Genomic DNA, 288,358 nt, shown 5'->3' with positions numbered 1-288,358 from the left:
TCCCCATCCAAATGTTCTTAATCGGGTGGCACCGTAGCAGAGTGGTTAGCACTGTCGCTTCACAGCTCATGGGTCCCAGGTTCGATTCCCGGCTTGGGTCACTGTCTGTGTGGAGCTGCATTTTCTCCCTGTGTCTGCGTGGGTGTGCTCCGGTTTCCTCCCACAGTCCAAAGATGTGCAGGTTAGGTGGATTGACCATGCTACATTGCCCTTTGTGTCCAAAAGGGTTGGGTTGCAGGGATGGGGTGGAGGCGTGGGCTTAAACGGGGTGCTCTCTCCACGGGGTGATGCAGACTCAAATGGGCCGAATGGCCTCCTTCAGCACTGTAAATTCTAGGATTCTACGACCATACGGAAATAGAATCCATTGAGTCTGCACCGGCCCTTGGAAAGAGCACCTTATATAAGCCCACACCTCCACCCGCAACCCTTTTTGGAACTAAGGGCAATTTAGCATGGGGAATCCACCTAACCTGCACACCTTTGGACTGTGGGAGAAAACCCACGCAGACACGGGGAGAAAGTGCAAACTCCGCACAGACAGTGACCCAAGCTGAGAATCGAACCTGGGATCCTGGAGCTGTGAAGCAACTGTGCTAACCACTGTGCTACCATGCCCCCCAGCAGATCAGGCAGTACTTGATGGCTGTGATGGAAAGTCATCGACCTGAAACGTTCAGCCATTTCTTTTTTATCACTGAACTTTGAAACGCTGCTCAAAGCTAAAAAGAAGAATAAGAGAAATTAAAGGCATATCCTTATTCAGTCATCCTGTGTCCCCTTTCTCAGCGACACGGTGTCTTCCATATTCAAAGTGTTGAACCCGCTGAGAGTTATGTGAGCTGACTGAGTTGTGCGATTGAATACATTTGCCTTCACAGACACATGAAATCAGCATAAGTGGGCAGGCATTTAATTAAAATAGAGGGAGAAAGGAATGACAGTTTTCATGGTCAGTGGTGTGGAGGGATTTAAAACAAATATGTGCAGAATCACGAAACAGTCTGAATCCCATTTGCAGATCTTTCTAAACAGTTCCAATGCTTAATTGTATTCAGCAACTAGAACAGAATTTCGGATAGGAGCATATAAATCCGAGCCAATGTGCAATTTCACCTCCCTCATTTAATGAAAGTCGGTGAATTACTCCCTTAATCAGTAGAGAAATAAATCGAGTAACTACGATATTTATGATCTTGCCAATCCTGCCCTTCAAAGTTGCGTCCCGTGCTTTAACAATTTGGTAGCTTAATCAAATGCCACCTTAACACCCTTCATCAGCGTCCGACTTTATCACATTACCGGACAGAAATGCTGAACACAAATTAGCAAAGGATTTTAAGATTATGAAGCCCCATTTTGTTCTCTCCTACAGTGGTTGACACATGGTCACTTCCCCTGAGTTGCATTGACTCTAGCGTGACCTTCCTGATAAATGTACGCCCACTAGCTCCCATGTCCCCAAAACCAAATTACTTCTTTAAAATAATTAAAGGAGCAAAATTGATAAAGATGAATCTGGTGGGACTTCCGGGTGCGGCGATGACCAGCTGAGTCGCACGTTTCGGCAGCTCCCTGTGAAACGGACTTTTGGGCTCTTGATAGGAGCCCCAACGGCAATTTTAACGGCTAAAAACACCGTGCGGTAAACCAGGAGGGTGTTCCCCCTGGACACGGATGGAAAAAGGAGAGGAAAGTGGCCGGATTGCAGCGGATCCTTTGGAACAACGGCAAGGAAGGCAAGCAAAAACCAAGATGGCGTCGGAAGGTGGCAGTTTCATATGGGGCCCTGAACAACAAGAGTTCTTGAAATGCTGCGTGGAGGAGATAAAAAAGGAAATGAAGAAAGAGTTGTTGGCCCCGATACTACAGGCGATCGAAGGGCTAAAGGAGGAACAAAAGACCCAGGAGCAGGAGCTTCGGGTCGTGAAGGCGAAAGCAGCCGAGAATGAGAACGATATACAGGGCCTGGTGGTGAAGTCGGAGATACAGGAGGCACACCAGAAATGATGTGTGGAGAGGTTGGAGGCACTGGAAAACAACGCAAGGAGGAACAACCTGAGGATTCTTGGCCTTCCTGAAGGTGTGGAGGGGGCGGACGTCGGGGCATATGTGAGCACGATGCTGCATTCGTTAATGGGAGCGGAGGCCCCGACGGGTCCGTTGGAGGTGGAGGGAGCATACCGAGTGATGGTGCGAGGACTGAGAGTAGGAGAAACTCCCAGAGCCATAGTGGTGAGATTCCTCCGTTTTAAGGATAGAGAAATGGTCCTTAGATGGGCGAAGAAAACTCGGTGCAGTAAATGGGAGAACGCGGTGATCCGCGTTTATCAAGACTGGAGTGCGGAGGTGGCGAGAAGAAGGGCGAGCTTTAATCGGGCCAAGGCGGTACTTCACAAAAGGAAGATAAAATTTGGAATGCTGCAACCGGCAAGACTGTGGGTCACATATCAAGGGAGGCACCACTACTTTGAGACGGCGGATGAAGCGTGGACTTTTATTGTAGAAGAAAAACTGGAATGAGTGGATTATGAAAAAGAACGTTTGGACAAAGTGGTGGGGCGAATGGGGGGGGCGAAGAGGGGTTTTATGTTCTAATCCTGCGGTATGGTAACTTTTCTTTCTCCCACAGGTGGTGATGGGGGGAGGTGGGGAGGGAGAGGAGATGGGGCGTTGGCCATGGGAGGTGGGGCCGAGGGAGAGGCGCGGGCTTGGCTCCCGCGCCATGATAATTATGGCGGGAATAGAGAAGCAGGAAGGAGGGGGCGTCGCACGGTGCGAGCCGTGGTCACGGGGGGAAGCCGAGGTCAGCCAGAGTTTGCTGACTTCTGGGAGCAACATGGGGGGAGTAATTACGCTAGCGGGGGGTCTAGCGGGGGGGGTGGGAGGGGGGAATTACTGGGTTGCTGCTGCTGGGGAAAGGGGGGAGTGGGTACGGGAGAGGATGGGCGGGGGGGCACCGCCTGGGGGAGATACAGCTGCGTGGGAACTGGGTGAGAAGCTGGAAAAAGATGATGGCTAACCGGCAAGGGGAGGGGGGGGGTGGGAAGCCCCCCAACTCGGCTGATCACGTGGAACGTGAGAGGGCTCAACGGGCCGATAAAGAGGGCACGAGTACTCGCACACCTTAAGAAACTTAAAGCAGATGTGGTTATGTTACAGGAAACGCACCTGAAACTGATAGACCAGGTTAGGCTGCGTAAAGGATGGGTGGGGCAGGTGTTCCATTCGGGGCTGGATGCGAAAAACAGGGGGGTGGCTATATTAGTGGGGAAGCGGGTAATGTTCGAGGCAAAGACTATAGTGGTGGATAACGGGGGCAGATACGTGATGGTGAGTGGCAAATTACAGGGAGAGATGGTGGTTTTGGTAATCGTGTATGCCCCGAACTGGGATGATGCCAACTTTATGAGGCGAATGCTAGGACGCATCCCGGACCTAGAGACGGGAAAGCTGATAATGGGGGGAGACTTTAACACGGTGTTGGAACCAAGGCTGGATAGGTCGAAGTCCAGGACTGGTAGGAGGCCGGCAGCAGCCAAGGTGCTTAAGGATTTTATGGAGCAGATGGGAGGTGTGGACCCGTGGAGATTCAGTAGACCTAGGAGTAAGGAGGTCTCGTTTTTCTCCTATGTCCATAAAGTCTATTCGCGCATAGACTTTTTTGTGTTGGGTAGGGCATTGATCCCGAAGGTGAGGGGAACGGAATATACGGCTATAGCCATTTCGGATCATGCCCCACACTGGGTAGACTTGGAGATAGGGGAGGAAACAGGAGGGCGCCCACCCTGGAGAATGGACATGGGACTAATGGCGGATGAGGGGGTGTGCCTAAGGGTGAGGGGATGTATTGAAAAGTACTTGGAACTCAATGACAATGGGGAGGTTCAGGTGGGAGTGGTCTGGGAGGCGTTGAAGGCGGTGGTTAGGGGGAGCTGATATCAATAAGGGCACATAAAGGGAAGCAGGAGAGTAAGGAACGGGAGCGGTTGCTGCAAGAACTTTTGAGGGTGGACAGACAATATGCGGAAGCACCGGAGGAGGGACTGTACAGGGAAAGGCAAAGGCTGCATGTGGAATTTGACTTGCTGACTACAGGCACTGCAGAGGCACAATGGAGGAAGGCGCAGGGTGTACAGTATGAATATGGGGAGAAGGCGAGCAGATTGCTGGCACACCAATTGAGGAAAAGGGGAGCAGCGAGGGAAATAGGGGGAGTGAGGGATGAGGAAGGAGAGATGGAGCGGGGGGCGGAGAGAGTGAATGAAGTGTTCAAGACATTTTATAAAAAATTGTATGAAGCTCAACCCCCGGATGGGAGGGAGAGAATGATGGATTTTTTGGATCGGCTGGAAATTCCCAAGGTGGAAGAGCAGGAAAGGGTGGGACTGGGAGCACAGATCACGGTAGAAGAAGTGGTGAAAGGAATTAGGAACATGCAGACGGGAAAGGCCCCGGGACCGGACGGATTCCCAGTTGAATTTTACAGAAAGTATTTGGACTTGCTCGCCCCGGTACTGACGAGGACCTTTAACGAGGCAAAGGAAAGGGGACAACTGCCCCCGACTATGTCTGAAGCAACGATATCGCTTCTCTTAAAGAAGGAAAAGGATCCGCTACAATGCGGGTCCTACAGACCAATTTCCCTCCTAAATGTGGATGCCAAGGTCCTGGCCAAGGTAATGGCAATGAGAATAGAGGAATGTGTCCCGGGGGTGGTTCACGAGGACCAAACTGGGTTTGTGAAGGGGAGACAGCTGAACACGAATATACGGAGGCTGTTAGGGGTAATGATGATGGCCCCACCAGAGGGTGAAACGGAGATAATAGTGGCGATGGATGCCGAGAAAGCATTTGATAGAGTGGAATGGGATTATCTGTGGGAGGTGTTGAGGAGATTTGGTTTTGGAGAGGGGTATGTTAGATGGGTGCAGCTGTTGTATAGGGCCCCAGTGGCGAGTGTGGTCACGAATGGACGGGGATCGGCATATTTTCGGCTCCATAGAGGGACAAGGCAGGGATGTCCTCTGTCCCCATTACTGTTTGCACTGGCGATTGAGCCCCTGGCGATAGCGCTGAGAGGTTCCAAGAGATGGAGGGGAATACTTAGGGGAGGAGAAGAACACCGGGTATCTTTATATGCGGATGATCTGCTACTATATGTGGCGGATCCGGCGGAGGGGATGCCAGAAATAATGCGGATACTTGGGGAGTTTGGGGATTTTTCAGGGTATAAATTGAACATGGGGAAGAGTGAGCTGTTTGTGGTGCATCCAGGGGAGCAGAGTAGAGAAATAGAAGACCTACCGTTGAGGAAGGTAACAAGAGACTTTCGTTACCTGGGGATCCAGATAGCTAAGAATTGGGGCACATTGCACAGGCTAAATTTAACGCGGTTGGTGGAACAGATGGAGGAAGATTTCAAGAGATGGGATATGGTAGCACTGTCAATGGCAGGGAGGGTGCAGGCGGTTAAGATGGTGGTCCTCCCGAGATTCCTCTTTGTGTTTCAGTGCCTCCCGGTGGTGATCACGAAGGCTTTTTTTAAAAGGATAGAAAAGAGCATCATGGGTTTTGTTTGGGCCGGGAAGACTCCGAGAGTGAGGAAGGGATTCTTACAGCGTAGTAGGGATAGGGGGGGGCTGGCATTACCGAGCCTAAGTGAGTATTATTGGGCCGCTAATATTTCAATGGTGAGTAAGTGGATGGGAGAGGAGGAGGGAGCGGCGTGGAAGAGATTAGAGAGGGCGTCCTGTAGGGGGACCAGCCTGCAGGCTATGGTGACAGCCCCATTGCCGTTCTCACCGAGGAACTACACCACGAGCCCGGTGGTGGTAGCTACACTGAAGATTTGGGGACAGTGGAGACGACATAGGGGAAAGACCGGAGCATTGGGGGGTTCCCCGATAAGAAACAACCATAGGTTTGCCCCGGGGGGAATGGATGGGGGATATGGAATGTGGCAAAGAGCAGGAATAACGCAACTGAAAGATCTATTTGTGGACGGGAAGTTCGCAAGTCTGGGAGCGCTGACCGAGAAATATGGGTTGCCCCAAGGGAATGCATTCAGGTACATGCAATTGAGGGCTTTTGCGAGGCAACAGGTCAGGGAATTCCCGCAGCTCCCGACACAAGAGGTGCAGGACAGAGTCATCTCAAAGAAATGGGTGGGGGATGGTAAGGTGTCGGATATATATAGGGAAATGAGGGACGAAGGGGAGACTATGGTGGACGAACTAAAAGGGAAATGGGAAGAAGAGCTAGGGGAGGAGATCGAGGAGGGGCTGTGGGCAGATGCCCTAAACAGGGTAAACTCGTCGTCCTCGTGCGCCAGGCTAAGCCTGATTCAGTTTAAGGTATTACACAGGGCACATATGACTGGAACACGGCTCAGTAAATTTTTTGGGGTGGAGGATAGGTGTGCGAGGTGCTCGAGAAGCCCAGCGAATCATACCCATATGTTTTGGTCATGCCCGGCACTACAGGGGTTTTGGGTGGGGGTGACAAAGGCGCTTTCAAAAGTAGTAGGAGTCCGGGTCGAACCAAGCTGGGGGTTGGCTATATTTGGGGTTGCACAAGAGCCGGGAGTGCAGGAGGCGAGAGAGGCCGATGTTTTGGCCTTTGCGTCCCTAGTAGCCCGGCGCAGGATATTGCTAATGTGGAAAGAAGCCAAGCCCCCGGGGGTGGAGACCTGGATAAATGATATGGCGGGGTTCATAAAGCTAGAGCGGATTAAGTTCGTCCTAAGGGGGTCGGCTCAAGGGTTCACCAGGCGGTGGCAACCGTTCGTCGAATATCTTGCGGAAAGATAGATGGGGGAAAAAAGAAGGCAGCAGCAGCAGCCCAGGACTTGGGGGGGTGGGGGGGGGGGGATGGGGGGTGGGGGGGGGTGGGGGGGGTATAGCCTGTGACAAGGCAGTTGCCAATTAGGGCTAGTTTTCATTTTTGTTATTTAATATTTATTTATTTGTTGTTTTTTGTTTATATAAAAAAGGTCATTATTATCTGTATTGTTATAATGTTGTGTAAAGGATGCACAATGTACTGTGTTGGTTGACCAAAAATTTTCAATAAAATATTTATTAAAAAAAAAGATGAATCTGGTGCAATAAGCTAGAATTCCTAACTGTCAAATCTTTCCTCATTGTAATTGTTTAAAGAGAGGACTGAATTGACATTTTTGGTGGGGTTTTCACTGCAGGCTTCTGAATGCAGTCGTTGGGAAACTGCGCTAGCAGCTGATGGGCAACAACGAGCAGCAATACAATCCTACCTCCGTGACCCTTATCACACACGCCCGCGATCCACCCGCGGGTTGCGACCCCCACTTTGAAAACCCCTGGGATAGGAGATGGACTCACGTGATTGACTGGGCCGTGTACACGACGCTCTGTAGTTTCTTATGGTCTTGGGCCGAGCAGTTGCCAAACCAGGCTGTGATGCAGCCAGATAGGATGCTTTCTGTGGTGCATCTGTAAAAATTAGTAAGAGTCAATGTGGACATGCCAAATTCCCTTAGTTTCCTGGGGAAGGTCAGAACCGTTCTGGGAAGAATCAGCGACCTTGAAATAGATGATGTCTGAATACCTGTGTATTTCCATAATTTTCTGATTTCATTTCAATTTTCCAGCATCTGCAGCATGTTGATTTTATAATTGTTTTTAATTCAATGTAAGAAATTAACATTTTATATATTTTTTGCAGTAATATTATTCAAACCTGGGTTAATGAAATGAAAATCGCTTATTGTCACAAGTAGGCTTCAAATGAAGTTACTGTGAAAAGCCCCTAGTCGCCACATTCCGGCGCCTGTTCGGGCAGGCTGGTATGGGAATCAAACCGTGCTGCTGGCCTGCCTTGGTCTGCTTTAAAAGCCAGCGATTTAGACCAGTGTGCTAAACCAGCCCCTAATGATGCACTATCAATTACGACGAGACGAGAGTAGAGAGTAATCGAGGCTTTATTACACAGAGATGTGTGGCCTCCCACAGCTGCTGCCGAAATGGCTGTCGTTCGAGAGCACACACATTTATACTCCACCTACTGGGCGGAGCCAGCAGGCAGGGATCTACCCCCGTACCTGTAGTACAGGGGCCTTACCGTAATACCCTCGTATGCAGTGCAGTATAAACAATATAGTACAACAGTGGTGACTACCACATTCACCCTCTGTTAAAAATGAGTCCAGCGGGGTTGGGGTGGAAAACTATTTACATACAGGTTGTCATTAAGATTTCAGAGAAGGTTACAAATTTAGATGGTCGGGCGCCTTGATCCGTCGTTGAGAGCGCCGCAGAGCTGGTGGTGAGTCAGGCGTCGGCTCGGTCGTCGGTAACTCCGGGAGCGTGTCGACATCCTCTTCATTCCCGGGTGGGACCAAGGGGAGGACCGATTGTCCTGGAGTGGGGGCTGTGGTGGGGTGCACTGGGGGAAGGGAGGGTGGCTCCGGGGCAGAGGGAGGGGTGTGTGGGGACCCACCTGGTGCCAGAGACTGTGGGAGACTGTGTCTTGGCGGCCATCGGGGTACGCTATGTAGGCGTACTGCGGGTTTGCGTGGAGTAGCTGTACCCTCTCAACCAACGGGTCCGCCTTGTAGAGCCACATGTGCTTGCAGAGCAGAACGGGTCGTGGAGCTGCCAGCCACGTTGGGAGCGAAACCCCGAAGGTGGACTTCCTGGGGAAGGCAAGGAGACGTTCATGGGGGATGTCATTAGTCGCCGTGCACAGGAGCGACCGTATGGAGTGAAGTGCGTCGGGGAGGACCTCCTGCCAGCGGGAGGCTGGGAGATTTCTGGACCATAGGGCCAGCTGGACAGCCTTCCAGACCGTCCCATTCTCCCGCTCCACCTGCCCGTTTCCCCGGGGGTTGTAGCTGGTCGTCCTGCTCGAGGCAATGCCCTGTTGAGCAGGTACTGGCGCAGTTCATCGCTCATAAATGAGGATCCCCGGTCGCTGTGGACATAGGCGGGGAAACCGAACAGAGCGAAGGTGGTGTTGAGGGCTTTGATGATGGTGGCAGACGTCATATCGGGACATGGGATGGTGAAGGGAAATCTGGAATATAAGTCGACCACATTGAGAAAATACGTGTTGCGGTCGGTGGAGGGGAGGGGCTATTTTAAGTCCACTCTGAGGCGTTCAAAAAGGCGGGAGGCCTTCACCAAGCACGCACGGTCTGGCCGGTAGAAGTGAGGTTTACACTCAGCGCAGACCTGACAGTCTCTGGTGACAGCCCTGACTTCCTCGATGGAGTAGGGCAGATTGCGAGCTTTAATGAAGTGATAAAAGCGGGTGACCCCTGGGTGACAGAGATCGTCGTGCATTGTCCGGAGTCGGTCCACTTGTGCGCTGGCACATGTTCCTCGGGACAGGGCATCGGGGGGCTCGTTGAGCTTACAGGGGCGATACAAAATCTTGTAATTAAAGGTGGAGAGCTCGATCCTCCAATGCAAGATCTTATCATTTTTGATCTTACCCCACTGTGTGTTGTTAAACATGAAGGCAACCGACCGTTGGTCTGTGAAGAGAGTGAATCTCCTGCCGGCCAGGTAATGCCTCCAGTGCCACACAGCTTCAACGACAGCTTGGGCCTCCTTTTTGACGGAGGAGTGCCGAATTTCGGAGGCATGGAGGGTGCGGGAAAAGAATGCCACGGCCTACCTGCCTGGTTGAGGGTGGCGGCCAGAGCGACGTCTGATGCATCGCTCTCGACTTGGAAGGTGTTGTGTTGGGCGCTCTGGATCTGTGGAACACATACAGGCCACCAACACTTAAAATAGTGCAACACTATTTTATTAAGTAAGAAACTGTTTAACAAGCTTTCACTGTGGGTTAACATGATATTAGATTGAACTAAAGACCTATGCCTTGTCCTAACCAGTCGATGCACTCAGCACATGGTGAAGATCTGTGCTGCAGGCTGTGAGCTCTGTCCTACTAGGAAGCTGCAGCTCGAATGAGCAGGAACTCTGATGCCCCCTGTCTTTATAGTGCGTGTGCTCTAACTGGTGATTGGCTGCGGTGTTGTGTGTGTTGATTGGTCCCACTGTGTGTCCATCAGTGTGTGTGTCTGCACCATGATATACTGGTGTATATTATGACAGGAGGGGAGCGTCTCGTCGACCGCGTGCATCGCGGCCTTGGCGATGTCGGCCCTGAACGGTTGAAGGCGTGGTGAGTCTCGGCCGTAAGTGGGAAACCGGTGGAGTGGATGAGTGGGCGGGCCTTGTCCGTATAGTTAGGGACCCACTGGGCGTAGTACGAAAAGAACCCCAGGCATTGTTTGAGGGCCTTGGGGCAGTGGGGAAGGGGAGTTCCATGAGGGGGCGCATGCGATCGGGATCGGGCCCTAGAACTCCGTTCTGAACCACATAGCCGAGGATGGCTAATCGGTTCGTGCTGAACACACACTTCTCCTTGTTGTAGGTTAGGTTGAGGAGTTTGGCGGTGTGGAGAAATTTGGCAAGGTTAGCATCATGGTCCTGCTGGTCGTGGCCACAGATGGTGACGTTATCCAGGTATGGGAAAGTGGCCCGCAGTCCGTACCGGTCAACCATTAGCGACGCCGAAGGGAACCCTAAGGAAATGGTAAAGGCGGCCGTCCGCTTCAAACGCGGTGTATGGGCGGTTTGCCTTGCGAATGGGGAGCTGGTGGTAGGCAGATTTCAGGTCCACTGTAGAAAAGACCCAGTACTGTGCAATCTGATTGACCATATCAGATATGCGTGGGAGGGGGTACGCTTCGAGCTGCGTGTACCGATTTATGGTCTGACTGTAGTCAACGACTGTGGCGCACAAAGACTCCGCGAGACAAATAGAGTGAAGTCGATGAGGCTTTATTAAGCGTGTCTGTTCCCCAGCAGCCCGATAGTAAACTGGCCTGCGGGGGAAGGCACCGGCTTCTTATACTTCGCCTTCAGGGCGGAGTATGAGGTCAACGGCCAACCAGGACCCGGGATCTGTCAGCCAATGACATTAGGGCTTCCAGTCCCACATGACCCCCAATACATACTACCACAACGACCATCCTGTTTTTCTCCCCCGTTTTCACCACTACCACTTGGGCACTCCAGGGGCTGTTGCTGGCCTCGCAACAGCAGCAGCCGCTGGACCTCAGAGCTGATGAAGGTCCTGTCCTGGGCGCTGTACCGTCTGCTCCTGGTGGCGGCAGGTTTACAATCCGGGGTGAGGTTTGCAAACAGAGAAGGCGGGTCGGCCTTAAGGGTCAGGAGACCGCATACAGTAAGGAATGGTAGGGGCCCACCAAATTTCAGGGTTAGGATCTGGAAGTCCAGGCCGAGTAGCAAGGCAGCGCAGAGGTTGGGGAGGACGTAGAGCTGGAAGCCGCTGAACTCTACGCTCTGGATGGTGAGGGTGGCGATGCAGTACCCCCGGATCGCCATGGAGTGGGATCCGGAGGCCAGGGAGATTCTTTGGTTCATGGGGTGTACCGCGAGGGAGCAGTGCCTTACCGTATCGGGGTGGATGAACCTCTCAGTGCTCAGGAGTCCAGAAGGCGGAATATCTCATGTCCATCGACCTTCACCTTTGTCGACGCGGTCACGAGGTTTTGGGGTCGGGACTGGTCGATCGTGACGGAGGAGAGACGCGGCTGGTCAGCGGCGGTTGCAGGCGATGAGCAGCCCGATGAGGGGTCCTGAGGCGGGGAAGATGGCGGCATCCACGGGCCGCACGTGTCCTGAGGCAGGCAAGATGGCGGCGCCCTCGGGCCGCACGTGTCCTGGGGCAGGCAAGATGGCTCCGCCCATTGATTGTGAGGCAAGCAAGGTGGCGGCGCCCATTGACTGCACGCGGGGGGGTGCAGAGACAATAGCGGCGATTGAGCGGGCCTGGCACACTGCAGCGAAATGTCCTTTCTTGCCGCAGGCTTTGCAGAGCACGCTCCGCGCCGCGCAGCATTGCCGGAGGTGTTTTCTTTGTCCACAGAAGTAACACTTGGGTCCCCCGGGGTTGGTTGGCTGGCACGTGGCGCAGGCGTGGAGTTGGCTGGGGGCGGTCGCTGATGGGGTCCACGATGGGTTGGCCGCTGGCGGGGTCCCCGATGCCCAGGAGGGGTGAGCCGTGCGGTCGGGGGCATATGCCTGTACGTTGCGTGAGGCGACTGTGAGCGAGAGCGCTAGTTTCTTGGTCGCCGCGAGGTCAAGCGTAGCCCCTTCTAAGAGTCACTGGCGGATGTAGGCCGTCCCTATGCCCGTAATCAACGCGTCTCTCATTAGCAGGTTTGAATGTTCAGCGGCCGAAACGGCCTGGCAATCACAGTCTCTCACCAGGGCGAGCAGAGCACGCCAGAAATCTTCCACAGACTCACCAGGAAGTTGGTGCCACGTGGACAGGAGGTGCCTGGCGTAGATATTGTTGGTCTGCTGAGCGTAGTTCTCCTTCAGTAGCGCCATGGCCCCTGCGTAGGTAGGCGCGTCCTGGATGATGGGAAAGACATCGGAGCTCAGCCGCGTGTACAGAATCTGGAGCTTCTATGCTTCTGGGATTGGGTCTGTCGCAGATCCGATGTATGCTTCAAAGCAAGCTAGCCAATGTGCGAAGTCCTTTTTGGCATTGACTGCTTGAGGATGCAGTTGCAGGCGATCCGGCTTGATGCGGAGATCCATCTTTGTAAAACCTCTGTGTAATAAATTGATGCACTATCAATTATGACGAGACAAGAGTAGAGAGTAATCAAGGCTTTAATACTCAGTGATGTGTGGTCTCCTACAGCTGCTGCCGAAATGGCTGCCGTTCGGAGAGCACACACATTTATACTTCACCTACTGGGCGGAGCCAGCAGGCAGGGATCTACCCCCGTCCCTGTAGTACAGGGGCCTTACCGTAATACCCTCGTATGCAGTGCAGTATATACAATATAATACAACAGTGGTGATTAGGTGAATAAAAGTGAGATAGCACGGTAGCACAGTGGTTAAGAGTGTTGCTTCACAGCGCCAGGGTCCCAGGTTTCATTCCTGGCTTGAGTCACTGTGCAGAGTTGGCACGTTCTGCCTGTTTCTGCATGGGTTTCCTCCGTGTACCTGGACATGTGCCGGAGAGTGGTGACTAGGAGTTTTTCACAGTAACTTCATTGCAGTGTTAATGTAAGCCTACTTGTGATAGAACATACAGTGCTGAAGAAGGCCATTTAATGTAAGCCTACTTGTGATAGAACATACAGTGCTGAAGAAGGCCATTCGGCCCATTGAGTCTCCACCGACCCACTTAAGCCCTCACTTCCACCCTATCCCCTAACCCAATAACCCCTCCTTACCTTTTTGGTCACTAAGGGCAATTTATCATGGCCAATCCACCTCACCTACACGTCTTTGGTCTGTGGGAGGAAACCGGAGCACCCGGAGGAAACCCACGTAGACACGGGGAGAATGTGCAGACTCCGCACAGACAGTGACCCAGCAGGGAATCGAACCTGGGACCTTGATGCTGTGAAGCCACAGTGCTATCCACTTGTGCTACCGTGCTGCCCATAAAGATTATTATTATTATTGATTTGCAGATGAAGTGTTCTGCTAATAGACCTTGAGAACCATTTACGTGTTTCCAGATAGCTTAGGTTTGAAGGACTACTGGGGTGGAGATCATTTATGAAGGGTGTTTGGTGCTGGCTAAACAAGTCAAGGGACATCTTGTAAGACGAGACAAAAGAGTGGCTTATGCTTTGGGTTCAGATGATGTAGTCAATGGAAGGAACCAGGTCTGTCTGAAGAGCCAGTAGGTCCTAGAACTCTAAACTGAACAGAGGTGTTCCAGTTTTATCTGGAAAGTTTCTCTCTGGAAAGATTCTGCACAGAGAAAAGTAAGTAAAACCCTGGTTGTTTATTCTTGAGTGGTATTTAGCATAGATTGGTTTGCTTAATTGGAAATTAGTGGCAGGTTTAGGAAGTAAGTTGAGGTTTCTTCTTTTACTTAAGAACTGTTATAACTGTTAACTGTAAAGCATTTTCTTTGTTGCTAATGTGGTTAATTTTGTGATTAAATTAAAGTTTGTTTAAACATAAACGACACCTATTGGTCAGTGTTGTCACTCCTGTGGGGCAGAAACGTTTCCTCACAGATTTACACATTGAAAATAATTGAATTCTCAAATCCGGATCCTAACAATTCACTGTCACTATTCTTCTAAGAATGTTCCACTTGAAGAATTTCTGCTGTTCTCCCTGACAGTATTTCAGTTTGTCTCATGCATCTTGTTCACCTTCATTGCTTTCTTTTTGTGTTTACCCAGATAGCTCCCGATACCTGCCGGCCGAGCCAAATATCTTTCCAAAGCAAGGGTTCTGACAAAAGGTTAATCCATAGAAACCTTACAGTGTAGAAGGAGGCCATTTGGCTCATTGTGTATGCACCGACCCTCTGAAAGAGCACCCTACCTAGGCTCACTCCCCGGCCCTCTCCCGCAACCCCGCCTAACCTGTACATTCCTGGACACTAGTGTGCAATTTTGCATGGCCAATTCACCTAACCTGCACATTTCTGGACTGGCAGGAAACCCAGAGGAAACCAGTGCAAACACGGGGAGAACCTGCAAACTCCCTTCCGGGGTCTAAGTCCCCACGTCGGTCGGAAAACCGGCGTCAACGGGCCACCAAGGTGAGGAATTCTCACGTGTCTCGGGGCCTAGGTGGACGCCGGAGGGGTTGGCGCCGCTGCCAAAGGGACGGCGTGATCCCACGCATGCGCGGAACTGCCGGCGTGGTTCTGTGCATGTGCAGATCGGTCGGCATATTTTGGCGCATGCGCGGGGGGTTCTCTTCTCCGCGCCGGCCATGGCGGAGCCCTACAGGGACCGCGCAGAAGGAAGAAGTGCCCCCACGGAACAGGCCCGCCCGCAGATCAGTGGGCCACGATCACGGGCCAGGCCACCATGGGGACCCCCCCCCCCCACCTGGGGTTGGATCCCCCCCCCCCCGAGGACCGCCCCCGCCGACTTACCTGCCAGGTCCCGCCGTGTGGGACCATGCGTAACCCACGCCGGCAGGACTGGCCAAAAATGGACGACTGCTCAGAGAATTGCCGGGGGGGCGCTGCCAATGGCCCCTGACCGGCGTGGCGTGAATCCCGCTCCCGCCCAAAAAATGGTGCCGGAGAATACAGCAGCCGGCAGGGGGTGGGATTCGCGCCGATCCCCAGGGATTCTCCGACCTGGCGGGGGGTCGGAGAATCCCGCCCATCATCTGTGATGATGTCCATACAGACACCAAAGATCAGAATTGAACCCAGGTACCTGGGGCTGTGAGGCAGAAGTACCAACCACTGTACCACCGTGCCACCCCATATACGATCCCTACAGTGCAGAAGGAGGCCATTCGTTCCATTGAATCTGCCATGACCCTCTCAAACAGCACCCCACCCAGGCCCACTCCCCCGGCCTACCCCCATAACCCCATAAAACCTTTGGACACTAAATTGCCTACTACATCTTCCATCCCATTTCTGGCCCCAAGTTCCTAACATCTCTCTCTTGAAACACTGCACATCTTTGGACCATAAGACGTAGGAACAGAATTAGGCCATTCGACCCATCACGTCTGCTCCCTTATTCAATCATGGATGATACGTTTCTCATCTCCATTCTCCTGCCTTCTCCCCATAACCCCTGATCCCGTTATTAATCAATAACCTATCTATCTCTGTCTTAAAGACACTCAGCGATTTGGCCTCCACAGCCTTCTGCGGCAAAGAGTTCCTCAGATTCACCATCCTCTGGCTGAGGAAATTCCTCCTCATCTCTGTTTTAAAGGATCGTCCCTTTAGTCTGAGATTGCGTCCTCTGGTTCTAGTTTTTCCAACTAGTGGAAACGTCTTCTCCATATCTACATAGGCCTCTCAATTTTCTGTAAATTTCAATAAGATCCCCCCCTCACCCTTCTAACCCCTGGTGAGTACAGACCCAGAGTCCTCAAATGCTCCTCATATGGGCAGCACGTTAGCACAGTGGTTAGAACTGTGGCTTCACAGCTCCAGGGACCTGGCTTTGATTCCCAGCTTGGGTCACTGTCTGTGCGGAGTCAGAACATTCTCCCGGTGTCTGCATGGGTTTCTTCCGGGTGCTCCGGTTTCCTCCCACAAGTCCCGAAAGACGTGCTGTTAAGAGAATTGGACATTCTGAATTCTCCCTCAGTGTACCCGAACAGGCACCGGAATGTGGCGACTAGGGGACTTTCACAGTAACTTTTTTTTAATAAATATTTTATTGAAAATTTTTGGTCAACCAACACAGTACATTGTGCATCCTTTACACAATATTATAACAACACAAATAACAATGACCTATTTTATAAACAAAAAATGAATAAATAATAAATAACAAAAATGAAAACTAACCCTAATTGGCAAATGCCTTATCACAAGTAACACTCTCCAAAAATATAATTTAACAGTCCAATATATAATTATCTGTCGCAACGACCTATACATATGATACAGTATATATTAACAACCCTGAGAGTCCTTCTAGTTCCTCCCCCCCCCCCCCCCCCCCACCCCCCCCCCCCCCCACCACCACCACCAATCCTGGGCTGCTGCTGCTGCCCTCTTTTTTCCATTCCATCTATCTTTCTGCGAGGTATTCGACGAACGGTTGCCACCGCCTGGTGAACCCTTGAGCCGACCCCCTTAGAACGAACTTAATCCGCTCTAGCTTTATAAACCCTGCCATGTCATTTATCCAGGTCTCCACCCCCGGGGGCTTGGCTTCTTTCCACATTAGCAATATCCTGCGCCGGGCTACTAGGGACGCAAAGGCCAAAACATCGGCCTCTCTCGCCTCCTGCACTCCCGGCTCTTGTGCAACCACAAATATAGCCAACCCCCAGCTTGGTTCGACCCGGACCCCCACTACTTTTGAAAGCACCTTTGTCACCCCCATCCAAAACCCCTGTAGTGCCGGGCATGACCAAAACATATGGGTATGATTTGCTGGGCTTCTCGAGCACCTCGCACACCTATCCTCCACCCCAAAAAATTTACTGAGCCGTGCTCCAGTCATATGCGCCCTGTGTAATACCTTAAACTGAATCAGGCTTAGCCTGGCACACGAGGACGACAAGTTTACCCTGCTTAGGGCATCTGCCCACAGCCCCTCCTCGATCTCCTCCCCCAGCTCTTCTTCCCATTTCCCTTTTAGTTCGTCTACCATAGTCTCCCCTTCGTCCCTCATTTCCCTATATATATCTGACACCTTACCATCCCCCACCCATGTCTTTGAGATCACTCTGTCCTGCACCTCTTGTGTCGGGAGCTGCGGGAATTCCCTCACCTGTTGCCTCGCAAAAGCCCTCAGTTGCATATACCTGAATGCATTCCCTTGGGGCAACCCATATTTCTCGGTCAGCGCTCCCAGACTCGCGAACTTCCCATCCACAAACAGATCTTTCAGTTGCGTTATTCCTGCTCTTTGCCACATTCCATATCCCCCATCCATTCCCCCCGGGGCAAACCTATGGTTGTTTCTTATCGGGGACCCCCCCCAAGGCTCCAGTCTTTCCCCTATGCCGTCTCCACTGTCCCCAAATCTTCAGTGTAGCCACCACCACCGGGCTTGTGGTGTAGTTCCTCGGTGAGAACGGCAATGGGGCTGTCACCATAGCCTGTAGGCTAGTCCCCCTACAGGACGCCCTCTCTAATCTCTTCCACGCCGCTCCCTCCTCCTCTCCCATCCACTTACTCACCATTGAAATATTAGCGGCCCAATAATACTCACTTAGGCTCGGTAGTGTCAGCCCCCCCCCATCCCTGCTACGCTGTAAGAATCCCTTCCTTACTCTCGGGGTCTTCCCGGCCCACACAAAACCCATGATGCTCTTTTCAATCCTTTTTTAAAAAGCCTTCGTGATCACCACCGGGAGGCACTGAAACACAAAGAGGAATCTCGGGAGGACCACCATCTTAACCGCCTGCACCCTCCCTGCCAGTGACAGGGATACCATATCCCATCTCTTAAAATCCTCCTCCATTTGTTCCACCAACCGCGTTAAATTTAACCTATGCAATGTGCCCCAATTCTTGGCTATCTGGATCCCCAGGTAACGAAAGTCCCCTGTTACCTTCCTCAACGGTAGGTCCTCTATTTCTCTACTCTGCTCCCCTGGATGCACCACAAACAACTCACTTTTCCCCATGTTCAATTTATACCCTGAAAAATCCCCAAACTCCCCAAGTATCCGCATTATTTCTGGCATCCCCTCCGCCGGGTCTGCCACGTATAGTAGCAAATCGTCCGCATACAAAGATACCCGGTGTTCTTCTCCTCCTCTAAGTACTCCCCTCCACTTCTTGGAACCCCTCAACACTATCGCCAGGGGCTCAATCGCCAGTGCAAACAATAATGGGGACAGAGGGCATCCCTGCCTTGTCCCTCTATGGAGCCGAAAATATGCAGATCCCCGTCCATTCGTGACCACGCTCGCCATCGGGGCCCTATACAACAGCTGCACCCATCGAACATACCCCTCTCCAAAACCAAATCTCCTGAACACCTCCCACAAATAATCCCACTCTACTCTATCAAATGCTTTCTCGGCATCCATCGCCACTACTATCTCCGTTTCCCCCTCTGGTGGGGCCATCATCATTACCCCTAACAGCCTCCGTATATTCGTGTTCAGCTGTCTCCCCTTCACAAACCCAGTTTGGTCCTCGTGGACCACCCCCGGGACACATTCCTCTATTCTCATTGCCATTACCTTGGCCAGGATCTTGGCATCTACATTTAGGAGGGAAATAGGTCTATAGGACCCGCATTGTAGCGGGTCCTTTTCCTTCTTTAAGAGAAGCGATATCGTTGCTTCAGACATAGTCGGGGGCAGTTGTCCCCTTTCCTTTGCCTCATTAAAGGTCCTCGTCAATACCGGGGCGAGCAAGTCCACATATTTTCTATAGAATTCGACTGGGAATCCATCCGGTCCCGGGGCCTTTCCCGCCTGCATGCTCCTAATTCCTTTCACCACTTCTTCTACCTTGATCTGTGCTCCCAGTCCCACCCTTTCCTGCTCTTCCACCTTGGGAAATTCCAGCCGATCCAAGAAGCCCATCATTCTCTCCCTCCCATCCGGGGGTTGAGCTTCATATAATTTTTTATAAAATGTCTTGAACACTCCATTCACTCTCTCCGCTCCCCGCTCCATCTCTCCTTCCTCATCCCTCACTCCCCCTATTTCCCTCGCTGCTCCCCTTTTCCTCAATTGGTGTGCCAGCAACCTGCTCGCCTTCTCCCCATATTCGTACTGTACACCCTGTGCCTTCCTCCATTGTGCCTCTGCAGTGCCCGTAGTCAGCAAGTCAAATTCTACATGTAGCCTTTGCCTTTCCCTGTACAGTCCCTCCTCCGGTGCTTCCGCATATTGTCTGTCCACCCTCAAAAGTTCTTGCAGCAACCGCTCCCGTTCCTTACTCTCCTGCTTCCCTTTACGTGCCCTTATTGATATCAGCTCCCCTCTAACCACCGCCTTCAACGCCTCCCAGACCACTCCCACCTGGACCTCCCCATTATCATTGAGTTCCAAGTACTTTTCAATGTACCCCCTCACCCTTAGACACACACCCTCATCTGCCATTAGTCCCATGTCCATTCTCCAGGGTGGGCGCTCTCCTGTTTCCTCCCCTATCTCCAAGTCTACCCAGTGTGGAGCGTGATCCGAAATGGCTATAGCCGTATACTCCGTTCCCCTCACCTTCGGGATCAACGCCCTTCCCAGCACAAAAAAGTCTATTCGCGAGTAGACTTTATGGACATAGGAGAAAAACGAGAACTCCTTACTCCTAGGTCTGCTAAATCTCCACGGGTCTACACCTCCCATCTGCTCCATAAAATCTTTAAGTACCTTGGCTGCTGCCGGCCTCCTTCCAGTCCTGGACTTCGACCTATCCAGCCCTGGTTCCAACACCGTATTAAAATCTCCCCCCATTATCAGCTTTCCCATCTCTAGGTCCGGAATGCGTCCTAGCATCCGCCTCATAAAATTGGCATCATCCCAATTCGGGGCATATACGTTTACCAAAACCACCGTCTCCCCCTGTAGTTTGCCACTCACCATCACGTATCTGCCCCCGTTATCCGCCACTATAGTCTTTGCCTCGAACATTACCCGCTTCCCCACTAATATAGCCACCCCCCTGTTTTTCGCATCTAGCCCCGAAAGGAACACCTGCCCCACCCATCCTTTGCGTAGCCTAACCTGGTCTATCAGTTTCAGGTGCGTTTCCTGTAACATAACCACATCTGCCTTAAGTTTCTTAAGGTGTGCGAGTACCCGTGCCCTCTTTATCGGCCCGTTCAGCCCTCTCACGTTCCACCGTCAAGAGTATTGAAAGTCAAAGAGATCTAGGAGTACAGGTCCACAGATCACTGAAAGGGGCTACACAGGTGGAGAAGGTAGTCAAGAAGGCATACGGCATGCTTGCCTTCATTGGCCGGGGCATTGAGTATAAGAATTGGCAAGTCATGTTGCAGCTGTATAGAACCTTAGTTAGGCCACACTTGGAGTATAGTGTTCAATTCTGGTCGCCACACTACCAGAAGGATGTGGAGGCTTTGGAGAGGGTGCAGAAGAGATTTACCAGAATGTTGCCTGGTATGGAGGGCATAAGCTATGAGGAGCGATTGAATAAACTCGGTTTGTTCTCACTGGAACGAAGGAGGTTGAGGGGCGACCTGATAGAGGTATACAAAATTATGAGGGGCATAGACAGAGTGGATAGTCAGAGGCTTTTCCCCAGGGTAGAGGGGTCAATTACTAGGGGGCATAGGTTTAAGGTGAGAGGGGCAAAGTTTAGAGTAGATGTACGAGGCAAGTTTTTTACGCAGAGGGTAGTGGGTGCCTGGAACTCACTACCGGAGGAGGTAGTGGAAGCAGGGACGATAGGGACATTTAAGGGGCATCTTGACAAATATATGAATAGGATGGGAATAGAAGGATACGGACCCAGGAAGTGTAGAAGATTGTAGTTTAGTCGGGCAGTATGGTCGGCACGGGCTTGGAGGGCCGAAGGGCCTGTTCCTGTGCTGTACATTTCTTTGTTCTTTGTTCTTTGTTCACGTGATCAGCCGGGTTGGGGGGCTTCCTACCCCACCCCCCTTGTCGATTAGCCATCCCCTTTTTCCAGCTCCTCACCCGGTTCCCACGCAGCTGTATCTCCCCCAGGCGGTGCCCCCCCGCCCATCCCCTCCCATACCAGCTCTCCCCTCTCCCCAGCAGCAGCAACCCAGTAATTCCCCCCTCCCACCCCCCCCCCCCCGCTAGATCCCCCGCTAACGTAATTACTCCCCCCATGTTGCTCCCAGAAGTCAGCAAACTCTGGCCGACCTCGGCTTCCCCCCGTGACCTCGGCTCGCACCGTGCGACGCCCCCTCCTTCCTGCTTCTCTATTCCCGCCATGATTATCATAGCGCGGGAACCAAGCCCGCGTTTCTCCCTTGGCCCCGCCCCCAATGGCCAACGCCCCATCTCCTCCACCTCCCCTCCTCCCCCCATCACCACCTGTGGAAGAGAGAAAAGTTACCACATCGCAGGATTAGTACATAAAACTCCTCTTTCCCCCCTTTTTAACCCCCCTCTTTGTCCCCCACATTCGCCCCACCACTTTGTTCAAACGTTCTTTTTAATAACCCGCTCATTCCAGTTTTTCTTCCACAATAAAAGTCCACGCTTCATCCGCCGTCTCAAAGTAGTGGTGCCTCCCTCGATATGTGACCCACAGTCTTGCCGGTTGCAGCATTCCAAATTTTATCTTCTTTTTATGAAGCACCGCCTTGGCCCGATTAAAGCTCGCCCTCCTTCGCGCCACCTCCGCACTCCAGTCTTGATAAACGCGGATCACCGCGTTCTCCCATTTACTGCTCCGAGTTTTCTTTGCCCATCTAAGGACCATTTCTCTATCCTTAAAACGGAGGAATCTCACCACTATGGCTCTGGGAATTTCTCCTGCTCTCGGCCCTCGCGCCATCACTCGGTATGCTCCCTCCACCTCCAACGGACCCGCCGGGGCCTCCGCTCCCATTAACGAGTGCAGCATCGTGCTCACATATGCCCCGACGTCCGCTCCCTCCACACCTTCAGGAAGACCAAGAATCCTCAGGTTGTTCCTCCTTGCGTTGTTCTCCAGTGCCTCCAACCTTTCCACACATCGTTTCTGATGTGCCTCATGCGTCTCCGTCTTCACCACCAGGCCCTGTATGTCGTCCTCATTCTCGGCTGCCTTTGCCTTCACGACCCGAAGCTCCCGCTCCTGGATCTTTTGTTCCTCCTTTAGCCCTTCGATCGCCTGTAGTATCGGGGCCAACAGCTCTTTCTTCATTTCCTTTTTGAGCTCTTCTACACAGCATTTCAAGAACTCTTGTTGTTCAGGGCCCCATGTTAAACTGCCACCTTCCGACGCCATCTTGGTTTTTGCTTGCCTTCCTTGCCGCTGTTCTAAAGGATCCACTGCAATCCGGCCACTTTCTCCTCCTTTTTTCATCCGTATCCAGGGGGGATTCCCTTCTGGTTTACCGCACAGTGTTTTTAGCCGTCAAAATTGCCGTTGGGGCTCCTATCAAGAGCCCAAAAGTCCGTTTCACCGGGAGCTGCCGAAACGTGCGACTCAGCTGGTCATCGCCGCACCCGGAAACACTTTCACAGTAACTTCATTGCAGTGTTAATATAAGCTTACTTGTGACAATAATAAAGATTATTATTATTAATATGACAAGCTCTGCATTCCAGGATTCATTCTTGTGAACCTCCTCTGGACCCTTTCCGAGGTCAGCACATCCTTCCTTAGTTACAGGGCCCAAAACTGCTCACAATACTCCAAATGGTATCTGGCCAGATCCTTGTACAGCCTCAGGAGTACATTCCTGCTCTTATACTCTAGCGCTCTCGCCATGAATGCTAACATTGCATTTGCTTTCCTAATGAATTTCCTAAGCGAATTTTGAACCAGGACTCCTAAGTTCCTTTGTGCTTCTGATTTCTGAACACTTTTCCCATTTAGAAAATAGTCTATGCCTCCATTCTTCCTACCAAAGTGCATAACCTCACACTTTTCTATATTGTATACCATCTGCCACTTCTTTGCCCACTCTCCTAGCCTGTCCAACTTCTGCAACCCCCCCTGCTTCCTCAATACTACCTGTCCCTCTGCATATCTTTGTGTAATCTGTAAATTTAGCAAAAGTGCCCTCAGTTCCTTCTTCCAGATTGTTAATGAATATTGTGAAAAGTTGTGGTCCCAACACTGATCCCTGAGGCACATCACTAGTCACCGGCTGCCATCCTGAAAAAGACCCCTTAATCCCCACTCTCTGCCTTCTGCCAGTCAGCCAATCCTCTATCTGTCCTCCAGCTGGCTCTTAAGGTATTTAACAGCCTCCTATGGCACCTTGTCAAAGGCCTTCTGGAAATCTAAATAGATCACGTCCACTGGTTCTCCTTTGTTTTGTTGACTTTTTTATTTCTATGTGAACCACAAGCTGTTTCTTATATTGACCGATTGACCACAGAACAAGTATATTAGTTCAAAAGACAGTTTATTAACAAACACAAGACTGATTTCTATATGCAATGATACACGCAGCTACGCACTAAACTAGACCTAATAACTAAGATGACCTTTACTTAACTTCGGGGTGACCGGCTCTGGGCGGGAGATAAGGCCTTTATCTTTGTCCACGTGGGTCGGTTGGAAGTCGTCAGGTTCGTCTCGGCTGGACTCGTCCTTCAGGTAGCGATTGTGGGTCCTTGAATTTGGCTGGTTGATATGCTGCAATTGGTCGCACAGAGGCTGGTCTAAAAGAGGCCGATACCTAGTGCGCAGGGCTTCTTATCCTTCTTCTCTTTCGCGCCCTTCAGGGCAGTCCTAATGAGAGTTTGGCTCAAGATAGAATAGAGATCTATAGGAAAATAGAATGTCAAATAGAGCTTTGTGTAAGCTGGAATGTCAAGGCAGGCTTTGTAATCGCTTCTGCACCAGACAAATTGCAGTAACGGCCTTGGGAACGGTTCATAATTTTAAAGATAACTATAACTAAGCTGAAAGCAACAGAATGTTATAATGTAGGCCTCCTCTAAGGGGGCTGTCCTCAGAAAAGAAACAATGTCATATATTGTATATAAACTACTGTTGGATGTATTAACTTTGGCTGGCTGCACTTCCGGTTGCGGCTATGCGGAGCTCAGCCGCACGATTCGGCAGCTCCCGCTATTACGGACTTTCGGGCTCATTGGAGGAGCCCCAACGGAATTTTTTTGAAGACAACCCGTGGGGAAGGGAAGAGAGAGATCCCCCTCCAACTTTTATGGACCGGACCAGAAGTGCAACGGCCAAAAAAGCGGCATTGGAGCAGCGGGAGAAGCGAGGGAAAAAAATCAAAATGGCGGCGGCCGGGGACAAAGCGGAGTGCGGGCCGGAGCTGCAGGAGTTCATCAAGTGCTGCTTCGAGGAGCTGCGCAAGGAGATGCTGGCGCCTATGTTGTCGGCAATTGAAGGACTAGGGATAACCCAAAAGGCCCACGAGGTGAAGATCCAGGAGGTACAGAAAAGAGTCAGTGAGAACGAGGACAAGCTCTTTGGCCTGGCAGTGAGAGTGGAGCGGCACGAGGCGCTACACAAGAGGTGGGCGGGAAGACTCGAAGACCTGGAGAACAGGTCGAGGAGAAAGAATCTGCGGATCCTGGGTCTCCCAGAAGGAGTGGAGGGGGCCGATGCTGTGGCATACGCGGGCACGATGATCGGGGCGATGATGAGCGTGGAGGCCCCTTCGAGGTCACTGGAGCTGGACGGGGCACACCGAGTGCTGGCGAGGAAGCCCAAGGCAAACGAGCCGCCAAGGGCGATGGTGGTGAGATTTCACCGGGTTCACGGACAGCGAGAGGGTCCTGAAATGGGCCAAGAAGGAGCGGAGCAGCAAGTGGGACAATGCAGAGATCCGAATATACCCGGACTGGAGCACGGAGGTTGCAAAGCGGAGAGCGGGTTTCAACCGGGCCAAAGCGGTGCTGCACCGGAAAGGAGTGAAATTCGGAATGCTGCAGCCAGCGCGACTGTGGGTCACATACAAGGACCAACACTACTACTTTGAAACGCCTGAAGAGGCGTGGACCTTCATACAAACCGAAAAGTTGGACTCTAACTGAGGGTTTGTGAGGGTGGGGGGGGATGTTTTGGGGTTTGATGTGTGATGGTTGTTGTATATAGGGGGTCAATCACGTGCAGGAAATGTTACATGGGCTGGGGGAGAGAGACAAGGCCACGACAGGAGCTGCGCCAGAGGGGGCGGGGCAGGCTTTGGAAAGCGCGGGGTTTTTCCCGCGCATGGGAAGAAAGGCAGGAAGGGGAACGAAGGAACGCATATTGATTGGGAGACTCCCACACGGGGAGGTCAAAGGGACGGCGGGGAAGCCGGGGTCAGCAGGTGTCAGCTGACTTACGGGAGTGATATGGGGGAGCAAAAAAGCTAGACAGGGGTCTAGCGGGGGGGAGGGGAGGGGGGAGGGGGGAAGGGGGGGGAAAAAGGGTTGCTGCTGCACTGTCCGAAAGGGAATTGGACACAGAAGAGGGGGGGGGGGCTCCAATCCAGCTGATAACGTGGAGCGTGAGGGGCCTGAATGGGCTGGTGAAGAGGGCTCGAGTGTTCGCGCACTTGAAGGGACTGAAGGCAGACGTGGCAATGCTCCAAGTGACACACCTAAAGGTGGCGGACCAGGTCAGATTAAGAAGGGGATGGGTAGGACAGGTATTCCACTCGGGACTGGACGCAAAGAATAGAGGGGTGGCAATATTGGTGGGAAAGCATGTGTCATTTGAGGCCAAGACTATCGTAGTGGATAATGGAGGGAGATATGTGATGGTGAGTGGTAGGTTGCAAGGGACGTGGGTGGTGTTGGTAAATGTATACGCCCCGAACTGGGATGATGCTGGATTCATGAAGCGCATGTTGGGGTGCATTCCGGACCTGGAGGTAGGAGGCCTGATAATGGGAGGGGACTTCAATACAGTGCTGGACCCAGCACTGGACCGCTCCAGATCAAGGACTGGAAAGAGGCCGGCGGCGGCCAAAGTGCTTAGGGGGTTTATGGATCAGATGGGGGGAGTGGACCCATGGAGGTTTGCAAGACCGCAGGCCAGGGAATTTTCTTTCTTCTCCCACGTGCACAAAGCCTACTCCCGGATAGATTTTTTTGTCCTGGGCAGGGCGCTCATCCCGAGGGTGGAGGGGACGGAGTATTCGGCCATAGCCGTTTCGGACCATGGCCCGCACTGGGTGGAACTGGAGCTGGGAGAGGAGAGGGACCAACGCCCGCTGTGGCGGCTGGATGTGTGACTGCTGGCAGATGAGGTGGTGTGTGGGAAGGTGAGGGGGTGTATTGAAAGGTACTTGGAGGCCAACGACAACGGGGAGGTGCGAGTGGGGGTGTTATGGGAGGCGTTGAAGGTGGTGATCAGGGGAGAGCTAATCTCCATCAGGGCTCATAGGGAGAAGACAGAGGGCATGGAAAGGGAGAGGTTAGTGGGGGAGATTTTGAGAGTGGACAGGAGATACGCAGAGACCCAGGAGGAAAGATTACTTGGGGAAAGACGACGGCTCCAGACGGAGTTTGACCTGTTGACCACAGGGAAGGCGGAGGCACAGTGGAGGAAGGCGCAGGGGGCGACCTACGAGTATGGGGAAAAGGCTAGTCGGATGCTGGCACACCAGCTCCGTAAGAGGACGGCAGCGAGGGAAATAGGGGGAATCAAAGATGGAAGGGGAGCCACGGTTCGGAGTGCGACGAAAATAAACGAGGTATTCAAGGCCTTCTATGAAGAGCTGTACGGATCCCAGCCCCCAGCGGGGGAAGAGGGGATGAGACGATTCCTAGACCAACTGAGATTCCCGAGGGTGGAGGAGCAAGAGGTGGCTGGTTTGGGGGCACCAATTGGGTTGGAGGAGCTGAGCAAGGGTTTGGGGAGTATGCAGGCGGCGAAGGCCCCGGGGCCGGACGGGTTCCCGGTGGAGTTCTACAGAAAATACATAGACCTGTTGGCCCCGCTACTAGTGAGGACATTCAACGAGGCAAGAGAGGAGGGGACCCTGCCCCCGACAATGTCGGAAGCGACAATTTCTTTAATCCTAAAGCGGGACAAGGACCCACTGCAATGTGGATCGTACAGGCCGATCTCGCTCCTCAATGTGGATGCTAAGTTGTTGGCAAAAGTGCTGGCCACGAGGATTGAGGACTGTGTCCCGGGGGTGATCCATGAGGACCAGACGGGATTCGTAAAGGGCAGGCAATTAAACACTAATGTGCGGCGGCTCTTAAACGTGATAATGATGCCATCGGAGGAGGGAGAGGCAGAGATAGTGGCAGCAATGGACGCGGAAAAGGCCTTTGACCGAGTAGAGTGGGAGTACCTCTGGGAGGTGCTGCGTTTGGGTTCGGGGGAGGGTTTATCAGTTGGGTTAAGCTCCTTTACAGAGCCCCGGTGGCGAGTGTAGTGACGAACCGGCGGAGGTCGGAGTACTTTCGGCTGTACCGAGGAACAAGGCAGGGGTGCCCCCTGTCCCCCCCTGTTGTTTGCATTGGCGATCGAACCCTTGGCCATGTCATTGAGGGAGTCTAATAAATGGAGGAGGGTGGTACGAGGGGGAGAAGAGCATCAGGGGTCGCTATATGCGGATGGCCTGTTGCTGTATGTGGCGGATCCAGTGGAGGGGATGGTGGAGGTCATGCAGACTCTAAGGGAGTTTGGGGAGTTTTCAGGCTATAAGCTCAATGTAGGGAAGAGTGAGCTCTTTGTATTACAGGCAGGGGACCAAGAAAGAGGGATAGGAGACCTACCGCTGAGGAGGGCGGCAGGGAGTTTTCGGTATCTGGGGATCCAGATAGCCAGGAGTTGGAGGGCCCTACATAAACTGAATTTGACGAGGTTGGTGGACCAAATGGAGGAGGACTTCAAAAGATGGGACATGTTACCGCTCTCGCTGGCGGGTCGAGTGCAGTCGGTCAAAATGGTGGATGGCTAGTCGGGTTGTGTGGAAAACGCATTTTTCCTTGTTGTAGTCAGATTGAGGGCCCGGGCGGTCTGGAGGAACTTTTCAAGGTTCGGTCATGGTCCTGCTGATCATGGCCGCAGATGGTGACATTGTCCAAGTACGGGTAAGTAGCCTGCAGGCCGTACTGGTACCATTTGTGACGCCGAAGGGGACCCTGAGGAAGTGGAAAAGCCGGCCGGCTGCTTCGAAAGAAGTATAGAGGTGGTCCTCTGGTCGGGCAGGGAGCTGGTGGTAGGCGGATTTTAGGTCGACAGTGGAGAATACACGGTATTGAGCAATCCGATTGACCATGTCTGCTATGCGGGGAAGTGGGTACGCATCGAGCTGCGTGAAGCGGTTTATGGTCTGGCTGTAGTCCACGACCATCCGTTTCTTTTCCCCGGACCGTACTACCACCACTTGTGCTCTCCAGGGGCTGTTGCTAGCCTCGATGACCCCCTCTTTCAGTAAACGCTGGACCTCTGACTTGATAAAAGTCATATCTTGGGCACTGTACCGCCGGCTCCTGGTGGCGACAGGCTTACAGTCGGGTTCGCGAATAGTGAGGGGGTTACAACTTTCAGTGTTGCAAGGCTGCAAAACGTGAGGGGGGGGCAAGGGTCCGCCGAACTTCCGGGTCAGGCTACGGTGGCTGCACTGGAAATCCAGACCGAGCAGCAGGGGGACACAGAGGTGAGGGAGGATATAGAGCTTGAAACGAGCATATTCAGCGCCCTGGATCGCAAGATTCGCAATACAATACCCCTTGATTTGGACCAAGTGGGACCCGGAGGCGAGGGTTATGGTTTGGGAAGCGGGATAGGTGCGCAAGGAGCAGCGCCTTACCGTTTCTGGATGGACAAAACTCTCCATGCTCCCGGAGTCGAAGAGGCAGGGAGTGTCGCGCCTATTCATCTGGACCTGCATCATGGAGTTCCGCAGGTGCTTTGGCCGCGATTGGTCGAGCGTGATCACTCCGAGTTGTGGGTAGTCTGAGACCTCAGCTGAGTCGGATTCACAAAATGGTCACCGCCGTCGGTCCCACGTGTCCGGTTTAGAAGATGGCCGCCGCCAAGATGGCCGCCCCATGACTCGTACAAGGCCGATGGCGCGTCAGGAAGGGGCGTTTCCGGCCGGTGCGCAGCCGCGTTGTGGGGCCTGCGTGCCTGTGAGCTCGATGTTCGGGCCTGGTGAGCTTTTTGTTTCTGGGCCTTGGGGCCTGGCCAGGCAGACCCTTGCGAAATGCCCCTTCTTTCCGCACTCGCTGCAGATGGCGGAACGGGCTGGGCAGCGTTGACGTGGATGCTGGCCCTGCCCACAGAAATAGCACGGTGTGCCCCCGGTCTGGGCGGGTCGCCGTGCGGCGCTGGCCCGTAGCGTGACCGAGTCTGGGGAAGTCCGAGGCGGGCTCGCAGAGTCCACGGGGTACGTGCCTAGGTTGTGGAGGGCCACTTCCAGTGAGGTGGCAAGCGTTACCGTGTCCTGAAGGTCTTTAGCTCCATTTTCGAGGAGTCGCTGCCTGATATAGTTCGAACGGATGCCGGACACGAAGGCGTCTCGGATGTGCAGGTTCATGTAGACTTCCCCCGTCACATCCTGATGGTTGTAGTTCCTGGTGAGCGCGGTGAGCTTTTCCACGTACTCGTCCAGCGTTTCCCCTGAGCGCTGCCGGCAGGTAGAGAGCAGGTGCCGTGCATGTACCTCATTTATGGGTTTGACGAAACGCTTTCGCAGGATCTCGATCGCCTCGTCGTAAGTGGTCGCCTTCTCAATCATGGCGGAGATTCTATGGCTCACCCGGGCGTGGAGTAGGCGCAGCTTGCGAGGCCCTTCGACGGGAGCTGCCAAGGATCCTACGTAGACCTCGAAGCAGCGGAGCCAGTACTTAAAAATTTCTTTGGCCTCTGGTGTCCTTGCTTCCAGGTTGAGCTTTTCTGGCTTGAGACCGGCGTCCATCCTAACGTACTCTGCTTATTAAATTGTAGTACCCTCAATAACCACACGAGAGTGTGGAATGGTAAATGAAGGCTTTAATAAGCAGAGAACTAGCCAGCTACAGAGATGAGTGCTCACTGAGTGCCGCCTACAGGGCGTCGTCACCTTACATATGGCTCCCTGGTGGGCAGAGCTGGAGGCGGAGTTCCCCAGGGTTCCAAACCCGGTCTTAAAGGGGCATCACCTACATGATGTTAAGGGTACAGTAACCATTCATCACAAGTACCTTTTCCCTCAATATCTATGCCTTTTTGAAAATGAAATGAAATGAAATGAAAATCGCTTATTGTCACAAGTAGGCTTCAATGAAGTTACTGTGAAAAGCCCCTAGTCGCCACATTCCGGCGCCTGTCCGGGGAGGCTGGTACGGGAATTGAACCGTGCTGCTGGTTTGCTTGGTCTGCTTTCAAAGCCAGCGATTTAGCCCAGTGTGCTAAACCAGCCCCTGGGGGTTTTTGGGGTTTACCTTACATCCGATGGACTGGAGCAGGGTTAGTAATTCGGCTAACAGAGCCACATGCTCTTCCTTGGTATCGGTTTGCAGGAACAGGTCGTCTACATACTGAACAAGGCATTCGGGGCGGGAGAATTTGGAGAGACCAGCGGCTAGCTGTCTGTGGAAAATGGAGGGGGAGTTATGGAATCCTTGGGGGAGACATGACTATGTGTACTGTTGGCCTTGAAAGGTGAACGCAAATTTATATTGGCAAGCTTGGTCTAGGGGAATGGACCAGAAACCATTGCTAATATTAAACACAGTGAAATACTTAGCTCGCACTCCCTGTTTAAGCATGGTCGCAGGACCCGTGACAACAGTGAGGGCTGTTAAAGGGGTAACTTTATTTAGTTTGCGATAGTCAATTGTGAGTCGCCATGAACTGTCTGGTTTCTTTATGGGGAAAATCGGGGCATTATTAGTGGAAGCTACGGGTCGATTCACTCCTTGTTTTAACAGACTGTTAATGACTTTTAAAATTTCACTCTCTGCCTGCTGTGGGAATCCGTACTGTTTCTGCTGTTTGGGGTCGGGACCTGAAATCATAACTGTGCCTGGAATCTGCCCACAATCGTGCTTGTGCTGGGCAAAAGCACCTTTGTGTGTGGCTAGTACCTATTTAATGGTCGCGTCTGTGTTAATTGCTGAAGGGTTAAACCAATAGTCCCCCACTGAGCAAATCCTGTTTTCGTAATCGCCTACTGAGAGCGTAGCGGGGGCTCTAGCTGTCTTGGACATCTGCCAGACACACTTGTTTACGGGGTCGAAGGAGAGGTTATGAGAGTTCATGAAATCTATACCTAGGATGTGTTCTGCGGTTGGGGGTAGGTTGACTAAAACAACAGGGTGTTTAGTGGCTACATTTCCTATTTGGACAGGTCTGGGTGCTGTAATGTATCCCTCTTGCATGTGCCCTGTGGTTGGCCAGAGTGTTTTTTGGAACAGGTGTGAGGAGTTTAGTGTGGTTCGGGACCCTCCTGTGTTCCAGAGAAAATCAACTGCATGTCCCCAGACTATGCCTCTGACTACTCGTCTTCCTACATTATCCCAGCGCGTGTCACAGACCCATTTTGGAGACTCCGGACACCGTCAATCTAAGGAATTATAAGCAAGGTTGTCTAAGCGGGCGTTTACGGCATGCATGGGGCGAATATTGCCTTCTAGCTGTCATGGCTGGCGATCGTGGTCAAGCCTACTGTTTCTGGGTGAGGGGTTGAGCTGTTGGGGTTGTTGATTGTGTGGGAGGTTTTGTCTGCAATCGCGGGCAAAAGTCCTACTTGTCCAGAATTGTAACATGAACCTCGTGGTGGGTGGGTTGGGCTTTGTGCTCTGGGGTGCTGTTCTCGGGGGTAGTGTTCCTCTCTTTTGTCCTCATTTGTCTATGCAGGTTCCTGGCTAGTTCTAACGGGGTACATCGTGGCTTGTAATCCGTTCATCCACCTGATCCTGTAGTGACTGTTCCCATGCCCTAGATAGACATCTGAGTACCCCAATCTCATTGTGTGTGGTATCTGCCGGGTCATAATTTGCGCAAGCCCTTTCACCTGCTTCAGTGGCATGCAAAACTAAAGTACGGGACCATTTAGTGGTTTCTTCGTCATCTAGGTAAGCGCGGTTTAAGTTTCCATATACTGCCTTGAAATGTATCCAGAGGCGACCGGCAAAGGCTGTCGGGTGTTCCGCTTTCTTCTGTCTGCATTTGTTTAAACCCTCTACCAGATCCTCCTTGTATCCGATAGCGCCTAATATTGCAACCTTCATTTCCTCTAGGGTTCCTGTTCCTACGTTTTGGGGTTCTGGCAAAGCTGATCGTACCGACTGGCTGAGGCTCATTACAATCAATTTTACCTCCTCCCTCTCATCTAATCCGTACATAATTTTTTGTTGGCGCACCTCCTCAAAGAAGCTATGCGGGTCTGCGGTGGGCTGAAATGAAGTAATTTTACTGCAAGCGTCCCTTAACTGGCTTATCGAAAGTGCGGTGATGTAGGCGATATCTGGACCTGCCTGATCCCTTATCCTTCTATCTGTAGTGACCGGATTCATGGGCAGTTGTGGGGGTTGGTGCGACCTGTGCAGCCGGTGCTGCTGGTGCCTTTCTTTTTGGGATGCGTGGCGATTGCTTTTGACTCTCCGTTCTCTTTACATACATGTGCACGCATTCATTTAACTCTTCCCAATCTGCCGTCTCTTCTTCATCTGTCTCGCCTGTCCCGAAGGTACCATTCTGAAAGGAAAGTAACGACTGGAGCTTATCTATCTTTCGCTGGCATTTAGCGTGGTCAATGGTGCTCTGTCTTTGTTCTTTAGTGGACTGGTGGAGTGCTCTTAAAGCTGCCTGTAAATCGGCACACCTTTTTGTTAACTGAGTGACCTGGTGTGCAGTCTCCTCTCTTACCAAGACTGCGCGCTTTGTGTCTTGATAGGCCTTGTCGTACTGGGTTTGGAAGCTGCTAAGGTGTACTATGCAAGACTGGTGGGCACGTTTAACATCGGCGATTTCGCGGCTAACTTCTCTCGGAGTTCCTCAATAATTTTCTCGCTTTCCTTACTGTTTCCCTCATTCTCCTCTTCCTTCTCTACTAACTGCTTGCGGAGTGTCTCGACGACCTCTTCGGTGCCTCGCAACTGTGCCAAGCAGCACACTATTGCCATTGGCTTTCTGAACTTATTATAGACTTTTCTTATTGATGTCACATTAATTCTCCCACCAAGTTTGCCCTATCTTTCCTGGATCTGACTCAGTATTTGCACAAAAATTCAACCAAAGTGGACAACCTTTCCCCTTTAAATATTTCCTCAATACATCCGCCCATATGGGACACTGCTCTGACTTGTCGACTACTGCGACCTCGGGTTGCTCCTGTGGATTCATCATCTTCTCTAACATTTGCGCTGCCATCTCTTTTCTACTTATAATTTGGAACGGGGGAATAAGGAGTCGATCGAACAACGGGTACGGCTTAAGGCTATATTCTGTTTCACAATCCTCTAGATTTGCATGCAAGTCTGACAAGTTTACCTTGCGCTTCCCTGTTAGTTACGCATGCGGTTTGTGCGCACTTCCAAAATTTGGTTATTTGGTCGATATGAAACTTACTCTCGTGGTTCGTTTTCCTTTCTCCCATTTAATTCAAAGCTGTGGTTTCTCTCGCGGAGTAATAAAGTCACTTTTAATCGCGCCCTCGTTAGAGTCGCCAATAAATATTGACTTCTTCTTCCCTATGTGAACCATAAGCGGTTTCTTATATTGATCGAATGGCCACAGAACAAGTATATTAGTTCAAAAGACAGTTTATTAACAAACACAAGACTGATTTCTATATGCAATGATACACGCAGCTACGCACTAAACTAGACCTAATAACTAAGATGACCTTTACTTAACTTCGGGTGACCGGCTCTGTGCGGGAGATAAGGCCTTTATCTGTGTCCACGTGGGTTGGTTGGAAGTCGTCAGGTTCGTCTTGGCTGGGCTCGTCCTTCAGGTAGCGATCGCGGGTCCTTGAACTTGGCTGGTTGATATGCTGCAATTGGTCGCACAGAGGCCGGTCAAAAGAGGCCAATCCCTAGTGCGTAGGGCTTCTTATCCTTCTTCTCTTTTGCACCCTTTTGGGCGGTCCTAACTCCAGATCCAAGGGATCGATAGGGTTTCGATCACCCTCATTGATTCTGACCAATTAGGGGCGGATACCTAGTGGCTGGGCGGGTCCTAGCTATCAGTGTCCCAGGCACGTAGGCCGTTCCAAATAAGGGGAAGTGGCGCTGGTTTGTCTGCTATTGTTGCCGTTCCTTGATTTGAGTTCTATTGTCCTGGGGGAAATGGTGATTGACCTTTAATGGGTGTAAGTTTCTGTCAGACCTGGCTTCTTTGCACAATACACAGAGGCTGTGTACTTGTCTGTGTCCAAGCTGACCACAATTCCCATGGTCCTTTGAAGGTGGCCATTTTAGATGGCTACAGCCTAACTTCCTTGTTACTTCCTCAAAGAACTCTAACAGATTTACCAGACATAACCGCCCCTTGACGAAGCCGTGCTGACTCAGTCCTATTTTATCATGCATTTCCAAGTACTCCGCAATCTCATCTTTAATAATGGACTCTAAAGTCTTACCAATGACCGAAATCAGGCTAACTGGCCTATAACTTCCCATCTTCTGCCTCCCTCCCTTCTTAAACAGCAGTGTTACATTAACCATTTCCCAGGCCTCTGGGACCTCCCTGCCTCCAGTGATTCCTGAAAGATCACCACCAATGCCTCTACAATTTCCTCAGCTATCTCCTTTAGAACCCTGAGGTGCAGTCCCATCGGTCCAGGTGATTTATCCACCTGAGACCTTTCAATTTCCCCAGAACCTACATTCACCTCTGCCCCCGATTCTCCTGAAGTTCTAGTATCCCACTGGTGTCGTCCACCGTGAAGATTAATGCAAAGTAACTATCCAGTTCCTCTGCCATTTCTTTCTTTCCTCTTATTATTTCACCAGCCTCATTTTCCAGGGTCCAATGTCTATTCTTGCCTCTCTCTTACCTTTTATATATTGAAAAAATCTCTTGCTATCTTCTTTTATAATCCTAATATGGGGCAGTGGGAGGAAACCAGAGGAAGCCCATGCAGACACAGGGAGAATGTGCAAACTCCACACAGTCATCGAAGGTCGAATCGAACCGGACCCCTGGCGCTGTGAGGCAGCAGTGCTAACCACTGTACCACCGTGCCGTCCTATAAGGGATTCTGTGCTGCGACACTTTAGTCAAAACGGCGCCAAAACACGACGCTGAGATGGTTAGAAATCAGACATCCTGTTGGTTTCATGTCAGAATAGAGCTAGTAGACTTCCGGTGGCGGCCATGGTATAAGTGTTCACACATTTGGTGGCTCCAGCTCGTGGTGGACATTTTGGATCGCGCAAGCAGAATGCAAGGGCCTGCTGGAGGGCAGCGAGGGTGCGGACACTGGTGTAGATGTGGCGCGGATATTCGAGAAGCTGCTGGGTGAAGGGGCATGTAATAATAAGAATAATCACTTATTGTCACAAGTAGGCTTCAATGAAGTTACTGTGAAAAGCCCCTAGTGGCCACATTCCGGCGCCTGTTCGGGGAGGCTGGTGCGGGAATTGAACTGCGCTGCTGGCATTGTTCTGCATTACAAGCCTGCTATTTAGCCCATTGTGCTAAACCAGCCCCTGCACGGCCCCTGGAGGTGGACAGGGCGCACAGAGCGCTGATGAGGTAGCCGCAAGGGAATGAGCCGCCGAGGGCGGTGCACCTGCACCGGTTCTTGGATAAGGAGCGGATTTTGAGGTGGGCCAGGCAGACAAGGCGCCGCACCTGGGAAGGTAATGAGTTGCGCGTTTATCAGGACCTGGGTGCGGAGCTTTCCAAAAGGAGAGCGAGCTTCAACAAAGTGAAGATGACCCTCTTTAAGAAGGGGATGTAGGGCAGCATGGTGGCGCAGTGGGTAGCACCACAGCTTCACGGCGTCGAGGTCCCAGGTTCGATCCCGGCTTTGGATTACTGTCCGCGTGGAGCTTGCACCTTCTCCCCGTGTTTGCGTCGGTTTCGCGCCCACAACCCAAAAGATGTGCAGGGTAGGTAGATTGGCCACACTAAATTGCCCCTTAATTGGAAAAATGAATTGGGTACTCTAAATTTAAAAAAAAGGAGAGGGTGAAGTTCGGCATGCTACACGCAGCGCGCTTGTGGGTAACATATAAGGCCAGGAAACTTTACTTTGGGTCGCCAGAGGAGGCGATGGAATTTGTTTGAGACAATGGACTGGCAGGAGAAGGAGAACATTGAACTCTGGAGGAGATGTTCCTGTTTTGTATTTTTATGGTTTGTCGGAATCACTTTTGCACTTGGTTGATTTGTTCTGGGTTTGTTTTGTTCTTGATGGGGGATGGTGGGTTGCTCTTTTTTGTGTGTTTGGTGGGGATTGTAAAGTTTGCACTGGGAGGATGGTTGAGCGTTGGGGGCGGGGGGGGGCTGTTAGGATGCCCCTCGACCAGGCTGATGATATGGAATGCGAAGAGTTGAATGAGCCTGTCAAGAGGGCCCATGTGTTCGCACATTTGAAAAGCTTAAAGGCGGACGTGGCAATGATACAGGAGACGCAGCTGAGGGTGATAGTTCTGAGTAGGCTGAGGATCGGGTGGATAGGACAGGTATTCCATTCGAGGCTATATTCCAAAAGCGGGGGGGGGGGGCGATTTTGATTAGCAAGCGGATAGTGTTTGACGTGGAAAGTAGTGTGGTGGACTCGGGGTGGGGTGGGGGGTAGATAAGTGATGGTGTGCGGGAAGTTGGAGGGGATGCCGGTAGTTCTGGTGAACATTTATGCTCCGAACTGGGATGATAGAGTTCACGAGGTGGGTATTGGGGAAGATCCCTGATCTGTACTCGCATCGGCTGGTTATGGGAGGGAGGGGGGGATTTTAATACAGTTATAGATCCAAAGCTGGATCGGTCAAGCTTGAGGACAGGGAGGGTGTCGGCGGAAGCGAAGGAGCTAAGGGGGTTTATGGAATACATGAGGGGGTGGATCCGTGGAGGTTTGGGCAGCCGAGAGTGAAAGAGTACTTGTTATTTTCCCATGTACACAAAGTATACTCCCGTATTGGCTTTATTGTTATGGTTAGGACGTTGCTGGCGGGGGTGGTGGATGTTGAGTACTCAGCAATTGTGGTGTAAGATCATGCCCCGCACTGGGTGGATTTACGGGTGAGCAAGAAGGGGGGCCAGTGCCCGCCCGCACTGGAGAGTAGATGAAGGGCTGTTAGCAGAGGAAGAGATGTGTGTGCGGGTGAGGGGAGGCCAACCAGAGGTGCGTAGAGATAAACGATACAGGGTAGGTCTCGGCAGCTACGGTATGGGAGGCATTGAAGGCAGTGGTGAGAGGGGAGTTTATATCGATTTGGGCGCACAGGGAGAAGGCGGAGTGGGCGGAGATGGATAGGTTAGTGGAGGAGATTCTCCAGGTAGACAGGAAGTACTCGGAAGCCACGGAGGCAGGGATGTTGAAGGAGAGGCAGAAGCTGCAGATGGAGTTTGGGTTGCTATCTACAGGGAAGGCGGTAGGGCAGTTGAGAAAGGCAAGAGGGGCGGTGTACGAATCTGGGGAGAAAGCTAGTAGGATGCTAGCACACCAGCTGAGGAAGCGGGAGACGGCGAGGGAGATTGGGAAAGTAAAGGACCGGGGGTGGGGGTGGAACGCGATCTTGGACCTGGCGGGGTGATCGGGGTGTTTGGGAACTTCTTTTTTTTAAAAATATATTTTATTAAACTTTTTCGATCAAACAGAAATTTCCCATTTTACAACTTTGTAATAATATATACATTGATCGTTTTTTAAATAAATAATATGCTAACTAACGGCAACTGCCAACAACAAAATAAGAAACAACAGAAATAGTAACTAAAATAGTAACTTCGTAAAGTGTTTAGGAACTTTTACTGCAGGTTATACGAGTCGGAGCCCCCGGCTGGGGGAGGGGATGAGGAGGTTTTTGGAGGGATTGGCGTTTTCGAAGATGGAAGAGGAGCAGGTGGAGGACCTAGGGGCCCCAATTGGACTGGTTGAAGTTGTGGAGGGGCTGGAGGCGATGCAGTCAGACAAGGCCCCGGGTCCGGACGGACACTCAGTGGAGTTCTATAAAACGTTTTCAGGAGTGCTTGGGCCCTTGCTGATAAGGGTGTTTAATGAGGCTAGGGAGCGGGTTTAGCTCCCCCATACGATGTCATAGGTCTCGATTTCTCTCATCCTGAAGTGGGAAAAGGACCCGGAGCAATGCGGGTCGTACAGGCCAATCTCCTTACTAAATGTAGATGCCAAGCTACTGGCCAAGATCTTGGCCTCGAGAATAGAGGATTGTGTACCAGGGGCGATAGGGGAGGACCAGATCAGGTTTATGAAGGGGAGACATTTGGCGGCGAATATCAGAAGGCTGTTGAATGTGATAATGATACCCTCCGAGGGAAGAGAGGTGGAGGTGGTGGTCGCCATGGATGCAGAAAAGGTCTTTGATCGGGTGGAGTGGAGTGGGAGGTTCTTGGATGGTTTGGGTTTGGATAGTGTTTTGCGGACTGGGTCCGGTTGCTGCACCAGGCACTGGTGGCGAGTGTGCGGAAGAACCGAGTGAGCTCGGGTTATTTCAGGCTGCACCGGGGGATGATTGGATTGGAGTGGATTGGATTGGATTGGATTTGTTTATTGTCACGTGTACCGAGGTACAGTGAAAAGTATTTTTCTGTGAGCAGCTCAACAGATCATTAAATACATGGGAAGAAAAGGGAATAAAAGAAAATACATAATAGGGCAACACAAGGTATACAATGTAACTACATAAGCACTGGCACGGATGAAGCATACAGGGTGTAGTGTTAATGAGGTCAGTCCATAAGAGGGTCATTTAGGAGTCTGGTGACAGTGGGGAAGAAGCTATTTTTGAGGCAGGGATGTCCACTCTCCCCACTGTTGTTTGCCTTGGCAATAGTCGCTGGCGATGTCGCTGACAGCATCGAAGGACTGGCAGGGGACAGTATGGGGGGTGGGGGGGGGGTGGAGCAGAGGGTCTCGCTATACGAGGACGACCTGCTTTTGTATATTTCTGACCTGCTGGTGGGGATTATGGGGATCCAAGAGGAATTTGGCCGGTTTTCAGGGTACAGATTGAATATGGGTAAAAGCGAGGTCTTTGCAATTCAGGCAAGGGGACAGGATAGTAGATTGGGGGAAATACCGTTCAAGGTGGTGGGAGGGAGTTTTCGGTATTTGGGTATCCAGATGGCGGGGGAGTGGGAGCAGCTGCACAAGCTGAATCTGGCTCGGTTGGTGGAGCAGATGAAGGGGGACTTTAGAAGGTGGGATATGCTCCCACTGTCGCTGGCGGGGAGGGTGCAGACGGTAAAGATGACGGTTCTCCCGAGGTTTTTGTTTGTATTTCAGTGCCTGCCCATTTTTATCCCCAAGGCTTTCTTTCGGTGGGTTGGCCCTACCGAATTTCAGGAATTACTTCTGGGCTACGAACATAGCAATTGTCAGGTAGTGGGGGAGGGGTCGGTGTGGGAGCAGGTGGGGGCAGCCTCATGTAGGGACACAAGTTTAGGGGCACTGTTAATGGCACCTCTTCCGTTCTCGCCGGCTCGGTACTCCACAAGCCCGGTAGTAGTGGCTGCTCTGAGGGTGTGGGGACAGTGGCGGAAGCATATGGGACTGGAGGGGGCGTTGATATGGGCATCAATCTGCGGCAAGCACCGGTTTGCACTGGAGGGGGCTGGATGGGGGGTTTCGGAGGTGTCAGTGTGCTGGGATGGAGCGGTTTGGGGACCTGTTTATATTCGGCAGTTTTCCATGTTTGGAGGATTTGGAGGAGCAATTTGAGCTGCCCGGTGGGGATGGGTTGCGCTACCTGCAGGCAAAGGACTATGTCAGGTTTTGGCCTTTCGGCACTTACCGCCCCAGGGGATACAGGACAAGTTAGTGTTGAAAACAGGCGTGGGGGAGGGAAAGGTCTTAGATATTTATAAAGAGCTCCTGGAAGGAGAGGGAGCTCCGATAGGGGAGGTGAAGTGAAAGTGGAGGAAGAACTGGACAGGGAATTAGAGGGGGGATTGTGGGAGGAGGCCCTGAGTAGAGTCAACTCGTCCTCATCGTGTGCCCAGCTCAGCCTGATATAATTCAAGGTGGCCACGGGGCGCATATGACTGTGGCCCGGATGAGCAGGTTCTTTGAAAGGGTGGAGGATAGGTGTGGGCGCTGTGCGGGTGGGCCTGCAAACCATGCCCATATGTTTTGGGCATGTCCGAGGCTTAGGGGATTTTGGCAGGGATTTGCTGATGTCATGTCAAAGGTATTGAAATTACGGGTGGTTCCGAGTCCGGAGATGGCGATTGTTGGTGTGTTGGAAGACCCGGGGGTCCAGGGGGCGAGAGGGGCAGATGATCTGGCCTTTGCCTCTCTGGTTGCCCGGAGACGGATCTTATTGGCGTGAAGGGATTCGGAGCCCCCAAAATCGGGGGTATGGGTTAGTGACATGGCCGGCTTTCTCAGGCCTGAGAAGATCAAGTTCGCCCTGAGGGGATCAATGCTCGGATCGCCCGGAGGTGACAGCCGTTTATCGATTTCTTTGGGGAAAATTAAGCTGTCAGCAGAGGGGGGGGGGGGGGGGGTAAAAGGAAAGAGGGAGGCATGGGGGGTTTGTTGAGGTGGGAAATAGTTAGTAGGAAAGGGGATTTGGGGAATTGTGTGTGTAAGCCCTGTTGGCTCGGTTTGGTTGTTGGTTGGGTGGATGTTATTTACTTTGTATTTTCTCTTGAAAATTGTTAAAATTATATATACCTTAATAAAAATATTTTTAAAGAAAGAATAGAGATGGTGCCAGTAGGGGGATCAAACCCACGACATTGGTGTTTTTAGCACCATGCTCTAACCATCTGAGCCAACAACCGGCCAGGTCATCAACCTGAAATGTTAACTTTGTTTATCTATCCACAGATGCTGTCTGACCTGCTGAATTACCAAAAGAGCAAAGTCATAAATTTTGTCACAAAATCCTCATATCATTTCTGCCTCTTCATTAATGCCAGAGAGATCACTGAGTCTCTCTCTCTCTCTTTCAGCCTCTCTAACACATTCTCAAGCTCTGGGTGCTGGCAGACTTTCGAATAGAGAATCACCGAGATGCACGCGCATAGACGGACTCAGGCTGTAGGCTGGGAGAGAGACAAAAGTCAAGTCAGGGAAATGCTTCGGCTGTGAGCCTGAAAAGTGTTGTTCTCCCTGGTGGTTCGGTGCGATGTTACCCTGCCTGTTGATGCTGGTGCTGGATCGGAGCTACTGCTCTCTGCAGAGCTGGGAAAGCCCCGGGGACCTGAAGGGAGCAGCTGCCCAGTCGAAGCTGCAGCTGGCTGGATCAGAGCCCTGGAGCAATGAAAATAAAAATAACAGACTTTTGTGAGGGCCACGAAGAATCCAGCACGAGTTTTAAGGATACAAAGTAATAACATTTATTTACAATAACATATATATATAACAGCAGCAGCAACGTCCCTTGCTGCACACTCCTTCCTGCTGGTTCCAAACTGGCCAGCTTTATTTATACATGGAGTTTACTAATGGTTTCTCCGCCCCCCTCATTGGGGAAGCTCATACTCCCACAGGATTGTGGGATTGTCATTAGTCCCCAGCCAATGGTAAGCAGGCAGGTTATAACATCCCTCCCCCCCAAAGTCCAAGGAATCCACTGAAGACCCTGGCGAAGGAGGGCGTCGGACTCGTTTTGCCGCAGGCCGGACACCATTTGCACGCGGCGCTGGATCAGGAGGCGTGTAACGAGACGGAGACCGGCGCTTCCGTGATGAACGGCATAACGGTTGTACATCCACGGCCCGTGGGCCCGAGGAATCCCCCTCTGATGCGTCCTGTGTCTCCATCTCGGAGTCAGAGTCTGCTGCCTCTGTCATCTCGGCGTCTCTATCTCCGCGCGGTTCTGTAACGACCTGCGCAGACTTTGAGTGAGGCACCAGAGGAAGATTGTGAGGACTACCTTCCATTGTCTCTGGTCTCTGTGGCTGCAGCAATGAGCTCCGGGGGCGGGGAATCTTTGGAAGGGATAGTCTTCTGGACCGAACGTGGTCTACATGTTTGCGCTGGAGACGACCCTGGGCTTGCACCTGGTAAGATATAGGGCCCGTTTGGCGAAAGATTATGCCAGGAACCCACTGGGCACCGCCAGCAAAATTCCGAACGAACACTGGGTCACCGGGCACAAACTGCCGAATCGGCTGATGCCGAGAAAACCCCTGTCCCTGCCGTTCTTGAGTGCGGCGTACTTTTGCGCCAATGTCCGGGAAAACCATACTAAGGCGGGTGCGAAGTCTCCGGCCCATTAGGAGTTCTGCGGGAGCTACCCCAGTCACCGCATGGGGGGTGGTCCTATACGAAAACAAAAAGCGAGCCAGTCTCGTGTCCATTGATCCAGAAGACTGCTTCTTTAGGCCTCGTTTGAATGTCTGCACTGCGTGGTCTGCCAACCCATTTGAAGCCGGGTGGTAAGGGGCAGTGCGGATATGGCGTATGCCGTTCACCTTCATGAACCTCGCAAACTCCTCACTCGTGAATGGAGTGCCGTTATCCGTGACCAGCACCTCGGGGAGGCCATGCGTACTAAAAGACAAACGTATCTTCTCAATTGTTGCACAGGACGTTGTCCCCTGCATCTTATGCATCTCTGGCCATTTAGACTGGGCGTCGATTAATAGAAGGAACATGGATCCCTGAAAAGGGCCGGCAAAATCCGCATGCAAGCGCGCCCAAGGCCGCCCTGGCCATTCCCAGTGATGCAGGGGCACGGCCGGCGGAAGCTTCTGATGCTCCTGGCAAATGGAGCAGTTTTGGGCCACCTTCTCAATGTCGGTGTCGAGGCCTGGCCACCAGACATAACTCCGGGCCAACATTTTCATTTTGGTCACACCTGGATGCCCATTGTGCAAGTCACTTAGTATCAGCTCCTGTCCTTTTTCCAGGACAATCACATCACTCCTCCTCGATCTGCGCGTACTTTTTCTCCGCTGCAGTCAATGTGCGGGAGGCGAAAGCTATCGGCCGCTCAGCCCCGTACTCCATCTTGTGGGACAGGACGGCCCCAATACCATACGGGGATGCATCACATGTGACGAGCAAAGAATTTCCAGGATCATAGTGGGTTAGTAACCCAGACGACGACAATTGTTGCTTTACCCGCTGGAAAGCGGTTTCTTGCGGCTGACCCCAAACCCAGGTGTGATTTTTCTTTCGCAGAAGGTGCAACGGGCCAGCGTAGTTGCCAGATTGGGGAGGAACTTCCCATAATAGTTTACGAGACCGAGAAAAGAACGAAGATGCGAAGTGTCAATCGGGGCGGGGGCCTGTTGAATCGCGCGCACCTTCTCTGCGACGGGGTGCAGACCTTCGCGGTCCACCCGATAACCTAGGTAGACTACTTCCTTTGCCTGAAATACGCACTTGTGCGACGTAAATGGACTCCAGCCTCCGAAAAGCGTCGAAGGACAGCCTCCAGATTTTCCAAATGTTCCTGCTCCGACGTCCGTGTAATCAAAACGTCATCTAAGTAGACAGCAACACGTGGTAATCCCCTCAAAATGCCCTCCATAACACGTTGAAAAATAGCGCAGGCAGAGGATACTCCAAAGGGCAACCGTGTATATTCATACAGGCCCCGGTGTGTATTAATCATTACATATGGTCGGGAGGCAGGGTCCAGCTCCAACTGTAGGTAGGCGTGACTCATATCTAATTTTGTGAGCGAGAGTCCGCCTGCAAGCTTCGCGTAGAGATCCTCTATGCGAGGCATTGGATATCGGTCGAGTCGGGAAGCCGAATTCACTGTAAGTTTATAGTCGCCACACAAGCGAACTGTGGCATGTGGCTTCATTACAGGTACAATTGGTGCTGCCCAGTCAGCGAAACGGAGGGGCCTGATAATACCCAAGGACTCCAAACGAGTGAGCTCCCCTTCTATCTTCTTGAGCAAGGCGTAAGGCACCGGGCGCACCCGGAAATAGCACGGCGTGGCTCCTATTTCGACTTGGATACGGGCTACGGCCCCGTTTATTTTCCCCAAACCGGGCTGGAACACATCTGGGTATCGTCCTAGTACCTCCGTCAGCCCTTCAGAACCTGTTTGGAGGATGTGTTGCCACTGCAGCTGCAAATGATGCAACCAGTCCTGACCCAACAGGCTGGGCCCGTGGCCGCGGACCGCGATAAGTGGGAAACGCCCCTCCTGGTGTCCATAAACAACAGGGGTCATCGTAGTTCCTGCAATGACTAATGGTTCCCCTCCCTGTGCAGGTGGTCAACCTGGCCTGTGTGTCGGTTAATGTAAAGGTCTATATACACTGCTTGATGCGGTCAAATGTCCTCTGGGCGATCATGGAGACCGCTGCGCCAGTGTCCAACTCCATCTCAAGTGGGTGACCATTGATCCGTACTGTCACCTTAATGGGGGCCACACGGGGAGCTGCCACACAATGCAGCTGCAGGCAGTCGTCCTCCGTCTCCACGTCCTCAGGAGTAGTTGCCGCAGGTTCATCCACATGGAAGGTACTGGGCTGGTCCCAGTTTCGGTCGGAACGACGGCGCCTCTGGCGCCCCCAGGACCGGCGTCCTCGATGGGGTCGGCGCCTACAAGTCTGACACGGATATGGCTCCTCATCCATTGGTTCTGGAGAAGGCTCCCTTCGGGGAGGAATGTCCGACGGCCACTGGCGTCGATCCGGACGTCGCCTCGTCCAAGGTACCGCAGGAGTGCGGGGGGATGTTTCCGGAAGTAAGGGGATATGCCCCAAGGCATGCACCTCCATTCCCTGTAGCTCCTGCACTCCTCGTTCTGCGCTCTCTCGGGACAATACTATTTGAATGGCCTGTTGAAAAGTCAATGTTGGCTCAGCTAACAACGTTCTCTGGGTGGCCGCATTGTTAATACCGCAAACCAAACGGTCGCATAACATTTCTGACAAGGTCTCACCATAGTCACAGTACTCCGCAATCCTGCGTAGCCTGGATAGAAAGTCGGCAAGGGATTCTCCTGGGGTCCTCTCAGCAGTATTAAACCGGTAACGCTGGACTATCGTGGACGGGGTTGGGTTAAAATGTTGCCCCACTAAATTCACAAGTTCATCAAACGTTTTGGTGTCCGGCGCAGCTGGGTACGTAAGGCTCCTAATCACCCCAAACGTATGCGGGCCGCAGGCGGTGAGCAATATGACCACCTGGCGCTCGTTTTCAGTGATATTGTTTGCCCGGAAATAGTAACGCATCCGTTGTGCGTACTGGTTCCAGCTTTCCAGCGCAGCATCAAAAACATCCAAACGTCCGTACAGAGGCATGGTATAATAGAAAACAACTTCCAACCTGTATCCAACAAAAATCCAGGGAGGTGGCTTCAGCAGTGTAGACAGCTATCCACTTTAACCCTCGTCACCAGTTTTGTGAGGGCCACGAAGAATCCAGCACGAGTTTTAAGGATACAAAGTAATAACATTTATTTACAATAAGAAGTTTTACAACACCAGGTTAAAGTCCAACAGGTTTGTTTCGATGTCACTAGCTTTCGGAGCGGAGATTCAAAGATGCCAGACAATGCTTGGAATGTGAGCATTAGCAGGTGATTAAATCTTTACAGATTGGGCTGCAGGAAAGGATATCCCGAAGCGTGGTACATTGGCGAAACCATGCAGACGCTGCGACAACGAATGAACGGACATTGTGCGACAATCACCAGGCAGGAATGTTCCCTTCCAGTTGGGGAACACTTCAGCAGTCAAGGGCATTCAGCCTCTGATCTCCGGGTAAGCGTTCTCTAAGGCGGCCTTCAGGACGCGCGACAACGCAGAATCGCCGAGCAGAAGCTTATAGCCACATGAGTGCGGCCTCATCCGGGACCTGGGATTCATGTCGCATTACATTCATCCCCCAACATCTGGCCTGCAAAATCCTACAAACTGTCCTGGCTTGACACAATTCACACCTCTTTAACCTGGGGTTACCCCATCTCTGGATCTGTAAAGATTTAATCACCTGCTAATGCTCGCATTCCAAGCATTGTCTGCCATCTTTGAATCTGTCTATATATATGTTTCTGGAACATACCTCTTCATTCACCTGAGGAAGGAGCAGCGCTCCGAAAGCTAGTGACATCGAAACAAACCTGTTGGACTTTAACCTGGTGTTGTAAAACTTCTTTCTGTGCTCACCCCAGTCCAACGCTGGCATCTCCACATCATTTATTTACAATAACATATATATATAACAGCGGCAGCAACTTCCCTTGCTGTACACTCCTTCCTGCTGGTTCTAAACTGGCCAGCTTTATTTATACATGGAGTTTACTAATGGTTTCTCCGCCCCCCCTCATTGGGGAAGCTCATACTCTGTTATTGAAAATATGGAAAGATGTGTCATTTGAAACATGGAAGTCTGGCAATATCTGGTCTGAGGGAAACATGAGAGGATACAGGGAAAGATCCCACAAATGGTTAACAGCAGCTGCCAGGAGCAGGATTGTAAAATGCAGATAGCCTTGGTCAAGCAGGCTTAGCAAACAAGACAAACAGGATTTTGAATGAAGCCAAAAACAATGGCTTACACCTTCATTGAAAGTAACTTTCTTAGTAAGCAGCTGGAAAAGCATGGATGAGGTTCAGTTGAATTTTGTGAGAATTCTAGGTGTGAAAATTTGCTAATACCAGGTAAATTAAAGAAAACTGGGGCTATCAGTCCACGAGAAACATAATATCAAGCCAAAATCAAAGTCAAAATTGAGCTGAGGACACAATTGGAAAATAAAACTATAGAAATGACAGGAATTAAAAGTAACACCTCTTGAAGTCAAAGCATTTTGAACATCACAAAGGAAACAATGTAATCAGAGACCTGAGAGGTGAGGTCATGTCAAAATGAATACTTCGTTGGATTAGACTGTTTTAGATCAAAGATACTTTTTACAATCAAAGTTAATCAAGAGTTACTTTACAATAACGTCATAAAAACTTAATTGTTAGAAAGCGAATATAAACCAAGAGAACCAGAACGACAACCAGAACTCAGAGGGAGAGAGGGGAGAAGCAGAGACAGATTACAGTCAGCTCGGTCATGGGAAAGAGACAGGGCAAAGCAGCCGAGCTAAAATAGCTGATACATCTAAGGAAGACTAGAATTTAAGAAGTAGGCAGAGTCAGTTCAGAGATAGCTCTCATAGCTCTGTACATGGGAAAGAGACAGGGCAGAGCAGCTGAGCTAAAATAGCTAATACATCTAAAGAAGACCAGGGGCGTCATTCTCCGACCCCCCAGCGGGTCGGAGAATGGCCGTTGGCCGCCGTGAATCCCGCCCCCGCCGGTTGCCGAAGTCTCCGAAGGGAGAAAAGTCGGCGGGCCGTTAATGTCGCCGCTGCCGTCGGAGAATGGCACGGGTCTGCGCAAGGCAGCCGATTTTCGGCCTGCCGATATTCTCCCTTCCGGATGGGCCGAAGTCCCGTCGACATGATGACCATTCACGTCGACGTAAATCAAACCTCCTTTTCATCAGCGTGAACCTGTGCTCCAGGTTCACGCTGACCAGCGTGGAGGTGAGTGACGGCCTGGGGGGTTGGCCGCTGGGCAGGCGATGGTGTGGCTGCAGTCTGAATGTGTGGGGAGAGGTGTGTCTCGGGTTGTGTGTGTGTGTGTGTGTGTGCGGCGGGGGTGGGTGGTTAGAGTGTGCTGGGCTCCGGGGGAGTGCCGGGGAGGAGGATGGGGGGGTCCGTGCTGGGGAGGAGGTTGGGGTCCGTGCCGGGGAGGAGGTTGGGGGGGTCCGTGCCGGGGAGGGGGATGGGGGGTCCGTGCTGGGGAGGAGGTTGGGGTCCGTGCCGGGGAGGAGGTTGGGGGGGTCCGTGCCGGGGAGGGGGATGGGGGGGGTCCGTGCCGGGGAGGGGAATGGGGGGTCCGTGCTGGGGAGGAGGTTGGGGTCCATGCCGGGGAGGGGGATGGGGGGTCCGTGCCGGGGAGGAGGTTGTGGTCTGTGCCGGGGAGGGGGATGGGGGGTCCGTGCCGGGGAGGAGGTTGGGGTCCGTGCCGGGGAGGAGGTCCGTGCCGGGGAGGTGGATGGGGGGGTCCGTGCCGGGGAGGGGGATGGGGGGGGTCCGTGCCGGGGAGGGGAATGGGGGGTCCGTGCCGGGGAGGAGGTTGGGGTCCGTGCTTGGGAGGGGGATGCGTGCCGGGGAGGGGGATGGGGGGGGGTCCGTGCCGGGGAGGGGGGTCCGTGCCGGGGAGGGGGATGGGGGGGTCCGGGCCGGGGAGGGGGATGGGGGGGTCCGTGCCGGGGAGGGGAATGGGGGGTCCGTGCCGGGGAGGAGGTTGGGGTCTGTGCCGGGGAGGGTGATGGGGGGTCCGTGCCGGGGAGGAGGGGTCCGTGTCGGGGAGGGGGATGGGGGGGGGTCCGTGCCGGGGAGGGGGATGGGGGGTGTCCGTGCCGGGGAGGGGGATGGGGGGTGTCCGTGCCGGGGAGGGGGATGGGGGTGTCCGTGTCGGGGAGGGGGATGGGGGGTGTCCGTGCCGGGGAGGGGGATGGGGGGTGTCCGTGCCGGGGAGGGGGATGGGGGGGGGTCCGTGCCGGGGAGGGGAATGGGGGTCCGTGCCGGGGAGGAGGTTAGGGTTCCTGCCGGGGAGGGGGATGGGGGGTCTGGGCCGGGGAGGGGGATGGGGGGTCCGTGCCGGGGAAGGGGATGGGGGGGGGGGTCCGTGCCGGTGAGGGGGGGTGCGAGGGCAAGTAAGTTGGTCCACCTGGTCAGGTGCCAGCCTCCAACAGTTGGACCCATGCGGTCCATGCCACCTGGCTGGGGGGAAGGAGGGGATATGGGCAATGATGACATGTCGTCGTCCCCCCCCCCCTCTCCCCACCAGGCCGTCATGTTTTCAGATCATCCAGCGATGTTGGCCGCCGTGGCGGCAGCCGCTAATGTCCATGTTGCCCTGGATGAGGAGGAGGAGGAGCGTGCCAGAGAGGCGGCGCAGGCTGCCGCAGAGGGGCAGGCGGTAGCCGCCCAGGCTGGAGGGACACCTGACCGACAGGACGAGGAGGGGGAGGAGGACGTCGCGGCCCCACGGCAACGGAGGCACCCGAGGGCGTCCCGTGTGTACCGGCCCCAGGACCTCATGGACCGGGAATGCAGGAGGAGACTCCGGATGAGGCGGGAAACCGTGGCACACCTGTCACCGCGTGGCACTGGCGGGGGACACCCTCTCCCTGTGTCCGTCAAGGTTACGGTGGCCCTGAACTTTTATGCAACGGGGTCATTCCAGGCACCGAGTGGGGACCTGTCCGGCATATCGCAGACATCGGTGCATCCGGGCAGTGACAGATGCCCTATATGCCATGGCGCACTGCTACATCCGCTTCCCTGTGGACCGGGCCAGCCAAGATGCCCGGGCCATGGGCTTCTCTGCCGTGGCCGGGTTCCCCATGGTCCAGGGCGCGATTGATGGGATGCACGTCGCCGTGCGGCCACCTGCAGATAACAGGGCCGTGTTCACCAATAGGAAGGGGACCTATTCGATGAACATACAGGTGGTCTGCGACCACCGCATGATGATCCTGCAAGTCTGCGCCCGTTACCCAGGCAGTGTACACGACTCATAGGTGTTGTCGCGGTCATCCATCCCCAGCATGTACGAGGGACGCCATCCCCGGCCGAGGGGCTGGTTGCTGGGCGACAGGGGCTACCCATTGCGATCGTGGCTGATGACGCCTATATGGAGGCCACGCAATGAGGCGGAGAATCGCTACAATGATGCCCATGTAGCGACAAGGGGAGTGATAGAGAGGTGCTTTGGCGTGCTGAAGATGCGTTTCAGGTGCCTGGACCTCTCTGGGGGCGCCCTCCAGTATCGGTCAGATGGGGTCGGCCGCATCATTGTGGTGTGCTGCGTCCTGCACAACATAGCTCAGCAGAGGGGCGATGTGCCGCAGGCAGAGGAGGGCGGAGTGGAGGAGCAGCAGGAAGAGGCGCAGTCCTCCCCAGATGAGGGGGATGGGGGTAATGGTCAGGGCAGACGGGGTAGACACAGGCGGGTGGCTGTCCACCGTTACCGGCTGGCCCAGCGGGCACGGGACTGACTGATAGCCGCCTGCTTCACTGACTAGATGGGCGTGGGAATCGGGTAGTATGGCCACAGACCGCACACCATGGCAACAGCCGACCACCCACACCCCACACCCATCCACCCACCCAGCACCCTCACCCCCCTCCCCAACCCCACCCACCCCACCCGCATGCACACCCCCCCCTTGCCAATCCACCTGCGGCACAACGGGCCGGGCTCACACAGTTGCGGGTGGACGCGTGTCTATTGCAGGCCATGGAGGATGATGACAACCCGCCCTGCGGTGAGCTCCTGGCTCCACATCGTTGGACTATGTCTGACCCATGGCCACAGTACCACCATCCACCCGGACCATCCCAGCATGCGGCTGTGACACTGCAGCGCACGGTCCCGTCCTCTGCCCGGGGGGGATGTTGATGGCGGCCCAGGGGGAACGGGGCAGACTCACCTGGGGCTGAGGTAAGACCACCCCTCACACACACTCTTGCGCTCAACGGACATGACACCCCCGCACGCTTTGGACAGAGCACAAAGGCAGCTTCTGTCGGTGTAACATTGACTTTAATAACCAAACGAGTTCATGCACGTGCCCTAGCCCCTAAAACTCATCTGTGCCCTGCACCCGTGCCAACTTACTCAGTGTCTAATTGTTTGGCCTTACGGGCCCTTTGACTACGTCTACGTGGTTCCCCAGACGGTACAGCAGAACTGGAGGTGGACTCCTGTGATTCCTGCCCCCTGCCCTTTGGCGGCCGTTTCCTGGGGCGTCCTGGCCTAGATGGGCCAGGCTGCGGCCCGGGCGACTGGGATGGCGAGCTGCCAGCCTGTCCTGCCCGTTGCCCACCCGATGCACCTGGGACGGAAGGGGGGGAGTCCGAGGTGTTGCGGTGTTCCCGGACCTCCCCTACAGGGGGAGCCGTGACGGACCACACCACCTCCTCCTCCCTCGGGGTGCCCGATGGCCCCCAGGCCTCTACATGGGTGGGGGATGCGAACGGACTGGCCATCCGATGCCCCCCCGACATCTGGCGCTGCCAGTCCTAGAGGCCCGTGCTGGTATCGACAGGGGTCTGCAGGTTTGCAGCCATGGAGCCCAGGGGGTTGGCAAACCCTGTCTGTGACAGTGCGACGCCGGCTCGCACATGGCCACTGGCGCCGATGCCCTCAGCGATGGCCTGCAGAGACTGGGCTATGGTGTTGAGCGCCTCTGCCATCTGGCGCTGGCACTGGCTCATGGCCTCCTGTGAGAGGGCAGCCATGTCCTGGGCCACAGACGCCGCCTGCACGGAAAGCCCCAGGCCTCGCAAACCGTTCCCCATGTCTGACACCGTCGCACCCATTGCCTCCACCGCGGACGCCACCCGTGCGGTGTCGGCCTGGGTGGCACGTATGACCGGCACCACTTCCAGCTCCTGGACGCGGGTGGACTCCTCCACCTGCGACTGCAGCCGCCGCAAGCCGGCCGTCACCCTCTTCGCTCGTCTCCGGGTCGGTGGTTGCATCGGATCTATGTGTGGGTGTGGAAACTCCAGGAACCCGGGATCCATCTGGGCGGCAGATGTTCGCTTGGGCTGGGCTGCCCTCCGACCGCCCGGCCCCTCTGCTGCTCCTACCTCCACCTGCTGTACCGGGACGGCTGTGTTGTGCGCACCAGTGAGTGTACCAGACGCCTCATCACTAAAGTGCCCAACCGAGGTGAGTGTTTCTGCGATGGTGGAGGGTGTTGGTGACAGCAGTGGCGTTGTGTCGTGCTCTTCGTCCCACTCTGAGTCCATGGCACTTTGGGGTGGGGGTTCGTCTCCACCCATCCACTCTGAGTCACTGTCCGGTATTTCGTCTTCCTGGGTAGTGCTGTCCCAGGTAGGGGTGTCCTGGGCAGTGCTGTCCCGGGTAGTGGTGTCCCGGGTAGTGGTGTCCCGGGTAGTGGTGTCCCGGGTAGTGGTGTCCTGGGTAGTGGTGTCCTGGGTAGTGATGTCCTGGCTCGAATGTGACGGGGGCCTGTGGCTGCCCCCCTCGTCGCTGGGTGGTCGCTCCCGCACGTGACGGGGGTGTCGTCTCCCTGTTGCTCCAGGTCTCTCCGTCTCCCGTGGTGTGCAAGGGGCATCCTGCGGGCGTCGCATGCTGGAGGGTCCGGGTCTCTCTGTCTCCCGTGGCCTCCGAGGGGCATCCTGCGGGCGGTCTGCATCTACGGGAATGGGTGCCTGGACGTTTGGTCCTGCGATACACAATGAAGCATGCATGGTTAGACACGCAGGCAGTGATCAGGTGATATGGGGGAGGGGGATATAGGGGAGGGGGGATATGGGGACGGGCTGTCGGTGGCTCACTTGCTAGTACGCCCCCGACCTCTGCATCAGCAACCTCCCGGTCCTCAGGTCCGCCAGCCAGTTCCAGGGCCCTTTCCTCGTGTTCGGTCAGTGGCCTCTCATCAGCGGGGCCTCCTCCAGTCCTCACATGCTCCCTATTGTTGTGTGCGCGCTTCTCCTGTGGGGGGGGGGGGTAGGTGGGTGGGGGTGGTGGCAGGGGTAAAAGGCAACACTGTTAGGCAGGTATATGAATGCACGCCATCGGTTGCGCGTGCATTGCAGAGGTTAAGGTTAGGGCTGGATTCACTTGGGGATATGGGGAGGGGAGATATGGGGGAGGGGGGATATGGGGGAGGGGGGATATGGGGGAGGGGGGAGGGGGGATATGGGGGAGGGGGGATATGGGGGAGGGGGATATGGGGGAGGGGGGATATGGGGGAGGGGGGATATGGGGGAGGGGGGATATGGGGGAGGGGGGATATGGGGGAGGGGGGGATATGGGGGAGGGGGGGATATGGGGGAGGGGGGATATGGGGGAGGGGGGATATGGGGGAGGGGGGATATGGGGGAGGGGGGATATGGGGGAGGGGGGATATGGGGGAAGGGGGATATAGGGGAGGGGGGGATATGGGGGATATGGGGGAGGGGGATATGGGGATATGGGGGAGGGGGGATATGGGGAGGGGGGGGATATGGGGAGGGGGGGATATGGGGAGGCTCACCCTGCCTGCTCTGACGAGGTTGTTCACCTTCTTGTGGCACTGGGTGCCTGTCCGTGGTGTCAGGGCCACAGCGGTGACGGCCTCTGCCACTTCCCTCCACAGACGCCGGCTGTGGTGTGGGGCAACTCTGCGGCCGTGCCCGGGATACAGGGTGTCCCTCCTCTGCTCCACCGCGTCCAGGAGCGCCTCCACATCGCGTGACTCAAACCTCGGGGCTGAGCGGCGGCCAGCCATCCAGTCGGGTGTTGCGGTCGGGTGTTCCGGTCGGGTGGGGGGGAGCAGCGCGGCCTTATGAGCCGTCACGCCGTGCGGCGCGTATGATGCTGCACGGTGTGAACCACGTGCGCAAGCGCGGATCCCGTTACGTCGCTGCTAGCCCATTTCGGGCCGGAGACTTTCGACCCATTTTTCCGACGTGACGCAAGTCGGATTTGCGCCGTTTTTTGCGCCGATCGGCGGATTTTGCGCCGATAACGGAGAATTTCGCCCCTGATTTTAAAAAGAAGATTGATTGTCAAGTTGGGCCTGAAGGACCCTTCAACCAACCAGAAGGGTCCAGAAGCAAGATTTTTTTCCTTTCTGTAAAGACAGTGATTGCATCTTTTTAAAAGAGAAAAAAAAAATTATAATAAAATAACTTAAAAGTTTTAACTTGAAACAGTGATTATTAGACTACTTTACTTACTTAACAATGCAGGACCCAGGATCGATGCTACTAAGTGGTAGGTAGATGAAGTCTTCGGTGAAGGTATGGGTTATACCGGGGGATAACTTGAAAATATAGTTTGACCTGAATAGCACCCCCTGAAGCATCGGAGTTGGGGAGTGAGAATCCCTGATCACCATTTAGAATGTCGGCCCTTTTTGGTTTAGGGGGACTTCTAAGAATAGTGGTGAGTTTTCAAAAACAACTCCCACAGCATTGTGGGATTGTCATTAGTCCCCAGCCAATGGTAAGCAGGCAGGTTATCACACAGACATAAAGGGATCAGGTACCAGACAAACAGGACTGTATGGTCTGAATGGCCAACTTACTTTCCAATAGTTATTGCCCTCAGGATACATGTGGTTTGTCATTTTCCTGAGCAAATTGTCACCTGCTGCACAGTTTCTTGTACCCGAATAATCTACCTCTTTGCTGGTTTTCTATTTTTTTTTTTAAATAATATTTTATTGAAAATTTTTGGTCAACCAACACAGTACATTGTGCATCCTTTACACAACATTGTAACAATACAGATAATAATGACCTTTTTAAGTTTAAACAAAAACAACAACAAATAAATAAATATTAAATAACAAAAAAATAAAAACTAGCCCTAATTGGCAACTGCCTTGTCTCAGGCCACACCCCCCCCCCCCATCACCCCCCATCCCTCCCCCCCCCCCAAGTCCTGGGCCGCTGCTGCTGCCTTCTTTGTTCTCCCCTATCTATCTTTCCGCAAGATATTCGACGAACGGTTGCCACCGCCTAGTAAACCCTTGAGCCGACCCCCTTAGGACGAACTTAATCCGCTCTAACTTTATGAACCCCGCCATATCATTTATCCAGGTCTCCACCCCCGGGGGCTTGGCTTCTTTCCACATTAGCAATATTCTGCGCCGGGCTACTAGGGACGCAAAGGCCAAAACATCGGCCTCTTTCGCCTCCTGCACTCCCGGCTCGTGTGCAACCCCAAATATAGCCAACCCCCAGCTTGGTTCGACCCGGACTCCTACTACTTTCGAAAGCACCTTTGTCACCCCCATCCAAAACCCCTGTAGTGCCGGGCATGACCAAAACATATGGGTATGATTCGCTGGGCTTCTCGAGCACCTCGCACACCTATCCTCCACCCCAAAAAATTTACTGAGCCGTGTTCCAGTCATATGTGCCCTGTGTAATACCTTAAACTGAATCAGGCTTAGCCTGGCGCACGAGGACGACGAGTTTACCCTGTTTAGGGCATCTGCCCACATCCCCTCCTCAATCTCCTCCCCTAGCTCTTCTTCCCATTTCCCTTTTAGTTCGTCCATCATAGTCTCCCCTTCGTCTCTCATTTCCCTATATATATCCGACACCTTACCGTCCCCCACCCATTTCTTTGAGATGACTCTGTCCTGCACCTCTTGTGTCGGGAGCTGCGGGAATTCCCTCACCTGTTGCCTCGCAAAAGCCCTCAATTGCGTGTACCTGAATGCATTCCCTTGGGGCAACCCATATTTCTCGGTCAGCGCTCCCAGACTCGCAAACTTCCCATCCACAAATAGATCTTTCAATTGCGTTATACCTGCTCTTTGCCACATTCCATATCCCCCATCCATTCCCCCCGGGGCAAACCTATGGTTGTTTCTTATCGGGGACCCCCCCAGTGCTCCGGTCTTTCCCCTATGTCGTCTCCACTGTCCCCAAATCTTCAGTGTAGCTACCACCACCAGACTCGTGGTATAGTTCCTTGGTGAGAACGGCAATGGGGCTGTCACCATAGCCTGCAGGCTGGTCCCCCTACAGGACGCCCTCTCTAATCTCTTCCACGCCGCTCCTTCCTCCTCTCCTATCCACTTACTCACCATTGAAATATTAGCGGCCCAATAATACTCACTTAGGCTCGGTAGTGCCAGCCCCCCCCTATCCCTACTACGCTGTAAGAATCCCTTCCTCACTCTCGGAGTCTTCCCGGCCCAAACAAAACCCATGATACTCTTTTCTATCCTTTTGAAAAAAGCCTTCGTGATCACCACCGGGAGACACTGAAACACAAAGAGGAATCTCGGGAGGACCACCATCTTAACCGCCTGCACCCTCCCTGCCATTGACAATGCTACCATATCCCATCTCTTGAAATCTTCCTCCATCTGTTCCACCAACCGCGTCAAATTTAGCCTGTGCAATGTGCCCCAATTCTTAGCTATCTGGATCCCCAGGTAACGAAAGTCTCTTGTTACCTTCCTCAACGGTAGGTCTTCTATTTCTCTACTCTGCTCCCCTGGATGCACCACAAACAGCTCACTCTTCCCCATGTTCAATTTATACCCTGAAAAATCCCCAAACTCCCCAAGTATCCGCATTATTTCTGGCATCCCCTCCGCTGGATCCGCCACATATAGTAGCAGATCATCCGCATATAAAGATACCCGGTGTTCTTCTCCTCCCCTAAGTATTCCCCTCCATCCCTTGGAACCTCTCAGCGCTATCGCCAGGGGCTCAATCGCCAGTGCAAACAGTAATGGGGACAGAGGACATCCCTGCCTTGTCCCTCTATGGAGCCGAAAATATGCCGATCCCCGTCCATTCGTGACCACACTCGCCACTGGGGCCCTATACAACAGCTGCACCCATCTAACATACCCCTCTCCGAACCCAAATCTCCTCAACACCTCCCACAGATAATCCCACTCCACTCTATCAAATGCTTTCTCGGCATCCATCGCCACTACTATCTCCGTTTCACCCTCTGGTGGGGCCATCATCATTACCCCTAACAACCTCCGTATGTTCGTGTTCAGCTGTCTCCCCTTCACAAACCCAGTTTGGTCCTCATGAACCACCCCCGGGACACATTCCTCTATTCTCATTGCCATTACCTTGGCCAAGACCTTGGCATCTACATTGAGGAGGGAGATTGGTCTGTAGGACCTGCATTGTAGCGGATCCTTTTCCTTCTTTAAAAGAAGCGATATCGTTGCTTCTGACATAGTCGGGGGCAGTTGTCCCCTTTCCTTTGCCTCGTTAAAGGTCCTCGTCAGTAGCGGGGCGAGCAAGTCCAAATATTTTCTGTAAAATTCAACTGGGAATCCGTCCGGTCCCGGGGCCTTTCCCGTCTGCATGTTCCTAATTCCTTTCACCACTTCTTCTACCGTGATCTGTGCTCCCAATCCCATCCTTTCCTGCTCTTCCACCTTGGGAATTTCCAGCCGATCCAAAAACTCCATCATTCTCTCCCTCCCATCCGGGGGTTGAGCTTCATACAATTTTTTATAAAATGTCTTAAACACTTCATTCACTCTCTCCGCTCCACGCTCCGTCTCTCCATCTTCGTCTCTCACCCCCCCCTATTTCCCTCGCTGCTCCCCTTTTCCTCAATTGGTGTGCCAGCAATCTGCTCGCCTTCTCTCCATATTCATACTGTACACCCTGCGCCTTCCTCCATTGTGCCTCTGCAGTGCCTGTGGTCAGCAAGTCAAATTCCACATGCAGCCTTTGCCTTTCCCGATACAGTCCCTCCTCCGGTGCTTCCGCATACTGTCTGTCCACCCTCAAAAGTTCTTGCAACAACCGCTCCCGTTCCTTACTCTCCTGCTTCCCTTTATGTGTCCTTATTGATATCAGCTCCCCCCTAACCACCGCCTTCAACGCCTCCCAGACCACTCCCACCTGAACCTCCCCATTGTCATTGAGTTGCAAGTACTTTTCAATGCATCCCCTCACCCTTAAGCACACCCCCTCACCCGTCATTAGTCCCATGTCCATTCTCCAGGGTGGACGCCCTCTTGTTTCCTCCCCTATCTCCAAGTCTACCCAGTGTGGGGCATGATCCGAAATGGCTATAGCCGTATATTCCGTTCCCCTCACCCTCGGGATCAATGCCCTACCCAACACAAAAAAGTCTATGCGTGAATAGACTTTATGGACATAGGAGAAAAACGAGAACTCCTTACTCCTAGGTCTACTGAATCTCCACGGGTCCACCCCTCCCATCTGCTCCATAAAATCCTTAAGCACCTTGGCTGCTGCCGGCCTCCTACCAGTCCTGGACTTCGACCTATCCAGCCTTGGTTCCAACACCGTGTTAAAGTCTCCCCCCCATTATCAGCTTTCCGGTCTCTAGGTCTGGGATGCGTCATAGCATTCGCCTCATAAAATTGGCATCGTCCCAATTCGGGGCATACACGTTTACCAACACCACCATCTCTCCCTGTAATTTGCCACTCACCATCACGTATCTGCCCCCGTTATCCGCCACTATAGTCTTTGCCTCGAACATTACCCGCTTCCCCACTAATATAGCCACCCCCCTGTTTTTCGCATCCAGCCCCGAATGGAACACCTGCCCTACCCATCCTTTGCGCAACCTAACCTGATCTATCAGTTTCAGGTGTGTTTCCTGTAACATGACCACATCTGCTTTAAGTTTCTTAAGGTGTGCGAGTACTCGTGCCCTCTTTATCGGCCCGTTAAGCCCCCTCACGTTCCACGTGATCAGCCAAGTTGGGGGGCTTCCCACCCCCCCCCCTTGCCGGTTAGCCATCATCTTTTTCCAGCTTCTCGCCCAGTTCCCACGCAGCTGTATTTCTCCCAGACGGTGCCCCCCCGCCCATCCTTTCCCGTACCCACTCCCCCCTTTCCCCAGCAGCAGCAACCCAGTAATTCCCCCCCCCCCGCTAGACCCACCGCTAGCGTAATTACTCCCCCCATGTTGCTCCCAGAAGTCAGCAAACTCTGGCTGACCTCGGCTTCCCCCCGTGATCACGGCTCGCACCGTGCGGCGCCCCCTCCTTCCTGCTTCTCTATTCCCGCCATAATTATCATAGCCCGGGAACCAAGCCCGCGCCTCTCCCTCGGCCCCGCCTCCCATGGCCAACGCCCCATCTCCTCTCCCTCCCCACCTCCCCCCATCACCACCTGTGGGAGAAAGAAAAGTTACCATACCGCAGGATTAATCATACAATCCCTCTTCACCCCCCCCCCCACTCGTCCCACCACTTTGTCCAAACGTTCATTTTCGTAGTCCAATCATTCCAATTTTTCTTCTACAATAAAAGTCCACGCTTCATCCGCCGTCTCAAAGTAGTGGTGCCTCCCTTGATATGTGACCCATAGTCTTGCCGGTTGCAGCATTCCAAACTTTATCTTTTTTTTGTGAAGTACCGCTTTGGCCCGATTAAAGCTCGCCCTCCTTCTCGCCACCTCCGCACTCCAATCTTGATAGACGCGGATCACCGCGTTCTCCCATTTACTACACCGAGTTTTCTTCGCCCATCTAAGGACCATTTCTCTATCCTTAAAACGGAGGAATCTCACCACTATGGCTCTGGGAGCTTCTCCTGCTCTCGATCCTCGCACCATAACTCGGTATGCTCCCTCCACCTCCAACGGACCCGTCGGGGCCTCCACTCCCATTAACGAGTGCAGCATCGTGCTCACATATGCCCCGACGTCCGCCCCCTCCACACCTTCAGGAAGGCCAAGAATCCTCAAGTTGTTCCTCCTTGCGTTATTTTCCAGTGCCTCCAACCTCTCCACAGATCGTTTCTGGTGTGCCTCCTGTATCTCCGACTTCACCACCAGGCCCTGTATATCGTTTTCATTCTCTGCTGCTTTCGCCTTCACGACCCGAAGCTCCTGCTCCTGGGTCTTTTGTTCCTCCTTTAGCCCTTCGATCGCCTGTAGTATCGGGGCCAACAACTCTTTCTTCATTTCCTTTTTTATCTCCTCCACGCAGCGTTTCAAAAACTCTTGTTGTTCAGGGCCCCATATGAAACTGCCACCTTCCGACGCCATCTTGGTTTCTGCTTGCCTTCCTGGCCGCTGCTCCAAAGGATCCGCTGCAATCCGGCCACTTTCCTCTCCTTTTTCCATCCGTGTCCAGGGGGAATTCCCTTCTGGTTTACCGCACGGTGTTTTCAGCCGTTAAAATTGCCGTTGGGGCTCCTATCAAGAGCCCAAAAGTCCGTTTCACAGGGAGCTGCCGAAACGTGCGACTCAGCTGGTCATCGCCGCACCCGGAAGTCGGTTTTCTATTTTTAACTGTGGGCCTGGGTCACTGTCCGTGTGGAGTTTTCACTTTCTTCGCGTGTCTGAGTGGGTCTCACCCCCACAACCCAAAGATGTGTCGGGCAGGTGGATTGGCCACGCTAAATTCCCCCTTAATTGGGAAACAAAAAAAGAATTGGGTACTCTAAATTGAAAATAAAACATTTCCCGATGTGGAAAAGTATACGGGAGTACTAAACTGGTCATTTTAATCGTGGTGATATGCCTATGGGCTTTTTCATAGGTGGATGGTGTGTGACCTCCAACCAACAGGTGGTGGTGCAGACACACCATGCAGTCTCAAGACCACAGTACCAGTGACACATCCGGCCATCATCAGAGAGAATATTGAGAGGGTAATAAATCATACAAGTGAATGGTTGATGCTAGGTGCAGTTCCAGAGGAATAACAAGCAGACTCCATGATAACGTTCTCTGTAACAGATTGCTATCTTACCACACGAGACGCGATAAAGATCCTGATTTGGACAAGTCTAGGTGTGTGGTGGATTCCTTTGTCAGGTATAGAAGACCAAACACAACCTTAATATCCTGTGGTGACCCACAGAGTCAAGCATTATCCATTCAAATTTGATCCTTTTTCACTTTTATTTGCCTGTATAAGCTCCTGGCCCTCCCAATGTATTATTTGTAAGTACAGAGGCAATATGCCTTTATACTTATCATATAGTAGATCGTTTCTTTTTATTCTTTAGTGGTTACACACCTTCTTTGGGACCTCATTTTACTTCTACTGTCTGACACCAGTCATTCAGCTGCTCCTGGCTTTGCATGTGATAGTTGGGTACAATTGAAGGCATTTCCTCAGCGGCTTTTGCTGAACTGCGCGTTTAAGTTTCAAAATGCCTCCCTGACAAATGCTTGCAAACTGTCTTTGATTGACCTCTTTGCATGGGTTGTTGATTGGTGGTTTAATCAACAGTAAGCTCTATTTGAGATAACTCACATGAATTAGGAGCAGGAATAGGCCATTCGGCTCCTCAAGCCTACCCCACCATTCATTAAGATAAAGGTTGATTTGATTGTGGCCTCAGCTCCAATTTCCTGTCTGTCCCCAACCCTCCCCATTAACCTTGACTCCCGTGTCAATCAACAATCTAATGACCCAGCTTCCAATACTCCCTGGGGGGGAGACTGCCACATACTCAGGATCCTCTGAGAGACAAGGGGCGGGATTCTCCGATATTGGCGCGATGTCCGCCGACCGGCGCCAAAAACGGCGCGAATCACACCTGCATCGCGCCGCCTCGCTAATTCTCCGGCTCGGAATGGGCTAGCAGCGGCGTGACGCTATTCGCGCTAGCTCACGTAGTTCACGCCGTGTGGCGTCATTCACGCCATTCGGCGTGACGGCTCAAAGACGCGCTGCTCCCCCCACCCGACCAGAAGACCCGACCGGATGGCCGCCCGCCGCTCAGCCCCGAGGTTCCAGTCCCGCGACATCGAGGCACTCCTGGACGCAGTGGAGCAGAAGAGGGAGGCCCTGTATCCTGGACACGGCCGCAGAGTCGCCCCACGCCACAGCCGGATTCTGTGGAGGGAGGTGACAGAGGCCGTCAGGGCTGTGGCTCTGACACCACGGACAGGCACCCAGTGCCACAAGAAGGTGAACGACCTCGTCAGGGCAGCCAGGGTGAGCCCCCCCCTCCCTGCCCGATATCCATATCCCCCATATCCCCTCCCCCATATCCCCCTCCCCCATATAACCCCTCCCCCATATACACCATATCCCCCATATACACCATATCCCCCCTCCTCCATATCCCCCCTCCATATCCCCCGCCCCCATATCCCCCCTCCCTCATATCCCCCCTCCCCATATCCCCCATATCACCCCTCCCCCATATCCCCCTCCCTCATTATCCCCCCTCACCCATATCCCCCCTCACCCATATCCCCCTCACCCATATCCCCCCTCACCCATATCCCCCTTCACCCATATCCCCCCTCACCCATATCTCCCCTCCCCCATATCCCCCTCCCCCAAATCCCCCTCCCCCAAATCCCACATATTCCCCTCCCCATATCCCCCCTCCCCCACATCCCCTCCCCCATATCCCCCCTCCCCCATATCCTCCCTCCCCCATATCCCCATATCCCCAAATGAATCCAGCCCTAACCCTAACCTCTGCAAAATACATGCAACCGATGGCGTGCATTCATATACCTGTCTAACACTGTTGCCTTTTACCCCTGCCACGCCCCACCCCCCACCCCCCCACAAGAGAAGCGCGCACTCAACACTAGGGAGCATGTGAGGACTGGAGGAGGCCCAGCTGATGAGAGGCCACTGACTGAACATGAGGAAAGGGCCCTGGAACTGGCTGGCGGACCTGAGGACCGGGCGGTTGCCGATGCAGAGGTCGGGGGCCCACCAGCAAGTGAGCCACCGACAGCCTGTCCCCATATTCCCCCTCCCCCATATCATCTGATCACCGCCTGCGTGTCTAACCATGCATGCTTCATTGTGTACCGCAGGAGCAAACGTCGAGGCACCCAGCCCCGCAGATGCAGACCGCCCGCATGATGCCCCTCGGAGACCACGGGAGACGGAGAGACCCGGACCCTCTGGCACGCGACGCCCGCAGGATGCCCTGCGGAGACCACGGGAGACAGAGAGACCCGGACCCTCTGGCACGCGACGCCCGCATGATGCCCCGCGGAGACCACGGGAGACGGAGAAACCCGGACCCTCTGGCACGCGACGCCCGCAGGATGCCCCTCAGAGACCATGAGAGACGGAGAGACCTGGAGCAACAGGGAGACGACGCGCCCATCTTGTGCGGGTGCGGTGACGCAGGCGTGTGCCACCCAGCGACGAGAGGGGCAGCCGCAGGCCCCCGTCGCAGCCGAGCCACGAAACCACAACCCAGGACACCACAACCCAGGACACCCCTACCCAGGACACCCCTACCCAGGACACCCCTACCCAGGAGACCACAACCCAGGACACCCCTACCCAGGACACCCCTACCCAGGAGACCACTACCCAGCACACCCCTACCCAGGAAACTGAAATACAGGACAGTGACACAGATTGGATGGGTGGAGACAAACTGCCACCCCAAAGTGCCATGGACTCAGAGTGGGATGAAGAGCACGACACAACGCCACTGCTGTCACCAACACCCTCCACCATCGCAGAGACGCTCACCTCGGTTGGGCACTTTAGTGATGAGGCGTCTGGTACACTCACTGGTGCGCACAACACAGCCGTCCCGGTACAGGAGGTGGAGGTAGGAGCAGCAGAGGGGCCGGGCGGTCGGAGGGCAGCCCAGCCCAAGCGAACATCTGCCGCCCAGATGGATCCCGGGTTCCTGGAGTTACCAAACCCACACATAGGTCCGATGCAACCAACGAACCTGGGACGAGCAAAAAGGGCGACGGCCAGCTTGCGGCGTCTGTAGTCGCAGGTGGAGGAGTCCACCTGCGTCCAGGAGCTGGCAGTGGTGCCGGTCATGCGTGCCACCCAGGCTGACACTGCACGGGTGGCGTCCGCGGTGGAGACAATGGGTGCGATGGTGTCAGACATTGGGAGCGGTTTGCGAGGCCTGGGGCTTTCTGTGCAGGCGGCGTCTGTGGCCCAGGACATGGCTGCCCTCTCACAGGAGGCCATGAGCCAGCGGCAGCGGCAGATGGCAGAGGCGCTCAACTCCGTGGCCCAGTCTCAGCAGGCAATGGTCCAATCCCTGCAGGCCATCACTGAGGGCATCGGCGCCATTGCCCATGTGCTAGCCAGCGTCGCACAGTCACAGACAGGGATTGCCAACTCCCTGAGCTCCATGGCTGCAAACCTGCAGACCCCTGTCGATACCAGCACGGGCCTCCAGGACTGGCAGCGCCAGATGTCGGGGCGGCGTCGGATGGCCAGTCCGTTTGCATCCCCCACCCATGTAGAGGCCCTGGGGCCATCGGGCACCCCGAGGGAGGAGGTGCTGGGGCCCGTTCCAGGTCCCATTGTAGGGGAGGTCCCGGAACACCTCAACACCTCGGGCTCCCCCACTTCCGTCCGTGGGCAATGGGCAGGACAGGCTGGCAGCTCGCCATCCAAGTCGCCCGGGCCGCAGCCTGGCCCATCTAGGCCAGGACGCCCCAGGAAACGGCCGCTAAAGGGATCCCGTGTCAGAGGGCAGGAATCACAGGAGTCCACCTACAGTTCTGCTGTACCATCTGGGGAAACACCTAGGCGTAGCCAAAGGGCCCGTAAGGCCAAACAATTAGACACTGAGTAAGTTGGCACGGGTGCAGGGCACAGATGAGTTTTAGGGGCTAGGGCACGTGCATGAACTGCTTTCGTTATCAAAGTCAATGTTACACCTACAGAAGCTGCCTTTGTGCTCTGTCCAAAGCATGCGGGGGTGTCATGTACGTTGAGCGCAAATGTGTGTGTGAGGGGTGGTCTTACCTCAGCCCCAGGTGAGTCTGCCCCCTTCCCCCTGGGCCGCCCTCAACATCCCCCGGGCAGAGGACGGGACCGTGTGCTGCAGTGTCACAGCCGCATGCAGGGATGGTCCGGGTGGATGGTGGTACTGTGGCCATGGGTCAGACATCGTCCAACGATGTGGAGCCAGGAGCTCATCGCAGAGCGGGTTGTCATTATCCTCCATGGCCTGCAATAGACACGCGTCCACCGGCAACTGTGTGAGCCCGGCCGTTATGCCGCAGGTGGCTCAGCAATGGGGGGGGGTGGTGTGCATGCGGGTGGGGTGGGTGGGGTTGGGGAGGGGGGCGAGTGTGCTGGGTGGGTGGGTGGATGGGTGGGGGGGTGAGGGTGGTCGGGTGTTGCCATGGTGTGCGGTCTGTGGCCATACTACCCGATTCCCACGCCCATCTAGTCAGTGAAGCGGGCATCTATCAGCCTGTCCCGTTCCCGCTGGCCCAGCCGGTAAAGGTGGACAGCCACCCGCCCATGTCTAGCCCGTCTGCCCTGACCATTGCCCCCATCCCCCTCATCTGGGGAGGACTGCGCTCTCCCTGCTGCTCCTCCACTCCGCTGTCCTCTGCCTGCGGCACATCGCCCCTCTGCTGGGCTATATTGTGCAGGACGCAGCACACTACAATGATGCGGCCGACCCTATCTGACCGATACTGGAGGGCGCCCCCTGAGAGGTCCAGGCACCTGAAATGCTTTTTGAGCATGCCAAAGCACCTCTCTATCACTCCCCTTGTCGCTACATAGGCATCATTGTAGCGGTTCTCTGCCTCATTGCATGGCCTCCGTATAGGCGTCATCAGCCACGATCGCAATGGGTAGCCCCCGTCACCCAGCAACCAGCCCCTCAGCCGGGGATGGCGTCCCTCGTACATGCCGGGGATGTATGACCGCGACAACACGTATGAGTCATGCACACTGCCCGGGTAACGGGCGCAGACGTGCAGGATCATCATGCGGTGGTCGCAGACCACCTGTATGTTCATCGAATAGGTCCCCTTCCTATTGGTGAACACGGCCCTGTTATCTGCAGGTGGCCTCACGGCGACGTGCATCCTATCAATCGTGCCCTGGACCACGGGGAAACCGGCCACGGCAGAGAAGCCCACGGCCCGGGCATCTTGGCTGGCCTGGTCCACAGGGAAGCGGATGTAGTGGTGCGCAATGGCATATAGGGCGTCTGTCACTGCCCGGATGCACCGGTGCACCGATGTCTGTGATATGCCGGACAGGTCCCCACTCGGTGCCTGGAATGAGCCCGTGGCATAAAAGTTCAGGGCCACCGTAACCTTGACGGACATGGGGAGAGGGTGTCCCCTGCCAGTGCCACGTGGTGACAGGTGTGCCAGCAGGTGGCAGATGTGTGCCACGGTTTCCCGGCTGATCCGGAGTCTCCTCCTGCATTCCCAGTCCGTTAGGTCCTGGTACGACAGCCAGGGCCGGTACACACGGGGCGTCCTCGAGTGCCTCCGTTGCCGTGGCGCTGCGACGTCCTCCTCCCCCTCCTCGTCCTGTCGGGCGGGTATCCCTCCAGCCTGGTCGGCTGCCGCCTGCCCCTCTGCGGCAGCCTGCGCCGCCTCTCTGGCACGCTCCTCCTCCTCCTCCTCATCCAGGGCAACATGGACATTAGGGGCTGCCGCCACGGCAGCCAACATCGCTGGCTGACCGAAAAACATGACGGCCAGTGGGGGGGGGGAGGGGAGAGAGAACAACGACATGTCATCATTGCGATTGACGCCCCGCCGACTTTTCTCCCTTCGGAGAATTCGGCGGGCGGCCTGGGCGCGAATCACGACGGCCCACGGCGATTCTCCGACCCAGTGGGGGGTCGGAGAATCGCGCCCAAGATTTCTTCTCATCTCAGTCTTAAATGGGAGACCCCTAATCATCAATTCTTTCCAGTGCCTCATGGACAAATTCAAAGCACTTCTTCACAATTTCAATGTGTTCAAGCAGTGTATTTTAGAATGTGGGAAGTTTACAACATGAACACCAGGCATGAGCTGCCAGTATGGTGGCTTCTAACCTTCATCTACTGGTTTATAGTCAAACTCCTATCTCTTCTTCTGCACTGGGCTGCACCACAGCCAGCATTTCCTCCCTGTAAATGCCAAAATGCTAGTTTCTGAGTTGGCATTTAGTATGAGGGAGAATGGTGATATTATATGGTCCAATTTACTGTGTTGTTCTTGTTCACACTGGGCATCATTGTTTCCTTTAAAATGATCTGCACAAAGGACAGAAGAAATATTTCAGTCTTTCAGCATAATTCTCTATTTCACTTTCTCCATTGGAAGGAATCATTGGCAATTGAGTTGTGCGAGACCCCTTGAGGATGAGTGACCATAATATGATAACATTTTTCATCAAGGTGGAGAGTGACGTAATTGATTCTCAGATTAGGAGAGTGACGTAATTGATTCTCAGATTAGGGTCCTGAATCTTAACAAAGGAGACTATGATAATATGAAATGAAATGAAATGAAATGAAAATCGCTTATTGTCACAAGTAGGCTTCAAAGGCGCGAGTTGACTCTGGTGGATTGGAAAACGTGACTTAAAGGGATGACGGGAGATAGGCAATGGCAAACATTCAAGGGGCACAAATAACATGCATGCAATGTTGGAGAATACAGGGGTTTAGTGAGAGGGAGGAACTAAAGGCGATCAGTATTGGTAGAGAAATGGTATTGGGGAAATTGATGGGATTGAAGGCCGATAAAACCCCAGGGCCTGATAATCTACAACTCAGACGAGTTAAGGAAGTGGCTCTAGAAATAGAACATAGAACATTACAGTGCAGTGCAGGCTCTTCGGCCCTCGAAGTTGCGCCGACCTGTGAAACCACTCTAAAGCCCATCTACAAAATTCCCTTATCGTCCATATGTCTATCCATTGACCATTTGAATGCCCTTAGAGTTGGCGAGTCCACTACTGTTGCAGGCAGGGCATTCCACGCCCTTACTACTCTCTGAGTAAAGAACTACTTCTGACATCTGTCATATATCTATCTCCCCTCAATTTAAAGCTATGTCCCCTAGTGCTAGACATCACCATCTGAGGAAAAAGGCTCTCACTATCCTCCCTATCCAATCCTCTGATCATCTTGTATGCCTCAATTAAGTCACCTCTTAACCTTCTTCTCTCTAACGAAAACAGCCTCAAGTCCCTCAGCCTTTCCTCATAAGATCTTCCCTCCATACCAGGCAACATTCTGGTAAATCTCCTCTGCACCCTTTCCAATGCTTCCACATCCTTCCTATAATGCAGCGACCAGAATTGCACGCAATACTCCAAATGCGGCCGCACCAGAGTTTTGTACAGCTGCAACATGACCTCATGGCTCCGAAACTCAATCACTCTACCAATAAAAACTAACACACCGTACGCCTTCTTAACAACCCTCTCAACCTGGGTGACAACTTTCAGGGATCTATGTACATGGACACCGAGATCTCTCTGCTCATCCACACTGCCAAGAATCTTACCATTAGCCCAGTACTCTTGTCTTCCTGTTATTCCTTCCAAAATGAATCACCTCACACTTTTCTGCATTAAACTCCATTTGCCACCTCTCAGCCCAGCGCTGCAGCTTATCTATGTTCCTCTGTAACTTGTAACATCCTTCCGCACTGTCCACAACTCCACCGACTTTAGTATCATCTGCAAATTTACTCACCCATCCTTCTACGCCCTCCTCCAGGTCATTTATAAAAATGACAAACAGCAGTGGCCCCAAAACAGATCCTTGTGGTACACCACTTGTAACTGGACTCCAGTCTGAACAAATAGTGGATGCATTGCTGGTCATCTTCCAAGACTCTATAGACTCTTGATCAGTTCCTACAGATTGGAGGATGACTATTGTAACCCAATCAATTAAAAAGGGAGGTAGAGAGAAAACAGAGAATTATAGACCAGTCAGCCTGATGTTGGTAGTGGGAAAATTCTAGAATTCATTATCAAGGATTTTATAGCAGAGCACTTGAAATGAAAATCGCTTATTGTCACAAGTAGGCTTCAAATGAAGTTACTGTGAAAAGCCCCTAGTCGCCACATTCCGGCACCTGTTCGGGGAGCCTGGTACAGGAATTGAACCGTGCTGCTGGCCTGCCTTGGTCTGCTTTCAAAGCCAGCATTTTAGCCCTGTGCTAAACCAGCCCTGGAAAACAGTGGGAGGATTGTGCATCAATTACATATACATAGAATAACATAGCAATATGTATATTTTAAGAATACAAAGGGTTAATAATCTGATGTTAATACTACCCGAACAGGCACCGAAATGTGGCAACTAGGGGCTTTTCACAGTAATTTCATTGCAGTGTTAATGTAAGCCTACTTGTGACAATAAAGATTATTTATTTATGTATTTATTATTTATTCTCTCCATCAGATGGAGATAAGGAGCAGTCATATAAATATCATGTGACTCCTGGGATTCTGGGAGAAGGTGTTTAAGCGTGAGAGAGATTAGTTGCATAGTTGTGAGATCTGTAGTTAGAGATATGGTATAGTTTAATTTCATAACTTTTACCTTGGAACTTGGTCGAATCTTATTTAAGTAGTGTAAATAAATCAGCTTTGTTAATTTACTTAGCTTGATGTTCTTTGTTCAACACTATGTACTCAAGACATCCTGATTGACAAAACAGAGAACATCACAGATTGGACAGTCAGCATGGATTTATGAAAGGGAAATCATGCTTGACAAATCTACTGGAATTCTTTGGGGATGTAACTAGTAGAGTTAATGAAGGGAAGCCAGTGGATGTGGTTTATTTGGACTTTCAGAAGGCTTTCAACAAAGTCCCACATAAGAGATTAGCGTGTAAAATTAAAGTGCAAGTGATTAGGGGTGGTGTATTGAGATGGATAGAAAACTGGTTGCAGACAGGAAACAAAGAGGAATAAATGTGTTGTTTTCCGAACGGCAGGTAGACTCTAGTGGGGTACCCAATGGATTAGTGCGAGGACCCCAGCTATTCACAATGTATATTAATGATCTAGATGATTATGAAATGTAATATCTCCAAATTTGTAGATGACACAGAGCTGGGTGGGAGGGTGAGCTGTGAGGAGGATGCAGAGATACTTCAGTGTGATTTGGACAAATTGCGAGAGTGGGCAAATGAATGGCAGATACAGTATAATTTGGATGAATATGAGGTTATCCACTTTGGTAGCAAAAATGGGAAGACAGATCTGAATGGCCACAAATTAGGAGGGGGAAATGTGCAACACAGACCTGGGTGTCTTCATACACCAGTCCCTGAAGGTAAGCATGCAGGTGCAGCAGGCGGTAAAGAAGGTAAATGGTATGTTAGAACATAGAACATAGAACAATACAGCGCAGTACAGGCCCTTTGGCCCACGATGTTGCACCGAAACAAAAGCCATCTAACCTACACTATGCCATTATCATCCATATGTTTATCCAATAAACTTTTAAATGCCCTCAATGTTGGCGAGTTCACTACTGTAGCAGGTAGGGCATTCCACGGCCTCACTACTCTTTGCGTAAAGAACCTACCTCTGACCTCTGTCGTATATCTATTACCCCTCAGTTTAAAGTTATGTCCCCTCGTGCCAGCCATATCCATCCGCGGGAGAAGGCTCTCACTGTCCACCCTATCCAACCCCCTGATCATTTTGTATGCCTCTATTAAGTCTCCTCTTAACCTTCTTCTCTCCAACGAAAACAACCTCAAGTCCATCAGCCTTTCCTCATAAGATTTTCCCTCCATACCAGGCAACATCCTGGTAAATCTCCTCTGCACCCGCTCCAAAGCCTCCACGTCCTTCCTATAATGCGGTGACCAGAACTGTACGCAATACTCCAAATGCAGCCGTACCAGAGTTCTGTACAGCTGCAACATGACCACCCGACTACCAATAAAGGCCAACACTCCATAGGCCTTCTTCACAACCCTATCAACCTGGGTGGCAACTTTCAGGGATCTATGTACATGGACACCTAGATCCCTCTGCTCATCCACACTTTCAAGAACTTTACCATTAGCCAAATATTCCGCATTCCTGTTATTCCTTCCAAAGTGAATCACCTCACACTTCTCTACATTAAACTCCATTTGCCACCTCTCAGCCCAGCTCTGCAGCTTATCTATATCCCTCTGTAACCTGCTACATCCTTCCACACTATCGACAACACCACCGACTTTAGTATCGTCTGCAAATTTACTCACCCACCCTTCTGCGCCTTCCTCTAGGTCATTGATAAAAATGACAAACAGCAACGGCCCCAGAACAGATCCTTGTGGTACTCCACTTGTGACTGTACTCCATTCTGAACATTTCCCATCAACCACCACCCTCTGTCTTCTTTCAGCTAGCCAATTTCTGATCCACATCTCTAAATCACCCTCAATCCCCAGCCTCCGTATTTTTTGCAATAGCCTACCGTGGGGAACCTTATCAAACGCTTTGCTGAAATCCATATACACCACATCAACTGCTCTACCCTCGTCTACCTGTTCAATCACCTTCTCAAAGAACTCAATAAGGTTTGTGAGGCATGACCTACCCTTCACAAAGCCATGCTAACTATCCCTGATCATATTATTCCAATCTAGATGATTATAAATCTTGTCTCTTATAATCCCCTCCAAGACTTTACCCACTACAGACGTGAGGCTCACCGGTCTATAGTTGCCGGGGTTGTCTCTGCTCCCCTTTTTGAACAAAGGGACCACATTTGCTGTCCTCCAGTCCTCTGGCACTATTCCTGTAGCCAATGATGACATAAAAATCAAAGCCAAAGGTCCAGCAATCTCTTCCCTGACCTCCCAGAGAATCCTAGGATAAATCCCATCAGGACCCGGGGACTTATCTATTTTCAGCCTGTCCAGAATTGCCAACACCTCTTCCCTACGTACCTCAATGCCATCTATTCTATTAGCCTGGGGTTCAGCATTCTCCTCCACAACATTATCTTTTTCCTGAGTGAATACTGACGAAAAATATTCATTTAGTATCTCGCCTATCTCTTCAGACTCCACACACAATTTCCCATCCCTGTCCTTGACTGGTCCTACTCTTTCCCTAGTCATTCGCTTATTCCTGACATACCTATAGAAAGCTTTTGGGTTTTCCTTGATCCTTCCTGCCAAATACTTCTCATGTCCCCTCCTTGCTCGTCTTAGCTTTCTCTTTAGATCCTTCCTCGCTACCTTGTAACTATCCATCGCCCCAACTGAAACTTCACACTTCATCTTCATATAGGCCTCCTTCTTCCTCTTAACAAGAGATTCCACTTCCTTGGTAAACCACGGTTCCCTCGCTCGACGCCTTCCTCCCTGTCTGACCGGTACATACTTATCAAGAACACGCAGTAGCTGATCCTTGAACAAGCCCCACTTATCCAGTGTGCCCAACACTTGCAGCCTACTTCTCCACCTTATCCCCCCCAAGTCACGTCTAATGGCATCATAATTGCCCTTCCCCCAGCTATAACTCGTGCCCTGCGGTGTATACTTATCCCTTTCCATCATTAACGTAAACGTCACCGAATTGTGGTCACTGTCCCCAAAGTGCTCTCCTACCTCCAAATCCAACACCTGGCCTGGTTCATTACCCAAAACCAAATCCAACGTGGCCTCGCCCCTTGTTGGCCTGTCAACATATTGTTTCAGGAAACCCTCCTGCACACACTGTACAAAAAACGACCCATCTATTGTACTCGAACTATATCTTTTCCAGTCAATATTTGGAAAGTTAAAGTCTCCCATAATAACTACCCTGTTACTTTCGCTCATATCCAGAATCATCTTCGCCATTCTTTCCTCTACATCCCTAGAACTATTAGGAGGCCTATAAAAAACTCCCAACAGGGTGACCTCTCCTTTCCTGTTTCTAACTTCAGCCCATACTACCTCGGAAGAAGAGTCCCCATCTAGCATCCTCTCCGCCACCGTAATACTGCTCTTGACTAGCAGCGCCACACCTCCCCCTCTTTTGCCTCCTTCTCGGAGCTTACTAAAACACCTAAACCCTGGAACCTGCAACATCCATTCCTGTCCCTGCTCTATCCATGTCTCCGAAATGGCCACAACATCGAAGTCCCAGGTACCAACCCATGCTGCCAGTTCCCCTACCTTGTTTCGTATACTCCTGGCATTGAAGTAGACACACTTCAAACCACCTACCTGAACACTGGCCCCCTCCTGCGACGTCAAATCTGTGCTCCTGACCTCTATACTCTCATTCTCCCTTACCCTAAAACTACAATCCAGGTTCCCATGCCCCTGCTGCATTAGTTTAAACCCCCCCAAAGAGCACTAACAAATCTCCCCCCCAGGATATTTGTGCCCCTCAGGTTCAGATGTAGACCATCCTGTCTGTAGAGGTCCCACCTTCCCCAGAAAGACCCCCAGTTATCCAGAAATCTGAATCCCTCCCGCCTGCACCATCCCTGTAGCCACGTGTTTAAATGCTCTCTCTCCCTATTCCTCATCTCACTATCACGTGGCATGGGCAACAACCCAGAGATAACAACTCTGTTTGTTCTAGTTCTGAGCTTCCATCCTAGCTCCCTGAAAGCCTGCCTGACATCCTTGTCCCCTTTCCTACCTATGTCGTTAGTGCCAATGTGGACCACGACTTGGGGCTGCTCCCCCTCCCCCCTAAGGACCCGGAAAACACGATCCGAGACATCACGTACCCTTGCACCTGGGAGGCAACATACCAAACGTGAGTCTCTCACGCTCCCACAAAATCTCCTATCTGTGCCCCTGACTATAGAGTCCCCAATTACTAATGCTCTGGTCCTCTCCCCCCTTCCCTTCTGAGCAACAGGGACAGACTCCGTGCCAGAGGCCCGTACCCCATGGCTTACCCCTGGTAAGTCGTCCCCCCCACAAGTATCCAAAGCGGTATACTTGTTTCTCAGGGGAACGACCGCAGGGGATCCCTGCACTGACTGCTTTTTCCCAGTCCCTCTTACAGTTACCCACCTAGCTCCAATCTTTGGTGTAACTAATTCCCTGAAGCTGCTATCTATGACCCCTTCTGCCTCCCGAATGATCCGAAGTTCTTCCAACTCCAGCTCCAGTTCCCGAACTCGGTCTTGGAGGAGCTGGAGATGGCAGCACTTCCTGCAGGTAAAATCAGCAGGGACACTAACTGCATCCCTCACCTCAAACATCCTACAGGAGGAACATTGCACTCCCTTCCCTGCCATTCCTCTAACTTTCTACCAAGATCTGGCTAACAACTAAATTAAATTTTTATACAAGATAATAATAATATAATAAAATATGGTACTTACCTCAGACCAATGGGTTTTATTATTAGGTTAGATGAGGAGGGCGGGTGGGAGACACTACACGTGTAGTGTCTCGGGTTTCCTCTTCACCAGAATTTATTGGTGAGGGTCTTCCCAGACGTCCGCGGGTCGACTTCCTGTTCCCGCCTAAAAAACTAATTAAAAAAAAAAAAAAAAATTCTCAGCTCCTGCTGAAATTGACTAACCAGCCAGCTCCACTCCCACCGAATCGACTGGCCTGCCCCTGCAAAGACAAGTGCTTTTGAAGGACAGACTTACCTCCCAGCAACCACTTCCGCAATGCTCCCGCTGAAACTGACTCACCAGCTGTTCTCCCGCCGAAATCGACTGGCCTGCCCCTGCAAAGACAAGTGCTTTTAAAGGTTGACTTACCTCCCAGCAGCCACTTCCGCAATGCTCCCGCTGAAACTGACTCACCAGCTGTTCTCACGCCGAAATCGACTGGCCTGCCCCTGCAAAGACAAGTGCCTTTAAAGGACAGACTTACCTCCCAGCAGCCACTTCCGCAATGCTCCCGCTGAAACTGACTCACCAGCTGTTCTCCCGCCGAAATCGACTGGCCTGCCCCTGCAAAGACAAGTGCTTTTAAAGGTTGACTTACCTCCCAGCAGCCACTTCCGCAATGCTCCCGCTGAAACTGACTCACCAGCTGTTCTCACGGCGAAATCGACTGGCCTGCCCCTGCAAAGACAAGTGCTTTTAAAGGTTGACTTACCTCCCAGCAACCTCCTTCCGCAATGCTCCCGCTGAAACTGACTCACCAGCTGTTCTCACGCCGCCGAAATCGACTGGCCTGCCCCTGCAAAGACAAGTGCTTTTAAAGGACAGACTTACCTCCCAGCAACCACTTCCGCAATGCTCCCGCTGAAAATGACTCACCAGCTGTTCTCACGCCGAAATCGACTGGCCTGCCCCTGCAAAGACAAGTGCTTTTAAAGGACAGACTTACCTCCCAGCAACCACTTCCGCAATGCTCCCGCTGAAACTGACTCACCAGCTGTTCTCCCGCCGAAATCGACTGGCCTGCCCCTGCAAAGACAAGTGCTTTTAAAGGTTGACTTACCTCCCAGCAGCCACTTCCGCAATGCTCCCGCTGAAACTGACTCACCAGCTGTTCTCACGCCAAAATCGACTGGCCTGCCCCTGCAAAGACAAGTGCTTTTAAAGGTTGACTTACCTCCCAGCAGCCACTTCCGCACTGCTCCCGCTGAAACTGACTCACCAGCTGTTCTCACGCCGAAATCGACTGGCCTGCCCCTGCAAAGACAAGTGCTTTTAAAGGTTGACTTACCTCCCAGCAGCCACTTCCGCAATGCTCCCGCTGAAACTGACTCACCAGCTGTTCTCACGCCGAAATCGACTGGCCTGCCCCTGCAAAGACAAGTGCTTTTAAAGGACAGACTTACCTCCCAGCAACCACTTCCGCAATGCTCCCGCTGAAACTGACTCACCAGCTGTTCTCACGCCGAAATCGACTGGCCTGCCCCTGCAAAGACAAGTGCTTTTAAAGGACAGACTTACCTCCCAGCAACCACTTCCGCAATGCTCCCGCTGAAACTGACTCACCAGCTGTTCTCACGCCGAAATCGACTGCATGTTGGCCTTCATAGCTGGAGGATTTGAGTACAACAGCAGGGATGTCTTGCTGCAATTATACAGGGCCTTGGTGAGGCTACACCTGAATATTGTGTGCAGTTTTGGTCTCCTTATCTGAGGAAGGATAATCCTGCTTTAGAAGGAGAGCGGATAAGGTTTGCAAGACTGATTCCTGGAATGGAAGGACTTTAAAAAAAAATGTTAAGTGCCCAATTCTTTTTTTTTTTACCAATAAGGGGCAATTTAGCGTGCCCAATCCACCGACCCTGCAAATCTTTGGATTGTGGTGGTGAAATCCACGCAGTCATGGGAGAACTGGGATGGAAGGACTGATGTATGAGGAGGGTTTTTTGCTATGGAGTGTTTATCAGATTGATTCCTGGGCTGGCGGGACTGACGTAGGAGAAGATATTGAGTCCGTTAGGATTGTACTCGCTGGAGTTCAGAAGAGTGAGATGTTATCTCATAGAAATCTATAAACTTTTAGCAGGACTAGACAGGGTAGATGCAAGAAGGATGTTCCTGATGATGTTCCAAGGATCACAGTCTGAGGATACAGGGTAGACCATTTTGGACTGCAATGAGGAGAAATCTCTTCACCCAGAGAGTGGTCGGCCTGTGGAATTCACGACGACAGAAAGCAGTGAGGTCAAAACATTGCGGGCGATTCTCCGTTGGCTGTTGCCGGAATCGGGAAATACGATTGGGCGGAGAATCGGTTCTGACGTCGAAATCGTGGCGGGCCCCGGTTTCAGCCAAATCGCAATTCTTCGGTGCCTCGTCAGTGGATTCAATGCGTTCCACTCCACAAGTATAGTAAACGCCGTTGGCATATCATTAGTGGGACATACCCGGTATTCTCCGGGGGCCTCCCCGATTCCCCAACTCCACTGGGAGGAATTCCCGACGGCGAAGTTTGCTTGTGCTTTTAAAATTCACAAACAGGCGCTGGGCCCGAGGGAGAGAGGGGATGTAGGACACGAGGAGGCGCAACCGTGGGCTGCCGGTCCTGACACTGGCTGTGGAGGTGGGCCCTCCCAGGTCGGGGGGAGGGCGAGATGGGGGACGGGTGTCGGGCCGAGTTACCCCCCCAAGGGACTGAGTAATCCAGGCACGGACCACCATTGCCGCGGCCCGCAGGGCAGCCATCTTGCTGCGCATCCCACTGACCACCCACCTGGTTCTACAGAATTATATTGGCTGTATGGGTGCCCCCACACCAATACCCCCACACCTCAGCCTCCAGTCCCCCACCCCCCGCCATACCAACCCCCCAACCGGCCGCCACCTGCACGCGGCACGCACAAGGGCAAAGCTCACAGGAGCCCCTACACAGGATGCCAGATGGGGCCACGAAGAGTACCGCTGGCATGGTCAGTGCCAGCTGACAATATCCCTGGCAGCAGGGCCAGAGTTCCCCATGGTGCCGGGCACCGATGAGCAGTATACACACACCTTAATCCTGGCACACATGATGATTCCTGGCATCTTCGAATCACAACCCCGGTCGTGGCTACGGTTGTGGCTGACGGCACTTATTCGGAGGCCACAGACCTACACAGAGACCTGCTGCAACGACGCCCATGCGGCGACCAGCGATGTGATCGAGCGATGCTTCGGCATCCTGGAGATGCGGTTGAGGTGCCTGGACCACTCTAGAGGGGCTCTCCAGTATGGTGCTGTGATGGTCGCCTGCATCATGGCGACCTGCTGCATCCTCCTCAACATTGCGCAGGAGAGGGGCGACGTGCTGGAGGAGGATGCAGGTGAGGGCAAGGATAGATGGGGTTGGGGCGCCGGAGGGTGAGCACTGACTGAACTGCGGTCCCTGAGCCAAGCCCACCACCAACGTCCGCCCATTCACACCCACCACCCGCGCCCCTCTCCAGCCAGTCCAGACCAGCCCACCCCTCACACTCATCCGACAAAGCACCGAGGCAGATTGTAACATTGTGCACAGGGGTGTAATGTGAAAATATACATACAGATGCGTGCCCTAGCCCCTATCACTAAACTGTGACTTGCACCCATGCGACCTAAACTGGTGTCTACTTTTCTGGCCTTACGGACCTTAACGCTACGTCTAGGATGATCCCCCGATGGTACATCAGGAGTGGAGCTGGCCTGCTGCAATTTCCGCCCGACAACCTGGGTCCCCTTTAATGGGCGTCGCCTGGGGCGACCGGGCCTGGATAGGCCCGGCTGCTGCTCGGGTGTCCCAGGAGTGGTGCCTCCCTGTTCTGCCTGCTGCCCACCAGATCGCCAGGGACAGGAGAGGGGGGAGCCCGAGGTGCTGCGGTGTTCCGGCACCTCCCCTGCAGGAGTCACCGACACAGGCCCCATCACCACCTCCTCCCTTGGGGTGCCTGATGGCCCCCGGTCTACTCCATGGGATGGGGGTGCAAGCGGAACCATCCCCTGAGGCCCCCCACCACCTGGCACTGCCAGTCCTGGAGGCCCGCTGCCATCTCGACCAGGGTCTGCATGCTCACGGCCATGGAGCGCAGGGAGTGGACCATCTCAATCAGGGACTGCACCACATCAAGTTGCGACTGTGCCACCACCTTCTGGGTGTGTGCCACATTAGCCAGTGACTGCGCCATCTCCCTTTGGGACTGGTACACCTCCCTCTGTGTCTGCATCACGTCTGCCAGCGCCTGGGCAATGCCGCCGATGTTCTCAGCCATGGCCTGCTGTGACTGGGTCACGCTCAGGAGCCCCGCTGCAATGGAGAGGTGGCTCTGGCTCATGGCTGTGAGACGGCAGTACTGTCCTGGGCCTTGGCCACCGCCTGCATAGATTGCCCCAGGCCTTGGACATGCTGATCCATAGCTGAAACCCTCGGTACCAAGGCCTCCTCCGCAGACGCCACCAGTGCGGTGTTGGCCTGGGTGGCACACATGGTCTGCACCACCTCCTGCTCCTGCATGCGGTTGGACTCCTCCACCTGCACCTGCTCGTGCTGTCCCTGGCTCTGCAACTAAATCTCCACTGTCCGTTCCAGAAGCCCAAAACTCATCTGGACAGCAGCTTGTCCCTGGGGTTGGCCTGTCCTCCGACAGTCTTCCCTCTTGGGAGATCCTACCTCCACTTGCTTTACCAGAGCACCAGCAGCTCCTGCACGGCACAAGGTGCATGAATAGACCGCAGGGCAGGGAGGAGTGAACAAAGAATAAAGAACAAAGAAAAGTACACAGGAACAGGCCCTTCGGCCTCCAAGCCTGCGCCGACCATGCTGCCCGTTTACACGAAAATTTTCTACACTTCCGGGGTCCGTATCCCTCTATTCATGTATTTGTCAAGATGCCCCTTAAATGTCACTATCGTCCCTGCTTCCACCACCTCCTCCGGTAGCGAGTTCCAGGCACCCACTACCCTCTGTGTAAAAAACCTGCCTCGTACATCTCCTCTAAACCTTGCCCCTCGCACCTTACACCTATGCCCCAGAGTAATTGACCCCGCTACCCTGGGGAAAAGTCTCTGACTATCTACTCTGTCTATGCCCCTCATAATTTGTAGACCTCTATCAGGTTGCCCCTCAACCTCCTTCGTTCCAGTGAGAACAAACCGAGTTTATTCAACCTCTCCTCATAGCTAAATGGGGGGGGAATGGAGCAGGGGTGTGGGGGTGGTAGGCAGTGAGGGTGGTGTGGGCTTGAGAGTGGTGTGGGGATGAGGGTGGTGTGGGAATGAGGGTGGTGTGAGGGGATGAGGGTGGTGTGAGGGAATGAGGGTGGTGTGAGGGAATGAGGGTGGTGTGAGGGTGGTGTGGGGATGAGGGTGGTGTGAGGGGATGAGGGTTGTGTGAGGGGGTGGGGATGAGGGTGGTGTGGGGGGGGGTGGGGATGAAGGTGGTGTGGGGGGGGGGTGAGGGTGGTGTGAGGGGGGGTGGGGATGAGGGTGGTGTGGTGTGGGGTTGAGGGTGGTGTGAGGGGGGTGGGGATGAGAGTGGTATGAGGGGGGTGGGGATGAGGGTGGTGTGAGGATGAGGGTGGTGTGGTGTGGGGTTGAGGGTGGTATGAGGGGGGTGGGGATGAGGGTGGTGTGAGGGTGGTGTGGGGACGAGGGTGGTGTGGGGACCAGGGTGGTGTGAGGGGGGTGTGGGAATGAGGGTGGTGTGAGGGTGGTGTGGGAATGAGGGTGGTGTGAGGGGGGTGTGGGAATGAGGGTGGTGTGAGGGGCGTGTGGGGATGAGGGTGGTGTGAGGGGGGTGTGGGGATGAGGGTGGTGTGAGGGGGGTGTGGGGATGAGGGTGGTGTGAGGGGGGTGTGGGGATGAGGGTGGTGTGAGGGGGGTGTGGGGATGAGGGTGGTATGAGGAGTTGTGGGGATGAGGGTGGTGTGAAGGTGGTGTGGGGACGAGGGTGGTGTGAGGGGGGTGTGGGAATGAGGGTGGTGTGAGGGGGGTGTGGGGATGAGGGTGGTGTGAGGGGGGTGTGGGGATGAGGGTGGTGTGAGGAGTTGTGGGGATGAGGGTGGTGTGAAGGTGGTGTGAGGGGGAGTGGGGATGAGGGTGGTGTGAGGGGGTGTGGGGATCAGGGTGGTGTGCGGGTGGTGTGAGGGGGTGTGGGGATGAGGGTGGTGTGCGGGTGGTGTGAGGGGGTGTGGGGATGAGGGTGGTGTGAGGGGGGTGTGGGGGTGAGGGTGGTGTGAGGGGTGTGTGGGGATGAGGGTGGTGTGAGGGGGTGTGGGGATCAGGGTGGTGTGCGGGTGGTGTGAGGGGGTGTGGGGATGAGGGTGGTGTGAGGGGTGTGTGGGGATGAGGGTGGTGTGAGGGGGTGTGGGGATCAGGGTGGTGTGCGGGTGGTGTGAGGGGGTGTGGGGATCAGGGTGGTGTGAGGGGTGTGTGGGGATGAGGGTGGTGTGAGGGGGTGTGGGGATCAGGGTGGTGTGCGGGTGTGTGAGGGGGTGTGGGGATGAGGGTGGTGTGAGGGGGCTGTGGTGATGAGGGTGGTGTGCGGGTGGTGTGAGGGGGTGTGGGGATGAGGGTGGTGTGAGGGGGGTGTGGGGGTGAGGGTGGTGTGAGGGGATGAGGGTGGTGTGAGGGGGTGTGCGGATCAGGGTGGTGTGCGGGTGGTGTGAGGGGGTGTGGGGATGAGGGTGGTGTGAGGGGGGTGTGGGGGTGAGGGTGGTGTGAGGGGTGTGTGGGGATGAGGGTGGTGTGAGGGGGTGTGGGGATGAGGGTGGTGTGAGGGTGAGGGTGGTGTGAGGGGGGTGTGGGGGTGAGGGTGGTGTGAGGGGATGAGGGTGGTGTGAGGGGGGTGTGGAGATGAGGGTTGTGTGAGGGGATGAGGGTGGTGTGAGGGGGACTTGGGGATGAGGGTGGTGTGAGGATGAGGGTGGTGTTAGGGGGATTTGGGGATGAGGGTGGTGTGAGGGGGTGAGGGGGATGAGGGTGGTGTGAGGGGGGTGTGGGGATGAGGGGGGTGTGAGGATGAGGGTGGTGTTAGGGGGATTTGGGGATGAGGGTGGTGTGAGGGGGTGAGGGGGATGAGGGTGGTGTGAGGGGGGTGTGGGGATGAGGGTGGTGTGAGGGGATGAGGGTGGTGTGAGGGGGATTTGGGGATGAGGGTGGTGTGAGTGGGTGTGGGGATGAGGGTGGTGTGAGTGGGTGTGGGGATGAGGATGGTGTGAGGGGATGAGGGTGGTGTGAGGGGGATTTGGGGATGAGGGTGGTGTGAGGGGGTGTGGGGATGAGGATGGTGTGAGTGGGTGTGGGGATGAGGGTGGTGTGAGGGGATGAGGGTGGTGTGAGGGGGATTTGGGGATGAGGGTGGTGTGAGGGGGTGTGGGGATGAGGGTGGTGTGGGGATGAGGGTGGTGTGAGGGGGATTTGGGGATGAGGGTGGTGTGAGTGGGTGTGGGGATGAGGGTGGTGTGAGGGGATGAGGGTGGTGTGAGGGGGATTTGGGGATGAGGGTGGTGTGAGTGGGTGTGGGGATGAGGGTGGTGTGAGGGGATGAGGGTGGTGTGAGGGGGATTTGGGGATGAGGGTGGTGTGAGGGGGTGTGGGGATGAGGGTGGTGTGAGTGGGTGTGGGGATGAGGATGGTGTGAGGGGGGTGTGGGGATGAGGGTGGTGTGAGTGGGTGTGGGGATGAGGGTGGTGTGAGGGGGATTTGGGGATGAGGTTGGTGTGAGGGGGTGTGGGGATGAGGATGGTGTGAGGGGATGAGGGTGGTGTGAGGGGGATTTGGGGATGAGGGTGGTGTGAGTGGGTGTGGGGATGAGGGTGGTGTGAGTGGGTGTGGGGATGAGGGTGGTGTGAGGGGGGTGTGGGGATGAGGGTGGTGTGAGGGGGATGTGGAGGTGAGGGTGGTGTGAGGGGGGTGAGGGTGGTGTGAGGGGTGTGTGGGGATGAGGGTGGTGTGAGGGTGGTGTGAGGGGGGGTGGGGATGAGGGTGGTGTGAGGGGGGTGTGGGGATGAGGGTGGTGTGAGGGGGATGTGGAGGTGAGGGTGGTGTGAGGGGGGTGAGGGTGGTGTGAGGGATGAGGGTGGTGTGAGGGTGGTGTGAGGGTGGTGTGAGGGTGGTGTGAGGGTGGTGTGAGGGTGGTGTGAGGGGGGGTGGGGATGAGGGTGGTGTGGTGTGGGGTTGAGGGTGGTGTGAGGGGGGTGGGGATGAGAGTGGTGTGAGGGTGGTGTGGGGACCAGGGTGGTGTGAGGGTGGTGTGGGGACGAGGGTGGTGTGAGGGGGTGTGGGAATGAGGGTGGTGTGGGGATGAGGGTGGTGTGAGGGGGGTGTGGGGATGAGGGTAGTGTGAGGAGTTGTGGGGATGAGGGTGGTGTGAAGGTGGTGTGAGGGGGAGTGGGGATGAGGGTGGTGTGAGGGGGTGTGGGGATCAGGGTGGTGTGCGGGTGGTGTGAGGGGGTGTGGGGATGAGGGTGGTGTGAGGGGGGTGTGGGGGTGAGGGTGGTGTGAGGGGTGTGTGGGGATGAGGGTGGTGTGAGGGGGCTGTGGTGATGAGGGTGGTGTGAGGGTGTGTGGGGATGAGGGTGGTGTGAGGGTGAGGGTGGTGTGAGGGGGGTGTGGGGGTGAGGGTGGTGTGAGGGGATGAGGGTTGTGTGAGGGGATGAGGGTGGTGTGAGGGGGACTTGGGGATGAGGGTGGTGTGAGGATGAGGGTGGTGTTAGGGGGATTTGGGGATGAGGGTGGTGTGAGGGGGTGAGGGGATGAGGGTGGTGTGAGGGGGTGTGGGGATGAGGGTGGTGTGAGGGGGATGAGGGTGGTGTGAGGGGGGTGTGGGGATGAGGGTGGTGTGAGGGGATGAGGGTGGTGTGAGGGGGATTTGGGGATGAGGGTGGTGTGAGTGGGTGTGGGGATGAGGGTGGTGTGAGTGGGTGTGGGGATGAGGATGGTGTGAGGGGATGAGGGTGGTGTGAGGGGGATTTGGGGATGAGGGTGGTGTGAGGGGGTGTGGGGATGAGGATGGTGTGAGGGGATGAGGGTGGTGTGAGGGGGATTTGGGGATGAGGGTGGTGTGAGTGGGTGTGGGGATGAGGGTGGTGTGAGTGGGTGTGGGGATGAGGGTGGTGTGAGTGGGTGTGGGGATGAGGGTGGTGTGAGGGGGGTGAGGGTGGTGTGAGGGTGGTGTGAGGGGGTGAGTGTGGTGTGAGGGGGTGTGGGGATGATGGTGTTGTGAGGGGATGTGGGTGACATCAAAACAAACCTGTTGGACTTTAACCTGGTGTTGTAAGACTTGTACTATACATATACATAACAGCAGCAGCAACTTCCTTGCTGCTCACTCCTCTCTCGCTGGTTCCAAACTGGTCAGCTTTATTTATGCAGGGAATCTGCTAATGATTTCTCCCCCCCTCCCTCATTGGGGATGCTCATACTTCCTAAGGATTGTGGGATTGTCATTAGTCCCCAGCCAATGGTAAGCGGGCAGGTTATAACATCCCTCCCCCCCAAAGTCCAAGGAATCCACCGAAGACCCTGGCAAAGGAGGGCGTCGGACTCGTTTTGCCGCAGGCTGGACACCATTTGCACGAGGTGCTGGATCGGGCAGACTGTAACGAGACGGAGACCGGTGCTTCTGTTTTTTTTAAAAAAATAATTTTTATTAAAGGTTCTCATAAAATATCAACAACAAAATGAGAAAGAAAAAAGAACCCAACAGGGTTAAGTACAAAACACAATCTAAAAAAGCAACCCCCCAAACCCCCCCCAGCCTAAATAATAAATTAACATTAACACCCCGACTTAAGACAACAGGTGTATACACCCCCTCAGACCCTTCCAGTGTAAATAACATAAACAAAAATAAAGTAAACCCCCCCACCCCCCGAGCTGCTGCTGCCATTGACCAATGTCTAGCGTTCTGCCAGAAAGTCTAAGAACGGTTGCCACCTCCTAAAGAACCCTTGTACCGACCCTCTCAAGGCGAATTTCACCCTCTCCAATTTAATGAACCCTGCCATATTGCTGATCCAGGATTCCACGCTTGGGGGCCTCGTATCTTTCCACTGAAGGAGAATCCTTCGCCGGGCTTCCAGGAACGCAAAGGCCAGAATTCCGGCCTCTTTCGCCTCCTGCACTCCCGGCTCCTCTGCCACCCCAAATATTGCGAGCCCCCAGCCCGCTTTGACCCTGGATCCTACCACCCTCGACACCGTCCTCGCTACGCCCTTCCAAAATTCCTCCAGCGCTGGGCATGCCCAGAACATATGGGTGTGATTTGCTGGGCTCCCTGAGCACCTAACACACCTGTCCTCACCCCCAAAGAACCTGCTCATCCTTGTCCCGGTCATGTGTGCCCTGAGCAGCACCTTAAACTGTATGAGGCTGAGCCTCGCGCATGAAGAGGAAGAGTTCACCCTCCCTAGGGCATCTGCCCACGTCCCCTCTTCGATCTCCTCTCCCAACTCCTCCTCCCACTTACCTTTCAACTCCACCATCGAGGCCTCCTCCTCCTCCTGCATCACCTGGTAAGTTTCCGAGATCTTCCCCACTCCCACCCACCCCCCCGAGAGCACCCTGTCCTGTACTGTGTGTGGCAGTAGCCGTGGGAATTCCACCACCTGCCGTCTGGCAAACGCCCTTACCTGTAAGTACCTGAAGGTGTTCCCCGGGGGGAGCCCGTACTTCTCCTCCAGCTCACCCAAGCTCGCGAACTTCCCGTCCACAAACAGGTCCCCCAACTTTCGTATGCCTGCCCCGTGCCACCCCGAAAACCCTCCACCTGTTCTTCCTGGGGCGAACCGGTGGTTCCCCCGTAATGGGGTCCATGCCGAGGCCCTAACTTCCCCCCTATGCCGCCTCCACTGCCCCCAAATTTTGAGGGCCGCCACCACCACCGGGCTCGTGGTATACCTCCTTGGAGGGAGCGGCAGCGGTGCCGTTGCCAGCGCCCCCAGACTCGTACCCACACAGGACGCCGTCTCCAGCCTCTTCCATGCAGCCCCCTCCCCCTCCATCACCCACTTGTGCACCATTGTCGCATTGGCAGCCCAGTAGTACCCACAGAGGTTGGGCAGCGCCAGCCCCCCCCATCTCTACTCCGCTCCAGGAACACCCTTCTCACCCTCGGAGTCCTTCGCGCCCACACAAACCCCATTATACTCCTGTTAACCCGCCTGAAAAAAGCCTTCGGGATAAACACGGGGCGGCACCGGAACAGGAACAAAAACCTTGGGAGCACCGTCATTTTGATTGACTGCACCCTACCCTCCGGGGACAGCGGCAACGTGTCCCACCTCTTGAACTCCTCCTCCATTTGCTCCACCAGCCTTGTAAAGTTAAGCCTATGCAGGGCCCCCCAGCTCCTGGCCACCTGGACCCCCAAATATCTGAAACTCCTCTCCCCCCTTTTTAGTGGGAGCTCGCCAATCCCCCTCTCCTGGTCCCCTAGCTGAACTACGAACAACTCGCTCTTCCCCATATTGAGCTTGTACCCCAAAAAGTCCCTGAATTCCCTAAGCATCCTCATTACCTCCGGCATTGCTCCCACCGGGTCCGCCACATACAGCAGCAGGTCGTCCGCATAAAGCGACACCCTATGCTCCTCCCCACCCTGCACCAACCCCCTCCAGTTCCTCGACTCTCTCAGTGCCTTAGCCAGGGGCTCAATCGCCAGTGCGAGGAGCAGGGGGGACAGGGGACACCCTTGTCTCGTCCCTCAGTGCAACCGAAAGTACTCGGACCTCCTCCTATTTGTGGCCACACTCGCCATCAGGACCTCATACAACAGCCTAACCCACCTGACAAACCCCTCCCCAAACCCGAACCTCTTCCGCACCTCCCACAGGTACCCCCACTCTACCCTATCGAAGGCTTTCTCAGCGTCCATCGCCACCACTATCTCCGCCTCCCCCTCCCTCGCCGGCATCATGATAACGTTCAAAAGCCTCCGCACATTCGCGTTCAACTGTCTCCCCTTCACAAACCCCGTCTGGTCTTCATGGATGATCTGCGGCACACAATCCTCAATCCTCGTGGCTAAGACCTTCGCCAGCACCTTGGCATCTACATTTAGCAAGGAAATCGGTCTGTAAGACCCACATTGCAGGGGATCCTTATCCCGCTTCAGGATCAAGGAGATCAGTGCCCGGGACATCGTCGGGGGTAAAGCCCCCCCCTCCCTTGCCTCATTAAAGGTCCTAACTAACAGCGGGCCCAACTGGTCCATATATTTAGAACGGCACTTCCGTGATGACCGGCGTAACGGTTGTACATCCAAGGCCCGTGGGCCCAAGGACTCCCCCTCTGAGGCGTCCTGTGTCTCCATCTCGGAGTCGGAGTCCACTGCCTCCGTCACCTCGGCGTCTCTATCTCCACGCGGTTCTGCAATGACCTGCGCAGGCTTTGAGTGCGGCACCAGAGGAAGATTGTGAGGAATACTCTCCACTGTGTCTGGTCTCTGTGGCTGTAGAAATGAGCTCTGGGGGCGGGGAATCTTTGGAAGAAATGGCCTTCTGGACCGAACATGGTCTACATGCTTGCGCTGGAGACGACCCTGGGCTTGCACCTGGTAAGAGATAGGGCCCGTTTGGCGAAAGATAATGCCAGGGACCCACTGGGCACCACCAGCAAAAAACAAACTTTCGAACGAAAACTGGGTCACTGGGCCCAAACTGCCAAATCTGCCGATGCCAAGAAAATCCCTGTCCCTGCCGTTCTTGAGTGCGGCATACTTTTGCGCCAATGTCCCAGAAAACCATGCTAAGGCAGGTGCGAAGTCTCCGGCCCATTAGGAGTTCGGCGGGAGCTACCCCAGTCACCGCATGTGGAGTGGTCCTGTATGAAAACAAAAAACGAGCCAGTCTCGTGTCCATAGACCCGGATGACTGCTTCTTTAGGCCTTGTTTGAATGCCTGCACTGCGCGCTCCGCCAACCCATTGGAAGCCAGGTGGTAATGAAGAGGTGCAGATATGGCATATGCCGTTCATCTTCATGAACCTCGCAAACTCCTCACTTGTGAATGGAGTGCCATTGTCCGTGACCAGCACCTCGGGGAGGCCATGCGTACTGAAAGACAAATGCATCTTCTCGATTGTTGCGCAGGACGTTGTCCCCTGCATCTTATGCACCTCTAACCATTTAGACTGGACATCGATTAATAGAAGGAACATGGATCCTTGGAAAGGGCTGGCGAAATCCACATGCAAGCGTGCCCAAGGCTGCCCTGGCCATTCCCAGTGATGTAGGGGCACGGCCGGCGGAAGCTTCTGATGCTCCTGGCAAATGGTGCAATTTTGGGCCAACTTCTCAAAGTCGTTGTCGAGGCCTGGCCACCAGACATAACTCCGGGCCAACATTTTCATTTTGGTCACACCAGGATGGCCATTGTGGAAGTCCCCTTAGTATCAGCTCCTGTCCTTTTTCCGGGACAATCACACGCGTCCCCCACAAGAGGATACCATCTTCCACGCTAAATTCTGGCAGCTTGGAGGAAAATGCCCGCAACTCGCCTGGGAGCTGTCTATGCTGCCCACCATACAGGAACCTTTGACAGGACTGGCTCCGTCTGGGTCCACTCACGGATCTGTGATGCCATGCCAGGCAAGGAGTCCATAGAATTTAGGGTTGCAACCACCTCAATGGTCGTGAGGGTCGACATGGGGCCGGTCGATAAAGGCAATCGGCTTAGTGCGTCGGCATTCGCTATCTGCGTTCCTGGTTTGTGCTCCAGAGAATACTCGTATGCAGCGAGCAACAAAGCCCAGTGCTGGATCCGTGCGGAAGCAATGGGCGGTATTGGCTTATCATCTCGGAAAAGTCCCAGCAGAGGCTTATGATCAGTCACGATAGTGAAGTGGCGGCCATACACAGGCCCTCCTTCTCGATCTGCACGTACTTCCTTTCCGCTGCAGTCAATGTGCGGGAGGCGAAAGCTATCGGCCGCTCGGCCCCGTTCTCCATCTTGTGGGACAGGACAGCCCCAATACCATACAGGGATGTATCACATGTGATGAGCAAAAGCTTTCCAGGATCATAGTGGGTTAGTAACCCAGACAAAGACAATTGTTGCTTTACCCGCCGGAAAGCGGTTTCTTGTGGCTGACCCCAAACCCAGGTGTGATTCTTCTTCAGCAGAAGGTGCAACGGGGCCAGTGTAGTTGCCAGATTGGGGAGGAACTTCCCGTAATAGTTTACGAGGCCGAGAAAAGAACGAAGAGCGAAGTGTCAGTCGGGGCTGGGGCCTGTTGAATTGCACGCACCTTCTCTGCGAGGGGGTGTAAACCTTTGCGGTGCGCCCGATAACCCAGGTAGACTACTTCCTTCGCCTGACACACTTTGTACGACGTAAACGGACTCCAGCCTCTGAAAAACGTCTAAGGACAGCCTTCAAATTTTGCAAATGTTCCTGCTCCGACGTCCCTGTAATCAAAACATTGTCTAAGTAGACAGCGACACGCAGTAAACCTCTCAAGATGCCCTCCATGATGCGTTGAAAAATAGCGCAGGCAGAGGATATCCCAAAGGGCAACCATGTATATTCATACAGGCCCCGGTGTGTATTAATCGTTACATATGGCCGGGAGGAACGGTCCAGCTCCAATTGTAGGTAGGCGTGACTCATATCTAATTTCGTGAACGAGAGTCCGCCTACAAACTTTGCGTAGAGATCCTCTATGCGAGGCATTGGATATCGGTCGAGCCGGGAAGCCGTATTCACTGTAAGTTTATAGTCGCCGCACAAGCAAACTGTGGCATCTGGCTTCATTACAGGTACAATTAGTGCTGCCCAGTCAGCGAAACGGAGGGGCGTGATAATACCCAAGGACTCCAAACGAGTGAGCTCCCCTTTTATCTTATCGAGCAAGGCGTAAGGCACCGGGTGCACCCGGAAATAGCACGGCGTGGCTCCTATTTCGACCTGGATACGGGCTACGGCCCCTTTTATTTTCCCCAAACCAGGCTGGAACACATCTGGGTATCGTCCTAGTACCTCCGTCAGCCCTTCAGAACCTGTTTGGAGGATGTGCTGCCTATGCAGCCGCAAATGATGCAACCAGTCCTGACCCAACAGGCTGGGCCCATAGCCGCGCACCACGATAAGTGGGAAACGCCCCTCCTGGCGTCCATAAACAACAGGGGTCATCGTAGTTCCTGCAATGACCAATGGTTCCACTGCTTGATGCGGTCAAATGTCCTCTGGGCTATCATGGAGACCGCTGCGCCAGTGTCCAACTCCATCTCACGGGGGTGACCATTGACTCGTACTGTCACTTTAATGGGGGCACACGGGGAGCTGCCATTCAATGCAGCTGCAGACAGTCGTCCTCCGTCTCCACGTCCTCGGGAGCAGTCGCCGCAGGTTCATCCAAAAGGAAGGTATGGCCCCTGGGCTGGCCCCAGTTTCTGTTGGAACGATGGCGCCTCTGGCGCCCCCAGGACTGGTGTCCATGACGGGGTCGGCGCCCACAAGTCTGACACGGACATGGCTCCTCATCCATTGGTTCTGGAGAGGGCTCCCTTCGGGGAGGAATGCCCGACGGCCACTGGCGTCGATCCAGACGTCGCCTCACCCAAGGTACCGCAGGGGTGCGGGGAGATGCTTTTGGATGGAAGGGGTTGCGCCCCAAGGCATGCACTTCCATTCCCTGCAGCTCCTGCACTCCCCGTTCTGCTCTCTCTCGGGACAATACTATTTGAATGGCCTGTTGAAAAGTCAATGTTGGCTCAGCTAACAACTTTCTCTGGGTTGCTGCATTGTTAATACCGCAAACCAAACGGTCGCATAACATTTCTGACAAGGTCTCACCATAGTCACAGTACTCCGCAATCCTGCGTAGCCTGGATAGAAAATCGGCAAGGGATTCTCCTGGGGTCCTCTCAGCGGTATTAAACCGGTAACGCTGGACTATCGTGGACGGGGTTGGGTTAAAATGTTGCTCCACTAAGTTCAGAAGTTCATCAAATGCTAACCTTTGATTAGCACAGTGGGCTAAACAGCTGGCCTGTAATGCAAAACAAGGCCAGCAGCGCGGGTTCAATTCCCGTACTGGCCTCCCCGAACAGACACCGGAATGTGGCGACTAGGGGCTTTTCACAGTAACTTCATTGAAGCCTACTTGTGACAATAAGCGATTATTATATTATGTGGGCAGCACGGTAGCATTGTGGATAGCACAATTGCTTCACAGCTCCAGGGTCCCAGGTTCGATTCCGGCTTGGGTCACTGTCTGTGCGGAGTCTGCACATCCTCCCCGTGTGTGCGTGGGTTTCCTCCGGGTGCTCCGGTTTCCTCCCACAGCCCAAAGATGTGCAGGTTAGGTGGATTGGCCATGATAAAATTGCCCTTAGTGTCCAAAAATTGCCCTTGGGTTGGGTTACTGGGTTATGGGGATAGGGTGGAAGTGTTGACCTTGGGTAGGGTGCTCTTTCGAAGAGCCGGTGCAGACTCGATGGGCTGAATGGCCTCCTCCTGCACTGTAAATTCTATGAAAACGCCTTGGTGTCCAGCGCAGCTGGCTCCTAATCACCCCAACCTTTTGCAGGCCGCAGTCGGTGAGCAAAATGACCACCTGGCGCTCATTTTAGGGGATGTTGTTTGCCCAGAAATAGTAACGCATCCGTTGTGCGTACTGGTTCCAGCTTTCCAGCGCAGCATCAAAAACATCCAAACGTCCGTACAGAGGCATGGTATAATAGAAAACAACTTCCAACCTGTATTCAACAAAAATCCAAGGAGGTGGCTTCAGCAGCGTAGACAGCTATTCACTTTAACCCTCGTCGCCAGTTTTGTGAGGGCCACGAAGAATCCAGCACGAGTTGAAGGATAGAAAGCAATAACATTTATTTACAATAACATATGTATACAAAAGCAGCAGCAACTTCCTTGCTGCTCACTCCTCTCTAGCTGGTTCCAAACTGGCCAGCTTTATTTATGCAGGGAATCTGCTAATGATTTCTCCCCCCCTCCCTCATTGGGGAAGCTCATATTCCCTAAGGATTGTGGGATTACCATTAGTCCCCAGCCAGTGGTAAGCAGGCAGGTTATAATGGTATCCTAATTTCTTCATTGCACAGTTCTATTTATAACTTAATTGGGAGCAAGTTATTAAATCACTAATTTGCTGCTCAAGGAGCATGATAGTTATCATCAGTGCATGTACGTATTGAATGGTTTGTATGTCAATCTCTACCTGTCAGAATGTTGACGTTGTATAGTATGAATCCACTAGATGAAACTTAAGTGCATATGTAGCAAGATGGATAATTACAAGGTGTGTATTTTAACAGTTATATCTAAATGAGGGAAATATACTTACAGATGTCCTCCTGGGATGTCTCTGTCAAGATTTATTAAATAAAAAACATAGATAAAAAGTGTTTACAAGCAAGCGGCACAGTCACACATGTGGGCTGGGATTCTCTCTTCCGGGGACTAAGTACCCACGCTGGTGGGAAAACTGGCGCCAATGACTTTATGTCAACGGGCCTCCAAGATGAGGGATTCTGACCTGTCTCGGGGGCTAGGTGGACACAGGAGGGGTTGGCGCCGCTCCAGCAGGCGCCAAAGGGACTGCGCGAGTTTGCGCATGTGCGGAACGGCCGTCGTGATCTCGCGCATGCGTGGAACTGCCGGCATGATTCCGCGCATGCGCAGACTGACTGTGGTATTGTGGCGCATGCACGGGGGGTTCTCTTCTCTGCCTCGGCCATGGCGGAGCCCTACAGGGGCCAGCGCGGAGCGAAGAAGTGCCCCCACAGAACAGGCCCGCCCGCAGATCGGTGGGTCCCAATCGCAGGCCAAGGCCACCGTCGGGGGGCCCCTCCCCCGAGGTCGGATCCCCCTGCACCCCCCCCCCCCCCCCCCCCCGAGGACTGCTCACGGTGAATTACCTGCCAGGTCCCGCCGTGCGGGACTAGCCAAAAATGGATGGCCGCTCGGCCCATCGGGGCCCGGAGAATCGGCGAGGCTGCCAACGGTCCCCGACCGGAGTGGCATGAGTCCCGCCCTGCCCGAAAACGACGCCATAGAATATGGCAGCCGCTGTTGAGGCGGAGGGTCGGGATTCCACGCCGTCCCCCCGAGGATTCTCCGACCCGGCGGGGGGTCGGAGAATCCCACCCGTGGTGTTCTTTGTGCTGCTATTACTCAGGATGGATTTCATAGTGTACACAAAGCCCACAAAACCTAAGTCTAATAAACAAAGCTAAATTTATTACACTACTTATTATACTGTTCGATCGCTATTCTTAAAACAAGCAATATTATAACTTAACTACAATCTACACTATACTAACACCTGTCCCATGCACTCTATCTTAAAGTGTTCTCTGCTTTGTTCCTATTCACTCTAGCTCTCTCCACTCTCCTCACACACTCTCCCAGAAGCCTGAGAGGCATTCCTTTTATATGTCTGCTCCCCAGCTACATATAGTGGTCGGTTAGAGTATTACATTTACCCGTAATGTGTTAGACATTATACATAATGTCACAGCATAGTGGTTAGCACTGTTGCTTATCGGCGCCAGGGATCCGGGTTGGATTCCTGGCTTGGGTCAGTGTCTATGCGGAATCTGCACGTTCTCCCCGTGTCTGCATGGGTTTTCTCTGGGTGCTCCGGTTTTCTCCCACAAATCCCGAAAGAAGTGCTTGTTAGGTGAATTGCACATTCTGAATTTTCCTTGTGTACCCGAACAGGCACCGTAGCGTGATGACTAGGGGATTTCACAGTAACTTCATTGCAGTGTTAATGTAAGCCTACTTGTGACACCAATAAAGATTATTATTTGTCATTGAAGATATCATAGCATTTCAATAGAATCGTTCTTCTGATTCTGGACTATATTATGGACACAGAACTTGTTGAATATGTTAAACAATTTGTTGTTGAATATGTTAAATGTGTAACAGAGATACCCTGGTATATCAACAGATATTCCTTCATTTATCCATATCTTTGTTGCAAATCAGCAGGAGTAATTGTATAAGATCACGCAAGAGTCTATTCCGCAGTTTTAAGAGCATTGTTTGATGTACAGTCTTAGGTGGCAGCACTGCAGTGAGTGCCTCAGTGGATACTGAAACTGCCCGAAGCCTTGAATTTGTCTTTGTCGGTTTTGAATACGCACAAAGGACTTTGACAGCAGAGGGAAAATTGCTCCCTGGAAACTGGGCTTGAGTGGAACATGTGAACACACAGGCTGGCCAGTGTGGCACTGAGCAATGAATTGGAAGTGCCAGATCTTCTCATGTACTGAAGTTGATGTCTGTCATCCCTCTGCCAAGCTCTGAAAAATCTGCACCAGCAGGAACAAAGCCAGTGAACACAGCTATTTATACACAGCACTGACATTTCATGCAATCTGCTTATATAAATAAACACAATCAATTAATCAAGTTGGGTCTGTTAGATTGTTTTTTATTGTCGAAATTGAGTATTTTATATTCCCCCCCCCCCTTTTCAAATCTTGCTGCTCATTCTTCAGCTGTTGTGCAGCTTGCTGCCATTGCAAACGTAAGGGTTGCATTCATAGTGCGTAGCGCAAGAGTGGCATGTTGCCTTATAATTCTTCCTCATTCTATTCTTGTGTAAACATCTGGCTTCAACGCTCCTCTCCCATTATGGTTCCCTTCTCTGTTGGCAGACTAAGGTGAAACGCTCCTTCTCTGTAAAGTTTCAGATCCTTACAAGGCCAAAGAAAATTGGGGCGAAGCCAGGGATGGGAGTTCCTATCATATTATTGGCTTAATATGTTGCAGTGGTGGTGGCTCATTGGCTTGTGTGCTTAAACATAAACACCTTTGTTGGTAGGCTTCAACTAATTACAATTCCAAGTATGACCTTGCATGGTTTGTGACCTATTGGAACTGGTGAGGTGTATGGGTTTCCGATTGGGCACAGCCGGATCCCAAGGATAAGGCACAGATCAACCTGGAGCTTTGAAAAAAAAATTAGTTTGTTTTATAATCTGAAGACAGTTTGGAAGCTAACAATGGAAGCTCAGGAAGCCAGCTTTGGGGTTGGTGGGAAAAGTAAGAGGCTACTCAAACTGAATCCTCTCCTCCACCCCTCAATAGACACAGGGTGGGATGCCCTGATCCTGAGGCTAAGTGTTGACACTGTTATAACCTGCCTACTTACCATTGGCTGGGGACTAATGACTATCCCACAATCCTGTGGGAGTATGAGCTTCCCCAATGAGGGGGGCGGAGAAACCACTAGTAAACTCCTAGTATAAATAAGCTGGCCAGTTCAGGAACCAGGAGGGAGTATGTAGCAAGGGAAGTTACTGCTACTGTTATGTATATATGTTATAGTAAATAAATGTTATTACTTTGTATCCTTAAAACTCGTGCTGGATTCTTCGTGGCCCTTACAAAACTGGCGACGAGGATGGGATTCAAACCCATGTGTGCAAGCACAGGGTCGTCTCCAGCGAAAACATGTAGACCACGTTCGGTCCAGAAGATCATCCCCTCAAAAGATTCCCCGCCCCCGGAGCTCATTTCAACAGCCGCAGAGACCAGAGACAAGGGAAGGTAGTCCTCACAATCTTCCACTGGTGCCTCACTCGAAGCCTGCGCAGGTCGTTACGGGACCAAATGGAGATAGAGACGCTGACATGACGGAGGCAGCAGACTCTGACTCCGAGATGGAGACACAGGATGCATCAGAGGGGGAATCCTCGGGTCCACGGGCCGTGGATGTACAACCGCGCCGTTCATCACGGAAGCGCCGGTCTCCGTCTCGTTACACGCCGCCTGATCCAGCGCTGCGTGCAAATGGCGTCCGGCCTGCGGCCAAACGAGTCCGACGCCCTCCTTCGCCAGGGTCTTCGGTGGATTCCTTGGACTTTGGAGGGGAGGGATGTTATAACCTGCCTACTTACCATTGGCTGGGGACTAATGACTATCCCACAATCCTGTGGGAGTATGAGCTTCCCCAATGAGGGGGGCGGAGAAACCACTAGTAAACTCCTAGTATAAATAAGCTGGCCAGTTCAGGAACCAGCAGGAAGGAGTGTGCAGCAAGGGAAGTTACTGCTACTGTTATATATATATGTTACAGTAAATAAATGTTATTACTTTGTATCCTTAAAACTCGTGCTGGATTCTTCGTGGCCCTTACAAAATAAACGCCGTCGTTAACAGGCCACCAGGGTCAGCGATACTGAGCCGTACTGGGGTCAGCATGGCACTGGAGCGACTCATGCAGCTCCAGCTGCCGATACCGGCATCAAATGGGCGCTGCGGGTCTGCACATGCACGCTGCGGCCGGCGCGAACTCGCGCATGCGCGGTAACTTCCTTTTCCTCGCGGCCCCGATGCAACATGGCGTAGAGCTACAGTGGCCAGTGCAGAGTAAAAGAGGCTCCCACCAGGAGAGGCCGGCCCGCCATCGGTAGGCCCCAATCACAGGCCAGGCTAAGGTGGAGCCCCCCCCCCCCCCTCCCCACCCCCGCAGGATGGACGGCGAGGCCCCGCTGGGTAAGACCACATGTGAACGGCGGCGGCGGGACTCGGGCTATCTTGGCGGCCACTTGGCCCATTGCACGCGGAGAATCGCCGGGGGTGGGGGGGGGGGGGCGGGGGGGTCGCGCCGACGCCGATTCTCCGGTGACCGGAGATCGGCGTTGGGGCGGCGTCGCGTGAATCGCGCCTGGCCCGGCGATTCTCCGACCCGGTCCCGGGGTCAGAGAATCCCACCCACGATTCCTGCCCCAATAATTTTTTTCCAATAAGGGCCAATTTAGTATGGCCAATCCACCTACCCTGCACATCTTTGGGTTGTGGGGGTGAGACCCACGCAGACACGGGGAGAATATGCGAACTCCACGTAGACAGTGATCCAGGGCCGGGATCGAGCTTGGGTCCTCGCTGCCGTGAGGCAACAGTGCTAACTGTTGTGCCACCATGCTGCCCTTTAATAAATGATTTACTTTAGCATAAAATAATCACAATTGGTCTGAGAAGTTACGTCCTGATTTCAGAAAATCTCCTCATAATACAGAAATTGTAAAACCATTCTGGCAGCAGTTTTAAGTTTCACTTGCCATCTACCATGCATAACTAAATTCATGTTGGCTATGACATCAAAATAACTCCTTTGTTTTTCTTCAAGATAGTTCCATATCCACCTGATAGGGCGGATGAGACCTTGGTTTAATCTGAAAAATGGCACCTTTAAGAATGCAACACAGAGGCAGACACTTTTGACAATGAAGAGCTCTGAAGTTGAAAGGAGAAGAACAGGAAGGTGTGAATTGACTTGTTTTTTTTAGAACATACAGTGCAGGAGGCCATTCGGCCCATCAAGTCTGCACTGACCCATTTTTAAGCCCTCACTTCCACCCTATCCCGTAACCCAATAATCCCTCCTAACCTTTTATGGACACTCAGGGCAATTTATCATGGCCAATCCACCTAACCTGCACGTCTTTGGACTGTGGGAGGAAACCCACGCAGACACGGGGAGAACGAGCAGACTCCGGACAGACAGTGACCCAGCGGGGTATCGAACCTGGGACCCTGGCGCTGTGAAGCCAGAGTGCTATCCACTTGTGCTACTGTGCTGCCCATGTTATGTTAACATTTATTACTGATTGTAAATTATGTGTCTAATGTCACTTAATAGTTTAATTTTTGGTGAATCATGGAGCTCATCATGTATCAGGTATACAGTGGCTTATATATTCATTTAAAAAATTTTATAAATCAATTTTTAATCACAGGCAAAGACAAAAATATATGGAGGGTGAATGCATTAAACAAAGGGGAGAATGCATTACATAAATCATAACATATAATTGGAACATGGTCCACAATGTGTTATAGAGGGCAATATACAATCTTGACTATACAGTGTTCAAAATAATGTACAATCCACAGTACTCTCACATATATGAGAATTTCAATCAGATTCACATTATGTTAAAATCTGCTCGCACCTATTACCCTGTGTCAGAGTATGCATTGTGTCTCCTACTGTAGGGCAACATGTGTGCACCTAGATTTTGTAGGCCTGAAGTCTGCAATCTTTCCAATTTTTGAATATTTTATTTTTGCATTTCTCTTGATTTTAAGATCACTGCATTAAGCCTGTATTGAATGTTAAAAGTTATTTTGGAGGCCTTGATTTTGCAACATTTGTTTTGTCTAAACTATTGTTTTTCCTACTTTGTTAGATTTACTATAATAAAAGCTGTTTTCTATAACTTAACATAAATTAATTATTACTGCAGTTGAAGACCCTTGGACTACAAACTGAGACAATGGATAATCTAGCACATGGGGTGGTCAACGCTGGTGTGGAATCAGGAGATGGAGTTTCGTTGAATCTGATTGATGGCAGATGAGAGACACCATCAAAAGGATGCGTAAACAGCCTGCGTACGGTGGAGCCCTGCAAACCTCACAGTGCCTGTGAGAAGTCTTTGATAAGGGCTCATAGCTGTCAGACTTTTGTTTTGAGAAAGTCTGTATGGAGGCCTCAGCCGGCTGGAATTAAGCCAGGCATCAGACTTAAAGGGCCACAACATCCTGCGTTCAGAGCTGCGGCCGGAATGGATTAGTCAACCACCGAAGATTATGGAGGAAGGGGCATTGGTGGAGTGGAGAGTCCATCCCCGTGCAAGGGTATTTGGCGACTTGTTATGACCTTGGAAAATTTTAGGGAACTTCCTTGACCTGGTAAATTAGATACAGAACTGGTCCGGTCATAGAAAACAGTGGGTAGCAGTGGAAGGATGCTTTTCTGAATGGAGGGCTGTGACTAGTGGTGTTCCGCAGGGATCAGTGCTGGGACCTTTACTGTTTGTAGTAGAAATAAATGATTTGGAGGAAAATGTAACTGGTTTGATTAGTAAGTTTGCGGACGACACAAAGGTTGGAGGAATTGCGGATAGTGATGAGGACCGTCAGAGGATACAGCAGGATACAGTTGGAGACTTGGACGGAGTGATGGCGGATGGAGTTTGGTCCGGACAAATGTGAGGTAATGCATTTTGGAAGGTCTAATACAGGTGGAAAATATACAGTAAATGGCAGAACCCTTAAGAGTATTGACAGGCAGAGGGATCTGGGTGTAGAGGTCCACATGTCACTGAAAGTGGCAACACAGGTGGAGAAGGTACTCAAGAAGGCATACGGCGTGCTTGCCTTCATTGGCCGGGGCATTAATGCAAATATTGATAAGTCATGCTGCAGCTGCATAGAATCTTAGTTAGGCCACACTTGGAGTATAGTGTTCAATTCTGGTCGCCACACTACCAGAAGGATGTGGAGGCTTTGAAGGGGGTACAGAAGGTTTGTTCTCACTGGAACGACGAAGGTTGAGGAGCAACCTGATAAAAGTCTACAAAATTATGAGTGGCATGGACGGAGTGGATAGTCAGAAGCTTGTTCCCAGGGTGGAAGAGTAAATTACTAGAGGACATAGATTTAAGAAGCGAGGGGCAAAGATTAGAGGAGATGTGTGAGGGAAGTTTTTTACACAGAACGTAGTGCCAGAGGAGGTAGAAGCAGGTACCATAGTGACATTTAAGGGGCATCTTGACAAATACATGAATAGGGTGGGAGCAGAGTGAGACGGACCCCGGAAGTGTAGAAGAGTTTAGGTTAGACGGGCACCATGTTCGGCGTAGGCTTGGAGGAGCGAAGAGCCTGTCCCTGTGCTGTACTTCTTTTTGTTCTTTGAACAGACCAATTTGGGGTTACCTTTTGTGCTATAATAAAATTGTCTTTCTTCCTTCCTTTTCATATAAACACATATACAAAGTATTTTCGTCTTCCTTTCTTTATTTTTAATAAAGTTATCTTTCTTTCCTTTTGCTCATAATTGTTTAACTGAAATTGTTTTTTCACACATTATTTGGTATTGAGTCATCATTCCTGTTCGTCCAGAGAACGTCTCTGAGATTTGGCAAAGGATTCTCACGTGGAATAATATATGTTATAATGCAGATCTTTATATGTGACCTCATGCCTGTCTAAATTTCAACCGTTAGTGCTGTCCTCATTGGAACAAGGATAACAGTCGGTGGTTAATATTTATACCTGTACAGCGCTATTAAAGTTCCAAACAAACCAATGTTTTGACTTTTTCTCCAAATGGAAACAATTAGACCAGCGGAATCAATGCCAGTGAGGCCTCATTCCTGCTCTAGCTTTTTAAAAATTGTTTTTCTACAGGATGTGGGCTTTGCTGGCTAGGCCAGACTTTATTGCCCATCTCTAATTGCCTTTGAGAAAGTGGTGGTGGTCTGCCTTCTTTAACCGTTGCAATGCATGTGATGTAGGTACACCCACTGTGTTATTACGGAGGGAGTTCCAGGAGTTTGAGCCAGTGACAATGATAGAATGGCGACATATTTCCAAGACAGGGTGGTGAATGACTTGGAGGGGAACATCCAGGAGGTGGTGTTCCCAAGTATCTGCTGCCCTTGTCTTTCTAGATTGCTGCGGCTGTAGGTTTGGAAGGGGCTGCCTTGGTGAGATCCTGCAGTGCATCTTGTAGATGGTACACACTGCTGCTATTGTGCATCGGTGATGGAGGGAGTAAATGTTTGTGGAAGGGGTGCCAATCAAGCAGCATCCTCTAGCTGCATTGGTTACTCCCAGTCGCTCTTAGCTGAAGCGATGAAGGGATGGATGTTTGGCTCCTGCCAGTGCCAGGTTCAGTGATTGGAGGATGCTAGAGTTTTTGAAGAGGCAGGATTTGGGGATGACAGGAATAACCATCTACACATAGTGGGTAGCCAATCAGGCTTAACTAAGAGCTAAGTTGAGGCCAATTGAAATAGACCAACTGGAATTTTCCCATCAGCCTCCAAGTTCCCAAAGGCAGCGGAGACCGGTTTAGATATCTGGAGATGACCTTCCTGGTGGCAGGCTGGGAAAGCCAGTCCTCCAGACAGGCTCAAAAGCCCTCCTTGAGTGCCTGAGTAAAAGAGCAGTCACAGGCCACCTTGAAATGTGGGCCCTCCCCATTCCCCAACACAGTTGTTGCCTGATTGCAAAAGGTGGAGAGAGGGTGCTGCCATCTTGAAATCCGTTCTATGTTACATACCTTCCATTACTATCTGCTGCTTAATAGGAAAACCTCTGATTGGCACTGGTGAACCCTCTTCAGGCCAACTAAAGGGGCACTCTATTGAAAATCCCAATAAGTGACTTTTAACCCAAGGTGCAAGTTTCGGACCCAGAAATAGTCCTGACCTCAGTTTTCCATGGAGGGAAAATCCAGCCCACATTCGTTTATCAATCATACACTGCACATATCACAATTACTGTCAATCTGAAGTGTTCTACTGAGTCTTCTCCACATCAAGAAGTATATATAGTGAAAAGGTCTTTCGCGAGCAGTTATGGGCCATGTCAGTGGTTAGGATGGTGAGTAATCAAGAATAGATTAAGGTTACAGAATACAGCTACCACGTTACAAGATGATCGAGGAAGGAGACAATATTAGACCATAAAGTTCATGGCCAGTCCTGCAAGGGGAAGGTAGGATTGGAGCCAAAGTAAAGGTCAAGTTACTAAGGTCCAAATGATGAGATGGGTCCTCACAAAATGTTTGGAATTAGGCTTCTTTCAGGCTAAGTGAATCCAGCTGTTCTGTAAGAAAAGAATAAAAATCAATATAATCCTCTAGCTCCAAAAAAAAAGCAAAGAGAGAATTCTGCCTTGGTTAATTATATCACAGAATTTAGCATCCTGTTGCAATTTTTCCTCATTTTCTTCTTTTCAGCCAGGTTTATTTCTCATTATAACTCCACCTTCAATCATGTAAACACTTTCAAGAAAGAAGTGAAGACATTTGGTGTCAGAACGATCCTTACATTTCTGTGTTTCGGTCAATGTTTTGGTTTAATTGGGTCAGTGCTTATAATCCATATTATTAGCTTGTTTTGATGTCATTGTTGGCACATATTGGGTTGCTGCAGTGAACCAAAATGTGGCATTTTTGTCTCGAGAATCTGGGATTCATATTGAATCTAGAATGAAATGGTGGGAGCCTCTTTTCTCTGAAGGCAGTAACAACTCTATATAAACGTATGTTTTAAATGAAAACAGCCCAATTATTTGCAGAGAGAGCTGACAGTAAAAGACTGTCCATGACTCACAGCAGTATTTAAATGCACCTTTGTGTAAATAGCCTCCTTAAATTAATCTGAGACACGTTTACATCTAAATATTAACAGATTTAGATAGAACAGGAATAGGAAAAGCCAATGGGTAAGTACATTGGTGAAATGCTGAACTATGTGGACCTGAAGATCTGAGGTTCAGCCTCAAGCCTGAGCTGGATTAGTTGATCACAGCCAAAATGGTGTTGGAAGTCGTATGACAGGTCTCAATATTCACCGTTTGGGAGTATGGAAATCATCAAGCGTTTCTACTCCTTATCATTATTCAGCAACTCCTGTTGGAAGTGCTGATTAGATGTGAATATTAGACAGGAGGAAGTTTGCGTTCAGCTGTGATGCCCCCATTATTGAGCAGCCTGTTCACACTCATGGGCTTGGATGGTATGTATAAGAGCCACCTGACCAAAGTAGTAGAAGTCTGCTGGCACTGGGAAGTTGCTTCCCAGCATGAATCATCACTGGGTGTTCAGGTGAGGAAGGGAAAGCTAAAGAGAGCCTTTGTAGGAAAACAGAACGCAGAATATCTGAAATATCAAAATTCACAACATAATAATACCTATTCTTATCATGTCTTGCTATACCTACATTTTCTATTGCGTGAAGTGAATGCAGCCATACCTGACTGCAGGAGCGGTCCAATTTCCATCACCTTTTCATCCTGTTTGGAATCTATCCCAATCGCCCAAGTGGTTGTTCTCTTGGAATAGGAACAGTATCCATGTTCTGAACTGCTACTTTTGGCAGATTGGCTCCCCTTGGGCAGACCTATTTCATCTTTACCACAACCTGAAGGCAGCTGCCATGCCTCATTAAACATTCTGTTTGGTTCCACAAGCTGGCCGATTGCTGAATGACATTGTCCATACTTTTCAATGTCTGTGACCTTAAGGACATCAGATGTTTTGCATATTGAAGATTGTGTTACTGAGATACCAGAGGAGGGCGTGTCACCGTGCATGGCAGTCACCGTGCTGGGCTCGATCACTGGAAAATAATTCAGAGGAACAGGGACTCACAAAGAGAAATTTAAGATTAAAATGGCATCTCACATGGGAGCTATAGGTACAAAATAGGACATAATTAATTGATTGGACAGGACATCAATCTAGGTGGTGAACAAAAAGTCTCCTTGCTGAATGCTCATCCATTGAAGTGATGGGAGAATCAATCGGGACCCATGACAAGGCAGGTGAATGGATTGGCAAGTCAGCACACTGTTTTAAACATGATTTCACTGCATCAAGAAATACTCCATGAAAGGGTAACAGTGGGTTAAACATTGGCCATTTGGAAATGTTTATTGTACCATGTTTATGACGCCGTTATTATTATAATAAAAATTGCAAATACCCTAATAAAAATATATTTTAAAAAAACATTGGCCTTTCATGTCCTGGACCCAAGTGCTGGATGGAGCCATGTGAAATGAATTTGACAGACTGAAACAAGTAGCTAGTTGCCATGGACTCGGACAACACTAAGCTGGCATTAATTTGGCACCAAACTGGCAATCACATTCAGTGAATTTACTGGGAAATGAAAAATCTCACACTGTTACAGAGGGGAGGGGTTTCTTCTGAAATTGATGTGAGGCTATTGTTGGGACAGGGTATAAGAAACTCAATTCTGCCTAGAGTTCATGTGGAATTGTTACAGCTGCACCTGGGAAATTATACTGAAGGGTTGGAGAGTGGTAAATGCAACATCTTTGTTCTAAGATGGGGTAAAAAAAAAACCCAGGAATTTACAGACCAGCAAATCTTACTTTTATTGTGGACAAAACTAGAGCTCATAATGCAGAATGGAAGTAGTGAACATTTAGAAGGGACAGTAGCATGAAATAGTAAAGGACATCATGATTAAGTTAATTTAATGTTTGAGACAATACCTGAGTGCATAATTAAAAGTAATATAAATTAATTTTCAGTAAACAATTGATAAGATGTAGCATAAAATAATTATGAGAATTCATACACAGGGCAGAATTTTACAGTGGGTCTCATAAAATTCCTGGGTGGTCTTCCTACCGCCTTTCAGTCTGCCCCTGACCTGTCTTCAATTTTACTGGGGGGCAGGTGAGGCCTCGGGCAGCCACCCAACCTCAACCCAATGAAGGCCCTTAAATGACCACCCCCAGATCCTCCCTCCCTGCCTGGTCCTGTCATCATGACCATCAACTCTCTCTTCCCACCATCCTGGGCCTTCCCCTCCTCTCTTCACCGTGAGACCTGCATCCCAGGGGCTCCTGCACTTTGACTGGTAGAACTGCTTGTAGTACTGCTTAGAATGGCGCCGAAGAAACGAGGAAGCATGGTAGCACAGTGGTTAGCACTGTTGATTCATAGCACCAGGGTCCTAGGTTCCATTCCCGGCTTGGGTCACTGTGTGCGGAGACTGCACGTTCTCCCCGTGTGTGTGTGGGTTTCCTCCGGGTGCTCCGGTTTCCTCCCACTAATCCCGAAAGACGTGCTGTTAGGTAATTTGGACATTCTGAATTCTCCCTCCGTGTATCCCAACAGGTGCCGGAATGTGGCGACTAGGGGATTTTCACAGCAACATCATTGAGGTGTTAATGTAAGCCTACTTGTGACAATAATAAAGATTATTATTATTTCCAGTAGCAGAGTTCACACCCACAGTGCCCTGCAAGGCTTTGTTCCCTCCTGTCAATGATTCTGTATATGCTGCGTGAGCACTCAACTGTTACACAGAGCTCCAACAAACCAGTCTTACCATTGATTTGGACGTCCGGGTGCTGGTGTGCAAACTGGACGGTGGTTATGGAAGAAGTGCAGCCCATTGGAGGCAGGATTGGATTGATTGGGGGGGGGGGGGGGGGGCTTTTTCAGCGCAGTTTAGGGTCAACCACAGGGCAGTTTAACTCGGGCGAGTACCTCCTGGATGTTTCTGGAAATGTTTACGGTCAGCGGGCCAAATTCCAGCCGTTTCTCTCCAGTCGATCTTTAAAAAAGAAATCCTGGATTAGTTTCTCGTTGATTGGGGATCAACAAAAGCAAAGTGCTCCTTCCCAAATGTTATATAAAAACGTCTCTGGGTCATATATCAAGCTTAAGAACGTAAAAAATATATAATAATCACGCTACCCCATAATCAATGTTTCCCCAACAGCATTCCCTCCCCTTTTCTTTTAGTTCAAGGCTTCCAAAAAGGACGCAGCTTTCTCCGGGAATGCAAATCCTGATCAATGCTCTGTCTTCCGCTGGTTAACACACCTCCGTCTGTTTATTTTACAGATCACCCGCTTGCCCCTTCCCGGAATAATCCCTTTGCAATTTATAGCTATTCCTGTATTTATGATGCATTTCCCGGGAAAGCTCCTTTCCCTCTGGTTAATCCTTAAAATTGGATAAACATTGCCCTCCTTGGTTGATTATCCAAGGTATTTTTTCCAGATTTTTTAAAATGCGGGTTGAAGGATCCAGGATGTCCTTATTTTAATCTCCGTCGTTTTATCCCCGCAAATCTATTCTTATTCGTCCATCCTTTTCAAGCAAGACTTGCCGACGTGATTTTGTGAAGAAAAACAATAAAAACATTGGTTATTTATTCCATTTTTTTTTGTCCGCCACTCGTCTTCAGGATCCGATCCCGCCCCCACTGGGCGGCTTTTGTCCATTGTTATTGCATTTCCCAAATTCCTGCTCCAGAAGATGGATTGTCCGGCTGGGGAAGGAGAGCCCGCCACTGGCGCCCGGCGCCGGCTGCAACCTGGAGCCCCGGCTGCTCTGCAAGCTCAGGCTTAGATTTGGGCTCACCTTGTAAAACCCACCAGTCTTAAGTCAACGGGTTTGAACATCTGACACGCCTCAGTTAATTCTCTGAATAAAAAAAAATGACCACTATTATTTAAACATGGGGCGAAATTCTCCGTTATCGGTGCAAATCCCACCTGCATCACGCCGCCCCAAACGTCGCAAAGTCTCCGGCCCGGAATGGGCTAGCAGCGACGTGACGCTATCCGCGCTGGCTCACGTGGTTCACGCCGTGCGGCGTCATACACACCGCACGGTGTGACGGCTCATTAAGGACGCGCTGCTCCCCCCACCCGACCAGAACACCCGACCAGATGGCCTCCAGCCGCTCAGCCCCGAGGTTCCAGTCTCGTGACATTGAGGCGCTCCTGGACGCAGTGGAGCAGAGGAGGGAGGCCCTGTATCCCGGGCACGGCCGCAGAGTTGCCCCACGCCACAGCCGGCGTCTGTGGAGAGAGGTGGCAGAGGCCGTCACCGCTGTGGCCCTGACACCACGGACAGGCACCCAGTGCCACAAGAAGGTGAACGACCTCGTCAGAGCAGCCAGGGTGAGCTTCCCCCCTCTGCCCGATATCCATATCCCCCCTCCCCCATATCCCCCCTCCCCATATCCCCCTCCCCATATCCTCCCTCCCCCATATCCCCCCTCCCCATATCCCCCCCTCCCCCATATCCCCCCTCCCCCATATCACCTGATCACTGCCTGCGTGTCTAACCATGCATGCTTCATTGTGTATCGCAGGAGCAAACGTCGAGGCACCCATCCCCGCAGATGCAGACCGCCCGCATGATGCCCCACGGAGACCACGGGGGACGGAGAGACCCGGACCCTCTGGCATGCGACTCCCGCAGGATGCCCCTTGGAGACCACTGGAGATGGAGAGACCCGGACCCTCTGGCATGCGACGCCCGCACGATGTCCCTCGGAGACCACTGGAGTTGGAGAGACCCGGACCCTCTGACATGCGACGCCCGCACGATGTCCCTCGGAGACCACGGGAGATGGAGAGACCTGGAGCAACAGGGAGACGACGCCCCCGTCTCGTGCGGGTGCGACTCAGAGTGGGACGATGCGCACAACACAACGCCACTGCTGTCACCAACACCCTCCACCATTGCAGAGATGCTCACCTCGGTTGGGCACTTTAGTGATGAGGCGTCTGGTACACTCACTGGTGTGCACAACACAGCCGTCCCGGTACAGCAGGTGGCGGTAGGAGCAGCAGAGGGGCCGGGCGGTCAGAGGGCAGCCCAGCCCAAGCGAACATCTGCCGCCCAGATGGATCCCGGGCTCCTGGAATTACCACACCCACCCATAGATCCGATGCAATCACCGAACCGGAGACGAGCGAAGAGGGTGACGGCCGGCTTGCGGCGGCTGCAGTCGCAGGTGGAGGAGTCCACCCGCATCCAGGAGCTGGGAGTGGTGCTGGTCATGCGTGCCACCCAGGCCGACACCGCACGGGTGGCGTCCGCGGTGGAGGCAATGGGTGCGACGGTGTCAGACATGGGGAACGGTTTGCGAGGCCTGGGGCTTTCCGTGCAGGCGGCGTCTGTGGCCCAGGACATGGCTGCCCTCTCGCAGGAGGCCATGAGCCAGCGCCAGCGGCAGATGGCAGAGGCGCTCAACGCCATGGTCCAGTCGCAGCAGGCCATGGCCCAGTCTCAACAGTCCATAGCCCAGTCTATGCAGGCCATGGCCCAGTCTCAGCAGGCCATCGCTGAGGACATCGGCGCCATTGCCCATGTGCAAGATGGCGTCGCACAGTCACAGACAGGGTTTGCCAATCCCCTGAGCTCCATGGCTGCAAACCTGCAGACCCCTGTCGATACCAGCACGGGCCTCCACGACTGGCAGCGCCAGATGTCGGGGGGGCGTCGGATGGCCAGTCCGTTCGCATCCCCCACCCATGTAGAGGCCTGGGGGCCATCGGGCACCCCAAGGGAGGAGGAGGTGCTGTGGTCCGTCCCGGGTCCCCCTGTAGGGGAGGTCCCGGAACATCGCGACACTTCAGTCTCCCCCCCTTCCGTCCCAGGTGCATCGGGTGGGCAAAGGGCAGGACAGGCTGGCAGCTCGCCATCCCAGTCGCCCGGGCCGCAGCCTGGCCCATCTAGGCCAGGACGCCCCAGGAAACGGCCGCCAAAGGGATCCCGTGTCAGAGGGCAGGAATCACAGGAGTCCACCTCCAGTTCTGCTGTACCGTCTGGTGAACCGCGTAGACGTAGTCAAAGGGCCCGTAAGGCCAAACAATTAGACACTGAGTAAGTTGGCACGGGTGCAGGGCACAGATGAGTTTTAGGGGCTAGGGCACGTGCATGAACTCCTTTCGTTATTAAAGTCAATGTTACACCTACAGAAGCTGTCTTTGTGCTCTGTCCAAAGCATGCAGGGGTGTCATGTACGTTGAGCGCAAGTGTGTGTGTAAGGGGTGGTCTTACCTCAGCCCCAGGTGAGTCTGCCCCCTTCCCCCTGGGCCGCCATCAACATCCCCCCGGGCAGAGGACGGGACCGTGCGCTGCAGTGTCACAGCCGCATGCAGGGATGGTCTGGGTGGATGGTGGTTCTGTGGCCATGGGTCAGACATAGTCCAACGATGTGGAGCCAGGAGCTCATCGCAGGGCGGGTTGACATCATCCTCTATGGCCTGCAATAGACACGCGTCCACCGGCAACTGTGTGAGCCCGGCCCGTTGTGCCGCAGGTGGATCGGCAATGGGGGGGTGGTGTGCATGCGGGTGGGGTGGGTGGGGTTGGGGAGGGGGGTGAGGGTGCTGGGTGGGTGGATGGGTGGGGGGTGTGGGTGGTCGGCTGTTGCCATGGTGTGCGGTCTGTGGCCATACTACCCGATTCCCACGCCCATCTAGTCAGTGAAGCGGGCGGCTATCAGCCTGTCCCGTGCCCGCTGTCCCAGCCGGTAATGGTGGACAGCCACCCGCCCGTGTCTAGCCCGTCTGCCCTGACCATTGCCCCCATCCCCCTCATCTGGGGAGGACTGCGCCTCTTCCTGCTGCTCCTCCACTCCGCCCTCCACTGCCTGCGGCACATCGCCCCTCTGCAGGGCTATATTGTGCAGGACGCAGCACACCACAATGATGCTGCTGACCGTATCTGACCGATACTGGAGGGCCAGGCACCTGAAACGCATCTTCAGGATGCCAAAGCATCTCTCTATCACTCCCCTTATCGCTACATGGGCATCATTGTAGCGGTTCTCCGCCTCATTGCGTGGCCTCCGTATAGGCGTCATCAGCCACGACCGCAATGGGTAGCCCCTGTCGCCCAGCAACCAGCCCCTCAGCCGGGGATGGCGTCCCTCGTACATGCCGGTGATGTATGACCGTGACAACACGTATGAGTCGTGTACACTGCCCGGGTAATGGGCGCAGACGTGCAGGATCATCATGCGGGGGTCGCAGACCACCTGTATGCTCATCGAATAGGTCCCCTTCCTATTGGTGAACACGGCCCTGTTATCTGCAGGTGGCCGCACGGCGACGTGCATCCCATCAATCGCGCCCTGGACCATGGGGAACCCGGCCACGGCAGAGTAGCCCACGGCCCGGGCATCTTGGCTGGCCCGGTCCACAGGAAAGCGGATGTAGTGGTGTGCCATGGCATATAGGGCGTCTGTCACTGCCCGGATGCACTGATGACTGCGATATGCCGGACAGGTCCCCACTCGGTGCCTGGAATGACCCCGTTGGATAAAAGTTCAGGGCCACCGTAACCTTGACGGACACGGGGAGAGGGTGTCCCCCGCCAGTGCCATGTGGTGACAGGTGTGCCAGCAGGTGGCAGATGTGTGCCACGGTTTCGCGGCTCATCCGGAGTCTCCTCCTGCATTCTCGGTCCGTGAAGTCCTGATATGACTGCCGGGGCTGGTACACACGGGGCGCCCTCGGGTGCCTCCGTTGCCGTGGGGCCGCGACGTCCTCCTCCCCCTCCTCGTCCTGTCGGTCAGGTGTCCCTCCAGCCTGGTCGGCTGCCGCCTGCCCCTCTGCGGCAGCCTGCGCCGCCTCTCTGGCACGCTCCTCCTCCTCCTCATCCAGGGCAACATGGACATTAGCGGCTGCCGCCACGGCGGCCAACATCGCTGGCTGATCGGAAAACATGACGGCCTGGGGGGGGGGGGGGGGGGGGGGGGGAACGACGGCATGGCATCATTGCCCATACCCCCTCCTCCCACCAGCCAGGTGGGTCCGACTGTTGGAGGCTGGCACCTGGCCAGGTGGACCAACTCACTTGCCCCCCTCCCCCCACGTCCCTCCCCGGCACGGACCCCCCCCCCCCAATCCTCCTCCCCGGCACGGACTCCCCCCCCAATCCTCCTCCCCGGCACGGACCTATCCCACCCCCCCCCCAAATCCCCCTCCGCGGCACGGACCCCATCCTCCTCCCCGGCACTCACCCCCCCTCCCAGCACTCCCCCGGAGCCCAGCCCACTCTAACCACCCCCCCCCCCCGCCGCACACACACACACACACAGAACCCTACACGCACCTCTCCCCCACACATTCAGACTGCGGCCACGCCAGAGCCTCTCCAGCGGCCAAACCCCCCAGGCCGTCACCCACCTCCACGCTGGTCGGCGTGAACCTTGAGCACTGGTTGACGCCGATTGAAAGGTGGTTTGATTTATGCCGACGTGACCCGGGACTTCGGCCCATCCGGACGGGTGAATATCGGCAGCCCCCAAATCCATTGCCTCGTGCCCACCCGTGCCATTCTCCGAGGTGTGCGGCGCCATTGACGCCCCGCCGACTTTTCTCCCTTCGGAGACTTCGGCAGGCGGCGGGGCGGAATTCACGGGGGCCAACGGCCATTCTCCGACCCGCTGGGGGGGTCGGAGAATCTCGCCCATGATGTGGAGATGCCGGCGTTGGACTGGGGTGAGCACCGTAAGAAGTCTTACAACACCAGATTAAAGTCCAACAGGGCTTGTTTCAAACACTAGCTTTCGAAGCACTGCTCCTTCCTCAGGTGAATGAGGAAGGAGCAGTGCTCCGAAAGCTAGTGTTTGAAACAAGCCTGTTGGACTTTAACCCGGTGTTGTAAGATTTCTTATTTATTTAAACAAAAACATTGAGAATGCTGGAAATGTGAAGTAGGAAAAGCTAGCAGGTCACACAGCCATGTGGGGAGCAACAGTTAACCATTCAAGTTGACGATGACTTTTCACCAGAACTGAAGCTGAATCTCCTCATATGCTGCCTAACCGGGTCGGGGGGGGGCGGCCGCCTGTGGACCGGGGGGGGGGGGGGGGGGGGGGCTCCGACCACTGATCGGCGGGCTGCCCCCCCCCCCGGGCCTGCTTTGTTGCGTGGCCGGCCCCTGAACCCCCACACCATGTTGCGTGGGGGCCGGCGCGCTGAAGAAGTCCCCCGCGCATGCGCGGGTTGGCACGGCGCCCATTTGGCGCAGGGAAAGGAGGCTGGAGCGGCGTGAACTGCTCCAGCACTGTGCTGGCCCCCTGTGGGGGAACAGAATCGGTCGTCCCCGTGCCCATTTCGCATCGTTGTGAAACGCGACGGCGCGAACACTTAGTCTCCATTTTGTAGACTCACCCCCCCAAATTCTCCAACCCACAACCTACACACCTCTCACTCCTGACCTTGTCAACATTCATCCAACCTCCAATGTATTGATTTGATAACCATTATCCTCAATAGATTTAACTCCAGTCTAATGTAGCTCCTCAGACCCTCCAGCGTTAAGAACCTCGCTGATGTTACCTGCAAGAGTGTCTCAAAACCCCGAAGAATAACTTGAACAACTGGTTCTTAGTGGTGTATATTTGTTTGGAATAATGTGAGGAACAATGTACAACCCAATGAGGAACCAGACCAGTCATCGTAAACAATTAAGAATATTTATTGAAGGGTTTATCAATTGGGTTAAGCTCCTTTACAGAGCCCCGATGGCGAGTGTAGTGACGAACCGGCGGAGGTCGGAGTTCTTTTGACTGTACCGAGGGACGAGGCAGGGGTGCCCCCTGTCCCCCCCTGTTGTTCGCATTGGCGATCGAACCATTGGCCATGTCATTGAGGGAGTCTAATAAATGGAAGGGGGTGGTCCGAGGGGGAGAAGAGCATCGGGTGTCGCTATATGCGGATGACCTGTTGCTGTACGTGGCGGATCCAATGGAGGGGATGGTGGAGGTCATGCAGACTCTAAGGGGGTTTTCGGGCTATAAGCTCAATGTAGGGAAGAGTGAGCTCTTTGTATTACAGGTGGGGGACCAAGAAAGAGGGATAAGGGACCTACCGCTGAGGAGGGCGGAGGGGAGCTTTCGGTATCTGGGGATCCAGATAGCCAGGAGTTGGGGGACCCTACATAAACTGAATCTGACGAGGTTGGTGGAGCAAATGGAGGAGGATTTCAAAAGATGGGACATGTTACCGCTCTCGCTGGCGGGTAGAGTGCAGTCGGTCAAAATGGTGGTCCTTCCGAGGTTTCTGTTTGTGTTTCAGTGCCTTCTCATCGTGATCACTAAGGCCTTTTTTTAAGAGAGTAGGCAGGAGTATTATGGGGTTTGTGTGGGCGAATAAGACCCCGAGAGTAAGGAGAGGGTTCCTGGAACGCAGTAGGGACCGAGGAGGGTTGGCGCTGCCAAACCTGGGGAGCTACTACTGGGCAGCAAATGTGGCGATGATCCGCAAGTGGGTTATGTAGGGAGAGGGGGCGGCATGGAAGAGGATGGAGATGGCGTCCTGTAAAGGAACGAGCCTGGGGGCGTTGGTGACGGCACCGCTGCCATTCTCGCCGACAAAGTATACCACGAGCCCAGCGGTGGCGGCAACGCTAAGGATCTGGGGCCAGTGGAGACGGCACCGGGGTGCAATGGGAGCATCGGTGTGGTCCCCGATCAGGGGTAACCACCGGTTTGTCCCGGGGAAGATGGACAGGGGGTTCCAGAGCTGGCATCGGGCGGGGATTGGAAGAATGGGGGACCTGTTCATCGACGGGACGTTTGTGAGCCTAGGGGCACTGGAGAAGATAGAGTTATCCCCGGGAAATGCCTTTAGATATATGCAGGTGAGGGCTTTTGTGAGGCGCCAGGTGAGGGAATTCCCGTTGCTCCCGGCACAAGAAGTTCAAAATAGGGTGATCTCGGGTGTATGGGTCGGGGAGGGCAAGGTGTCGGAAATACACCAGGAGTTGAAAGAAGAGGGGGAAGCGCTGGTAGAAGAGTTGAAGGGTAAATGGGAGGATGAGCTGGGGGAGGAGATCGAGGCAGGTCTGTGGGCTGATGCCCTAGGTAGGGTTAATTCCTCCTCCTCCTCATGTGCCAGGCTCAGCCTGATACAATTTAAGGTGGTCCACAGAGCACACTTGACGGGGGCGAGGTTGAGTAGGTTCTTTGGGGTAGAGGACAGACGTGGAAGGTGCTCAGGGAGCCCAGCGAACCATGTCCATATGTTTTGGTCATGCCCGGCACTGGAGGGGTTCTGGAGAGGCGTTGCGGGAGCAATATCTCAGGTGGTGAAAGTCCGGGTCAAGCCAAGCTGGGGGCTAGCAATATTTGGAGTAGTGGACGAACCGGGAGTGCAGGAGGCGAAAGAGGCCAGCATTCTGGCCTTTGCGTCCCTAGTAGCCCGGCGAAGGATCTTGCTAATGTGGAAGGAGGCGAAGCCCCCCAGCCTGGAGAAATGATATGGCTGGGTTCATAAAGTTGGAGAGGATTAAGTTTGCCTTGAGAGGGTCTGCACAGGGGTTCTACAGGTGGTGGCAACCGTTCCTAGACTATCTCGCGGAGCGTTAGAGGAAGGTCGGTCAGCAGCAGCAGCAACCTTGGGGGGGGGGGGGGGGGGTGTGGAGGGGACGTCCTGGGGGGACTGCCTGGGAGGGTGGATGAGCAAGAGATAACATGAAGGGTTGGGGAAACTGGCACGTACGGGTGAGGGCCAGTGTACAAAGCTGTGTAAATATATCATTTTGCCATGTATATATCTTGCTCTGCGTGATTTCTCGTTTGTTTTTTTGTTACGAGGGGTGGGGGTTATTGTTTGTAAGGGAGAAAAATTGTGTTAAAAAACTTTAATAAATATATTTTAAAAAAAAGAGAATATTTATTATTGAAGAAAAATTAAAAACAAGCATTTTGATAACTAAACATACCATTTTATCTGAAGTTACCCCTTGTTCCTAAATTATACCCATGCACCCTGAACCCACTGAGACATCCCTTTTCCCAATCAACATCCAATTTTAGTAAGTCTATATTAGGTCGAATCCAGATAATAGTTACCATATACCACTTAGGTGGCCAAGCCTAGGAAAACATCTCTTCCTGGTTCAGTGAAGGCATGAATCTGCGTCTTTTAGAGAAGGATATCTGCAATCTGCCATGGATCTAAATGGTAGATAGAACAAGCCTCCCTGGCTTGGATCATAGATAGAACTAGCCTATCTGAAAATGGAAAACTCGCCTGCTTCCTCAATAATAATAATGTACCTACACTTCAAGGACTGCAGCAGTTGAAGAAGGCAACTCACCACCACCTTCTGAAGGGCAACTAGGGATGGGCAATAAATGCTGGGCAATAAATCTAAGCGATGCCCACAACCTGTAAAAAAATTTTTTTTTTTTTAAATTTAGAGTACCCAATTATTTTTTCTCCAATTATGGGGCAATTTAGCGTGGCCAGTCCACCTAACCTGCACATCTTTGGGTTGTGGGGGTGAAACCCACGCAGACATGGGGGAAATGTGGAAACTCCACATGGACAGTGACCCAGGGCTGGGATTCGAACCCGGGTCCTCAGCGCTGCAGTCCTAGTGCTAACCACTGTGCCACATGCCACCCCCCACACCCCGTAAATGAATAACAAAAAATCTAAGTGCCAGCAGTTATACTGTTCAGCCTGTTTTGATATTCCACCTGTGGATTTGGCGGTCTACATCTCTCAATTTCCTTGGCTTTAGAAGTTATCATTTGTATAGCCTCAACTGATCTATGGTAAACAAAGTTTCTGATATGGCCATTTGTACCTCAATGCCTCTAGAAGCCTGTTAATTACATTATTGGAAAAATTGCATCTTGCGATATCCCTCTAGGCCCCAGTTAATATTGTTTTTTTTTAAAAAAATGTTTTTAATTCAAATTTTCAGTATTTTAACAACAAATAAACACCACGCCAACCAACTCCCCGTCCCACCCATTGACGGCAACCAGTTCCGCAAAGTGTAAGATAAACAAACCCCATCTCTTGTGGAACCCCTCACCTGCCCATCTCAGAACAAAGTTTCACCTTCTCCAAATACAGGAACTCCATTAGATCTCCCAGCCACACCGAGGCACAGGGGGCAGAAGCTGACCTCCACCCCAACAGGACCCACCTATGAGGCGAAGGTTAAGACATCTGCCCGCACATTTGTCTGCAACTCAACGCAGGTCTGACACCCCGAATATGGCCTCCGGGGGACCCGGCTCCAAATCCACATGGAGAACCTCAGACACGGTGCTGAAAAACGACCCTCAAAATTTCTCCAACTTTGGGCAGGACAAGAACATATGGACATGATTTTGCTGGGATTCTTCCACACTGCTCGCAGCTATCCTCCATTCCCTCAACAACCGGCTCACCCTCACCTTCGGTAAATGCACCGTGTGCCTCTTTTAATTGAATCAACCCCAGCCTTGCTCATGAGGTTGAGGCATTGACCATTCACAGCACTTCGTACCATAATCCCTCCTCCAACACCACCTCCAACTCTTCCTCCCACTTGACCTTTTAATCCCTTCCATGGACACCTTATCATCCACCATGATCCTACCATAAATCACCAAAATGACCCCTCCCCCACCAACAGCACCTCCTCCAGCAATGAGGACGGTGCCACCAGCAAGTTCAGGAAGACCTTTCTTGCGAAGTTCCACACCCCGAAAATCGCCACCTTTGGACAGCGCCACCCTTGTTTTTTAACACCGTGGATATGACATCTGCAAACCCCTGCCAAAATCCCCTAAGCTTCGGTCATGCCCAGAACATGTGGACATGGTTCTCTGGTCCTCCCGCACATTTTGCACACCTGTCTTCCACCCCAAAGAATCTGCTCATCCGGGCCACTGTCATGCGAGCCCGGTGAACGACTTTAAATTGTATCTAACCTAAATTTTAAAAAAAATTTGAGTATTTGGGAACTAATTAAACATAATAACTTAATTATAATTTAGAGGATATCTAAGCCAGAGATCGGAGAGTATTATAGTTAGCTATCGCATTTCTATTAGATAGTTGACAGTAACTTTGCAATTTTAAAAAAAGTATTAAAAAAAAAGACAAATTTTAATTTTAATTAATTGACGCAATGTCAGTTAGAGGGGTGCTGTGCTCTGACTGTGAGATGTGGCAGGTCCGGGAGGCTTCCAGCGTCCCGGATGGCTTCATCTGCAGAAAGTGCACCCAACTGCAGCTCCTCACAGACCGCATGGTTCGGTTGGAGCAGCAATTGGATGCACTTAGGAGCATGCAGGTGGCGGAAAGCGTCATAGATCGCAGTTATGTAAATGTGGTCACACCCAAGGTGCAGGCAGAGAAATGGGTGACCACCAGAAAGGGCAGGCAGTCAGTGCAGGAATCCCCTGTGGTTGTCCCCCTCTCGAACAGATATACCCCTTTGGATACTGTCGGGGGGGATAGCCTATCAGGGGAAAACAGCAGCAGCCAGAGCAGTGGCACCACGGCTGGCTCTGATGTTCAGAAGGGAGGGTCAAAGCGCAGAAGAGTAATAGTAATAGGGGACTCTATAGTCAGGGGCACAGATAGGCGCTTCTGTGGACGTGAAAGAGACTCCAGGATGGTATGTTGCCTCCCTGGTGCCAGGGTCCAGGATGTCTCCGAACGGGTAGAGGGAATCCTGAAGGGGGAGGGCAAACAGGCAGAGGTCGTTGTACATATTGGTACTAACGACATAGGCAGGAAGGGTCATGAGGTCCTGCAGCAGGAGTTCAGGGAGCTAGGCAGAAAGTTAAAAGACAGGACCTCGAGGGTTGTAATCTCGGGATTACTCCCTGTGCCACGTGCCAGTGAGGCTAGAAATAGGAAGATAGAGCAGACAAACACGTGGCTAAACAGCTGGTGTAGGAGGGAGGGTTTCCGTTATCTGGACCACTGGGAGCTCTTCCGGGGCAGGTGTGACCTGTATAAGATGGACGGGTTGCATCTAAACCGGAGAGGCATAAATATCCTGGCCGCGAGGTTTGCTAGTGTCACACGGGAGGGTTTAAACTAGTATGGCAGGGGGGTGGGCACGGGAGCAATAGGTCAGAAGGTGAGAGCATTGAGGGAGAACTAGGGAATAGGGACAGTGTGGCTCTGAGGCAGAGCAGACGGGGAGAAGTTGCTGAACACAGCGGGTCTGGTGGCCTGAAGTGCATATGTTTTAATGCAAGGAGCATTACGGGTAAGGCAGATGAACTTAGAGCTTGGATTACTACTTGGAACTATGATGTTGTTGCCATTACAGAGACCTGGTTGAGGGAAGGGCAGGATTGGCAGCTAAACGTTCCAGGATTTAGATGTTTCAGGCGGGATAGAGGGGGTGTAAAAGGGGAGGCGGAGTTGCGCTACTTGTTCGGGAGAATATCACAGCTATACTGCGAGAGGACACCTCAGAGGGCAGTGAGGCTATATGGGTAGAGATCAGGAATAAGAAGGGTGCAGTCACAATGTTGGGGGTATACTACAGGCCTCCCAACAGCCAGCGGGAGATAGAGGAGCAGATAGGTAGACAGATTTTGGAAAAGTAGTAAAAACAACAGGGTTGTGGTGATGGGAGACTTCAACTTCCCCAATATTGACTGGGACTCACTTAGTGCCAGGGGCTTAGACGGGGCGGAGTTTGTAAGGAGCATCCAGGAGGGCTTCTTAAAACAATATGTAAACAGTCCAACTAGGGAAGGGGCGGTACTGGACCTGGTATTGGGGAATGAGCCCGGCCAGGTGGTAGATGTTTCAGTAGGGGAGCATTTCGGTAACAGTGACCACAATTCAGTAAGTTTTAAAGTACTGGTGGACAAGGATAAGAGTGTTCCGAGGATGAATGTGCTAAATTGGGGGAAGGCTAATTATAACAATATTAGGCGGGAACTGAAGAACATAGATTGGGGGCGGATGTTTGAGGGCAAATCAACATCTGACATGTGGGAGGCTTTCAAGTGTCAGTTGAAAGGAATACAGGACAGGCATGTTCCTGTGAGGAAGAAAGATAAATACGGCAATTTTCGGGAACCTTGGATGACGAGTGATATTGTAGGCCTCGTCAAAAAGAAAAAGGAGGCATTTGTCAGGGCTAAAAGGCTGGGAACAGACGAAGCCTGTGTGGCATATAAGGAAAGTAGGAAGGAACTTAAGCAAGGAGTCAGGAGGGCTAGAAGGGGTCATGAAAAGTCATTGGCAAATAGGGTTAAGGAAAATCCCAAGGCTTTTTACACGTACATAAAAAGCAAGAGGGTAGCCAGGGAAAGGGTTGGCCCACTGAAGGATAGGCAAGGGAATCTATGTGTGGAGCCAGAGGAAATGGGCGAGGTACTAAATGAATACTTTGCATCAGTATTCACCAAAGAGAAGGAATTGGTAGATGTTGAGTCTGGAGAAGGGGGTGTAGATAGCCTGGGTCACATTGTGATCCAAAAAGACGAGGTGTTGGGTGTCTTAAAAAATATTAAGGTAGATAAGTCCCCAGGGCCTGATGGGATCTACCCCAGAATACTGAAGGAGGCTGGAGAGGAAATTGCTGAGGCCTTGACAGAAATATTTGGATCCTCGCTGTCTTCAGGGGATGTCCCGGAGGACTGGAGAATAGCCAATGTTGTTCCTCTGTTTAAGAAGGGTAGCAAGGATAATCCCGGGAACTACAGGCCGGTGAGCCTTACTTCAGTGGTAGGGAAATTACTGGAGAGAATTCTTCGAGACAGGATCTACTCCCATTTGGAAGCAAATGGACGTATATGTGAGAGGCAGCACGGTTTTGTGAAGGGGAGGTCGTGTCTCACTAACTTGATAGAGTTTTTCGAGGAGGTCACTAAGATGATTGATGCAGGTAGGGCAGTAGATGTTGTCTATATGGACTTCAGTAAGGCCTTTGACAAGGTCCCTCATGGTAGACTAGTACAAAAGGTGAAGTCACACGGGATCAGGGGTGAACTGGCAAGGTGGATACAGAACTGGCTAGGCCATAGAAGGCAGAGGGTAGCAATGGAGGGATGCTTTTCTAATTGGAGGGCTGTGACCAGTGGTGTTCCACAGGAATCAGTGCTGGGACCGTTGCTCTTTGTAGTATATATAAATGATTTGGAGGAAAATGTAACTGGTCTGATTAGTAAGTTTGCAGACGACACAAAGGTTAGTGGAATTGCGGATAGCGATGAGGACTGTCTGAGGATACAGCAGGATTTAGATTGTCTGGAGACTTGGGCGGAGAGATGGCAGATGGAGTTTAATCCGGACAAATGTGAGGTAATGCATTTTGGAAGGGCTAATGCAGGTAGGGAATATACAGTGAATGGTAGAACCCTCAAGAGTATTGAAAGTCAAAGAGATCTAGGAGTACAGGTCCACAGGTCATTGAAAGGGGCAACACAGGTGGAGAAGGTAGTCAAGAAGGCATACGACATGCTTGCCTTCATTGGCCGGGGCATTGAGTATAAGAATTGGCAAGTCATGTTGCAGCTGTATAGAACCTTAGTTAGGCCACACTTGGAGTATAGTGTTCAATTCTGGTTGCCACACTACCAGAAGGATGTGGAGGCTTTAGAGAGGGTGCAGAAGAGATTTACCAGAATGTTGCCTGGTCTGGAGGGCATAAGCTATGAGGAGCGATTGAATAAACTCGGTTTGTTCTCACTGGAACGAAGGAGGTTGAGGGGCGACCTGATAGAGGTATACAAAATTATGAGGGGCATAGACAGAGTGGATAGTCAGAGGCTTTTCCCCAGGGTAGAGGGGTCAATTACTAGGGGGCATAGGTTTAAGGTGAGAGGGGCAAGGTCTAGAGTAGATGTACGAGGCAAGTTTTTTACGCAGAGGGTAGTGGGTGCCTGGAACTCACTACCGGAGGAGGTAGTGGAAGCAGGGACGATAGGGACATTTAAGGGGCATCTTGACAGATATATGAATAGGATGGGAATAGAAGGATACGGACCCAGGAAGTGTAGAAGATTGTAGTTTAGTCGGGCAGTATGGTCGGCACGGGCTTGGAGGGCCGAAGGGCCTGTTCCTGTGCTGTACATTTCTTTGTTCTTGGTTTGTTCTTTGTATCAGGCATGTTGCGGACGCGTTGACTCTACTCAACGCGTCCGCCCATAGACCATCCTCTTTCTCTCCTCCCAGCTCCTCCTTCCACTTGCGCTTCAGCTCCTCGGTCTGCGTCTCCTCTGACCCCATAAGTTCCTTGTAAATGTCCGAGACGCTCCCTTCTCCTACCAACCCTCTGGAAACTACCCTGTCCTGAATCACCCTTAGCGGTAGGAGCGGAAAGGTTGACACCTGTTTATGTCGGAAGTCCCGCATCTGCAGATACCTGAATTTGTTTCCCCTCACCAATCCAAACTTCTCCTCCAGCGTCCTCATACTCGGAAAGCTTCCCTCTATAAACATATCCCCCATCCTCTCAATCCCTGCTCTCTGTGTTGCCCCTTTCATTGACCTGTGGACCTGTACTGTGTACGAATTAAGTAATGGCATGATGGGAAAACTGGTCAATTATTCGGTACAATGTAAGAAATGCTGATCTAGCCATTCCAATATACCAGACCCCTGTAAGACCGATAAGGCCGACTCCGCATAACCTAAAGCATGAAGAAGATCAGAGAAGGTCAAGCTATTCCAAAATGCCTGACCTCTGTAATTTCTGATAAGGCTAACTCGTCATAACCCAGGGCGGTATGAATAAGACAAGATAAGGAATGGATGAGTCTCCTCCGACCTTTTACTGTTCTATCAAAGGACAAGATAATGGTATGAGGGATGAGACAAAGAGTCCCAGAAGGTCAGCAGGTCATGCCTGTTTCATGACATTGCTTACGTTTCTACTTCCGATCGAATTCCTGACTAAGCTGTAGTCACGCAATCTTGATAATGATAATGTATAAATACTGAACTGATTTTCTGTAAAAGCGCGGACTTGAGAAGGAGTCAGCAGTGGTAGTAACTGCTCTCCGACCTCAAGTTTCAGCCAAAACTGCACGCGGTCTTTTCGTAAATAAAGGCTTGTTATTTTACCATAACAAACTCTTGTTGAGTCTTTACCACAGTCAAAGAAGCAGGAAAATATTGACTTCTACAGTAGACCTAGATCTCTCGGACTGTCAATATTCTTGAGTTCTACTCTGTTGATCTGCTCGCAGAAAAATACTTTCCCTGTACCTCGGTACACGTGACAATAAACAATCCAATCCAATCCAACCATTCACTGTATATTCCCTACCTGTATTAGACCTTCCAAAATGCATTACCTCACATTTGTCCGGATTAAACTCCATCTGCCATCTCTCCGCCCAAGTCTCCAAATGATCTAAATCCTGCTGTATCCTCTGACAGTCCTCATCGCTATCCGCAATTCCACCAACCTTTGTGTCGTCCGCAAACTTACTAATCAGACCAGTTACATTTTCCTCCAAATCATTTATATACACTATGAACAGCAAAGGTCCGAGCATTGAACCCTGCGGGAACACCACTAGTCACAGCCCTCCAATCAGAAAAGCACACTTCCATTGCTACTCCCTGCCTATGACCTAGCCAGTTCTGTAGCCATCTTGCCAGCTCACCTCTGATCCCGTGTGACTTCACCGTTTGTACCAATCTGCCATGAGGGACCTTGTCAAAGGCCTTACTGAAGTCCAGCCCCGCACCGTCTCCGCATTTGCCGCCCAGTAATAGTATAACAAGTTTGGAAGGGTCAACGTTTGGAGCACCGCTTTCCTTACCCTGGTCACCTTCCCTGCCCACATTAACGACAAGACCAGCCTGACCATTTAGTCTCGTTACTTGTCTGTTATTTTGTTTTCATTTCAAGTTCACGGTTAACCTTGTTAATGATCCAAATTCCTAACAGTAGTTAACTCCAGGTAGCACAGTCTTTATGGTCATGCATTCTAGAATTCTCTTCCTGCACTCACTTCAACTTGTCTCGCACAGTTCAAGCTTTCAGTCACCTCCCATTTTAACTCCTTATCCTCAAGTGAAACATTCTTCACCCATGATTTGTCACATAGAGCATGCCTGATGTTATTTTACCACTGAGGAAACCTGAGGGAAGAATATAAATATTTATATGTGCAGTTAGTTGTTTCATGCCTCATCTAGTAATTAATTTTAAAAAGTCAATATTCACAGGTGTGACGCAGGTGTAGTCAGCTACAAAGAGAGGCTGGCTATGCTGGGGTTGTTCTCCTTAAAGCAGAGAAGGCTAAGAGTGACCTTACTGAGGTGCAAAATTATGACGGACATAGATAGAAATATTTCCCCTTGGTAGAGGAGTCAATAACTAGGGGGCATAGATTTACGGTAAAGGGCAGAAGATTTAGAGGAGATTTGAGGAAAAACATTTTCACCCAGAGCGTGGTGGGAATCTGGAACTCACTGCCTGAAAGGGTGGTAGAGGCGGGAACCCTCAACATTTAAGCGTTTAGATGAGCACTTGAAATGCCGTAGCATAAAAGGCCATGTACCAAGTGCTGGAAAACGGGATTAAAATAGATAGATGCTTGATGGCCGGCGCAGACACGATGTGCTAAAGGGCCACTTTCTGTGCTGTAAAGTTCTATGACAGGGAAGAGATTGCCTGCCTGTTCCTCAAGTGGGGCAAGATAAACCAATGATCACTTTTCCCATTTATGAACAGTACAGGGAATATAGTCTTCTCAATTTGATTGAACAGTAATGGTTAGTACAGTAATCTCACTGCAGGTTGGAACAGTCCTCCTCTGCTTATGGAAATATTTCCAGATACATGGAACATTGTCTAGGGAAAATTCCAATTACTGTTCCACAGGGCAATCTACTACTAGCATGACTAACTATGTTTTTTAAACCTTTTTTGGATACCCAGCAATTTAGGATGCAGTTATAGTACCACTTTTGCATGCTGTGAAGCAATTTCCATTTGCAACAATGTGAGATTGACAATACCCCTCTGGGATTAGATCCTGGCTTAAAAAAATTCCAAGAAAAAGCAGTCAACATTTGTTGCTCAACCCCAATTGCCCTAGTTATTAGATTTGACACAACATTGAATGCAACTCGTGCTGAGTCAAACTACATTTCAACCATTGTGAAAGGGTCTGCTGCTTTTGAGAAAGCAGATTTCTCTGCCGTGGGGAAAAAAATCTCAGATTGTACCCAAGTATTGCTGGCTGCAAATTGGTTATATGTTTATTAATATATTACTGGTAGCTACATTTTAACTATGTTATTTGAACTCAAACAATAATTCAAAAGTCTCATGTAATAAATTAATAGATTACTCCAATGCACATTTTTCCTCCTGTGCCAAACTTCCTTCTATGGGTTGACCACAGGCCAGCATCATTGACCTAGTTATGAAGCATCCCAATGATTCATCTATCCTTTTTAAACCAACTGAGGGAGGCTGAATCATGAAATAAAGATACTTTACGGAGATGCATTAGCTCAAAGTGAAAACACGATACATTAGTAATCAATCTGTTTATTTAATTATAGTTGTGATTTGCTAGTATAAAATTCAAAAGCAAATCCCTTAAGCACAGAAAAGTAATCCATAAAAAAAGTACCATGTATAGCGAATTGTAGCTTTAGACAAGAAATGTTATACTAATGTAAAATATGGGAGGAATTCTTACATTCCTTTTCAAACATTTAAAGAAAAAGAGGGGAAAACTTAGGAATCACCAGAATCCCTATAATGTTTAACCAGGGAAGCATTTACTTTGCAATGTTCAAGAAGGCAACCCTCCCAAACCAGTTACAAAAAAGCATAGCTAAGATTTTGGCTTGACTGTCAATTAGTCACGGAATTTAAATCCTGAATTTACTGATATGAAACCATAACTGTAAATTCTATCAAAGCTCATTAGCACATACTTAAGGGAATTACACTGCATACGTTTATTTTCAGCAATTATGTTTTAGTTTGCAATAAATGCCATTATTACATTGATCATTAGGTTCAACATTAATGCTATTAACTATATAATCAGACTTTTCATTACACAGGTTTTAATGACTGCTGTAGTCAGTTTAAATGTCTCACATCCTTCACAATTCCACGATTAAAAAGACACGTTAGTAGCTAGTTTAAGAGTTCTTCTCGAGAATCTTGACTGTCACCTGAATGGGAAAGAAAACAGATAATTTATTCTTCTGCAAAAATAAAGCTCCATCCATCAGCATTCTTTTCTTTTTAACTTAATTTTTACGGGATGTGGGCTTCGCTGGCTCAGCCAACATTTGTTGCCCATCCCCAATTGCCCTGGAGAAGGTGGTGGTGAGCTCCGCTGCAGTCCAAATGGTGTAGGTACACTCATTGCGCTATTAGGGAGGGTGTTCCAGGAATTTGACCCAGCGCCCGTGAAGGAACAGCGATATATTTCCAAGTCAGGATGTGAGTGATTAGGAGAGGAACTTCCAGGTGGTGGGGTTCCCAGGTATCTGCTGCCATTGGCCTTCTAGATGGTAGTGGTTGTGGGTTTGAAAGGTGCTGACAAAGGAGCCTTGGTGAGTTACTGCAGTGCATCTTGTAGATGGTACACATGGCTGCCACTGTTCGGTGGTGGAAGGAGTGAATGTTTGTGGAAGGGTGCCAATCAAGCAGGCCACTATGTCCTTGTGGTAACTTCGCCACAAAAAGGTAGACAAAACAATATGGTGAAACAGAGTTTAAAATACAGTACGCACTCAAAAGCAGGAGCAACTAGCGAAACATCGAAATAACAGTAACAGAATAGAATTAGAAGTAACGCAACAGTTAAATACGAATATACACAGGTAACAACTAATGCAGCCACAGTACTTACTGCTGACATCAGAAATGGATTTAAATAAGATGCATAATAGTAACAACCCGCCCCCTAAATTTTAATCCCCTTTAAAGACAGAAAAATAATTAAATGAATGCCTTAATTAAACGTCAGTATTTCAGGAACTTTGTGACTACGCTGCAATCTTTGCAGTACCACTGGTGACGCTCATCTTAGTTAAACTGAACTTGTGGGCACAGGAGTAGGTTGAGTATCTGTGCAGGAGTGTCCCTCTCCTGGAGTAGAGTCCACTGGAAGTCCTGGTACAACAGGAATTACTTTGTGTTGCACTTGCAGAGCTGTATTACCTTCTATAGTGTTATCTGGAACTTTTGCTGTTTCCGAGTCATGGCATAGATAAATATGATCTTGGTTCTTGTGAACCTTCCATTGTTCAATTTCACTACCAAACCTACAGGACCACTTTGGTTAAGAATAAGTCCAGGTAGCTAATGCTAGTTACTGCTAACTACTGACAAACACAATCAATCATTCGGGTTAAAAAGTCTATCCTTAGCTTGATAATCATGCCTCTCCTGCTTTTCTAGTCTTATTTCCACTTTTGCTTTGACATCTGGATGTAGCGTGAGAGTTCGGTCTTCTACCCATCAATTATTCAGCTGGTGAGAGGGTCCCGTAGGTGTTTGTGGTGCAATATGAATGAAATGAAATGAAAATCGCTTATTGTCACAAGTACAGTAAGAAGTCTTACAACACTAGGTTAAAGTCCAACAGGTTTGTTTTGATGTCACTAGCTTTCGGAGCGCTGCTCCTTCCTCAGGTGAATGAAGGGGTATGTTCCAGAAACATATATATAGACAGATTCAAAGATGCCAGACAATGCTTGGAATGCGAGCATTAGCAGGTGATTAAATCTTTTAAAAAATAAATTTAGAGCACCCAATTATTTTTTTCCAATTAAGGGGCAATTTAGTGTGGTCAATCCACTTAAGTGCACATCTTGAGACCCAAGCAAACACGGGGAGAATTTGCAAACTCAACACGAATAGTGACCTGGGGCTGGGATCGAACCTCGGTGCTCAGTGCATGAGGCAGCAGTGCTAACCATTGCGCCACAGTGTTGCCCTCCAGCACTGCATTCTTGCTGAATCCCTGAGAGGAATACATTTTGACTCACTGAAAAGGCTCATCAACAGCTTGTGGTCGGTAAATATGGTGAACGAATGACCAGTAGAGGTACTGATGGAATCTTTTTACTGCAAAAATGATAGCTAGATCTTCTTTGTCCAAATGTGAATAACCCTTTGCACCCTTTGTCAGCTTTCAGACCCATCCTCCATTACATGAGAATGTACTGCCCCTACACCATAGGGCAAGGCATCATATGACAGAATAAGTTCCTTGCCTGGATCAAAATGGATTAGCAGATTCTTCAATTTTTCATTTATTCGTTCAAGGGACGTGGGCGTTGCTGGCTGGGCCAGCATTTATTACCCATCCCTAATTGTCCTTGAGGGGACAGTTAAGAGTCAACCACATTGCTGTGGGTCTGGAGTCACATGTAGGCCAGACCAGATAAGGATGGCAGATTTCCTTCCCTAAAGGACATTAATGAACCATATGGGTTTTTACGACAATCAACAGTGGTTTCATTGTCATATTAGACTTTTAATTCCAGATATTTATTGAATTCGAATTTCACCATCTGCAGTGGCGGGATTCTAACCCGGGTCCCCAGAGCATTATCCTGGCTTTCTGGTTTACTAGTCCAGTGACAATACCACTACGCCACTGCCTCCCCACATTGCAGTAGCATGCCCACATTTTGAAAGACTCCCACTTCCATTTTGTTTCTTTGTGCTGAAGTAGGTACAGTGGAGCCAACACTGCAGACAGGTCTGGCAAAAACTTTGAACCCTCACATGACCGGAGCTCATTTACATACCTGAACTCTGGAGCTTCCTTAATCGCTCGAGCCTCCCCTTCCACAGGAGATAAGCCTTGTGCAGTGATTCTATGGCCTAGATACTCCACGCTCGGTGCCTGAAAAATGCACTTTCTCTACCTCAGACTCAGTCCCGCCTCTGAAAACCTTTTCAAAACTTGATCCAGGTTGCTCCTTCTCAGTCTTACATGAAAGTAAAATGTCATCGAAGTAGACTGCAACATGAGGAATGCCAGATTGTCCGTTGTCCTTTGGAAGACTGCCGGACTGGATACACCAAAAACCAAATGCTTATAATTGAACAATCCTTTATGCGTATTGATGGTCACATACGGCTTTGAATCGTCCTCGAGTAAGAGTTGTTGATAGGCCTGGCTCATGTCCAGCTTTGAAAATGTCATGCCTCCTGCAAGATAAGCGTCCAGCTTGGAATCCTGATTAATGGTAAGCTTGTAATTCCCACATATGTGCACAGTACCATCACTTTTAAGAACAGGAACAATTCTGTCCGTGTGCTTGCGTGGGTCTCACCCCCACAACCCAAAGGTGTGTAGGGTAGGGGAATTGGCCATGCTAAATTGCCCTTAATTGGGGAAAAAAAAGAATTGGGTACTTTTAATTAAAAGAGGAACAAGTGAAGCTGCCCATTTCATGGACTCAATGATTCCTATCCTTTGTGGTCGCTCCAACTCCTCCACTTTGCCTTTCATGGCATAGGGCACCATCTTCGCTTTGAAACAACGAGTAGCCTGAGGATCCATGAACAATTTAACTGTAGTGCCCTGCAATATACCCAGTTTTAAGATATTTCATAGATTATCATAGAATTTACAGAGCAGAAGGAGGCCATTCAGCCCATCGAGTCTGCACCGGCTCTTGGAAAGAGCACCCTACCCAAGGTCAACACCGCCACCCTATCCCCATAACCCAGTAACCCCACCCAACACTAAGGGCAATTTTGGACACTAAGGGCAATTTATCATGGCCAATCCACCTAACCCGCACATCTTTGGACTGTGGGAGGAAACCGGAGCACCCGGAGGAAACCCACGCACACACGGGGAGGATGTGCAGACTCCGCACAGACAGTGACCCAAGCCAGAATCGAACCTGGGACCCTGGAGCTGTGAAGCAATTGTGCTATCCACAAGGCTACCGTGCTGCCCATTTCTGAATGATATCCTGACACTTGCTTTATCTCACCCCAGATCACTGAATTTTCCTGAGCCTTGGAGGCTCTTGGCGACTAGGCCCATGCCCTTACCACCAGGAGCCGCGCTCATGCTTATTGGCTGTTATATGCAATGTCCACCTCAAACATTCCATAGTCTTGCTGGTGCACATCTGAAGGTTGATACACTTGTCTGAGTACGACTGGTACCGGCTTAGAGCCTCAAATCTTCTGATGATCTCCTCACTGATTACCAATGCAGAGGCTCCTGTGTCCACCTCCCATCTTGATACTCTGTCCATCAACATCCAGTGCAGCATAAATAAACTCTGCATGCTGCTCATTATTATTAAACATGTACTGTGCTCCTCTGCCTGGTCTGAGCTTTCCAAATGATGCACCGTCAACTGAGGCTTCCTTGCTCTGCCTTCAACTTTCTCTTAGCACCCCGGCACTTCTTCGCTAAATGCCCTTTCTTGTTGCACTGGTGACAAACAACATCCAAATACTTACTATGATTCGCATGAAGTGACCCTCCACACCTAAAACACTTCACTATCTTCACCTTTTTACTTGCACTTTCTCTTTCTCCTTGATGCAGTGCACCTGCCTGCCTGCCGCCAATGGCCTTCTGAATATCTTTTGGATTGGATTTGATTTATTGTCACATGTACCGAGGTACAGTGAAAAGTATTGTTCTGCATACAGTCCAAGACAGATCGTTCCATTCATGAAAAGAACGTAGGGCCTACATAAATACAATGTAAATACATCAGGTGAAGCAGACGGAGTGTAATATTACTCAGTAGAGAAGATGAAATGAAATGAAATTCGCTTATTGTCACAAGTAGGCTTCAATGAAGTTACTGTGAAAAGCCTCTAGTTCGGGGAGGCTGGTACGGGAATTGAACTGTGCTGCTGGCCTGCCTTGCTCTGCTTTAAAAGCCAGCTATTTAGCCCAGTGTGCTAAACCAGCCCAGTTCAGTCCATAAGAGGGTCATTCAGGAGTCTGGTAACAGTGGGGAAGAAGCGGTTTTTGAAACTGTTAGTGCATGTTCTCAGACTTTTGTATCTCCTGCCCGATGGAAGAAGTTGGAAGAAAGAATAACCCAGGTGGGAGAGGTCTTTGATTGTGCTGCCTGCTTTACCAATGCAGCGGGAGGTGTAGACAGAGCGAGAGGTGTAGACAGAGTCAACGGATGGGAGGCGGGATCGCGTGATGGACTGGGCATGTTCATGACTCTAGGTTCTTACGGTCTTGGGCTGAGCGGTTGCCATGCCAGGCTGTGATGCAGCCAGATGGTTGTGGCATATGTGAATTGCAGTGGGTCATACTCCCAGAGCGCCTTGATCCACTGCAATTCGCATACCGCCGCAACCGGTCCACAGCAGACACCATCTCCCTGGCCCTACACTCATCCCTAGAGCATCATGACAACAAAGACTCCTACATCAGACTCCTATTTATTGACAACAGCTCCGCCTTCAACACCATAATCCCAGCCAAGCTCATATCAAAGTTCCAAAACCTCGGACTTGGCTCCTCACTCTGCAACTGGAACCTCGACTTTCTGACCCACAGACCACAATCAGTAAGAATAAACAACATCTCCTCCACAATAGTCCTCAATACCGGGGTCCTGCAAGGCTGCGTATTTAGCCCACTACTATACTCCCTGTACACACATGACTGCGTGGCAAAATTTGATTCCAACTCCATCTACAAGTTTGCTGACGATACGACCATAGTGGGCCGGATCTCGAATAACGACGAGTCAGAATACAGGAGGGAGATAGAGAACCTAGTGGACTGGTGCAGCGACAACAATTCTATCCCTCAATGCCAGCAAAACTAAAGAGCTGGTCATTGACTTCAGGAAGCAAAGTACTGTACACACCCCTGTCAGCATCAACAGGGCTGAAGTGGAGATGGTTAGCAGCTTCAAATTCCTAGGGCTACACATCTCCAAAAATCTGTCCTGGTCCACCTACGTTGACACGACAACCAAGAAAGCACAACAGCGCCTATACTTCCTCAGGAAACTAAGGAAATTCAGAATGTCCACATTAATTCTTACCAACCTTTACAGATGCTCCATAGAAAGCATCCTATTTGGCTGCATCACAGCCTGGTATGGCAACTGCTCGGCTCAAGACCGCAAGAAACTTCAGAGAGTCGTGAACACAGCCCAGTCCATCACACGAACCTGCCTCCCATCCATTGACTCCATCTACACTTCCCGCTGCCTGGGGAAAGCGTGCAGCATAATCAAAGACCCCTCCCACACGGCTTACTCACTCTTCCAACTCCTTCCATTGGGCAGGAGATACAAAAGTCTGAACAGAGAACACTCACGAACAGACTCAAAAACAGCTTCTTCCCCGCTGTTACCAGACTCCTAAACGACCCTCTTATGGACCGACCTCATTAACACTACACCCGTGTGCTTCATCCGATGCCGGTGTTATGTAGTTACATTGTGTACCTTGTGTTACCTATTATGTATTTTCTTTTCTTTTCATGTACTTAATGATCTGTTGAACTGCTAGCAGAAAAATACTTTTCACTGTACCTCTATACATGACAATAAACAAAATCCAATCCAAATCCAAGGCATTCTGGGAGTATGGAGTTGATGTGTCTCATGACCAAACTCTCAAGCACTTCACAATGGCAGATATCAAGGCCGCTGGAAGGTAGTCGTTGAAGCACGTTGCCTGGTTCTTCTTTACCGGTATGATGGTGGTCTTCTTGAAGATGGTGGGAACATCAGAACGGATTAGGGAGAGGTTGATGATGTCTGCAAACACACCCGCCAGTTGGTCCGCGCAGGATCTGAATGTACGGCCAGGGACTCAGTCAGGATCCATTGATTGCTTTCCGAGTGTTCACTTTCAAGAAGGTTGTTCTGACGTTGGAAGCTGTGACGATAGGTATGGGTGCGTCCGAGGCTGCTGGGGCAGTTGACAACGGTTTGATGGTTTCCTGCATGAACTGAGGAAACTGAGCATAGAATACAGTGAGTCCATTGGGAGGGGTGCCCAGTTGCTGGAAATTCTACTCAGCTTTGCTTTGTAGCCCGTTGTTTAAGCCTCACCACAACCGATGAGAGTCCGCGTTGTTAGTATGTGACTCCAGCTTAGTCTGGTACTGTCTCTTGGCATCCCTGATGGCTTTGCGGAGTTCGTAAATGGATTTCTTGTGTAGGTTAGGGTCGCCTGACTTGAACGCCTCAGACATGGCCTTCAGTAGGGAGTGAATCTCCTGATTAAACCATAGTTTCCTGTTGGGGGATGTACAGACTACCTTGTGCATTATTGTGGCCATTTCCATGTCTTGAGAAATTTCACGAGCCTTCTGAAAAGTAATTGTGGCCCTGGGCTCCATTGTTAGGGCAATATTGTAAAACCGCTGTCTATTCTGTGTATTTTCTTTCAATCCCCGTCGGTTGCCTGCCTTTAATCTACAGTCTTCTGGTTAGCTCTTGCAACATTGGGATTTCTGCTTAAACTACAGACTTTGGACAAACTGAAACACCCCTGGGCTGATGGACTGGCCAGAATCTCTCCTTTAGTTTCTGTGGCAGAGCCCATGATGTCAGTTTGATAGGCTTGGCAAGCAGCCAATCAGTGAATCTGAAATTCTGAATGATCTCCTGTTGTTGCTCGCGATTGGTAGAGTCATTCAGAATCTTCTGGAAGAAAGGCGGGTCTTGTGAAGAGCTCCATTTTATCCTGAGGTCTGTGAAGAGATTCAGCCTGGAAGACATACTCTCTCTCCACCAGGTGACTTTAAAAACTCCTAGTCAGAGCATGGGAAGGCACTCGTCTTTAAAGGACAGACAGCTCGATCAGTCGTTTGGGCTGCGGGACGGGCGACCGCCATTTTGTGAAGGTTGGCAGAGATTGGGCAGGGGGGGCTGTGGGTCCGCCATTTTGTGAAGTATGGGCGATCCGCCGTTTAACCAGCAGCAGGCGGCCATCTTGTGAAGGGCCGCCTTTACCTGGCAACGGAGGGTGGCCATCTTGTGAAGGTCGGGGTGCCGCCATCGAGAAGGGTGACCATTTTGTCAAATCCACCAACGGTCCTTCCTGTTGTGGGGTTGCCCATCCTGTTAGGATGGCAAAGCCGCTGGGCTGGGAGATGAGAGCATTGGGGGGGGGGCTCTGTTCGTGGGATAATTTGTCAAAACAAGGTGCGCCTGGGTGACCTTTGAGTTGGTTTTAGGGGGGCGGGGAGGCAGATTTGATGGGTTAGAAGCCTCATTTTTGAGCACAGGGAACCGCCGGTTGAGATGGGTAGGTTTTTAGAAAGCTTTTAATAGCAGTGGCTGGTCAGAAGCTGCAAAGGGTGGGACATGGTAGCAGAGGTGAAGCCGATCAGTGAAATCCCTCTTAAACTTTGAGCTCAGTGACATGAGATATGGCTGGTGTGGCGTTGAAAGGAACCGGTTTCTGTAATGCCCTTTTGAGTGTTAAGTTGAGGGTTTGCTTAACCTGTCTCATGAAAACCCCGAAGATGCAAAGGTTTTTTTAATTGTTGCCGTAGATGTGTGTATGGCTGAAGACGTGTCCGCGTGAGTCAGGCCTGAAAGAAAAGCATGCTCAAAATGTGTATATCTGCAGGGCTAATTGTTACAGTTAGCCGCAGAGTAAAAAGCTGCTGGCATTGGACCACCTAAAATCAGTAGATGTAAACGGTGATTGGAGATTGTCAGGAACTTTGGTTTAATGAAAGTGTTGCATGTATCCGTTGAAGGACTGTGACCTGTAGTGGACTGTTTTTTAAAAATAAATTTAGAGTACCCAATTCATTTTTTTCCAATTAAGGGGCAATTTAGCATGGTCAATCCACCTAACCAGCACATCTTTAGGTTGTGGGGGTGAAACCCACGCAAACACGGGGAGAATGTGCAAACTCCACACTGACAGTGACCCAGAGCCGGGATCGAATCTGGGACCTCAGCGCCGTGAGGCAACAGGACTAACCCACTCTGCCACCGTGCTGCCCTTAGTGGACTGTTGACCCGAATAAACAGATGAAGCAATGCGGCTATCTTAACGGGCAGGTTAAGATTGAAGATCTTCAGGAGGAAGGGGTTTGGAAAGGAAGAAATCACTAAAGAAACACCAGAGTGAGGTAGCCAGTACAGATGAAGAGTCCCTGAAGGAAGGCAGAAGTTCAGAGCAGGGGGCTGATGAGGCACAATTGCAGTGTGGATGAAGAGAATCTGCTTTTTGAGGGTTGAAGTCACTGGACTGAGTGAGGTCAGATCAGAAAACAGGAAGAGGAGCAGCGAGGCTGGTTTGGATTTTAAGCCAGTAACTTACACTAAACTTGCAAATTTGAAACATTGATTATTTGAGCTGGCTGTGGCTGTAATTTTGCGTGTAAGGGTTTACTGGGATGGGCAACGTTTTCTAGTTTAAAAAAAATCTTTCAGGCATCTCATTGTGTACGAAGTTCCCCATAATACACGGTTTCTGCAGCAAGATGACATTGCTGTCCCGTACTTTCTAGAGAGTGCTGATGTGCAGTTTCATACCGGAAGAATGTTGCTTTGCTCTTTGTGTTTTTTCTATCTTACTCAAATAGGTTGAGGTCCTTGCATGCAAGGCTGTTTTCAGGACATCGTGGCACCAGCTAAAGTTCACTTCACAACAGCTAAGTGTTTGCTTGAATTAATGGAGAATTAAAAAATTCCACCTGGCATCTTTGGGTTGAATTGATATGATCAGTCGTGAAGGCTAATACTGACAGGAACAGTGAGCTGAGTCAGGGCCTGCTTTGACTTCGGTTTTAAGTCTTTGTTAAGCTTGTGGATGAGATGATGGGTGGCCGTAGTTCACTCTTGAAGAATTGACATGAGATTGGCTTTAAACCCACATTTCACAGGCCTGCCTGGGGCTTTATGCCTACATTATTCAGGTTTGAGGGATGCTGTAAATTTCAGTTGCACTTAGGTGCAGCTTAATGCTGTTAATTTAAACTGTTAATTCATGTCGCTGGGCTTTGTTTCCCTGAAGGGGGTGCTGTAGTATACTGACAATACTGCCTGGGCTTTATGTCTGCAATGCAGGGAGGGCATTCTTGTTCTAGGGTAGAGTTTCAGGAATAGATTTTCTTATGGGCTTGATGTGCCTGGGCCACAGAACTAAATTGGGGCTTTATGCCTGGGGCACAGAACTAAATTGGGGCTTTATGCCTGGGGCACAGAACTCAATTCGGGCTTTATGCCTGGGGCACAGAACTAAATTGGGGCTTTATGCCTGGGGCACAGAACTCAATTCGGGCTTTATGCCTGGGCCACAGGACTAAATTGGGGTTTTATGCCTGGAGCACAGAACTCAATTTGGGCTTTATGCCTGGGCCACAGGACTAAATTGGGGCTTTATGCCTGGGGCACAGAACTCAATTGGGGCTTTATGCCTGGGGCACAGAACTCAATTCGGGCTTTATGCCTGAGGCACAGAACTCAATTCGGGCTTTATGCCTGGGCCACAGGACTAAATTGGGGCTTTATGCCTGGAGCACAGAACTCAATTCGGGCTTTATGCCTGGGGCACAGGACTAAATTGGGGCTTTATGCCTGGGGCACAGAACTCAATTCGGGCTTTATGCCTCAGGCACAGAACTCAATTTGGGCTTTATGCCTGGGCCACAGGACTAAATTGGGGCTTTATGCCTGGGGCACAGAACTCAATTCGGGCTTTATGCCTGAGGCACAGAACTCAATTCGGGCTTTATGCCTGGGCCACAGGACTAAATTGGGGCTTTATGCCTGGGGCACAGAACTCAATTCAGGCTTTATGCCTGGGCCACAGGACTAAATTGGGGCTTTATGCCTGGGGCACAGAACACAATTCGGGCTTTATGCCTGAGGCACAGAACTCAATTCGGGCTTTATGCCTGGGCCACAGGACTAAATTGGGGCTTTATGCCTGGAGCACAGAACTCAATTCGGGCTTTATGCCTGGGGCACAGGACTAAATTGGGGCTTTATGCCTGGGCCACAGGACTAAATTGGGGCTTTGTGCCTGGGGCACAGAACTCAATTCAGGCTTTATGCCTGGGCCACAGGACTAAATTGGGGCTTTATGCCTGGGGCACAGAACTAAATTGGGGCTTTATGCCTGGGGCACAGAACTCAATTCGGGCTTTATGCCTGGGCCACAGGACTAAATTGGGGCTTTATGCCTGGAGCACAGAACTCAATTCGGGCTTTATGCCTGGGGCACAGGACTAAATTGGGGCTTTATGCCTGGGGCACAGAACTCAATTCGGGCTTTATGCCTCAGGCACAGAACTCAATTTGGGCTTTATGCCTGGGCCACAGGACTAAATTGGGGCTTTATGCCTGGGGCACAGAACTCAATTCGGGCTTTATGCCTGAGGCACAGAACTCAATTCGGGCTTTATGCTTGGGCCACAGGACTCAATTCAGGCTTTATGCCTGGGCCACAGGACTAAATTGGGGCTTTATGCCTGGGGCACAGAACACAATTCGGGCTTTATGCCTGAGGCACAGAACTCAATTCGGGCTTTATGCCTGGGCCACAGGACTAAATTGGGGCTTTATGCCTGGAGCACAGAACTCAATTCGGGCTTTATGCCTGGGGCACAGGACTAAATTGGGGCTTTATGCCTGGGCCACAGGACTAAATTGGGGCTTTGTGCCTGGGGCACAGAACTCAATTCAGGCTTTATGCCTGGGCCACAGGACTAAATTGGGGCTTTATGCCTGGGGCACAGAACTAAATTGGGGCTTTATGCCTGGGGCACAGAACTCAATTCGGGCTTTATGCCTGACGCACAGAACTCAATTCGGGCTTTATGCCTGGGCCACAGGACTAAATTGGGGTTTTATGCCTGGAGCACAGAACTCAATTCGGGCTTTATGCCTGGGCCACAGGACTAAATTGGGGCTTTATGCCTGGGGCACAGAACTCAATTCGGGCTTTACGCCTGAGGCACAGAACTCAATTCGGGCTTTATGCCTGGGGCACAGGACTAAATTGGGGCTTTATGCCTGGGGCACAGGACTAAATTGGGGCTTTATGCCTGGGGCGCAGCCCAAGTGCTTTCTGCCTGAAGTTCAGAAATGTGCAATTCAGTAGTTTGTTGGGGTGGCTTTCAGGGTTGGCAAAATGGTTTCTAGTTCTTATTTTTCAGGTTAAACAAAAAAAAAAAGACAGAAAGCAGTCAGAACTGTGAAGGGAAACTTCTGTAGTGAAGGATTGCAAGCAGTTTCTCAACCAGGTTTGTGATTCTTTAATTCTCTGTTTGAATGGCTGGGAAGAACCCAATCTGAGAACACTCTTTACAATACAGCCGGTGTTCCTGCACAGAGATCAGGCAAACGGAAAACACTAACATTCTCTGGTTTAAAGTTCCAGTAATATCTCAGGGAGACGGGGGCTCTATCCGATGGTCGGAGGTCAGAATTACATCGACCCGAATCTCTTATATAAAGTAATTCTACAGAGGGTCGCATTTGGAGAAGATTGGCGCCTACAGAGGCCACAACTGCTGAGTGAAGATTCATCTCAAATATTTTCCTTCAATTCCTATGTTTCGATTCCTTGCCTCCCTTACAGCGTCTGTCTTGTGTACGTCTGGGAGGAGGTTGGGATGGAGGTTTGGGAATAGGTAGACTAGTAGACTATAGTGGCAATTATTTATATGTTTGTCTTTAACTTATTATAAATAAATAGTTTGTTAATGTTTTACTTACAAAATCAGGGGCGGGATTCTCCGAACCTCCACGGCAAATTCACGATCGGCGTGGGGGAGGAGAATGGGCGTCAAACCTGAGATCGGGTCCAACGCCATTCCCGCGATTCCCTGGTCCCCGGAGACTTGCCGCCAATCGCGTGTGCGCGCGGTTAACACAGTGCCGGTTGGGGGCCATTGAAAGAGGCCCCCACGACGATTCACCGAGTGCAGCTGGCCGAAATCCTGACGGCGTGGTTCTCTCATGGTTCCACCCGTCGGGAACTCGGCGTGGCGGCTGCGGACTCAGTCTCCAGGTAAGTCCAGATTGATTCACGTGTATTTTTTCACGGGCGTGGGGACATAGCCCCATTATTGGAGAATCCGGCCCAGGTGTCTGTAACTCACTGGAGCAGTCAAGGGTTAAAGATCTCAGAAAATCATGAATTATTGGTTAATTCACTTACGTTGGGACTCCAGGGCTGGAACTGACTGCACACTCACCCAGGGTGTCGTAACACCATAGTGTAGCTAAATGTCTCACTAGCTTCTAAGACTTCACCCCACACACAGGAAAATTGAGCACTTTCTAGCCTTGTCTGTGATCCCATTTGCCAAGAAAGCATTCCAACTTTTCCATATATTCAGTCCAGTTCTCATTCTCTTCCACAAACTCACTGATTAACTCAAACATAGCCATGGTGCTGCTAGCTTGTCTTCCGTTGGTAAACATGGCTAAACCTCCTGTTGAACGTGCTGAAACTCAATTTTATCTCGTTGCCAAAAGGATGTGGTAACTTGACCACAAAGGTAGATGAAACAATGTGGTGAAAGTAAATCTTCTTTCAAATATAAAAATAACAGTTCAAAATACACCATGGACTCAAAAATGGGAGCAACCAGCTAAATGTAGAAATAACAGTAACAGAACTAGAACTAAACACAGTTAGGGTGGCACAGTGGTTAGCAGTGCTGCCTCACTGCACGGAGGACCCGGGTTCGATCTCAGCCACCACTGCTGTGTCTGGTCCTGCTAGTGTGACAGGACATATCCATGGATGGTGACAGTGGTGTCTGGAACATTATCGGTCAGGTATGATTCTGTGAATAATAATATGTCAGGCTGTTGCTTGACTCATCTGTAAGACAGCTCCCCCAATTTTGGCACAAGCCTCCAGATGTTAGTACGGAGGACTCTGTAGGGTTGGGTTTGCTGCTGTCAATTCCAGTGCTTAGGTCGATGCCAGGTGGTCCACCGTTTCTTTCCTTTTTATGGACTTTGCAGCGGACTTCCGGCAGCGACATGTAGAGAGCAGTCACACACGAGGTGGTTCCCACCAGAGACCTTTGATTTAAGTCTTTTTGTCCAGTTTTTGGAGGAGATTTGGGGTGGAACTTGGTCAATTTCATGGGTTAACAATACCACGGCAAACGAAAATCCAATAAATATAAAACTGGGCAACAGAAACACAAGGAATTGAGTCGGACTCGGAAGCTTTGAGAGCTTTGTCTGTTAAGAAAAACTCCTGCGAATGTAGCAATGGTCAGGAAGTGGGTAGTGGAGGAGGGGGCGGTGTGGGAGCGCGTGGAGGTGGCCTCATGTAGGGGCACAAGTTTAGGGGCACTGCTAACGGCACCTCTGCCGTTTTCGCTTGCTCGGTACTCCACAAGTCCGGTTATAGTGGCTGCCCTGAGGGTGTGTGGACAGTGGCGGAAGCATATGGGGGTGGAGGGGGCGTCGGTATGGGCACCAATTTGTGGCAACCACCGGTTTGCACCGGGGGTGGAAGGGGGGCCAACAAGCTGGGATTGAGCGGTTTGGGGACTTGTTTATAGATGGGGACTTTCCGTGATTGGAGGAGGAATGTGAGCTGCCCGGTGGGAACGGGTTCCGCTACCTGCAGGCAAGTTACTTTGTGCGGAGGCAGGTTTTGAACTTTCCGCACCTGCCGCCCCAGGGGTTACAGGACAAGGTAGTGTCGGAAATTAGAATGGGGGAGGGGAAGGTCTCGGAAATTTATAAAGAGCTCATGGAATGGGAGGGCTCCCGATAGGGGAAGTGAAGCGAAAGGGGAAGTGAAGCGAAAGTGGGAGGAAGAACTGGACAGGGAGTTAGAAGCGGGATTGTGGGAGGATGCCCTGAGTAGAGTCAATGTGTCCTCGTCGTGTGCCAGGCTCAGCCTGATATAATTCAAGGTGGTCTACAGGTCGCGTGTGATGGTGGCCCGAATGAGCAGGTTCTTTGAAGGGGCGGAGATAGGTGTGGGCGGTGTGTGGAGGGCCTGCGAATCATATCCATATGTTTGGGCATGTCTGAGGCTTAGGCGATTTTACCGTTGTCATGTCAAAGGTATTGAAGTTACGGGTGGTCCAGAGTCCAGAGGTGGCGATTTCTGATGTGTCGGAAGACCCCGGAGTCCAGGGGGCAAGAGAGGCTGACGTTTTGGCCTTTGCCTTCCTGGTAGCCCGGAGACGGATATAGCTAGGGACTCAGAACCCCCAAAATCGGGGGTATGGGTTAGTGACATGGCCGGGTTTCTCAGGCTTGAGAAGATCAAATTCGCCCTGAGGGGATCGATGCAAGGGTTCGTCCAGAGATGGTAACCGTTTATCTGTTACTTTGGGGAAAATTAAGCTTGGGGGGGGTTAAGAAGAACAATGGAGGCATAGGGGGTTGGTTGAGGTGGGAAACTGTTAGTAGGAAAGTGGGTGTTGGAGAATTGTGTGTGTAAGCCATGTTGGCTTGGTTTGATGGTTGGTTGGGTGGGTGTTATTTACTTTGTTGTTTTTCCTCTTGAAAATTGTTAATATTATATATTCTTTGATAAAAATATTAACAAAAAAAAACTCTTGCAGCGTCTGTGAAAACTCCACTACCTACTGAGATATTTACAAGCTTCTTGGCGGGGGAACTCCAGAAACTACGGCAACTTGGAGGATCACGAGAGAGAAATTGAGGGGGCAATTTCCACTATTTGTGTGGGTTTGACAAGAATGGATCAAGTCGTAAAGGCGCAGGGCTAAAGGAGATGGAGGTGGCCCTTTCAAGACAAAGTGACCAGATCACCTCCCTGGAGATCACGGGTGGCTGGTAACAGCAAGGCATTAAGGGCCAAGGTGGACGATTTGGAAAATCAGGCAGAACTTGAGGGTTGCTGGAGGGCTTGGAGGGTCCGAATCCAACAAAGTACATGATGCAGATGTTTGGGAAGATGGTGGGGGAGGGGGAAATGGTGTCCCCTCCTGAGCTGGATCGGGCCCACAATTCCTTGAGGCAGGAGTCCCGTGCTAGTGAGCCACTGCGTGCGAACATTGTGCACTTTTAGGCTATCAAGAAAAGAAAGAGTCCTGCAGGGGGCAAAGGATCATCGAGACTCAAGATGGGAGGGCCACATTGTGAGGATCTGACAGGATGTTGGAGCGGAGCTGGCCAAGAGGTGGTCAGCATTCAACGAGGCCAAGTTGTATAGGAACAATGTTCGATTTGGCGTGGTTTACCCTCATCGGCTCAGTCCTTTGGTCCCCCATCGATCTTTTTTTTCCCCCTTAGCTTACTCCTCGCTGCTGGCCTCGAACAGGTTTTGGAACAGGACCCTCAGCGCCTCTCGAGTGACTTATGAATCAAAAGATGGGGTGGGATTCTCTGACCAGTCAGCCCTGTTTTCCTGTGCAGCGCGCCCTTGCCGGCATTGGGGCCGGGCTGCTCAGCGCTTCCCGTGAGAGGTTGGAGATGATGTTGGTTGGCAGATAAGGGATTCTGTGAGAGGGTTCCTTCTGCCATTGCGGAGTACATTGGCTTCAATAGGAGTGAGGAGATTTTACCTTCCATGTTGTAGAAGGCTCTGAAGGCGGTCATTAGGGTGGAGATAATTTCTTATAGGGCAATAAAAAGAGGGGATGTGTGGAGAGGCAGAGGTTAGTGGATTCTATTCTTTTTTATAAAAAAAACATTTTATTAAGGTATTTATAATTTTATAATAACAATAAACAGTACAAATACAAATGTAAACAAAGTGCAAACATCTCCATCCCTCGATCCCACATACCCTAAACAGAAAATAGCCCAACTCCCCACCGCTATTCCCCCCCTTTATTGCCTCTGCTGTCATTTCATTTTCCCCGAAGAAGTCGATAAATGGCTGGCAACTCCGCGCGAACCCTAGCGTTGACCCGTGTCCCAGGCCCAACCATCTTCAGCTCTTTCATCAATCATCTTCCTTCCAATATAAAGTCAGATGTGGGGGTGTTCTCTGATGATAGCGCAATGTTCAGCACCATTCATGACTCCTCAGACACTGAATCAGTCCACGTACAAATTTTTCAATTCAGGACCAATTTAGCATGACCAATCCACCTACCCTACACATCTTTTGGGTTGTGAGAGTGAGACCCACACAGACATTGGGAGAATGTGCAAACTCCACACGGAAAGTGACATGGGGCTGAGATCAAACCCGGGTCCTCAGTGCAATGAGGCAGCTGTGAAACACCTCACGTTCTAAGCTCAGCTAGATTCATTTCAAGGTGGCGTCTTAGGTCACATCTGACCAGGGCACAGATGAGTGTGTTTTTTCCGGAATAAAGGATAGGTATGAGCGTTGTTCACGAGGTATGCTCTGGTCTTGTCCTAAACTTGTGAGCTTTTAGATCTCCTTCTTCAGCACTGTGTCAGGGTTTCTTGGGATTGAGTTGGAGCCTTGCCTGTTGGTGGTTTTCTTTGGGGTCTCAGACTCGCCGGAGCTGCAAATGTGAGCGAAGGTGGATGCTCTTGCCTTCACCTCATTAGTAACCCGTAGGCAAGTTCTGTTTGGGTGGAGGACTCCGGTTCCATCCAATGCTTCATCCTGATTGAGTGAGCTTATGGAGTTATTGCACTTCGAAAAGGTCAAATACATCATGAGGGGGTCGGCAGAAGGGCTCTACTCAAGTTGGCAACCTTTCATTTCCTATTTCTGGGAACAGGTCACCGTCAGCTGTTAGGGGAGAGGGGGGGGGGGGGGGGTTCTGGTTTGATTTGGTTGTTTTTCCTTTTTTTTTTGTGTGGGGGGGGGTTGGTTGTGCCTGGAATTGTATTGGTTGTGTATAATGGTTTTACGGTGATAATATTGAAAACATTTTCTCAATAAAAATATTTTTAAAAATACACTTTGTAGCGGTTTGCCACAACTGTGGCCTTGCTAGGCCATTTCAGAGGGCACTGAAGAATGAACCACATTGTTGATCTGGAGTCACATGTTGGCCAGACCAGCGGAGGACTACAGATTCCCTGCCCTAAAGGACATTTTGTGAACCAGCTGGTTTTTTTTTTAAGAAAACATTTTTATTGAGTCATTTATAATTTCAACACTTATCATCAACAACATCCACCAGAGACAGAACCCACAACAAAATAACCATCAACCCCCCCCCCCCCCCCCCCAAACACAAACCTCAACCAACATGGCTTATAAAAACACACCGCCAGCCCTTCCCGGCCCTCCGGCCATTGGTTTTCCTACCCTTAATCGTCACTTCCATGCCTCTCCATAGAGTCCCTCCATTCCAGTAAAATACATCTCCGGGCCACCGGGGAAGCAAAGGCCAAAACGTCGGTGTCTCTCCCTCCCCTGGGCTCCCGGGTCTTCCGACACTCCAAAGATCACCACCTGTGGACTCGGAGCCACCCTTCCTTGCAGGACATCTGACATGACGTCCGCAAATCCCTGCCAAAAGCCCCTCAGCCTTGGACACGCCCAGAACATGTGTACATGATTCGCAGGACTTCCGCCACATCACCCACACCTGTCCTCCACCTCCTCAAAGAACCTGCTCACCCGGGCCACAGTCATGTGTGCCCTGTGGACCACCTTGAATTGGATGAGGCGGAGCCTGGCACACGACGAGGACGCGTTAACTCTCCGCAGGGCCTCCTCCCACAACCCAGCCTCCAACTGCCCCCCCCCCCCCGCCCACTCTCCTTCCCACTTTCTCTTCACCTCCCCTATTGGGGCTCCCTCCCATTCCGTCAGCTCCTTATAGATCTCCAAGACCTTCCCCATCCCAACTGCTGTTCTCGACATCACCTTATAACCAGTTGGTGTTTTACAACAATCGACAATGGTTTCATGACAAGGGCGGCACGGTGGCGCAGTGGTTAACACTGCTACCTCATTGCGCTGAGGACACGGATTCGATCCCAGCCCCGGATCACTGTCCGTGTGGAGTTTGCACACTTTCCCTGTATCTGCGTGGGTCTCACCCCCACAACCCAAAAATGTGCAGGGTAGGTGGATTGGCCATGCTAAATTGAACCTTAATTGGAAAAAAAAAAGAATTGGGCACTAAAAAAAAGACAATGCTTTCATGGTCATCATTGAACTTTAAATTCCAGATATTTATTGGATTCAATTTCTATCATCTACTCTACCGGGATTTGAACCTCGGTCCCCAGAGTATTACCCTAGGTCTCTGGATCACCAGTCAAGTGACAATACCACTCTGCCACCACCGCCACTCATCCTTACATCAGCAGCCTGCTGGAAGGGTCCGCCACCTACTTTTCTATGTGGCTGCCACTAGGACTGATTGGTAGAAAGTTTTATTTTGCAAGTACACAAGTAGCTACCCTCCTATCTGTTTTCTACTATTTCCCCACTTCCAGCAGAGAATGGATAAATGAGAAAGTCATTTAGAAGACATCACTAATGTTGGAGACAAAATCATCCAAATTATGCAGCTAGAAAAGGTGCCAGGCTTTATTTCTGGTCTATGCAGTGATAATTGATCTCAATTTCAGCAACAGTAAGGCACTCCAATTGGCTGGAATTGCCTGAATTGGTAATAGGGAAAAGCTAAGAGTGGAGGTGCTGCTACCAGTGATCTTTGCTGGCTAAGTCTGTAGTTGTTGACACAAGCCAAGGACAATATGAGGGTTGGCCATATGTAACCTGCTGAACACTATGTCCAGGCACACCCTTGAGATATAGCTACTTGGTTGAGATAGTGGAAGACTACAGGTGATGTTAGTCATGAGAAATTTAAAGGAAGGGGAAAAATCATTCCTGTGTGCTGTTGGAAATGATTTTGGCCACAACTGTAAAAAGTCATCTGAATCCCTGCATGAACTGGTGCAATGTTCACCGTATTCCAAACTCAGCGTACAGTGCTTCCACTCATTACTCACAGTCTTTACTTCTGTGTATGCTTCTAATCCATATTCTCCAAGCTCCCTCCCAGTGCCTGATGCCTTGTATCCACCAAATGGAGCTTGAGCTCCAAGCACATCATAACAGTTTATCCTGAGGAGGCAGAAAACATGAAATTAGAAATGAGGGTCAAGTTTAGCTCAAAAATTCCATCAAATACTTTCCTTGTCAAATGGTGCCTTATTAACCATCAGCAGTCATCAATCATTGGAAATTCACAGATACAAATAAATTGAGGTCAGCTTTATTTTGTGGATTTTTATTTCAGTATCCGGTGACTACATATTTATGCATGAAGTAGCTGATTGTAGCTTCCGTGAAATTGCGGATTGTTATTTCTCCCTCACCTGATCTGGGGAGCAATTTTGCTTTGTTGAAATCTTTAATGGATGTGGGCATCGCTGACTGGGCCACCAAAGCCATCCCAAATTGCCTTTGAAGGGGATCTAAAGGTCAACTACATTGCCGTGGATCTGGAGTCACCCGGTAAGGATGGCAGATTGCCATTTTTACGACAATCAACAATGGTTTCATGGTCATCAGTTAATTGCAGATTTTTATTCAAATTGCGCCATTGGTTGTGGTGGGATTTGAACTTGCGTCCCCAGCGCATTACTCTGCGTCTCTGGGTTACTAGTCCAGTGGTCAAGTGGACAAATGAGTGAGTGCTCAAGAAAGTTGAATTAAGAGGAACTTATGAGGAAATGATATCAAGGAACCGCTCATATTTTAGACATGTGATGCGAATAGGGAGTGTTTGGAAGAAGAGATAATGCAAGGCAAAACACCAGGAAAACCTGTACAAGGAAGACCCACAATGACATGGATGGATAAGATGAGAACGCGTACTGACCTATGGAATCGACGTTGGGGGCAGCAGAGAATAAAAATAGAAGAAAGATTGTTCATAGTGTGGCCAACTCTTGGAACAAGGATGGATGAAAGATGGGACGTATTTAACAAAACCCCTTCATGCACAATAATCCCAACAGCTGAAATTTTGTGCCCTAATGAGCTATCTAAATGGCTGTTCTGCACAAATAGTCTGGGTGGTTTAAAGGTTATCCCACATCCTGCTCTTCCAATCTCCTGATATCTGCCTTCAGGGAGAGGTTGGTGCTCCCTGGCGTCCCAGAGTTCAGCTATAAGGAAATTTGTTGAGATAGTGTTTTAAGGAGCTACAGATGTTGATAAACAACAACAAAATTCTTACAACAGTACCACTCAACTGATGCATATAAAAGGTAAATTGGTGGAACGATTACTCTCAGTTACATTTTGGGGCTGCACTAGTTCAATCCATTCCACAGCCTTGGGAGTATTCGGAACATACATTTTTTTCCAAATGCATAACACGTCAAACATTTTTTTCCAAATGCATAACACGTCAAACTATGACTATTCCTCAACGGCTCTCCCTCGGATTGATCTGTTCCCTGTAAGAACACTATTCACAATGCCCTAAGCTACTCTTGCTCATGTAATTGATTTTTTTAGCCCTTGTTCCGCACTGTAGCCAATCACTATTTGTCGATGTACTTTGTCGATTATTCTTTTTGTCTACTGTGTACGTTCCCTTGGCCGCAGAAAAATACTTTTCACTGTACTTCGGTACATGTGACAATAAATCAAGCAATCAAATTAATCATTATATAGGGAAGCTAACCAGACAGTTCCTGCACGCAGCCCCTGAGACACGTAGTTAGCCTTGTTGATGTCATTGGTGAACACTGCTGCTGCAAGTCCATATATGGTATTATTTGCTCGCTCAATCACTTCCTCCATGTTTTTAAACTTTAGAATCTGCATCACTGGTCCAAAGATCTTTAAGATGACAAAATGAGAATGCATATTAATTCTGCTATATTTAGTAGCACTTCCAACAGCCTCCTCGATTTTTAGCAAACTCTAAGAGGAACTTCCAATAATCAGCACCTAGCAGGATAATGACGTTTCCATAAACAAATGTTAGCTAGGTTTGGCTACGGGCTATAATCGAGCTGGACAAGTTCAGGTAAAGCCAAACCATCAGAGTGATGTATGAACGGGGGGGGGCGGGGGCGCGCGCTCGGCGTGCAGCACAGTGGTTAGCACTGCTGCCTCATGGCGCTGAGGACTCGGGTTCGATCCTGGACCCGGATCACTGTGTGTGTGGAGTTTGCACATTCTCCCAGTATCTGCGTGGGTTTCACACAACCCAAAGATGTGCAGGGTGGGTGAACTGGCCATGCTAAATTGCCCCTTAATTGGAAAAAAAATAATTGGGTACTTTAAAATTATATTAAAAAAGCAATCTATGAACAGTAACCTGAATCCTAAAATTAGATGACACCCTTAACATCAAACTCTATTTTTGTAATCTACATTGCTTTATAATGCTCTGTGAAGTGCCTTGAGAGATATTATGCTAAAGGCACGATATTAATTTAAGCGTTGTTTGTTATCATGTTATCTGTCTAGCATTAGATTTTAAGGCAGTTTTGTACAAGAAGTTGTCAGCAGGGCCATCAAATCCACTTTTTATAACTAACCACGAATAGAAAAGTATCAACAACCATGGCAAAATTACCATCAATTTATAGATACATTGATGCCTTTGTGGGTACAGTTCTTTGGATGCTGGTCTCCTCTGTGCATCATTCACAAATAGCTCAATATTTATTTGTGCAACTTGACTGAGTTTAAACAGGATACTGGAGCGCCCAGAAGCGGGGGGGAGAAATGACAGCTGAGCAGAATTCTGAAGTCATTAGTTTTTTTTTAAAAAACAAGTAAAACATTTAAAAATAAAGAGGAGAAATATTAAATACACTAATCAAACTCAAACATGATAAAACCCTGGTCTGGATGGATTGCATCCACCCATTCTAAATAATTTAGGAAAGGTATAGCAGAGGTATGATTGCACATTTTTAATGCAACTTCTTTTTCTAATGAATTATCAGAGAATTAGAGGATAGCTAACTTTATACTTATACTTAGGGGTCAGAACATGTCCAGGAACTATAAACCAGTCAGCTTAATATCAGTGGTAGGAAAAATTATGAAATCCCTACTAAAGGAGAAAATAGAAAAACATCTAGAAATGAAAAATATGAGAATAATCAACATGGATTTCAAAAGGAAAAGTGTCTCTTCACCAACCTCATTATTGAATTATTTGAAGAGGTAACAGAGAGAATTGATCAGGATAATATAGCAAATGTAATGAATCTAGATTTACAAAGGCCTTTGATAAGGCACTCCATAACAGACTCATAAAGGAGGTCAGAACATGCAGAGTCAAGAGACAAATAGAATGAATTAAAGTAGCTGGCTGAAAGACAGAAGCAGAATATACAGGTAAAAGGTGGCCAGAGTGCTAGAAGATGGGAAGTATGGTTCCATAAGGAGCAGTGGTGGGCCCATGGTCATTCGCAACCTATATTAACCATTTAAACTTTGGAATCAAAAACACAATTTATCTAAATTTGTGGACAAACCGGGAGGGATTGAAAAGTAGTGAAGTTATGCTAAAGTGGAATCAAAATTGGTTAGCCCACACTGGGGCTCTAGTTGCCATGTTATGAATGGCTTTTATTCCAATTTGACATTTATGTTCATGACTTGATGCCACAAACCTCTGCCAAAATACAAAGCATGCTAGGATCTGAGCTAAGCCAACAAGTTAACATTTTCAACTAAAATTTCCTGAGCATAGATTGTTATCCATAGTCATTATCATATAAACTGAGTGTGTGGATTTACCTCCTCTCTAGCGATAATCATATCATCCTTCACATCTCCAAATACAGTTGGCTGGATGAAGTATCCACGATCTGCTGCCACTCCTCCCCCACAGAGTAGCTTGGCTCCTTCTTTTTTTCCACTACTAATGTACCCCAGAATTTTTTTGAATTGTTCCTCATCCACCTATAACAATCATGCATAGCCGATCACCACCAGTTGTTAAATTCACAGAACTGCTCCAATGACCAGGCTAATAGCCGATAATCAAATATTAATAAAAACATTGAACAATTATTCAGTCATTGCTCAGTTGGTAGCTCTCCTGAGGCTGGAACAGAAAAAAATTAAATCAAGGCTAACACTACATTGGACAAGATGTGAAACGGAGGAATTGTCTGCCCGTTCGGGTGGATGTAAAAGGTCCCATGGTACTATTTTGAAGAAGAGCAAGGGAAGTTATCCCTTGTGCCCTGGTCCATATTAATCTCTCAATCAACAGATTACCTACTCAATACCACATTGCTGTTTTGGGGACATTTTCCATTGTGCAACTTGGCTGCCATGTTTCTTACATTATAACAATGACTACATTTTATTGGCTGTAAAGTGCTTTAGGACTTCTTGTGGCCATGAACAGTGCTGTATAAATGCAAATATATATTTTTTCCCCATAAATGATAAGGATCTTAGATCTCAATTAAGTTAATAATTTCTGTTTAAATATTTAAAAGATATTTCTTTGAAATTTATTGCCCTAACTTTCCCCCCCGTCTCCTTGGAGGTTGCCACCCCTTAATGGAGTTCAATTCCATTTGTATCAGCTACTTTCCAACAAGTGGTCACTCTTCATTTGTGAATCTAGATGTTGGCAATTCCAGCATTGAAGGCTACCGGATTTAAGAACATTTGCTTATTTGAAAAATGGATCACCATTAGCCCATTCTGAATGCAAGCAAGTACAAGCAGAAAATCAGATCACATGTAGCAATAATTTATCTTTTGAGAAAATGTAATTCACTCCATTGTTTTTCCTTGCTTCAGTTACATTCAGCACCACTGAAGCACAGCAAGGGGCAGTGATCCTCTTCATTGGCATCTCAGCACAATTACTTGGCTGAGATTAGTATTTCTACTGTGGACACCAATATGAACTACTGGAAGTGATCGGTGCCTCAAAGAAGGAAACAACCAAGTAAGTATTGACTTCAGGCGGAAGAAAAAAACAAAAACTATGGCCGGAATTTGGAATTTAACTGAAAAGATTTTAAAAAGTCAAAAACTAATTGGCTCAAGGCAGGACTTCGACCTCCAAGAAGAGGTTTTGCCAGCCAATCAAATGATCCCCCCATCTCCCCCTGCAAAAAGGCCACCATGTGCACCATACCACGTGGACAGCACGCTCTGTGAGTAAAATCCCAGATGCGGCTGGAGGAGGCCCTCAGTGACCATTAATTGGTAAAACATTAGTGGAGGTGTTGCTGCAATGGCACCCAATTTTACACAACCCCACCCCACTTCCATCCTGAGTGCAATGGTAAAAAGACAACACATACAAGATCTTTGTCGTATTCATTAAATGGTAAAGAAAAATAAAGGAAAATAGAAAGTTTGTAACTAATTTTCCAGTTCACAGTTCCCTATACATGTACCTGTGGCCCCTGCTCATTCTTGGAGTCAAATGGATCTCCCACAGTACGAAGTTTTGCTCTTTCCACACTCTGCTCCACAAATTGATTGTAGATAGACTCTTGAACATATGTGCGAGACCCAGCACAGCAGCACTGTCCTTGGTTAAAGAACAGAGCCGTGTGGGACTCCTCAACTGCATGATCAACTGGAAAATTAACAGAGTAATCAGCATCAGTTGCAACATTTTGAAAAGTAAATTCTGATTGAGAAGGGAGAAATCATTGTAACACAAAACATATTTTCAGTTTATTTAGAGATAGCTACGAGAAAAATATTTTGGTTTAACATGGGGGCCATACTTCCTGCTCATGCCCAATCTGCAGAATATTTGTTATTTCAGGTCCTAGTTGCTTTTCCGACTGAAAACGGAAGGACAAGGCAAGCAAAAAGCTTGTAGGTCTCTAATGTCTACAAGTATCCATCAGTACTTCTGCAAGACCAAAGTAGGTTAAATAACTTTCAATTCTCTTTACCATCGTTACGGCAAGATACACAAAGGCTATATGTCAGCTTAACCCAACTGGGGAAGAAAAACATCCTTTTAGATTGGTTCAACGACAAAGAGATTAACCTTTACTTCCGATCATTAAATTGGATTGTAAATTCAAGTAACGCAATCAGATAGGATCAGCTTTCTAAATTCTTCAAGGGGTAAACATGGTGTGGAATAGAATTATCTTAATTACAATAGCCTGTAACTTCTGCAGAGTGGCAATCCCCGACGGATTGCCACTCTTCCCAGACTAACCTATGCTGGGATTCCTAAGGTCCTGTCTCACCTAACTTTCCATACTCAAGCTGCGTGAGACAGCAACAGTGAAGCTGGCCCCCGGCAGCAATGTTGCGGAGTAACTGGGGCACAGAGAGTAACTCGGGCACAGAGGTATGCCACTCACCCTTTTTATGGCAGCAGCTGCTGTAAAGGGGAAGCTAAAAGTGACAATTTACAGGGAGCAGGTAAGTTTTAAAGTTTAGGGAATTGCAGGAGGGTGGCGGTCAGGCCTGGTGGTTGTTTTGTGTGCCTATGTGTTGGGGGGAGGGGGTGGGGGTGGAGGAGGAGGGTCAGCCCAGGATGGAGCTCAGTCCACGAGGGGGGGGGGGGTGGGCAGGTCGTACTGGGGCGCACTGGGAATGGATGTTGGGTCGGGTTGCAGTGTGTTCCGTGCAAGGCTAGGTCTGGGTGTTTAAATAGTCACTCTGGAGTTGGAAGTTGTTTCGGTCTAAACCTTATCAGGGTAAAACTGCAAAACTATCCAAAGTTTTTTTTCTTTTTTTTTCCTTAAAAATCTACAGTATCCAATTCATTTTTTTTCCAATTAAGGGGCAATTTAGAATATAGAACATAGAACGATACAGCGCAGTACAGGCCCTTCGGCCCACGATGTTGCACCGACATGGGAAGTCAAAAAACAAAAGCCATCTAACCTACACTATGCCATTATCATCCATATGCTTATCCAATAAACTTTTAAATGCCCTCAATGTTGGCGAGTTCACTACTGTTGCAGGTAGGGCATTCCACGGCCTCACCACTCTTTGCGTAAAGAACCTACCTCTGACCTCTGTCCTATATCTATTACCCCTCAGTTTAAGGCTATGTCCCCTCGTGCTAGCCATTTCCATCCGCGGGAGAAGGCTCTCACTTTCCACCCTATCTAAACCCCTGATCATTTTGTATGCCTCTATTAAGTCTCCTCTTAACCTTCTTCTCTGTAACAAAAACAACCTCAAGTCCTTTAGCATGGTCAATCCACCTACCCTGAACATCTTTGGGTTGTGGGGGTGAAACACATGCAAACACAGGGAGAATGTGCAAACTCCACCCAGACAGTGACCCAGGGTCGGGATCGAACCTGGGAGCTCGGTGCCGTGAGGCAGCAGTGCTAACAACTGCGCCACCGTGGTGTCCACCGGTTAGCATTTAAATCGCCTGTCGGATGGTTCCCAGCCCAGTGCAATTGTCCAGAGGAAGTTAGCTCTTTCGGGCAATTGCTGGGTAAATACTTACGTGGGAACGCTCCAGAGGGATTCACAGCACATCACAGGGGTACTCGCTAAATGCGACACTGGGGAATCTGGAGATGGGCCAATATTATATGCACACAAACACACATTTACATGTAATATATTTAAATAAATTATATATTTTAAATATATTTAATGCAGCAGTCTAACAGTCATAAAGATTGAGTTTTACTGATCATAACATTATGCCCTTTCCTCCTCACTTACAGAAACAAACACTGGATTAATGAGTTCTATAATAAGTTAACCATTCAAGTCACAGGTGCAACAGCATTTCTTACGATCAGCATCAGAAAGGATAATGTTTGGACTCTTCCCTCCCAGTTCCAGTGTCACTTTCTTCAAATTACTTTTCCCTGCCGCCTGCTGGATCAGGTGACCAACCTGTGAGTGTAAGACAGGAACAAGCTTTTTAAAAACAAGCATCTTAGAAAAGTAGAATCGTTAGCAGGAAGCAGTGAAACAGAATAAATAATTATCAGGGTGTAGTAAGGAGACATAATTCAAGAACGCAAAATAAATTTTCCTCAATCATCAGTTCAGTCTGAAGCAATCTTTGGTAATAATACAAGAGAAGGAATGCTAGAAATATTTGGGTTGGTCAGAAGCTGAATTGATAAACTGCTTTGTAGCAGGGATGTTATTGCATGTTGGAATGCATCCAACATCTCAACTAAAAGATTTAACTTGATAGCCTGACAACGTATAATCCAGTTCAATTGGGAATTACACTTCAGTATTTTTGGTGCATCTATTCACAAATGAGCTGTTCACTGATCAATCTGTAACAAAATTCCAGAGTTTAACTTAAGGGGTTGCAGTTTCCAAACTGACCTCTGTGGATCCCGTGAATGCAACTTTATCAACATCCATATGCGAGGCAATGGCTGCTCCTGCTGTTTCTCCAAAACCAGGAACAATATTCACAACCCCTGGAGGGAATCCTGCCTGTTTAACAAAAGAGAAATGTGACACTAATATCGAAAGAAATTAACAGGAAATCCTTTCCACCCAGATCGAATACAATAGCGATGTTCTGCCCTTTGCTTCATCTACATTTCCAACTTGCTAAATGACAAACCATGAAGCCTGGTGAACGGTCTGTGGGATGCAATCCTAGCAGTTGTCACAATTATGCTCACCAGTACTATCCCTGCTGAATTTTGCAAGTTGAGTGAGGAGTCACCTATTTTACATGGGGTCAGCACACCCTCGCACAACAAATCCAAATGCTCTTTCCAATTAGCAACTGGAGTGGTGTTCAAGCCACTCTGTTCTCCCCTTTCCCCAAGATGTGGTTCACTCTATGGCTGATAAAACCCATGTGGTTGGGGGATACTGGAGGGGTGGGGTTCAGTCCATGTATTTAAAATAGTTACAATGAAGTTAGAAAATGTTTTATTTCAAATTTTTTCAGAGTACCCATTTGTGTAACACTGGCAGAACCAGAACCAATCCGATTTAAATCACTTTGTTGGATGGATCCCAGCACAGCCAATTGCAGTGCAATAGGAACTTCAGAGGAGGATTCCCGAGTGCATCTTTTAAAAAAATATTTTTATTCTCCTCGTTTTCAAATTTTCTCCCAAATTTGCACCCAACAATAAACAATAATCAGTAACGAATGTAATGTCAATCGCCATAACAATAACAACGATCCCATCCTCCCACTAAACGCCAAACATTAGTCCGCATGTTAACATAAACAAATGACAAAAAGGAATCACCCATAGTCATCATTAACACGTCAGTCCCCCTCCCCCAACCCTCTTGGCCTCAACCCCCCTAATGTTCGATGTAATCAAATTCTCGAAAGTGCATAATGATTAAGTCGCATGAATTGTAGAACCACTCCATCCTTCCCCTCAGTTTAAATTTGACCGTCTCATGAGTCAAGAATTCCAGCAGGTCCCCCCGCCATGCCAGGGCACAGGGTGGAGAGGTTGATCCCCACCCTAACAGGATCCGCCTTCGGGCGATCAACGAGGCAAAGGCTACAACATCTGCCTCCACACCAGTTTCCAACCCTGGCTGGTCCGATACCCCGAATATGGCCTCCCGTGGGCCCGGGTCCAGTATCACGTGCACCACTTTAGAGATTACCCTAAAAACCTCCTTCCAGTAATCCTCCATCTTTGGACAGGATCAAAACATATGAACGTGGTTTGCCCCCCCCCCCCTTCCAGCGGCGCCTTCTTCTCTTCCAAAATAGCCCCGTAAACTGCCGATACTACCGCCTTCTCCAGTCCCCCTGTCGTCAGCACCTTCTCCAGCAATGTGGAAGCTGACTCTACTGGGAAGCTCTGTATCTCCTTTCTGGCAAAGTCTCGAACCTGCATGTATCTAAATATTTTCCCCTACTCCAGCTCATACTTCGCTCCCAGCTCCTTCAATCCTGCAAACCGACCCCCAAGAAACAAATCTTTTTGTGTCCTAATTCCTTTCTCCTTCCATCTCCGAAAATTTCCATCTGACTTCCCTGGCTCAAATCGATATTTCTCCCGAATCGGCATTTCCCATGACCCTGCCCCCAACCCGAAGTGCTGGTGAAACTGCCTCCAAATTCTCAACAAAGCTATTACTACTGGATTCCCCGAGTATCTCTCCGGGGCCGTCGGGAGCGGCGCTGTTGCTAGCGCCTTCAATCCTGAACCCCTACACAAACTCTCCTCCATTCTGACCCATTGGGAGTCAACCCCTCTGACCCAGCTCTGTACCTTCTCCACATTCGTCGCCCAGTAATAATACATCAGGATCGGAAGGCCCAAACCCCTTACCTGCCTTCCTCTCTGTAGTAGCACCTTTATAATTCTGGCCACCTTCCCTCCCCAAATGAATGAGGTAATCATCCCTTCAATCCCTCTAAAAAATGCCTTTGGCAGGAAAATCGGCAGACATTGGAAAATAAACAGGAATCGCGGCAGCACATTCATTTTAACTGCCTGTGACAGAGGGAGACCATCCCACCTTGCCAGATCAGCTTTCACCCGTCCCCCCACACCAAACTAGAAATGTTGTACCTACGGTGCCCCCCCCCCCCCCAAATCCCGAGCAACCTGCACTCCCAGGTATCTAAAGTGAGTCCCTGCCACTCTAGTCTAGATTTAATCCCTAGCGCATATTTGAGGTAATTTACCTCCAATCTGATGCTTGGGATCCCAGGAACAAGGGCTGAATTCTAGAGGTGTTGTCAGAGTAATTGCCCTTGACATTTTAAGCAGCATTTCATCAAGGAGCCCTAGTAAAACTGGTCAATGGGGATCAAAGGAAAAAGTTCTTTAGTGATGGAAGCAACATCCAGCACAAAAGATGACAGGTGTGGTGTTGTAGGTCAATCATCTTAGCCCCAGGAGTTCCTCATGGAGCTGGTCTCAAATGTCAGACCCTGCTTTCTCAAGTGATCTCTCTCTCCTCCGCCCTCCCAGCCCCCCCCCCCCCCCCCCCCAAGGTCAAGTTTGGGACTGTTTGCAGGTCATTTGCAATTCCTCAGATCTATCGGCATTCAGCAAAAACCTAGATAACATCATGGCTTGGGCTGACAAATGACAAAAGTCTTGATGCCAGCTTCAAAGGGTTAAATTATGAGGGCAAGTACATATGTATTGCCTGGAGTTTAGACGGTTGAGGTACGAATGAGTTCTTAAATTATGAAGATTGGATAAAATAAATATATAGAAGCAATTTCTCTTTGGAGGAATCCAGAACCATGATCACAATTTTAAAAGTAGAGATTATTCAGTAGTGGAATCAGGAATTACCTTTTCACAAAAGGATAATGGAAATGTAGAATCCACTTCCCAAAAAGGTAAAAGGTTGTGGAATTGGTGTTAATTTAAAGTTTCAAAATTAAAAACCAACAGATTTCTATTAAGATATCAACAGACATGGATGAAATGTGGGGAAATGGAGTAGATGTACACATCAGCCACTTTCTCATAGCAGGTCATCAGGTTACGTGACTGAATAGACTGCTTCAGACTCAAGTAACAGCCAATGATCCTCTCTAATAACAGAGCCTACCCATGTCATATAATGGGATTACCATTGCTAAGTCCCCCACCAGCAATATCCTGGGAGTTACCACAGACTAGAAACTGGAACATGACAAAAGGTTGGGTATTCTCTAGACCCCAAAGTCTTTCCAACATCTACAAGGCACAAATTAGGAAAATGATTGAGAACACTCCCAACTTTCTGAACAAGTGTAGTTACAACACAAGAAACTCACTGACATCCAGGACAAAGCAGTTCACTTGATCGACACTTCACCCACTAGTCTAAATATTCAACCATTCCACCATCAATATTTTATGATTGCATTGTGTACAATCTACAGGATACGTTGCAGCAACACTGAGGCTTATTCAGCAACAGCTTCCCAATACCCAGCACAATGGCAGTAAGAGCATCACCATCTCTAAATTTTCTCTCCCCAAGTCACATTCCACTGGACTTGAAGCCATTTCACAACTGCTCGATCAAAATTTTGGAACACCTTATCTAACAGCATTGTGCCAGCTCCTTCACCACATGGAGTGCAGGGTTTTAAAGGCAACTCAGGATGGTCATCAAATGTTGGATCTTGTCAATGATACCCACATTCAAAGAATGGACAAAAACATCCTCTGGGGTTGGCACACTACATCTGACTCAGTGCATCTGCTTTTAGTATTATGTGGAATCCTTTATGGGCCACTAGAGCAGAACATCCAGCATTGGGAACTAGACCCGGCCATAAACTAGCCTTGTAAAGAGCAGGCAAAGGCCTTAGCCCTTTATGGGGTCAAGCAGGCAATCTCAAATTAATTCAGGATGGTCTCTCTCTGGACCCTGGCTTTCTCTTAAAACTTTCCACCTGACTCTTGCAGGAGTCACTGCAGAAATCCAACAGAATGGGCAACAAAAGTCAGCTCCCAGTATTTTAAGCATCAATCAGACTGATCACTGGACAGTGACTTCACACTGTCATTATCAGGTAACCCATAAGCAACATTTAAAGAAACAACAGGAGGCATTTCAGGTTCTCCCAACAACCTGTTGAATACTTGGGGTCTGTATCATTCAATATTCGTTTTATGCAATTTCCTTCCTCTTTCTTTATCCTGTACGTCCCCATTGCAGAATACCATAATACAAAATGTACCAACCATCTGATGTTGTTACTCTGGTGCTGGTCACAAATAGATGTGACCATTGATGAGTAGCTTGTAATTGCCCATCCAACAATCTAGATGTGGTCTCATCACCTTCCCACAGTCAGTAAAGTCAAAATCAAATAATTTTTAAATTCGTTATTAGGATCGGAGAGTTGCAAGGAAGGCCAGCATTTATTGCCCATTCTCAACCACTTTCAAGATATTGGTGAGAGCCACCTTCTTGGACTACTGTAGCCCATATAGAATCCCTACAGTGCAGAAGCAGGCCATTCGGCCCATCAAGGCTGCACAGACTCTCTGAAGAACACCCTACCTAGGCCCAATCCTCCGTAAATCCGTATTCACACCTCACCTTTGGACACCAAGGGACAATTTATCACGGCCAACCCACTTAACCTGCACATCTTTGGACTGTGGGAGGAAACTGGAGCAGCCGGTGGAACTCACACTGACACGGGGAGAAAGTGCAAACTCCAGTTACCAGAGGCCATAATTGAACCCGGGTCCCTGGAGTGGTGAGGCAGCAGTGCTAACCACTGTGCCACCCCATAGTTGTAGGTACACCCAGTGCTTTTTCGATAACAGGTTGATACAACAAAAGGCTGTTTGATTAAGGATGGCACATTTCCTCCCCTGAAGGAGATGAATCAACCAGATTGTGAAGATACAAGCCGAATGAATGATAAAGGTCAGGCAAGTGCAATTTCTAGCACAATATTTGATCACATTTTTTTTTAAAACACTCAAAAACTTAGTCCAACCTCCTTGATTAAGTTTGCTACATAAAGCGCTGTTAGCGGGGTCTGCTCTGCCACCTTCATTACCACCACATTTCCAGTCGCTAGTGCTGGTCCAAGCTTCCAGGCCTGCATTAACAGTGGGAAATTCCACTGAAAAAGAGAGAAAATTGGAAGTTACTTTTAAAATACACAAATAGTTTTTACTCCTAAAGAATAATTCAAACACACATGCATGGATTAGAAACTTAGTTTCAAAATTAAAGTTAAGCTCCAGATTCAATACACATTACCATTATTCTGGTAGACATTTGCAACTAAATTATTGATGTGTTGGTTTCAGGAGCATTTGTTGACTCTGGAGAAAAAACTAGCAGTCATGCAACTTTGTGGTTAATCAGACCAATTTTTAGTTAATGGGCAGGATCTGACAGAAAAATTTCCAAGTGTCATTTGTGGTGGATACTGCTGGGAGTTTCCCTCCGGCTCAGTTGTAGAGTTCCCCACTGCTTTTTTGTCACATTTTTGGGCCCTGGGGAGTTTCTCCCCAATCAAGCTCAGACTTAGAATTACTTTCACTGGCCAAACTGAATCATTCGAGATCGGGCTACCATTTTGAAGGATGACAGCCCGCTCTGGGGTCGCAGAGGGCCCACATTCTCAAGCTTTCTCACACCCTCTTCCGGGTTTTCCTCTCCAGGACACCCATCTTTCACCCCTCCCACTCTTCCAGAGGCCCCTTCATATCTACCCTGCACCCCCCACGCAGGACCCCCACCCTTCCGAAGGCCACTTCATATCGATCCTCCACCCTTCATAGCCCCCCCTCCAGGACCCCTGCCCCTCACCCCTCCCAACCTTCCGGAGGCTGCTTCATACCCACCCTCCTTTCAGGGCATGGCTTCCCTTGGCAGTGCCAGCCAGATGGTGCAGGATGCAGTGAAGATTCAACTGACATGCGACCAAACCAGTGAAGATACAAGTTTTCACATCACCAATCACATTAAGGTTCACTACATTGGACAACCCCATAAACATTTCTAGCATGTCACTTAATTAAGTTTACATAATCCATTTGAAAGGGTATGCTTCAACCAAATAATTTTGAGAACCTAATAAATTAAGTCAAAATGGAAAGCAGTCTTTCCGTTTCATCTGTCCCTCAACTTCCTCAGTTGATTCTCTTTACTGTTCACTCACCGGGATGATTTGCCCACACACACCAACTGGCTCATGACGTGTGTAGCAGAAGTAGTTTCCATCGATGGGAATGGTCTTACCATGATATTTATCAGCCCAGCCGGCATAGTACCTATGAAAAATTCAGAAAAGGGTTAAGAGATATTTTCAAGTAATGTCATAAAACAAGTCATGAGAAAAGCTGGTCTACATTTCACAACATAACAGGCATTTGTACAGTGACTCATGTCCCAAACTGCCTCAGAGGAACATAATCAGACAAAACTGGACATTGCGCCAACTTGCACAGATTAAGGCAGATATCAAATTCTTTATCAAAGATGTAGATGTTAAGGAGGATTTTTAAATAGGAGAGGGGAGAGGTGTAGGCAGCGGATGCCAGATCTCAGGGCCAAGACAGCTGAATGCTTTGCTATGAAAGGGAGTTAGTGGGGTGGGTGGTAAACAAGACGGGCAAGCTAGCAGAATTATGATGGGCGGGATTCGGTGATCCTGAGGCTAAGTGCTGACGCCTCACTTAGGAAACATTGTCGCGTTTCTCAACGGCATCAACACGGCCTCAGGATTAGCAATTCTGGCCCCTACAGGGGTCAGCACGGCACTGGAGCGGTTCACGCAAACAGTAGGGTATCCCTACTGTGTGCAGTGATATGGTTGTGAGTGCAATGTTTGCAGGAGTGAAAATGAAAATACGTAGCTCCCATGTGTGTGTAATTTGTGGCAAGACTATAAAAGAATGGAGGTCAGTTGGGATGCATCCATCTTGGAGAATATTTCAGAAGTCCCAATTCCATGAAGGCTGATTTGATTTGTGGCGGTATGGTAGCAGTGGGTAGCACTGTTGCTCCAGTGCCAGGGTCCCAGGTTTGATTCTGGCTTGGGTTACTGTCTGTCCAGTCTGCACGTTCTCCCTGTGTCTGCATGGGTTTTTCCCGGGTGCTCCAGTTTCCTATCACAAGTCCTGAAAGACGTAAGCCTACATGCGACAATAATAAAGATTATGATAAATTATGTCAATACGCAATGGGGCAGATATTGTTGCAGAAAAGCTGGACTGCAGCCTCACGGCGCTGAGGTCCCAGGTTCGATCCCGGCTCTGGGTCACTGTCCGTGTGGAGTTTGCACATTCTCCCTGTGTTTACGTGGGTTTCGGCCCCACAACCCAAAGATGTGCAGGGTAGGTGAATTGGCCACACTAAATTGACCCTTAATTGGAAAAAATGAATTTGGAAATTTTTTTAATTGGATTTTTGCAGAGTATATTTTGCCGTTATGTACACAGGATATGATATGTGTATATATATATATATATGTAAGTAGGCATCCGTTTGTGCCGGCGAGGCACTTCCGGAGGGCAATCCTCGAGTGGGTCTGGTGCCGGTGTCGCATCTCCCGGTCGGATTTCGCCGCCGTTGTCTTCTCGTGCACACTGCCGCTTCAGCCGGCCCTCCTGTCCTCCGCCTGGATTCTCCTTTTTCTCTGTTCCTGTGGATGTCAGGTTGGTTAACGTTTCCCTGCCTCCCCTCCCCTCCCGGCTCTCCTCTATTGTTCCCCGTCTCTTCCCTCCTCTCCCTCCCCCCGCTGTGGTTCACCTTTCCTTCCTCTTAGGCTGAGTTGTCCCCCCCCCCCCCACTTCCATTCTATCTCCCCCTCTCCTGCTTTGCCCTGGTTCCTGGCTACTCTTCTGCTTGTTTGTTGGCCACAAACAAGTCCCAGAACAATCGGGTGTATGGCTCCCACGTTCTGTGGAAGCCATCGTCTAACCCTCGAATGGCAAATTTAATTTTCTCCATTTGGAGAGATTCCGAGAGATCGGATAGCCAGTCTGCAGCTTTGGTGGTGCTGTTGACCGCCAGCCGAACAGGATTCTACGTCGGGCGATCAGGGAGGCAAGGCAAGGGCATCCGCCCTTCTCCCCAGAAATAGATCTGGCTGGTCTGAAACCCCGAAGACTGCCACTTTCGGGCATGGCTCTACCCTAGGAAATCTGCATAAATCTGCATAAGACTACTCTGTGACCAGGGTTGGGGGGGCAGGCCTGAGTGGACCTCAGATCTAGAGGGCAAGGGAGATGTTCCTGTGTCTGACAGTGGGATGTGAGAAAGAACAAAGAAAACTACAGCACAGGAACAGGCCCTTCAGCCCTCCAAGCGTGCACCGACCGTGGTGCCCATCTGAACTAAAACCCCTACCAATCTGGGGACCACATCCCTCTATTCCCATCCTATTGTCATGACGCCCCTTAAAAGTCACTATCATATCTGCTACCTCCTCCGGCAGTGTGTTCCAGCTCCCACCACCCTCTGTGTAAAATATTTGCCTCATACATCTCTAAACCATGCCCCTCTCACCTTAAACCTATGCCTCTTAGTAATTGGCTCGTCCACCCTGGGAAAAAGCTTCTGACTATCCACTTTGTCCAGGTTCCCCATTATCTTGTAGACTGCTATCAGGTCGCCCCTCACCTCCATCGTTCCAGTGAGAACAAACCAAGTTTCTCCAACCTTTCCTCATAGCTAATGCCCTCCATACCAAAAGGAGGGAGATGTGTTTATGTGAGTGAGAGAGGGGTGCATGTGAGAGAGAAGAGAGTGTGTGAGAGGGAGAGAGAGCAGCGTGTGCACGAGTGGGGTATCAGTTTTCCAGTATCACTCCTCCCTTTAAAAATGACAAAAGTATGACTTAAATATCTTTTTACTAAGATAACTTTTAGATTGGTTAATGTTGAGGGGCCATGGGAAGGTGGCTTGGCTAGGGGTAGTAATGTGAGGGGACAATGTATCTCGTGAATGTATTGTGTGACTGTGTGATACATGTGTAGATATAACTAGAAAAGACTGGTTTACATTTGATTTGTGTTCGTACCTATTTCACAGCAAAAAAAAAAAAAAGGGTTCCGACATTATAGTTGAGGCCCAGGAGTGATCCCTGTCCATGCCACAAGTTACAGTTTGCCAAGATGAAAATGACCCATTTATTATGACTCACTAATTCCTGTTAGTTAGCCAATCTTCCTCCTCTATCCATGCTAATATAATCACCAACAAAACCATGAGCTCTTGTCTTTCGCAGTTACCTTTTATGTGGCATCTTCACCTTTGGAAACCCAAATACACAGAGCAGATTTTTCTCATCTTTTGTTCAAGTGTGAACACATGTGGGAGAAGTGGAGTGCAACCCACCAGCTGCACAGCTTGTTTTTCCTGCCATATTTTCAAGTATGGACAAAAAAAACGAAGGGACAGGTCCCATGATGCCACGCTGGCTTATTTTGTGGTCGCTTTTATTTTTGTATTGTGACCATCACAGAATCTTACAGGTCAATGACAGAGGGGAGGTAAGGTGTGGTGAATGGGGAATTGGATAGCGGTTGTTGATACTGCACTCAGACAAGTGCTTCATGGACAGTGTGGGCAGAAAAGGACTCCCTCAGACTCCTACTCCAATGCTCTGTAAAGCTGATGGCAAGGATACAGTGGATCACAAACCTTGGCACTCGCTCTGCAATTACTGCACAGCTTGGTCTTTGATGTCTTGCAAAGGAATCCACCAAACACCTGGAATTGTCCAAACCAGGATCTTTATTGAATCACACATGGTAAGATAGCGATCTGTTACTGAGCAAGTTATCATGGAGTTTCTCTGTACTCCTCTGGAACTACACCTAGCACGACTGTTCACCTGTATGTTTTACTGCCATCTCCTACAACTATTTGCTGATGGCCAATGTATCCCCACTTGGAGTTCCTGGTCACATGACCACGGTCTTGAGACGCCTTAGTGTGTCTGCACCGCCACCTATTGGTTGGAGGTCGCACATCATCCACCTGCGATAGTGCTTACAGGCATATCACCACATCGCCCTTCCTCAGAAAACATGAAGATTTGTTACAGCCAACATTGATCTTTTAACTTTATACAATCATGATATTTGTCCAACAATGTGAATGAGCTTTACTAGGGTGTCCATAAAAATTAAATGCCTGGCCAGTGTCCGTCTGTTTTTCACAAATCATTGTGCCTCCCTCACGGGATCACCTCTGTGATCATTTGAGCTGTTGCCAGGCTCTTCGTCTTTTCTTCTTTCCTCTCTTTATTTTGAGACACCTAGCAAGACTGTTCACCTGTATGTCTTACTACCATCTGCTGATGGCCGGATATGTCCCAACTTAGAGTGGAGTCCCTGGTCACGTGACTACAGCCTTGAGACCGCATGGTGTCTGCATCGCCACCTACTGGTTGGAGGTCACACATTATCCATCTATGATATGGCTTGCAGGCATATCAAAGAACAAAGAACAAAGAAATGTACAGCACAGGAACAGGCCCTTCGGCCCTCCAAGCCCGTGCCGACCATGCTGCCCGACTAAACTACAATCTTCTACCCTTCCTGGGTCCGTATCCCTCTATTCCCATCCTATTCATGTATTTGTCAAGATGCCCCTTAAATGTCACTATCGTCCCTGCTTCCACCACCTTCTCCGGTAGCGAGTTCCAGGCACCCACTACCCTCTGTGTAAAAAACTTGCCTCGTACATCTACTCTAAACCTTGCCCCTCTCACCTTAAACCTATGCCCCCTAGTAATTGACCCCTCTACCCTGGGGAAAAGCCTCTGACTATCCACTCTGTCTATGCCCCTCATAATTTTGTATACCTCTATCAGGTCTCCCCTCAACCTCCTTCGTTCCAGTGAGAACAAACCGAGTTTATTCAACCGCTCCTCATAGCTAATGCCCTCCATACCAGGCAACATTCTGGTAAATCTCTTCTGCACCCTCTCTAAAGCCTCCACATCCTTCTGGTAGTGTGGCAAACAGAATTGAACACTATACTCCAAGTGTGGCCTAACTAAGGTTCTATACAGCTGCAACATGACTTGCCAATTCTTATACTCAATGCCCCGGCCAATGAAGGCAAGCATGCTGTATGCCTTCTTGACTACCTTCTCCACCTGCGTTGCCCCTCTCAATGACCTGTGGACCTGTACTCCTAGATCTCTTTGACTTTCAATACTCTTGAGGGTTCTACCATTCACTGTATATTCCCTACCTGCATTAGCCCTTCCAAAATGCATTACCTCACATTTGTCCGGATTAAACTCCATCTGCCATCTCTCCGCCCAAGTCTCCAAACAATCTAAATCCTGCTGTATCCTCCGACAGTCCTCATCGCTATCCGCAATTCCACCAACCTTTGTGTCGTCTGCAAACTTACTAATCAGACCAGTTACATTTTCCTCCAAATCATTTATATATACTACAACGAGCAAAGGTCCCAGCACTGATCCCTGTGGAACACCACTGGTCACAGCCCTCCAATGAGAAAAGCATCCTTCCATTGCTACTCTCTGCCTTCTATGACCTAGCCAGTTCTGTATCCACCTTGCCAGCTCACCCCTGATCCCGTGTGACTTCACCTTTTGTACTAGTCTACCATGAGGGACCTTGTCAAAGGCCTTACTGGAGTCCATATAGACAACATCCACTGCCCTACCTGCATCAATCATCTTAGTGACCTCCTCGAAAAACTCTATCAAGTTAGTGAGACACGACCTTCCCTTCACAAAACCGTGCTGCCTCTCCCTAATACGTCCATTTGCTTCCAAATGGGAGTAGATCCTGTCTCGGAGAATTCTCTCCAGTAATTTCCCTACCACTGAAGTAAGGCTCACCGGCCTGTAGTTCTCGGGATTATCCTTGCTACCCTTCTTAAACAGAGGAACACCATTGGCTATTCTCCAGTCCTCCGGGACATCCCCTGAAGACAGCGAGGATCCAAAGATTTCTGTCAAGGCCTCAGCAATTTCCTCTCCAGCCTCCTTCAGTATTCTGGGGTAGATCCCATCAGGCCTTGGGGACTTATCTACCTTAATATTTTTTAAGACACCCAACACCTCGTCTTTTTGGATCTCAATGTGACCCAGGCTATCTACACACCCTTCTCCAGACTCAACATCTACCAATTTCTTCTCTTTGGTGAATACTGATGCAAAGTATTCATTTAGTACCTCGCCCATTTCCTCTGGCTCCACACAGATTCCCTTGCCTATCCTTCAGTGGGCCAACCCTTTCCCTGGCTACCCTCTTGCTTTTTATGTACGTGTAAAAAGCCTTGGGATTTTCCTTAACCCTAACCCTATATCACCACATCCCCGAGTAGCACATGCAGCGGAAACTTTCAGCATGCTAATGGTCTGCTCCATCATGTTTTATCTGCCACATGGGTCTCATTGTATGTATGTTGTGGGCATGTATATGTGTTACAGAGTCATCAATGGATAGTCCTGGTCACCTAGCTCTTGCCCCTGTATAGCACAAATGCTCCATCCCTTTTACAAATTGCTTTTCTTATTTAAGGCCCATGTTAGATTACCTCCTTCGAACAGGCAATTGCTAGTCTCGTCTTAGTTTCATTGCCACTATTCCCATTTATTGTCCATTTTGATCCCATAAATTGAAATTGGTCTACGTTTGCAATGGTTGTGAACGGAATTGTCACACTGCTCACACCATGAATTGTCATCAACTGTCATGTTATTGATGCTCAACCCAAATTTCAGACTTTAGTTTCTTAACTCTTCAGCCATCATAGATTGTTCTGGCTTGTCTTAGGGCAGTGTCATCAGCATCGGATGTTTCAGATGCCGTGATCACCAATAATAGCCCTATATTTCTTCCCAGAGAGCAGAGCCAACTTCTCTCATGATCTTTTCTTCTAAGAGATTGAAGAGTAGAGGTGAAACCAGATATCCTTGTCCAATTCCTTTGCCAAAAATAACCGGTTATGTTAAGTCTCCAAGTACACACACCGTAACCGTATCTTTTGTCTATTGCAATGAATAAGCCAGATCAAGTGATGTGGTATCCGAAACCTATTTGGTGTTTTGCATTGCTCTGCAAGGTGGACCAAGTCAAAGGCCTACAGCTTATTTTTTTAAAAGAAATTCCCACATGGGAACTATGGCCCACTGCGAGCAAGTTTAGCCGTGTGTTCCCCAGCTCTCGCAGTGCCGAGAAACACAACGCAATTGGTTAGATACGGGGCCTCAGCGGGGAACGCACCAACGAGGCTGCACTTAGCCCCGTTTTTTGCACTTAGGAGCTCTGCTCGCCGGAACTCAGTGCAACGAGAGATTGGGACACCAGTTTTAAATGGCATCCCGATCACCCGAGCCCCCTATGTGACCACCGAACCCTCCTCTCCCCATCGCCACAAGCACCTAGGGCACCCCCCAGCCCGATCGCCGAACAAACATTGCCAGCTTGGCACCATGGCAGCGCATGCCCAGCACCATGGCAGTGTCCCTGCCAGCTGGCAGTGCCAGGCTGGCATCCTGGGGGCCTCTGATCCAATGGAAGACCCCATGAGTGCCGATCCACCTGGTCCCAGTTTGTGGAGACCAGTACTGAACGGCGCTCACATGAGGTCTCAGAGGCGAAGGGGATAGATCCCATGCCTTGGCTAGATTTCGGGAATGCATGTTAGAGTGAGACTAGCTGGCCCGCTCTAATTTGCAGATTTGCCAAAATGTGACCCCCGCCCACAATGGGCTGGCTTCACATCGTGACATTGCATTAGATCTCGTGAATCGTGACGAGCTGGGTAGATCCTGGGCTCAGGGTCTCTCGGCATTTACCAGCCACATTACGCAGCAGTATGCTGCTCACCAGGCACAGCGTTGCTGGTAGATTATGCCTTGAAACCCCCCCCCCCCCAACCTGATCAGTACTTCTCAGGAGCAAATCACTGACAAAGCAATAAAGTTGGAAGAGCAGAGAAGAATTCCATCCAAAATCGATAAGCTGAATCCAAAGATTACTGAGAAATTATTATATACTTGAGAACAGTAAAGTCCTGCCATTTTAAAAAGAATTACAGGATGTGGGTGTCGCTGGTTCTGTCAGCATTTATTGCCCACCCCTAGTTGTCTCCAGAAGGTGATGTGATGGTGTGGAGCCGACCTCTTAAGGTATAGGTACATGCACAATGCTGTTTGGGAGAGAATTTCAGGATTTTGACCCAGCAACAGTGAAGCAACGGCGATATATTTCCAAGTCGGGTTGGTTAATGTCTTGGAGGGGAACCTCCAGGTGATTATATTCCCAGGTATCTGCTGCCCTTGTCCTTCTAGATGGTAGTGGTCATAGGTTTGGAAGGTGTTGCCTAAGGAGCATTGTTGAGTTCTTGTGGTTCACCTTGTAAATGGTATATTCCTGAACAGACGCCGGAATGTGGCGACTAGGGGCTTTTCACAGTAACTTCATTGAAGCCTACTTGTGACAATAAGCGATAATTATTATTATACTGCTGCCACTGTTCAACAGTGGTGGAGGGATTGAATGTTTGTGGGTACAAAGCAAACAGACTGTTTTTTCCTGGATGATGTTGAGCTTCTGGAGTGTTGTTGGAGCTTCACTCATCCAGGCAAGTGCAGAGTATTCCATCAAATCCCGGACTTGTGCCTTGTAGATGGTGGATAAGCTTGGGGGAGTCAGGAGGTCAGCTACTAGTCACAGGATTCCTAGTCTCTGAAATGCTCTTGTAGCCACAGTATTAATATGGCTAATCCAGTTCAGTTTCTGGTCAATGGTAACTCCCAGGATGTTGATCGTGGGGGATTCGGCGATGGCACTGCCAATGAGTGTCAAGGGGCGATGGTTAAATGCTCTCTTGTAAGGTGATGGTCACTGCCTGTCACTTGTATGGCGCAAATGTTACTTGCCACTTCTCAGTTCAAGCCGAGATATTGTCCAGGTCTTGCTACATTCACCTACCTCTTCTTTCACCTGAGGAAGGAGCAGCGCTCCGAAAGCTAGTGACATCGAAACAAACCTGTTGGACTTTAACCTGGTGTTGTAAAACTTCTTACTTGCTACATTTAGACATGGACTGCTTCAGTGTTTGAGGAGTAGTGAATGGTTCAAACCTCCTCACTTCTGATTTTATGATGACGAAAAAGGTCATCGATGAAGCAGCTGAAGATGGTTGGGCCTAAGACACTACCCTGAGGAACTCCTGCAATGATGTCCTGAAGTGGAGATGATAGTGTGGTACTGAAAACAGGTGGAGAAGAATTTCCAGACATGGATGATCAACTTTGCAGCAGGACGAAGGACCCTTTTGTAAAAGAAGCCAGCAGATGGGCTCCAGGGTGAGGTAGCCAATTGGATACAAAATTGGCTTGACGACAGAAGACAAAGGGTGGTTGTAGAGGGCTGTTTTCCAAACTTGAGGCCTGTTACAGCGGTGTGCCTCAGAGATTAGTGCTGGGTCCACTGTTGTTTGTTTTTTATATTAACGATTTGGATGAGAATTTAGGAGGCATGGTTCGTATGTGGCATAGTAGACAGTGAAGGCGGTTATCTCGGATTGCAAAAGGATCGTGATCAATTGGGCCAGTGGGCAGTTGGAGTTTAAGCTAGATAAATGTGAGGTGATGCATTTTGGTAGATTGAATCGGGCAGGATCTATTCAGTTAATGGTAGGATGTTGGGGAGAGTTATAGAACAAAGAGATCTAGGAGTACAGGTTCATAGGTCCTTGAAAGTGGAGTCTCAGGTGGACAGGGTGGTGAAGAAGGCATTCAGCATGCTTGGTTTCATTAGTCAGAACATTGAATACAGGAGTTGGAACGTCTTGCTGAAGTTGTACTAGACATTAGCAAGGCCACACTTGGAATACTGTGTACAGTTCTAGTCACCCTATTATAGAAAGGATATTATTAAACTAGAAAGAGTGCAGTAAAGATTTACTCGGATGCTACCGGGTCTTGATGGTTTGAGTCATAAGGAGAGGCTGGAGAGACTGGGACTTTTTTCCCTGGAGCATAGGAGGCTTAGGGATGATCTTATAGAGGTCTATAAAATAATAAGGGGCATAGATAAGGTCAACATCTTTTCCCAAAGGAAGGGAGTCTAAAACTAAAGAGCATAGGTTTAAGGTGAGAGGGGAGAGATACAAAAGGGTCCAGAGGGGCAATTTTTCCCCACACAGAGGGTGTTGAGTGTCTGGAACGAGCTGCCAAGAGGCGGGTGTTATATTCCTTGCCTTTTCCTCCAAGATAGTCAGATATCTAGCGTTGACAAAGAGTATAAAAATAAGAAGTTTGAATCAAAACTAATTTATTTTAGACTACTAACTTTGATTAGGTTCACACACTTTACTGAGTAACAGATACTAAACTAATAATACTGAATCTGTAGTACAGCAATCAATATTCTATCTATTCTACACTATGACTTGACCTTGTGCTGTACTTCTACAATTCTCACTCGGTTCTCCTCAGCTTCTCATCATGTTCTCTTCAGCTTCTCTCAGAATTCCTAGAGATGCTGTCTTATATACAATGAATTAGTAACACCATCTAGAGTTTGATTTACACAGTTTCAGATGTTAACCTTTTACTACACTGGCAGTATACATATCACATCCCCCCCTTTTTTTTTTTAGACATTCCTTTTCTACATGACTAAAAGAAAAAAATGTATAACATTGTTGCAGAATACAATGTATAACATTGTCACAGAATACATGATATGTATATTAAATTAATAAGCGAGTAAGAAAAAATTAATCAAACAGTTCATTTGTGATTCTTCACAAGTTAAGTCTGTCCGGTTTCCTTCTTATTCTGGATGATCTTCTCAATGCAGTAGGTGGAGTGTCAGAAGTCTTGAATATCTTCTAGTATCTTGGAAGATGTTAATCTATTTAGTACGAAATAAACTTTCATTCATTTGGAGATTAGGAAATAACGTGGAGATTGAATTTTCAGAAATGATTTTCGATTTCTTCTGAGGATTGAACCGTCATTCGTTTGAATGATGTATGAACGAGGTGCTGCTTGATGAATTACCTTAGCAATAGCAGACCATCCTTCAGTGGGAATACAAATCCTCACTTGATCACCTGGATTCAGTGGTACCAGTGGTGTCGCATGTTGATTGTAGTATTTCTACTGAATGCTTTGTTGATGTTACTGACTGGCTGAAGATCTGGATCAGGAAGTCTAATGCATGGAAGAGTTGTGCGTAATGTTGAGCAGGAGATAAACCAGTTGCAAGAGGAGTAATTCTATAATTTAGTCAAGTGAGAATCAGAATCAAGAGATTTTTTGAAAAGTTGTTTCAAGATGTGAACCCCTTTTTCAACTTTTCCATTCGATTGTGGATACAGAGGATTTGAAGTTGGGAGCAAAATTATACGCGTTTAGCAAATTCTGTCCATTCATAACTATCAAAACAAGGTCCGTTATCTGTCATGTATCGGCACGGTATCCCATGTCTAGCAAAACTTTCTTTCAAAGCCTTGATCACAGATTTAGCAGTTCAGTCAGCCAGTTTGGGGACTTCAGGCTAGGTTGAGAAATAATCAATAATTAGAATATAATCACGACCATAAAAGTGAAATAAGTCGATTCCAACTTTTACCATGGAGTCTTTACAAGATCATGCGGTGGAAGTGTTTCTTTGGAGTGAGTTGATTGGTTGATATCTGGCCAATGTACTGACTGTCTCGCTCTTCTTTAGCATTTCTCTATGCCTAGATGATGTTCACGTATTTTTTTGTAGTATCATGGGTCTAAGTGTCACAGGAATCACTATGCGATCGAGACATAGTAAAATACCATCAACAACTGAGTTCAGATTGAATGTTTCTGTATTTGTAACAGTGTCCTTTTGGCCAACCATTGTTCAAATGGTTAATGACACGTTGCAACATTTCATGGTCTGATCTCTGATGAGTTTGAGATCTGACGCAGGTAGGGTTTCAGCTCGAAGCTGCACTTGAGCTTCAATGTGCTGAATGAACTCTGGTGGTCGTTCTGCTGAGTTGATAGAATGAGATAATGTATCAGCAATTATCAAATCTTTGCCTGGAGCATAGACAAATTGAAAATCATATCGTCTTAACTTCATAAGAATACACTGTAGTCTAGGAGTCATGTCATTCAAATCTTTGTGAATAGAACATAACAGCGCAGTACAGGCCCTTCGGCCCTCTATGTTGCGCCGACCTGTGAAACCACTCAAGTCCATCTACACTATTCCCTTATCGTTCATATGTCTATCCAATGACCATTTGAATGCCCTTAGTGTTGACGAGTCCACTACTGTTGCAGGCAGGGCATTCCACGCCCTTACTACTCTCTGAGTAAAGAACCTACCTGTGACATCTGTCCTATATCTATCTCCCCTCCGTTTAAAGCTATGTCCCCTCGTGCTAGACATCACCATCCGAGGAAAAAGGCTCTCACTGTCCACCCTATCCAATCCTCTGATCATCTTGTATGCCTCAATTAAGTCACCTCTTAACCTTCTCTCTAACGAAAACAGCCTCATGTCCCTCAGCCTTTCCTCGTAAGATCTTCCCTCCATACCAGGCAACATCCTGGTAAATCTCCTCTGCACCCTTTCCAATGCTTCCACATCCTTCCTATAATGCGGCGACCAGAATTGCACGCAATATTCCAATAATGTGAACTAGTGGTCAGTGATCAGTTTCGACCGTGAATGTTGGTAGGCCATAGACATAAGTCGTGAAACTTGAGAATTCCAGTAAGTAAGCCTAAAACATTCTTTTTCTATCTGGGCATATCTTTGTTCAGTAGGTGTCATCGATCGTGATGCATAAGCAACAGGGGTCCACAAGAATCATCATCTCTTTGTAGAAGAACTGCTCAAATTGACTTGCATCCGTTGAGATTTTTGTTTCTCTGTCAGGGTCAAAGAAGGAAAGAACAGGTGCGGTAGTAAATGTTGACTTTAGATCCATCCATTCTGTGTGGTGCTCATCAGTCCATGAAAATGTAGTAGATTTCTTGATGAGATGACGCAAAGCTGGGAGAGAGGTTTGGAATGAATTTTCCAAGAAAATTTACAACGCCTAGGAATCTCAACACTGCTTTCTTGTCCTCCAAGACTGTTATCTTCAGTACGGAAGCAATCTTGTCTTTGTCAAGTTGCACGCCATATTCTGAGATTTGAACACCCAGGAACTTTAAAGTTGAGATACCAAAATTGCATTTGGCTCAGTTTAGTTTAAAAAAAAAATGTGTATCCTTTGGAAGACTTGCAATAGCCTTGCATTATGCTCTTCGTGTAGATGACCAGACGATGATATCATCCACGTGAACTCGTACTCCATCGATGCCTTTAGTCACTTGTTTGTTCCATCGCACAATGAAATATCTGACGCTGAAATAATACCAAATGGCATTTTGTTGAAACAGTATCGACCAAATGGTGTGTTGAACGTACACAATTTCTTGCTCGTGTCATCTAACTGCATTTGCCAAAATCAACTGCATTTGCCAAAATCCTCTGGAGGCGTCCAGTTTAGAGAGAATTTTTGCATTCACCATTTCGCTGATAGATAGGTTCTTGATTAATAAGGGGATCATGGGTTATGGGGAGAAGGCAGGAGAATGGGATTAGAAAATATCAGCCATGATTGAATGGCGGGGCAGACTCAATGGGCCGAGTGGCCCAATTCTGCTCCTATGTCTTATGGTAATCTCTTCAAGCTTGGGTATTGGATAATGTTCACGCTTTATATTCTTATTTAGATCTTTTGGATCTATGCAAATTCTTAATTCTCCAGATGGTATCTTGACGCACACCATCGAACTAACCCAATCAGTCGGTGCTGTAATCTTGGAGATGATGCCAAGTTTTTGCTTGCATGCAAGGTCTTGCTTCAATCTTTCATAAAGCGGAGCAGGAACTCTTCTAGGAGGGTGTACCACTGGTTTGGCATTTGGTTTCAATTGTATTTTATATTGAAATGGAAGAGTACACATACCTTCAAAGACGTGAGGAAAGCGATCAAGAATTCCTTGAATATCTTCCTGAACAGGTGGAAGAGGTGTACTTGTGCTATAAATTCTTTGAACTAGGTGACGATCCTGACAGGTTTGTGCACCTAATAGCGAAGATTGATTGGATTCAACAATCTCAAACCGTAAGGAAATGACGGGATCATGATTTGTCACAACAAGCTAGCAAGATCCCAATGAAGTGATTGCGTTGCCATTATAATCATGCAATGGACGATCTGTTTTCTGTATTTTAGTAGGTTGACTAAGTTGTGAAAGGTCATGTGTATTTATCAAGTTCGCGGAAGCTCCTGTGTCCAGCTTGAAAGTGATTTTCGGAACCATTTACTTGAAACGGTATATTCCATTCGGATTCCGTATTAATAGATTGTACTATTTGAAAGTAACATCTACAGTAGTCAAATTTTTCAATTATTACTACAAAGAAGGAATCTTCTAAGCAATAAGAATCAAGATCATTATCAGTGTTATCACATTTAATAGTTTCTTCAGTTGTGTCTACACTTATGTTCATGTGTGTCTTCGATAGATTTGCAGATTTAAATTGTGTTGCTTTAAGAAAATTGCTCATTGTCACGAGTAGGCTTCAATGAAGTTACTGTGAAAAGCCCCTAGTTGCCACATTCCGGCGCCTGTTCGGGGAGGCTGGTACGGGAATTGAACCGTGCTGCTGGCCTGCCTTGGTCTGCTTTAAAAGCCAGCGATTTAGCCCCGTGAGCTAAAGTGGAAGTTCTGCATTGCACAGCAAAGTGGTTGAGTTTGCAACATCTTGAGCAAGTGTTTCCAAGTGCAGGGCATTTTTTATGTGGGTGGGTGTATCCACAGCGTCCCCACGTCATGACGTTTATTTTGTCACACGCAAAGTGTCTTCACGCATGCGCAGAACAGTCTTCTTCCGTCTCGGGTAAGGAATACGCATGCACAATATGGCTGCTGTCCGAAACGCACATTTTTTTGTACTGTGCCCCAGCTCCAACGCAGTTGGTCTCGAGGCTCGGTTTCGAGCCCTTTTCTTTTTTCAGAATCTCCAGAGTACTGACTTTTAGACAATTCATTCACTCGACACATTTCAATAGTGTTTTCTAGCTTCAGATCTTTTTGTCTCAGCAAACGCTTCTGGAGTTTTTCATCTATGATTCCAAAGACAATTTGGTCTCTGATCATAGAGTCACATAGTATGGATGTTACATGTTTTAGCTTTGAGTTTCAAATCTGTTATGAAGCAATCAATAGATTCCCCATCTTTTTGTATCCTTTTCTTTTTTTTTATAAATATAAATTTAGAGTACCTAATTTTTTTTTCCAATTAAGGGGCAATTTAGTAGGCCAATCCACTTACCTGCACATCTTTGGGTTGTGGGGTGAAACCCACGCAGACATGGGGAGAATGTGAAAACTCCACACGTACAGTGACCCAGGGCCGGGATTCGAACCCGGGTCCTCAGTACCGCAATCCCAGTGCTAACCACTGCGCCACATGTCGCCCCACATCCTTTTCTTTTTTTTTTTAATAAATATTTTATTGAAAATTTTTGGTCAACCAACACAGTACATTGTGCATCCTTTACACAATATTGTAACAACACAAATAACAATGACCTATTTTATAAACAAAAAATTAATAAATAATAAATAACAAAAATGAAAACTAACCCTAATTGGCAACTGCCTTATCACAAGTAACACTCTCCAAAAATATAATTTAACAGTCCAATATATAATTATCTGTCGCAACGACCTATACATATTATACAGTATATATTGACAACCCTGAGAGTCCTTCTGGTTCCTGCTCCCCCCCGCCCATCCTGGGCTGCTGCTGCTGCCTTCTTTTTTCCATTCCATCTATCTTTCTGCGAGGTATTCGACGAACGGTTGCCACCGCCTGGTGAACCCTTGAGCCGACCCCCTTAGAACGAACTTAATCCGCTCTAGCTTTATAAACCCTGCCATGTCATTTATCCAGGTCTCCACCCCCGGGGGCTTGGCTTCTTTCCACATTAACAATATCCTGCGCCGGGCTACTAGGGACGCAAAGGCCAAAACATCAGCCTCTCTCGCCTCCTGCACTCCCGGCTCTTGTGCAACCCCAAATATAGCCAACCCCCAGCTTGGTTCGACCCGGACCCCCACTACTTTTGAAAGCACCTTTGTCACCCCCATCCAAAACCCCTGTAGTGCCGGGCATGACCAAAACATATGGGTATGATTCGCTGGGCTTCTCGAGCACCTCGCACACCTATCCTCCACCCCAAAAAATGTACTGAGCCATGCTCCAGTCATATGCGCCCTGTGTAATACCTTAAACTGAATCAGGCTTAGCCTGGCACACGAGGACGACGAGTTTACCCTGCTTAGGGCATCTGCCCACAGCCCCTCCTCGATCTCCTCCACCAGCTCTTCTTCCCATTTCCCTTTTAGTTCGTCTACCATAGTCTCCCCTTCGTCCCTCATTTCCCTATATATATCTGACACCTTACCATCCCCCACCCATGTCTTTGAGATCACTCTGTCCTGCACCTCCTGTGTCGGGAGCTGCGGGAATTCCCTCACCTGTTGCCTCGCAAAAGCCCTCAGTTGCATATACCTGAATGCATTCCCTTGGGGCAACCCATATTTCTCGGTCAGCGCTCCCAGACTCGCGAACTTCCCATCCACAAACAGATCTTTCAGTTGCGTTATTCCTGCTCTTTGCCACATTCCATATCCCCCATCCATTCCCCCCGGGGCAAACCTATGGTTGTTTCTTATCGGGGACCCCCCCAAGGCTCCAGTCTTTCCCCTATGCCGTCTCCACTGTCCCCAAATCTTCAGTGTAGCCACCACCACCGGGCTTGTGGTGTAGTTCCTCGGTGAGAACGGCAATGGGGCTGTCACCATGGCCTGTAAGCTAGTCCCCCTACAGGACGCCCTCTCTAATCTCTTCCACACCGCTCCCTCCTCCTCTCCCATCCACTTACTCACCATTGAAATATTAGCGGCCCAATAATACTCACTTAGGCTCAGTAGTGCCAGCCCCCCCCTATCCCTGCTACGCTGTAAGAATCCCTTCCTCACTCTCGGGGTCTTCCCGGCCCACACAAAACCCATGATGCTCTTTTCAATCCTTTTAAAAAAAGACTTCGTGATCACCACCGGGAGGCACTGAAACACAAAGAGGAATCTCGGGAGGACCACCATCTTAACCGCCTGCACCCTCCCTGCCAGTGACAGGGATACCATATCCCATCTCTTAAAATCCTCCTCCATTTGTTCCACCAACCGCGTTAAATTTAACCTATGCAATGTGCCCCAATTCTTGGCTATCTGGATCCCCAGGTAACGAAAGTCCCCTGTTACCTTCCTCAACAGTAGGGCCTCTATTTCTCTACTCTGCTCCCCTGGATGCACCACAAACAACTCACTTTTCCCCATGTTCAATTTATACCCTGAAAAATCCCCAAACTCCCCAAGTATCCGCATTATTTCTGGCATCCCCTCCGCCGGGTCTGCCACGTATAGTAGCAAATCGTCCGCATACAAAGATACCCGGTGTTCTTCTCCTCCTCTAAGTACTCCCCTCCACTTCTTGGAACCCCTCAACGCTATCGCCAGTGGCTCAATCGCCAGTGCAAACAATAATGGGGACAGAGGGCATCCCTGCCTTGTCCCTCTATGGAGCCGAAAATATGCAGATCCCCGTCCATTCGTGACCACGCTCGCCATCGGGGCCCTATACAACAGCTGCACCCATCTAACATACCCCTCTCCAAAACCAAATCTCCTCAACACCTCCCACAAATAATCCCACTCTACTCTATCAAATGCTTTCTCGACCTCCATCGCCACTACTATCTCCGTTTCCCCCTCTGGTGGGGCCATCATCATTACCCCTAACAACCTCCGTATATTCGTGTTCAGCTGTCTCCCCTTCACAAACCCAGTTTGGTCCTCGTGGACCACCCCCGGGACACATTCCTCTATTCTCATTGCATTACCTTGGCCAGGATCTTGGCATCTACTTTTAGGAGGGAAATAGGTCTATAGGACCCGCATTGTAGCGGGTCCTTTTCCTTCTTTAAGAGAAGCGATATCGTTGCTTCAGACATAGTCGGGGGCAGTTGTCCCCTTTCCTTTGCCTCATTAAAGGTCCTCGTCAATACCGGGGCGAGCAAGTCCACATATTTTCTATAGAATTCGACTGGGAATCCATCCGGTCCCGGGGCCTTTCCCGCCTGCATGCTCCTAATTCCTTTCACCACTTCTTCTACCTCGATCTGTGCTCCCAGTCCCACCCTTTCCTGCTCTTCCACCTTGGGAAATTCCAGCCGATCCAAGAAGCCCATCATTCTCTCCCTCCCATCCGGGGGTTGAGCTTCATATAATTTTTTATAAAATGTCTTGAACACTCCATTCACTCTCTCCGCTCCATCTCTCCTTCCTCATCCCTCACTCCCCCCATTTCCCTCGCTGCTCCCCTTTTCCTCAATTGGTGTGCCAGCAACCTGCTCGCCTTCTCCCCATATTCGTACTGTACACCCTGTGCCTTCCTCCATTGTGCCTCTGCAGTGCCCGTAGTCAGCAAGTCAAATTCTACATGTAGCCTTTGCCTTTCCCTGTACAGTCCCTCCTCCGGTGCTTCCGCATATTGTCTGTCCACCCTCAAAAGTTCTTGCAGCAACCACTCCCGTTCCTTACTCTCCTGCTTCCCTTTATGTGCCCTTATTGATATCAGCTCCCCCCTAACCACCGCCTTCAACGCCTCCCAGACCACTCCCACCTGGACCTCCCCATTATCATTGAGTTCCAAGTACTTTTCAATGCACCCCCTCACCCTTAGACACACACCCTCATCTGCCATTAGTCCCATGTCCATTCTCCAGGGTGGGCGCCCTCCTGTTTCCTCCCCTATCTCCAAGTCCACCCAGTGTGGAGCGTGATCCGAAATGGCTATAGCCGTATACTCTGTTCCCCTCACCTTCGGGATCAACGCCCTTCCCAGCACAAAAAAGTCTATTCGCGAGTAGACTTTATGGACATAGGAGAAAAACGAGAACTCCTTACTCCTAGGTCTGCTAAATCTCCACGGGTCTACACCTCCCATCTGCTCCATAAAATCTTTAAGTACCTTGGCTGCTGCCGGCCTCCTTCCAGTCCTGGACTTCGACCTATCCAGCCCTGGTTCCAACACCGTATTAAAATCTCCCCCCATTATCAGCTTTCCCATCTCTAGGTCCGGAATGCGTCCTAGCATCCGCCTCATAAAATTGGCATCATCCCAGTTCGGGGCATATACGTTTACCAAAACCACCGTCTCCCCCTGTAGTTTGCCACTCACCATCACGTATCTGCCCCCGTTATCCGCCACTATAGTCTTTGCCTCGAACATTACCCGCTTCCCCACTAATCTTGCCACCCCCCTGTTTTTCGCATCTAGCCCCGAATGGAACACCTGCCCCACCCATCCTTTGCGTAGCCTAACCTGGTCTATCAGTTTCAGGTGCGTTTCCTGTAACATAACCACATCTGCCTTAAGTTTCTTAAGGTGTGCGAGTACCCGTGCCCTCTTTATCGGCCCGTTCAGCCCTCTCACGTTCCACGTGATAAGCCGGGTTGGGGGGCTTCCTATCCCCCCCCTTGTCGATTAGCCATCACCTTTTTCCAGCTCCTCACCCGGTTCCCACGCAGCTGTTATCTCCCCCAGGCGGTGCCCCCCCCGCCCATCCCCTCCCATACCAGCTCCCCCCTCTCCCCAGCAGCAGTAACCCAGTAATTCCCCCCTCCCACCCCCCCCCGCTAGATTTCCCGCTAGCGTAATTACTCCCCCCATGTTGCTCCCAGAAGTCAGCAAACTCTGGCCGACCTCGGCTTCCCCCAGTGACCTCGGCTCGCACCGTGCGACGCCCCCTCCTTCCTGCTTCTCTATTCCCGCCATGATTATCATAGCGCGGGAACCAAGCCCGCGCTTCTCCCTTGGCCCCGCCCCCAATGGCCAACGCCCCATCTCCTCCACCTCCCCTCCTCCCCCATCACCACCTGTGGAAGAGAGAAAAGTTACCACATCGCAGGATTAGTACATAAAACTCCTCTTTCCCCCCTTTATAACCCCCCTCTTTGCCCCCCACATTCGCCCCACCACTTTGTTCAAACGTTCTTTTTAATAACCCGCTCATTCCAGTTTTTCTTCCACAATAAAAGTCCACGCCTCATCCGCCGTCTCAAAGTAGTGGTGCCTCCCTCGATATGTGACCCACAGTCTTGCCGGTTGCAGCATTCCAAATTTTATCTTCTTTTTATGAAGCACCGCCTTGGCCCGATTAAAGCTCGCCCTCCTTCTCGCCACCTCCGCACTCCAGTCTTGATAAACGCGGATTACCGCGTTCTCCCATTTACTGCTCCGAGTTTTCTTTGCCCATCTAAGGACCATTTCTCTATCCTTAAAACGGAGGAATCTCACCACTATGGCTCTGGGAATTTCTCCTGCTCTCGGCCCTCGCACCATCACTCGGTATGCTCCCTCCACCTCCAACGGACCCGCCGGGGCCTCCGCTCCCATTAACGAGTGCAGCATCGTGCTCACATATGCCCCGACGTCCGCTCCCTCCACACCTTCAGGAAGACCAAGAATCCTCAGGTTGTTCCTCCTTGCGTTGTTCTCCAGTGCCTCCAACCTTTCCACACATCGTTTCTGATGTGCCTCATGCGTCTCCGTCTTCACCACCAGGCCCTGTATGTCGTCCTCATTCTCGGCTGCCTTTGCCTTCACGACCCGAAGCTCCCGCTCCTGGGTCTTTTGTTCCTCCTTTAGCCCTTCGATCGCCTGTAGTATCGGGGCCAACAGCTCTTTCTTCATTTCTTTTTTGAGCTCTTCCACACAGCATTTCAAGAACTCTTGTTGTTCAGGGCCCCATGTTAAACTGCCACCTTCCGACGCCATCTTGGTTTTTGCTTGCCTTCCTTGCCGCTGTTCTAAAGGATCCACTGCAATCCGGCCACTTTCTCCTCCTTTTTTCATCCGTATCCAGGGGGGATTCCCTTCTGGTTTACCGCACAGTGTTTTTAGCCGTCAAAATTGCCGTTGGGGCTCCTATCAAGAGCCCAAAAGTCCGTTTCACCGGGAGCTGCCGAAACGTGCGACTCAGCTGGTCATCGCCGCACCCGGAAGTCACATCCTTTTCTTAAAGATACATTTTTCAGTTATTTGAGTCTTGCAGTGCAGATCAAATTTCTCAATGACAACATTATATTTAGTTTTATCTTCGCCCGTTGAGAATTAAAAGCAGTTATACAGTTCTATGGCTTGTGGACCAGCCATCGTTAAGAATGCTAGTTTCCGATTATCACTTGCACTGTCCAAATCAAATGCAGACAGATATAGCCGAAACGGTTGTTTAAAAACTTTCCAGTTTACATCTAGTTTACCAGATATCCTGAGCTATCGTAGAGATTGTACTTTCTCCACAAGTTTGGGATTCTTCTGTGTTTTGAAGTGGCAGATCTGTAAGCAGTCTGTTCTTCGAAGTCTGAGTCGTGTGCTAGTTTTGGTCTAATCTGAATAACTTCAGCAAAACCCTGGTACCATGTCATATTCCTTCCCTTTTCCTCCAAGATAGCCAGATATGTAGTGTAACAGCTACTAAACAAATAATACTAAATCTGTAGTACAGTAATCAACATTCTATCTAACTAATAAACTACACTATGACTTGACTTCGTACTATATCTCTACAATCAATTCTCACTCTGTTCTCCTCAGCTTCTCATCATGTCCTCTTCAGCTTCTCTCAGAATTCCTAGAGATGCTGTCTTATATACAATGAATTAGTAACGCCAGCTAGTGTTTGATTTACACATAGTTTCAGATGTTAACCCTTTACTACACTGGCACTATACATAATTTCAGCGGGTACAATTTTGTCTTTTAAAAAGCATTTAGTTATATGGTTATAGAGGGATATGGGCCAAATGCAGGCAACTGGGACTAGCTTTGTGGTTAAAAACTGGATGGCATGGACAGGTTGGGTTGAAGGACCTGTTTCCATGCTGTAAACCTCTCTGACCTTTCGAGGAGGTCACTAAGATGATTGATGCAGGTAGGGCAGTAGATGTTGTCTATATGGACTTCAGTAAGGCCTTTGACAAGGTCCCTCATGGTAGACTAGTACAAAAGGTGAAGTCACACGGGATCAGGGGTGAACTGGCAAGGTGGATACAGAACTGGCTAGGTCATCGAAGGCAGAGAGTAGCAATGGAAGGGTGCTTTTCTGATTGGAGGGCTGTGACTAGTGGTGTTCCGCAGGGATCAGTGCTGGGACCTTTGTTGTTCGTAGTATATATAAATGATTTGGAGGAAAATGTAACTGGTCTGATTAGTAAGTTTGCAGACGACACAAAGGTTGGTGGAATTGCGGATAGCGATGAGGACTGTCTGAGGATACAGCAGGATTTAGATTGTCTGGAGACTTGGGCGGAGAGATGGCAGATGGAGTTTAATCCGGACAAATGTGAGGTAATGCATTTTGGAAGGTCTAATGCAGGTAGGGAATATACAGTGAATGGTAGAACCCTCAAGAGTATTGAAAGTCAAAGAGATCTAGGAGTACAGGTCCACAGGTCATTGAAAGGGGCAACACAGGTGGAGAAGGTAGTCAAGAAGGCATACGGCATGCTGGCCTTCATTGGCCGGGGCATTGAGTATAAGAATTGGCAAGTCATGTTGCAGCTGTATAGAACCTTAGTTAGGCCACACTTGGAGTATAGTGTTCAATTCTGGTCGCCACACTACCAGAAGGATGTGGAGGCTTTAGAGAGGGTGCAGAAGAGATTTACCAGAATGTTGCCTGGTATGGAGGGCATAAGCTATGGGGAGCGGTTGAATAAACTCGGTTTGTTCTCACTGGAACGAAGGAGGTTGAGGGGCGACCTGATAGAGGTATACAAAATTATGAGGGGCATAGACAGAGTGGATAGTCAGAGGCTTTTCCCCAGGGTAGAGGGGTCAATTACTAGGGGGCATAGGTTTAAGGTGAGAGGGGCAAGGTTTAGAGTAGATGTACGAGGCAAGTTTTTTACGCAGAGGGTAGTGGGTACCTGGAACTCGCTACCGGAGGAGGTAGTGGAAGCAGGGACGATAGGGACATTTAAGGGGCATCTTGACAAATATATGAATAGGATGGGAATAGAAGGATACGGACCCAGGAAGTGTAGAAGATTGTAGTTTAGTCGGGCAGTATGGTCGGCACGGGCCTGGAGGGCCGAAGGGCCTGTTCCTGTGCTGTACATTTCTTTGTTCTTTGTTTGTTCTTTGACTCTATAATGAGCTGATGGCTGGTCAGATGAGGAGTTTCAGAGGACAATGGGTCTTGATTGAATTACCCTGGATAAACAGGAATATCCTGTTTTTCCCATTAATGAGTTGGGGTCTGGATGCAACAATGGCCATTTGTGGGTGTATACCTATAACTAAATTATAGCATACCAGTATAAAGGAAGAAACATTTGAAACAGATCTTTAGCACTAACCTAGGAGTCCCCCAGGGACAACCATCGCAAGAAGATGTTTCAAAGTCCAGACAAGACTTCCACATAGTGTGATCGTAGCCTGGCATGCCTTCTTCGCCAAGGTAAAACCCAGAGCAGGTAAAACCTAGAGCTTAGGGACTTCCGGTGCCAACCATGGTGTGAGTGGATTGGATTGGATTTGTTTACTGTCACGTGTACCGAGGTACAGTGAAAAGTGTTTTACTGCGAGCAGCTCAACAGATCATTAAGTACATGAGAAGAAAAGGGAATAAAAGAAAATACATAATAGGGCAACACAACATATACAATGTATATACAAGTGGTCGCACATTTGGTGGCTCCTACTCATGGTGGGCTTTTTGGACCTTTTCCTCCAATTTACGGTGGAACTGAGTGACAGTACAAGGTGCTGGTCAGTTGAAAGAGAGTATCCCATCGGTTTAGAGACTCGTGGACCAGAAGTGGTCTATAAAGAAGAGATCATTCGTCGAAATCGGGTTTAGAGCCCACGACACAGGGGAAGATGGTGGAGTGTCAGGGTCGGAGTCTGCCGGCCTAGTGGTCGAAGGATCAACCCGTGGCCTTTCTGCATGAGAAATTTGCTCAGCAGAGGAAGGAGTATCCGGAGGACCTGGCCTGGGTGGTGGGGATTGGCCTCATGGAACTAAGGTTAGAAACCCAGGGCCAGGCAATCCAAAAGGTAGAGGAGGTGGTGGGCGAGCATGATGAGCAGCTTGCCGCGATGGGGCTGATGAGACCATCAGAAGAGACTGCAGAAAAAAAGTGGAGGATCTAGAATATAGATTACGTAGGCAGAATTTAAGGATCATGGGCCTGCCCGAGGGCAGTGGGGAGTGGACGCCGGTGCATATGTGGCACAAATGTTTTAGAAGTTGCTGGGTGAAGGACCGTTTGCTCGGCACTTGGAAGTGGACATGGCGCACAGTGCGCTTATGAGTAAGCAGTAGAGAAACGAGCCGCCGAGGGCGATGGTGGTACGAATGCACCGGTTCCTGGATAAGGAACAGATTTTGAGGTGGGCCAGGCAGACGAGGCGCCGCACATGGGAAGGCACTGAGCTGCTAGTCTACCAATACCTGGGTGCGGAGCTGGCCAAAAGGGCCAGATAAGACTAGGCTGAGGAAGGAGTGGGTTGGGCAAGTATTCCATTCGGGGCAAGACTAGGGGAGTAGTGATTCTGATTAATAAGCGGCAGCCATTTGAAGTGGGAAGCATAGTGGCGGACTCGGGGGGTAGGTACGTTATGGTGAGAGGGATGCTGGAGGGGATACCGGTGGTATTAGTGAACATCTGTGCACCAAACTGGGACGATGTGGAGTTCATGAGGCGGGTATTGGGGAAGATTCCTGATCTGGACTCGCATCGGCTGATCATGGGGGGGGGGGATACTTTAACACTGTTTTAGATCCAAGGCTGGATCGGTCGAGTTAGAGGACAGGGTGTCAGCAGCTGTGAAGGAATTAAAGGGGTTTATGGAGCAGATGGAAGGGGTGGATCCGTGGAAGTTTGGGCGGCCGAGATTGAAGGAGTTTTCTTTTTTCTCCCATGTTCACAAAGTGTACTCGCGGATCGATCTGTCCGTTTTGGTTAGGGCTTTGCTGGCGGGGATGGTAGACGGCGAGTATTCGCGATCGTAGTGTCGGACCATGCCCCACACTGGGTGCATTTACGGGTGAGCAAGGAGGGGGGCCACCGCCCGTATTGGAGATTAGATGTAGGACTGCTGGTGGAGGTGGTGTGTGCGCAGGTGAGGGAGGATATTCAGAATTATGTGGAGATAAATGACACAGGGGATGTTTTGGCAGCAATGGTTTGGGAAACGTTGAAGGCAGTAGTTTGGGGGGGGCGGGGGAGAGAGACTTTATTTTGTTACGGGCGCATAGGGAGAAGGTGAAGCGGGCAGAGATGAACAGGCTGGTTGGGGAGATTACTCAGGTAGACAACAGGAGATACTCGGAGGCCCCGGAAGCGGGGCTGTTGAAGGAGCAGCAGAAGCTACTGATGGTGTTTGGTTTGTTATCTACAGGGAAGGCGATGGGGCAATTGGGAAAAGCAAGAGGGGTGGTGTATGAATATGGGGAGAAGGCCAGCAGGATGTAAGCACACCAGCTTAGGAAATGGGAGGCGGCTAGGGAGATAGGAAGAGTGAAGACTAGAGGGGGGAAACACGATCTTGGACCCAACGGGAGTGAATGGGGTGTTCAGGAAATTTTATAGTAGGCTGTACGAGGCAGAAGCCCCAGTTAAGGCGGAGGGGATGAGGTGTTTTTTGGAAGGACTGGAGTTTCCGAGGGAGAAGGATCTAGGGGCCCCAACTGGGCAGTTGGAAGTGGTGGAAGGACAGGCAAGGCCCGGGGCCGGATGGGTACCCAGTGGAATTTTACAAGACGTTCTCCGGGGTGCTGGGGCCCTTGCTGGTAAGGGTGTTTAATGAGGCGAGGGAGCGACGTATCTTCCCCCAACGATGTCACAGACTTCAATTTCCCGGATTCTGAAGCAGGAGAAGGACCCGGAACAATTTGGGTCATACGACCCGTCTACTGAGGTAGGATGGGCTGAGTTTAGAAACAGGAAAGGAGAGGTCACCCTGCTAGGGGTTTTCTATAGGCCTCTGAAAAGTTCCAGAGATGTAGAGGAAAGAATTGCAAAGATGATTCTGGATAGGAGCGAAAGCAGCAGGGTAGTTGTTACGGGGGACTTTAACTTTCCAAATATTGACTGGAAATGCGATAGTTAGAGTACTTTAGAAGGGTCCGTTTTTGTCCAATGTGTGGAGGGTTTCCTGACACAGTATGTAGATAGGCCAACGAGAGGCGAGGCCATATTGGATTTGGTACTGGGTAATGAACCAGGACAGCTGTTAGATTTGGAGGTAGGTGAGCACTTTGGTGATAGTGACCACAATTCGATTACGTTTACTTTAGTGATAGAAAGGGATAGGTATCTACCGCAGGGCAAGAGTTATATCTGGTGGAAAGGCAATTATGATGCGATGAGGCAAGACTTAGGATGCATCGGATGGAGAGGAAAACTGCAGGGGATGGGCACAATGGAAATGTGGAGCTTGTTCAAGGAACAGCTACTGCGTGTCCTTGATAAGTATGTGAAAAAATGAAATGAAAAATGAAAATCGCTTATTGTCACAAGTAGGCTTCAAATGAAGTTACTGTGAAAAGCCCCTAGTCGCCATATTCCAGCGCCTGTTCGGGGAGGCTGTTACGGGCTATTTTGTACTTATCAGGCAGGGAGGAAGTGGTCGAGCAAGGGAACCGTGGTTTACTAAAGCAGTCGAAACACTTGTCAAGAGGAAGAAGGAGGCTTATGTAAAGATGAGACATGAAGGTTGAGTTAGGGCGTTCGAGAGTTACAAGTTAGCTAGGAAGGACGTAAAGAGAGAGCTAAGAAGAGCCAGGAGGGGACATGAGAAGTCTTTGGTAGGTAGGATCAAGGATAACCCTAAAGCTTTCTATAGATATGTCAGGGAAAAAAGAATGACTAGGTAAGAGTAGGGCCAGTCAAGGACAGTAGTGGGGAAGTTGTGCGTGGAGTCCGAGGAGATAGGAGAGGTGCTAAATGAATATTTTTCGTCAGTATTCACACAGGAAAAAGACAATGTTGTCGAGGAGAATACTGAAATTCAGGACTAGACTAGAAGGGCTTGAGGTTCATAAGGAGGAGGTGTTAGCAAATCTGGAAAGTCCCCTGGGCCGGATGGGATTTATCCTAGGATCCTCTGGGAAGCTAGGGAGGAGATTGCTGAGCCTTTGGCTTTGATCTTGAAGTCACCTTTGTCTACAGGATTAGTGCCAGAAGACTGGAGGATAGCAAATGTTGTCCCCTTGTTCAAGAAGGGGGGTAGAGACAACCCCTGTAACTATAGACCAGTGAGCCTTACTTCTGTTGTGGGCAAAGTCTTGGAAAGGTTTATAAGAGATAGGATGTATAATCATCTGGAAAGGAATAATTTGATTCGAGATAGTCAACACGGTTTTGTGAAGGGTAGGTTGTGCCTCACAAACCTTATTGAGTTCTTTGAGAAGGTGACCAAACAGGTGGATGAGGGTAAAGCAGTTGATGTGGTGTATATGGATTTCAGTAAAGCGTTTGATAAGGTTCCCCACGGTAGGCTACTGCAGAAAATACGGAGGCATGGGATTCAGGGTGATTTAGCAGTTTGGATCAGAAATTGGCTAGCTGGAAGAAGACAAAGGATGGTGGTTGATGGGAAATGTTCAGGCTGGAGTCCAGTTACTAGTGGTGTACCACAAGGATCTGTTTTCGGGCCACTGCTGTTTGTCATTTTTATAAATGACCTGAAGGAGGGCGTAGAAGGATGCGTGAATAAATTTGCAGATGCCACGAAAGTCGGTGGAGTTGTGGACAGTGCGGAAGAATGTGACAAGTTACAGAGGGACATAGATAAGCTGCAGCGGCGCTGGGCTGAGAGGTGGCAAATGACGTTTAATGCAGAAACGTGAGAGGTGATTCATTTTGGAAGTAATAATAGGAAGACAGAGTACTGGGCTAATGGTAAGATTCTTGGTAGTGTGGATGAGCAGAGAGATCTCGGTGTCCATGTACATAGATCCCTGAAAGTTGCCACCCAGGTTGAGAGGGTTGTTAAGAAGCCGTACGGTGTGTTAGCTTTTATTGGTAGAGGGATTGAGTTTCGGAGCCATGAGGTCATGTTGCAGCTGTACAAAACTCTGGTGCGGCCACATTTGGAGTATTGCGTGCAATTCTGGTCGGCGCATTATAGGAAGGATGTGAAAGCATTGGAAAGGGTGCAGAGGAGATTTACCAGAATGTTGCCTGGTATGGAGGGAAGATCTTATGAGGGAAGGCTGAGGGACTGGAGGCTGTTTTCGTTAGAGAGAAGAAGGTTAAGAGGTAACTTAATTGAGGCATACAAGATGATCAGAGGATTAGATAGGGTGGACAGTGAGAGCCTTTTTCCTCGGATGGTGATGTCTAGCACGAGGGGACATAGCTTTAAATTGAGGGGAGATAGATATAGGACAGATGTCACAGGTAGGTTCTTTACTCAGAGAGTAGTAAGGGCGTGGAATGCCCTGCCTGCAACATTAATGGACTCGCCAACACTAAGGGCATTCAAATGGTCATTGGATAGACATATGGACAATAAGGGAATAGTGTAGATGGACTTGAGTGGTTTCACAGGTTGGCACAACATCGAGGGCCGAAGGGCCTGTACTGCGCTGTAATGTTCTATGTTCTAAGGTCACGTGGGCAAGTACAGAATTAGGCTTAGCTATGTGAAGGATGGCTACGCAGTTGAGGTACTGGTGGGTGGTCAATACTGTTTCCTGTGACTCTCACTCCATCAAAGTGCTCAAAGCTAGGGTGTATGAAGAATACAGAAAACTATTCCAGCATTGAAATCAGGCTAGTGAAAAGAACAATAAATCACTGCTCCTGGTCTAACTCATATTTCTTTAAGTATCAGGTTCTGGGAAGGGTTCCCATCTGTGCTTGCAAAGTCAGTGCTTTGGTTGGCTAACCAAGCCCAGAGTATCCCACTAGGCGATATCCAGATTAAGATTGACAGCACATAAATCCAGCACACAGTGAACACACCAACCTTCAGTGTCTTTCAGTGTGACCTTAGGAAATTTACATACAAGAAAAAAAGCACAAGCCAGGACGAATATTAGTGCTTTTGATCGGTGTACAATTTGTTCAATTCACCCGCAAAATGAAACTTATAGTCAGCAGCATAGATGAGTATAGCAAAATCTATCTTCAAGAAGATTCCGAATTGTTATGTAGAAAATAAATGGTGTCAGAGATGTCAACATTGGAAGAACATTATAGATTTATACTCCAAAGGAATGAGACATCACATCAGGGTTAAGAAATGTTTTAGATAGGGCAGCACGGTGGTGCAGCGGTTAGCATTGCTGCGTCACAGTGGGTTCGATCCCGGCCCCCTGTCCATGTGGAGTTTGCACATTTCCCCCCCGTGTCTGCATGGGCCTCACCTCCACAACCCAAAAAGATGTGCAGGGTAGGTGGATTGGCCACGCCAAATTGCCCCGTAATTGGAAAAAAAGAAAATGAAATGAAAATCGCTTATTGTCACAAGTAGGCTTCAAATGAAGTTACTGTGAAAAGCCCCTAGTCGCCACATTCTGGCGCCTTGGGTGCTCTAAATTTTAAAGAAAAAAAATGTCTATGATATAACTACTTCAGAACCAGGTTAAAATTGCACTTGCACATACTGACCAGAGGAAGTCATCTCACATGGAGGTGAGATATACCGAAATAAGTGAGAGCCACCCTTCAAATTATTGTGATTTCATTGGTCTGCCATTTGCATAACACAACAGTGCAAGCAAATTAATTTTATTCTAACATTAGATTCACAAGCTAAAAATCATCAGCATACACCCGCACCCCTCCCATAGTGGCATTTAAAAATGGACAACCTGGCATTTAAAAATGGACAACCTGGCACCCTTGCACCAGCCCTGCCGGCTGACAGTACTCCATGCCAGCTGGCATTTAAAATGGTGCTCTGATCTCTCACTACACTGAGGGGCTCCGGCGAGCGGAGCTCCCCAGTGCACAAAACGGGACCACGTGCAGCCTCGGCCGAGCACTCCCCGCCGAGGCCTCCCATCCAATGTGAGTGCCAATTCTATACCCATGTGTCTCTCAGCGCCGCGAGCACCCGGAACACGCGGCCAGAAGCGCTCGCCATGGGACACGACTCCCATTCCATTAAATCCCGTCCTTAGTCATTGTTTGGATGAATCGTGCCCATTATATAAATGCAAATCTCTCTTTTTGAATTCACTGGATCTTCAGCCTTGTGACCAACATTTCAGTAAAATCATTTATCATTTAATAATTATTCTATCCAAATATTGTCCTGACTGCTCTAATTCCCAGCTCCATTTCTCTCTTAACTCTTCAGTCTCCCTCCCAACTACTCCACTCCCTGGCTCCAATCACCAAATCTGCCTGCAGAAATTTAATCGCAACAGTGGTCAAGTATTAAGAATAGTCAGGCAGCATGGTGGCGGAGTGGTCAGCACTGCTGCTTCACGGCACCGAGGTCTCTGGTTCGATCCCGGCTCCAGGCCACTGTCCGTGTGGAGTCCGCGCACTCTCCCCGCGTTTGCGTGCGTCCCACCCAGACAACCCAAAGATGTGCAGGGTAGGTGGAACGGCCACGCCAAATTGCCCCTTAATTGGAAAAAATTAAATTGGGTACTACAACATCTGCCTCCTTACTCGTTTCCAACCCTGGCTGGTCCGACACCCTGAATATAGCCCCCCTCGCCCGAGGGCCCGGGTCCAGTTTCATGTGCACCAGTTTAGAGATTACCCTAAAAACCTTCCAGTAATCCTCCAGCTTTGGACAGGACCAAATGTGGGTTGTGCCCCCCCACACCCTGGCAACGTTCACACACATCTTCCATGCCCTCAAAGGGCCGGCTCATCCTCGCCCTTCTAAGGTGTGCTCTATACACCACCTTCTGCTGTATCAGCCCCAACCTCGCACACGAGGTGGAGGCGTTCACTCTCTGGAGCAACTCACACCAGAACCCCTCCTCCATACCCTTCCCCAACTCTTCCTCCCACTTTGCCTTGATCCCTTCCAGCGGCACCTTTTCCTCTTCCAAAATAGCCCCGTAAATCGCCGATACTACCCCCTTCTCAAGTCCCCCTGTCATCAGCACCTCCTCCAGCAATGTGGAAGCCGGCTCTACTGGGAAGCTCTGTATCTCCTTTCTGGCAAAGTTTCGAACCTGCATGTAACTAAATATTTCCCCTGCTCCAGCCCATACTTCGCTCCCAGCTCCTTCAATTCAGCAAACCGACCCCCAAGAAACAAATCTTTTAGTGTCCTAATTCCTTTCTCCTCCAATCTCCGAAAATGTCCATTCCACTTCACTGGGTCAAATCGATGGTTCCCCCGAATTGTCATTTCCCTTGACCCTGCCCCCAACCCGAAGTGGTGGCAAAACTGCCTCCAAATTCTCAACGAAGCTATACTACCGGACTCCATGAGTATTTCCCTGGGGTCCATCGGGAGCGGCGTTGTTGCTAGCACCTTCAATCCCAACCCCTTACACAAACTTTCCTCCATTCTGACCCATTGGAAGTCAACCTCTCTAACCCAGCTCCATACCGTCTCCACATTCTCCACCCAGTAATAATATATCAATCTCTAAATTTTATTTTTTTAAAAAGTATGAAGAGTCGTCACACAATCAGAGACCACAATCAATGAAAAATTATTTTCATATGCATCATCCAAGCTGGCATGCATAATCCAAACATGGGAGTACAAGATCTGTAGTAAGTTTTTCAAAAGAACAATGAAAAGTGCAGCACAGGAACAGGCCCTTCAGCCCTCCAAGCCTGTGCCAACCATGCTGCCCATCTAAACTAAAATCTTCTACACTTCCTGGGTCCGTATCCCTCTAAACTAAAGATTGGGGGGGGGGGGGGGGGGGAGAAAGAAAGGGAAAGTCAGGGAACCAAGAGGTGAAGTAATCAGCGGGGAGCGTAGCTGCTTAGGAATACAAAAAAACACGAACAGACAAAACTCAAGAGTGGTTACGATTGTCCCCATCCCACAAAATATGACAGTGTATGGAAAGGCTCAGTAAACCAAGGTGCACCACACTAAGAAAACAAAAAGGGACGGTCAATAGAGAATTAAAGGTGCTATATTTAAATGCGCGCAGTGTACGGAACAAGGTAGATGAGCTTGTGGCCCAGATTGTGACTGGCAGGTATGATGTGGTAGGCATCACAGAGACATGGTTGCAGGGGGTTCAGGACTGGCATTTAAACATCCAGGGATTCACAACCTATCGAAAAGACAGAGAGGTGGGCAGAGGGGGCGGGGTTGCCTTGTTAATTAGGAATGAAATTAAACCAATAGCACTAAACGACATAGGGTCAGATGATGTGGAGTCTGTGTGGGTAGAGTTGAGGAACCACAAAGGCAAAAAAACCATAATGGGAGTTATGTACAGGCCTCCTAACAGTGGTCAGGACCAGGGGCACAAAATGCACCACGAAATAGAAAGTGCATGTTGGAAAGGCAAGGTCACAGTGATCATGGGGGACTTTAATATGCAAGTGGACTGGGTAAATAATACTGCCAGTGGACCCAAGGAAAGGGAATTAATTGAATGTTTACAGGAGGGTTTTTTGGAACAGCTTGTGATGGAGCCCACAAGGGAACAGGCCATTCTGGACTTAGTGTTATGTAATGAGCCAGACTTGATTAAAGATCTTAAAGTAAGGGAGCACTTAGGAGGCAGTGATCATAATTTGGTCAAATTCAATCTCCAATTTGAAAGAAAGAAGGTAGAATCAGATGTAAAGGTGTTACAGTTAAATAAAGGTAACTACAGTGGCATGAGGGAGGAACTGACGAAAATCGACTGAGAGCAGAGCCTAGTGGGAAAGACAGTAGAACAGCAATGGCAGGAGTTTCTGGGAGTAATTGAGGACACAGTACAGAGGTTCATCCCAAAGAAAATAAAGGTTATCAGAGGGGGGATTAGGCAGCCATGGCTGACAAAGGAAGTTAGGGAATGCATCAAAGCAAAAGAGAAAGCCTATAATGTGGCAAAGAGTAGTGGGAAGTCAGAAGATTGGGAAGACTACAAAAACAAACAGAGGATAACAAAGAAAGGATCAAATTTGAAGGTAGGCTAGCCAGTAACATTAGGAATGATAGTAAAAGTTTCTTTAAATACATTAAAAACAAACGGGAGGCAAAAGTTGACATTGGGCCGCTCCAAAATGACGCTGGTAATTTTGTGATGGGAGACAAGGAAATAGCGGAGGAACTGAATAAGTACTTTGCGTCAGTCTTCACAGTAGAAGACATGAGTAATATCCCAACAATTCCGGAGAGTCAGGGGGCAGAGATGAATATGGTAGCCATCACAAAGGAGAAAGTGCTAGAGAAACTAAGAGGTCTAAAAATTGATAAATCTCCGGGCCCAGGTGGACTACATCCTAGAGTTCTAAAGGAGATAGCTGAAGAAATAGTGGAGGCGTTAGTTATGATCTTTCAAAAGTCACTGGAGTCAGGGAAAGTCCCAGAGGATTGGAAAATCACTGTTGTAACCCCCCTGTTCAAGAAGGGAACAAGGAAAAAGATGGAAAATTATAGGCCAATTAGCCTAACCTCGGTTGTTGGCAAGATTCTAGAATCCATTAAGGATGAGATTTCTAAATTCTTGGAAGTGCAGGGTCGGATTAGGACAAGTCAGCATGGATTTAGTAAGGGGAGGTCGTGCCTGACAAACCTGTTATAGAGTTCTTTGAAGAGATAACAAATAGGTTAGACCAAGGAGAGCCAATGGGTGTTATCTATCTTGACTTCCAAAAGGCCTTTGATAAGGTGCCTCACGGGAGACTGCCGAGTAAAATAAGGGCCCATGGTATTCGAGGCAAGGTACTAACATGGATTGACGATTGGCTGTCAGGCAGAAGGCAGAGAGTTGGGATAAAAGGTTCCTTTTCGGAATGGCAACCGGTGACGAGTGGTGTCCCGCAGGGTTCAGTGTTGGGGCCACAGCTGTTCTCCATATATATTAACGATCTAGATGACGGGACTGGGGGCATTCTGGCTAGGTTTGCCGATGATACAAAGATAGGTGGAGGGGCAGGTAGTATGGAGGAGGTGGGGAGGCTGCAGAAAGACTTAGACAGTTTAGGAGAGTGGTCCAAGAAATGGCTGATGAAATTCAACGTGGGCAAGTGTGAGGTCTTGCACTTTGGAAAAAAGAATAGAGGCATGGGCTATTTTCTAAACGGTGACAAAATTCATAATGCTGAAGTGCAAAGGGACTTGGGAGTCCTAGTCCAGGATTCTCTAAAGGTAAACTTGCAGGTTGAGTCCGTAATTAAGAAAGCAAATGCAATGTTGTCATTCATCTCAAGAGGCTTGGAATATAAAAGCAGGGATGTACTTCTGAAGCTTTATAAAGCATTAGTTAGGCCCCATTTAGAATACTGTGAGCAATTTTGGGCCCCACGCCTCAGGAAGGACATACTGGCACTGGAGCGGGTCCAGCGGAGATTCACACAGATGATCCCAGGAATGGTAGGCCTAACATAGGATGAATGTCTGAGGATCCTGGGATTATATTCATTGGAGTTTAGGAGGTTGAGGGGAGATCTAATAGAAACTTACAAGATAATGAATGGCTTAGATAGGGTGGATGTAGGGAAGTTGTTTCCATTAGCAGGGGAGACTAGGACCCGGGGGCACAGCCTTAGAATAAAAGGGAGTCACTTTAGAACAGAGATGAGGAGAAATTTCTTCAGCCAGAGTGGTGGGTCTGTGGAATTCATTGCCACAGAGGGCGGTGGAGGCCGGGACGTTGAGTGTCTAAGACAGAAGTTGATAAATTCTTGATTTCTCGAGGAATTAAGGGCTATGGAGAGAGAGCGGGTAAATGGAGTTGAAATCAGCCATGATTGAATGGTGGAGTGGACTCAATGGGCCGAATGGCCTGACTTCCGCTCCTATGTCTTATGGTCTTACGGTCTTATGCCCATCCTATTCATGTATTTGTCAAGATGCCCCTTAAATGTCACTATCGTCCCTGCTTCCACCACCTCCTCCGACAGCGAGTTCCAGGCACCCACTACCCTCTTGTGTAAAAAGACTTGCCTCGTACATCTCCTTAAACCTTGCTCCTCACACCTTAAACCTATGCCCCCTAGTAATTGACCCCACTACCTTGGGAAAAAGCCTCTGACTATCTACTCTGTCTATGTCCCTCATAATGTTGTAGACCTAAAAGACATCACTTCAGATTCAATTTATTTTACTTGGGTTTCTGCTAATCATTTGAATATTAATTCACTGGATTTGATATTGATTCCTATCCAAAACAGTAAACATTATAAGCCACATTTCAGGGTTATGGACTACCCAATACCACAAATGATTGACTAGTTCAGGAAATAATTAAAATGCAATAAAACAATAAACGAAAGGATTCTGGACAATTAAGATAGAGGCCAGCTTTAGGGCTCAATCTGTGGTTAATTATATGATGATCACTGTTGACAATAACCCCAACGGGTCCCAGTACCAACACTGTGCACTGGGATACACAAGCAAATTAAGATTTTAGAATCATTCCGATTCAGAGGATTGAAGCTTTCTAATTTGGCCTAAATTCTGAAGACTTTGCTTTCCAAACGCTTTAAAGCCAGGCACATTTGAACATGTAATAATAATAATCTTTATTAGTGTCACAAGTAGGCTTACATTAATTAACACTGAAATGAAGTTACTGTGAAAATCCCCGAGTTGCCACATTCTGGCGCCAGTTCGGGTACACGGAGGGAGAATTCAGAATGTCCAAATTACCCAACAGCACGTCTTTCGGAACTTGTGGGAGGAAACCGGAGCACTCGGAGGAAACCCACGCAGACAAGGGGAGAATGTGCAGACTCCGCACAGATAGCGACCCAAGTTGGGAATCGAACCCAGGTCCCCAACGCTCTGAAGCAACAGTGCCAACCACAGTGCTGCCCTAATTATGTGCAGTTCTCGTCACCACATTACACAAAGGACGGAATTGCTTTGGAGAGAGTGAAGAGGAGGTTTACAAGAATGTTGCCAGGGCTAGAAAAGTGTACATGCGAAGAGAGATTGGATAGGTTGAGTGTTGTAATCTGTAAGTGGCCTACGGGGCGGAAACAATTACCTTTTTTAAAAAATATATATTTTATTGAAATTTTTCATTCACAATTTTTTCCCCTTGCACATCAAACATAAAGAAAATTTAACAGTACAAGTAACATGATAACTACAATCTAATAAAGAGTAACTAACTAATATGGTAAACTAACCAAATAACATAAAATGAAACTTTCCCCTCCCCCCTCATCCGCAACTCCAAATAAAGCTAACCCCCAGCCTGGTTTGGCCCGGACCTTCACCACCTTCGAAATCACTCCAGTCACTCCCCTCCAATGCCGGGCACAACCAAAATATATGTGTGTGGTTTGCCGGGCTTCCGCCGCACCTCCCACACTTATCCTCCACTCCGAAGAACCTGCTCAACCTCGCTCCCGTTATGTGTGCTCTATGTAGCACCTTAAATTGAATCAGGCTAAGCCTGGCACACGAGGAAGAGGAATTTACCCTGCTTAGGGCATCAGCCCACAGACCCTCCTCTATCTCCTCCCCGAGCTCTTCTTCCCACTTTCCTTTCAGTTCGCCCACCAGCTCCCCCCCCTCTTCTCTCATCTCTTGGTATATCTCTGACACCTTACCCTCCCCGACCCACACCCCCGAGAGCATTCTATCCTGGATCCCGTGTCGGGAGCAATGGAAATTCCCTCACCTGTTGTCTTGTGAACGCCCTCATCTGCATATACCTAAAGAAATTTCCCCGGGGCAGCTTATACTTTTCCTCCAACGCTCCCAAGCTCGCAAACGTCCAGTCTATAAATAAATCTCCCACCCTCCTAATTCCCAACTGGTGCCAGCTCTGGAATCCTCCATCCATCCTCCCTGGGGCAAACCTATGGTTGTTCCTAATTGGGGACCCCACCAGGGCTCCCAGCACACCTCTCTGTCGCCTCCATTGCCCCCAGATATTTAATGTTGCCGCCACCACTGGGTTAGTGGTAAATTCTTTTGGTGAGGACGGTAGTGGCGCTGTCACCAGCGCCTCTAGACTCGTCCCTTTACAGGACTTTCTCTCTAGTCTTTTCCACGCCGCTCCCTCTCCCTCTATCATCCATTTACGGATCATCGCCACATTGGCGGCCCAGTAGTAGTCGCCCAAATTCGGCAGCGCCAGTCCCCCTCTGTCTCTGCTACGTTGTAAGAACCCCCTCCTTACCCTCGGAACTTTCCCTGCCCACACAAAGCTCGTGATGCTCCTGTCTATTTTTTTTAAAGAAGGCCTTAGTGATCAGTATAGGGAGACATTGGAATACAAATAGGAACCTCAGGAGGACCATCGTCTTAATTGCCTGCACTCTGCCCGCCAGTGACAGTGGCTGCATGTCCCACCTCTTGAAGTCCTCTTCCATTTGTTCTACCAGTCGTGTCAGATTAAATCTGTGCAAGGTTCCCCAGCTCCTGGCTATCTGAATCCCCAGGTATCGAAAGTTTCTTTCCACTTTCCTTAAAGGCAGGCCATCTATCTCTCTACTCTGGTCCCCAGGGTGTATCACGAAAAGTTCACTCTTCCCCATGTTAAGCCTATATCCCGAGAAATCTCCGAACTCCCTCTATATCTGCATGACCTCTGTCATCCCCCCCACTGGGTCTGTCACATACAACAGTAGGTCATCCGCGTAGAGTGACACTCGGTGTTCTTCTCCCCCTCTAATCACCCCTCTCCATTTTCTGGAGTCTCTCAGCGCCATGGCCAGTGGTTCAATTGCCAACGCGAACAGTAATGGAGATAGCGGGCATTCCTGTCTTGTTCCCCTGTATAGTCGGAAATACTCCGATCTTTGCCGACTCGTGACCACACTTGCTGTTGGGGCCCCATAGAGGAGTTTGACCCAGCTAACAAACCCATCCCCGAACCCGAACCTCCTCAGCACCTCCCATAGATACTCCCACTCCACCCTGTCAAATGCCTGCTCTGCATCCATTGCCGCCACTATCTCTGCCTCCCCCTCTACTGGGGGCATCATTATCACCCCTAACAGCCGTCGCACGTTGACATTTAGTTGTCTCCCCTTTACGAATCATGTCTGGTCTTCGTGCACCACCCCCGGGACACAGTCCTCTATCCTCGATGCCAGCACCTTTGCTAGCAATTTGGCGTCCACATTTAGTAGTGAAATAGGCCTATAGGACCCGCACTGCAGCGGATCTTTATCCCGCTTCAAAATTAGCAATATCGTCGCCTCTGACATTGTCGGGGGTAGAGTCCCCCCTTCCCTGGCCTCATTAAAAGTCCTCACCAACAGCGGGGCCAGCAAGTCCACATATTTTCTATAAAATTCCACCGGGAACCCATCTGGTCCCGGGGCCTTCCCTGCCTGCATGTTCCCCAGCCCCTTGGTAACCTAGTCCACCCCAATTGGTGCCCCCAGACCTTCCACCTCCTGCTCCTCCACCCTCGGGAACCTTAATTGGTCCAAAAACTGCCGCATCTCCTCTTTTCCCTCCGGGGGTTGGGGCCTATAAAGTCTTTTATCTTCCCTGCTCTCCGCACCATAGCTCCCTTTTAATCTCTAATTCCCCCTATCTCCCTCGCCGCTGTCCTCTTTCGCAGTTGATGGGCCAACAGGCGACTAGCCTTTTCCCCATATTCATATCTCATCCCCTGTGCCTTCCTCCACAGCACCTCCGCCCTCCTGGTGGTCAGAAGGTCGAACTCCGTCTGGAGTCGTCGTCTCTCCCTGTACAGTCCCTCCTCCGGGGTCTCCGCATATTCTTTGTCCACCCTTAAGATCTCCCCCAGTAATCTTTCCCTTTCCTTGGCCTCTATTTTCCCTTTGTGGGCCCTGGAGATCAGCTCTCCTCTGACCACCGCCTTTAGTGCTTCCCATACCACTCCCACTCGGACCTCCCCGTCGTCATTGGCCTCCAGGTATCTCTCGATACGTCCCCGCACCCTTCCACAGACTCCCTCATCCGCCAACAATCCCACATCTAAATCGCCAGAGTGCACGCTGCTCCCTCTCCTAGTTCCAGGTCCACCCAATGTGGGGCATGATCCGAGATAGCTATGGCTGAATACTCGGTTTCTTCCACCCTCGAGATCAACGACCTTCCCAAAACAAAAAAAATCTATCCGGGAGTACACCTTATGAACATGGGAGAAGAAGGAGAACTCCCTGGCCTTCGGTCTAACAAATCGCCATGGATCCACTCCCCCCATTTGGTCCATAAACCCCTTAAGCACCTTGGCCGCTGCCGGCCTTCTTCAGGTCTTAGATCTGGATCTATCTAACCCTGGGTCCAGCACGGTGTTGAAGTCTCCCCCCATTATCAAGTTTCCTATCTCCAGGTCCGGTATACGTCCCAGCATCCGCTTCATGAATCCCGCATCATCCCAATTCGGGGCATATACGTTAACCAACACGACCTCCATTCCCTCCAGCCTGCCACTCACCATCACATATCTGCCTCCACTATCTGCTACAATGCTCCTTGCTTCGAATAATACCCGTTTCCCCACCAGTATGGCCACCCCTCTATTCTTTGCATCCAGCCCTGAATGGAACTCCTGTCCCACCCATCCTTTCCTTAACCTAACTTGGTCCGCCACCTTCAGGTGCGTCTCCTGGAGCATAGCCACGTCTGCCCTCAGTCCTTTCAAGTGCGCGAACACTCGGGCCCTTTTAATCGGTCCATTTAGGCCTCTCACGTTCCACGTGATCAGCCGCACTGGGGGGCTACCTGCCCCCTTCCCGTGTCGACTAGCCATCACCCTCTCTAGGCCAGTCCCACGTCCCGATTCCGCGCTCCCACTCGTTCCCCAGGTGGCGCATTCCAGCCCCGACCACCCTTTCTTTAGCCAGTTCCTCTTTGATTTCTGCAGCAGCAACCCAGTTATCCTTCTCTTTCTCTTTCTCCTCCCCCCCCCCCCCCCCCCAAGATCCCCATCTAGCGTGATTGCTCCCCCCATATTACTTCCGCAAGTCAGCTGACTTCAACTGACCCCGGCTTCTCCCGCTCACTCCTTGACCCCCCCCCCCGTGTGGGGAACTCCCATCTACCTTGCGCCTATCTTCCCGCCATCACCTTTCTGGCGCGGGAACAAGGACAGTAGGCTCCATATTCTCTGTAGCTGTCCCGCCCTTGTGGCGCAGCTCCCTCTCCCGCCCCACTCCCATTCTTCATCCTCCGCCCATGTCTCTTCTTTCCCCCCACCGGCGCCCACATTTCTTAGTGTCCCCCCCTTCCCAATTTACATCTCTATATACATCGACAGTGACATTTCCCTCTAATATCAGTCCCTCAGTTCCGATCCAGTTTCTCGTCTTTAATAAAGGTCCATGCTTCTTCCGCCGTTTCGAAGTAGTGATGTCTCTCCTGGTACGTGACCCATAGTCGCGCCGGCTGCAGCATCCCGAACTTCACCTTCTTCTTGTGTAACACCTCCTTGGCTCGATTAAAACTCGCCCTCCTTCTCGCCACCTCCGCACTCCAATCCTGGTACACCCGTACCACCGCATTCTCCCATCTACTACTCCTTACCTTTTTGGCCCATCTCAGAACCACTTCTCTATCATGAAAGCGGTGAAATCGCACGATTGTCGCCCTAGGTGGTTCTCCCGCCTTTGGTCTCCTCGCAGGGACCCGATGAGCCCCCTCCACTTCTAAGGGGCCCGAAGGGGCCTCAGCTCCAATCAGCGAGCTTAGCATCGTGCTCACGTAAGCCCCGCAGTCCGCTCCTTTCACTCCCTCAGGGAGACCCAGGATCCGAAGGTTCTTCCTTCGTGCTGTTTTCTAGGGCCTCAATCCTTTCAATGCACTTTTTGTGGAGCGCCTCGTGCGTCTGTGTTTTGACCGCCAGGCCCAGGATCTCGTCTTCATTATCCGTCACCTTCTGCTCCACCACGCGGAGCTCTGTCTCCTGGGTCCTTTGTGCCTCCTTAAGCCCCTCAATTCCCTGTAGCATCGGGGTCAGCACCTCCTTCTTAAGTAGCTCCACACACCGTCTTAAGAATTCGTCTTGATCGGGCCCCCATGTCGCCTGGGCTTTCTCCGCCGCCATCTTGCTTCTTTTTTCCTCCTGTCCCTATCGTCGAGGATTCTTCGCGATGTAGCCGCCGCCGCCGATATTCTTCTCTTTCGTTGGGGGGGGGGGGGGGACGGACGACGACTCCCTATTAACTCACCCAACACCGGGTTTCGTCCTGAAAAAATTCCCCGTTGGGGCTCTTAAAAGAGCCCGAAGGTCCGTTTGAGCTGGAGCCGCCGAAACGTGCGGCTTAGCTGGGCATCGCCGCAACCGGAAGTCGGAAACAATTACCTTCTCCATGGCCCTTGCAGAACACAAGCTCCCCGTTAAGGGGGCAGGGGACCTCTAAACAATGTATAGTATACCACATATAAAGCCGGCCAGGTTAGGCACCAGCTAAAGAGAAGGCCCAGTAGGGAACTATTGGAGCTGTACATAATAGTAAATGTAAAATAAAGTGTTTTATTTTCTGACCAACTTGGTGTGGGCTCTTCATCGTCCTCACAAAATTGATTGGAGTTATTTTCCTTGGAATAAAGGCAGCGGAGGGGTGACTTGATTGAGATGTACAAAATTATGAGGGGACCAGATAGTCAACAGGATACAATGGTTTTCCTTGGTGGAGAATTCTAGAATCAGGGGACATAGATTCAAGATAGTGGCAGAAGGATTAGAGGAGAAATGAGGACAAACTTTTTTTTTTACGCTGAGGGTAGTGGGTGTCTAGAATTCACTACCCGAGTTGGTGGTGGAGGCAGATACCTATTCTTTTTTTTTTTTTAAGTACCTGTATCTGCAACTTACATGCTGTAAGCTGCAAGGCTATGGACAGGGTGCAGGAAGGTGGGATTAGAAAGAGCACCTGGGTGTCCTCGAGCTGGCATGGACAAGATGGCCGAATGGCCTCCTTCTGTGCTGTAACTGTTCTGTGGTTCTAAATTCATTTCACTCAAGACTGTCAGTGGCTTTTAACCAGGGGGTCGTAATTCCGTGCAAGATGCAGCAAGATAACCTGGAATCTGGGTCCTAAGGTTTTCCCATTTCTTGAGAAAGTGAATCTGATCCCAACTTGTGCCTGTGCCGTTAGATAGTCTTCACTCAGCAATTAAACTGGACTTGCTGAAGATGAACGGTAACTTTTCAGCACTCCAGTGAGTGCCACTCTAGGTGGAGTCGCTGCACAGATCATACAGTATAATAGGTCGGTAAACTCTGAACAAGACTCTACCCTCTGACTGTGCACAATGAATACAAATCAGGGGAATTGTGCACGTTATATGTGTCCCGAATTCTTCAATGAACTGTTGCATTGTTTTCAAAAGGAAGTTCAAAAAGTTACAAGGATAGACTAAGAAATGCGTAACCCTGAGCATAAGTCAGAAGTTTAAGGCAAATAATGACCAACACATGGATTCACAATTGTCAGGTTCAATACTGCCCATTACCAGCCCTGTCTTGAAATTAGTTCATGCTGCCAAGTTCAATCGCACAGGGGTATTTCTCAACACATTTTCCAATATGTGGCTGTTGGATGCACAGTTCACAACACATCAGGTAACCCCAAAACCTGGCCCGAGGCTTGCACTGACATCATGTTACCGGCAGGATGTACTGCAATAATGAGTATTTTTGGCTTCTGGATCATTCTAATTTGCAGCTTGTGGATTAAGAAAAGCAAAATAGCGACCATGAGGTTCAAGTGATAACTGTTGGCTTATCTCAGTAATTCAAAATAATGATTTAATTCTGTCAACTTTTCATTGGCAGATCAGAAAGCAGTTACATCCCTCTTCCACCTTAAACCATTTAAAAAGATCAGAAACAACATATTCTCCCTTTGTAGCCTTGTTTGGAAAGTAGGCGGGAGGCTAGATTTTAAAACGCAAAAGTAAAATAAAACTTGACTTCCATGGGAACAAAATATTTTGCTAGCCGACTGAACTCTACAATGCCGGCATCTATCCAAAAAGATGCAACGATGACAAATGCATTTTTCCTTCTTCCCTGCTACGTTGCGTGTGTTTACACTATCTGAAACATTGATCCATATTGTTGAGGAGAGGGGCTCGATTCCAAGCCAGACAGGCAGTCTCCTCTCTGTAAGGACCTCGAATTACAACTGAGATGCATCTTGGCAATCTTCATGCAATTCCTATAGAGGCAAGTGTACAGCATGAATTTGACCCAAATCTGGCATTTCATTAAGCAGAAAGTAGCCTCTCCAGACAGCAGGCTCAGTAAATGCAGATTCAAGGCTGCATCGGGTCGGTGCACCAAGGGCCGGTGCAGACCCGATGGGCTGAATGGCCTCCTTCTGCACTGTAAGTTCTATGATAAATCACTCTCACCTACATAAAACGTGACCCATTTCAATTGCTCCTTTGAAGCTTGGCTCAAAATTATATTTCAAAACTTCTAAAAGAGTCAACATCCTTGCCTGGCTTCAGAAATAAAGACAAAAGGCACTCAGTAGGGCACATACCTCAACTGAGGAAGGCTTAGGGTCACAGGATGAGGATCGTGAAGATTCAAGACCAGCTCAAGGAATATGCTTAATGTTGGCGACAGAGTTACACCAGTTTTCAAGGAGCTGCAATAGTGGAGCATTAGTATATTGGAAATATATTGCTGTTCCTTCATTGTCACTGGTCAAATTTCTGGTACTGCCTACCTAACAGCATTGTGGGACCTCCACCACATGGACAAAAGTAGTCACTATAGTCCCAGATAACCATAGGCTGCTTTCCCATTTGAGGAGGAAGAGGTGACTAGTGGTGATTTAGCCTGAGGATCACCACATCTCAGGCAAGGGGCAAGGTTGAGAAGGTGAGGCCTTCATGAATAACCTCAGCTGGTACAGGAATTGAACCCGCACTGTTGGTCTCATTCTGCATCACGAACCAGCTGACCAGTCAACTGAGCTAAACTGGCTCCCCGCCACATGGACTATAGTGATTCCAGAAGGGAAAACACCACCACTTTCTCAAGGGCAACTAGAGATGAGCAATAAATTCCAGCCTTGGTAGTGATGTTAGTGATGACCACATCCCACAAATTTAAAAAACAATTCTCGTGATATTAAACGGTTCGATGATAGTTCAAAAACCAGTATCTCTCCATGCTAAACTCACCGAGGGCTGCATTACTCGACTTCAGAAATTATGCAGCAGTCTTCCATGATATAACATCCCTGAGGAATACAGCAAATAGGGCAGCACGGTAGCATACTGTTCAGCACAGTTGCTTCACAGCTCCAGGGTCCCAGGTTCGATTCCGGCTGGGTCACTGTCCGTGCGGAGTCCGCACGGTCCTCCCATGTGTGCGCGGGCCTCCTCCGGGTGCTCCGGCCTCGTCCCACAGTCCAAAGATGTGTGGGTTAGGTGGATTGGCCATGCTAAATTGCCCTTATAATGTCCAAAAAAGGTTAAGTGGGGTTTACTGGGTTATGGGGGTAGGGTAGATACGTGGGCTTGAGTAGGGTACTCTTTGTAAGGGCCGGTGCAGAATCATGGGCCGAATGGCCTCCTTCTGCACTGTAAATTCTATGATTCTATGATAAATGGTTCATTTGATAGCGTTGCAAGACGATAAATTTTGTAAAACCAGAAAAAAAATTATTTACAAAACTAAAAGACACCCAATGGGACTTGCTGATTTACGTGGAAATAAATCACAAAATGCACTGAACCTTTAACCCATTCATTCTTTGACTATGAGTTATATTCTCACCAATACTTGGTGGTTTTGTTTTTGGTAAACCACACAACTCCTGCCATATAATTACAAAACAAGAAAACAACATTGCTGATGCGTAAAATATTTAATGATGTGGAGATGGAATGCGAGCATTAGCAGGTGATTAAATCTTTACAGATCCAGAGATGGGGTAACCCCAGGTTAAAGAGGTGTGAATTGTGTCAAGCCAGGACAGTTGGTAGGATTTCACAGGCCAGATGGTGGGGGATGAATGTAATGCGACATGAATCCCAAGTCCCGGTTGAGGCCGCACTCGTGTGCGTAACTTGCCTATAAGCTTCTGCTCGGCGATTCTGCGTTGTTGCGCGGCCTGAAGGCCGCCTTGGAGAACGCTTACCCGGAGATCAGAGGCTGAATGCCCTTGACTGCTGAAGTGTTCCCCGACTGGAAGGGAACATTCCTGCCTGGTGATTGTCGCGCAATGTCCGTTCATTCGTTGTCGCAGCGTCTGCACGGTCTCGCCAATGTACCACGCTTCGGGACACCCTTTCCTGCAGCGTATGAGGTAGACAACATAGCCGAGTCGCACGAGTATGTACCGCGTACCTGGTGGGTGGTGTTCTCACGTGCAATGGTGGTGTCTATGTCGATGATCTGGCACGTCTTGCAGAGATTGCCATGACAGGGTTGTGTGGTGTCGTGGTCACTGTTCTGAAGGCTGGGTAGTTTGCTGCAAACAATGGTTTGTTTGAGGTTGTGCGGTTGTTTGAAGGCAAGTAGTGGGGGTGGGGGGGATGACCTTGGCAAGATGTTCATCTTCATCGATGATGTGTTGAAGGCTGTGAAGAAGGTGTTGTAGTTTCTCCGCTCCGGGAAAGTACTGGACGACGAAGGGTATTCCGTCGGTTGTGTCCCATGTTTGTCTTCTGAGGAGGTCGGTGCGTTTCTTTGCTGTGGCGCGTTGGAACTGTCAATCGATGAGTCGAGCGCCATATCCCGTTCGTACGAGGGCATCTTTCAACGTCTGTAGATGTCTGTTACGCTCCTCCTCGTCTGAGCAGATCCTGTGTATACGGAGAGCTTGTCCATAGGGGATGGCTTCTTTAATGTGTTTAGGGTGGAAGCTGGAGAAGTGGAGCATTGTGAGGTTATCCGTGGGTTTGCGGTAAAGCGAAGTACTGAGGTGACCGTCCTTGATACAGACGAGTGTGTCCAAGAATGCAACTGATTTTGGAGAGTGGTTCATGGTGAGTCTGATGGTTGGATGGAACTTATTGATGTCATTGTGTAGTCGTTTCAGTGATTCTTCGCCGTGGGTCCAAAGGAAAAAAGTGTAATCGATGTATCTGGTGTATAACGTCGGTTGAACGTCCTGTACGGTGAGTAGGTCTTGTTCAAACTTGTGCATGAAGATGTTGGCGTATTGGGGTGCGAATTTGGTCCCCATGGCTGTTCCGTGTGTCTGGATGAAGAACTTGTTGTCGAAGGTGAAGACGCTGTGATCCAGAATGAAGCGGATGAGTTGCAGAATTGCATCTGGAGATTGGCAGTTGTCGGTGTTGAGTACTGAGGCAGTTGCAGCAATGCCGTCGTCATGGGGGATGCTGGTATAGCGTGCCGAGACGTCCATTGTGACGAGGAATGTTCCTAGTTCAATTGGTCCATGGGTGCTGAGTTTCTGTAGGAAGTCAGTTGAGTCGCGACAGAAGCTGGGCGTACCTTGTACGATGGGTTTCAAGATGCCCTCGATGTAGCCAGAGAGGTTCTCACACAGGGTCTCATTGCCTGAAACGATAGGTTTCTGGAACATACCTCTTCATTCACCCGAGGAAGGAGCAGCGCTCCGAAAGCTAGTGACATCGAAACAAACCTGTTGGACTTTAACCTGGTGTTGTAAGACTTCTTACTAAAATATTTAAAGTATGTGACAAACAGGAATAAGCTGTTCCTTAATTTGATTGTTGGGTCTTATGAAGCGGGTCCACTGAATGAATATGAATTAGCATCTTTTTTGATCTTTTTTTTTAAATAAACAATTTCATTGAGGTATCTTTGGCATATAAAACAATGACATTGTATAGTACTGTACAAAAAGCAAATAACGCATAGTACAAACCACAACTCCATTCTCGCAAGGACCTGTCTAAACCACCCCCTACTCTACTCTACCCCCTCTACTGCTGACGATTAATTCTCCGCGAAGAAGTCAATGAATGGCTGCCACCTCCGGGCGAACCCCGATAGTGAACCTCTCAAGGCGAACTTAACTTTCTCTAGACTGAGAAAGCTCGCCATGTCCGATAGCCATACTTCGGTCTTCGGGGGCCTTGAGTCCCTCCATGCCAACAGTATTGGTCGCCAGGCTATCAGGGAAACAAAGGCCAAGACGTCGGCCTCCTTCTCCTCCTGGACTCCTCCTTCTCCTCCTGGACTCCCGGGTCCTCCGACACCCCAAAGATTGCCATCTCAGGACTCATTACCACCCCAGTTTTCAAAACCCGGGACATAGATGTCTGCGAATCCCTGCCAGTACCCTCTGAGTTTAGGGCACGACCAGAACATGTGCACATGATTAGCCGGCCCACCGGCACACTTGTCCTCCAGCCCGAAGAATTTACTCATCCGGGCTACCGTCATGTGGGCCCAGTGCACGACCTTAAACTGGATCAGACTGAGCCTGGCGCATGTTGCGGTCATGTTTACGCTGCTCAGAGCTTCTGCCCAAATACCGTCCTCCATCTCCCGAGTTACTCTTCCCACTTAAGCTTCAGGTCCTCACTCTGCTCCCATTAGTTCTTCGTAAATATTTGAGACTCTACCCTCACCTACCTCTCCCCTCGATACTACCCTGTCCTGCCTCCCCTTTGGCGGGAGGCGTGGGAAGGACAGCACCAGCCTGCGCACGAAATCCCGCACCTGTAAGTATCTACAGTCACATAAACTGAACCTGACGAGACTGGTGGAGCAGATGGAGGAGGACTTCAAAAGATGGGACATGTTACCGCTCTCGCTAGCGGGTAGAGTGCAGTCGGTCAAAATGGTGGTCCTTCCGAGGTTTCTCTTTGTGTTCCAGTGCCTTCCCATCGTGATCACCAAGGCCTTTTTTAAGAGGGTAGGCAGGAGCATTATCGGGTTTGTGTGGGCGAATAAGACCCCGAGGGTAAGGAGAGGGTTTTTGGAGCGCAGTAGGGACCGAGAGGGTTGGCACTACCGAATTTCGGGAGCTACTACTGGGCAGCAAATGTGGCGATGATCCATAAGTGGGTGATGGAAGGAGAGGGGGCGGCATGGAAGAGGTTGGAGATGGCGTCCTGCAAAGGAACGAGTCTAGGGGCGCTGGTGACGGCACCGCTGCCGCTCTCGCCGTCAAGGTACACCACGAGTCCGGTGGTGGCGGCAACGCTAAAGATCTGGGGCCAGTGGAGACGGCACAGGGATGCAATGGGAGCCTCGGTATGGTCCCCGATCAGGGGTAACCACCGGTTTGTCCCGGGGAGGATGGACGGGGGGTTTCAGAGCTGGCATCGGGCGGGGATTAGAAGAATGGGGGACCTGTTCATTGATGGGACGTTTGTGAGCCTAGGGGCACTAGAGGAGACGTTTGGGATACCCCCGGGAAATGCTTTTAGATACATGCAGGTGAGGGCGTTTGTGAGGCGGCAGGTGAGGGAATTCCTGTTGCTCCCGGCACAGGAAATTCAAGACAGGGTGATCTCGGGCGTATGGGTGGGAGAGGGCAAGGTGTCGGCAATATACCAGGAGATGAAAGAAGAGGGGAAGGCGTTGGTAGAGGAGCTGAAGGGTAAATGGGAGGAGATGGGGGAGGAGACTGAGGAGGGGCTATGGGCTGACGCCCTAGGGAGGGTTAATTCCTCCTCCTCATGTGCCAGGCTTAACCTGATACAATTTAAGGTGGTTCACAGAGCGCACATGACGGGGGCGAGGCTGAGTAGGTTCTTTGGGGTAGAGGACAGATGTGGGAGGTGCTCAGGAAGTCCGGCGAACCATGTCCATATGTTTTGGTCATGCCCGGCACTGGAGGGGAGTGGCGGGAACAATATCTAAGGTGGTGAAAGCCCGGGTCAAGCCAAGCTGGGGGCTAGCAATATTTGGAGTAGTGGATGAGCCGGGAGTGCAGGAGGCGAAAGAGGCCGGCATTCTGGCCTTTGCGTCCCTAGTAGCCCAGCGAAGGATCTTGCTAATGTGGAACGAGGCGAAGCCCCCCAGCGTGGAGGCCTGAATAAATGACATGGCTGGGTTCATTAAGCTGGAGAGGATAAAGTTTGCCTTGAGGGGGGTCTGCGCAGGGGTTCTACAGGCGGTGGCAACCGTTCCTAGACTATCTCACGGAGCGTTAGATGAAGGTCGGTCAGCAGCAGCAGCAACCCGGGGGGAGGGGGGGTCTGCCTGGGGGGGTATTTGAGCAAGAGAACATATGAAAGATCTGGAAAACTGGCATGGACGGGAGGAATTCAGTGTACAAAGCTCTGTAACATATCGTTTTACCATGTTTATATCTTGCTATGTGTGGGTTTTTTTCTTTCGATTTTGTTACGAGGAGGGGTGGGGTTTTTGTTTGTAAGGGTGAAAAATTGTGTTAAAAAACTTCAATATAAATATATATTTTTAAAAAAAGTATCTAAAGTCATTCCATCCCGCCAGCCCAAACTTCTCCTCCAACGCCATCATGCTCGGGAAGCTCCCTTCCAAGAACAGATCACCCACCCTCGCAATCCCGCCCTCCGCCAGTCGATACCCACCGTCCATGTTCCCTGGGGCAAATCGGTGATTGACGCAGATTGGGGTCCCCACCGATGCTCTCACTTCCCCTATATGCCTCCTCCACTGGCCCCAGATCCGAAGAGCCGCGACCACTATAGGGCTGGTGGATTACCACGCCGGCGGGAGCGCAGAGGCGCTGTAACCAGGGTTGCGAAACTGGTGCCCCTGCACGAAGCAGCCTCCATCCGCTCCCAAACCGACCCCGTACCCACCATCCATTTCCTTATCATCGCTATGTTGGCCGCCCAGTAGTAGTTGCTGAAGTTTGGCAACGCCAGCCCCCCTTCCCTCTGCTCCTTTTGAGCATCACCTTCCTCACCCGCGGGGACTTCCCCGCCCAGACAAATCCCAGGATAATTTTATTCAGCCTCTTAAAGAAGGACCTCGGGATGAAAATGGGGAGACACTGAAATATGAACAAGAATCTCGGGAGAATCGTCATCTTAACAGTCTGCACCCTCCCCGCTAATGGCAGCGGGAGCAAATCCCAACTCCGAACCTCCTCCCTCACTCAATCCACCAGTCGGGACAGGTTGAGCTTATGTAACTTGCCCCAGTCCCGTGCCACCTGTATCCCCAAGTATCTGAAGCCTTCTCCTACCAGCCTGAATGGCAACCCCTTCAGCCTACTCTCCTGCCCCCTCGCCTGAATTACGAACAACTCGCTCTTAGCCATGTTCAATTTATATCCTGAAAACTATATTCCCTCAGGGTTTCCATGATACCGTCCATCCCCGCCTTTGGGTCCGATACGTATAACAGCAGGTCATCCGCGTATAACGAGACTTTATGTTTCACCCCTCCACACACCACCCCCACCCCACCCCCAGACCAGCCCTTTCCAGTCCCTTGAAGCTCCCAGAGCAATTGCTAGGGGCTCTATGGCCAGCGCGAACAGCAGTGGGGAGAGAGGACAACCCTGTCTTCCCCACGGTGCAGTCTGAAGTAATCTGATGTCGTCCTGTTCGTCCTTACACTAGCCTCTGGGGCCTGATACAACAGCCTAACCCAGTCAATGAACCCCTCCCTGAACCCAAACCGTCCCAGCACCTCCCACAGATAGTCCCACTCGACCCAGTCAAAAGCCTTTTCCGCATCCATATCTCTGCCTCCCTGCTCTCCGGGGGCCATCATAATCACATTAAGCAGCCTTCTTAGATTGGCCACCAGTTGTCTATCCTTTACGAACCCGGTTTGGTCCTCCGCAATTATGTCCGGTTCGCAGTCCTCAATTCTAGTCGCCAAGATCTTGGCCAGTAACTTAGCGTCTGCATTGATCAAAGAGATCGGCCTGTAAGACCCACAGGCCTCCGGGTCTTTATCCCGTTTCAGAATAAGCAAAATAGTGGCCTGCGACATCGTCGGGGATAGAACCCCTCGGTCTCTTGCCTCGTTAAAAACCCTGACCAGCACCGGCCCCACTATCTCGGCAAACTTTTTATAAAACTCCACCAGATACCCATCTGGCCCCAGGGCTTTACCCGACTGCATGACCTTCAGGCCCCCCTATACCTCTCGATCCTGACCAGGGCCCCCAGTCTGTCTACCAACCCCCTACCCACTCTTGGGAAGGTCAGTCCGTCCAGGAATCGCCTCATCCCCTCCGGTCCCTTGGGGGGTTCCGAAGTGTTACTATAAAAGTGTTGGGGGGTTCCGAAGCTTACTATAAAAAGTCCCCAAACACCTTGTTCAGCCCTGCCGGGTCCCCCACCAGATTTCCCTCCCCTTCCGCTATCCTTCCTATCTCCCTTGCCGCTTCTCTCTTCCTTAGTTGTTGCGCGAGCATTCTGCTGGCCTTCTCTCCATGCTCATAGATCATGCCTTTTGCCTTTCTAAGCTGCTCTACGGCCTTGCCTGTAGTCAGCACCCCGAACTCGGCCTGCAGCCCCTGTCGTTTCCGGAGTAATTCTGGCCTCGGGAACCCCTGTCCATCTGTAAAATTTCCTTAACCAGTCAGTCCGTTTCTGCCCTATCTGTCCTGTCCCTATGAGCCCGGATTGAGATCAGCTCCCCTCTCACCACTGCCTTCAGTCCTCCCAGAGCACCGCTGCTGAGACTTCTCTGGTATCAGCTCCCCCCATTTGCTCCATGAACCCTCTCAGTTCCTTTGCCATCGCTGGCAACCTGTCCGTTTTTGAAGACGACCGATCCAGGCTCTGGTCCAGGACTGTGTTAAAGTCCCCACCCATGATCAGTTTGCGCGAGTCCAAGTCGGGGATCTTCCCGAGCAACCACCTGATAAAATCCACATCGTCCCAATTAGGGGCATACACACTAACCAAGACTACTCTCACCCCTTCGAGCTTACCCCTAACCATAACAAATCTGCCGCCCCCATCCGCAACTGTATCCTCCGCCTCAAATTGAACCCTTTTATTAATCAGGATCGCAACCCCCCTAGTCTTCATGTCAAGCCCCGAATGAAAGACCTGACTGACCCAGCCCTTTCTTTGCCTAACCTGGTCTGCCACTTTCAGGTGCGTCTCCTGCAGCATGACTCAGTCTGCCTTCAGAATCCACAAATGTGCGAACACACGCGCTCTCTTCATGGGCCCATTTAGCCCTCTGACATTCCAGGTGATCAGCTAGCCTGGGGCTCCCAGCCTTGGCGCCAGCGCGTCTCCCACCCATTGTTCCCGATCATCCCTACTCAAGCAAACACTCTATACAAGTCATAAACAACCCCACAATAGCACACTTCAAGTTAAACAAGAAAAAAAAAGAGATAAAAAATAAAAGGCACTCTCAGTCCTTCCCATTGAGGCAGCACGGTAGTATTGTGGATAGCACAATTGCTTCACAGCTCCAGGGTCCCAGGTTCGATTCCGGCTTGGGTCACTGTTTGTGCGGAGTCTGCACACTCCCCGTTTGTGCGTGGGTTTCCTCCGGGTGCTCCGGTTTCCTTCCACAGACAAAGATGTGCAGGTTAGGTGGATGGGCCTTGCTAAATTGCCCTTAGTGTCCAAAAAGTCTAGGAGGGGTTAGGGGAATAGGGTGGACTTGAGGACTTGAATGAGTCAGTGCAGACTCGATGGGCTCAATGGCTCCTTCTGCACTATATTCTATGAACCAAGGCTGCAACGAGGTCAGGGGCCGAGTGATCCTGGCAGAACCCAAACTGAGCGGTAGTGAGGTTATTGCTGACCATGTGTTGCTTGATAGCGCTGTTGATGACCCCTTCCATCACTTTACTGATGATCGAGAGTAGACTGATGGAGCAGTAATTGGTTGGGTTGGATTTGTCCTGTTTCTTGTGTACAGGACACACCTGGCTATTTTCCATATTGCCGGGTAGGTGCCAGTGTTGTAGTTGTATTGGAACAGCTTGGTGTCCGACGGACGTACTTTACAATGGAAGTCAATTAACTAGATTGCAGCCATCCTAAAATTTTACACGGATGTGTTGAAAGCAATGAAAATTATTTTTAATAAATTAAGCAAACATAAGAACGATGTATTGACACTATTCACTGGCCACTATTCACTTGCACTGTTTTTCAGTCTAATGTTGTCACTTTTTGGGCAAGGGTCATCACTTTTCTAGGATATTTACTACTTGGTTCTGACTCGCTCATTTTCTCATACAGTACTGTATGGGATTAAAGACTGCCCAGATACGGTGCTGTGATCAGGCATTAATTCACAGCAAGGAATACCCATGTGCAAACGGTGAGAGATGATGCACGCTTCCTACTACTGGCTGTTTTTCTTTTTTATTATAAACTAACATTTGGGCCCTCAAAGGGCATCTGCTGTACAAGACATCTGCGTGGATAAACAAATTCGCTAAGATGAAGTTGCAAATTGCAGGACTTTACTATATTATAGAATTAATGATATAACACAGAATCAGACCCATTGGCCTATCCTGCTTTAGTAGAGCTGTCCAATTAATCCCACTCCACTGTTCTGGAGAAGAAAAGTTATGAGATAGGTACATCACTGGCAAGGTCAGCATTTGTTTGCTCCTCCCTAATTATCTTAGAGAAGATGGTGATGAGCTGCCTTTTTGATCTGCTTTAGTCCATCTGGCATGGGAAACCAGAGTCATGCAAATTTCTTCCATTCAATTCCCTTTTGATCCCGCGTCCATTGCTCTTCAGCAGCGCATAATCACCATAATTTGCTGAGTAAAATAGAAGTTTCTTCATTTTACCTCGGAAATTATGTCAATCAGCATAAATCTGTGCTCCAGATTACTGACCCTCTGCCACTGGAAACAGATTCTTCTTATTTACTCCATTAAAATGCTACGATTTTGAACAAGTCTCTCAAATCTCCTCTTAACTTTCTCTGCTCACAAACTTAACAACTCTAGTTTTTGTCATCTCACCACACAGTGAAGTTGCTCGTTCCTCGTATCACTGCAGTAAATCTCTTCTGCAACCTCACTAAGACCAGTAAGACATAGGAGCAGAATTAGGCCATTCGGCCTGTCAAGTCTGCTCCACCATTCGATTAAGAGGGATACGTTACTCATCCCAATTTTCCTGCCTTCTCCCCATAGCCCGATTCCCAATCAAGAAATCCCCTTATTAATCAAGAACACCAGGTTTGTGCAAGGTGCAGCGGTCAGCACTTGCTTGCAAGACCAGTTTCTATCAATATAAAATGTGGCTGAATATCCTCAATATATTTACTAAGTTCTGTTTACGCTGAATCAAATTGCTGAAGATAAGAAAGTAAGTGCGAGGGAAAAACTATCCCTGAAGATCCTTTCGACTGAGAGAGCTGTCACATTGCCGATATTGGATACAAATGAGAGTTCAGAAAGTCTCAATTGAAGAATCAGAATCCGGACCTGGTGGATGTGATCCACTGTTCAATTGAATCTGAAGTAAATTATGAAGACATCAGAAGTAAATTATGAAGGTTCCAGAACCAGGATGTCAGATGTTTGAGCTGTTGTGTATGCCACACTTGGGTGAATCCCACTGATAGAGCTTGGGTCTCTGCTAGGCTGCTGTGTTCAATTTGGCAGAGTATTGATCCTCATCCCCAGCATTTATTTCAATCTCTTTCTGGATCTGATGGGTTCCATCGTGGTTCAGTCAAACCCCCGAAGATAATGTCTCAGACATTACCTCTCCATTCCTTCGGATTGATCAGAATTCCATTTATCTTTAGTCTTCACTGAAATGTGATTGATTGTCTGGTTCTAAACTAATATAGTCCTTTCCATCAAATCCAAATTGCATCCATCTCTTAATGGAGCCGCCTTCAGTAACCTCAACAGACCACTTCCATTGAAGAAAGTAGATTCCGGATGCCTGGTTTGTGATCTTCATTACCGTATCCAGATTCCCCTTTGCAATGTTTCAATGTGTTCACCATATCTGATAGAATTCCACATTAAAAGATTCCATGATGAACTACTACCTGGAAATACAGCAGGGGATATTACCTGCCCCTAGTTCCTATAACCTATTTGGGCACCATTGACCATTCCAATGCTCGTGACTCAGGAAAATCTGCAATCCTGGAGATGCAGTGTATATCACCATGATGGAGTTAGTGGGGTCTCAAACATACAATTCACAACTGCTTGTGACAACACAAGGGAAGAAAAGATATTAATCGAGAAGTGAATACATTGTTCTTTCTGAGGAAATGCAGGTTAACGCGGACTGACTTGGCTTCGCCTCAGTGCTCGGGTGAGGGATTTAACTGTAGAATGAGCTTCTCTCCATCGGTGAGCTGGTCGTGTTCTCCTGTACGCCACATCCAACTGTAATGGCGACTGCCCCTTGAACACGGACAGGAACCTGTCCAGGTGGAAGCTGCTGTCAGGATCTGGACATCCTTTTTAAAAGTGTGGTGCCCAGCACCCTCCAAATAATGTTTCTTGCGTTTTCAGCATCATTAACTACTGTAACAGCTTCGGTTACTTCTCGACCAAATTCCTCACTACATTCAAATCCAAAAAATACCTACATCAACGTAAGCCTATTTGTAGCAAATATGGAATGACATAATCTGCCCAGATTATGGGGCGGCATGGTAGCACAGAGGGGAGAACTATCGCTTCACAGCGCCAGGGTTCCAGGTTCAATTCCCGACTTGGGTCACTGTCTGTGCAGAGTCTGCACGTTCTCCCTGTGTCTGCGTGGGTTTCCTCCGGGTGCTCCGGTTTCCTCCCACAAGTCCCAAAAGATGTGCTGTTAAGAGAATTGGACATTCCAAATTCTCCCTCAGTGTACCCGAACAGGCGCCGGAATGTGGCGACTAGGGGACTTTCACAGTAACTTCATTGCAGTGTAAATGTAAACCTACTTGTGACAATAAAGATTATTATTATAAAAGATTTCCAGTGTGTCAAACAAATATTGCAGTTCAGGCGGCACGGTGGCCCAGTGGTTAGCACTGCTGCATCACGGCGTTGAGACCCGGGCTCGATCCCAGCCCCAGGTCACTGTTCGTGTGGGTCTCACACCCCTCCCCCCCCCCCTCCCCCCACCCACCCCTCCCCCCACCCACCCCAAACCCAAAGATATGCAGACGAGGTGGATTGGCCACACTAAATTGCCCCTTAATTGGATACTCCAAATTGATATTTTTTAAAAAACAACAATTATTGCAGTTCAAATTTGAAACAGCTATCTTTCTCAGGTCAAACTGATACTAGAATAGCTATGACCTTCAAATAAGCAAACAGTAATAATCAGTGATTTTTGATACAGCAACATTTTGTATATTTTTTCCTACATATCCATTTGTCCCTAAAAGGCCAAAAATACAATTATGAAAGAATCTCTGAGAACCAAAATGTTTTTAGACACCATTGGTGAAATCCACATGGAGGCAGTTTTGAAGTGGGAAGTTCTTGTAAGTTGCTCATCAGGCTGTATACCTAACAAGTTCCCACCTCCCAGCAAATTTACTGGAGGTAGAGTCAGACATTCATCTTAAAAAGGACCCCTCACAATCTCTCACCTACATCGGTAGTGCCGGATGTAGTGCCAAACTTTTCCTGTGGAGTTGCCAGCGTCCCACAGCCTTCAGCACTGATTGGCCCTCATCTGCAGAGCCTGTCCACCATCCCTAACTGGACAGGCCTCCTGGAGACAGCTTAATTGGCTGCCTCTGGAAGATTGCACAGGCAGACAGGACTTAAGACACCATTGGGGTAGGGACCCGCAATCCTTACATCCAAAAATGTTGTAAGCTGATAAGATTCTGCCCAATATTTTCAAACGTAACTCAGAAACTGATTTTAAAAGAATTCAAGGCAGAATGTTTAGCGTAAACAGGACATAGCATTTTTACAAATCAGTGGATGAATCACTTAGTAAAAGAGTCCAGTACTTATGAAGCAAAATGGAACACTAAATTTGTGGAGAATACTAATCTTTACATAGTCAGGCAACACTATTATATAAATTCAAAGAACAAAATAGTGAGGGTATATAGAGTAATGCATGTATATAGGCATAACAGTAAAAGTTTACATCTCAATGTAATTCAAACACTAGCGGGCACCACCAGTTCCCAGTATAAATATGAACGATCAGGGAATCTTGGGTAGTGTTAGCAGTGGAGAGAGATAGATCACAACTCAAGGACTAGTTTAGATTAGAGAGAAGTAGCATATGGACTTCATTAGTTAATACTTATCATAGATTATTGTTTAACAGACTCAGTCTTACTTTATTAAATAGTTATAGCTCTATTTAATTTAATCATTATTCAATAAATCAGTTTTGCTTCAAGTTAGAGATTGGTGGTTTCTTTATCATCACGCTTTCAGACCATTCTGAATCACAAGGCAAAGAGTAACGACTTTTTACAACATGTACCTGAGACACTTGATAACCAAATTTAGGTCTACCATGTAGGCTATGTGGTATGGTTTCCCATTGTCCAAGGTCTCCAGCGACTGAAAAACAGAATGGAATTACAATTAAGTCGCTATCGTCAGATCGAAGATTAGCCCCTGTCGGGCCTCAGGGGCTAGGTCCCACCATGTTTCCAATGAACAGGCAAATCAACACTACAGTAATAAAATGTCCTCATCAGTTCATTGCTATGCGGGCAGCATGGTGGCACAGTGGTTAGCATTGTTGCTTCACAGCTCCAGGGTCCCATGTTAGATTCCCGGCTTGGGTCACTGTGCGCAGAATGCACATTCTCCCCATGTCTGCGTTGGTTTCCTCCGGGTGCTCTGGTTTCCTCCCACAAGTCCCGAATGGCGTGCCATTAGGTAATTTGGACATTATGGCTGCACGGTGGCGCAAGTGGTTAGCGCTGTTGCCTCATGGCGCCAAGGTCCCAGATTTGATGCCGGCCCTGGGTCACTGTCTGTGTGGAGTTTGCACATTCTCCCAATGTATGCGTGGGTACTCTAAATTAATAAATAAATATAAAAGATTTGGACATTGAATTCTCCCTCAGTGCACCTGAACAGGCGCTGAAGGGTGGCGACTAGGGAATTTACACAGTAACTTCATTGCAGTGTCAATGTAAGCCTACTTGTGACAATAAAGATTATTATTATTAGAAATGCAGCATTGAACAACGAAGCAAGTGAGACCGTGAGGACCAACTAAATGAGATCATGAGAGCCAAGCAGGATCACCTGTTGCAACAAGTTAAGCAATAATGGTGTGTCGCAAAGGTCGGCCGGCATGGGTCATGAACATAAGCCGGCATGGGTCCCAAGTTCCGCTGGTTGATAAAAAGTGGGTCCCGGGAAAAAAAGTTTGAAAAACACTGACTTTAAGTCATCAAAATCTCCGCTGCTCGTACTCGCATTTGCACTAAATCCCATCCCATCCACGCCTGGCTTCACTGACTTACACCTGGGTAGCATAACTCAATTTGCCCTCTCGAGCTCAATAATCTTTTCCAGCCGTAACTCCAAGATATCTACAGTTCTCTAATTCTGCGGTCTCATACACATCCCCAATTTTTATCTGTCCACCACTGGCTGTTGGGTCTTTAGCCACCTGGACCATAGTTTCTGGAATTTCTTTCCCAAGTAACTCGAACTCTCTTCCTTTAAGATGCTTAAAGCTTACCTCCTAGACCAAACTCTGGGCACCCGTCCCAACACAAGTGTAAATCTGATAAAGCTCCTATGAAGTGCCGTGGGTGTTAAAGGTCCGATATAAATGTAAGCTGGTGTTGAAGTTCCCAAGCTGGGATCAGGATTAAAACCATCCAAATTCATTCAATTTAAGAATCTTATGAGCATCAAGGAGATAATTTCATCCTATATCATAGAATTTACAGTGCAGAAGGAGGCCATTCGGCCCATCAAGTCTGCACCAGACCTTGGAACGAGCACCCCATTTAAGCCCACACTACCAACTTATCCCCATAACCCAGTAAACCCACCTAACCTTTTTGGACACTAAGGGCAATTTAGCATGGCCAATCCACCTAACCTGCACATCTTTGGGCTGTGGGAGGAAACCTTCGCAGATACATGGAGAACGTGCAGATTCTGTACAGACAGTGACCCAAGCTGTGAATCGAACCTGGGACCCTGGAGCTGTGAAGCAACTGTACTAACCACTATGCTGCCGTGTTGCCCTATATGACTGGGCCGAATACAAACTGAAGTGATTAAAATGAAAAGTATGCATGTTAGTTTATTTTAACATTTAGCCCAGGTTGTAGAACAAATCTTCAATCTGTTAAACCGTATAACCCCAACCAACATTTGATAAATGACTAATCAGTTATATTATAATTTCAAACTGACTTCAAAGTATAGCTTAAAAAAATGTAAAATTAACAGAAGATTATTAAACCAATCCATGTCACTCAGTGATAATGGTTTGCCTTCACGCCTAAATACAAGGAAGTAAAAATAATTCAGCTATCACCAAACCATATTACTCCTTTGAAAATCAGACAAGAATTTTTACTAGCAATCACATGCACCTGCATTATGGTCACTACACATGGGACAGACGTAACGGCCTCCTGCCGCTGGTTTTAAAGGCAGAATGGTGGTGGTTTGTAAAATGCAGTGTATGGCCTGTTCACCCCAACCTCCCATTATACAAGGAGGAGGTGTCATGTGGTCTGTTGAGGCCGCTGAATGGCCAATAAATAGTGACTTCTTAAGTACCTCAACCTGTTCCTGCACCTATTTTACCTTTGGCAGAGGAGGCCCATGCTAGGTGACTAGCTCAGCAGCTTTTATCACGAGGGCTGCTGTTGGGCAAGGGGTGGATGGGAACCTCCTTTGGCCAGTACATTCCCCACTGACTGGGATAATGCCTCTAAATAGCTCTGGCATCAGGACAGGCTCCCTGTTTACTCTTCGGGCAGGGAGGCAGAAAAGCCACGTTGACAAAAAAAGGTTAATATACCTGAAGGAACTTTAGGAACACACTGATAAAAAGAGTTTTGACAAAGTTTCTGCAAAACATTACAGCAAAGACAAAGTAAAGTGGGCTCCAAAGTTCAACAAAGCCAGTTTCTTACACAGAGAACTTACTGCCAAATAAGCTCCATCACGCTCAATTAGATCAGCTAGGCGGTTGAGAAGGACCCCTCGTTGTGATGCATCCATTACTCGCCATGGCGATCCAAATCTAAATGCATCTTTTGCTGCCTTCACCGCTTTATTCACGTCATCCTGTGGACAGATTAAACATGGCACATGAACCAGACACAGCACCGACAGAAAGAAACCCAACATCCGACAATATTCAAGGAAATGCATTCATTTAAACGACTATGCCAGTTACCAAAATTTGACCATCCAAAACAATTTTAAAATACATTCACTGACGCACGTATTAACTTAATTTTAGTCACTTGCATTCTAACTGAACACAGTTCATAGTGTAGGAGGAGGCCATTTGGTCCATTGTGCCTGTGGCATCTCTTGAGCTATCCAAAGAGTCTCCATTCCCCAGCTCTTTCCCATGCAGATTTTTCCACTTCAATTATTTTTCCAAGTCTGAATCAGTCAACACCGTCAGACAGTGCATTTCAGATCACAACTGGTTACAAAAGACTTCCCCTTGTGTCACCTCTGGTTCTTTTGCCAATTGCCTTAAATTAGTGTTCTCTTGTTATCAAACCGTCTGCCACTGGAAACAGGATGGGAAGGGGTTGACATAATGGCATTGTCACTGGACTAGTAATCCAGAGATGGCACTGGGGACCCCGATTCAAATCCCATCATGGCAATTGGTGACATTTGAATTCAATAAAAATCTGAAATAAAAAGTCTAATGAGTCTGGCCTGCATGTGACTCCAGGCCCACAGCAATGTTGTTGACTCTTAACTGCCCCCTGAAACAGTGCAGAAAGCCACTCAGTTCAAGGACAATTCAGGATGGGCAATAAATGCTGGCCCAGCCATCAATGCTCACATGAATTTTTTTTAAAAGGTTCTCATTACTTATTCTGTCAAAGCCCTTCATGATTTTGAACACTTCTATCAAATATGCCTTCAACTTATCTCTCTTCTAACGAAAACAAGTATACTTTTTCCAGTCCATCCACATAACGGAGTCCTTCATTATGGTATACTTCTAGCAAATCTCCTCTATACTTTCTCAATGTCTTCACATCCTTCCTAAGTGTGGTATTCAGAATTGACCAAAATACTAGGATCTGATCAGTGCTTTATTTAGCCTAGTTTTCTTGCTTTTGTACTCCATGACTTTATAAACAAACCCAAGAATCCCTCATGCCGTTTCAAAGAATTTTCTCAACTGGACTAGCTACCTTCAAAGATGAACCCCGAAAAACCTAAACATGTCCCGGACAACCTAACTGGCAATATTGGTTCCCTGACCCGCCGCATTAACCGGAAACACCTCACTCTTTCTGACATTCCACTTATAGCCCGAGAAACTCAACCTCTAAATTCTCCCCATTCACTCCAATTGGTCCGATACGAACAACAGCAGGTCGTCCGCGCACAGCGACACCTGGTGTTCCCTACTACCCTTCACAATCACCTGACAATTTATTGATCCCCTGAGGGCCATCGCCAAGGGCTCTAGCACCAACATGAACAGCAGTGGCGACAACAGACCTCCTGCCTCGTTCCCCTGGGACCGTTTAGCACAGGGCTAAATCGCTGGCTTTGAAAGCAGACCAAGGCAGGCCAGCAGCACGGTTCAATTCCCGTAATAGCCTCCCCGAACAGGCACTGGAATGTGGCGACTAGGGGCTTTTCACAGTAACTTCATTGAAGCCTACTTGTGACAATAAGCGATTTTCTTTTCATTTTCAACCTCGAGCTCCATGAACTCATCTCATTTGACTGCACACTCGCTACCAGGGCCACGTATAGCAGACACACCCATGTCACAAACCTCGACCCAAACCAAAACCTTTCCAAAATCACAAACAGGTGCTGCCACTCCAGCCAGTCAAAAGCCTTCTCCGTGTCCATGGAGACCACTACCTCCGTCACCCGTCCCTTCGACGGGGTGACGATCATATTTAATAACCGCCTCATGTTACTGGAAAGCTGCCAGCCCTTTATGAAACCCATTTGGTCCACCACGACAACCCCTGGAACACATCCTTCCTCCTCCCTGCCACCAACTTAGCCAACATTCACATCAGTGTTTAACAATGATATTGGTCTGTACGACCCACACTCCAACGGGTCCTTCCCTTTCTTCGGGATTAGTGTGATCGCGCCTGGGTTAGTGTCTCCAGCAGCTCCCCCTTCTCCAGAGCCTCGCTAAACAACCCAAATAAAGGTGGTGCTAATTCCGTCTCAAACTCCTTATAGAATTCCGCCGGGTAACCATCCGGCCCCGGGGCCTTCCCGACTTTATAACTTTTATGCTATCCATCACATCTCTCGCCCCTAGTGATTCCTCCAGCACCTGCCTGCTATCATCCAACCGTGGGAATTCCAACTTATCCATAAACCACCCCATATCCCTTACCTCACCACCCGGATCAGCCCTATATAAAACTTTGCATAGCACTACCCGAACACCCAGTTAATCTTCCCCAGCTCTAACACTACCTCCCCCCTTCCCTGTCCGTACACTCAGAATTTCCCTGAATGCTGCCTACCTCCGTAGCTAGTAGGCTAGCATATGGCTTGCCTTCTCTTCATATTCATACTGCACCTTCCTCACCCTCTATAGCTGCGTCACTTCCTTCCCAGTTGATCGGCCCTGTAACCTTTCCCCTCCTTGGTGGGGCACTCCAATATTTCCTGTCCACCTAGGCCATCTCGTCCAACAACCGTCCATACTCCTCCCTCCTCCTCCCACCTCTGTACGTCTTGAACGAGGTTACCTCCCCATTCTGATTCAATTCCACATGGTCTCTGATCACTGACTGCACCATCTCACAGAACCGCTTGTCCACCAAAAACCCAGAATCTAACCTCCATTCCGGCTTCAGCTTCGAACTAAGCCTGACCACCGGCCAGTGCAGCGCATGATCGGAGATCACGATTCCCACATACTCCGCCCCATCACACTGCTCGGCTCACTAAAAAAACGTCAATTCTGGCATGTACCCCCTCTCCCTCAGGTTCCTAAACCTCCACAGATTCACCATTCCCATAAATCCTCACAGCTCTTTCGCCATCCTCAGTCACCCCACCGAATTAGGGCTTAATCTCTCCACCCTCAGTTCTAGCAGGCAATTAAATCACCCCCCATAATCAACTGATGTGTGTCCAGATCGAAAATCATTCTCAGCAACCTCTTCACAAACCCAATGTCGTCTGGATTCAGTGGGTAAACGTTCACTAACACCACCGCCATCCCCTCCAACACCCCGCTCACGATCAGGTATATCCCACCTGCACTTCCTTGGCACCTACAAACCCCATTCTTTTGCTCAACAGGATGGCCACCCCCACGACTTTGAATCAAACCCCGAGGGAAATACCTGAACGGCCCATTCCTTGCTCAACCTAACTTGATCCTTCACCCGGAGATGCGTCTCCTGCAGAAAGATCATCCCTGGCTTCAAGCTCGAGTGCGCGAAGACTCGGGACCTCTTCAGCGGCCCGATCAGTCCCCGTACCTTCCATGTTACAAACGTGCAGAGATTGCACGTTCTCCCCTTGCCTGCGTAGGTTTCCTCCGGGTGCTCCAGTTACCTCTCAAGTCCCAAAGGACGTACTTGTATTTAAAAAAAAACTTAAGAGTACCCAATTATTTGTTTCTCCAATTAAGGGGCAATTTAGCGTGGCTAATCCACCTAATCTGCACATATTTAGGTTGTGGGGGTGAAACCCATGCAGCCATGGGGAGAATGTGCAAACTCCACACAAACAATGACCCAGGACCAGGATCGAACCTGGGTCCTCAGCGCCGTAGGCAGAAGTGCTAACCACTGCTCCACCCTGCCGCCCAAAGACGTGCTGGTTTGGTGAATTGAACATTCCGAATTCTCCCTCAGTGTATCAAAACAGGCGCCAGGGTGTGGCAACAAATGGATTTTCACAGTAACTTCATTGCAGTGTTAATGTAAGCCTACTAGTGACACTAATAAAAGATCATTGAGCCAATCCTCTCAACAGCCTAGTGAATCTCCTCTGCACCCCCGCCAGTGCATCCTTTCTCAAGCAAGGAGACCAAATCTGTACACCTTACTCCAGGTGTGGCCTCACCCGCACCCAATACAGCTGCAACATAACCTCCCAGTTTTTAAACTCCCTCCCTCTACCAATGGAGGACAACACTAAATTTGCCTTAATTACTTGATGCACCTGCAAACCAACTTTTTGCAATTCATGCACAAGGACACCTAGATCCCTCTTGCACAGCAGCATGCTGCAATTTTTTTACCATCTAAATAATAGTCCATTTTGCTGTTATTCCAAAATGGATGACCTCACATTTACTCCATCTGCCTGACCCTTGCCCCCTCACTTAAACTATATCCCTCTGCAAACTTTGTGTTCTCTGCACACTTTACTCTACCACCCACCTTTGTGTCATCTGCGAACTTTGACACATTACACTTGGTCCCCAACTCCATATCATCTATGTAAATCGTAAACAATTTCGGTCCCAAAACTGATCCCCGAGGCACACCACTAGCCACTGATCGCCAACCAGAAAACCCCCCATTTATCTCTCCACTCTTTGCTTTCTGTTAGTTAACCAATCCCCTATCCATTAATACATTACCCTTAACCCTTAACACCATGCACCCTTATCGTATGCAACAGTGCGGACCTTATAGAATGCCTTCAGGAAATCCAGATATACCACATCACCGGTTTCCCCCTTGTCCACCGCACTCCTAATGCCTTCAAAGAATTCCAACAAGTTAGTTAAACATGACCTGCCTTTCATGAACCAATGCTGCATCTGCCCAATGGGACAATTTCTATCCAGATGTCTTGATATTTTGTCTTTGATAGATTCAAGCATTTTCCCCACTACAGAAGTTAAGCTAACTGGCCTAAAGTTAACAGGCTTTTGTCTACCTCTTTTTAAAAAAAGGTGGAGTCACATTTGCTGTTTTCTATCTGCCGCGACCGCCCCAGAGTCCAGCGAATTTTGGTAAATTACCACTAGCGCATTTTCTATTTCCCCCGCCATCGCTTTTAGTACCCTGGGACGCATTCCATCAGGGACAAAGACTTGTCTATCTTTAGCCCCATTAGTTTGCTCAACACTACCTCCTTATAGTTTCTAGATCCTCACCTGCCATAGCCTCCTTGCCAACAATTATTGGCATGTTATTTGTGCCTTCGACTGTGAAGACCGACACAAAATACCTGTTCAATGCCTCAGCCATTTCCCATTATTAAATCCCGTTTCTCATCCTCTAAAGGACCAATGTTTATCTTAGCCACTCCTTCATTTTATATATTTGGCGAAGCTTTTGCTCTCGGTTTTATATTCTGAGCTAGTTTACTCTCAATCTATTTTACTTTTCCTTTATAACTTTTTTCGTGAAAATTTCCTAATCCTCTAGTTTCCCACTAATTTTGCCACTTTGTATGCATTTTCTTTCAATTTGATACCCTCCTTTATTTACTTAGATAACCATGGCCCTTTTCCTACAGACCTTCCTCTTCACTGGTATATATTTCGCTGAGCATGTGAAAAATCACCCGGGCCACACCCTGGGCTGCATCGGGACTGCTGGTGGAGCCTGTTCCTGGCAGGAGGCGCAATTGCAGGCTACTGGCTTGATCTTCTCCTCAATAGTTGGACCAGAAGATGCACCTCCACTGTTCCACCATAAAGGCTTTGCTCCCAGTCTACCTTCACAAATTCTCCCTCACCCCATTGTAGTCTTTGTTTAAACACAAGACACTGGTATTGAATTTTACTTTCTCACCCTCCATCGGTGTTCAACCATACAAGGATCGCTCCTTCCAAGAGTATCCCTAACTTAAGAGTTCATTAATTATTATTCCTGTCTGATTATACAGGACCAGATCGAGGATAGCTTGCTTTCTTGTAGGGTCCATTACATACTGTTCGAGGAAACTGTCGCGGATACATTCTATGAAGTCCTACTCAAGGCTGCCTTGACCAACCTGGTTTGACCAATGAACAAGTAGATTAAATCCCCCATGACAACTGGCATACCATTTGTACATGCATCAGTTATTTCTTTGTTTATTGCCCGCCCATATTATTTGGTGGCCTATAGACGACACCTATCAGCGACCTTTTCTCCTTACGATTTTTAATTTCCACCCAAAAGGATTCGCCTTTTTCTCCATAGCTACACTTTCCTGGAAATTCCCCACTTTAGGATAAAAAGAGTTCAAACCAACACCTTTGAGCCGGAGCTGCCCTATGTGCGACCACTCATTCCTTGGCCGCCACTGGAAGTCACGAGCACCTCTGTTGGTGCAATGCTGGTCGTGGCATGAAGCAAAGAGAAAATGGTACCAACTGCGTCTCCCAAGATCCTGAGGTCATCTTCTTCATGACATGCTTGAATGTTTGAACTGCTCGTGCTCCATTGTTGGACATCATGACTTCAGGCAGTCTGCATGCTAAAAATCAGTCTGTCCATGGTTGCTCGTCTGGTCGCCATGGGGACCCGGTCTACTTCAAAACACTTCGAGTGGGAGTCTACTAAATGAGAAATGTGGCCTCCTGAAACGGACCTGCAAAGTTGATGTGTACACAGGACCATGGCTTCCCGGGCCACTCCCTGGGCTGTATCGGGACTGCTGGTGGAGCCTGTTCCTGGCAGGAGGTGCATTTGGGGGCCACTCACTTGTTCTTGGCATCCAGTCCTAGACACCAAATGTAGCTGCGCGCCAATGTTTTCATTTTGGCTATCCCAGAATGCCCGTTATGGAGATCTTTTAACAGGGTAGTGTGCCCCGGTTCGGGTACCACCATCCGCATTCCCCACAGGAGGACGCCATCTTCGACACTCATTTCAGATAGCTTGGAAGTGTACGGCTTCAGCCCTATGTCGGGTCCCGTATTGGACCATGCGTCAACCCTCGATAACTCAGGGTCGGACTGGGTCCATCCTCGGACATGTACTGCCGTCACTGGCAAAGCGGCCATGTGATGACCTCCGCGGCTACGACAGGAGCTGGTGGCTCAACGCACCCAGGGTCCTTGCGCCCGGGTGATGCTCTAAAGTATACTCATAGGCAGGGTCCACCTCTGAACTAGTGCAGTTGTTATTGCTGGTTATGTTCCCCATGTGTTCCTGATGCAAGGTCGCGGTGATGTCGTCCAGGTAGACAGCCACCTTGGTAGCCCTTCGAGATATTCTCCATAACCCTGCGAAATATCACACAAGCCGAGGAGATGGATATAGCTTCAACACGGGGACTACAGGCGCGGCCCAATCAGCATAGTGGATGGGGCGAATAATACCCAGCTGTTCCAAACGGTCCAATTCCCAGTCTCACTTGGCGCAAAGTGCATACGGCACAGAATGATGAATGGTCCGATGCTGGGGAACGGCACCCTCATGTGATTGCGGGAGCCTCGTTCCTGGCCTTGGTGTCAATACTGGCGCCCACCATCCGGGATGAGTCGGGGGAAGCTACATGGTTGCTCTGGGATGAGTCACGGCAGCAGTTGTGGGACCTGCAGTGACTTCCGCCTTGGGTCGATCCCGGCCCCTGGGTTCCGGTGGTTGGCAGTTGGTGGTCTTTATGACACCCAATGTTCAGGGCCGGTAGACCCTGGAGTTCTTGGAGTCCATGGTCGGCGCTTTCCTGGGAGTGCGCTACGTTGACAGCCATGTCGGGGGTCAGGGTAGTCTCCATTAGTAGCTGATGTTGCATCTCCTGGTCCCAAAGGAAGCACTCCCGCAGTGATTCAGCCAGGGCAGCGCAGAACTCACAGGGGGCAGGGCTTCTCGTTTCAAATATTTTATTTATTTATTATTACTTTTTCAGAGTTACAAAGCCAGAGTTCAGAGTGTGCACAGTGGCGAACCCCCCAAACCAGCTTATTGCCTGCTCCAAAACCGATTCAAATTGAATCCAATTCATGGTCCCCACAAGAGAGGCATACCAGATCTTAGCCAACAGACCGAGCAGATACTACACTTGATCTTAGCCAAAAGGCAGAGAAGTGATTCTTGTTTCAAATATATTGCCATTAGAACTCAGGGCACCGGAGAGATTCTTCTGTGCACACAATCCTATCAGTTTCTAACATGAACCTTGATCAAAGAAGAATCAATTTTGGCACAGTGGTTAGCACTGCCGCCTCACAGCTCCAGAAACCTGGGTTCAATTCCGGCCTCGGGTGACTGCGTGTGGAGTTTGCACTTCCTCCCCGTGTCTACGCGAGTTTCCTCCGAGTGCTCTGTTTCTCCCCCCCACAGTCCGAAGATGTGCAGGTTAGGTGGATCAGCCATGCTAAATTGCCCCTTAGTGTCCAAATGGTTAGGCGGGATTACTGGGGTAGGGTAGAGGTGTGGCTTTAAGTAGGGTGTGCTTTCCAAGGACCGGTGCGCCAAATGGCCTCCTTCTGCAATGCACATTCTATGATTCTATGATAATTTTCCATAAATATGTACCTCCTTTAACAGTTTTGATCTGCTTAGGCAACAGTTTGTTTAAAGTAGTCAAAGTTTGAAATCCCAATTACTCACCAAGAGAATAAAGCCACATTATCCAACAGTTTTAAACAAACAAAATAAACTTTACAACAGGAATCAGGAAAGTAAACAATTTACAATATTGATCTAACATTCAGAATTAACAGGAAGTAAATATGAATTAACAGACAAATTATGGTTGAACACACAATGCACATTAAATGGCAGATGTGAGTAAGACAGATCTCATATTTTTAAAACCTCATGCTCGATTTCAACTTTTCCCTTTCAGAAATCTTGCCTCTGAATTCCCTCAAAGCCAGTGAGACTAGTTCAACAACTGTTCATCGCCTGATGGTTCAATCTATTCACCTGAGATTCATAAAGCTGCACTCCCATGTCTAATTATTGGCATAATTTTGCAGACTTCTCTGTGTGCAGTTTGCACATTCTCCCGTGTGTGCGTGGGTTTCACCCCCACAACCCAAAGATGTGTACGTTAGGTGGATTGATCACACTAAATTGCCCCTTAATTGGAGAAAAAAAAAATAATTGGGTGCTCTAAATTGTTTTTAAAAATTTGCAGACTTTGCGCTTCACTATGCCGGCACTGCTCTGGGTTTCTCCAAAGCCCTGCTGCAGTGAGCCCTGAGCCCCAACTAACTGGTAGGATGATGTGGAGATGCCATCTCTGGATCTGTAAAGATTTAATCACCTGCTAATGCTCGCATTCCAAGCATTGTTTGGCATCTTTGAATTTGTCTATATAAAATATATATATATTATATATGTTTCTGGAACAGACATCTTCATTCACCTGAGGAAGGAGCAGCGCTCCGAAAGCTAGTGACATCGAAACAAACCTGTTGGACTTTAACCTGGTGTTGTAAGACTTTGTACTGTAACTGGTAGGAGCCAGTGACCTGTCACCTTCTCAGTCCCTGGACTTCCCAGAGCCCTAACTGCCTGGAGCATGCTAGCAGTTACCCCCCTCTCCCAGCAAACATACATATAAATTGAACCTAATTCCATGACAACAGTCTTTCTGGATTCACTCAATGCTTTTAGACTAATTCAGCTCTAGCTCCCAAAACTAAACAGCTCTCTGGACTACCCTTCTGTGCGAGTACTAGAAACATCATGTCTCCAATTCTCCAACTAATTAAGCCTACCCGCTATCTAATGGTTCCATCTCAACTCTAGTTAACAAGCATGGGTAACACTCTGAATTGCCCTTTTATTTTACGTGTCCTGGCAATCTCCTAAACTCAACATTTTAATTACCTTACCTCAGCAACAATCTGCCCAAAACTAAACATTAATTTCTGAAATACTAACATGAACTATGGTTCAATCAATCACGACACAAACTAGGGATACATGGGAAACAGTTGGCTCAAATGTAAAGATGGTGATTTATGAGCAACAAATAAAAGAAAAACAGCACAAATTACCTTATCTCCTTTGGCAACTTGACAAATGATTTCCCCTGTGGAGGGGTTGATGGTTGGGAATGTTTTCTTACTGACTGCATCGTGCCATTCATTGTTGATAAAAATCTGAAAAAAGGAAAAAAATTCATAAGACTACTTTTTGTTGAAGATGGGCAGCACGGTAGGACAAGTGGCTAGCACTGTGGCTTCACAGCGCCAGGGTCCCAGGTTCGATTCCCCACTGGGACACTGTGCGGAGTCTGCACGTTCTCCCCGTGTCAGCATGGGTTTCCTCCGGGTGCTCCGGTTTCCTCCCACAGTCCAAAGATGTACAGGTTAGGTGGATTGGCCATGCTAAATTGCCCTTAGTGTCCAAAAAGGATAGGAGGGGTTATTGGGTTACGGGGATAGGGTGGAAGTGAGGGCGTAAATGGGTCGGTGCAGACTCGATGGGCTGAATGGCCTCTTTCTGCACTATGTTTTATGGCACATTCTAGTTTTCATTTCTTGGGTACTCTAAATTTATTTTAAAAAAAGAATGCCGGTCATGACCAGCTTTTGAATGCTAACAATGCAGTTTTCCTGCCCGATGAGACAGCAGAGAGCAGGTCACACATCCTGAGTGTACACTGACGTCATTTGCCCTGTACGTCTGTGCTTTTGGCGCCAGGCGCCAGGACTGCAAAGAACTGAAGGTGGATCATTTTGTTATAAGGAAGAGGGGGCCAAGGGCACAAAGAAGCCAAGACCTGACAAATGAATCTTCTGGAGAGAGCTGCACAGAGGAGTCCACGGCAGTGAGAGTGTGAGCTGAAGGGCCTCTGGTGAACAGCCCAAGAAGAAAATGAAATCAGGAACAAAGCAGTATAAAGATAGGTTTTTGAGGTATGACTTTTTAAAATTGTGCCAATACAATTCAGAATGCAAAGTCCACGTGTGTTATTTGTTTTGCTTCCTGACATTACCAACCAGCACAACTGGCACAGAGATTTATGAAGCGTTGATAGTTACGTGGTTGAAAAATGTGGGCTCGAATGGATACATTGCAGAGGAATCACAAGTGATGAGGTAGCCAATTTGATTGGTAAAAACAGCAGAGTTATAATAAGGATTAAGGAAGCCGCTGGTCAGGGCATTGCTTGGAATCATTGCTTTTTTGACCATGAGACATTGGCATCGAAAGGAATTCCATCCTATCTTGGAAGTGGTGTTGAAAGGAATTGCGAAAGTTGTGAATTTTCTAAACGCGGCACACACTCAATATCAGGCTTTTTGAAGCTCTGTGTTCTGATATAGGGGCCGCGCACACACAATTTATTGTTCCATGCAGAGGTATGTTGGCTGTCAACGGGAAGACTGCTTGTCAGAGTTTATGAATGGAGGTATGAAATCCATGCTTTCCTCATCGCTCCCTCTGGCTGATTCGTTTGGTGATGAAACTTTAACCATGCCTTACCTTGCAGACATCTTTTCAATTCTAAATGAACTGAACGTCAAATTGCAAGGGAAGGATGATTGTTTCTACACTGAAGAATAGATGCTATCCAAAAGTCATTGAAAGTTTAGCAAGTGCGAGTACAAAGCCAAAGTACATGTTCCCCACACTGCTACAACACAACGAAGACAATAGTAAGGGAAATGTCAATAGATTGACAAGCTTTATTCAGTCGCATCTGGCTGCGCTGATTAACGGTTTTTGACACTACTTTCCAAGGGTAGAAAGAGTGTCAGATTTTCAGAGGGAAGCAGTGGGTGAAAACTCCTTTTGATTTTGAGACCCCAGAGTCAATTATTAACTTACAACTGACTCCAAATTAAGAAACTGAACTTCTGCACCTCACCTGTGACATTAAAGAACATCACAAGTCCACAAAGCTGTCAGCATTCTGGAGTAGCGTCTCTGTGAAGAGTACCCAGTGCCAAAGTTAAAACAAGCATTTTGCTGGTTTTGCCCTTCACAACAACCGACATATGTGAGATTGGATTTTCTGTCCTCACACAGATGAAGACAGCACAAAGAAACTGGCTGACCTCTGCACCTGATGACACGTAGCCCTGTCCTCCTGTGAACCTGGATGAGATTGTGAGGACCAAGCAGACTCACCTGTCGCATTAAAGGGAAGTAAAAATGGTGCGTTGCGAAGGTCGGCCGGCATGGTTCACAGAAGGTCAGCTGGTTGATAAAAGTGGGCCCCAGGAAGAAAAGTTTGAAAAACACAAGTCTATAGACTACACCGAGCAATGTGATTGCACCAATTATGTTCCTTAGCTCTAACCAAATCGGTTTGCCCTTGAATCCTCTGGGATATCCTGCTTCTCCCCAACCCCATAACCCCACCTAAGCTGCACAGCGGCAATTTTAGCATGGTCAATCCACCTAATGTGTACACCTTTGGACTGTGGGAGGAAACCAGAGCAGCGAGGAAACCCACAGATATGGGGGAAGGTGTAAACTCCACACAGGCAGTCATCCAAAGCTTTAATTGAATCAGAGTTCCTGGTGCCATGAGGCAGCAGTGCTAACCACGGTCGGTGGACATTAGCAAAACACCCCACAAGGAACTTTTACTAACTTACTATTTTCTATACTAGTGCTTTCTGTATTTTGTGCATGATTTTCATTTCATTTCATGGTATTCACCCGTTTCCACATAACTGCCGAGTTAGTTTAAAACCTTCCCAAAAATATTAGAAAAACGTCCCACAAGGAACTCTGTCTGACCTCTGTTCAGATGCAACCCATCCAACTTGTGCAGATATCATCTCCACCAGAGCCAATTCCACTACCCTCCCTCCTGCACCATCTTTCCAACCATGCATTCACCTATTTCTGTACTCGCTTTCATATGGCACCCCCAGCAGATCGTTGAAGGTATACATGCCACAAAGGAAGTTGATTGTGGCTGTCAGAGGCCAGTCAACTCAGCCTGACAACATCACTATGTCAGTTCTTTGGCAGTGTCCTAGGCCCAACTGATTGATTTAATAACCTTCCTTCCTTCCACCATAAAAGGTCAGAAACGGGAATACTTACTCCAGAATGTTTAGCTCCATTTTCAACACCTCAGACAATAGGGCAGCACGGTGGGGCAGTGGTTAGCACTGCTGTCTCACAGCACCGAGGACCCAGGTTCAATCCCAGCCCTGGGTCACTGTCTGTGTGGAGTTTGCACATTCTCCCAGTGTCTGCGTAGGTCTCAACCCCTAATAACCCAAAAACATGTGCAGGGTAGGTGGATTGGCCATGCTAAATTGCCCCTTAATTGGAAAAAAAGAATTGGGTACTCTCAATTAAAAAAAAAAAAATTTAAAACAATTTTCTCCCCGTGTTAGTGTGGGCTTTGCCCCCACAACCCAAAATGTGCAGGCTAGGTAGATTGGCCACGCTAATTGCCCCTTAATTGAAAAAAAAAAAAATGAATTGGGTACTCTAAATTTAAAAACAAATTCTAAACAATCAAAGTATATTGCATTAAAAGGGAAAGGAAGGGCAAACAAAATGCAGAGCTCCCTCGACTGTAAAGGAGATATAAATTAAGAAGAAAAAGTGATATTAGGCAATGCCTCCTGTAATGCCCCATATTCTCGCCCGTCCTTCCTTGAGCAGTGGTGTTCATAGAATTACTACAGTGAAGGAGGCCATTCAGTCGATTGGGTCGGCACCGACCCTCTGAAAGACCACCCTACCCAGGCCCACACCTCCACCCTATTCCCATAACCCAGTAACCCCACTTATTGGACACTAAGGGGCAATTTAGCCTGGCCAATTCACCTAACCTACACATCTTTGGACTATGGGAGAAAATCGGTGCACCCAAAGGAAACCCACGCAGACACGGGAAGAATACGTAAACTCCACACAGACAGACAGTCACCCAAGGCTGGAATTGAACCCGGGATATATTTACTAACCACCAATCTGCTGGGACCTTTCTAAGAAAACCATAATTACTACAAATATAACCAACACTTGCTGCTCCTGGCATGCTCTACTGTACTTTTGTTGAACCATGGTCTTGATGACAACAGTAGAGTGCAAGGGAGAAGCCAGGAAACGAGGTTACAAATTGTGGTTGGATACACTTCTGCTGATGACCCAAAGCACCTCATGAACGTCCAGTTTTGAACTGTTCTGAATCTACTCCATTTAGCAGTCGTAGTGTCACATGACATTCTGGAGGTCAGCTGCACTCAAGACCAGATTTTGTTTCCAAAGTACGTGCAATGGTCGTTCCTGCTAATACCATCATGGATAGACATGGCTGACAATTTGAAAATTTTCCTTCTTCAACTATATGATGCAAACCTAATCTGGCAGCTGTGCCTTTCAGTGTTGAACCAGCTCAATCATGATGCTACTAAGACATCAAGGTTTTCCATCAAGAATACCTTTGTTGCGCTTGTTGCTCAAGTGGTGTTCAACGAACAAAGAGTGCTAATTCAGCCAGAGAGCTGAATAATAATCAGCAAGAGATTTCCTTGCCAACTTTTGACATGATATTACACAATTTCATGGGGTTCAGGGTCAATGTTGAGGACATTAGGGCCACTTTGTCACAATTGTATACCACTGTCCTGTCAGTGGGACAGGACATATCCAGGAATGGTGATGTAGGCTGAAAGGGATAATTCTGTGAGTACGACTATATGCATGCAGGAACAGAGGGACCTGGGGTATATGTGCACAAATCACTGAAAGGGGCAGGCCAGGTTGAGGAAGCATACACGATTCTGGGTTTTATAAATAGAGGCATTGAGTACAAAAGTAAGAACATTATGATAAATCTGTATAAAGCACTGGTTTGGCCTCCTCTAGAGTATTGGACCACACTTTAGAAAGGATGTGAAGGCATTAGAAAGGATTCATGTGAACAGTTCCAGGGATTAAGAACTTCAGTTACATGGATAGATTGGATAAACTGGAACTGTTCTCCTGGAAGACGGTTGACAGAAGATTTGATAAAGGTATTGAAAATCACAAGGGGTCTGGATGGAGTAGATAGGGAGAAAATGTTCCCATTGATGCAAGTGTCTAAAACCAGAAGACACCAATTTAAGGCAAGTGGCAAAAGAAGCAATGGCAACAGGAGGGAAAATCAGTTCGTAGTTCGGATCTGGAAAGAACTGCCTCAGTGTGTGGCCGGCTGAGCCAGATTCAACTGTGACTTTCAACGGGAATCGGATAATTATCTGAAGAGAAAAGATTTGCAGGGCTATGAGAAATGGGACTAGGCGAGTTGCGCTTGCAGAGCCAAAATGAACACAACTTCCTTCCATGCTGTAACCATTCCGTGATGTCATGTCATGCTGTTGCTCGACTATCTGCGAGGAAGATCTCCCACTTTTGACAGAAGCTGTCCCCGATCTTAGTGAGGAAGACATTGCAGGGGCGAACTGGGTAGCTGTGTCTTTGAAGCATGTGACACCTAGGTTAAGTTGTACCAAATAAAAAGCAGATGGACCAATCAGTATGGACCAGGTATCAGATTCAAACACAGAGGGACACAGTGAAGATGACAATTCAAAACCATCCTCACTTATATCTGGGGACTTGTGCAAAAATTGGGAGAGCCAGCACGCAGGCTATTCAAAGCTGACAGAGTCTTGCCCATCAAATCATTTCCTGTCTCAGGGGTAGCAGAGTGGTTAGCACTGTTGCTTCACAGCTCCAGGGTCCCAAGTTCGATTCCCAGCTTGAGACATTGGCTGTGCAGAGTCTGCACGTTCTCCGTGTTGGCATGGGTTTCCTCCGGGTGCTCCGGTTTCCTCCCACAGTCCAAATACGTGCAGGCTCAACAAAGAACAAAGAAATGTACAGCACAGGAACAGGCCCTTCGGCCCTCTAAGCCCGTGCCGACCATGCTGCCCGACTAAACTACAATCTTCTACACTTCCTGGGTCCGTATCCTTCTATTCCCATCCTATTCATATATTTGTCAAGATGCCCCTTAAATGTCCCTATCGTCCCTGCTTCCACTACCTCCTCCGGTAGCGAGTTCCAGGCACCCACTACCCTCTGCGTAAAAAACTTGCCTCGTACATCTACTCTAAACCTTGCCCCTCTCACCTTAAACCTATGCCCCAGAAGGGCTCGGTGGAGAAATGTTTGGAGGTGCAGGGGTTGCAAATCCGAGAGATTGAGAGGGTGATGTTAGATCAGAGTGATCGGGTGGTGGCATTGGAGGCGGAGGTGGGGCTCTTAAGAGACCTTTGAGAGCAAAGGTGGAGGAGCAGGAAAACAGTTCGAGAAGGCAGAACCTGCAGATGGTGGGCCTGCCTGAAGGAATGGAAGGTGTGAGTGCCACAAGGTATATGTAGAGGATGCTGGCGGGGCTAGTGGCGGAGGAAGTGCCGGATAAGGCCCCTGAAGTGGACAGAGCGCATAGGTCTCGGAGGCAGAAGCCCAGATCAGGGGAGCAATTGTGGGCGGTGATCGTGAGACTGTAAGTTTGTGGAGAAAGAGAAGATCTTGCAGTGGGCCAGGGAGAAGCGCAACTGTGAATGGGAGGGGAACAAGGTCAGAATATATCAGGACATTGGAGCCGAGCTGGCAAAAAGGCGTGCAGGGTTCAACAAGGCCAAGGTAGAGCTATATCGGCGGCAGATCAGGTTTGGGTTGCTTTACCCAGCAAAATTATGGGTGACGTTTGAAGGCCAGGAATATTACTTTGAGACTCCAGATGCGGCAGAGAGGACTTCATCAAGGAGCATAAACTGGGGGAGAACCGAATTGAACAATTCTGGGAGACTGAGGTGCTGGCACTTTGAAATGATTGGGAATATGGTAGAGTGGGGGGTTTCTTTTTCTCTGATCTGGAAGGGGTTCTTTTTCTTGTTTGTTATTTGCTGTTGCGTTGACAAAGTGCAGCAAGGTTGTAAAGTTTATGTGGGGATGGCTATCCCCATTCCCCCCCGCCCCTCCGGTTTCCTAGGGCTGTGTGTGTTTTATCTCTCTCTTGTTTGTTTGCTCTTGGGGAAAGTGACCTGGAGTTCAGGAGGAGTCTTTGTTTGGGTGGGGGAGGGCATGGTCAGCAGGGAGCCTTCTTCACTGAGCAGAGTGGGGTGGGGGGGGGGGGGGGGGGGGAGAAAGAGTCTTCGGGCAGGGGCTGCCACGCTAACACGTAATGCTGGTGAACGGACGCGAGGTGGGGGAGAAAGCCGAGAGATGTGGCCGTCAGGGGCCGGGGGGGGGGGGGGGGGGGGGGGGGGGGGGGAAGAAAGGAGATAGGGAGGGTGACGGTGACACAACGAGGCAAGGTGGAAGAGACATGGTCAGGGGCCAAGAAGAAGGCCATTGTAGAAGCCAGGTATTTCAAATTCAACTAGTATAGGTAAAAGATAGCTGTTTAAGCATAAATGTTGAGCCCCAGTTTTAAATACCCATTTATACAGCATCATTCACTTTTACTGAGGTCCGTTGTTCTGGCAAATGCATATTTTCAGAGTCAGTGTGACATTAAAACAGCACAGTTGCAAAACAATTTGACACTGCTTGTGCTAATTGTCAAGGCCAAGGGCTGAATACCATAGCAACATGAAGGCACCATTGTTCAGAATGCAGATAACAGCTAGGTCAGAAAAGCTAATGTTGCACATTGAAGATGGACGGCTTGCCATCAAATCAAATGTGTTTGCGTCTAACCCAAACCAATTAGGATTATATTGGGGTGTGATTAGATGACTTAAGACAGATATGAAAGTGTATAACTGAAAAGTTTCCGCCCGCCATTTTAGTGTTGTCTTTTGGTGTTGTCTGTCCTTAATTTCTGTCTTTGATTCTAGTCTCCATTTTAGAGATGTCTTTTGGGAGTTCTGTCAGTCTACCAGTATGTGTCAGTGATGTTAGTCTACTTTTGACTTTGAGTTTGAGTTTAGCTGAAGATTAGCTTTCTCTCTCTCTTCATGTTTCATTGCCAGACTTTGACCGTTTAAAAGTTACTTTCGAGCTGTCTGCCTAAGCAAAAAAAGATAATGTCTGTAACTCTCTGAAAGCTTCGAATTGCCTTTTAAATGACTTTCAAATTGTAATCAAGCGACTACAAATAAAACAATTCTTTTGGCATCGGAGAACATTTAACTGAAATTTCTGCTGAGTTCCAGTATTCGCATAGTGCTACTGATAACCGAATAGCAGAGATAATATAAATTCCTTCAACTTTACACAGTCGAATAATACAAGGAATCGAACAACTTGGCATTGTCCAGAAATATTACAAATCTTACAACTTGTCGTATTGCGCCAGGACTTTGATTCATCAACTAAGCTTCCCCCAAACTTGGCGTAGTTCGACAGGTTAAGATCCTATCAATTACAGATTCCTATAATTGGCGTAGTCAGCAGCTGGGGGGGGGGGGGGTAAACTGAACGACCTTCGGAGGCCCAGGACTTGATTCATCAACTAAGCTTCCCCCAAACTTGGCGTAGTTCGACAGGTTAAGATCCCATCAATTAAAGATTCCTATAGCCATCTTGGATGGGCCGGGTACAGGGTGGAATTAATGGGACTATAGCTAAAAGGGGAGGATGACAGATGGTAGAGAGCAATGGAGATGGAAGCCTTCGGGAAGGCTGATAACGTGGAACGTGCAAGGGATCAATGGACCAGTTAAAAGATCTCGGGTTTTTGCGCACCTCAGGAACTTTAAAGTGGATTTGGTTTTCCTGCAGGAGACACACCTTCGCATGAAGGACCAGGTTAGACTAAGGAAGGGGTTGGTTGGTCAGCGTTTCAACTCGGCGTTTGATTCAAAGTTGCAGGGATTGGCAATTTTGATGAGCAAGAAAACAGGGTTTGTGAGCACGAAGGAAGTGAGGGGCCCGGGCGGGAGATATGTGATTGTGAGTGGGGTATTAGAAGGGACGATGGTGGTGTTGGTGAATGTGTATGAACCTAATTGGGATGATGTAGGTTTTATGAGGGGGTTGCTGGCAGCAATCCAGGACTTGGCCATGCACCAGTTGATTATGTGAGGGTATTTTAACTGTGTCCTAGAGCCGAGGGTGAATATGTCGAGCCCCAGGTCGATGGGTAGGATATGAATGCCAAAGAAGCTGGGTGAGTTTATGGATAAGATGGGTATGGTGGACCCGTGGCACTTCAAAAACCCAGGGAGTATTCCTTTTTTTCACATTTCCATATGGTGTATTCCAGAATTGACTTTTTGTTGGTTGGGGTGGAGGAAGCAGAGCACAAGGATAGTAATTTCGGACCATGGGTCCCACTGGCTGGAGATTTGATCAGGACGGGAAGAGGCCGGGGTGGAGGCTTGATTCAGGGTTGTTGGCAGATGGAGGCTTTTGTGATAAGGTGCGGGCGACGATGAAAGATCATGTAGAATTGAACCAGAAAGGGGAGGTGGCGCGGTCACCTTTTGGGAAGCGCTAAAAGCTGTGGTCCGAGGAGAGATTCTCCTCGCTCAAGGCTCATGCGGATAGGAAATGGAGGGAGGTATATGACCAGCTCATGAACAAAATATTGGAGGTACTCGAGGGTGCCCACCACGGAGGAATTGGTGCGGAGGAAACAATTCTGGGGCGTAGGGCAAGAGGGGTGCAGTACGAATACGGGGCGAAGGCGAGGTGAATGTTAACACCAGCTACGGAGGCAGATTGCGTCCAGGGAAATATTGAGGATACGGACTGGGGATATAGAACATAGAACAGTACAGGCCCTTCAGCCCACGATGTTGTGCCGGCCATTTATCCGAATCTAAGATCAACCTAACCTACACCCCTTCAATTTACTGCTGTCCATGTGCCTGTCCAAGAGTCGCTTAAATGTCCCTAATGACTCTGATTCCATCACCTCTGCTGGCAGTGCATTCCACACACCCACCACTGTGTAAAGAGCCTACTTCTGACATCTCCCCTATACCTTCCTCCAATCACCTTAAAATGATGTCCCCTCGTGACAGCCATTTCCACCCTGGGGAAAAGTCTCTGGCTATCCACTCTATCCATGCCTCATCACCTTGTACACCTCTATCAAGTCATCTCTCTTCCTCCTTTGCTCCAGTGAGAAAAGCCATAGCTCCCTCAACCTTTCTTCATAAGTCATGCCCTCCAGTCCAGGCAGCATCCTGGTAAATCTCCTCTATACCCTCTCCAAAGCATCCACATCCTTCCTATAATGAGGCGACCAGAACTGGACACAATATTCCAAGTGTGATCTAACTAGAGTTTTATAAAGCTGCAGCAAAACCTCGGGTCTCTTAAACTCAATCCCCCTGTTAATGAAAGCCAACACACCATACGCCTTCTCAACAACCCTATCAACCTGGGTGGCAACTTTAAGAGATCTATGTAGTGGACCCCAAGATCCCTCTGTTCCTCCACACTTCCAAGAATCCTGCCTTTAACCCTGTATTCTACATTCAAATTTGACCTTCCAAAATGAATCACTTCACATTTATCAAAGTTGAACTCCTTCTGCCACTTCTCAGCCCTGCTCTGCATTCTGTCACTGTTGTAACCTGCAACAGCCCTCAACACTATCTACAACTCCAACCTTTGTGTCATCGGCAAACTTACTAACCCACCCTTCCACTTCCTCATCCAAGTCATTTATAAAAACCACAAAGAGCAGAGGTCCCAGAATAGATCTATGCGGGACACCACTGGTCACCGACCTCCAGGCGGAATACTTTCCATCCACGACCACTCGCTGTCTTCTTTCGGCCAGCCAATTCTGTATCCAGACAGCCAAATTTCCCTGTATCCCATGCCCCCTAACTTTCTGAATGAGCCTACCATGGGGAACCTTATCAAATGCCTTACTGAAATCCATATACACCACTTCCACTGCCCGACCTTCATCGATGTGTCTCGTCACATCCTCAAAGAATTCAATGAGGCTTGTGAGGCATGACCTGCCCCTCACAAAGCCATGCTGACTATCTTTAATCAGACTATGTTTTTCTAAATAATCATAAATCCCATCTCTCAGAATCCTTTCCAATATTTTGCTCACCACAGACACAAGACTGATGGGTCTGTAATTCCCAGGGATTTCCCTATTCCCTTTCTTGAACAGGGGAACAACATTTGCCTCCCTCCAATCATCCGGTACTACTCCAGTGGAGTGTGAGGACGCAAAGATCATAGCCAATGGCGCAGCAATCTCCTCCCTCGCTTCCTGTATATCCCATCAGGCCCAGGGGACTTATCTATCCTGATGCTTTTCAAAATTTCCAGCACATCCTCCTTAATATCAACCTGTTTGAGTCTATTAACCTGGCTCACGCTGTTCTCATGAGCAACAAGGTCCCTCTCTCTAGTGAATACTGAAGCAAAGTATTCATTTAGGGCCCCCCCCCCCAATCTCCTCAGACTGTAGGCACAAGTTCCCTCCACTATCCTCTTATTTCTCAAGTGTAGAACGCCCTGGGGTTTTCCCTAATCCTTCCCGCCAGGGCTTTTTCATGCCCCCTTCTAGCTCTCCTCAGTCCATTTTTGAGTTCCTTCCTGGCTACCATGTAACCCTCTAGAGCCGAGTCAGATCCTTGCTTCCTCAGCCTTATGTAAGCTTCCTTCTTCCTCTTGACTAGAAGCTCCACTTCTCTTGTCATCCAAGGCTCCTTCATCTTACCATTTCTTCCTTGTCTCAGTTTGACAAAACAATTCAGCACTCGCAGCAAGTGCTCCTTAAACAATCCCCACATTACTGTTGTGCATTTTCCCCAAGAACAATTGTTCCCACTTTATGCTCCTCAGCTCCTGTCAAATAGCAGTATAATTTCCCCTCCCCCAATTAAATACCTCCCCATACTGTCTGTTCCTATCCCTCTCCATGACTATGGTAAAGGTCAAGGAGTTGTGGTCACTGTCACCAAAATGCTCTTCACCAAGACATCTGACACCTGGCCTGGTTCGTTGCCGAGCACCAAGTCCAATATGGCCTCCCCCCTAGTCGGCCTATCTACATATTGAGTCAGGAATCCTTCCTGTACACACCCGACAAAATCTGCTCCATCCAAACTATTTGCAGTAAGGAGGTTGCAGTCAATATTGAGGTTGAATTACTCAATTCTGGTGGAGGTCAAGGCGACCTGCAAAGATAGACGGTCTCCCATTATCCCTGGTGGGTTGAGTAGAATCAGTTAAGATGAACATCTTTCTAAGATTTTTATTTTTATTGCAGTGCCTTCCTATATTCTTGTCCAAGGCGTTCTTTAAAGAGATTGACCGGCTGGTGACTGGCTTTATTTGATCGGGTAAGGGCCCCATGGATCAGGGGGATGGTATTCTAGAGGGAGAGACAAGTAAGGGGGCTTGACGTTGCCAAATTTTCAATACTACTACTGGGCAGCTAATGCTGAAAAGGTGCTAAAAGTGCTGCAAGGATTCGGAAGAGCTTTGGGTCCAGGTAGAAGCAGACTCTGAGGGGGACAAGCCTAGAAGCGTTGGTAAAAAGAAATACTCGACTAACCCGGTGGTAGTAGCTATGTTAAAGATTGAGGCATGCAGCGCAGCGGTTAGCACTGGGACTGCAGCGCTGAGGACCCAAGTTCGAATCCTGGCCCTGGGTCACTGTCTGTGTGGAGTTTGCACATTCTCCCCATGTCTGCGTGGGTTTCACCCCCATAACCCAAAGATGTGCTGGTTAGGTGCATTGGTCACGCTAAATTGCTCCTTAATTGGAAAAGAAAAATAATCGGCTACTCTAAAAAATTTTTTTATAAAATGGAGGCAACAGTCAGCAGATAGCGAGGAGGACTGTCAGAGAATACAGCAAAATATAGATAGATTGGAGAGTTGGGCAGAGAAATGGCAGATGGAGTTCAATCCAGGCAAATGCGGGGTGATTCATTTTGGAAGATCTAATTCAAGAGCAGACTATATGGTCAATGGAAGAGTCCTGGGGAAAATTGATGTACAGAGAGATCTGGGAGTACAGGTCCATTGTACCCTGAAGGTGGCAACGCAGGTCAATAGAGTGGTCAAGAAGGCATACAGCACGCTTGCCTTCATCGGACGGGGTATTGAGTACAAGAGTCGGCAGGTCATGTTACAGTTGTATAGGGCTTTGGTTAGGCCACATTTGGAATACTGCGTGCAGTTCTGGTTGCCACATTAGTGAGTTCTCCCAGTGAGCCAGAGAAGACACAGCCAGAGTGAGACAGAACCAGGAGTGAGTTGGAGAATTTGAATCTAGGTGGGAATTGAATCAAATCAGTAAGGCAGCTCCTTTTAAATTTCAGGAGTTTAAATTAATTTAAATTAAGCTAGAATTGTGCAGTGTAGGTTAACAAGGGCTGCCCCACCCACTCACATAACTGGTTGGCAGTTAAGTGTCAGTCACTTAAATCTACCTTGATCTAAAAGCAGGTGGGGGGAGGTGACTCAATTCAGGACAATTTAAAAAGAACTTGTAAACTCACTCCCAGTGAGTTCTCCCAGTGAGCCAGAGAAGACACAGCCAGAGTGAGACAGAACCAAGAGTGAGTTTGGGAATTTGAATCTAGGTGGGAATTCAAAGCTTGGGGGGGGGGGGGGGGGGGGGGGGGGGGGGGGGGGGGGGGGAGGGAGGAGGAGGTGTTTTTTATCCCTGGTAAGTAGTTTATGTTTTATTTTTCTTTTCATTGGGATATTTATTTATTTTTTTCTTCGTTGTTTATTTATTTATAGATTGGAATTGTTGAAGTTAACCAAAGGTTTGAGACATGGCAGGAGATCTCAGACCCGTGTCATGCTCCTCGTGTGCGATGTGGGAGCTCAGGGACACGTCCACTGTCCCGGGCTCCTTCACGTGCAAGAAGTGTGTCCAGTTGCAGCTCCTGTTAGACCGCTTGACGGCTCTGGAGCTGCGGATGGACTCACTTTGGAGCATCCGCGATGCTGAGGGCGTTGTGGTTAGCACGTTTAGCGAGTTGGTCACACCGCAGGTGAAAGGTACTGAGGGAGATAGAAAATGGGTGACCAAAAGACAGAGCAAGAGTAGGAGGTAGTGCAGGTGTCCCCTGCGGTCATCTCCCTGCAAAACAGATATACCGCTTTGGATACTGTTGAGGGAGATGGCTAACCAGCGGAAGGCAGCAGCAGCCAGGTTCATGGCACCATGGCTGGCTCTGCTGTGCAGCTGGGCAGGGACAAGAATGGCAGGGCTATAGTGATAGGGGACTCAATTGTAAGGGGAATAGACAGGCGGTTCTGTGGACGCAATCGAGACTCCAGGATGGTATGTTGCCTCCCTGGTGCAAGGGTCAAGGATGTCTCGGAGCGGCTGCAGGACATTCTGGGGGCGGGGAGGGGGGGGGTGAACAGCCAGCTGTCGTGGTGCACATAGGCACCAACGATATAGGTAAAAAACGGGACGAGGTCCTACAAGCTGAATTCAGGGAGTTAGGAGTTAAACTAAAAAGTAGGACCTCAAAAGGTAGTAATCTCAGGATTGCTACCAGTGCCACGAGCTAGTCAGAGTAGGAATGTCAGCATAGATAGGATGAATGCGTGGCTCGAGAGATGGTGCAAGAGGGAGGGATTCATATTCCTGGGGCATCGGAACCGGTTCCGAGGGAGGTGGGACCAGTACAAACCGGACGGTCTGCACCTGGGCAGGACTGGAACCAATGTCCTATGGGGGGGGGGGTGTTTGCTAGAGCTGCTGGGGAGAGTTTAAACTAATGTGGCAGGGGGATGGGAACTGATGCAGGAAGTTGGAAGGTAGTAAAACAGGGACAGAAACAAAAGGCAGTAGGGGTGGGGGGTGGGGGGGAAGTGTAAGGCAGAGAAGCCAGAGTCAAAAATCAAAAAGGGCGACAGTACAAGGTACAGTGACTGAGGGGAGCTCAGTGAATAGGACCAGGAATACTAAAAGGAATAAAACGGGAAGTGAAAACATTAATGGTAAGCGACACGGCAGGTTGTTCCATGAAGATATGGATTCAACGACAAGGAAAATTAGGAGAAAGGTTAAGAGGAAATATAACTTAGGAGAGGTTACTGATCGAGGTGTTAAGATTCAGAACAGAGGTAAAAAAGCCAACATAAGTGTACTTTACCTGAATGCTCGTAGTATTCGGAATAAGGTAAATGAGTTGATGGTGCAAATCATCGTGAATGACTATGATTTAGTGGCCATTACTGAAACATGGTTAAAGGATGGTCACGACTGGGAGTTAAATATCCGAGGGTATCAAACTATTCGGTAGGACAGAGTGGATGGTAAGGGAGGTGGTGTAGCTGTGTTATTTAAGGATGACATCTGGGCAACAGTAAGGGATGACATCGGTGCTATGGAGAATAAGGTGGAATCCATTTGGGTGGAAATCAGGAATAGTAAGGCGAAAAAGTCACTGAGAGGAGTATTCTATAGGCCACCAAATAGTAACATGATGGTGGGGCAGGCAATAAACAAAGAAATAACTGATGCACGTAAAAATGGTACAGCAGTTGTCATGGGGGATTTTAATCTACATGTCGATTGGTTTAACCAGGTCGGTCAAGGCAGCCTTGAGGAGGAGTTTATAGAATGTATCCGCGATAGTTTCCTAGAACAGTATGTAATGGAACCTACGAGGGAACAAGCGGTCCTAGATCTGGTCCTGTGTAATTAGACAGGATTGATTCAGGATCTCATAGTTAGGGATCCTCTCGGAAGGAGCGATCACAATATGGTGGAATTTAAAATACAGATGGAGGGTGAGAAGGTAAAATCAAGCACTAGTGTCTTGTGCTTAAACAAAGTGCTTAAACGAAGGAGATTACAATGGGATGAGAGAAGAACTAGCTACGGTAGACTGGGAGCAAAGACTTTATGGTGAATCAGTTGAGGAACAGTGGAGAACCTTCCAAGCGATTTTTCACAGTGCTCAGCAAAGGTTTATACCAACAAAAAGGAACGACGATAGAAAGAGGGAAAATCGACCGTGGATATCGAAGGAAATAAGGGAGAGTATCAAATTGAAGGAAAAAGCATATAAAGTAGCAAAGATTAGTGGGAGACTAGAGGACTGGGAAATCTTTAGGGGGCAACAGAAAGCTACTAAAAAAGCTATAAAGAAGAGCAAGATAGATTATGAGAGTAAACTTGCTCAGAATATAAAAACAGATAGTAAAGGTTTCTACAAATATATAAAACAAAAAAGAGTGGCTAAGGCAAATATTGGTCCTTTAGAGGACGAGAAGGGAGATTTAATAATGGGATATGAGGAAATGGCTGAGGAACTGAACAGGTTTTTTGGGTCGGTCTTCACAGTGGAAGACACAAATAACATGCCAGTGACTGATGGAAATGAGGCTATGACAGGTGAGGACCTTGAGAGGATTGTTATCGCCAAGGAGGTAGTGATGGGCAAGCTAATGGGGCTAAAGGTAGACAAGTCTCCTGGCCCTGATGGAATGCATCCCAGAGTGCTTAAAGAGATGGCTAGGGAAATTGCAAATGCACTAGTGATAATTTACCAAAATTCACTAGACTCTGGGGTGGTCCCGGCGGATTGGAAATTAGCAAACGTGACACCACTGTTTAAAAAAGGAGGTAGGCAGAAAGCGGGTAATTAAAGGCCAGTGAGCTTAACTTCGGTAGTAGGGAAGATGCTGGAATTGATCATCAATAAGAAATAACGAGGCATCTGGATGGAAATTGTCCCATTGGGCAGACGCAGCATGGGTTCATAAAGGGCAGGTCGTGCCAAATAATTTAGTGGAATTTTTTGAGGACATTACCAGTGCGGTCGATAACAGGGAGCCAATGGATGTGGTATATCTGGATTTCCAGAAAGCCTTTGACAAGGTGCCACACAAAAGGTTGCTGCATAAGATAAAGATGCATGGCATTAAGGGGAAAGTAGTAGCATGGATAGAGGATTGGTTAATTAATAGAAAGCAAAGAGTGGGGATTAATGGGTGTTTTTCTGGTTGGCAATCAGTAGCTAGTGGTGTCCCTCAGGGATTAGTGTTGGGCCCACAACTGTTCACAATTTACATAGATGATTTGGAGTTGGGGACCAAGGGCAATGTGTCCAAGTTTGCAGACAACACTAAGATAAGTGGTAAAGCAAAAAGTGCAGAGGGTACTGGAAGTCTGCAGAGGGATTTGGATAGGCTAAGTGAATGGGCTAGGGTCTGGCAGATGGAATACAATGTTGACAAATGTGAGGTTATCCATTTTGGTAGGAATAACAGCAAAAGGGATTATTATTTAAATGATAAAATATTAAAACATGCTGCTGTGCAGAGAGACCTGGGTGTGCTAATGCAGGAGTCACAAAAAGTTGGTTTACAGGTGATTAAGAAGGCAAATAGAATTTTGTCCTTCATTGCTAGAGGGCTGGAGTTTAAGACCAGGGAGGTTATGCTGCAATTGTATAAGGTGTTGGTGAGGCTACACCTGGAGTATTGTGTTCAGTTTTGGTCTCCTTACTTGAGAAAGGACGTACTGGCACTGGAGGGAGTGCAGAGGAGATTCACTAGGTTAATCCCAGAGCTGAAGGGGTTAGATTAGAAGGGGTTGGATTACGAGGAGGGGTTGAGTAGACTGGGACTGTACTCATTGGAATTTGGAAGGATGAGGGGGGGGGGGGGGGGAAATCTTATAGAAACATATAAAAATTATGAAGGGCATAGATAGGATAGATGGATGCAGGCAGGTTGTTTCCACTGGCAGGTGAAAGCAGAACTAGGGGGCGTAGCCTCAAAATAAGGGGAAGTAGATTTAGGACTGAGTTTAGGAGGAACTTCTTCACCCAAAGGGTTGTGAATCTATGGAATTCCTTGCCCAGTGAAGGAGTAGAGGCTCCTTCATTAAATGTTTTTAAGATAAAGATAGATAGTTTTTTGAAGAATAAAGGGATTAAGGGTTATGGTGTTCGGGCCGGAAAGTGGAGCTGAGTCCACAAAAGATCAGCCATGATCTCATTGAATGGTGGAGCAGGCTCGAGGGGCCAGATGGCCGACTCCTGCTTCTACTTCTTATGTTCTTATGCTCGGGCTTGTAGGTCACCAACATGCCAGGTATATACCAGCGTATAATGGGGAAGGAGACGTGCTCAGTTGAGGGAATGAAGGCAAAGTGGACGAGGAACTGGGACTGATCTTGGAGCAGGATGTTTGGAGTGGGCACGGAGGTTGAACTCAACCTCATCCTGGACAAGGCCGAGTCTAATCCAGCTACAGTGGTGTTCTGAACTCACCTCATGAAGGCTAGAATGGGTCAGTTTTTTGAAGGGGTGGAAGATGGATGTGTTTGGGGGAGGGGGGGGGCACACCATGCTCTGGTCATTGTCAAAGCTAGTGGGCTTCTGGAGGTCCTTTTTTGAGACCATGTCAGTAGTCCTGAACATTGGGTTGGAACCTTGCCAATTGGTGGAGATTTTTGATTGTGCCAGAGCTCTGGACAGGGGCGGGAACAGACATCCTGGCCTTTACCTCACTGGTGGCAAGAAAGCAGATCCTATTAGACTGAAGGTTGGCTGCACCACCAAGCGTCAGCGTGGCTGGGTGACCAGATGGGAGTTTTTGCACCTTGAGTTTAAGTTTACCATGAGAGGGTTAGTTGAAGGGTTTTACCATAGATGGCGTCTTGTTTATAACATACTTTAAAGAGCTGGTTACTGTCAGGGGAGCACGGTGGCATAGTGGGTTGGCCCTGCTGCCTCACAGCACCAAGGTCCCAGGTTCCATCCCGGCTCTGGGTCACTATCTATGTGGAGTTTCTGTCGCTTCTGTCGCAACACGACAGACTTCCTACAGAAACTCAGCACCCATGGACCAGTTGAACCAGGAACATTCATCGTCACAATGGACGTCTCGGTACTCTACACCAGCATCCCCCATGACGACGGCAATGCTGCAACAGCCTCAGTACTCAATACCGATAACTGCCAATCTCCAGGCGCAATTCTGCAACTCCTCCGCTTGATTATGGATCACAACGTCTTCACCTTCGACAACAAGTTCTTCATCCAGACGCACGGAACAGCCATGGGGACCAAATTCACACCTCAATATGCCAACATCTTCATGCACAAGCTGGAACAAGACCTCCTCATCACACAGGACCTTCAACCGACATTATACACCAGATACATTGATGACATTTTTTTCCTTTGGACCCACGGCGAAGAATCACTGAAACGACTACACGATGACATCAATAAGTTCCATCCCACCATCAGACTCACCACGGACTACTCTCCAAAATCAGTTGCATTCTTGGACACACATCTCCATCAAGGACGGTCACCTCAGCACGTCGCTTTACCGCAAGCCCACGGATAACCTCACGATGCTCCACTTCTCCAGCTTCCACCCTAAACACATCAAAGAAGCCATGCCCTATGGACAAGCCCTCCGTATACACAGGATCTGCTCAGACGAGGAGGAGCGTAACAGACATTGAAAGACGCCCTTGTACGAACGGACATGGCGCTCGACTCATCGATCGACAGTTCCAACGCGCCAAAAAAATAAATTAAAATAAATAAATAAATCACACCGACCTCCTCAGAAGACAACACAAGACAAAACCGACAAGAGTACCTTTCGTCGTCCAGTACTTTCCCGGAGCAGAGAAACTACAACATCTTCTTCGCAGCCTTCAACACGTCATCGATGAAGATGAACATCTTGCCAAGGTCAATCCCCCACCCCCACTACTTGCCTTCAAACAACCGCGCAACCTCAAACAAACCATTGTTTGCAGCACTTCAGCAGTCAAGGGCATTCAGCCTCTGACCTCCGGATAAGCGTTCTCCAAAGCGGTCTTCCGGAATCGTGACAACGCAGAATCGCCGAGCAGAAACTTATAGCCAAGTTCCGCACACGAGTGTGGCCTCAACCGGGACCTGGGATTCATGTCGCATTACATTCACCCCGCCCCCCTGACCTGGGATTCATGTCACATTACATTCACCCCCCCCCCCCCCCCCCCGGCAACCTCAAACAAACCATTGTTTGCAGCAAACCACCCTGCCTTCAGAACTGCGACCACGACACCCCACAACCCTGCCATAGCAATCTCTGCAAGACGTGTCAGATCATCGACATGGATACCACCATTACACACGAGAACAACATCCACCAGGTATACTCGTGTGACTCGGCAAACGTGGTCTACCTCATAAGCTGCAGGGAAGGATGTCCCGAAGCGTGGTATATTGGCGAGACCATGCGGACGCTGCGACAACGAATGAACGGACATCGCGCGACAATCACCAGGCAGGAATGTTCCCTTCCAGTCGGAGAACACTTCAGCAGTCAAGGGCATTCAGCCTCTGAAAGCGGTCTTCAGGAGTCACGACAACGCAGAATCGCCGAGCAGAAACTTATAGCCAAGTTCCGCACACATGAGTGTGGCCTCAACCGGGACCTGGGATTCATGTCGCATTACATTCACCCCGCCCCCCCCTCCCCCCGACCTGGGATTCATGTCGCATTACATTCACCCCCCCCCCCATCTGACCTGGACTTGCGAAATCCTACCAACTGTCCTGGCTTGAGACAATTCACACCTCTTTAACCTGGGGTTACCCCTATCTCTGGATATGTAAACACTTAATTAACTGCAAATGCTCGCATCCTAAGCATTGTCTTGCATCTTTGAATTTGTCTATATATATATATATATATATATGTTTCTGGAACATACCTCTTCATTCACCCGAGGAAGGAGCAGTGCTCTGAAAGCTAGTGTTTGAAACAAACCTGTTGGACTTTAACCTGGTGTTGTAAGACTTCTTACTGTGTGGAGTTTGCACATTCTCCCAGTGTCTGCGTGGGTTACACCCCCACACACCCAAAGTTGTGCAGGGTAGGTGGATTGGCCACACAAAGTTGCTCCCAATTGGAAAAAGTGAAATGGTACTCTAAATTAATTTTTAAAAAGAGCTGTTTACTGTTGGCTTTTGGGTGGGATTCTTACTGCTGTTTCATTGTTATTCTGTTACTGTAGCTTTTGCAAAAATTGCTAAAAAATTATGAAAATTTAACCCCCAAAAATGAATCGCTTACGTGGACCACCCTTTTACAAGCATTTATAACATCAATCTTCGTTTCGTAATTTTTTTCACATTTCACTAAAGTTTAAATGCAAGTACATTTTGTAACCTCGATTATTACTGTGTATAGCACGACTACCAATGTTACCTTATCATAGTAAACGTCCGGTTGAGTGGTCGGGGCTGGAAGTGTTGCAGCAACAGAATATCTCCTGGCTTTAGGGGCAATCAGTGCAGAAACCTTGGGCAACCGACGGGCCACAGACCACAACATGTTTTTAGGGGGGTGCGGGTGGCGGGGCGACGGTAAACACTTCACTTGGGGTGAAGTGACAGCCAATCAATCATTGTCCACAAGCAATCCCAACAGCCCGCCCCCAAATCAGGGGGGGCTGTCAATCAATCTGCAGGAAATTTAAATAGTACGCACGCTGGGAGCCGGGGACGGAAAATGGAAAGTACCTTGGAGAGACGTTTCAGATGGATCACCACCTTCCCGCAGAAACCTGGCTGTGGAAGAGCAGCAACTACAGGTGCTCCTGGTCACACCTGCCAATCAGTCAGGGCCGTTTAACCGCCCAGAGTTCCAAATCAACCGCGCTCCACAAGATGGTGCCGACAACGGCTTAGGCGTCACCTGACAGTAGTGCCTGCCTTTTTAAAGAAACCCTTCATTGAAAGATCACTAGAAACTTCGAGTAAATTCGCTCTGATCAGAGGGAGAGAAAAAAAAGACTCATTCCAGTTAACCTTCCTGTCTTTCCACTTGTGTGAAGGACGGTCTTTTCAAACTGCACTTAGGTCATCTGAGGCCCTCCTATTCGGGCTTCGTGTGCATGGAGCAACCAATTGTTTGGGAGCCAAGGAAAGGTCGGTTTAGGATAGCTATTTATAGTTATTAATAGTAGGCAGCTGGGTACACGGAGTTTATAGTTCTGTTGATCTCATATGTAGAGTCAACAAAACCAGAATACGGAAGATTGAAAAAAAAAGGAAAATGCATCCTAAGCAAGTCCAACTGCATCGGTGCAGATAGAAGCAGAGTTCACGTTTTAGGTCAAACTAGGAAAAGTTAGATGTTTTAAAACTTTCAAGGGGGGGGGGGGGGGGAGGAAAGAGAACACAAGGTAATGGGCGGGATTCTCCAATCCTGCGTCAGAGTGACCACGCCGTCGTAAACGCTGTCGCGATTTAAGACGGCGTGAACGGGCCGCTCCCACGACTAATTCCGGCCCCTCCAGGGGGCCAGCACAGCGCTGGAGCGGTTCGCACCGCTCCAGCTGAAGATCCCAGCGCGAACTGTCGTCGCAGTTCCCCCCCGCCCCCCCCGGCCTGCGCTGCAAGGCGGCCTGGCAACCCCGGGTGGCCCAGCTGCTACTTTTGTGGGCAGGTCAAGCACCCCCGCCAGCGCTGCCCAGCCCGCTCATCTACCTGCAAGGGATGCGGCAAAAAGGGCCATTTCGTGGGGGTATGCCCGTGCGGTGCCGCAGTCTCCAGTGGCGAATGCGGACTGCAACCACCAACTTCTCCACGGTCCCTGTGCGGCCAGCGGTCGCCGCCATCTTCCTAGTCCAGGGCCACGTGTGGACCCTGGGCGCCGCCATTTTGTTCCATGGATGCCATGTTGGAGGGATGGGCACTGCCATTTTGTGCACCCCCAGCCATGTGCGACCAATGGGAGCCGCCATCTTGGATGAACCCCCAGGACCCCAGCTCGGCTGACCACGCACAGCCCGAAGAGAACTCTCAACTGCTGCGATTAGCCTCGGTGACTCTGGTTCAGTCCTGACCTCGAACACTCCACTGCTACAACGACCGTATTCATCAACGGTCACGAGACGTCCTGCCTAATCGACTCTGGGAGCACGAAGAGCTTCATACACCCCGACACGGTAAGGCGCTGTTCTCTCCTCATCCACCCCGTTAATCAAAAAATCTCCCTGGCCTCCGGTTCACACTCTGGAGATAAATGGGTTTTGTGTAGCAAACCTCACAGTCCAGGGAAGGGAGTTCAAAAATTTCCGTCTCTACGTCCTTCCCCACCACTGCGCGGCTACACTCCTGGGTTTAGACTGCCAGTCTAACCTTCAAATTCGGCGGCCCTATTACCCCCCCCCTTACTGTCTGCGGCTTTGCGACCCTTAAGGTCGACCCGCCTTCCTTGTTTGTGAACCTCACCCCGGATTACAAACCCGTCGCCACCAGGAGCAGACGCTACAGTGCCCAGGACCGGATCTTTATTTGGTCAGAGGTCCAAAGGCTACTGAGGGAAGGGGTCATTGAAGCCAGTAACAGCCCCTGGAGAGCTCAAGTAGTGGTGGTAAAGACTGGGGATAAGCATAGGATGGTCATCAACTACAGTCAGACCATCAACAGATTTACGCAGCTGGACGCGTACCCTCTCCCCCGCATATCCGACCTGGTGAACAGGATTGCGCATTATAAGGTCTTCTCCACGGTGGATCTCAAGTCCGTTACCACCAGCTCCCCATCCGCACTAGTGACTGCAAATACACTTCTAGGCAGATGGGCGGCTCTACCACTTCTTAAGGGTTCCCTTCGGTGTCACCAACGGGGTCTCGGTCTTCCAGCACGAGATGGACTGAATGGTTGACCGGTACGGTTTACGGGCAACATTCCCGTATCTCGATAATGTCACCATTTGCGGCCACGACCAGCAGGACCACGACACCATCCTCCGAAAATTCCTCCAGACCGCAAAAATCCTTAGCCTTACATACAACATGGATAAATGCGTGTTTAGCACCGACTGCCTAGCCATCCTCGGGTACGTAGTGCAAAATGGAGTTATAGGCCCCGACCCTGAACGCATGCGCCCCCTTATGGAGTTCCCCCTCCCTCACTGCTCCAAGGCCCTGAAGCGTTCCCTCGGGTTTTTCAGCTACTACGTCCAGTGGGTCCCCAACTATGCGGACAAGGCACGCCCCCTAATCCAATCCACAGTTTTTCCCCTATCGATAGACGTCCGCCAGGCCTTCAGCCGCATCAAAGCAGACATTGCAAAGGCCACGATGCATGCCAACGACAAGTCCCTCCCCTTCCAGGTCGAGAGCGATGCATCTGACGTAGCTCTGGCGGCCACCCTCAACCAAGCGGGCAGACCAGTGGCCTTCTTCTCACGTCCCCTCCATGCTTCCGAAATCTGCCACTACTCAGTCGAAAAGGAGGCCCAGGCCATCATAGAAGCTGTGCGACATTGGAGGCATTACCTGGCCGGCAGGAGATTCACTCTCTTCACTGACCAGCGGTCGGTTGCTTTCATGTTTGATAATGCACAGCGGGGCAAGATTAAAAAAACAACATCTTGCAGTGGAGGATCGAACTCTCCACCTACAACTACGAGATCTTGTATCGTCCCAGGAAGCTAAATGAGCCTCCTGACGCCCTGTCCGGCGGCACATGTGCCACCACACAAGTGGACCGCCTCCGAGCCCTCCACAAGGACCTCTGCCACCCGGGGGTCACTCGCTTTTTCCATTTTGTCAAGACCCGCAACCTGCCCAGCTCCATCGAGGAGGTCAGGACAGCCACCAGGGACTGCCAAATCTGCGTGGAGTGCAAACCGCACTTCTACCGACCAAAGAAAGCACACCTGATAAAGGCTTCCCGTTTCTTTGAACTCCTCAGCATGGACTTCAAAGGCCCCCTCCCCTCCACCGACCGCAATAAGTACTTCCTGAACGTGATTGACGAGTACTCCCGGTTCCCATTCGCCATCCCCTGCCCCGACATGACCGCAACCACCGTCATCAAGGCCCTTCATAGCATCTTTGCACTGTTCGGGTTCCCCGCTTACATACATAGTGATATAGGGGGTCCTCTTATGAGTGACGAACTGCGTCAATTCCTGCTCAGCAAGGGCATCGCCTCGAGCAGGATGACCAGTTACAACCCCCAGGGTCACGGACAGGTAGAGAGGGAGAACAGAAGGTCTGGAAGACCGTCCTACTGGCCCTACGGTCCAGGAACCTCCCAGTCTCCCGCTGGCAGGAAGTCCTCCCGGATGCCCTCCACTCCATCCGGTCACTGCTTTATACGACCACCAACCAGACACCTCACGAACGTCTCCCTGTCTTCCCCAGGAAGTCCTCCTCTGGGACCTCGCTCCCGAACTGGCTGGCAGCACCCGGACCCATCCTGCTCCGAAAACACGTGTGGGCGCACAAGTCGGAACCGTTGGTCGAGAGGGTCCATCTGCTCGATGCTAACCCCCAGTACGCCTACGTGGCGTACCCTGACGGCCGACAAGATACAGTCTCCCTATGAGACCTGGCGCCCGCCGGAGCCCCACGCACATCCCAGCCACCAGTCCTACCCTCCCCTCCACCGGGGCACCTTACAGGAGGATCTGTCCTTCCGCCGGCCCCGTCTCGGTCCCCCCAACCACCGATGCTCCCCGCAGGCGCTCCCTTCCCAGGTCAACCGTTTTCTCCACCAGCGCCGTCTAGGGGTGCCGAAGCTGCCATGGAGATTGAAGCCATACTCCCAGAGTCACAGACGCCCGAGCCTCCACTGGAGTCACTGCCAAAGCTCCGACGATCGCAGAGGACGACTAGGGCCCCTGAACGACTGATTGCTTCATTTTAAATTGGTTTTTTTTAAAAATATATATTTATTAAGAATTTTAACACAATTTTTCACCCTTACAAACAAACCCCCCCCCCCGTAACAAAAAGAAAGAAAGCGCACATAGCAAGACATGAACATGGTAAAACTATATGTTACAGAGCTTTGTACATTGGATTCCTCCCGTACCGGTCAGTTTTCCAGATCCTTCATGTATTTTCTTGCTCAAATACCCCCCAGGCAGACCCCCCCCCCAGTTGCTGCTGCTGCTGGCCGACCTTCATCTAACGCTCCGCGAGATAGTCTAGGAACGGTTGCCACCGCCTGTAGAACCCCTGTGCAGACCCCCTCAAAGCAAACTTTATCCTCTCAACTTGATAAACCCTGCCATATCATTTATCCAGGCCTCCACGCTGGGGGGCTTCGCCTCCTTCCACATTAGCAAGATCCTTCGCCGGGCTACTAGGGACGCAAAGGCCAGAATGCCGGCCTCTTTCGCCTCCTGCACTCCCGGCTCGTCCACTACTCCAAATAGTGCTAGCCCCCAGTTTGGCTTGACCCGGACTTTCACCACCTTAGATACTGTTCCCGCCACTCCCCTCCAGAGCCCCTCCAGTGCCGGGCATGACCAAAACATATGGACATGGTTTGCCGGACTTCCTGAGCACCTCCCACATCTGTCCTCTTTCCCCAAAGAACTTACTCAGCCTCGCCCCCGTCATGTGCGCTCTGTGGACCACCTTAAATTGTATCAGGCTAAGCCTGGCACACGAAGAAGAGGAATTAACACTACTTAGGGCATCAGCCCATAGCCCCATCTCAATCTCCTCCCCCAGCTCCTCCTCCCATTTACCCTTCAGCTCCTCTACCAACGCCTCCCCCCCTTATTTCATCTGGTATATCGCCGACACCTTGACCTCTCCGACCCATACACCCGAGATCACCCTGTCTTGAATCTCCTGTGCCGGGAGCAACGGGAATTCCCTCACCTGTCGCCTCACAAACGCCTCACCTGCATGTATCTGAAAGCATTTCCCGGGGGTAGCCCAAACTTCTTCTCCAGTGCCCCTAGGCTCGCAAACGTCCCATTCTTCTAATCCCTGCTCGATGCCAGCTCTGAAACCCCCCCCGTCCATCCTCCCTGGGACAAACCAATGGTTACCCCTGATCGGGGACCATACCGAGGCTCCCATTGCACCCCTATGCCATCTCCACTGGCCCCAGATCTTTAGAGTTGCCGCCACCATCGGACTCATGGTGTACCTTGTCCGCGAGAGCGGCAGCGGTGCCGTCACCAGCGCCGTCACCAGCGCCCCCAGGCTCGTTTCCTTGCAGGACGCCATCTCCAACCTCTTCCATGCCGCCCCCTCTCCTTCCATCACCCACTTATGGATCATCGCCACATATGCTGCCCAGTAGTAGCTCCCCAAATTCGGTAGTGCCAACCCTCTCGGTCACGACTGCGCTCCATAAACCCTCTCCTTACCCTCGGGGTCTTATTCGCCCACACAAAACCCATAATACTCCTGCCTACCCTCTTAAAAAAGGCCTTGGTGATTACAATTGGAAGGCACTGGAACACAAAAAGAAACCTCAGGAGGACCACCATTTTGACCGACTGCACTCTACCCGCTAGCGAGAGCGGCAACATGTCCCATCGTTTGAAGTCCTCCTCCATCTGCTCCACCAGCCTTGTCAGATTAAGTTATGTCGGGCCCCCCAACTCCTAGCTATTTGGATCCCCAGGTACCGAAAGCTCCTTTCCGCCCTCCTCAGCGGTAGATCGTCTATCCCCCTTTCCTGGTCTCCTGACTGTTACAAAGAGCTCGCTCTTCCCTACATTAAGCTTTGTGCCCGAAAAATCCCCAAACTCCCTTAGAGTCTGCATGACCTCCACCATCCCCTCCACTGGATCCGCCACATACAGCAACAGGTCGTCTGCATAAAGCGACACTCTATGCTCATCTCCCCCTCGGACCACCCCCCTCCATTTCCTAGACTCCCTTAATGACATGGCCAAGGGTTCAATTGCTAATGCAAACAACAGGGGGGACAGGGGGCCTCCCCTGCCTCATCCCACGATACAGCCAAAAATACTCCGACCTCCGCCGATTCGTAACCACACTCGCCACTGGGGCTCTGTATAGGAGCTTAACCCAACTAATAAACCCTCCCCCGAACCCAAATCTACACAGCACTTCCCCGAGGTACTCCCACTCTACTCGGTCAAAGGCCTTCTCCGCGTCCATAGCCGCCACTATCTCCGCCTCTCGCTCCACCGATGGCATCATTATCACGTTTAAGAGCCGCCGCACATTGGTGTTTAGCTGCCTACCCTTTACAAATCCCGTCTGGTCCTCGTGAATCGCCCCCGGGACACAGTCCTCGATCCTCGTAGCCAGCACTTTTGCCAGCAACTTAGCATCCACGTTGAGGAGCGAGATCGGCCTGTACGACCCACATTGCAGTGGGTCCTTGTCCCGCTTCAGGATCAAAGAGATAGTCGCCTCCGACATTGTCGGGGGCAGGGTCCCTCCCTCCCTTGCCTCATTAAAAGTCCTCACGAGCAACGGGGCCAACAGGTCTACGTACTTCCTATAGAACTCAACCGGGAACCCATCCGGTCCCGGGGCCTTCCCTGCCTGCATACTCCCCAGACCTTTGATCAGCTCCTCCAACCCAATTGGTGCCCCCAAACCAGCCACCTCCTGATCCTCCACCCTCTGGAACCTCAGTTGGTCCAAGAATCGTCACATCCCCTCTTCTCCCGCTGGGGGCTGGGATCTGTACAGCTCCTCATAGAAGGCCTTGAATGCCTCATTTACTTTCGTCGCACTCCGCACCGTAGCCCCCCTTCCATCCTTGACTCCACCTATTTCCCTCACTGCCATCCTCTTACGGAGCTGGTGTGCCAGCATCCGGCTCGCCTTCTCCCCATACTCATACGTCGCCCCCTGCGCTTTCCTCCACTGTGCCTCTGGCTTCCCTGTGGTCAACAGGTCAAACTCCGTCTGGCGACGTCGCCTTTCCCTAAGTAGTCCCTCTTCAGGGGCCTCTGCGTATCTCCTGTCCACTCTTAAAATCTCCCCCACTAACCTCTCCCTTTCCATGCCCTCTATCTTCTCCCTATGAGCCCTGATGGAGATTAGCTCCCCCCTGATCACCGCCTTCAGTGCCTCCCATACCACCGCCACCTGAACCTCCCCGTTGTCGTTGGCAAAGTACCTTTCAATGCACCCTCTCACCCTCCCACACACCGCCTCATCTGCCAGCAGTCCCACATCCAACCGCCACAACGGGCGTTGGACCCTCTCCTCTCCCTACTCCAGTTCCATCCAGTGCGGGACGTGATCTGAAATGGCTATGGCCGAATACTCCGTACCCTCCACTTTCGGGATTAGCACCCTGCCCAGAACAAAAAAATCTATCCGGGAGTCGGCTTTGTGCACGTGGGAGGAAAAAGAAAATTCCCTGGCCTGCAGCCTGGCAAACCTCCACGGGTCCACTCCCCCCATCTGATTCATAAACCCCCTAAGCACCTTGGCCGCAGCCGGCCTCTTTACGGTCCTAGATCTGGAGCGGTCCAGTGCTGGGTCCAACACCGTATTAAAATCCCCACCCATTATCAAGCTTCCTACCTCCAGGTCCGGAATGCACCCCAACATGCGCTTCATGAATCAGGCATCATCCCAGTTCGGGGCGTATACATTTACCAATACCACCCACGTCCCCTGCAACTTACCGCTCACCATCACGTATCGACCTCCGTGGTCCACTACAATATTCTTGGCCTCAAACGACACCCGCTTCGCCACCAATATTGCCACCCCCCTGTTCTTCGCATCCAGCCCCGAATGGAACACCTGTCCTACCCATCCCTTTCTTAACCCGTCCTGATCCTCCACCTTCAAATGTGTCTCCTGGAGCGTGACCACGTCTGCCTTCAGTCCCTTTAAGTGCGCGAACACTCGGGCCCTCTTCACCGGCCCATTCAGGCCCCTCACGTTCCACGTTGTCTCCTCCTCCACCCCCCCCCTGACTAGCCATCTCCTTTTCTAGGCCAGTCCCGTGCCCGTGCCGCCCTCACCCTCCAGTCCCCCAGACGGGAGACCCCCACCACGACCACCTCTTCTGTGTCCCATTCCCCTTCGGCCAGTGCATCAGCAACCCTATTTCCCCTCCTCCCCTCTAAGACCCGTGTCTCGCTCTTTTGCTCCCCCCAAAGCACTCCCGTAAGTCAGCTGACTCCTGCTGACCCCGGCTTCCCCTGCCATCCCATTGACCCCCCCCCTCCCAGTGTGGGAATCTCCCAAATCAGTGTGCGCTCCTGCATTTCCCCCCCCCCCCTCCGTCCTTCTCTCGCGCGGGAAAAAGCCTGCGCTTTCCTAAGCCTGCCCCGCCCCCTCTGGCGCAGCCCTTTGTCGTGGCCTCGTCTCATTTCCACCTCCCCAAGCCTCCTCTCCCTCCAGCACCAGCGCCCACCGTCTCGTACGGTCTTCTCACCCGGTCCCTTTCCCCATCCCCATCCATTCCCCAGCCCGTGGAACATTTCCTGCGCGTGATTAACACCCTATGTACAACAAACATCAAACATCCCCCACCACCCTCACAAACCCTCAGTTTGAGTCCAACTTTTCAGTTTGAATAAAGGTCCAAGCCTCCTCAGGCGTTTCAAAATAGTGATGTTGATCCTTGAATGTGACCCACAATCGCGCTGGCTGCAGCATTCCGAATCCCACTCCTTTCCGGTGCAGCACCGCCTTGGCCCGGTTGAAACCCGCTCTCCTCTTTGCTACCTCCGTGCTCCAGTCCGGGTATATTCGGATCTCCGCATTCTCCCAGCTGCTGCTCCGCTCTTTCTTGGCCCATTTTAAGACCATCTCTCTGTCCGTGAAACGGTGAAACCTGACCACAATCGCCCTTGGCGGCTCATTAGCCTTGGGCTTCCTCGCCAGCACCCGGTGTGCCCCATCCAGCTCCAAAGGCCTCGAAGGGGCCTCCGCGCCCATCATCGACTCGAGCATCGTGCTCACATATGCCCCGGCATCGGCCCCCTTCACTCCTTCAGGGAGACCCAGGATCCGAAGATTGTTTCTCCTCGACCTGTTCTCCAGGTCTTCGAATCTTCCGCCCACCTCTTGTGCAGCGCCTCGTGCGCCTCCACCCTCACCGCCAGGCCCAAGATCTCATCCTCGTTCTCATTAACTTTTTTCTGCACCTCCTGGATCTTTACCTCGTGGGCCTTCTGGGTCATCCCTAATCCTTCAATCACCGACAGCATAGGCGCCAGCATCTCTTTCCGCAGCTCCTCAAAACAGGGCTTAATGAACTCGTGCAGCTCCGGCCCGCCTTCCACTTTATCTCCGGCCGCCTTCATCTTGTTTTTCTTCCCTCGATTCTCCCTCTGCTCCAACGCCGCTTTTTTGGCCGTTTCATTTCTCGTCCGATCCATAAACCATGAAGGGGGACCTCACTCTCCCCTTCCCACACGGGACGTCTTCAAAAAATTCCCGTTGGGGCTCTTCTTGAGAACCCGAAAGTCCGTGATCGCGGGAGCTGCCAAATTGTGCGGCTTAGCTCCGCATCGCCGCAACCGGAAGTCTCATTTTAAATTGTAAACTGTATGCTCCATTCTAAATTGTAAACTGTAATTGTAAATTATCAAATGTACATAACTATCAGAATTGTAAATAGTTACAAAACACTGTACGGAGGTATTGCGGTACCTCCATAACTAATTCTACCACGTTGCCATGTTTGTGGTATCAGGCCACCACCAATGCCAGACCCTTTTTTTTTTAACAGGGGGTGAATGTGGTATTATAGGTATTATGGCACCTAATAGGCTGGAGCACCATTGGTGGAAACTGTATGCTTTATATTGGTTAGGATGTATGGTAGCTCCGCCCTGCTAGGCGGGGTATAAGAGCCCATGCCGTCATTGATCATGCATCACCCGCGCATGCGCAGTTGTGCCGGCGCCAACGAGGACATGCGCAGTGGCACCGGCACAAACGCGCGTATGCGCAGTGGTCTCCTTCAACGCGCCGGCCCCGATGCAACTTGGCGCATGACTACAGGGGCCGGCGCGTAGGAAAGGAGGCCCCCAGCCACAGAGGCCGGCCCGCCGATTGGTGGGCCCCGATCGCGGCCCAAGCCACATCGGATGCCCCCCCCCCAGGGTTGGACCCTCCCTCCAAAGGCCGCCACCCTACCCTTACATGCCGAGGTCCCGCCGGCCCAGAGCAGTTTAGAACGGCGCGGTGACGAATGTGATATAAAATAGTTACTTTAGAGATACTAGTTAATGTAATGTAGAAATAAGCCACTTTGATTCTGGCAGTTAGGGAGAAAGGGATTTGAGACCGCATGGAAAAAGCAGGAAGAGGTGTGTCTATGAGAGTGATGCTGCATTGATAGGGGCCAGAGAAAGGGATTGGAAGTGAGCCAATCAGAATAGATCAAACAGGTCAGGAGGGATATAGGCTGACCTATGGGCGTCGAGTATGTGAAACTTGATACCATTTGAATTGATTTGCAGAGATCCCTTTGTTTCTTTGTTCATTCGCTTTCTGGGATATAGGAAACTGGATGTCTCTTATATTTCTATGAAATGAATCCAGCTTGCAAGCTAAATAAATAACTTCTTTTTACGTGCGAATCCATCTCAACTTTTATTGAGGCCAGACTGACAGAGAAAGAAATTTGGGAATCAACAGCGGCGGGACTCTGATCTTTTCTTACTGCTGCTCGGCCCATCCGGCCCGGAGAATCGTAGAGCGGCCTGCGCCAATGGCGCCGATTCTCTGCTCTGCGGTGAATCGCGTGCCGGCGTTGGGGCGGCGTGGCGCGATTCGTACGCCCCGCCAGTGATTCTCCGACCCGGCGCGGGGTTGGAGAATCCCGCCAAGGTCTGCGAAGCCGGAAGACTGAGGGGTAAAACAGCTGCACTGCCAAAGGGAGTGGTAATGAGATGAGCAAAGAAACAAATTGAGTCCAGGGGTCATGCAAAGGCAGCGATTGATGGGAATCTGAAATTCAAATGTAGAAGACCCAGCAATCTAGGTGTGGCTCTGTCGATAACACAGAGGGAGAGAGAAGGGAAGGTCTGAGAAGGCGGAAGACTAAAATAGCTGCAGTGCCAAAGGGAGTGGTGATGAGATAAGCAAAGAAACAAATTGAGTCCAGAGGTCGTGCGAAGGCAGTGAGCTGGGATTCTGAAATTCAAATGTAGAAGGCCCAGCAATCTAGATGTGGCTCAGTTGATAACACTAGTCTGAGTCACAAGACCCAATCCAGGACTTATAGAATCATCGAATTTACAGTGCAGAAGCAGGCCATTCGGCCTGTTAAGTCTGCACCGGCCTTTGGAAAGAGCACCCTACTTAAGCCCACACCTCCATCCCATCCCAGTAACCCCACCTAATCTTTTTGGACACAAAGGATAGTTTAGTATGGCCAATCCACCTAACCTGCACTTCTTTGGACAGTGGGAGGAAACTGGAGCACCCGGAGGAAACCCACGCAGACACGGGGAGAAAGTGCAAACTCGACACAGACTTGAACAGTTGGAGATGCTGGGTGCAATTTAACAGGAAGCAATCATGTTTTGGGCATGTTAACTGGGGTGTTTCTTGGCACCTTCAGCACTGAGTAAGCCCCTGCTATCAAACTGGTCTTTTTTATTTTGGCTTCTGTGAGGAGTGCCTTGCCCAGGCCCCACTTAGCTGAGCTCCTCCGTGTAGGAAGAGATGGGTGCCATTTTTAAATGTTACCCTGATCTCTGGGCCCCCCATTCCCCAACTTGCCTATTGGGAGGTCCTCAAGCCCCACATAAGGACAGGGGACTCCTTGGCCTCCAGGTGTCAGGGGTGCCATGGTACCACTCTGCCCACATCCAACCACTTGGGCCTCTGATGGCCTGGGACACCTCCACCCCCAACTCCAGGTGCTGTTATGACTGGTCCAGGACTAAACGGTGCCATGGCGCGATCTCCCAGGCGTGGGTGTTTGATCCTGGGCCTTGGGAGAATGCAGCGCAGACATAAATGAGCTAAATCTGCAAATCTGGATTCCACCCAGTAAGGGCGAGATTCAGATTGTGATGTCTCGTGAGGTCTTGTTGAATCTAGCATGGCGCCCTGAGCATCACAAGAGTGTCCCGAGTCGGGTGCGAAGAGACACTTCGATTGGGCGCGTCAAAGCCCTTCGATTGGGCCCATTATCGTTTGGGTGAGATCTTAAACTGAAGCCACGATGGCCCTCTTGGGTGGAAGTAAAAGATCCCATAGCACCATATTCCTTCAAGGTGCAAAGACCCAAGAAAGGCCAGTCACAGTGGCTGATAAAGCTAAGGATTGAATATGTGTTATAACCTGCCTGCTTACCACTGGCTGGGGACTAATGGCAATCCCACAATCCTTTGGGAGTATGAGCTTCCCCAATGAGGGGGGGCGGAGAAATCATTAGCAGATTCCCTGCATAAATAAAGCTGACCAGTTTGGAACCAGCTAGAGGAGTGAGCAGCAAGGGAGTTGCTGCTGCTGTGTGTGTGTGTTTATGTTATAAATAAATGTTATTTCTACCCTTCAATCCGTGCTGGATTCTTCGTGGCCCTCACAAAACTGGCGACGAGGGTTAAAGTGGAGAGCTGTCTACGCTGCTGAAGCCACCTTCCCTGGATTTTTGTTGGATACAGGTTGGAAGTTTTTCGGTTACACCATGCCTCTGTATGGACGAAAACGAGCGGCAGGTGGTCATTTTTCTCACTGCCTGCGGCCTGCATACGTTTGGGGTGATTAGGAGCCTTACCCTGCGACGGACACCAAGGCATTTGATGAACTTGTGAACTTAGTGGGGCAACATTTTTTTTTTAATAAACATTTTATTGAGGTATTTTTGGTATAGTAACACCAACAAAATAAATAATATACATGAAACCATAAACATAGATCAAAACCCATTGACCTCTCGTACAGGTCCCACCCTTTTTGACCGCCTACTCTAATCTAAAGTAACCCCCTCCCCCGGTCTACTGACTATTAATTTCCCGCAAAGAAGTCAACGAACGGTTGCCACCTCCGGGTGAACCCGACCAGTGACCCTCTCAAGGCGAACTTTATTTTCTCCAAACAGAGAAAGCTAGCCATGTCCGATAGCCAGGCCTCCAACTTCGGGGGCTTTGAGTCCCTCCATGCTAATAGTATCCGTCTCCGGGCCACCAGGGAAGCAAAGGCCAGAATGTCTGCCTCTCTCACCTCCTGGATTCCCGGGTCTTCCGACACCCCGAAACTCGCCACCTCTGGACTCAGCACCACCCTTGTTTTTAACACCGTGGACATGATGTCCGCAAACCCCTGCCAAAATCCCCTAAGCTTTGGACATGTCCAAAACATGTGGACATGGTTCGCCGGTCCTCCCGTACATTTTGCGCGCCTGTCCTCCAGCCCAAAGAATCTGCTCAACCGGGCCACTGTCATGTGGCCATTACTGAAACATGGTTAAAGGATGGTCACGACTGGGAGTTAAATATCCGAGGGTATCAAACTTTTCGGAAGGACAGAGTGGATGGTAAGGGAGGTGGTGTAGCTCTGTTATTTAAGGATGACATCCGGGCAACAGTAAGGGATGACATCGGTGCTATGGAGGATAAGGTTGAATCCATTTCGGTGGAAATCAGGAATAGTAAGGCGGAAAAGTTACTGTTAGGAGTAATCTATAGGCCACCAAATAGTAACATTATGGTGGGGCAGGCAATAAACAAAGAACTAACTGATGCATGTAGAAATGGTACAGCAGTTATCATGGGGGATTTTAATCTACATGTCGATTGGTTTAACCAGGTTGGTCAAGGCAGCCTTGAGGAGGAGTTTATAGAATGTATCCGCGATAGTTTCCGAGAACAGTATGTAATGGAACCTACAAGGGAACAAGCGGTCCTAGATCTGGTCCTGTGTAATTGGACAGGATTGATTCAGGATCTCATAGTTAGGATCCTCTCGGAAGGAGCGATCACAATATGGTGGAATTTAAAATACAGATGGAGGGTGAGAAGGTAAAATCAAGCACTAGTGTTTTGTGCTTAAACAAAGGAGATTACAATGGGATGAGAGAAGAACTAGCTAAGGTAGACTGGGAGCAAAGACTTTATGGTGAAATAGTTGAGGAACAGTGGAGAACCTTCCAAGTGATTTTTCACAGTGCTCAGCAAAGGTTTATACCAACAAAAAGGAAGGACGGTAAAAAGAGGGAAAATCGACCGTGGATATCTAAGGAAATAAGCGAGAGTATCAAATTGAAGGAGAAAACATACAAAGTAGCAAAGATCAGTGGGAGACTAGAGGACTGGGAAATCTTTAGGGGGCAACAGAAAGCTACTAAAAAAGTTATAAAGAAGAGTAAGATAGATTATGAGTGTAAACTTGCTCAGAATATAAAAACAGATAGTAAAAGTTTCTACAAATACATAAAACAAAAAAGAGTGGCTAAGGTAAATATTGGTCCTTTAGAGGATGAGAAGGGAGATCGAATAATGGGATATGAGGAAATAGCTGAGGAACTGAACAGGTTTTTTGGGTCGGTCTTCACAGTGGAAGACACAAATAACATGCCAGTGACTGATGGAAATGAGGCTATGACAGGTGAGGACCTTGAGAGGATTGTTATCACCAAAGAGGTAGTGATGGGCAAGCTAATGGGGCTAAAGGTAGACAAGTCTCCTGGACCTGATGGAATGCATCCCAGAGTGCTTAAAGAGATGGCTAGGGAAATTGCAAATGCACTAGTGATAATTTACCAAAATTCACTAGACTCTGGGGTGGTCCCGGCGGATTGGAAATTAGCACACGTGACACCACTGTTTTAAAAAAAGGAGGGAGTCAGAAAGCGGGTAATTATAGGCCCGTGAGCTTAACTTTGGTAGTAGGGAAGATGCTGGAATCTATCATCAAGGAAGAAATAGCGAGGCATCTGGATGGAAATTGTCCCATTGCGCAGACGCAGCATGGGTTCATAAAGGGCAGGTCATGACTAACTAATTTAGTGGAATATTTTGAGGACATTAACAGTGCGGTAGATAACGGGGAGCCAATGGATGTGGTATATCTGGATTTCCAGAAAGCCTTTGACAAGGTGCCACACAAAAGGTTGCTGCATAAGATAAAGATGCATGGCATTAAGGGGAAAGTAGTAGCATGGATAGAGGACTGGTTAATTAATAGAAAGCAAAGAGTGGGGATTAATGGGTGTTTCTCTGGTTGGCAATCAGTAGCTAGTGGTGTCCCTCAGGGATCAGTATTGGGCCCACAATTGTTCACAATTTAGATAGATGATTTGGAGTTAGGGACCAAGGGCAATGTGTCCAAGTTTGCAGACGACACTAAGATAAGTGGTAAAGCAAAAAGTGCAGAGGATACTGGAAGTCTGCAGAGGGATTTGGATAGGCTAAGTGAATGGGCTAGGGTCTGGCAGATAGAATACAATGTTGACAAATGTGAGGTTATCCATTTTGGTAGGAATAACAGCAAAAGGGATTATTATTTAAATGATAAAATATTAAAACATGCTGCTGTGCAGAGAGACCTGGGTGTGCTAATGCAGGAGTCGCAAAAAGTTGGTTTACAGGTGATTAAGAAGGCAAATAGAATTTTGTCCTTCATTGCTAGAGGGATGGAGTTTAAGACTAGGGAGGTTATGCTGCAATTGTAGAAGGTGTTGGTGAGGCTACACCTGGAGTATTGTGTTCAGTTTTGGTCTCCTTACTTGAGAAAGGATGTACTGGCACTGGAGGGAGTGCAGAGGAGATTCACTAGGTTAATCCCAGAGCTGAAGGGGTTAGATTAGAAGGGGTTGGATTACGAGGAGGGGTTGAGTAGACTGGGACTGTACTCGTTGGAATTTGGAAGGATGAGGGTTGGGGGGGAATCTTATAGAAACATATAAAAATTATGAAGGGCATAGATAGGATAGATGGATGCAGGCAGGTTGTTTCCACTGGCGGGTGAAAGTAGGACTAGGGGACGTAGCCTCAAAATAAGGGGAAGTCGATTTAGGACTGAGTTTAGGAGGAACTTCTTCACCCAAAGGGTTGTGAATCTATGGAATTCCTTGCCCAGTGAAGGAGTAGAGGCTCCTTCATTAAATGTTTTTAAGATAAAGATAGATAGCTTTTTGAAGAATAAAGGGATTAAGGGTTATGGTGTTCGGGCCGGAAAGTGGAGCTGAGTCCACAAAAGATCAGCCATGATCTCATTGAATGGTGGAGCAGGCTCGAAGGGCCAGATGGCCTACTCCTGCTTCTAGTTCTTATGTTCTTATGCTCGGGCTTGGAGGTCACCAACATGCCAGGTATATACCAGCGTATAATGGGGAAGGAGACGTGCTCAGTTGAGGGAATGAAGGCAAAGTGGACGAGGAACTGGGACTGATCTTGGAGCAGGATGTTTGGAGTGGGCACTGAGGTTGAACTCAACCTCATCCTGGACAAGGCAGAGTCTAATCCAGCTACAGTGGTGTTCTGAACTCACCTCATGAAGGCTAGAATGGGTCAGTTTTTTGAAGGGGTGGAAGATGGATGTGTTTGGGGAAGGTTGGGAGGGGGCACACCATGCTCTGGTCATTGTCAAAGCTAGTGGGCTTCTGGAGGTCCTTTTTTGAGACCATGTCAGTAGTCCTGAACATTGGGTTGGAACCTTGCCGATTGGTGGAGATTTTTGATTGTGCCAGAGCTCTGGACAGGGGCGGGAACAGACATCCTGGCCTTTACCTCACTGGTGGCAAGAAAGCAGATCCTATTAGACTGAAGGTTGGCTGCACCACCAAGCGTCAGTGTGGCTGGGTGACCAGATGGGAGTTTTTGCACCTTGAGTTTAAGTTTACCATGAGAGGGTTAGTTGAAGGGTTTTACCATAGATGGCGTCTTGTTTATAACATACTTTAAAGAGCTGGTTACTGTCAGGGGAGCACGGTGGCATAGTGGGTTGGCCCTGCTGCCTCACAGCACCAAGGTCCCAGGTTCCATCCCGGCTCTGGGTCACTATCTATGGGGAATTTCTGTCGCTTCTGTCGCAACACGACAGACTTCCTACAGAAACTCAGCACCCATGGACCAGTTGAACCAGGAACATTCCTCGTCACAATGGACGTCTCGGTACTCTACACCAGCATCCCCCATGACGACGGCAATGCTGCAACAGCCTCCGTACTCAATACCGATAACTGCCAATCTTTAGGCGCAATTCTGCAACTCCTCCGCTTGATTCTGGATCACAACGTCTTCACCTTCGACAACAAGTTCTTCATCCAGACGCACGGAACAGCCATGGGGACCAAATTCACACCTCAATATGCCAACATCTTCATGCACAAGCTGGAACAAGACCTCCTCATCACACAGGACCTTCAACCGACATTATGCACCAGATACATTGATGACATTTTTTTCCTTTGGACCCACGGCGAAGAATCACTGAAACGACTACACGATGACATCAATAAGTTCCATCCCACCATCAAACTCATCACGGACTACTCTCCTAAATCAGTTGCATTCTTGGACACACATCTCCATCAAGGACGGTCACCTCAGCACGTCGCTTTACCGCAAGCCCACGGATAACCTCACGATGCTCCACTTCTCCAGCTTCCACCCTAAACACATTAAAGAAGCCATGCCCTATGGACAAGCCCTCCGTATACACAGGATCTGCTCAGACGAGGAGGAGCGTAACAGACATTGAAAGACGCCCTTGTACGAACGGACATGGCGCTCGACTCATCGATCGACAGTTCCAACGCGCCAAAAAAATAAATTAAAATAAATAAATAAATCACACCGACCTCCTCAGAAGACAACACCAGACACAACCGACAAGAGTACCTTTCGTCGTCCAGTACTTTCCCGGAGCAGAGAAACTACAACATCTTCTTCGCAGCCTTCAACACGTCATCGATGAAGATGAACATCTTGCCAAGGTCAATCCCCCACCCCCACTACTTGCCTTCAAACAACCGCGCAACCTCAAACAAACCATTGTTTGCAGCAAACCACCCTGCCTTCAGACCAGCGACCACGACACCCCACAACCCTGCCATGGCAATCTCTGCAAGACGTGCCAGATCATCAACATGGATACCACCATTACACGCGAGAACAACATACACCAGGTATACTCGTGCGACTCGGCCAACGTTGTCTACCTCATAAGCTGCAGGAAAGGATGTCCCGAAGCGTGGTACATTGGCAAGACCATGCAGACACTGCGACAACGAATGAACGGACATCGCGCGACAATCACCAGGCAGGAATGTTCCCTTCCAGTCGGGGAACACTTCAGCAGTCAAGGGCATTCAGCCTCTGATCTCCGGATAAGCGTTCTACAAAGCGGTCTTCCGGAATCGCGACAACGCAGAATCGCCGAGCAGAAACCTATAGCCAAGTTCCGCACACATGAGTGTGGCCTCAACCGGGACCTGGGATTCATGTCGCATAACATTCACCCCGCCCGCCTGACCTGGGATTCATGTCGCATTACATTCACCACACCCCCCCCCCCCCCCCGGCAACCTCAAACAAACCATTGTTTGCAGCAAACCACCCTGCCTTCAGAACTGCGACCACGACACCCCACAACCCTGCCATAGCAATCTCTGCAAGACGTGTCAGATCATCGACATGGATACCACCATTACACACGAGAACAACATCCACCAGGTATACTCGTGCGACTCGGCAAACGTGGTCTACCTCATAAGCTGCAGGAAAGGATGTCCTGAAGCGTGGTACATTGGCGAGACCATGTGGAAGCTGCGACAACGAATGAACGGACATCGCACGACAATCACCAGGCAGGAATGTTACCTTCCAGTCGGAGAACACTTCAGCAGTCAAGGGCATTCAGCCTCTGAAAGCGGTCTTCAGGAATCGCGACAACGCAGAATTGCCGAGCAGAAACTTATAGCCAAGTTCCGCACACATGAGTGTGGCCTCAACCGGGACCTGGGATTCATGTCGCATTACATTCACCCCCCCCCCCCCGACCTGGGATTCATGTCGCATTACATTCACCCCCCCCCCCCATCTGACCTGGACTTGCGAAATCCTACCAACTGTCCTGGCTTGAGACAATTCACACCTCTTTAACCTGGGGTTACCCCTATCTCGGGATATGTAAACACTTAATTAACTGCAAATGCTCGCATCCTAAGCATTGTCTTGCATCTTTGAATTTGTCTATATATATATATATATATGTTTCTGGAACATACCTCTTCATTCACCCGAGGAAGGAGCAGTGCTCTGAAAGCTAGTGTTTGAAACAAACCTGTTGGACTTTAACCTGGTGTTGTAAGACTTCTTACTGTGTGGAGTTTGCACATTCTCCCCGTGTCTGCGTGGGTTACACCCCCACACACCCAAAGTTGTGCAGGGTAGGTGGATTGGCCACACAAAGTTGCTCCCAATTGGAAAAAGTGAAATGGTACTCTAAATTAATTTTTTAAAAGAGCTGTTTACGGTTGGCTTTTGGGTGGGATTCTTACTGTTTCATTGTTACTCTGTTACTGTAGCTTTTGCACAAAATTGCTAAAAAATGAAAATTTAACCCCCAAAAATGAATCGCTTACGTGGACCACCTTTTTACAAGCATTTATAACATCAATCTTCGTTTCGTAATTTTTTTCACATTTCACTACAGTTTAAATGCAAGTACATTTTGTAACCTCGATTATTACTGTGTATAGCACGACTACCAACGTTACCTTATCATAGTAAACGTCCGGTTGAGTGGTCGGGGCTGGAAGTGTTGCAGCAACAGAATATCTCCTGGCTTTAGGGGCAATCAGTGCAGAAACCTTGGGCAACCGACGGGCCACAGACCGCAACATGTTTTTAGGGGGGTGCGGGTGGCGGGGCGACGGTAAACACTTCACTTGGGCTTTTAAAAAAAAATGAACATGGAGACTTCCCACCCCTTCTCGAACTCACAGAGACAGCCAATCAATCATTGTCCACAAGCAATCCCAACAGCCCGCCCCCAAATCAGGGGGGGCTGTCAATCAATCTGCAGGAAATTTAAATAGTACGCACGCTGGGAGCCGGGGACGGAAAATGGAAAGTACCTTGGAGAGACGTTTCAGATGGATCACCACCTTCCCGCAGAAACCTGGCTGTGGAAGAGCAGCAACTATAGGTGCTCCTGGTCACACCTGCCAATCAGCCAGGGCCGTTTAACCGCCCAGAGTTCCAAATCAACCGCGCTCCACAAGATGGTGCCGACAACGGCGTAGGCGTCACCTGACAGTAGTGCCTGCCTTTTTAAAGAAACCCTTCATTGAAAGATCACTAGAAACTTCGAGTAAATTCGCTCTGATCAGAGGGAGAGAAAAAAAAGACTCATTCCAGTTAACCTTCCTGTCTTTCCACTTTTGTGAAGGACGGTCTTTTCAAACTGCACTTAGGTCATCTGAGGCCCTCCTATTCGGGCTTCGTGTGCATGGAGCAACCAATTGTTTGGGAGCCAAGGAAAGGTCGGTTTAGGATAGCTATTTATAGTTATTAATAGTAGGCAGCTGGGTACGCAGAGTTTATAGTTCTGTTGATCTCATATGTAGAGTCAACAAAACCAGAATACGGAAGATTGAAAAAAAAGGAAAATGCATCCTAAGCAAGTCCAACTGCATCGGTAAAGATAGAAGCAGAGTTCACGTTTTAGGTCAAACTAGGAAAAGTTAGATGTTTTAAAACTTTCAAGGGGGGGGGGGGGGAAAGAGAACACAAGGTAATGGGCGGGATTCTCCAATCCTGCGTCAGAGTGTCCACGCCGTCGTAAACGCTGTCGCGATTTAAGACGGCGTGAACGGGCCGCTCCCACGACTAATTCCGGCCCCTCCAGGGGGCCAGCACGGCGCTGGAGCGGTTCGCACCGCTCCAGCTGAAGATCCCAGCGCGAACTGTCGCGAGACGTCCTGCCTAATCGACTCTGGGAGCACGAAGAGCTTCATACACCCCGACACGGTAAGGCGCTGTTCTCTCCTCATCCACCCCGTTAATCAAAAAATCTCCCTGGCCTCCGGTTCACACTCTGGAGATAAAGGGGTTTTGTGTAGCAAACCTCACAGTCCAGGGAAGGGAGTTCAAAAATTTCCGTCTCTACGTCCTTCCCCACCACTGCGCGGCTACACTCCTGGGTTTAGACTTCCAGTCTAACCTTCAAATTCGGCGGCCCTATAACCCCCCCCCCCTTACTGTCTGCGGCCTTGCGACCCTTAAGGTCGACCCGCCTTCCTTGTTTGTGAACCTCACCCCGGATTGCAAACCCGTCGCCACCTGGAGCAGACGCTACAGTGCCCACGACCGGATCTTTATTTGGTCAGTGGTCCAAAGGCTACTGAGGGAAGGGGTCATTGAAGCCAGTAACAGCCCCTGGAGAGCTCAAGTAGTGGTGGTAAAGACTGGGGATAAGCATAGGATGGTCATCAACTACAGTCAGACCATCAACAGATTTACGCAGCTGGACGCGTACCCTCTCCCCCGCACATCCGACCTGGTGAACAGGATTGCGCATTATAAGGTCTTCTCCACGGTGGATCTCAAGTCCGTTACCACCAGCTCCCCATCCGCACTAGTGACTGCAAATACACTTCGAGGCAGATGGGCGGCTCTACCACTTCTTAAGGGTTCCCTTCGGTGTCACCAACGGGGTCTCGGTCTTCCAGCGCGAGATGGACTGAATGGTTGACCGGTACGGTTTACGGGCAACATTCCCGTATCTCGATAATGTCATCATCTGCGGCCACGACCAGCAGGACCACGACACCATCCTCCGAAAATTCCTCCAGACCGCAAAAATCCTTAGCCTTACATACAACATGGATAAATGCGTGTTTAGCACCGACCGCCGAGCCATCCTCGGGTACGTAGTGCAAAATGGAGTTATAGGCCCCGACCCTGAACGCATGCGCCCCCTTATGGAGTTCCCCCTCCCTCACTGCTCCAAGGCCCTGAAGCGTTCCCTAGGGTTTTTCAGCTACTACGCCCAGTGGGTCCCCAACTATGCGGACAAGGCACGTCCCCTGATCCAATCCACAGCTTTTCCCCTATCGATAGAGGCCCGCCAGGCCTTCAGCCGCATCAAAGCAGACATTGCAAAGGCCACGATGCACGCCAACGACAAGTCCCTCCCCTTCCAGGTCAAGAGCGATGCATCTGACGTAGCTCTGGCGGCCACCCTCAACCAAGCGGGCAGACCAGTGGCCTTCTTCTCACGTACCCTCCATGCTTCCGAAATCTGCCACTACTCAGTCGAAAAGGAGGCCCAGGCCATAATAGAAGCTGTGCGACATTGGAGGCATTACCTGGCCGGCAGGAGATTCACTCTCTTCACTGACCAGCGGTCGGTTGCTTTCATGTTTGATAATGCACAGCGGGGCAAGATTAAAAAAACAACATCTTGCAGTGGAGGATCGAACTCTCCACCTACAACTACGAGATCTTGTATCGTCCCAGGAAGCTAAATGAGCCTCCTGACGCCCTGTCCCGCGGCACATGTGCCACCACACAAGTGGACCGCCTTCGAGCCCTCCACAAGGACCTCTGCCACCCGGGGGTCACTCGCTTTTTCCATTTTGTCAAGACCCGCAACCTGCCCAACTCCATCGAGGAGGTCAGGACAGCCACCAGGGACTGCCAAATCTGCGCGGAGTGCAAACCGCACTTCTACCGACCAAAGAAAGCGCACCTGATAAAGGCTTCCCGTTTCTTTGAACTCCTCAGCATGGACTTCAAAGGCCCCCTCCCCTCCACCGACCGCAATAAGTACTTCCTGAACGTGATTGACGAGTACTCCCGGTTCCCATTCGCCATCCCCTGCCCCGACATGACCGCAACCACCGTCATCAAGGCCCTCCATAGCATCTTTGCACTGTTCGGGTTCCCCGCTTACATACATAGTGATAGGGGGTCCTCTTTTATGAGCGACGAACTGCGTCAATTCCTGCTCAGCAAGGGCATCGCCTCGAGCAGGACGACCAGTTACAACCCCCAGGGTAATGGACAGGTAGAGAGGGAGAACAGAACGGTCTGGAAGACCGTCCTGCTGGCCCTACGGTCCAGGAACCTCCCAGTCTCCCGCTGGCAGGAAGTCCTCCCGGATGCCCTCCACTCCATCCGGTCACTGCTTTATACGACCACCAACCAGACACCTCACGAACGTCTCGTTGTCTTCCCCAGGAAGTCCTCCTCTGGGACCTCGCTCCCGAACTGGCTGGCAGCACCCAGACCCATCCTGCTCCGAAAACACGTGGGGCGCACAAGTCGGAACCGTTGGTCGAGAGGGTCCATCTGCTCGATGCTAACCCCCAGTACGCCTACTTGGCGTACCCTGACGGCCGACAAGATACAGTCTCCCTATGAGACCTGGCGCCCGCCGGAGCCCCATGCACATCCCAGCCACCAGTCCTACCCTCCCCTCCACCGGGCCACCTTACAGGAGGATCGGTCCTTCCGCCGGCCCCGTCTAGGTCCCCCCACCCACCGATGCTCCCCGCAGGCGCTGCCTTCCCAGGTCAACCGTTTTCTCCACCAGCGCCGTCTAGGGGTGCCGAAGCTGCCACGGAGATTGAAGCCATGCTCCCAGAGTCACAGACGCCCGAGCCTCCACCGGAGTCACTGCCGAAGCTCCGACGATCGCAGAGGACGACTAGGGCCCCTGAACGACTGATTGCTTCATTTTAAATTGTTTTTTAAAAAATATATATTTATTAAGAATTTTAACACAATTTTTCACCCTTACAAACAACCCCCCCCCCCCCCCCCCGTAACAAAAAGAAAGAAAGCGCACATAGCAAGACATGAACATGGTAAAACTATATGTTACAGAGCTTTGTACATTGGATTCCTCCCGTAGCTGTCAGTTTTCCAGATCCTTCATGTATTTTCTTGCTCAAATACCCCCCAGACAGACCCCCCCCCCCCCCCCCCCCCCCCCGGTTGCTGCTGCTGCTGACCGACCTTCATCTAACGCTCCGCGAGATAGTCTAGGAACGGTTGCCACCGCCTGTAGAACCCCTGTGCAGACCCCCTCAAGGCAAACTTTATCCTCTCCAACTTGATAAACCCTGCCATATCATTTATCCAGGCCCCCACGCTGGGGGGCTTCGCCTCCTTCCCCAGGTACCAAAAGCCCCTTTCCGCCCTCCTCAGCGGTAGATCGTCTATCCCCCTTTCCTGGTCTCCTGACTGTTACAAAGAGCTCGCTCTTCCCTACATTAAGCTTATAGCCCGAAAAATCCCCAAATTCCCTTAGAGTCTGCATGACCTCCACCATCCCCTCCACTGGATCCGCCACATGCAGCAACAGGTCGTCTGCATAAAGCGACACTCTATGCTCATCTCCCCCTCGGACCACCCCCCTCCATTTCCTACACTCCCTTAATGACATGGCCAAGGGTTCAATTGCTAATGCAAACAACAGGAGGGACAGGGGGCCTCCCCTGCCTCATCCCACGATACAGCCAAAAATACTCCGACCTCCGCCGATTCGTAACCACACTCGCCACCGGGGCTCTGTATAGGAGCTTAACCCAACTAATAAACCCTCCCCCGAACCCAAACCTACGCAGCACTTCCCAGAGGCACTCCCACTCTACTCGGTCAAAGGCCTTCTCCGCGTCCATAGCCACCACTATCTCCGCCTCTCCCTCCACCGATGGCATCATTATCACGTTTAAGAGCCGCCGCACATTGGTGTTTAGCTGCCTACCCTTTACAAATCCCGTCTGGTCCTCGTGAATCACCCCCGGGACACAGCCCTCGATCCTCGTAGCCAGCACTTTTGCCAGCAACTTAGCATCCACGTTGAGGAGCGAGATCGGCCTGTACGACCCACATTGCAGTGGGTCCTTGTCCCGCTTCAGGATCAAAGAGATCATCGCCTCCGACATTGTCGGGGGCAGGGTCCCTCCCTCCCTTGCCTCATTAAAAGTCCTCACGAGCAAGGGGCCAACAGGTCTACGTACTTCCTATAGAACTCAACCGGGAACCCGTCCGGTCCCGGGGCCTTCCCTGCCTGCATACTCCCCAGACTTTTGATCAGCTCCTCCAACCCAATTGGTGCCCCCAAACCAGCCACCTCCTGATCCTCCACCCTCTGGAACCTCAGTTGGTCCAAGAATCGTCACATCCCCTCTTCCCCCGCTGGGGGCTGGGATCTGTACAGCTCCTCATAGAAGGCCTTGAATGCCTCATTTACTTTCGTCGCACTCCGCACCGTAGCTCCCCTTCCATCCTTGACTCCACCTATTTCCCTCACTGCCATCCTCTTACGGAGCTGGTGTGCCAGCATCCGACTCGCCTTCTCCCCATACTCGTACGGCGCCCCCTGCGCTTTCCTCCACTGTGCCTCTGGCTTCCCTGTGGTCAACAGGTCAAACTCCGTCTGGAGACATCGCCTTTCCCTAAGTAGTCCCTCTTCAGGGGCCTCTGCGTATCTCCTGTCCACTCTTAAAATCTCCCCCACTAACCTCTCCCTTTCCATGCCCTCTATCTTCTCCCTATGAGCCCTGATGGAGATTAGCTCCCCCCTGATCACCGCCTTCAGTGCCTCCCATACCACCGCCACCTGAACCTCCCCGTTGTCGTTGGCAAAGTACCTTTCAATGCACCCCCTCACCCTTCCACACACCGCCTCATCTGCCAGCAGTCCCACATCCAACCGCCACAACGGGCGTTGGACCCTCTCCTCTCCCAACTCCAGTTCCATCCAGTGCGGGACGTGATCTGAAATGGCTATGGCCGAATACTCCGTACCCTCCACTTTCGGGATTAGCGCCCTGACCAGAACAAAAAAATCTATCCGGGAGTAGGCTTTGTGCACGTGGGAGGAAAAAGAAAATTCCCTGGCCTGCAGCCTGGCAAACCTCCACGGGTCCACTCCCCCCATCTGATTCATAAACCCCCAAAGCACCTTGGCCGCAGCCGGCCTCTTTCCGGTCCTAGATCTGGAGCGGTCCAGTGCTGGGTCCAACACCGTATTAAAATCCCCACCCATTATCAAGCTTCCTACCTCCAGGTCCGGAATGCACCCCAACATGCGCTTCATAAATCCGGCATCATCCCAGTTCGGGGCGTATACATTTACCAATACCACCCACGTCCCCTGCAACTTACCGCTCACCATCACGTATCGACCTTCGTGGTCCACTACAATATTCTTGGCCTCAAACGACACCCGCTTCCCCACCAATATTGCCACCCCTCTGTTCTTCGCATCCAGCCCCGAATGGAACACCTGTCCTACCCATCCCTTTCTTAAACTGTCCTGATCCTCCACCTTCAAATGTGTCTCCTGGAGCGTGACCACGTCTGCCTTCAGTCCCTTTAAGTGCGCAAACACACGGGGCCCTCTTTACCGGCCCATTCAGGCCCCTCACATTCCACGTTGTCAGCCGGATTGGGGGGCCTCCCCCCCCCCCCCCCCCCCCCCCCCCCCTCCCCCCACGCTGACTAGCCATCTCCTTTTCTAGGCCAGTCCCGTGCCCGTGCCGCCCTCACCCTCCAGTCCCCCAGACGGGAGACCCCCGCCACGACCACCTCTTCTGTGTCCCATTCCCCTTCGGCCAGTGCAGCAGCAACCCTATTTCCCCTCCTCCCCCCTAAGACCCGTGTCTAGCTCTTTTGCTCCCCCCATAGCACTCCCGTAAGTCAGCTGACTCCTGCTGACCCCGGCTTCCCCGCCATCCCATTGACCCCCCCCCCGTGTGGGAATCTTCCAATCAGTGTGCGCTCCTGCATTCCCCTTCCCCCCCTCCGTCCTCTCGTGCGGGAAAAAGCCTGCGCTTTCCTAAGCCTGCCCCGCCCCCTCTGGCGCAGCCCTTTGTCGTGGCCTCGTCTCATTTCCCCCTCCCAAGCCTCCTCTCCCTCCAGCACCAGCGCCCACCGTCTCGTACGGTCTTCTCACCCGGTCCCTTTCCCCATCCCCATCCATCCCCCAGCCCGTGGAACATTTCCTGCGCGTGATTAACACCCTATGTACAACAAACATCAAACATCCCCCACCACCCTCACAAACCCTCAGTTTGAGTCCAACTTTTCAGTTTGAATAAAGGTCCAAGCCTCCTCAGGCGTTTCAAAATAGTGATGTTGATCCTTGAATGTGACCCACAATCGCGCTGGCTGCAGCATTCCGAATCCCACTCCTTTCCGGTGCAGCACCGCCTTGGCCCGGTTGAAACCCGCTCTCCTCTTTGCTACCTCCGTGCTCCAGTCCGGGTATATTCGGATCGCCGCATTCTCCCAGCTGCTGCTCCGCTCTTTCTTGGCCCATTTTAAGACCCTCTCTCTGTCCGTGAAACGGTGAAACCTCACCACAATCGCCCTTGGCGGCTCATTAGCCTTGGGCTTCCTCGCCAGCACCCGGTGTGCCCCATCCAGCTCCAAAGGCCTCGAAGGGGCCTCCGCGCCCATCATCGACTCGAGCATCGTGCTCGCATATGCCCCGGCATCGGCCCCCTTCACTCCTTCAGGGAGACCCAGGATCCGAAGATTCTTTCTCCTCGACCTGTTCTCCAGGTCTTCGAATCTTCCGCCCACCTCTTGTGCAGCGCCTCGTGCGCGTCCACCCTCACCGCCAGGCCCAAGATCTCATCCTCGTTCTCATTAACTTTTTTCTGCACCTCCTGGATCTTTACCTCGTGGGCCTTCTGGGTCATCCCTAATCCTTCAATCACCGACAGCATAGGCGCCAGCATCTCTTTCCGCAGCTCCTCAAAACAGGGCTTAATGAACTCGTGCAGCTCCGGCCCGCCTTCCACTTTATCTCCGGCCGCCTTCATCTTGTTTTTCTTCCCTCGCTTCTCCCTCTGCTCCAACGCCGCTTTTTTGGCCGTTTCATTTCTCGTCCGATCCATAAACCGTGAAGGGGGACCTCACTCTCCCCTTCCCACACGGAACGTCTTCAAAAAATTCCCGTTGGGGCTCTTCTTGAGAACCCGAAAGTCCGTGATCGCGGGAGCTGCCGAATTGTGCGGCTTAGCTCCGCATCGCCGCAACCGGAAGTCTCATTTTAAATTGTAAACGGTATGCTCCATTCTAAATTGTAAACTGTAAACTGTAATTGTAAATTATCAAATGTACATAACTATCAGAATTGTAAATAGTTACAAAACACTGTACGGAGGTATTGCGGTACCTCCATAACTAATTCTACCACGTTGCCATGTTTGTAGTATCAGGCCACCACCCCCGCCAGACCCTTTTTTTTTTAACAGGGGGTGAATGTGGTATTATAGGTATTATGGCACCTAATAGGCTGGAGCACCATTGGTGGAAACTGTATGCTTTATATTGGTTAGGATGTATGGTAGCTCCGCCCTGCTAGGCGGGGTATAAGAGCCCATGCCGCCCCTGCAGCCTTCATTCTGTACCTGAGCTGCTGGGGAAAACATCTAGCTTATTAAAGCCTTCAGTTGGACTACAACCTCGCAGTCATTGATCATGCATCACCCGCGCATGCGCAGTTGTGCCGGCGCCAACGAGGACATGCGCAGTGGCACCGGCACAAACGCGCGTATGCGCAGTGGCCTCCTTCAACGCGCCGGCCCCGATGCAACTTGGCGCATGACTACAGGGGCCGGCGCGTAGGAAAGGAGGCCCCCAGCCACAGAGGCCGGCCCGCCGATTGGTGGGCCCCGATCGCGGGCCAAGCCACATCGGATGCCCCCCCAGGGTTGGACCCTGCCCCCAAAGGCCGCCACCCTACCCTTACATGCCGAGGTCCCGCCGGCCCAGAGCAGTTTAGAACGGCGCCGGCGGGACTCGGATCTTTTCTTACTGCCGCTCGGCCCATCCGGCCCGGAGAATCGTAGAGCGGCCTGCGCCAATGGCGCCGATTCTCTGCTCTGCGGTGAATCGCGTGCCGGCGTTGGGGCGGCGTGGCGCGATTCGTACGCCCCGCCAGTGATTCTCCGACCTGGCGCGGGGTTGGAGAATCCCCCCAAGGTCTGCGAAGCCGGAAGACTGAGAGGTAAAATAGCTGCACTGCCAAAGGGAGTGGTAATGAGATAAGCAAAGAAACAAATTGAGTCCAGAGGTCGTGCGAAGGCAGTGAACTGGGATTCTGAAATTCAAATGGAGAAGACCCAGCAATCTAGGTGTGGCTCTGTCGATAACACGGGGGGAGAGAGAAGGGAAGGTCTGAGAAGGCGGAAGACTAAAATAGCTGCAGTGCCAAAGGGAGTGGTGATGAGATAAGCAAAGAAACAAATTGAGTCCAGAGGTCGTGCGAAGGCAGTGAGCTGGGATTCTGAAATTCAAATGTAGAAGGCCCAGCAATCTAGATGTGGCTCAGTTGATAACACTAGTCTGAGTCACAAGACCCAATCCAGGACTTGTAGAATCATCGAATTTACAGTGCAGAAGCAGGCCATTCGGCCCGTCAAGTCTGCACCGGCCTTTGGAAAGAGCACCCTACTTAAGCCCACACCTCCACCCCATCCCAGTAACCCCACCTAATCTTTTTGGACACAAAGGATAGTTTAGTATGGCCAATCCACCTAACCTGCACTTCTTTGGACAGTGGGAGGAAACTGGAGCACCCGGAGGAAACCCACGCAGACACGGGGAGAAAGTGCAAACTCGACACAGACTTGAACAGTTGGAGATGCTGGGTGCAATTTAACAGGAAGCAATCATGTTTTGGGCATGTTAACTGGGGTGTTTCTTGGCACCTTCAGCACTGAGTAAGCCCCTGCTATCAAACTGGTCTTTTTTATTTTGGCTTCTGTGAGGAGTGCCTTGCCCAGGCCCCACTTAGCTGAGCTCCTCCGTGTAGGAAGAGATGGGTGCCATTTTTAAATGTTACCCTGATCTCTGGGCCCCCCATTCCCCAACTTGCCTATTGGGAGGTCCTCAAGCCCCACATAAGGACAGGGGACTCCTTGGCCTCCAGGTGTCAGGGGTGCCATGGTACCACTCTGCCCACATCCAACCACTTGGGCCTCTGATGGCCTGGGACACCTCCACCCCCAACTCCAGGTGCTGTTATGACTGGTCCAGGACTAAACGGTGTCATGGCGCGATCTCCCAGGCGTGGGTGTTTGATCCTGGGCCTTGGGAGAATGCAGCGCAGACATAAATGAGCTAAATCTGCAAATCTGGATTCCACCCAGTAAGGGCGAGATTCAGATTGTGATGTCTCGTGAGGTCTTGTTGAATCTAGCATGGCGCCCTGAGCATCACAAGAGTGTCCCGAGTCGGGTGCGAAGAGACACTTCGATTGGGCGCGTCAAAGCCCTTCGATTGGGCCCATTATCGTTTGGGTGAGATCTTAAACTGAAGCCACGATGGCCCTCTTGGGTGGAAGTAAAAGATCCCATAGCACCATATTCCTTCAAGGTGCAAAGACCCAAGAAAGGCCAGTCACAGTGGCTGATAAAGCTAAGGATTGAATATGTGTTATAACCTGCCTGCTTACCACTGGCTGGGGACTAATGGCAATCCCACAATCCTTTGGGAGTATGAGCTTCCCCAATGAGGGGGGGCGGAGAAATCATTAGCAGATTCCCTGCATAAATAAAGCTGACCAGTTTGGAACCAGCTAGAGGAGTGAGCAGCAAGGGAGTTGCTGCTGCTGTGTGTGTGTGTTTATGTTATAAATAAATGTTATTTCTACCCTTCAATCCGTGCTGGATTCTTCGTGGCCCTCACAAAACTGGCGACGAGGGTTAAAGTGGAGAGCTGTCTACGCTGCTGAAGCCACCTTCCCTGGATTTTTGTTGGATACAGGTTGGAAGTTTTTCGGTTACACCATGCCTCTGTATGGACGAAAACGAGCGGCAGGTGGTCATTTTTCTCACTGCCTGCGGCCTGCATACGTTTGGGGTGATTAGGAGCCTTACCCTGCGACGGACACCAAGGCATTTGATGAACTTGTGAACTTAGTGGGGCAACATTTTTTTTTTAATAAACATTTTATTGAGGTATTTTTGGTATAGTAACAACAACAAAATAAATAATATACATGAAACCATAAACATAGATCAAAACCCATTGACCTCTCGTACAGGTCCCACCCTTTTTGACCGCCTACTCTAATCTAAAGTAACCCCCTCCCCCAGTCTACTGACTATTAATTTCCCGCAAAGAAGTCAACGAACGGTTGCCACCTCCGGGTGAACCCGACCAGTGACCCTCTCAAGGCGAACTTTATTTTCTCCAAACAGAGAAAGCTAGCCATGTCCGATAGACCGGCCTCCAACTTCGGGGGCTTTGAGTCCCTCCATGCTAATAGTGTCCGTCTCCGGGCCACCAGGGAAGCAAAGGCCAGAATGTCTGCCTCTCTCACCTCCTGGATTCCCGGGTCTTCCGACACCCCGAAACTCGCCACCTCTGGACTCAGCACCACCCTTGTTTTTAACACCGTGGACATGACGTCCGCAAACCCCTGCCAAAATCCCCTAAGCTTTGGACATGTCCAAAACATGTGGACATGGTTCGCCGGTCCTCCCGTACATTTTGCGCACCTGTCCTCCATCCCAAAGAATCTGCTCAACCTGGCCACTGTCATGTGGCCATTACTGAAACATGGTTAAAGGATGGTCACGACTGGGAGTTAAATATCCGAGGGTATCAAACTTTTCGGAAGGACAGAGTGGATGGTAAGGGAGGTGGTGTAGCTCTGTTATTTAAGGATGACATCCGGGCAACAGTAAGGGATGACATCGGTGCTATGGAGGATAAGGTTGAATCCATTTCGGTGGAAATCAGGAATAGTAAGGCGGAAAAGTTACTGATAGGAGTAATCTATAGGCCACCAAATAGTAACATTATGGTGGGGCAGGCAATAAACAAAGAACTAACTGATGCATGCATGTAGAAATGGTACAGCAGTTATCATGGGGGATTTTAATCTACATGTCGATTGGTTTAAACCAGGTTGGTCAAGGCAGCCTTGAGGAGGAGTTTATAGAATGTATCCGCGATAGTTTCCGAGAACAGTATGTAATGGAACCTACAAGGGAACAAGCGGTCCTAGATCTGGTCCTGTGTAATTAGACAGGATTGATTCAGGATCTCATAGTTAGGATCCTCTCGGAAGGAGCGATCACAATATGGTGGAATTTAAAATACAGATGGAGGGTGAGAAGGTAAAATCAAGCACTAGTGTTTTGTGCTTAAACAAAGGAGATTACAATGGGATGAGAGAAGAACTAGCTAAGGTAGACTGGGAGCAAAGACTTTATGGTGAAATAGTTGAGGAACAGTGGAGAACCTTCCAAGTGATTTTTCACAGTGCTCAGCAAAGGTTTATACCAACAAAAAGGAAGGACGGTAAAAAGAGGGAAAATCGACCGTGGATATCTAAGGAAATAAGCGAGAATATCAAATTGAAGGCGAAAACATACAAAGTAGCAAAGATCAGTGGGAGACTAGAGGACTGGGAAATCTTTAGGGGGCAACAGAAAGCTACTAAAAAAGTTATAAAGAAGAGTAAGATAGATTATGAGTGTAAACTTGCTCAGAATATAAAAACAGATAGTAAAAGTTTCTACAAATACATAAAACAAAAAAGAGTGGCTAAGGTAAATATTGGTCCTTTAGAGGATGAGAAGGGAGATTTAATAATGGGATATGAGGAAATAGCTGAGGAACTGAACAGGTTTTTTGGGTCGGTCTTCACAGTGGAAGACACAAATAACATGCCAGTGACTGATGGAAATGAGGCTATGACAGGTGAGGACCTTGAGAGGATTGTTATCACCAAAGAGGTAGTGATGGGCAAACTAATGGGGCTAAAGGTAGACAAGTCTCCTGGACCTGATGGAATGCATCCCAGAGTGCTTAAAGAGATGGCTAGGGAAATTGCAAATGCACTAGTGATAATTTACCAAAATTCACTAGACTCTGGGGTGGTCCCGGCGGATTGGAAATTAGCACACGTGACACCACTGTTTTAAAAAAAGGAGGGAGTCAGAAAGCGGGTAATTATAGGCCCGTGAGCTTAACTTTGGTAGTAGGGAAGATGCTGGAATATATCATCAAGGAAGAAATAGCGAGGCATCTGGATGGAAATTGTCCCATTGCGCAGACGCAGCATGGCTTCATAAAGGGCAGGTCATGACTAACTAATTTAGTGGAATATTTTGAGGACATTAACAGTGCGGTAGATAACGGGGAGCCAATGGATGTGGTATATCTGGATTTCCAGAAAGCCTTTGACAAGGTGCCACACAAAAGGTTGCTGCAGAAGATAAAGATGCATGGCATTAAGGGGAAAGTAGTAGCATGGATAGAGGACTGGTTAATTAATAGAAAGCAAAGAGTGGGGATTAATGGGTGTTTCTCTGGTTGGCAATCAGTAGCTAGTGGTGTCCCTCAGGGATCAGTGTTGGGCCCACAATTGCTCACAATTTAGATAGATGATTTGGAGTTAGGGACCAAGGGCAATGTGTCCAAGTTTGCAGACAACACTAAGATAAGTGGTAAAGCAAAAAGTGCAGAGGATACTGGAAGTCTGCAGAGGGATTTGGATAGGCTAAGTGAATGGGCTAGGGTCTGGCAGATGGAATACAATGTTGACAAATGTGAGGTTATCCATTTTGGTAGGAATAACAGCAAAAGGGATTATTATTTAAATGATAAAATATTAAAACATGCTGCTGTGCAGAGAGACCTGGATGTGCTAGTGCATGAGTCGCAAAAAGTTGGTTTACGGGTGCAACAGGTGATTAAGAAGCCAAATGGAATTTTGTCCTTCATTGCTAGAGGGATGGAGTTTAAGACTAGGGAGGTTCTGCTGCAATTGTATCAGGTGTTAGTGAGGCCACACCTGGAGTATTGTGTTCAGTTTTGGTTTCCTTACTTGAGAAAGGACGTACTGGCACTGGAGGGTGTGCAGAGGAGATTCACTAGGTTAATCCCAGAGCTGAAGGGGTTGGATTACGAGGAGAGGTTGAGTAGACTGGGACTGTACTCGTTGGAATTTAGAAGGATGAGGGGAGATCTTATTGAAACATATAAGATTATGAAGGGAATTGACAGGATAGATGCGGGCAGGTTGTTTCCACTGGCGGGTGAAAGCAGAACTAGGGGGCATAGCCTCAAAATAAGGGGAAGTAGATTTAGGACTGAGTTTAGGAGGAACTTCACCCAAAGGGTTGTGAATCTATGGAATTCCTTGCCCAGTGAAGCAGTAGAGGCTCCTTCATTAAATGTTTTTAAGATAAAGATAGATAGTTTTTTGAAGAATAAAGGGATTAAGGGTTATGGTGTTCGTGCCGGAAAGTGGAGCTGAGTCCACAAAAGATCAGCCATGATCTCATTGAATGGTGGAACAGGCTCGAGGGGCCAGATGGCCTACTCCTGCTCCTAGTTCTTATGTGAGCCCGGTGAACAACCTTAAATTGCTGGGTCGACAAGCCAGAGGTCCGAACCTCCGTCATGCTGTCTTCTGTTGCAGCTACAGCCCAAGCCTTCTCTATCTTTTTGTTTCTGCCCTTATGAACACTTCTAGTCCTTCTCTCCATCACTGAAGTGGGAATTCAGTAAACAATTGCCACTAACATCCGTTTTACAATTCAAGTCCGGTAGAAAAACGGGGGAAAGGTCCAAAAGTCCAACCAGACCGGGAGCCACCAAATGTGTGACTTACTCAACAAAGAACAACAAAGAGAACAACAAAGAAAATTGCAGCACAGGAACAGGCCCTTCGGCCCTCCCAGCCTGCGCCAATTCAGATCCTTTATCTAAACCTGTCTTCTATTTTCCACGGATCTACTTCCCTCTGTTCCCCGCCCGTTCATATATCTGTCTAGATGAATTTTAAATGATGCTATCGTGCCCGCCTCTACCACCTCCGCTGGCAAGGCGCTCCAGGCACTCATTACCCTCTGCGTAAAAAATCTTTCCACGCACATCTCCCTTAAACTTTCCCCCTCTCACCTTGAAATCGTGACCCCTTGTAATTGACACCCCCACTCTTCGAAAAAGCTTGTTGCTATCCACCCTGTCCATACCTCTCATAATTTTGTAGACCTCTATCAGGTCCCCCCTCAACCTCCGTCTTTCCAATGAAAACAATCCTAATCTACTCAACCTTTCTTCATAGCTAGCACCCTCCGTACCTGGCAACATCCTGGTGAACCTCCTCTGCACCCTCTCTAAAGCATCCACATCCTTCTGGTAATAAGAACATAAGAACTAGAAGCAGGAGTAGGCCATCTGGCCCCTCGAGCCTGCTCCACCATTCAATGAGATCATGGCTGATCTTTTGTGGACTCAGCTCCACTTTCCGGCCCGAACACCATAACCCTTAATCCCTTTATTCTTCAAACAACTATCTATCTTTATCTTAAAAACATTTAATGAAGGAGCCTCTACTGCTTCACTGGGCAAGGAATTCCATAGATTCACAACCCTTTGGGTGAAGAAGTTCCTCCTAAACTCAGTCCTAAATCTACTTCCCCATATTTTGAGGCTATGCCCCCTAGTTCTGCTTTCACCTGCAAGTGGAAACAACCTGCCCGCATCTATCCTATCTATTCCCTTCATAATTTTATATGTTTCTATAAGATCCCCCCTCATCCTTCTAAATTCCAACGAGTACAGTCCCAGTCTACTCAACCTCTTCTCGTAATCCAACCCCTTCAGCTCTGGGATTAACCTAGTGAATCTCCTCTGCACACCCTCCAGTGCCAGTACGTCCTTTCTCAAGTAAGGAGACCAAAACTGAACACAATACTCCAGGTGTAGCCTCACTAACACCTGATACAATTGCAGTATAACCTCCCTAGTCTTAAACTCCATCCCTCTAGCAATGAAGGACAAAATTCCATTTGCCTTCTTAATCACCTGTAAACCAACTTTTTGCGACTCATGCACCAGCACATCCAGGTTTCTCTGCACAGCAGCATGTTTAAATATTTTATCATTTAAATAATAATCCCTTTTTCTGTTTTTCCTACCAAAATGGATAACCTCACATTTGTCAACATTGTATTCCATCTGCCAGACCCTAGCCCATTCACTTAGCCTATCCAAATCCCTCTGCAGACTTCCAGTATCCTCTGCACTTTTTGCTTTACCACTTATCTTAGTGTCGTCTGCAAACTTGGACACATTGCCCTTGGTCCCCAACTCCAAATCATCTATGTAAATTGTGAACAGTTGTGGGCCCAACACTGATCCCTGAGGGACACCACTAGCTACTAATTGCCAACCAGAGAAACACCCATTAATCCCCACTCTTTGCTTTCTATTAATTAACCAATCCTCTATCCATGCTACTACTTTCCCCTTAATGCCATGCATCTTTGTCTTATGCAGCAACCTTTTGTGTGGCACCTTGTCAAAGGCTTTCTGGAAATCCAGATATACCTACCGCACTGGTAATGTCCTCAAACAATTCCACTAAATTAGTTAGGCACGACCTGCCCTTTATGAACCCATGCTGCGTCTGCCCAATGGGACAATTTCCATCCAGATGCCTCGCTATTTCTTCCTTGATGATAGATTCCAGCATCTTCCCTACTACCGAAGTTAAGCTCACGGGCCTATAATTACCTGCTTTCTGCCTCTTTCCTTTTTTTAAAACAGTGGTGTCACGTGTGCTAATTTCCAATCCGCCGGGACCACCCCAGAGTCTAGTGAATTTTGGTAAATTATCACTAGTGCATTTGCAATTTCCCTAGCCATCTCTTTTAGCACTCTGGGATGCATTCCATCAGGGCCAGGAGACTTGTCTGCCTTTAGCCCCATTAGCTTGCCCATCACTACCTCCTTGGTGATAACAATCCTCTCAAGGTCCTCACCTGTCATAGCCTCATTTCCATCAGTCACTGGCATGTTATTTGTGTCTTCCACTGTGAAGACCGACCCAAAAAACCTGTTCAGTTCCTCAGCCATTTCCTCAACTCCCATTATTAAATCTCCCTTCTCATCCTCTAAAGGACCAATATTTACATTAGCCACTCTTTTTTGTTTTATATATTTGTAGAAACCTTTACTATTTGTTTTTATATTCTGAGCAAGTTTACTCTCATAATCTATCTTACTCTTCTTTATAGCTTTTTTAATAGCTTTCTGTTGCCCCCTAAAGATTTCCCAGTCCTCTAGTCTCCCACTAATCTTTGCTTCTTTGTATGTTTTTTCCTTCAATTTGATACTCTTGCTTATTTCCTTAGATATCCACGGTCGATTTTCCCTCTTTCTACCGTCCTTCCTTTTTGTTGGTATAAACCTTTGCTGAGCACTGTGAAAAATCACTTGGAAGGTTCTCCACTGTTCCTCAACTATTTCACCATAAAGTCTTTGCTCCCAGTCTACCTTAGCTAGTTCTTCTCTCATCCCATTGTAATCTCCTTTGTTTAAGCACAAGACACGAGTGCTTGATTTTACCTTCTCACCCTCCGTCTGTATTTTAAGTTCCACCATATTGTGATTGCTCCTTCTGAGAGGATCCCTAACTATGAGATCCTGAATCAATCCTGTCTCATTACACAGGACCAGATCTAGGACCGCTTGTTCCCTCGTAGGTTCCATTACCAACTGTTCTAGGAAACTATCGCGGATACATTCTATAAACTCCTCCTCAAGGCTGCCTTGACCGACCTGGTTAAACCAATCGACATGTAAATTGAAATCCCCCATGATAACTGCTGTACCATTTCTACATGCATCAGTTAGTTCTTTGTTTATTGCCTGCCACACCATAATGTTACTATTTGATGGCCGATAGACTACTCCTATCAGTGACCTTTTTGCCTTACTATTCCTGATTTCCACCCAAATAGATTCAACCTTATCCTCCATAGTACCGATGTCATCCTTTACTGTTGCCCGGATGTCATCCTTAAATAACAGAGCTACACCACCTCCCTTACCATCCACTCTGTCCTTCCGAATAGTTTGATACCCTCGGATATTTAACTCCCAGTCGTGACCATCCTTTAACCATGTTTCAGTAATGGCCACTAAATCATAGTCATTCACGATGATTTGCGCCATGAACTCATTTACCTTATTCCGAATACTGCGAACATTCAGGTAAAGTACACTTATGTTGGCTTTTTTACCTCTGTTCTGAATCTTAACACCTCAATCAGTAACCTCTCCTAAGTTATATTTCCTCTTAACCGTTCTCCTAATTTTCCTTGTCGTTGAACCCATATCTTCATGGAACAACCTGCCGCGTCGCTTATCATTAATGGTTTCACTTCCCGTTTTATTCCTTTTAGTATTCCTGGTCCTATTCACTGAGCTCCCCTCAATCACTGTACCTTGTACTGTCGCCCTTTATGATTTTTGACTATGGCTTCTCTGCCTTACACTTTCCCCCTTACTGCCTTTTGTTTCTGTCCCTGTTTTACTGCCTTCCAACGTCCTGCATCGGTTCCCATCCCCCTGCCACATTAGTTTAAACTCTCCCCAACAGCTCTGGCAACCCCCCCCCCCCAGGACATCGGTTACAGTCCTGCCCAGGTGCAGACCGTCCGGTTTGTACTGGTCCCACCTCCCCCAGAACCGGTTCCAATGCCCCAGGAATTTGAATCCCTCCCTCTTGCACCATCTCTCGAGCCATGCATTCATCCTATCTATCCTGACATTCCTACTCTGACTAGCTCGTGGCACTGGTAGCAATCCTGAGATTACTACCTTTGAGGTCCTACTTTTTAGTTTAACTCCTAACTCCCTGAATTCAACTTGTCGGACCTCGTCCCGTTTTTTACCTGTATCGTTGGTGCCTATGTGCACCACGACAGCTGGCTGTTCACACCCCCCCCCCCCAGAACGCCCTGCAGCTGCTCCGAGACATCCTTGACCCTTGCACCAGGGAGGCAACATACCATCCTGGAGTCTCGATTGCGTCCGCAGAACCGCCTGTCTATTCCCCTTACAATTGAGTCCCCTATCACAATTTCCCTGCCATTCTTCTTCCTGCCCAGCTGCGCAGCAGAGCCAGCCACGGTGCCGTGAACCTGGCTGCTGCTGCCTTCCCCTGGTGAGCCATCTCCCTCAACAGTATCCAAAGCGGTATATCTGTTTTGCAGGGAGATGGCCGGAGAGGACACCTGCACTGCCTTCCTACTCTTGCTCTGTCTTTTGGTCACCCATTTTCTATCTCTCTCAGTACATTTCACCTGCGGTGTGACCAACTTGCTAAACGTGCTATCCGCGACGTCCTCAGCATCGCGGCTGCTCCAAAGTGAGTCCATCCGCAGCTCCAGAGCCGTCAAGCGGTCTAACAGGAGCTGCAACTGGACACACCTCTTGCACGTGAAGGAGCCAGGGACAGTGGACGTGTCCCTGAGCTCCCACATGGCACACGAGGAGCATGACACGGGTCTGAGATCACCTGCCATGTCTTAAACCTTCGGTTAACTTCAACAATTACAATTCCCCCCCCCCAAATAAATAAATAAACAACAAAGAAAAAAATAAATAAATATACCAATGAAAAGAAAACAGAAACACTACTTACCAGTCACTTACCAGGGATAAAAAGCACCCCTCCCCCCTCAAGCTTTGAATTCCCACCTAGATTCAAATTCCCAAACTCACTCTTGGTTCTGTCTCACTCTGGCTGTGTCTTCTCTGGCTCACTGGGAGTGAGTTTACAAGTTCTTTTTAAATTGTCCTGAATTGAGTCACCTCCCCCCACCTGCTTTTAGATCAAGGTAGATTTAAGTGACTGACACTTAACTGCCAACCAGTTATGTGAGTGGGTGGGGCAGCCCTTGTTAACCTACACTGCACAATTCTAGCGTAATTTAAATTAATTTAAACTCCTGAAATTTAAAAGGAGCTGCTTTACTGATTTGATTCAATTCCCACCTA

The 288,358-nt window shown here is 49.7% G+C and overlaps 1 protein-coding gene and 1 pseudogene across 2 annotated transcripts; both read right to left on the bottom strand.

The window, feature by feature from the left end:
* Positions 1–122,241: 122,241 nt before the first annotated feature.
* Positions 122,242–248,280, bottom strand: LOC140396181 (aldehyde dehydrogenase, mitochondrial-like). 2 transcript variants are annotated; one of them, XM_072484491.1, is made up of 13 exons: positions 248,096–248,279; positions 227,032–227,136; positions 217,074–217,214; positions 214,420–214,499; positions 157,098–157,209; positions 155,922–156,050; positions 150,839–150,952; positions 150,286–150,388; positions 147,940–148,124; positions 146,309–146,473; positions 144,228–144,385; positions 142,540–142,654; positions 122,242–122,898 (listed from the first exon to the last, which is right to left on the bottom strand). In XM_072484491.1, the coding sequence occupies exons 1-13, from the start codon at positions 248,219–248,221 to the stop codon at positions 122,866–122,868; spliced, it is 1,566 nt and encodes a 521-aa protein (XP_072340592.1). In that variant the 5' UTR covers positions 248,222–248,279; the 3' UTR covers positions 122,242–122,865. The 2 variants fall into 2 exon arrangements, with proteins under 2 accessions (XP_072340592.1, XP_072340667.1); XM_072484566.1 differs by lacking the exon at positions 227,032–227,136 and having other exon boundaries at positions 248,096–248,280.
* Positions 224,983–225,110, bottom strand: LOC140430943 (U2 spliceosomal RNA; annotated as a pseudogene).
* Positions 248,281–288,358: the final 40,078 nt, after the last annotated feature.

The sequence above is a fragment of the Scyliorhinus torazame genome, chromosome 1 (genome assembly GCF_047496885.1).
Source record: "Scyliorhinus torazame isolate Kashiwa2021f chromosome 1, sScyTor2.1, whole genome shotgun sequence".
NCBI classification, from domain to species: Eukaryota; Metazoa; Chordata; class Chondrichthyes; order Carcharhiniformes; family Scyliorhinidae; genus Scyliorhinus; species Scyliorhinus torazame.
This window is presented reverse-complemented; position numbering and strand designations above follow the sequence as displayed.

Bases quoted from the DNA above. Each gene is read 5' to 3' on its own strand.
- LOC140396181 (XM_072484491.1), bottom strand. From the start codon at position 248,221: ATGTTGTGGTCTGTGGCCCGTCGGTTGCCCAAGGTTTCTGCACTGATT. The intron at 148,125-150,285 runs GTAAGAAATGCT...TTAATTTTCCAG, and splicing joins TATCCTTTCTGATGCTGATC to TTGATCATGCAGTTGAGGAG. The intron at 144,386-146,308 runs GTAAATCCACAC...GTCATCTTAAAG, and splicing joins TGATTATCGCTAGAGAGGAG to ATCTTTGGACCAGTGATGCA.